General features: G+C 42.7%; 1 protein-coding gene across 5 annotated transcripts; it reads left to right on the top strand.

Moving 5' to 3' along the window:
- Nucleotides 1-287: 287 nt before the first annotated feature.
- mast4 (microtubule associated serine/threonine kinase family member 4) lies at nt 288-182,196 on the top strand. Of its 5 annotated transcripts, none has more exons than XM_071350830.1 (29): nt 288-733; nt 43,795-43,942; nt 51,713-51,837; nt 92,288-92,319; nt 135,911-135,999; nt 146,817-146,886; nt 148,371-148,449; nt 149,605-149,762; nt 154,708-154,783; nt 155,037-155,246; nt 155,721-155,822; nt 156,280-156,412; nt 161,168-161,229; nt 161,314-161,405; nt 162,289-162,497; nt 162,743-162,881; nt 163,290-163,422; nt 163,682-163,847; nt 165,379-165,480; nt 166,469-166,591; nt 166,700-166,815; nt 169,373-169,494; nt 169,739-169,947; nt 170,164-170,367; nt 171,101-171,327; nt 172,823-172,945; nt 173,500-173,636; nt 175,031-175,215; nt 175,385-182,196. In XM_071350830.1, exons 1-29 carry the CDS (start codon nt 497-499, stop codon nt 179,230-179,232), a joined length of 7,656 nt encoding a protein of 2,551 aa, XP_071206931.1. In that variant the 5' UTR covers nt 288-496; the 3' UTR covers nt 179,233-182,196. The 5 variants fall into 5 exon arrangements, with proteins under 5 accessions (XP_071206931.1, XP_071206932.1, XP_071206933.1 ...); XM_071350831.1 differs by having other exon boundaries at nt 170,167-170,367; XM_071350832.1 differs by having other exon boundaries at nt 149,623-149,762.
- Nucleotides 182,197-288,358: the final 106,162 nt, after the last annotated feature.

Genomic DNA, 288,358 nt, shown 5'->3' on the forward strand with positions numbered 1-288,358 from the left:
AGAAACCCATTGAAAGTGCACTTTCTCCCAGTCCCATAGCATATCAAGGTTGAGACCCTTGGAAGAGGCCATAATAGGCCCTACAGAGTGGTCAGCTACTACCCTTGCAAGAAAGGTCCGCTGCTAAAATGTGGCCAAGTTCATGTCTGCGTGTCAACAGGATCAAAACTCACAAAAGTCTCTCATTTTATTGAGTATTACACATCGGGCCAATGCAAGAGGCGCACAGCGGGTCAGTTCCCATGTTTTGGTAGGCGGAGTTATGAAATGAATCCAATTCCAGGCGCTTTTTGCCAGACAGATTGCACTCAGCCACCGATGAGACAGACGGCTGTGTCGTAGCCCCTGGACTTCCACTGAATGGAACTTTCCAATGGTGTCGGTGCAACAAATCCTCAACATGACTTCAAAGGACAGGTGTGCAGGTAGACATTAGCCTACGCGGTGACTTTGACATGCTGGCGTGATAGGTGTCTGTAGACTACATTTAAACATTATGGAGGAACAACACTTGTTTGGAAACGACAGCGGGAGCCAGTCCTCTTCAGGGTCTGAAACCTTGTCAGAGGGAGAAGGCATACAAGAAGAGCACCAATATGACGATGATTTCAACGACCAACACGCTTCAGACTTCGAAACTATAAAAGCAGAAGGGAAAGAAGAAAAGAGTGCGGCAGACGACGAGGTGGAACCGGGGAATAAAGAATATGGGGAAGAAGGAGACGACGAAATGGTAAAGAGTGCAAACGTGTAATTTACCCATTAAACGTTTAAATTAGCCTATATAATGTCAATGGTTTTGGGTGAAGTGGTTTGAAGGGCAAGAGTGTGTGTGTGTGTGCCCTCGCAATTGATAACCATGCCTTGCTGCGTATGTGCACTGATGTGGGAAATACGAAATCAAGTTGCTTAATATTTTACTATAATATTATTTAGACTACAGAGGGATCTACACTACATGACCAAAAGTATGTGGACATCTGCTTGTCGAACATCTCATTACAAAATCATGGGCATTAATGTGGATTTGTCCCCCCTTTGCTTCTATAACAGCCTCCATTCTTCTGGGAAGGCTTTCCACTAGATGCTGGAACATCGCTGCGGGGACTTGCTTCCATTCATTCACAAGAACATTAGTGAGGTTGGGCACTGATGTTGGGCGATTAGGCCTGGCTTGCAGTCTGAGTTCCAATTCTTCCCAAGGTGTTTGATGGGGTTGAGGTCAGGGCTCTGTGCAGGCCAGTCAAGTTCTTCCACATCGATCTTAACAAACCATTTTTGTATGGACTTCGCTTTGTGCACTGGGATATTGTCATGCAGAAACAGGAAAGGGCCTAACCCAAACTGTTGCCACAAAGTTGGAAGCACAGCATCGTCTAGAATGTCATTGTATGCTGTAGTGTTAATATTTCCCTTCACTGGAGCTAAGGGGCCTAGCCCGAACCATGAAAATCAGCCTCAGACCATTATTCATCCTCCACCAAACTTTACAGTGACACTATGCATTCGTGCAGGTAGTGTTCTCCTGGCATCTGCCAAACCCATATTTGTCTGTCAGACTGCCAGATGGTGAAGTGTGATTCATCACTCCAGAGCAGTGATTCCCAACATTTTTTGGTTACTGTACCACCAACTGAGTTTTGCTCTGCCTGAAGTACCCCCTCATGTGCATTTTACTAGTAGACCTATAGTCTCATGAGTCTTCCCAAGTACCCCCTGTGGATAGGCCGAGTATCCCCAGGGGCCCTTGTACCCCTGGTTGGGAACCACTGCTCCAGAGTCCAATGGCAATGAGCTTTACACCACTCCAGCCAACACTTGGCGTTGCGCATGGTGATCTTAGGCTTGTGTGCCACTGGTCAGACATGGAAATCCATTTCATGAAGCTCCCGACAAAGTTATTGTGCTTTCTTTGCTTCCGGAGGCAGTTTGTAACTCGGTAGTGAGTGTTGCAACCAAGGACAGACAATTTTTAGACACGGTCCCTTTCTGTGAGCTTATGTGGCCTACCACTTACAATTGACCGGGGCAGCTCTAGAAGGGCAGAAATTTGACGAACTGACTTGTTGGAAAGGAGGCATCCTATGACGGTGCCATGTTGAAGGTCACTGAGCTCTTCAGTATGGGCCATTCTACTACCAATGTTTGTCTATGGAGATTGGATGGCTGTGTGCTCGATTTATTTTATTTTATACACCTGTCAGCAACAGGAGTGGCTGAAATAGCCAAATTCACTAATTTGAAGGGGTGTCCACCTACTTTTGGCCATTTAGTGTCTCATTTTACGTTTATGCCGAGCTGTCCACAGTTTTGTCATTTAAAATTCTTTTTTGATTAGTGATACTCCCAGTAGCCTAATAGTGACACAGTATGCTGATTAGATTCATATGGTTAGCTGTCAGGGGGATATTGGAAGTCCCCAAGACAATTAGTGAGGGCAAATTGATCTCTCGCCAGTTCCTGGTGTGTTGTGTGATAACAAAGGCTACTTCATGTTTCAGTCTTTTTTTCATAGCAACCTGCAAAGCATCCCTAATGATTACTGTTTATGACATGGCTCAGCTTTGGGAAAAATGTCAGCATGAAGTCGGGCTGGGGATATGGACTATGTACTGAAAGGACAATTCATATTCACAACACTGAGATTCTTCCATTCAATTCTGCTCACTTGCCATCCATGCTCAATATGCAATATGCACAAGGTCCTCAACAGCTGAGCATATGCAATAGCCTACATTCTGAATATCCACTGCTTTGCTTTGTTGTCGTAGAGAGAAGTTATTGTTTGACATTCCCAGGTTATCCTTTGGTGTTGAAGTGTTTTGGGTAAATATATCCAGGCTTTTTCGAAGGGAAGAGCACCCCCTGACACTTTAAACATAAATCTGTAGCCTTGTGTGTGAGTGCTAAGGTTGGGACGATACTCATTAGTATAATGTTAAGGAAACAAAACACAAAGTGGATTAAACTTCTTTAAGAAAACAGCCCAAATGTTGGAAACATTTATTTATTTTCCAAACAATATTTTATATCAAATCAAATTTATTTATATAGCCCTTCTTACATCAGCTGATATCTCAAAGTGCTGTACAGAAACCCAGCCTAAAACTCCAAACAGCAAGCAATGCAGGTGTCGAAGCACGGTGGCTAGGAAAAACTCCCTAGAAAGGCCAAAACCTAGGAAGAAACCTAGAGAGGAACCAGGCTATGAGGGGTGGCCAGTCCTCTTCTGGCTGTGCCGGGTGGAGATTATAACAGAACATGGCCAAGATGTTCAAATGTTCATAAATGACCAGCATGGTCAAATAATAATAATCACAGTAGTTGTCGAGGGTGCAGCAAGTCAGCACCTCAGGAGTAAATGTCAGTTGGCTTTTCATAGCCGATCATTAAGAGTATCTCTACCGCTCCTGCGGTCTCTAGAGAGTTGAAAACAGCAGGTCTGGGACAGGTAGCACGTCCGGTGAACAGGTCAGGGTTCCATAGTCGCAGGCAGAACAGTTGAAACTGGAGCAGCAGCACGGCCAGGCGGACTGGGGACAGCAAGGAGTCATCATGCCAGGTAGTCCTGAGGCATGGTCCTAGGGCTCAGGTCCTATGAGAGAGAGAATTAGAGAGAGCATACTTAAATTCACACAGGACACCGGATAAGACAGGAGAAGTACTCCAGATATAATAATAATATACCTCAGGTTATTAAATATTACGATACTGGTATTGTCCCGGCACTAGTGTGTATGAAAAAGAAGCACTCTTTACATATTGATTGACAACCATTAGGTAAGAGTTAGACATTAAACTCCTAAGATGTGCATTGTTTGAGGAAATAGAAAATACTCTTTGCCTGAGGCTTGCCTGGCAATGATGCTACTGAGAACAAAGTAAATTAGATAGACAATACTCTTTTAAATAGCTTATAATTGGATTGCATTCCCAGTTCAGACTGGTTTCACTGGTTCTGATCAGCTCAATTGGTTTAGAGTTTAACCTTGCTGATCTAACCAGGGGGTGTGTTCAGGATCTGCAACATTTCAAACACTTGTCTGAGTCACCATTCACTCATTGGCTCGACAAAACTACTGTTGAATTCCAAATCGATCCTTAGCCCCACCACTTAAGGGTTAAGTACTCCTGTAGATCTGAAATTACTGGATAGGTTTAAGCAATATGGCAAAATTTACACCCTGACAATTGTAACGCAAGGTAAAGCCAATGTTGCTTGAACATATGATCCTTAAAGATCTACAGGATAGGTAGGGTTGGAGATAGGATTAGATTTTGAATATTGCATATAAGTCACCTCTAAAACCCATCTTTTGCTGCTCAGACCCCCGATCAAACAGGTGTAGGTGGAAATTGCACCTAACCGCTTATTCAGGATCAGTTATATTTTTTCCCTGCCTAATGTCTAAGGCTTATATTGGGAGTAGGGTAGTCTGATACTAGATCTGTATTTAAGGGTGACTCCTACCCAGAGCTAATTCAACTCGTCAATGCACCTTTACCCCTCTAAATCTATGTCAGGTGACCACCGTTGGGGACATAGCCTAACCCCTGACCTGTGACTTACGTCATACCCTTAAGGGGGTGAAAGAGGGAAAGGCTTCTGGGAAGAGTGGCTTATCTGTGTCATCATCTACTCAGGCTGGTTTTGTGTTGGACTGAGGGCCTCTATTCAAACGGAACACAAGCCCTAGCGGTGTTTATGCACTCGTTGTTTACTAACAACTGCTCACGCATGCACATACAGGGACACATACACACACACTTCTTATTCTAAAAATCTCTGAGTCTTAACTGGTAGTAGCAGGTTTTTACGGTACCCCAAAATCATTATTTTATTTGGGGGAAAAGACTACTGAATGACAAAGGAAACACAAAGAGGTGTTTCCTTTGATTTAATTGAACTCTGTGTTTATATCAGTCCAGCTGCATCTTCTTAGCAGGACTGTCTCTGTCTACACTTACCTCATGTAAACTGCGCCTGGTGGTCCGGCCAGATATGGCTACAGTAATGGATGTTTGGCATATAAGGAAAGGTCCTGGAACGAGGAGGCTACTGTGTTGGAAAGAGTCCTGGTAAAGAAAACTGACTTCTCATTTGGAGAGAGATGTTTTGATTTGATGAAATATGGGCTGACTTGGCAGACGTTTTCACTCACAAGAGGAATACAGGAATGGGAATAAAACCGATCCCGGACCTCTGCAATTATAGCGCAGACTATTTCACACAATGTCCTAAAATGAAGTGATGGATTTGAAACATCTTGGTGGGATGATTGAGAAAAGGATGTTTTTACCTTTTGGATTTCAATACCAGACTAGCACAGTGTTAGTCAACTCTATCACAATGCCATCTGAAAGTATCCTCCTTTCAACACTAGTACTGAAATGTTTTCCGGGTGTTTATACAGCCATGTTTTTTTTATGTCGGTTGGCTCGTTCTAGATCTGAACAGCTTGTTTTCTGCTCCTCAATCCCCCTGTTGTATGCCTGATTTCCCTTGTGTGAGAGACATGGACTGTGTTGATTCTTATTTGGACACTAATCATGTTGTGGTTTTTCCTTTTGTGATTCTAATGAGTTGTGAAGGGCTACACTCCTCTCCTTAACCTATCATACAGCTCTTTCCAAGTCCATCATTTTTCTCCAATCTTTCGCACTTCCAAGTGATTGTAATATTCAAGCAATGAATTGACAATGAGAGATTGGACCCAGTTTCAGAATATTAACCATGTTGTATTGAGGCTAGGAACATAGCTAGTGTTATACATCATCCAAGGTGTGCCTGATCTGTTATTCCGTTGCCTTATACGTCTTATGTAATGGTCTGGGGGGTTGAGCTGCATTATTTTCTTGAATTTCACCATAATAAACACATGTCCTTTAAGGAAGAAACTGAGGGAAAGAGGATCAAATTGCCGGATTTAGCTTTTCTCTCACCCTAGAGATAAAGCTTAAAATGTCTTGTGTACAGAACACCAAGTTAATAAACCTTCTCACTCTCTCCCACTGTACATCATCAGTCCCAATTGTATCCATTTCCCCCCAAACACTGAAGGACTCCTTGTTGTGATGTCATCACTGCCTGCCTGTAATTACCCAGCCCGTTGTTTTAGCAGCTAGCCAGTCGGGGCTGTCCATAAGGGACATCCAGTGTCAGTGAATGGTTTAGAGGTTAAGAGGATTAACTGTCAATCTGTTTAAGAACTCCTCTGGCTCTCTATGGTGGGGGGGCGATGTCATTACAGGATGGATCTTTAATTTCGGCCTTCTCATCCAATCCAACACTGGTCCAGCTCTAGTCCACACTACAGTCCTCACACACTGGCTGCAATGGCAAAGTGATATTACAGAGGGACGTATCAGACTATTATCAAAGATCATGGCCCTACGGTGGAATTGGACCATAGGTGATTTAACTTCTTCTGAAGGTTCTAAGGTAAGACCACACTATTAATAGAACACGTATTATCTCCAGTAATACATGTATAATGTTGCACCTCTCTGGGTAAGACACTATATTGGATCAGTTGGTTCCGACAGGAGTGTTTTGGTTGGTGGCTAGTGGTGCTTCTCAAGCCCTTGTATTGTGTGGGCTGTGGGCTCTAGCTGTGTTTTTACTGTCTACAGTACACTACAGCAGTGGAATTTTAATCTGCTGCTGGGGTTTACCTAGATGTCGGCGCTTTTGAATTATTTATGCCTTGTTATGTAATCGCAGCTTGATATCCACATTCAATTTGGTGTTCTGTTAAAAGATCTGCTCTAATTTTGTTTTTCAACCTACCTGGGTAAAGAGAATTTCAGAAATGTATCTGTCTGTTCTCTTTCATTCTCTTTATCATGTGGTGTTGGATGGAGGCATGATATATGTTGTATTATAAACTTGGTAGTTCGTCCCCTGAATGCTGATTAGCTGAAAACATTTATGGCTCTAATTACGTTGGTAACCAGTTTATAATAACAGTAAGGCACCTCAGGGGTTTGTGGTATATGGCCAATATACCATGACTAAGGGCTGTATCCAGGCACGCCGCATTGAGTCATGCTTAAGGACAGCCCTTAGCTGTGGTATATTGGCCATATACCACACCCCTTCATCCCTTATTGCTTAATACAAACTTTTATTAAAGCCAAGATGGAGTATAACTTAGGTGGACTTGTTTTCCCCTCATCCTATGGTTTCGTTCAACCTAAAGTCAGACGTGACGATTACCACAACAGAAGTCTTGTCATACCAAACAAAGCTAATGATTCCTCCTCCTCAGGCAAAGAATGGAGGTAATTAAAGTGCCAGCTAGAAGAAAGTTTCCAGTGATACTGTAGCTAGCTAGCATCTGAGGACACTTGTTCTGCCTGCAGTCCTATCATTCATATGACTTTACCCATTTGTTTTGAACATATGCTGCGTCCTTTATTAACCTGCACCAACAGAAGTAGCTAGCCAAGTTTGCAAGCCTATCCATATTTGTTTTAGCGACTGTATACAAACACTCGTTAAGCCTTTGTCCAGATGCCAAAGTCAAGAGTGAGTTGAAGAGAACTGGTAGGCTAATTAATGAACGGTATACCGGTGGAGACGTACATAAGGCCTTGTCTCGGGAAATGTGTCCTGGTCACTACATGATAAGTGATGTCAGTGTGTCACTGTATAGGTAGGTATAGGCCTGTGCAGTGAGAATGTACTGTCGATGTAAACCACTCGCAGTTAAGCTCTGTGGGCCTTCTGCAGTCACATTTTTCTTAGTTTTCCCTGTCCCTCACTGTATTTAGTATTCACCGTCTTTGTTAGGATCATTTATTTCTAAGTAAGTAGAAGGTCATGATGTAATGGCTATTACCGGCATAGGCCTATATCCAATACATAGGCTATTGCAGCTATCTATTTTAAAAGTTTAAACATACAAAACTGATACATTTCCGGGTCTGACTCCTAGGTCGGTGTTGACGTTACATATATCTTAAATAGAGTCTTGGGGCTACTGAAGCCAGTTTGGATAGGAATACGAACCCTACAGAAAAAGGTCTGTTTCTGTCCAGCATTAGAAAATTTCAACACAGGACTCTGAATCCCCATTGAGAAGGAGAAGGGTGTAAGGGTTCAACGCCTGCTAAAGATCTTACTAGAGAGGACATGTAGTTCCACTGTCAATGCACCAGAGGTTACAAGGTGAACAGGGGGCCATTTGGAAGTGGAACCTCTCTTGAGGATTCCTATTGCCCAAAGGGACATTGGTTTTGTGTGACTTGAACTTTTGCGTGTTGATGTTGTTTTTCAGACTAAACCTCTCTGACCTCCTTAGGAGGTTGTGTCTCTTTTGCTCTCTCTCTGTGTGTGTGTGTGTGTGTGTGTGTGTGTGTGTGTGTGTGTGTGTGTGTGTGTGTGTGTGTGTGTGTGTGTGTGTGTGTGTGTGTGTGTGTGTGTGTGTGTGTGTGTGTGTGTGTGTGTGTGTGTGTGTGTGTGTGTGTGTGTGTGTGTGTGTGTGTGTGTGGTTCAGCAAATAGTGGAATGCGGTGAGAGTTGAGGCAGACAGATGTTGGGTGACAAGGTCATTAGGAACGGGGTGTGTTGTGCTGGAGACCCTGAGAAAAGAGGTCTGAATATCCTCGCTACTACCAGGGGGACTGTTTGGACTCCCAGGTGGTTGAGGAGATGTACTGGAGTTGTGTTCTTTATTACTAGGTTATTAATACCATATAACTGAACTGTTGCACATACACGAAGTACACACTGTGTGTGGAAGTGTTGAATTTATAGTTCACTCAACTCTTAGTGTTTTGTTTATTAATCCACCAAAAATGTGCATGTCAGCAGTCAATTTTTCAAGATATAGCACTTTCAGCACAGAGCAATAACTGTGAACTATCCGTTTAAAGTGTCTGAATTTTTTTTTAACCTCGATGCTAGTTTTGTTACAGTAGCATTTCATTTACAGTACCAGTCAAAAGTTTGAACAACTACTCATTCAAGGGTTTTTCTTTATTTTTACTATTTTCTACATTGTAGAATAATAGTGAAGACACCAAAACTATGAAATAACACGCATGAAATCATGTAGTAACCAAAAAAGTGTTAAACAAATCAAAATATATTTTAGATTCTTCAAAGTGGCCACCGTTTGCCTTTGATAGCTTTGCACACTTTTGGCATTCTCTCAACCAGCTTCATGAGGAATGCTTTTCCAACACTCTTGAAGGAGTTCCCACATGTGCCGAGTACTTGTTGGCTTCTTTTTAGTGACGCACCGATAGGACATTTTTGGCCGATACCAATATCCAATATTTTCCTTGACAAAAAAAACAATACCGATACTTCAAATTTTTAAGCATTCTAGTACAGTTATAATTAACACACACACATGGACGCAGCGGTCTAAGGCACTGCATCTCAGTGCAAGAGGCGTCACTACAGTCCCTGGTTTGAATCCAGGCTATCACATCCGGACGTGGTTGGGAGTCCCATAGGGCGGCGCACAATTGACACAGCGTCTTCCGGGTTTGGCCGTCATTGTAAATAAGAATTTGTTCTTAACTGACTTGCCTAGTTAAGTGAAGGTTACACACACCACACTGACCAAAAAGTTATTTTGTTGGCATATTTCCCCATTTACCAGGAAAACATAATCAAAACCTATTTCTTTCACTTACTTGCTGTGCTGTTTCGTTGTTCATTTGTTCAGTCGTTTCATTCTCAACCAGGATTTCTATGGAACGCCATTTGGGTCTTTACGTGTCAAAAAAAAGATACACGTCAAATAACACTTTGACGTGTCGAATAACACCATTTGACCAATCAGGACCTGAATATGACTGCACGTCACATAATAAAAAAAAAAAAATGTATTTCACCTTTATTTAACCAGGTAGGCTAGTTGAGAAACATTTCTAATTGGCAACTGCGACCTGGCCAAGATAAAGCAAAGCAGTTCGACACATACAACAACAGAGTTACACATGGAATAAACAAACATACAATCAATAATACAGTAGAAAAAGTCTATATACAGCATGTGCAAATGAGGTAGGATAAGGGAGGTAAGGCAATAAATAGGGCATGGTGGCGAAGTAATTACAATATAGCAATTAAACACCGGAATGGTTGAATGTGCAGAAGATGAATGTGCAAGTAGAGATACCGGGGCGCAAAGGAGCAAGATAAATAAATAAATACAGTATGGGGATGAGGTAGTTGGATGGGCTATTTACAGGTGCAGTGATCTGTGAGCTGCTCTGACAGCTGGTGCTTAAAGCTAGTGAGGGAGATATGAGTCTCCAGCTTCAGGGATTTTTGCAGTTCGTTCCAGTCCTTGGCAGCAGAGAACTGGAAGGAAAGGCTGCCAAAGGAAGAATTGGCTATGGGGGTGACCAGTGAGATATACCTACTGGAGCGCGTGCTATGAGTGGGGTGCTGCTATGGTGACCAATGAGTTGAGTTAAGGCGGGGCTTTACCTGGCAGAGACTTGTAGATGACCTGGAGCCAGTGGGTTTGGCGACGAGTATGAAGCGAGGGCCAGCCAACGAGAGCGTGCAGGTTGCAGTGGTGGGTAGTATATGGGGCTTTGGTGACAAAACGGATGGCACTGTGATAGACTGCATCCAATTTGTTGAGTAGAGTGTTGGAGGCTATTTTGTAGATGACAGGGCCGAAGTCGAGGATCGGTAGGATGGTCAGTTTTACGAGGGTATGTTTGGCAGCATGAGTGAAGGATGCTTTGTTGCGAAATAGGAAGCCAATTCTAGATTTAATTTTGGATTGGAAATGTTTAATCTGAGTCTGGAAGGAGAGTTTACAGTCTAACAAGTGTGGTGGATGAATCAGAATTAGTTGGGTAACACAAGTAATTAAGATGTCTTATCTGCATAATATTAAGTGATATACTTTTTATTAGAATGTATTTCTAATAGACTAGTGTTGGCAGTTGCATTTCTTCCCTCAGCTGGTGCTCAGTCACTTGGGGCCCAGAGAGGGGAGAGGTCAGGCTTGTCTTTTACATATCTCTGGTGCTATGCAGAATATCAGAAAGGGAAGAGGACATGATGGAACATTGTCTTCATATGTGAATGTATCTGTTAAACCATGTGAAGGGGTGGCGTGATTAAGGGGGAACCAATTACTTGTCTCCACAATGTCTGTGCGCAAGTCACTCCCTCCTTTGGCATTGGGGGGAGGTGTATGGCAGTGTCTGGAACCATTGTATGTCCTCTCCGATGTTGCACTTATCCTGCACTTATCCTGGGATAGTGTATGACATAGAGGCTCACTCACCTCAGTGAGTTTGTCCAGGAGAGGGGTCAAGAAGGGGTTTTACTTTAGATGGGAGTATCTAGAGTTGACAATTGAGTTATGCCATTGGATGAGGTAATGGTTCTGTGCTATGAAGTACCAGGAACGAGATTAGAACCTCGTCTTAGGGACCAAACTGAATAATAATTTATAGCGAATGTTATCTAAGGGATACTCCTTTATCAATTAAAAAGTCCCTTTGTGAAGTGTTCCTAATATCTGTGGTTCGACATGTAGGTTGAGAGGGGTGTATCTTGGCTATAAACGATCTTTGTACTTTTCTGTTGTCACTTTCAATGGTTCATTAGAGATGGCGCATCATTGAAAGTCAAATGCTATTGCAAAGCTCTTATTATTATTAAAGATGTAGTTTAAGTATAACTCTGACTGGTGTGTGAAGTTTTACTCTCCTCGTTTGGTAATGCAGAAATAAGCCACCACACCAGACACCTAGGTATTTGTAGTTGTCCACATATTCTAAGTCAGAACCGTCCAGTGTAGTGATGCTGGACGGGCAGGCAGGTGCGTGCAGCGATCGGTTGAAGAGGATGCATTTAGTTTTACTTGCATTTAAGAGCAGTTGGAGGCCACGGAAGGAGAGTTGTATGGCATTGAAGCTCGTCTGGAGGTTTGTTAAGTGTCCAAAGAAGGGCCAGATGTATACAGAATGGTATCGTCTGTGTAGAGGTGGATCAAATAATCACCAGCAGCAAGTTCAACATCATTGATGTTTACAGAGAAGCGAGTCGGCCCGAGAATTCAACCCTGTGGCACCCCCATAGATACTGCCAGAGGTCCGGACAACAGGCCCACCAATTTGACACACTGAACTCTATCTGATAAGTAGTTGGTGAACCAGGCGAGGTAATCATTTGAGAATAATCCTTTAACGTGTTTATAATTTTTTTTACGTAGTTATTACACATGGATTACACTAACACTCGTATTTCATATGTCACAACGATTGATCGATACGTATACTATGATGCTGGTAAAGTTGTCTCGCGCACCTACAGTGCTGATCATAAAGAAAGCTAGCTAGCTCATGGATGCTAACAATGTTCTTCCCCAAAAACATAGCAAAACGACAATCTGTTTCAGTAGATGTAGTTAGTTAGCCAGCTAACTATATAGATGGGTGTCATCTAAAATAACCCTAATTCATAAAACAGTTCTTATTTGATTAATGGTGGTCGGACCCATCTATGTGAAGCTAGACACCATAAGGATTATTCATGATAGTGGACTTTGCGGTTAGCCTTCAAAATAAAAGTTTGTCATTGACAGTGATGCAAATGAATACAGATAGTGGAATTATGCCATAATTGAATAGATCATGCTAAATGAGGTTAGAATGTTATATAAAATCAACAAAAGACAATAATTGTCAAATTAACGAATCTGTTGAAATCACACTGGATGTATTATACTTTAGAATTGTATTGGGGTCGTACTTATTTCACTGTACAGCCTTATCTATGGATTGTGGATCAATGACATGGGGTATCAGTCTACTCGGTGACACCCACAGAACATTAGCGTCGTAGCTCTTAATGCGGGACTATGAAACAGCTGTGAATTGAGCCACATTTATTATCAACCTATGTGTATTGAACACTATTCCAGAGGAAAAATAATACTGCGTGGATATTTTGGATTCTGATAACAGAGGAGGATGTTGGGAATAAAGATATTGAGTAGAGGTCGACCGATTTAATCGGAATGGCCGATTTTTAATTAGGGCTGATTTCAAGTTTTCATAACAATCGGAAATCTGTATGTTTGGACACCGATTTTGCCGATTTTAAATTAAAAAAAAAAAATATATATATATTTTTTTACAACTTTAACTAGGCAAGTCAGTTAAGAACACATTCTTATTTTCAATGACGGCCTAGGAACAGTGGGTTAACTGCCTTGTTCAGGGGCAGAACGACAGATTTTTACCTTGTCAGCTCAGGGATTCAATCTTGCAACCTTAGTTAACTAGTCCAACGCTCTAACCACCTGATTACATTGCACTCCACGAGGAGCCTGCCTGTTATGTGAATGCAGTAAGAAGCCAAGGTAAGTTGCTAGCTAGCATTAAACTTATCTTATAAAAAAACAATCAATCAATCATAATCGCTAGTTAACTACACATGGTTGATGATATTACTAGTTTATCTAGCGTGTCCTGCGTTGCATATAATCGGTGCGGTGGCATTCGCGAAAAAGGACTGTCGTTGCTCCAATGTGTACCTAACCATAAACATCAATGCCTTTCTTAAAATCAATATACAAGTATATATTTTTAAACCTGCATATTTAGTTAATATTGCCTGCTAACATGAATTTATTTTAACTAGGATAAATGGTGTCACTTCTCTTGCAACAGAGTCAGGTATATGCAGCAGTTTGGGCCGCCTAGCTCATTGCAAACTGTGTGAAGACTATTTCTTCCTAACAAAGACAGCCAACAAGCGGGGGATGATTTAACAAAAGCGCATTTGCCAAAAAAGCACAATCGTTGCACGACTGTACCTACCCATAAACATCAATGCCTTCCTTAAAATCAATACACAGAAGTATATATTTTTAAACCTGCATATTTAGCTAAAAGAAATCCAGGTTAGCAGGCAATATTAACCAGGTGAACACCAGGTAGGAGCGAGGAGAGGGACGGGAAGCTATACTGTTACACTGGCAATACTATAGTGCCTATAACAACATCCAATAGTCAAAGGTATATGAAATATAAATGGTATAGAGAGAAATAGTCCTATAATTCCTATAATAACTACAACCTAAAACTTCTTACCTGGGAATATTGAAGACTCATGTTAAAAGGAACCACCAGCTTTCATATGTACTCATGTTCTGAGCAAGGAACTTAAACGTTAGCTTTCTTACATGGCACATATTGCACTTTTACTTTCTCCAACACTTTGTTTTTGCATTATTTAAACCAAATTGAACATGTTTCATTATATATTTGAGGCTAAATTGATTTTATTGATATTAAGTTAAAATAAGTGTTCATTCAGTATTGTTGTAATTGTCATTATTACAAATGTAAAAAAATCGGCCGATTTTTTTTTTTAATTTTTTTTTATAATCGGCTTTTTTTTGGTCCTCCAGTTATCTGTATCGGCGTTAAATCATAATCGGTCGACCTCTAGTATTGAGTAGACTGATACCCCATTTCATTGATCCCCAATCCTTAAGTAAATCTGTACAGTGCAATATGATTGTTAACACACACAATAGGCTAACTGGGGAGGTGATTTCACACAGTCACAGTCCTGTGATAAGAGCTATTACGGTAATATTTGCGCAAACTCTTCACAGTTGTGTTCTCTGGGTGTCACTGAGTAGACTGAAGCACCATTTCATTGCATCACATTCCAAACTTGTTTAACATTATCTAGTCTGATTCACTTTCAAATAGGTACTTTTATTTTGAAGGCAAACCGCAAATTCCACTCTTGTGCCTAATCCTTATTTTGGCTTGCTTCATAACACACAACTCGGTCTGGTCGAGCCTCACTAGCCAGATAAAGCTAGCTGGTTGCTTATAACGTTAGCTTTGGGCAACAGGGTTACGTAGCTGGCTAGCCATGTATTTTCATGAACTTAAGTTCAATTTCAATAGGTGAACAACAAGTGGCTACCTAGCTAATACTCACGCACAAGGATTCCCAAATCATTGCTAAGAATAATGAAAATGACTGCAGTTTCTACTGGTCATTGTTTTCAGGCTGGTTGTATTGGTGCTAGCTAGGTACCAAGCTAAAACTAGCTAGCTACCCTAGAAGTTGCGGTCGAACAAATAATGCTTTATTACCAACATGGTTTTGTAAACACATCATTCGTGGCTGGTGTTTTTGTTTCCTTGTAGACTTTTTTGTACAGGTGCTACTGATACTGATAGGTGGCAGGTAGCCTAGTGGTTAGAGCATTGGACTAGTAACCGAAAGGTTGCAAGATCGAAAATAAGAACTTGTTCTAAACTGACTTGCCTAGTTAAATAAAGATAAAATAAATAAAAAGTAGTGGTGGCGCTTGGCTTGCACGTGCAAATTCAGAACACACAACATTCTATAATATAACTGTGTTATTTGACGCGTCAAATAGTGTTATTTGACGTGCATCTCTTTTGACACACAAAGACCCAAACGGCGTTCCATAGTATGTATGTCGTGAACGGTAGGGCAACATCTGAAAAATAGCGCACTTGGTAGTGTGTACCGGTGCTCGACCAGTCGGCGAAAGCCAACACCCACGACAGAGAACGGTTGATTGTCAAGGGCAATGAATTCCGTTATCTTGGCTTTAATGGATTTCGCCTTTTGAGTTGTCTTTGTGAAATTTTCTTACTCTTTCAAATGGCTGCTCGACTTGTTAACTGCTCGATCCACACAGCAGACATTGTGTGGGCTAGGTTCAGAATGCTGTGTTGCACGTGTAGTGCAAAATTTTACGTGGTGTCGTTATGTCATGTTATAGGGCTGGGCGATCTAACATATTTTATGATATACCGGTATTGATGCAGGGACCGGTTTGCGTTTTTACTTTACCTTCTATACCGGTATTTGAATGTTTGATTTGTTAAATGTGATACACCATGTGTAATGTCAATTTTTATAGTTTACTTCGCTACTTGAGTCATCTCTCTCCGCTCTTTCTCTCCATGCCACTTTCCACACCGACCTAGCTCGCCCCCTATCACTCAAGGAGTGCATTTGATGTTCCTCAACCACAAGACACTTGAGTTCCGTCTGCATGGTTAATGCCTAGTTAGTTTGTGTTTCTTACATCAGCAATGAACTAATTTGTCTTTTCTTAGCAAGTTGCCCTAAATCTTGTGAGATGCTAATTGTTAGCTGCTAAAATTAAGATATGAATAATCAAATTGATTATAAATGAATAGAATTGACTAATTCAAAGAACGAAAGAAAAAAAATTATATATGCCTAAATGCCTCACCTGTTATTCCTGTCAATCAGACGTGCAGTGTCAACCAATGAACCAAAGATGCTTGAGGGAGGGCCGAGCCAACTCACTCAGTCACACACTTAGCAGCCGAGGAGAGAGAGGAAGGACAGCTGTGAAAACAGCTGGAAAATTAGTCGGAAGCACAGTAGCATTTGGATGCATTTTAATAATGTTGACAATGTTAGAGCACAGTGTAGAATTTGCCAAAACAAAATCTCATATAAATCCGGTTCTACGCACAACCTACACCGGCATATGCGAACTGTGCACCCAACTGTGAAGCTAGCTGTAGCGGAGCTTCGAGAAACTAGCGGGCCTGCTAGTGATAGAGCCAGCACCTCCACACGTAGAGATGTATCCACTCAGTCAAGTAGGCCTACTCCGCGACCCACAGCAACGCAGTCTTCTATGGACCAGTTTATGCCAAAGTCTATGTCTGTAGCAAAACAAGGCCAAAATTGATATTGCATTGTCTAAAATGATTGCCACCGATTTCCAGCCATTTTCGATCGTGGAGGACCGAGGTTTTAGAAATTATAGCAATCGTCTAAATCCAATGTACACAATTCCAAGCAGGAAAACCCTTTCAAAATCACTTATTCCACAACTGTACGAGAGCACACAGGCTTCAGTGCGGCGAAAGAGTCCAAAAAGCTACTGCAATTTGCCTTACCACTGACTGCTGGACATCAAGGGTAACCACTTCTTACATGTCGGTTGCATGTCACTTCATTGAAGATTTTTCGATGTCTAGCTGTCCTTCTGGACTGCTTTGAGTTCATCGACAGACACACCTCCCAGAACTTGGCAGAGGAACTGTTGAGTGGCCAGAGAATGGCAAGTAGATGGAAAAGGGGTCTGTTGTGTTAGTGACAATGCAGCTAACATAACCAAAGCCATGAATATTTTAAAATGGCCCATCATCCATGTCTTGCCCACACAATCAACCTGATTGTAAGAGATGCTCTGAAGGTGATGAAGCCCACTGTGGACAAAGTGAAAGCAGCTGTGGAATACTTCCACAGGAGCACAGTAGGTGCTGAAAAACTAAAGTCTACACAACGCCAGATGGGGATGCCTGAGCTGAGGCCTAAACAAGACTGCACTACAAGGTGGAATTCAACATTTTATATGTTGAAGCGGTTTCTTGAGTAAAAGGATGCCATCATCTCTACCCTGGCCATTGTCAATGCACCTGTTGATGCTCTGACCCAAGAGTAATGGGAGGTGGTAGAGGAGGTGTGCCGAGTTCTGGAACCCTTTGAGCAGGTCGCTGTGGAGATCAATGGAGAGAGGTACAGTAAGCAGTTATTACTACATCATTATTTAATCCATTATTATATATGTATATGAGCAGTAGATGAGAATGTAGTATCAGTAGACAGAACATGAACCTGAACTAATAAGTTACTGTTCTCTCTCTTCAGCTGTGAGAGCCTCAAAAATGATACTCCTGTGTAAAGGTCTGCAGCGAATCACAGCCAGCCGCCAGAGAGAAGCAAATGTAACCACAGAGTTGATGGGCACCCTATGTTGATCAATAGACAAAGTTCCACATGATGGAATATAATCACCCGCTATCAGAAACTGCTGCACTTGAGCCAAGGTTTAAGAAGTTAGCCTTCAGTGATGCCAGAGCGATTGATGAGGCACTTCAAAGAATAACCTCAGCAGCAGGGAGGGACAGCCCCAGCAGTCAGCTGGCTCAGGCACCAGGGCAACAGGAAGAAGAGGGGTCAGATGGAGCAGAAGCACCAGCAGTAGTGCCACAAACGTCTGCTGTCTGGATGTTGTTCGATGAGAGAGCATCTGGGGATGCAGCGCAAAGGAATCCCTCGGCAGATGCCATAATGGAGGTCCGATCCTATTTGGAGGAGCCCCTCCAATGAGCTGCAGATCCGCTGAGCAGGTGGAAGAACAAGACCCCTGTCTACCCACGGTTTACTAAAGTAATGACAGGGAGACTCTGTGTAGTGGCCACATCCGTTCCCTCTGAGAGGGTCTTCTCAAAAACGGGACACAAAATTACTGGGAGAAGAAACCGCATCAGCCCCTCAAGGCGGCTTACGTTTCTGAATGTAAATCTCTCATAAAAGCAAATATGGTCAGTGTTGCTGGTTATAACATGGCAATAAAGAAGAGAGAAAAGAGGGACCAGTTTAATATTTTAAGTGGGATGCTGCAGTTTTGCACATTTATTTTTCTTTGATAAGCTGCAATATTCTATTATATTGTTCAGATTGTATTCGTTTTGAATTGTTACATTTATATTCACTTTTTATATACAATAAAGTTTTACTTTAAATGCACACGTGTAATAGCATCCTCCTTTTTTACAATTATTTCAATTTGTGGGATGCTGCAGTTTTGCAAACTTATTTTTCTTTAAGGTGCAATATTCTATTATGGTGTTCAGATTGTATTCATTTTGAATGGTTAGATTTATATGCACTTTAAGTTATACTTTAAATGCAAATGTTTAATAGCATTCTTTTTCATAACAAATCAATGCATTTTTAAATACATTGTGTTTAAGGTAGAGTATTATATCATTTAATTAGAATTGTTTTCACACCAATCATAGTCAAACTTTCACAAACTGTTTGACTTGAAAAAATACAAAACATATTTTTTTCAAAGAGCCGTTTGGGAGCCAAATGAGCCGGATCACTGAAAAGAGCCGGGAATGCCCATCACTAATAGGATCCCCTAGGAAACGCTTATCAACACTTTAGTTCCTACCCTGTCACAACGCCTCCCTAGCATTTTAATTCGTTGTCATCTCAAACAACACTGTATTCAAAGTGCCCGCTATTATATTCTAACTATAGAATTAGAATAGTCATTATATTGCCATGATTCCAACAGTTTTGCTCTAATTCGCAAGTCAAATCGCAGTTGCATCATTTGGTTAAAAATAAGTCCTAGATTATTTGCCCATATCGTGCAGCCCTACGTGGCAGTGTAGAAATTTTTAATTGAGCAGTGGTGTAAAAATACTTTCAAGTACTACTTAAGTCGTTTTCTTTGTATCTGTACTTTACTATTTTTATTTTGACAACTTTTACATTTACTTCACTACATTCCTAAAGAAAATACTGCACTTTTTACTCCATACATTTTCCCTGACGCCTAAAAGTACTCGTTACATTTTGAATGCTTAGCAGGACAGGAAAATGGTCCAATTCACTCACTTGTCAAGAGAACATCCCTGGTAATCTACTGCCTCTGATCTGGAGGACTCACTAAACACACATGCTTTGTTTGTAAATTTTGTCTGGATGTTGGAGTGTGTCCATGCCTATCCGTAAATCAAAAAAATAAAATGGTGCCATCTGGTTTGCTTAACATAAGAAATGTGAAATTATTTAACATTTTACTTTTGATACTTAAGTACATTTTATCAATTACATTTACTTTTGATACTTAAGTATATTTAAAACCAAATAGTTTCAGACTTTTACTCAAGTAGTATTTTACTGGGTGACTGACTTTTACTTAAAAGTGTAAGTAATTTTCTATTAACGTGTCTTTACTTTTACTCAAGTATGACAATTGGGTACTTTTTCCACCACTGCAATTGAATGCAGGAAATGCAGAAATGAGTGTGCTGAAATTTGTTTTGGTTGAATTGAACAGTATAAAACAACAGAATGGAGAAAGACTCATTGAAATCACTTAGAATGTATGTGTTGCCACCCTAGGATCACTCACTCATAAAGCAAAAGTAGAACTTTATTGTTCAAAAACAAAAAATACTGTCCATTTTTTTATTTATTTTAAATACAGTGATATAATATTTTGGCCATATCACCTAGCCCTACTACGTTATATAGGTATGCACGTCAGCTTTGACATCGGATTTGCTCTTCGGCGTTAAACTTGACATCGGGCCGATACCGATGCTGGCATTTTTAGCTAATATCGGCTGCTTCTGATATGTTCACCGATTCTATTGTGCATCCCTACTACTTTTCCATCACTCTGCGGTCCAACTCATCCCAAACCATCTCAATTGGGTTGAGGTCGGGTGATTGTGGAGGCCAGGTCATCTGATTCAGCACTCCATCACTCTCCTTTTTGGTCAAATAGCCCTTACACAGCCTGGCTGTGTATTTTGGGTCATTGTCCTGTTGAAAAACAACTGATAGTCCCACTAACCGCAAACCAGATGGGATGGCGTATTGCTGCAGAATGCTGTGGTAATGTGCCTTTCTTTCTAAATAAAATCACATTGTCACCAGCAAAGTACCATCACACCTCCTGCTCCATGCTTCACGGTGGGAACCACACATGCGGAGATCCTGCGTTCACCTACTCTGCGTCTCAAAAAGACATGGCGGTTGGAACCAAAAATCTCAAATTTGGACTCATCAGACCAAAGGATAGATTTCCACCAGTCTAATGTCCATTGCTCGTGTTTTTCTTGGCCCGAGCAAGTCTCTTGTTCTTATTGGTGTCCTTTTAGTAGTGGTTTCTGTACAGCAATTCAACCATGAAGGCCTGCTTCACACAGTCTCCTCTGAACAGTTGATGTTGAGATGTGTCTGTTACTTGAGCTCTGCGAAGCATTTTTTTGAGGTGCAGTTAACTCTAATGATCTTATCCTCTGCAGCAGAGGTAACTCTGGGTCTTCCTTTACTGTGATGCTATGATGAAACTGGCTCTCATGAGGACTCATGAGAGCCAGTTTCATCATAGCGCTTGATGGTTTTTGCGACTGCACTTGAAGAAACCTTCAAAGTTCTTGACATTTTCTGTAATGTCTTAAAGTAATGATACTGTCGTTTCGCATTGCTTATTTGAGCTCTTCTTGCCATAATATGGACTTGGTGTTTTGCCAAATAGGGCTGTCTTCTGTTTACCTTGTCACAACACAACTGATTGGCTCAAACGCATTAAGAACGAAAGAAATTCCACAAATTAACTTTTAACAAGGCACACCTGTTAATTGAAATGTTTTCCAGGTGACTCCCTCATGAAGCTGGTTGAGAGAATGCCAAGAGCTGACGATCAATGCAAAGGGTGGCTACTTGGAAGAATCTCAAATGTGTATTTTGATTTGTTTCACACTTTTTTGGTTACAAATAAAAACCCTTGAATGAGTAGGTGTGTCTAGTTTTGAATGGTACTGTATAGACAATACCTAGCTATTGTACCATTCAAAGTGGGTTGACAAAAATGGCCTAATAACAGACAACTTTCCTTTCTTGCTGATATCCATGCATGTATGCATGGCAGAGCGAAAAGCCCTGTTGAAGTCCTGAGGATGGGGGCTACACAGGGTTGTAACACAACACCATGGTAAACACCCATCAGAAAAGCCCTGTTGAAGTCCTGAGGATGGGGGCTACACATGGCTGTAACACAACTCCATGGTAAACACCCTTCATTCCCAGAACCTCACCCCCTTGTTATAGTCCCAACTACAGGGACCTTAGACTCCAGGGAATTCTCCAGGAGATTCTCCTATGACATATGGCATGTTGTTGACACGTGTTTTTATCTATGCAGTTCCGTGTCTCACATGAATGTGAGGGGCGACACTCCATAAGATAAGTTATATTTTAGGCAGGTCTTGAACATGGTGACTTTTCAGTCAACAAAGGCTGGGTTGGTAACCGAAAGGTCGCTGGTTTGAATACCAGAGACAAGGTGGAAAATCTGTCGCTGTGCACTTGAGCAAGGCACTTAGCCCCTGAGAGTGGGGTTGTTGGGACATGCAAAAAAATTATTTCCATTACACAATTGTGTGTAACAGGACGAATATAAGCACCCCCCAAATAATAATAATATTATTGTAAGAAAGGAGTTCAGTGCAGTTTGACCTCTAGTGCCTTTACTGCCCAATACAAGTCTGTCTGAGTTCCCTTGGGCTGGTAAGGAGGCGTTTATTAGCTTGCATGGTGTGAAGGTAAATAAAATGGACGAGCCTGCAGTCACAGAAATGCTAGTCAACCATTTCTCTTCCTTGTCCTCTGTTCAACCCAAATGTCAGCCATTGTACTGGTGGGTTGATTCATGGCATGTTCCTACTGTGAGGCACCATATCTTGGTGTATCTGTCTGAGTATCCGTCCATCTTGTCTGTGTCTTAGACCCTGTGCCGCAGGGAGTGTTATTTAAGTCTTTCTGAAAACCTCACTAGGAATGTTAGATGAGGCTGCCACTTTGTTTCCTTTGTTACATGCAACTTGGGTTTTTGTTTTACAACAGAGGTGATGTAATAATTGTTAGAATTATCCCAAGCGTTTACTGCAGGATAATTACTGTGTGTGTGTAACTGCTCTTTTATATGCTGTGCAGGATAATTACTGTGTGTGTGTAACTGCTCTTTTATATGCTGTGCAGGATAATTACTGTGTGTGTGTAACTGCTCTTTTATATGCTGTGCAGGATAATTACTGTGTGTGTGTAACTGCTCTTTTATATGCTGTGCAGGATAATTACTGTGTGTGTGTAACTGCTCTTTTATATGCTGTGCAGGATAATTACTGTGTGTGTTCTTTTGTTCCATGTGTGAAATGACTCTGTGGAGTGACTATTGATATGAGTGAAGTACTTTGACATAATCCAAGTAATAAAGTGAGGGAGGGGCAAAATGAAAAGCCGTGGGAGAGGAAGAATAGATAGGTTTTGGGGAGGAGGAAGTAACAATGCTCTCAGAGCGTAAAGTGCTATAATAACTTCAATTCAATGAACAAAGTTGTTTCTCGTGCTTTATCTGATAAGTCTGATTTCAGAACTGCAAATCGCTTCATTACTTCAGAAAGAGAGATGATATTGTTGATAACACTTTTCCGCTCGTGTCAGTGTTGTAGGTGAATTGCGGGCGGCAGGTAGCCTAGCGGTTAGAGCTTTGGGTCAGTAACTAAAAGGTCTCTGGTTCGTAAACCCGAGCCAACAAGGTAAAAACAAGTCTGTGCCCTTGAGCAAGGCACTTCAATCCCATTTGCTCCAGGGGCGCCGTACTACTATGACTGACCCTATAAAGCACCACATTTCACTGCACCTATCCGGTGTATGTGACAATAAAAAATGACATATTGTGGATTAGGTTTGCCCTGGGTGTGTTGACTGCTGTGTCGGGGAACAGTTGGCTAGGGTTATAAGCTGGTCAGGAGTGGTTTAGGGGGAACCTAAGTGCCATCTGAATTTGAATGGTGCAGACTGACGGAACCCACGTGACTGTAGGCTAAAGCAAGTGTGTGCTGCTACATTCTTTTCCACAGGTGGTTTGTCTGTTGCGTGGTGAGAGTACTGTGGGTTGGGTTATGGCTAGCCTGCAGTGGTTTGTCTGTTGCGTGGTGAGAGTACTGTGGTTTGGGTTATGGCTAGCCTGCAGTGGTTTGTCTGTTGCGTGGTCAGAGTACTGTGGGTTGGGTTATGGCTAGCCTGCAGTGGTTTGTCTGTTGCGTGGTGAGAGTACTGTGGGTTGGGTTATGGCTAGCCTGCAGTGGTTTCAGGGAACCATGTAAGGTTGTGCCTAGACAGTGGTTAGCCTGTGGGTTAGAGAGTTTTGTCATGGCCAACCAGTAGTACAGCCTGTGCTGTGTGCTCTCATGTTACAGCTTCCGTGGCCTGTCAGTCTGGGGCTATTCTGGGGGTTGGGACAGCAGCAGCAGTAGACTTGGCTGGCAGCTCCTCAGGCTCACCAACTCTGTCTGACTGGCCTCAGAACAGCTATAAGCACAGGTGTATGTATTCCTGCGTTTCAGCAATATGCATGTTTGTATATGCCTGCCTGTCTCTGTGTGGCATATAGAGCTCCTCCCGTGCAGTATCAGATGGAAGATGGCCCAGCCAGGGGAATGTGAGAAGGGGACATAGTCAGAGTTGCTGAAGTCATGGAAATCACAGTTTTAATGGAGGACTCTGGTTAAAGGGAGATGTAATTTACTGTATCCCAAATGGAACCCTAACCCCCATGGGGCTCTGGTCAAAAGTAGTGCACCATGTAGGGAATAGCATGCCATATGGGACGCACACAGTAGCCCTGATGAGTAGCCCTGACGATTAATTGTTGATCTGGCCACACTCTGGGATTACAAGGGGCACGGAGTGGAAAATCTGTCTTTCATCACTGGCATACTCACTGGTTTACTCTTGGGATGTGTGGGATATTGAGTGGTTGAAATGCCAAGTTTTCATAGAGTCCCAAGGGTCCACTCAACCAAAACAAGTAACCAAAGACAAACCAACAAAGTACCCAAGTGCAGAGCAAGGAAAGTGTTTTCTTAGTCCGGAAACATCGGGTTAATATTTTTGATTGAAGAAGGCCTTCAGTGATCATCATTGAGGGTTTCAATGGGATAAGATGTCTTTATTATGCCATTAGGCCAAGTTCCTTTTTGTTTTTAATGATAGTTATGGAATAAATCCACTTTTACAAAGCTATTTCTGAAGTGGTTTTGCCTACTGGCTGGAAAATATTGCTGAATGGCAGGAAATGTTGCTCTTCAGCCAACCATTTGTGCCCTTTTGCCTAGATTTTTGGGAGTATTCATCTTCTAGCAGAGTTGGGCTGCGGTTGGAGTGGTGTTCTGGCCATATTACCCCCCTGGGTGTTGTCAATCTTGAAGGGAGGATGCCCTGGCTATAGAAAATATGTCCTCTTCAAGCCAATTGTGTAGTTGAGAACCATGTGTCTGAGAGTAAAAATACACCCGTTGGTGTTTGGCTGAAACAACTACTCTCACTGGCTGTCATGAACTTTAATATAGATTCTGCTAGTGAAATGTCATGGGCAGCTTTGTTCTGTTCTCTTGTTCATCATTCAATGTGTTATTATGCACATGAGGACGATTGCTTCATTTTGACCACTTGTAAAATCTAAGTCTAGGAATGATGAAAGTATAGTATGTGGTTTGAATGGCTCAGTGAGTTTGAACACGCTGGGAACACCAGGGGTGTATTTGTTGAATTCTGTGACAATGTTTTGTCTGTTGCAAATCTTTACTTCAAAGGCAAAACATTTTGCAACGAAAATGAATGTTTTATATTGGACAAATTCAGGTAGGTAAACAGTTTAGTAGCAAAACGGTTTGCAATAGACTACATTTTTTGCAGCTGTCTGCTACTAATAAATACACCCGAGGGTTGTGGTGGGTATGATTCCTGCATGGGCCCCACAGGCAGCATTTACACAGGCAGCCAATTCAGGGGGATTCACTGTGTCTAAGCAACAACAGGAACTAATAACATCTTCCTGACAAGCAAACACTACAAATAAACAGAATTTTAGCCCCTCTATGACAAATAATATGTAATATCTCAGGGTGTAAATACATCCACTTTTTTGCCCTTTGTGCAGCAGAATATTTTTCTATGTGAAAATGAAGGATGCCTTGTCTGGTGGTCAGATTGGTTGTGTAGAACTTGCAGTAGCCTAGATAATGGCAACGTCTGAGAGAAGTGAGCTCTGTCAGAAGCGACTTCGCCAATACTTGATGTGAAAAAGGGCTGCCATCGATAATGGTAGGTGACTTTGTTAGATATTATGTTCCAGTGATGTTTGATCTGAATGGTATTGGTTCTGTCTGACAGACTTCTCTTGCGTTCTGTGCAACAGAGTCGGGGTATATGCAGCAGTTTGGGCCGCCTGGCTCGTTGCGAACTGTGAAGACTATTTCTTCCTAACAAAGACAGGCAACTTCGCCAAACGAGGGATGATTTAACAAAAAGCGCATTTGCGAAAAAAGCATAATCATTGCACGAATGTACCCTAACCATGAACATCAATGCCTTTCTTAAAATCAATACACAGAAGTAAACCTGCGTATTTAGTTAAAATAAATTCATGTTAGCAGGCAATATTAAACTAGGGAAATTTTGTCGCTACTCTTGCGTTCATTGGACGCAGAGTCAGGGTATATGCAACAGTCTGGGCCGCCTGGCTCGTTGCGAACTAATTTTACGTAATTATGACATAACATTGAAGGTTGTGCAATGTAACAGGAATATTTAGACTTATGGATGACACCCGTTACATAAAATACGGAACGGTTCCGTATTTCACTGAAAGAATATACGTTTTATTTTCGAAATGATAGTTTCCGGATTTGACCATATTAATGATCTAAGGCTCGTATTTCTGTGTGTTATTATGTTATAATTAAGTCTATGATTTGATATTTGATAGAGCAGTCTGACTGAGCGGTGGTAGGCAGCAAAAGGCTCGTAAGCATTCATTCAAACAGCACTTTCGTGCATTTGCCAGCAGCTCTTCGCTGTGCTTCAAGCATTGAGCTGTTTATGACTTCAAACCTATCAACTCCCGAGACTAGGCTGGTGTAACCGATGTGAAATGTCTAGCTAGTTAGCGGGGTGCGCGCTAATAGCGTTTCAAACGTCACTCGCTCTGAGACTTGGAGTAGTTGTTCCCCTTGCTCTGCAAGGGCCGCGGCTTTTGTGGAGCGATGGGTAACGATGCTTCGAGGGTGGCTGTTGTCGATGTGTTCCTGGTTCGAGCCCAGGTAGGGGCGAGGAGAGGGACGGAAGCTATACTGTTACACTGGCAATACTAAAGTGCCTATAAGAACATCCAATAGTCAAAGGTATATGAAATACAAATGGTATAGAGAGAAATAGTCCTATAATTCCTATAACCTCAACCTAAAACTTCTTACCTGGGAATATTAAAGACTGAATGTGACTTCCGGCGCCGAAAAGAGATGGCCGCCTCGCTTCGCGTTCCTTGGAAAATATGCAGTATTTTGTTTTTTTACGTGTTATTTCTTACATCGGTACCCCAGGTAATCTTAGGTTTCATTACATACAGTCGGGAGGAACTACTGAATATACGATTAACGTCAACTCATCATCGTTCCTACCAGGAATATGACTTTCCCGAAACGGATCCAGTGTTTTGCCTTCCACCCAATACAATGGATCTGATCCCAGCCGGCGACCCTGTGCGACGCCGAAAAAGGGGAAAACGAGGCGGTCTCGTGGTCAGGCTTCGGAGACGGGCACATCGCGCTCCACTCCCTAGCATACTACTCGCCAATGTCCAGTCTCTTGACAATAAGGTTGATGAAATCCGAGCACGGGTAGCATTCCAGAGAGACATCAGGGATTGCAACGTGCTCTGCTTCACGGAAACATGGCTAACTCAAGGGACGCTAACGGAGTCGGTGCAGCCAGCTGGTTTCTTCATGCATCGCGCCGACAGAAACAAACATCTTTCCGGTAAGAAGAGGGGCAGGGGGGTATGCCTTATGATTAACGAGAAGTGGTGTGATCATCATAACAACACACAGGAACTCAAGTCATTCTGTTCACCTGATCTAGAACTCCTCACAATCAAATGTCGACCGCATTATCTACCAAGGGAATTCTCTTCAATCATAATCACAGCCGTATATATTCCCCCCCAAGCAGACACATCGATGGCCCTGAACGAACTTTATCTGACTCTTTGTAAACTGGAAACCACACACCCTGAGGCTGCATTCATCGTAGCTGGGGATTTTAACAAGGCTAATCTAAAAACAAAACTCCCTAAATTCTATCAGCATATCGATTGTGCTACCAGGGCTGGAAAAACACTAGACCATTGTTATACTAATTTCCGCGACGCTTATAAGGCCCTCCCCCGCCCCCCTTTCGGAAAAGCTGACCACGACTCCATTTTGTTGATTCCAGCCTACAAACAGAAACTCAAACAACAAGCTCCCGCGCTCAGGTCTGTTCAACGCTGGTCCGACCAATCTGAATCCACGCTTCAAGACTGCTTCGATCACGCGGATTGGAATATGTTCCGCATCGCGTCCAACAACAATATTGACGAATATGCTGATTCGGTGAGCGAGTTCATTAGGAAGTGCATTGACGATGTCGTACCCACAGCAACGATAAAAACATTCCCAAACCAGAAACCGTGGATTGACGGCAGCATTCGCGTGAAACTGAAAGCGCGAACCACTGCTTTTAACCAGGGCAAGGTGACCGGAAGCATGACCGAATACAAACAGTGTAGCTATTCTCTCCGCAAGGCAATCAAACAGGCTAAGTCTCAGTACAGAGACAAAATCGAGTCGCAATTCAACAGCTCAGACACAAGAGGTATGTGGCAGGGTCTACAGTCAATCACGGATTACAAAAAGAAAACCAGCCCCGTCGCGGACCAGGATGTCTTGCTCCCAGACAGGCTAAACAACTTTTTTGCCCGCTTTGAGGACAATACAGTGCCACTGACACGGCCCCCTACCAAAACCTGCGGGCTCTCCTTCACTGCAGCCGAGGTGAGTAAAACATTTAAACGTGTTAACCCTCGCAAGGCTGCAGGCCCAGACGGCATTCCCAGCCGCGTCCTCAGAGCATGCGCAGACCAGCTGGCTGGTGTGTTTACGGACATATTCAATCAATCCTTATCCCAGTCTGCTGTTCCCACATGCTTCAAGAGGGCCACCATTGTTCCTGTTCCCAAGAAAGCTAAGGTAACTGAGCTAAACGACTACCGCCCCGTAGCACTCACTTCCGTCATCATGAAGTGCTTTGAGAGACTAGTCAAGGACCATATCACCTCCACCCTACCGGACACCCTAGACCCACTCCAATTTGCTTACCGACCCAATAGGTCCACAGACGACGCAATCGCAACCACACTGCACACTGCCCTAACCCATCTGGACAAGAGGAATACCCATGTGAGAATGCTGTTCATCGATTACAGCTCAGCATTTAACACCATAGTACCCTCCAAACTCGTCATCAAGCTCGAGACCCTGGGTCTCGACCCCGCCCTGTGCAACTGGGTCCTGGACTTCCTGACGGGCCGCCCCCAGGTGGTGAGGGTAGGTAACAACATCTCCACCCCGCTGATCCTCAACACTGGGGCCCCACAAGGGTGCGTTCTGAGCCCTCTCCTGTACTCCCTGTTCACCCACGACTGCGTGGCCATGCACGCCTCCAACTCAATCATCAAGTTTGCGGATGACACTACAGTGGTAGGCTTGATTACCAACAACGACGAGACGGCCTACAGGGAGGAGGTGAGGGCCCTCGGAGTGTGGTGTCAGGAAAATAACCTCACACTCAACGTCAACAAAACAAAGGAGATGATTGTGGACTTCAGGAAACAGCAGAGGGAGCACCCCCCTATCCACATCGACGGGTCAGTAGTGGAGAAGGTGGAAAGTTTTAAGTTCCTCGGTGTACACATCACGGACAAACTGAATTGGTCCACCCACACAGACAGCGTTGTGAAGAAGGCGCAGCAGCGCCTCTTCAACCTCAGGAGGCTGAAGAAATTCGGCTTGTCACCAAAAGCACTCACAAACTTCTACAGATGCACAATCGAGAGCATCCTGTCGGGCTGTATCACCGCCTGGTACGGCAACTGCTCCGCCCACAACCGTAAGGCTCTCCAGAGGGTAGTGAGGTCTGCAGAACGCATCACCAGGGGCAAACTACCTGCCCTCCAGGACACCTACACCACCCGATGTCACAGGAAGGCCATAAAGATCATCAAGGACAACAACCACCCAAGCCACTGCCTGTTCACCCCGCTATCATCCAGAAGGCGAGGTCAGTACAGGTGCATCAAAGCAGGGACCGAGAGACTGAAAAACAGCTTCTATCTCAAGGCCATCAGACTGTTACACAGCCACCACTAACATTTAGCGGCCGCTGCCAACATACTGACTCAACTCCAGCCACTTTAAAAATGGGAATTGATGGAAATTATGTAAAAATGTACCACTAGCCACTTTAAACAATGCCACTTAATACAATGTTTACATACCCTACATTACCCATCTCATATGTATATACTGTACTCTATATCATCTACTGCATCTTGCCATCTTTATGTAATACATGTACCACTAGCCACTTTAAACTATGCCACTTTATGTTTACATACCCTACAGTACTCATCTCATATGTATATACCGTACTCTATACCATCTACTGCATCTGCCATGCCGTTCTGTACCACCACTCATTCATATATCTTTATGTACATATTCTTTATCCCTTTACACTTGTGTGTGTGTGTAAGGTAGTAGTTGTGGAATTGTTAGGTTAGATTACTGTTGGTTATTACTGCATTGTCGGAACTAGAAGCACAAGCATTTCGCTACACTCGCATTAACATCTGCTAACCATGTGTATGTGACTAATAAAATTTGATTTGATTTGATTTGATTTGACTCATGTTAAGAGGAACCACCAGCTTTCATATGTTCTGAGCAAGGAACTTAAACGTTAGCTTTTTTACATGGCACATATTGCACTTTTACTTTATTCAACACTTTGTTTTTGCATTATTTAAACCAAGTTGAACATGTTTCATCATTTTTTTAGGCTAAATCGATTTGATGTATTATATTAAGTTAAAATAAGAGTTCATTCAGTATTGTTGTAATTGTCATTATTACAAATAAATAAATTGGTATCGGCTTTTTTTAGTCCTCCAATCGGTATCGGCGTGGAAAAATCATAATCGGTCGACCTCTACTGTCTGTAGGTCGGCTATAGCAAGTCTCTTTGCTGTTCAGTGGTCAGTGCTGTGGAGTGATGATCATTCACTGAGAGAACAGATATGAGTAAATTACTGTAAACAAACAGGCTTTTCTTTACCAGATTGTCAAGGTACTCTTGTAAGAGGAAGGCAAGAAAGTACAGTACATTAAAAAGCCTTATACTTAAGAAAAATAAGCACCCGAGTATATTTTTCTATGAGAGCAGTTGATTTATTCAGGCAAGCTGAGCAAATGTTCAATGCAGACAGTCACTGCTGATAGGCAGGGGAATGGGACTTTGGGACAGACGTTTTTTGTTGCCTGTTTTAACTATGGTTCATCTCGGCTTTTACTTCTGTCTCCGTTTGTCCTTTTATATCTCCATCCTCTGTGTATTCAGTCTCTGGGCTCCTGGAATTGTAGTTAGAGAAAGAAGTGTTATAATAAATATCTGAACGGGCAAACAAGGACACCCGTCTGAGGAGTGCTGTGCATGCGGTCTCTCTCTGTAGGCTTAGGTGGTCAAGGTCAACGTTGGAAGTACCAGGCTGCCTCCACTGTTTGTTCTGCCATGTGCAGCATTGCTTCTCTCTGATCCCCTTTAGAGTGATTAACTGTTTCCTCTCCTGCTAGGTCAAGATGACTCTGTTTAAAAAAAACAATAATCTCAGCCAACCCCTTCTGTACTGCATGTCTGCCGGTCTTATGTCACGTCGTTCAAATCACTTTCCTTTTGTTTTTTGTATTATTGACTCGGTCTTGGCCTCTCTCCTCCTTTATTACTCTCTCCCTCTCATTTTTCTTGTCTCTCTTCAGTTTGAGGTATATCTTGGCGCTCTTATGTTCTCTGCTCTTGATATTTATTTCTGTCTGGGCTTTAGACAAGCCATTTACTGTGAGGGCTTTCAACAGCTAATCAGAATACTCACTTATGTCTTCATCCGGAGAGGTGCAGCGGTCTAAGGCACTGCATCGCAGTGCTAGAGGCCTCACTACAGACCCTGGTTCGATCCTGGGCTGTATCACATAGGGCGGCGCACAATTGGCCCAGCGTCGTTATGGTTTGGCCAGTGTAGGCCGTCATTGTAAATAAGAATTTGTTCTTAACTGACTTGCCTAGTTAAAAAAAAGAATTGGACAACGGTGAGGTCTACAATGTTATATTCAAATGATTGCTGCAGCAGACGAGTTTCTTCTGTTAGACCTAAACTTCCATCTGTTTCACATGGTGGTTATTGTTTGTTTGCTCATATTTGTCGCTCCGCTTTGAAATGTTAATCTGGTAGATGATGTATACCACAAACCTCTATGAACAGAATCTTAAGGAATGCTACTGTTTACATTTCTACATAGTATTATTATGAATTTTAAGGTTTTGTTTTATTGAGACAGAGGGGAGAGAGCAGGGAGGAGTGACTGATGGGGGAAGAAATCGATAGTTACATATCGGATATTATTTTTGACTATATTGCAATATTTTTGTTCTTTTTTTGCTGTTCCTGCACCAAAACTTCAGTACTTTTCTTTCATAGCTTGTTCTCAATAATATCAATAGGGACACAATTTGTTTTCATTTCCATTACTGATCAAAGCTTGTTTTCTCAAGGCTCTCTTGTCCCTCCGCAGCACACACATGGTGAGCAATATGTTTGGGACAACGAATCGCAATAAAATCACAGTATCGAATCGTAATACATACAATGCATTCGGAAAGTATTCATAACCCTTCACTTTTCCCACATTTTGTTACTTTACAGCCTTTCTACAGCCATTCTAAAATGGATTCAATTAATTGTTTTCTTCATCAATCTACACACAATATCCCATAATGACAAAGTTAATTCATATTTGTTTTTAAATGTAAAAAAATCCTGTTACCATTGATCACCCTTGATGTTTCTACAATTAGATTGGAATCCACCTGTGGTAAATTTAATTGATTGGACCTGATTTGGAAAGGCACACACCAGTCTACATAAAGGTCCCACAGTTGACAGTGCATGTCAGAGCAAAAACCAAGCCATGAGGTCGAAGGAATTGTCCGTAGAGCTCCGAGACAGGATTGTGTTGGCACCGATCTGAGGAAGGGTACCAAAACATTTCTGTAGCATTGAAGGTCCCCAAGAACACAGTGGCCTCCATCATTCTTAAATGGAAGAAGTTTGTAAAAAGACTCTTCCTAGAGCTGGCCGCCCTCCAAACTGAGGAATCGGGGGGAAAAGGGCCTTGGTCAGGGAGGTGACCAAGAACCCGATGGTCACTCTGACAGAGCTCCAGAGTTCCTCTGTGGAGATGGTTGCCTTCTCCCATCTCTGCAGCACTCCACCAATCAGAATAGTGAGGATTGAGGGAAAGATGAACAGAGCGATCTGACTGGGGTGAAGGTTCACCTTCCAACAGGACAACGACCCTATGCACACAGCCAAGACAACGCAGGAGGGGCTTCGGCACAAATCTCAACACCCTGGAGTGTCCCAGCCAGAGCCCGGACCTGAACTCGATCGAACATCTCTGGAGAGACCTGAAAATGGCTGTGCAGCAATGCTCCCCATCCAACCTGAGAGCGCCTGAGAGGATCTGCAGAGAAGAATGGGAGAAACTCCCCAAATATAGGTGTGCCAAGCTTGTAGCGTCATACGCAAGACTCAAGGCTGTAATCTGTAATCGCTGCCGAAGGTGCTTCAATAAAGTACTGCATCAAGGGTCTGAATACTTATTTAATTGTTATATTTCAGTTGTTATAAACCTGTTTTTGTTGTCATTTATGGGGTATTGTGTGTAGATCGAAGGGATGAAAAAAAGATATCTAACGTGCAAAATAAAAATTTGGGAAAAAGTGAAGGGGTCTGAATAGTTTCCGAATGCACTGTATAGAATCGCAGTACATATCTTTTTGGCACCTAAGTATGGTAATAATCTCGTATTGTGAGGTCCTGGAAATTCCCAGCCCTGGAAGACGTACAGAAATGAGAGTCTGTACCTGGAGGTGAACCCTTCAGTGTGAACTAGAGTTGTGGCAGTGTTATCCACTACTCGGGCAGGAATATGCACTCTATCAGATGGTGCTTCTTTCTTCAGCAATCCACTAATATGCTGTTGGCTATATGGTGACCCTTACGTCATCTGAGAGGTAGTCCACTAAATGTGTAATGCGATCCACCAACTGTCATAGGCAGACAATTAACTTCTGGCCATATACGCTGTAAGGTTCCAGTGACCTCATCTACAGAGTTAGTCAACAGAGCTGGCCTCCTCCTCAAGCAGTTCACCCACTTCCACTCACTCCTCTTGCTCATGAAAGAAGCAGTGTCTCTGCTTTGCTGTGGCAACAAAAGACTGTTGGTACTGTCCACTGAATATGGAGGGGGGAGGAGAGGAGCTCGTGAACGATGTTGGGTGATGCATGGCTCAGAGCAGAGAGCTGCACTCGGATGCAGGCGGAATAGAATGACAGGTCAAGGGTCGTACAGACGTCAACCGTTCACTGTGTCCAAATCCCACTTGTTTTTTGAGGAGTTTTGAATACAAATGCTTCTGGGAATACTGACGTCTATTTTAATAACAAAAAATAAACAATGTTGACTTCCTGTAGCACAGTTTTGTATCTTTGAGATACAGTATGTAACATCGGTAAATAACAGGTCTGCTTGTGTGTTTTAACAAACTAGATTTAACTTTATCTACCACCTTGACCACAGAACTGCTCTATGACATGACTTTTATGACATGTGCAGATGGAAGACTTTTGACTGCTTTTCTTTCTGGATTTGTAGCCGTTTGGTCCTGGTTACTCTCTTGAGCTGAGATGCATACCACATCTTTGAGGGTCGGCCTGAGCTTGGAATTATTTGACCCAAGACCAGAGGTTATGGGTAACTTGTACCTACCTACTCCTTAGTCCCTCAATAACAGATTTGTCAATTACTGAACAAGACAGACAGGCAGATTGTTGTCATAACCCTGCAGGGTGATGGTTTTACCAGTGATTGTTTTAAGAATGTAGTGTTTTATCCCTAAGCTGCTTAGAGGTCACTGAGTAATGATCCGTGTCTCCTAAATTACACAACACAGCACCCTGTTACATCACTGTCATTCATCTCTGATTTCTCTTGAACACATGGGCTTTCAAATAGTCCCAAATCCTTCTCACACGCTTCCTGGTAGGCTGGGACAGGAAAGCACCGGGTTGTGTTTATTATGCACCAAACAGAAGAAATCTGTCTGAAATAGGTAGGGACAACTTGGACTTGTCCAATAAGAAACTCCTTATTGTTTTCCATTGCAGCAGTTCATTCCAAAAGGTGCTTTGTTTTGGTTTAAATGCATTATTTTTAGAGTAGGCTTTTCAAGTTGTTTTATGTTGGAAAATAAGAAAAAGTGTGGGGGGTGGGTGTGATTACAGATTATTAGTGCCATGAATGCAATTTACTGTAAACATAACGTTTAATCACCTACCTGAATGTTGTAGTAGAAGTATTGCTGTTTGACATAATAGACTGGTGATTGGTTAGTTGATTGATCCTTGAGACAACATTTCTCATCGCTCTTATGAGTCAGTGCAACCTGTAAAAGCATGCTCTGGATAATTTATGGGATAATGTTAAAATGACATTCTTTATTAAGTTCTTCATAGACACGAGTATGTGGGGAATTATTTTCTGTTTTCTTTTTTTGGTAATGTGTATGTATGTATGTGTGTACAGTTGAAGTATGAAGTTTACATACACTTAGGTTGGAGTCATTAAAACTTGTTTTAAAACCACTCCACAAATTTCTTGTTAACAAACTATAGTTTTGGCAAGTCGGTTAGGACATCTACAGTTGTGGCCAAAAGTTGAGAATGACACATATTAATTTCCACGAAGCTTGCTGCTTCAGTGTCTTTAGATATTTTTGTCAGATGTTACTATGGAATACTGAAGTATAATTACAAGCATTTCATAAGTGTCAAAGGCTTTTATTGACAATTACATGAAGTTGATGCAAAGAGTCAATATTTGCAGTGTTAACCCTTCTTTTTCAAGACCTCTGCAATCCGCCCTGGCATGCTGTCAATTTAACTTCTGGGCCACATCCTGACTGATGGCAGTCCATTCTTGAATAAACAATGCTTGGAGCTTGTCAGAATTTGTGGGTTTTTGTTTGTCCACCCGCATCTTGAGGATTGACCAAGTTCTCAATGGGATTACAGTCTGGGGAGTTTCCTGGCCATGGACCCAAAATATTGATGTTTTGTTCCCTGGGCCACTTAGTTATCACTTTTTCCTTATGGCAAGGTGCTCCATCATGCTGGAATAGGCATTGTTCGTCCCCAAACTGTTCTTGGATGGTTGGGAGAAGTTGCTCTCGGAGGATGTGTTGGTACCATTCTTTATTCATGGCTGTGTTAGGCAAAATTGTGAGTGAGCCCACTCCCTTAGCTGAGAAGCAACCCCACACATGAATGGTCTCAGGATGCTTTACTGTTGGTAGCGCTCACCTTGTCTTCTCCGGACAAGCTTTTTTCCGGATGCCCCAAACAATCGGAAAGGGAATTCAACAGAGAAAATGACTTCACCCCAGTCCTCAGCAGTCCAATCCCTGTACCTTTTGCAGAATATCAGTCTTTCCCTGATGTTTTTCCTGGAGAGAAGTGGCTTCTTTGCCGCCCTTCTTGACACCAGGCCATCCTCCAAAAGTCTTGGCCTCACTGTGCGTGCAGATGCACTCACACCTGCCTGCTGCCATTCCTGAGCAAGCTCTGTACTGGTGGTGCCCCGATCCCGCAGCTGAATCAACTTTAGGAGATGGTCGTGGCGCTTGCTGGACTTTCTTGTGCGCCCTGAAGCCTTCTTCACAACAATTGAACCGCTCTCCTTGAAGTTCTTGATGATCCGATAAATGGTTGATTTAGGTGCAATCTTACTGGCAGCAATATCCTTGCCTGTGAAGCCCTTTTTGAGCAAAGCAATGATGACGGCACGTGTTTCCTTGCAGGTAACCATGGTTGACAGAGGAAGAACAATGATTCCAAGCACCACCCTCCTTTTTGAAGTTTCCAGTCTGTTATTTGAACTCAATCAGCATGGCAGAGTGATCTCCAGCCTTGTCCTTGTCAACACTCACACCTGTGTTAACGAGAGAATCACTGACATGTCAGCTGGTCCTTTTGTGGCAGGGCTGAAATGCAGTGGATTTTTGGGGGGGGGATTCAGTTAATTTGCATGGCAAAGAGGGACTTTGCAATTAATCTGATCACTCTTCATAACATTCTGGAGTATATGCAAATTGCCATCATACAAACTGAGGCAGCAGACTGTGAAAATGTATATTTGTGTCATTCTCAAAACTTTTGGGCACGACTACTTTGCATGACAAGTCATTTTTCCAACAATTGTTTACAGACAGATTGTCACGTGTAATTCACTGTATCATAATTCCAGTGGGTCAGAAGTTTACATACACTAAGTTGACTGTACCTTTAAACAGCTTGGAAAATTGCAGAAAATGTCATGGCTTTAGAAGCGTCAGATTGACTCAAATTATGTAAATTAGCCTATTGGAGGTGTACCTGTGGATGTATTTCAAAGCCTACCTTCAAACTCAGTGCTTATTTGCTTGACATCATGGGAAAATCAAAAGGGTATGAGGGTATGTTTGGCAGCGTGATTGAATGCGAAATAGCAAGCCGATTCTAGATTTCATTTTGGATTGGAGATGTTTAATGTGAGTCTGGAAGGAGAGTTTACAGTCTAACCAGACACCTAGGTATTTGTAGTTGTCCACATATTCTAAGTCAGAACCGTCCAGAGTAGTGATGCTGGGCGGGCAGGTGCAGGCAGCGATCGGTTGAAGCGCATGCATTTAGTTTTACTTGCATTTAAGAGCAGTTGGAGGCTACGGAAGGAGAGTTGTATGGCATTGAAGCTCATCTGGAGGCATGCGTAGCCAAGTGATCGTATGTGTCCAGTGAGTGGTTGGGTTGGCTGGGGACACGGCGATTTGGACAGCTAGCAGGCCGGGGCTAGCAAGCTAGCATAAGGGCCTTAGATGGACGTCGCGATGGGGGAAAGTCTGTTTTTGCCTCCTCGTGCGGTGACGTCGATAGACCAGTCTTGAAATTAGTAGGGTTCCAAGTAGCAGAGGGGTCCAAGTCCAATTGGCAAAATGGGTATAGTGGTCAAGAAACTGGCCGATGGATCAGCTAACAGTCCAATATGCCTAGATAGCTAGCAGGACGCGGTTAGCAGAATGGGCCTTCAGGGGCCTGTTTGGATCCTTCGGCAGATTATGTCGGTATTCCAGTCGTGAAGGATCGGCGGGGTTCCGTGCCCCGTACCGGCAGTAGAAGGGGTCCGGATATTGTAGCCGAGGAGTGGGCTTCAGGAATAGCCCAGGAGCCAAAGCTTGGAGATGGGTCTATTATGGGCTTGCTCCAGGCTAGTTGGTGCTAGCTCCAGGATGGAAACGTTAGCCAGGAGTAGTCAACCCGGGTTGCGGTTAGCTAGCTGCGATGATCCAGATGAAAAGGTTCAGCGTTTGCGGTAGGAATCCGGGGATATGGGGAGAAAAATAGGTCCGGTATGCTCTGGTTTGAAACGCGTTGTACAAACTGGCGAGAGCTTTCCGAGCTAAAGGTTAGCTGATGACCGCTATCAGTGGTTAGCTGACTGATAGCTTATAGCTAGTTAGCTAGCTTCAGTTGAGGTATTCCAGTTCGGAGGTAAATAGAAATACTTAAGAAAAAAAACAGATCCACACCACATTGGGTGAGGCGGGTTGCAGGAGAGTATTTTGAAGTTGAGGTTTAGGAAAAATATTAAAAAGAATGCGAAGAAAAATATATAACATATATACATGGGACAAGACAAAGACGTCTGACTGCTACGCCATCTTGGATAAGAATGTTCTTGTATTTGTAAGTGTACATTTTTCATAAACCCTGTTTGACTAATAAGTATGATGACTTTTGCCAGTCTATTGCTAATGAGCATTATTATTTATTTTATTTTCACAATTTATTAAACTAATGGGTCTGTAGTCAGCAGGGGACTCTCCAGATTGTCCTGGTTGTAATAGATTTGAAATAACTTTATTATTTTTTCAAGAGAAATTGATGTTTACGATTCAAACTCCTGGCTATTGTCAGTCATCTTTTTCTCATACTGTAGCGCAATGTTTATTATTATTATATAAATAGAAGTTGATCCAGTGGTCAGAATATGAATCATACACCGCCTCAATGCATTCTGGTTGTTTTATGACTCAATTTGTTTTTATTGAATTATTCGTACTCTGGAGCAGAAAGTCTGGCCGCAGCCCAATTATGACCTAATTTAATTTTACTGTGGTTGTTTAAAGTCCATCTGTTAAATCTTATCTGCTTTTTCACCACTCTGCATCTGGTTAATAATCAATAGGTAATGCATAGGGGATATTTGAATACTCACAATGGCGGAATGGCACCCAAATATTGTCAGCCATATTTTATACACAAAAAAACAGCCTGTACCTCATTGTTTGTACGATATTGATGCAGAAATGAATAGTAGGAATGCACATGCAGAAACGGAACGAAGCACTTCATAGACCTACATCACAATATATTGAAATAATAAACAATTTCAGTGGTCTTTTTATTGAATCGCATTACTTTTTCAAAACTTTAACTCTTAACCAGATACTAAACCAGGACTCTCCAACCCTGTTCCTGGAGAGCTACCCTCCTTTAGGTTTTCGTTTCAACCCATCAACCAGCTAATTATTAGAATCAGGTGTGCTAGATTAGCGTTGGAGTGAAAACCTACAGGATGCTAGCTCTTCAGAAACAGGATTGGAGAGCCCTTAAGTTTGGCCCGTGGGCCTCCAGTTATGGAGCACTGCCCTTCACCCTAAGGCCTAGCTGGGTCAATTTGGGATTCTGTGATGTGTTATAAGATAACTAGTTAAGATTTACTAGTTCAAGTTTTGTTATTTTTTGTTTTTATGAGCATTTATGTCCAGTTCAAGTTGTCACGGAGACCTGCTGTTTTCAAAAAGTGAAATAACACAAAGGTAAACAAAGAACAGGATGGCTGTATTTGGGGAATCTCACTATTGATCCTTTGTGATATTACAGTTCAGACCAATAAAGAGCAGTGTCTGGCTGTGGTGGAGAGGGACGAAAATTTGAGAGCACCATCTGTGTCAGAGAAGAACACAAAATACTCTATCTTTGAGACCTCTTCCTTTCCATATTGTTCTTTACATAGGTGTTACCTACAGTACTCACCCACCCATTGTCTGTTTCAAAAACAACATGCATTGAAGATAGATTGGTATAATATGTCAGAGCATATTCTTATGTAATCACATCATAGTTGATCTCCTATTGTATACATTCAGATATCAACACAGCCTTGTGACATGAAATTCATCCCCTTGTTTATGGGTATTACTGTACGCCTATATATACCTGCACCTAAGCTGTGTTCGAATACCCATACTAACATACTGTATACTACGTACTTAATGAGTATATACTATATACTATTAGTTCATTTTAGTATACTGTAAATGAGCTGTATCCTTTCAGTTGCGCATTCTAGCCTTTCACCTGTCTACTGGAAGTTGATGCTGTTGCTATGCAACTTTTTGCTAGCTTGTTAGCATAACAAATTACTAGCTAGACATCTTACGACTTCATTTACAATGTCCATTGAGAACGCACAACGACTATACCACTTAGCTAAGCTAAGAATGACATAAATAATCAAGTCAATAAACGTTGGGTAGTTAGTTATATAGCATTTAGTTAATATACGGTTCAATGTGTTAGTAGCCAAATATACTTTAGGTGTCTAGCTAATATACCGGTACATACTGCTGTAATGCTATGCGGTTTGTAAGGATAGCGTAGCTAACACATTGTCAGCAAACATAACGTGTGACTTATTTGAAAAGTTTTTAAACATTTGTCATAATTAGTTAAAGCAATGAATTTGTATCTGCTCTCGTCAGACTTCTGCTGCATATTTTCTGCAATTTTCTTCAAATCTGAATTGCATTATGTGCCCTAAAAGCACGGAAATAGTGTGCACTGCTTGTTTACTTTGTATTTTGGCGGATGTAGTACGACATCCGGGAACTTTTGTCATACTAACTATATCAATACTTTGACCATTAAGCATACTACATACTCAATTTACGTCACAAATAGTGCAGTTAGTATCAGTATTCGAACACAGCTCTAGTTTCTTGAAATGGGATAATAAGGCCCTATGTGTGTTTTAGCAATTATTGCCACCTAAAGGGTTAACAGCATTGACAGCTTTGCACACTCTTGGCATTCTCTCAACCAGCTTCACCTGGAATGCTTTTCCAACAGTCTTGAAGGAAATTTTGTTGGCTGCTTTTCCTTCACTGCGTTCCAATTCATCCCAAACCATCTCAATTGGGTTGAGGTTGGGTGATTGTGGGGGCCAGGTCATCTGATGCAGCACTCCATCACTCTCCTTCTTGGTCAAATAGCCCTTACACAGCCTGTAGGTGTTGGGTCATTATCCTGTTGAATAACAAATGATAGTCCCACTAAGCGCAAACCAGATGGGATGGCATATCACTGCAGAATGCTTTGGTAGCCATGCTGGTCAAGTGTGCCTTGAATTCTAAATAAATCACTGACAGTGTCACCCAGCAAAGCACCATCACACCTCCTCCTCCGTGCTTCACGGTGGGAACCAAACATGCAGAGGTCATCCGTTCAACTACTCTGCATCTCACAAAGACATGGCGGTTGGAACCAAAAATCTCAAATTTGGACTCATCAGACCAAAGGACAGATTTCCACCGGTCTAATGTCCATTGCTCGCGTTTCTTGGCCCAAGCAAGTCTCTTATTGGTGTCATTTAGTAGTGGTTTCTTTGCAGCAATTCGCCCATGAAGGCCTGATTCACGCAGTCTCCTCTGAACAGTTGATCTGTGTCTGTTACTTGAACTCTGAAGCACTTATTTGGGCTGCAATTTCTGAGGCTGGTAACTCGAATTAACTTATCCTCTTTAGTAGAGGTAACTCTGGGTCTTCCTTTCCTCTGGTGTTCCTCATGAGAGCCAGTTTCATCATAGCGCTTGATGGTTTTTGCGGCTGCACAAACTTTCCAAGTTCTTGAAATGTTCCGTCTTCACTGACCTTCATGTCTTAAAGTAATGATGGACTGTTGTTTGTCTTTGCTTATTTGTGCTGTTCTTGACACAGCCCTATTTTGTAAAAAAAACAAATTATTATCTTCTGTGTATTACCCATACCTTGTCACAACACAACTGAAGGAAAGAAATTCCACAAATAAACTTTTAACAAGGCACACCTGTTAATTATAAAACACGTTCTAGGTGACTACCTCACAAAGCTGGTTCAGAGAATGCCAAGAGTGTTTAAAGCTGTCATCAAGGCAAAGGGTGGCTGCTTTGAAGAATTTCAAATATAAAATATATTTAACACTTGTCTTTGCTTACTACATGACTCCATGTGTTATTTCATAGTTTTGATGTCTTCACTATTATTCTACAATGTAGAAAATGGTACAAATAAAGAAAAACCCTTGAATGAGTAGGTGTGTCCAAACTTTTGACTGGTACTGTATTTTTCAATACTTCTATAGGCTACTGTATCAATCAATCATTCATTTGTTCATGTCATCACACAGCATTCGAGTCATTCATGATTTGAAATGCAATCAAGCATTTTAGTTTTAAAATAAAGCAAGTCTTGAATAATTATCTTAAACAGTAAATTAACTGTTCCTTTTCGGGAAATTGCATTCATGAATGAATGCGACTGTTTAGTTTTTGCTGTAATAAAGGTTTAACGAAATGTTTTTTACAACATTCTGGTATGCTTATAATTTATTTATTGTTTACATTTGTTCCAAGCTGTTAGAAAAATGGTATTGTAATCTTACAGCACCTGCTTTTCACACGAATATGTACGCAGTGCTTGCTCCTTACCTTATTTTTCTTGATCTCCAGTATTTTCCATAACTGTCAAATGTATTCCTCACATCTAAATCCCTTTACCTAGGTATTTTTACATATATAGACACACCCTATGTGTTTTAATAAAATAAACTATATGCATTGAGCTTGTCTGATGCTTTAAGCTTACGGTTTGATGAAATAAGACGAATGCCTCGGATGCCAGAGATCTAGATAACCAGAAGGAACAACCTGAACCTGACCCAACTATTCTCCTCCCGCTCCTGCTGGATTTAGTAGATTTTGCCATTATTCTCCCTGAAGTTGCAGGTAATAGGCTACATGAGGAGTCGGCAGCCTTTCTCATGTTGAATGTCAATTTATGTTACCATTTTTTACCGATCTGCGTGCCGTTATGGATTTCGTATGCACATTTTCGTGGAACAGTTTAATTGAATTTGTCTTCATATCTTTAAATTATTGTCATGTGGTTAATCAACATTCTATCCAAATCCTAAATGAAAATGATACAAACCTAACTTCTGTTGCCAACTATGTAGAAAGTATACATGGTCGACCAAGATTTCTTTTTTTGTCGGGGACAGCCCTACTTCTTGTAGCAGTCATTATGCTATAGAAAATGAACACAGGACTCATCAACAGTCTCTCAAGCCCATGTGCTAGTGATTTAGCCAGCTAATCTTTATATTTCAAGTTTTGCCAACTCGGGTCTATTTGCTAGTTACTAAGGTTGAACAGTTGAATTGTTGTGAACTCACCCTTCTGTCTGAAAAGCGTGTTAGCTTGTCCACTTTGTTCAGATGTTGAAATCAAGTGGCCTACCTTATTGAGAATGAGTTGCCAATTCCTTATTGTTTTATGCTGTTTTATGCAAAGGAGACAAGACCAAAAATACAACATGAGAACAAGTGGAAATAAACGCTCATAAAAATGAAAAATTACAGAACCTTGATTCTTGCGATACAGGCATTTGGAATATCTCTCAAAAACATGCATTAGAATCAATCAAATGAATTTGATATATTACCCAGCTCTTGACATAACCCGCCAGTGTGGTTCTTGATCCACCATTTGGGATGCATTGAACTAACATCCTTCTTTTCTCTCCTGCAGTTGGATAATATCCTGTACCCTCCGTCCATGCCCTTCCGCAAGTCCAGTAACCCTGAGGTGATCCACGGCCTCGCCTTCAAGTTTAAGAGGCAGCTCAGTGATGACGGCAACAACCTCCGCAGGGGAAGCCTAGGAGGCGCTCTCACAGGTAACAATCATATCTGCCCTGCAGGTGCACATACAGTACATGCAAACACAGAAATGCAAGCGTATACTTACACACGCATATGCAAACATGTACTCATGCATGCACGCAGGCACACACATAAACACGAGCAAGAAGATGCTTCACTCTGACCATTTCCCAGTGAATTAGATATGAACGGTGAGCCATACAATGTGTTTTGTTTGGCTAGTAATGCAGTGAGGAGTGAACTGGGGCTGTGCTCCGACCGGGGCACTAAGTAGGGATTTCCTCTCCTGGCTGGTGTGTAATGAGTACTGGGGAGGAAGCCATTTCACTGAGAGGAAGAAAGGATCACCATTTTCCTCCCTGTCTCTGTCTGTCATCCGGCCCCCCCAGGCTTTACAGTAAGGCACCGGATGCCATGGGGAGGGGACATGTCTTAGAACACCAGGGTCGTATTCAGCAGGGCATACTGTAGCATAATACTTTTCAACGGGAAACAAAAATCTGTGTTCTTAGTGGACAAGTTCAGGTTGTGCCTCCCAGTTTAAAAAAGTTTTGAAAATATTTCTCCCTACTGAACAGGACCCAGGTAGAGAAGCAGATGTGTGTCCTAAGTCTGAGGTAGATAACTGTTGCAGAGGGAAAAGGCATTTATGGAGATGTCCAACTAAAACAATTGGTGACTAGTTATGGTAGGCAGTCTGAAAGACACACACACACAATCCATTTACAAAATTATGTTGCATGGTTTAATAACAGGAGAGAAACAAACCCCCTACCTGAAGTATTCTCAAGATAAGTGCTTTTGTGCTGTGAGGTCACCATTCATGGAGATGGGTGAAAATCCTCTTCAGCATCACATCTCCATCAGCCTCTTTTGAAATGCATGAGGCAAGGCCCATTTGAAATGCATGAGGCAAGGCCCATTTGAAATGCATGAGGCAAGGCCCATTTGAAATGCATGAGGCAAGGCCCATTTGAAAGGCAGGACATTTTGGTAACGCAAGGCTCATGCATGTGTAATGCGCCTAGGCTTACTGTAGAGTCTTGTCGCGCAATAGCATCTTTTCATGAGCCAGGCTATTATACTCGTGAAAAGCGATTGGGAGAGTAAAGGAGATGGAACATATGGTTATTTCGACAGATTGGAAAGGCTAAATAGTTGATTGAGTTGAGTGTAAAGCATGATGCAAGGACAACCACGTCACAGACACTAATGTAAACGCATGCACACATACACACAATAGGCAAACAGAACATTTTACGTTTCACCATGGTATTACCTACACCTGTTGGTTGTGACTAGTTGAATAGCTTCTCAGGGAGGTGTTGACGCTTGTTTTTGACATTTCATTTGAACTCATCTGTTGCTCTCGTTTCCAACGCCTCATCATTTGCAAATTTCATCCGCCCATTTTATTTCATTTTGTCTTCACAGCACTGTTGAGTGCAGACAATTTCGTCAGTGCCAGCACGACAGACAGAACCAAAATAATAAGACACATTTGCTACTTCAGCCACATATTTCAAATCCCAAATTAGACAAAGGAGCTTCTCTGTAAGTGGTTGAATTCTTACTTGTCACAGCGGTGTGCATCATGTTTGCAAGGTGTATCAAATGTGATCAGACTCTTCATTTCACCCGTCTGATTGCATCCTACTTAAAGGGACGATCGGGCATTTTAGCTAGCACGATTCGTCAGTGTTCATGTTTGGCTAGGTCTTTCTTGGGCTGTAGACTAAAGCAGATCAGGTGACGTGTTTACCAAGGATATCTAAATGCAGTGAGCGTGAAAGGGAACGCTATGCACTCTATCGCTGTCTGATTGGCTTCAATGGGTAGAGCTGGAGGGACTTAGACCATACGTTGAACAACATGGAACAATTTGTATTTCTAGTTCATTTTAGGTCATCAAATTCCAGTCCTTTTGAAGGCAACACCTGCTGACATTGTCCCTCTGGCATTTTTGTGTTCAGCTAATGTTATTGATTTGCTTAACCTTAACAAGGTCGCAATCAGTCTGTGATCAAAAGGCAAGATCAAGGACCAAATCCCATCTTACACCACGGTCCCCCAGGACCAAACACCATCTTACACCACGGTCCCCCAGGACCAAACACCATCTACACCACGGTCCCCCAGGACCAAACCCCATCTTACACCACGGTCCCCCAGGACCAAACCCCATCTTACACCACGGTCCCCCAGGACCAAACCCCATCTTACACCACGGTCCCCCAGGACCAAACCTCATTTTACACCACGGTCTCCCAGGACCAAACCCCATTTTACACCACGGTCCCCCAGGACCAAACCCAACTTACACCACGGCCACCCCCAGGACCAAACCCAACTTACACCACGGCCCTCCCCAGGATCAAACCCCATTTTACACCACGCCCTCCCAGGACCAGACCCAGTTTACACCATGCCCCCCCCCCCCCCCCCCCCAGACAAGGTGAGGAGTGTCTCCGTCCCTTTCACTCCTACACTCTGCCAGGACTGTTAATCCTCCAATCTTGGCCGCTGATTTGCCGTGCTTCCTTCAACAGGAAATAGAAATAAACACACACATGGAAGTCAAGAGGGGATGAGAGGGGCCCGGAGGTTTAAACACAATTCCAGGGAGACGCTTTTCGAATTACTGCCAGGAGCGTCAATGACATAAAACCTAGTGTGATACAATAATCCAGACTACAAGGGCGTGTGCGCACACGCACACACACACACACACACACACACACACACACACACACACACACACACACACACACACACACACACACACACACACACACACACACACACGTTATTTGGGTTGTACACCGCGCAGCCGATTCCATAACGGAATAAAATGTGGTTGACGGTAATCGTACCACCTGTGGACCTACTGCCATCTAGCGACTGTTACTTGGAGAGAACTTTTGGGTGAAAAATGTATGAAAGGAGAATATATTTGCCCCTGAAAATATGTATTTCTTCAGAGCTTGTTAATCTTAGGATTCTATTTATTTACATTTACATTTACATTTAAGTCATTTAGCTGACGCTCTTATCCAGAGCGACTTACAAATTGGAAAGTTCATACATATTCATCCTATTCATTCATTTATCAAACATCTCTTCAACATGCCCTTGCTCAGACACCATCTCCTCCTTTTTTATTTAATAATTTATTGATCTATGGGATTACTTTCTTGTTTGAGGTATACTATAATAAAACTATATATATATATATATATATATATATATATATATATATATATATATATATATATATATATATATATATATATATACACATACATACATACATACATACAGTGGGGAGAACAAGTGTTTGTTACACTGCCGATTTTGCAGGTTTTCCTACTTACAAAGCATGTAGAGGTCTGTTGGCAATGACAGAGGTCAAACGTTTTCTGTAAGTCTTCACAAGGTTTTCACACACTGTTGCTGGTATTTTGGCCCATTCCTCCAAGCAGATCTCTTCTAGAGCAGTGATGTTTTGGGGCTGTTGCTGGGCAACACGGACTTTCAACTCCCTCCAAAGATTTTCTATGGGGTTGAGATCTGGAGACTGGCTAGGCCACTCCAGGACCTTGAAATGCTTCTTACGAAGCCACTCCTTCGTTGCCCGGGCGGTGTGTTTGGGATCATTGTCATGCTGAAAGACCCAGCCACGTTTCATCTTCAATGCCCTTGCTGATGGAAGGAGGTTTTCACTCAAAATCTCACGATACATGGCCCCATTCATTCTTTCCTTTACACGGATCAGTCGTCCTGGTCCCTTTGCAGAAAAACAGCCCCAAAGCATGATGTTTCCACCCCCATGCTTCACAGTAGGTATGGTGTTCTTTGGATGCAACTCAGCATTCTTTGTCCTCCAAACACGACGAGTTGAGTTTTTACCAAAAAGTTATATTTTGGTTTCATCTGACCATATGACATTCTCCCAATCTTCTTCTGGATCATCCAAATGCTCTCTAGCAAACTTCAGACGGGCCTGGACATGTACTGGCTTAAGCAGGGGGACACGTCTGGCACTGCAGGATTTGAGTCCCTGGCGGCGTAGTGTGTTACTGATGGTAGGCTTTGTTACTTTGGTCCCAGCTCTCTGCAGGTCATTCACTAGGTCCCCCCGTGTGGTTCTGGGATTTTTGCTCACCGTTCTTGTGATCATTTTGACCCCACGGGGTGAGATCTTGCGTGGAGCCCCAGATCGAGGGAGATTATCAGTGGTCTTGTATGTCTTCCATTTCCTAATAATTGCTCCCACAGTTGATTTCTTCAAACCAAGCTGCTTACCTATTGCAGATTCAGTCTTCCCAGCCTGGTGCAGGTCTACAATTTTGTTTCTGGTGTCCTTTGACAGCTCTTTGGTCTTGGCCATAGTGGAGTTTGGAGTGTGACTGTTTGAGGTTGTGGACAGGTGTCTTTTATACTGATAACAAGTTCAAACAGGTGCCATTAATACAGGTAACAAGTGGAGGACATAGGAGCCTCTTAAAGAAGAAGTTACAGGTCTGTGGGAGCCAGAAATCTTGCTTGTTTGTAGGTGACCAAATACTTATTTTCCACCATAATTTGCAAATAAATTCATAAAAAATCCTACAATGTGATTTTCTGGATTTTGTTTCTCATTTTGTCTGTCATAGTTGATGTGTACATATGATGAAAATTACAGGCCTCTCTCATCTTTTTAAGTGGGAGAACTTGCACAATTGGTGGCTGACTAAATACTTTTTTGCCCCACTGTAAGTATTTGATACATCAGAAAAGCAGAACTTAATATTTGGTACAGAAACCTTTGTTTGCAATTACAGAGATCATACTTTTCCTGTAGTTCTTGACCAGGTTTGCACACACTGCAGAAGGGATTTTGGCCCACTCCTCCATACAGACCTTCTCCAGATCCTTCAGGTTTCGGGGCTGTCGCTGGGCAATACAGACTTTCAGCTCCCTCCAAAGATTTTCTATTGGGTTCAGGTCTGGAGACTGGCTAGGCCACTCCAGGACCTTGAGATGCTCCTTACGGAGCCACTCCTTAGTTGCCCTGGCTGTGTGTTTCGGGTCGTTGTCGTGCTGGAAGACCCAGCCACGACCCATCTTCAATGCTCTTACTGAGGGAAGGAGGTTGTTGGCCATGATCTCGCGATACATGACCAAACCCCATCATGACCAAACCCCCCTGGGGGACCGTGGAGTAAGATGGGGTTTGGTCCTGGGGGACCGTGGTGTAAGATGGGATTTGGTCCTGGGGGACCGTAATGTAAGATGGGATTTGGTCCTGGGGGACCGTAATGTAAGATTGGATTTGGTCCTGGGGGACCGTGGTGTAAGATGGGGTTTGGTCCTGGGGGACCGTAATGTAAGATGGGATTTGGTCCTGGGGGACCGTAATGTAAGATGGGGTTTGGTCCTGGGGGACTGTAATGTAAGATGGGATTTGGTCCTGGGGGACCGTAATGTAAGATGGGATTTGGTCCTGGGGGACCGTAATGTAAGATGGGATTTGGTCCATCCTCCCCTGAATACGGTGCAGTCGTCCTGTCCCCTTTGCAGAAAAGCATCCCCAAAGAATGATGTTCATACCTCCATGCTTCATGGTTGGGATTGTGTTCTTGGGGTTGTACTCATCCTTCTTCTTCCTCCAAACACGGCAAGTGGAGTTTAGACCAAAAAGCCCTATTTTTGTCTCATCAGACCACATTCTCCCATTCCTCCTCTGGATCATCCAGATGGTCATTGGCAAACTTCAGACGGGCCTGGACATGCGCTGGCTTGAGCAGGGGGACCTTGCGTGCGCTGCAGGATTTTAATCCATGACGGCGTAGTGTGTTACTAATGGTTTTCTTTGAGACTGTGGTCCCAGCTCTCTTCAGGTCATTGACCAGGTCCTGCCGTGTAGTTCTAGGCTGATCCCTCACCTTCCTCATGATCATTGATGCCCCACGAGGTGAGATCTTGCATGGAGCCCCAGACCGAGGGTGATTGACCGTCATCTTGAACTTCTTCCATTTACTAATAATTGCGCCAATAGTTGTTGCCTTCTCACCAAGCTGCTTGCCTATTGTCCTGTAGCCCATACCAGCGTTGTGCAGGTCTACAATTGTATCCCTGATGTCCTTACACAGCTCTCTGGTCTTGGCCATTGTGGAGAGGTTGGAGTCTGTTTGATTGAGTGTGTGGACAGGTGTCTTTTATACAGGTAACGAGTTCAAACAGGTGCAGTTAATACAGGTAATGAGTGGAGAACAGGAGAGCTTCTTAAAGAAAAACTAACAGGTCTGTGAGAGCCGTAATTCTTACTGGTTGGTAGGTGATCAAATACTTATGTCATGCAATAAAATGCAAATTAATAATTGCAATAAAATGCAATTAAGTATTGCCCAGTGACAGCCCAGAAACCTGAAGGATCTGGAGGTCTGTATGGAGGAGTGGGCCAAAATCCCTGCTGCAGTGTGTGCAAACCTGGTCAAGAACTACAGGAAACGTATGATCTCTGTAATTGCAAACAAAGGTTTCTGTACCAAATATTAAGTTCTGCTTTTCTGATGTATCAAATACTTATGACATGCAATAAAATGCAAATGAATTACTTAAAAATCATACAATGTGATTTTCTGGATCTTTGTTTTAGATTCCGTCTCTCACAGTTGAAGTGTACCTATGATAAAAATTACAGACCTCTACATGCTTTGTAAGTAGGAAACCCTGCAAAATCGGCAGTGTATCAAATACTTGTTCTCCCCACTGTATATATATATCTCGGAAATCAGTGTAAAAGTATCCTTCCTGTATTATAGCCTTCTATGAATATATAATCTGGGTCTTCGTGCAAGTTCAGGTATGCCTCGTGGTTGTGCAATGTTTGTAACGTCACTGATCTCATAAGTGGATTGACTTTCACTGCTGCCTCATTTACCCCCTGTGAGCCTACTCTGTTTTAAGGAGAGGAGAAAGACGAGATTAGTTCATTTCTGTGAAGCACTCAGTGATAATGTAATATTGTTTTTGTTTGACCTTTCATTTATTATCCGTTCACATGGGCAAATGGTGTGAGTAGGCCACAGGTATCCTCGTAGAGTGAATGTATCCTTGGCTTCTAGTATTTATTTACACCCAAAATAAAATCAGTAAAATTTTTCTGTTTTTAAAGCTAATTTCCTACAATTATACACTTATACTATGTCTTATGCCATGTTCTTATGCTATTTGAGTGAGACAAACCTAACGAAATCAGTGGGGCCCCATGACATTCTCCCTGACTGTCTAGTTTTTATTTGGGTCATTGTTAGTTCTCAAAGATTGTCTTGTTTAAAAAAATATAGCTCCATTTATATTTTCTACATACTTCATATCTGGTTTTAGTAGTTGAAGTTTACACTGAGAACTTTTTACCATCATGAACATTTTTATTTAAAAAATTTGAATATTTTTTGGGAGTGGCGGCAACACTGCTGCTGAATGAATAAATCAAATGTATTTATATAGCTCTTCTTACATCAGCTGATATATCAAAGTGCTGTACAGAAACCCAGCCTAAAACCCCAAACAGCAAGCAATGCAGGTGTAGAAGCACGGTGGCTTGGAAAAACTCCCTAGAAAGGCCAAAACCTAGGAAGAAACCTAGAGAGGAACCAGGCTATGATGGGTGGCCAGTCCTCTTCTGGCTGTGCCGGGTGGATGAAACATATAGAGGAAACACTGGTTGTCTGTCTTGTCCGACAGGAAAAGTATATTCTCTCTATAGATTAACTACTGTTGTGTGTCTTGTCCTATAGGAAAGTACCTGCTGCCCTATGTGTCCCCCCAGCAGGCATGGCAGTCCCCCTCGGAGACCTCCAACCTGGTGCGGATGTGCTCCACCACCCTGGGGAAGTCCGCCCCCTCACTCACCTCTAGTCTGGTGAGTACTTATGGGTACTCATGACATCCAATGATTCCTCTTCCTCACTCTGTCCCCCCATGCTTTGATGTTGAGACCAGGATATTGTTAATCAGGTGTTTGATTGCTGTATTTATCAGAAGATTTTGCCATACAAGCCATTCAGCATTTCAGTACAATGAATACACAGCAACTGAATGTCAATCAGTAAAAATGGTGAACAAAATGTTATTTTACCTTCATCTCAAGGTTATAGTAGTAGTGATTCATATTTTGTCAGAGCCTTAGTATTCAGGCCCTTAACGTTCCACAATCAATGCTCAGTTAAAGATGATTCCAGAAAAAGACTAAATCAAGGTGATTCTGTGAAGTGGTTTTAAAGGAGATCCGTCTGAGGTCTTGATTGTAGCAGAGATGGACTAATCCCTCAGTCTGAAATGACCTCAGTCACCAGTGACTGGTCTCACTTCGACCTTCAGCGTCAACGAACCTTTAAGTCAGATATCACCCATCTTGCCTGTGTCCTTTCAGATAACAAAACGATAGCCAGCCCAGTTTTACTTTTAATGGGAAAGGATGTCATTCCTGTCCCATTTCAAACGAGTGAGAAGTCATTGGAAGTTGAAGCTAAGCCAATTCTGTCCAGATATGAGTCACTCAGTCCAGCCCAGGGGTGTTTTCACCTGGACGAATGAAAATATATCAGCCTCTACATTGCTTTCCAACGAAGGTGCATAAACAAGGGAGAAACCAGAAATTTGAAATACAGTTTTCATTAACTCTTGGGCAGAAAGATTAGGCAGAAAAAGTTGGGCAGAAAAATACTTACAGTATTTATTAAAACCATATCTTTCATTAGTGTTTTCCCAAATCATGTCATAAGATTTGCTTTCATCTGAATGTGGAGATTCAGAGAAGGCCCATCTGTGTGGATGTTTCTGTAAACCAAACAATTTATAGCATTACAGACAGCAGTTTGGATCTGAGCAAATATCGAACATGCTGAATGTTTCTCAACACTGGGGGGCGCCAGTGTGCTGTTTGGAGTTTGCCAACAGACACTCATTGTTTGAGGTGCATGCATATCAGAGCCTTGATGAACACATGGGACTTTGTGAATGAGATTCAATGTGCTTCTTCAATATACAGTGTTATGTGGACACATGAAAAACAAACAAGTATTCTCAATGTATATTAATTGAAAGAGTATTCGTACAGTATTTGAGTAAACATCCTGTACGCATGCCTGATCTTGGCTTTTTCCAAACACAATCTAACGAATAATCAATGACAACAATTAAGATATTGAGTAAAAGTTCAGCAGGACTTTATCCAAAGACATTGAAGAACCCAAAGACACAGAACCCGTAAGAACCCAAAGACCTAGAACCCACTAAAGATCTCATGGCAGTTATCACCCTCGTTGCTGTGAAAAATATGTTCTCAGTCAACTTACCTGGTAAAATAATTGTCAATAAAAATTCAAAAGATCACAGTATGGTCAATGTTTGGTCCTCATAGTGTTTCCCAATCCTGGTTTCTGGGGACCCAACAGCTTAATCATCAGTCAATCAGTTGAATCATTTGGGTAAGTGCTGGTTTGGTAACTGTCATAATATCATGTCCCCATCATATCTGTTCCCCATCATATCATGATATCAGATCCCCATTAATATCAGGTCCCCAATGCGTCTGGTCTCCAGAAAGTCTCCATGAGGTCATGCCCCCTCCCCAGAGGTGAGTGTGGAGTGGTGGGTGAAGAGCCTCCCTGGAGACTGTCACGTCTTATTAGATTCTCCTCACACTCTGTAAACAGGAGCCCAGACCCCATGTAGCAAGGGCTGATTGAAATTAATGATTGCTGAGGCCAGGGTCAATGCAGCACAAACAGAATGTCATTACACAGGGCTGAGATAGGAGACGCGTTCTCATCTATTGTTTCTCATGGGTGGCTAATTTTTGTGTGCGTATTCTGAGAGTTTTTGTGCGTGTGCCGGTTTACATGGTCATCTTTGTATGTGTGTGAGTATTTGTGTGCATGTTGAGGGTTGTATATCTGCATGTTAGTAGGTATGTATTTGTATAACTGTGTCAGAGTATCTGTGCGTTGTCTGACTGGTGTGTAGCTTGGTGTATCAGTCCACGGCACGACTGATGGTAATGTTTATCCTTATCGGTCTGTTTGCATGCCTCTGTGTCTCCCTAGCCCCCCTGAAGAAATTAAATGCTGCTCGCCACTCCTTACACAGTCTGGTGTGGACGCGTCGAATCGCTGATGCGTGGCCACATCCTAATAGCATCTTTTAGAGTGGATAGTACTGTAGTAAATTCTCAGGTGAACGCCATCTCTAGAGTCATGGTATTATTTTGTCAGGAAACTGGGTGCATAATAAATACTAGTGATTCATATTTGACCTTGAGAAAACAGTCTCTGTGTACTGTACTGTTATCAGGGACAGTTGTTTTGTTTTTATCTTCGTGTTTGTCAGGGACCATGCACAACTTGTTGCACCTGAGATGGCTTTCTGTGGGACCAGATGATTGTGGATCATTGCTACAGAATTCCAGATCACAATGTCTGAAAAGTAGGAAATATTATTAACCAGGTTGCTATTGGTAAATAAAAAGTGTTCTCAATGACTTACTTGGATTGTAAGAGGTATATTAGAATATGCATTCTCAGTCGGCAGGTACACTGAGTTTTGGGGACTTGAATCACAGTTTAAAAACGAATCCATCTCGTATGAAAAGCTGGCTTTGTTCCATCAAATGAAACATTTCACTGCAGCATTGGGCTGTTTAGCCCCAGGGACCATGTTACACAATTTTTATATATGAAAAAAACACTTTAGTCTTCTCATAATCCTCTTCTGTTCTTTTGGAAGATCCTGTCAGGGCTGCCCATGTCAGCTTTATATGTATCCAATATAGGCTTTGGCCCATGGATCTCATGCTGAAATATAATATTCTTAGGAGAATACAAATTATCATCAGAATCATTAATTCATTACGGCGGGGTTCTCAAAAGGGTCATTGGAGTTTGAAGCAGGAGTTGGAACCGGTTCAGCGAACAAAACTGGAAACTGAGAAACCAAAATCAGAACCATGAACGAAAGTAATCTTTACTGTCCGGAACAGAACAGTTATTTTAAAAGCATGGGAACCGGTTAATGTTTTCCGTTCTGGGAATTTTTTCTTCAGCCCTACACAAAACGCAAACAAATTACCTATGCAAAGCCCTCTCTGTCACTCAAACTGTCTGCCTGCCAGAAAATCTTTGCCAGTGTGTGTGCCAGGGTTTCGGTAAGTAACGTGACCGGGAAGATTTCAATTTACCGGGCATTGGAGAATTTTGCCGGACATTCAGAACCGACCTGGCACAGCCAGCACCATCAGTAAATTAGGAATATTTGCCAAATGAGCCACATTTACATGTACTTAAACCGCCTATAACAAAAACACTTTCTTCTGTTTCGATGTGTAGAATATGTAAAACTTTATGGCGTATTATTTTTGTTTTCTGTTTTCCTAAAACAATACAGTATGTCCACATCACTGTTCAGCTGTCAGAGATGTGAGCACTAAATGCATCATGCATAGACTTATAGGCTTAGGCATCCACTGTATACAGTGGAATGTATCATTCCATGAGACTGACCAGGTAAATCTAGGTGAAAGCTATGATCCCTTATTGATGTTACTTGCTAAATCCATTTCAATCTGTGTAGATGAAGGGGAGGAGACAGGTTAAAGAAGGATTTTTAAACAGTGAAACAATTGAGACATGGATTGTGGATGTGTGCCATTCAGAGGGTGAATGGGCAATATTTGAACGGGGTATGGTAGTAGGTGCCAGGCGCACTGGTTTGAGTGTGTCATAACTGAAACGCTGCTGGGTTTTTGAAGCTCAACAGTTTCCCGTGTGTATCATGAATGGTCCACCACCCAAAGGACATCTAGCAGCTTTACACAACTGTGGGAAGCATTGGAGACAACATGGGGGCCAGCATCCTTGTGGAGTCCATGCCCTGACAAACTGAGACTGTTCTGAGGGCAAAAAGAGGCACATTCCATGTTCAAAGGCACTTAAATATTGTCTTGCCCATTCACCCTCTGAATGGCATGCAACTCAATATTAGAAAGGTGTTCTTAATGTTTTGTACACTCAGTGTATATACAGTACCAGTTTTCTTTATTTTTTACTATTTTCTACATTGTAGAATAATAGTGAAGACATCACAAATATGAAATAACACATATGGAACCATGTAGTAACTAAAAAAGTGTTAAACAAATATATTTTATATTCTTTAAAGTAGCCAACCTTTGCGTTGATTGACAGCTTTGAAAGCTCTTGGCATTCTCTCAACCAGCTTCACCTGGAATGCTTTTCCAACAGTCTTGAAGGAGTTTCCACATGCTGAGCACTTGTTGGCTGCTTTTCCTTCACTCTGCAGTCCAACTCATCCCAAACCATCTCAATTGGGTTGAGGTCGGGTGATTTTGGAGGCCAGGTCATCTGATGCAGCACTCCATCACTATCTTTGGTCAAATAGCCCTTACACAGCCTGGAGGTGTGTTGGGTCATTGTCCTGTTCAAAAAACAAATGATAGTCCCATTTAACTTCAGAATTGGTGGTTCCCCTGCAGGACGTCTGAGCTAAAGCGATTAGCATGAGGTTGTAAGTAACAAGAACATTTCTCAGGACATAGACATATCTCTGATATTGGCAGAAAGCTTCAATTCTTGTTAATCTAACTGCACTGTCCAATCTACAGTAGCTATTACAGTGAATGAATACCATGCTATTGTTTGAGAAGAGTGCACAGTTTTGAACATAAAGATATTAATTAACAAATTAGGCACATTTGGGCAGTCTTGATCCAAAATTTTGAACAGAAATGCAATGGTTCATTGGATCATACTTAAAATTTGCACATACACTGCTGCCATCTAGTGGCCAATATCTAAATTGCACCTGGGCTGGAATAATACATTAAGGCCTTTCTCTTGCATTTCAAAGAGGATGGTACAAAAAAATACAAAAGTTTTTTTCTTTGTATTATCTTTTACCAGATCTAATGTTGTATTCTCCTACATTCCTTTCACATTTACACAAACTTCAAAGTGTTTCCTTTCAAATGGTACTAAGAAAATGCAAATCCTTGCTTCAGGGCCTGAGCTACATGCAGTTAGATTTGGGTATGTAATTTTAGATGAAAATTTAAAGAAAGGGGCCGATCCTTAAGAGGTGAAGCTCTACTCTGCGTCTTATAACGACACGGCGGTTGAAACCAAAAATCTCACATTTGGACTCATCAGACCAAAGGAGAGATTTCCACTGGTCTGCTGTCCATGGTTTGTTTCTTGGGCCAAGCAAATCTCTTCTTGTTATTGGTGTCCTTTAGTAGTGGTATCTTTGCCGCAATTTGACCATGAAGGCCTGATTCACGCGGTCTCCTCTGAACAGTTGATGTCTGTTACTTGAACTCTGTGAAGCATTTATTTGGGCTGCAATATCTGAGGCTGCTAACTCTAATGAACTTATCTTCTGCAGAGGTAACTCTTGGTCTTTCTTTCCTGTGTTGGTCCTCCTGAGAGCCAGTTTCATCATAGCGCTTGATGGTTTTTGCGACTGTACTAGAAGAAACTTTCAAAGTTCTTGAGACTTTCCGTATTGACTGACCTTCATGTCTTAAAGTAATGATTGACTGTCATTTCTCTTTTCTTATTTGAGCTGTTCTTGCCATAATATGGACTTGGTCTTTTACCAAATAGCCCTGTCTTCTGTATACCACCCCTACCTTGTTACAACAACACTGATTGGCTCAAATGCATTAAGAAGGAAAAAAATTCCACAAATTAACTTTTAACAAGGCACACGTGTTAATTTAAATCAATTCTAGGTGACTTCCTCATGAAGCTGGTTGAGAGAATGCCAAGAGTTTGGGAAGCGGTCATCAAGGTGTTATTTCATAGTTTTGATGTCTTCGCTATCATTCTACAATGTAGAAAATAGTAAAAATAAAGAAAAACCCTTGAATGAGTCTGTCCAAACATTTGTCTGGTAGTGTGTGTTTATACATATAAACTCAGCAACAAAAAAAAACTTTCCTTTTTCAGACCCTGTCTTTCAAAGATAATTCATAAAAATCCAAATAACTTCACAGATCTTCATTGTAAAGGGTTTAAACACTGTTTCCCATGCTTGTTCAATGAACCATAAATAATTAATAACGACTGTTCCACAGGTGCATGTTTAAGACACTAACAGCTTACAGATGGTAGGCAATTAGGGTCGCAGTTATGAAAACTTAGGACACTAAAGAGGCCTTTCTACTGACTCTGGAAAAACACCAAAAGAAAGATGCCCAGGGTCCCTGCTCATCTGTGTGAACGTGCCTTAGGCATGCTGCAAGGAGGCAATGGGACTGCAGATGTGGCCAGGACAATAAATTGCAATGTCCGTACTGTGAGACGCCTAAGACAGCGCTATAGGGAGACAGAATGGACAGCTGATCGTCCTCGCAGTGGCAGACCACGTTTAACAACACCTGCATATGATCAGTACATCCGAAAATCACTACTACGGGACATGTACGGGATGGCAATAACAGCCCGAGTTACACCAGGAATGCACATTCCCTCCCTCAGTGCTCAGACTGTCCGCAATAGACTGAGAGAGACTGTACTGAGGGCTTGTAGGCCTGTTGTAAGGCAGGTCCTCACCAGACATCACCGGCAACAACGTCGCCTATGGGCACAAACCCACCGTTGCTGGACCAGACAGGACTGGCAAAAAGTGCTCTTCACTGACGAGTCGCGGTTTTGTCTCACCAGGGGTCAACTTACCAACATTACGACCAGGAATACTAATTTCGCGATGCGGATCCTCTGTTTGGACCACCACCCAGGACAATGGATCGATCCCAGTAGGCGACCCAAAACAACAGTGCCGCAGACGGAGCGGTCTTTTGGTCAGGCTCCGTAGACGGGCACATCGCTCACCGCTCCCGAGTATACTACTCGCCAATGTCCAGTCTCTTGACAACAAGGTAGACAAAATTCGAGGAAGGGTTGCCTTCCAGAGAGACATCAGAGATTGTAACATTCTCTGTTTCACGGAAACATGGCTCACTCAGGGTACGTTATCAGAGTCGGTACAGCCACCCGGTTTCTTCACGCATCGCGCAGACAGAAACAAACATCTCTCTGGTAAGAAGGGCGGGGGTGTATTCCTTATGATTAACAAGTTGTGGTGTGATCATAACAACATACAGGAACTCAAGTCCTTTTGTTCACCTGACCTATAATTCCTTAAAATCAAATGCCGACCGCATTATCTACCAAGAGATGTCGCTTCGATTATAATCACAGCCGTGTATATCCCCCCCCCAAGCAGACACCTCGTTGGCCCTGAAAGAACTTCATTGGACTCTATGTAAACTGGAAACCACACATCCTGAGGCTGCATTTATTGTACTTGGGGTTTTTAACAAAGCAAAACTGAAAACAAGGCTCCCTCAATTAGCATATTGAATGTGCTACCCGGGCTGGCAGCATTCTGGATCATTCCTTCTCTAACTTCCGCGACGCATACAAAGCCCTCCCTCGCCCTCCTTTCGGCAAATCTGACCACGACTCCATTTTGTTGCGCCCAGCCTATAGACAGAAACTAAAACAGGAAACACCCGTGCTCAGGTCTGTTCAACGCTGGTCCGACCAATCTGATTCCATGCTTCAAGATCACTTCGATCACGTTGACTGGGATATGTTCCGGATAGCCTCAGACAACAACATTGATGTATACACTGATTCGATGAGCGAGTCTATTAGCAAGTGCATCGGTGATGTTGTACCCACAGTGACTATTAAAACCTTCCCCAACCAGAAACCGTGGATTGATGGCAGCATTCGCACAAAACTGAATGCGTGATTCACTGCTTTTAATCATGGCAAAGCGACCGGAAACATGACCGAATACAAACAGTGTAGCTATTCCCTCCGCAAGGCAATCAAACAAGCTAAGCGTCAGTATAGAGAAAGTAGAGTCGCAATTCAACGGCTCAGACACGATACGTATGTGGCAGGGTCTACAGTCAATCACTGATTATAAAAAGAAAACCAGCCCCGTCGCGGACACTGACGTCTTGCTCCCAGACAAACTAAACAACTTCTTTGCTTGCTTTGAGGACAGTACAGTGCCACTGTCATGGCCCGCTACCAACACCTGCAGGCTCTCCTTCACCGCAGCCAACGTGAGTAAAACATTTAAACGTGTTAACCCTCGCAAGGCTGCAGGCCCAGACGGCATCCCTAGCCGCGTCCTCAGAGCATGTTTACGGACGTATTCAATCAATCCCTATCCCAGTCTGCTGTTCCCACATGCTTCAAGAGGGCCACCATTGTTCCTGATCCCAAGAAAACTAAGGTAACTGAGCTAAACGACTACCACCCTGTAGCACTCCCTTCCGTCATCATGAAGTGCTTTGAGAGACTAGCCAAGGATCAAAACACCTCCACCCTACCTGACACCCTAGACCAACTCCAATTTGCTTACCGCCCCAATAGGTCCACAGACGATGCAATCACACTGCACACTGCCCTAACCCATCTGGACAAGACGAATACCTATGTAAGAATGCTGTTCATTGACTACAGCTCAGCATTCAACACCATAGTACCCTCCAAACTCGTCATTAAGCTCGAGACCCTGGGTCTCGACCCCGCCCTGTGGATCTAGTGTCCTGCACATTCTGCAGGGCCGACCCAAGGTGGTGAGGGTAGGAAAAAGCATCTCCACCCCGCTGATCCTCAACACTGGGGCCCCACAAGGGTGCGTGCTCAGCCCTCTCCTGTACTCCCTGTTCACCGATGACTGCGTGGCCATGCACGCCTCCAACTCAATCATCAAGTTTTCAGACGACACTACTGTGGTAGGCTTGATTACCACCAACAACGAAGAGACAGCCTACAGGGAGGAGGTGAGGGCCCTCGGAGTGTGGTGTCACAAATAACCTCACACTCAACGTAAACGAAACAAAGGAGATCGTGGACTTCAGGAAACAGCAGAGGGAGCATCCCCCTATCCACATCGACGGGACAGTAGTGGAGAAGGTGGAAAGCTTTAAGTTCCTCGGCGTACACATCACGGACAAACTGAAATGGTCCACCAACACAGACGGCGTGGTGAAGAAGGCGCATCAGCGCCTCTTCAACCTCAGGAGGCTGAAGAAATTTGGCTTGTCACCAAAAACACTCACAAACCTTTACAGATGCACAATCGAGAGCATCCTGTCGGGCTGTATCACCGCCTGGTACGGCAAGGCTCTCTAGAGGGTAGTGAGGTCTGCATAACGCATCACCGGGGCAAATTACCTGACCTCCAGGACCACCCGATGTCACAGGAAGGCCAAAAATATCATCAAGGACAACAACCACCCAAGCCACGGCCTGTTCACCCCTCTATCATCCAGAAGGCGAGGTCAGTACAGGTGCATCAGAGCTGGGACCGAGAGACTGAAAAACAGCTTCTATCTAACATTGAGTGGCTGCTGTCAACATACTGACTCAAATCTCTAGCCACTTTAATAATTAATCTCATATGTATATACTGTACTCTATACCATCTACTGCATCTTGCCTATGCCGTTCGGCCGTTGCTCATCCATATATTTATATGTACATATTCTTATTCATCCCCACCTCTGTATAAAATGTAGTTGTTGTGAAATTGTTAGATTCCTTGTTAGATATTACTGCATGGTCAGAACTAGAAGCACAAGCATTTCGCTACACTCACCTTAACATCTGCTAAACATGTTGTATGTGACCATTTTAAAATTTGATTTGATTTGGGTGATGGTCGGATTCGCGTTTATCGTTGAATGAATGAGCGTTACACCAAGGCCTGTACTCTGGAGCGGGATTGATTTGGAGGTGGAGGGTCCGTCATTGTCTGGGGCGGTGTGTCACAGCATCATCGCACTGAGCTTGCTGTCATTGCAGGCAATCTCAACGCTGTGCATTACATCATCCTCCCTCATGTGGTGCCCTTCCTGCAGGCTCATCCTGACATGACCCTCCAGAATGGCAATGCCACCAGCCATACTGCTCGTTCTGTGCGTGATTTCCTGCCAGACAGGAATGTCAGTGTTCTGTCATGGCCAGGGAAGAGCCCGGATCTCAATCCCATTGAGCACGTCTGGGACCTGTTGGATCGGAGGGTGAGGGCTAGGGCCATTCCCCTCAGAAATGTCCGGGAACTTGCAGGTGCCTTGGAGGAAGAGTGGGGTAACATCTCACAGCAAGAACTGGCAAATCTGGTGCAGTCCATGAGGAGAAGATGCACTGCAGTACTTAATGCAGCAGGTGGCCACACCAGATACTGACTGTTACTTTTGATTTTGACCCCCCCCCCCCCCCCCCTTCAGGGACACATTATTCCATTTCTGTTAGTCACATGTCTGTGGAACTTGTTCAGTTTGTCAGTTGTTGAATCTTGTTATGTTCATACAAATATGTACACAAGTTAAGTTTGCTGAAAATATACGCAGTTGGCGGTGAAAGGACGTTTATTTTATTGTTGAGTGTGTTTCTGTGTGGTGTGTATGTATACATACATACATACATACATACATACATACATACATACATACATACATACATACATACATACATACATACATACATACAGTTGAAGTTTGATGTTTATATACACCTTAGCCAAATACATTTGAACTCAGATTTTCACAATTCCTGACATTTAATCCTAGTAAAAATTCAGTTAGGATCACCTCTTTATTTTAAGAATGTGAAATGTCTATAGGATTGAGGTCAGGGCTTTGTGATGGCCACTCCAATACCTTGACTTTGTTGTACTTAGGCCATTTTGCCACAACTGACGTTACAAGCATGATTATTATTTTTTTTATTAGAGAAGAATGGATTAACTTTTTCAATGCTAGTGAAGGACACTATAGTAATCACATTTCACATTGGATTTACTAACTACAAAATGGTAATATGGCTTTTTATTTGAATTCTGGTGCCGCTCGGCAAGAAAACAAAGGAACACTAAACTTTTTTTTGCGTTCAAACCGGTTGAGAACTTTATTTTGCTGGTCGGAACAGTGCAGAACGGGGGGAAAAAATGTTTCTGTTAAGAACGAAATGATTGAACAATTATTTCCGTTCCAACCCCTGGTTCAAAGTGCTACAGGAAGTTTTAACATGAGAAGTTCAGCAAGGCGTTTCTTATGAACACTTCCCATCATTCCAAAGTCACTCACTCACTCACTCACTCAGAGATGGCCTTTGGATATCTTTGGTCACATCGAGCCAAGAACTCATTAAACCTTGCTCTTAATTACACCAATTAACGACAGCATTATAGAACAGTGGTCTTGTTGTCTGGGAATGGAAGGCAGCCAACACTCTGACAGTGCTGTACCAATGGTAGCATGTTGGTGTTTGAGACAATAAAACTTGAGCAGTTTGAGATATGCTCTTGGCCTGGCGGATTAGTGTTTGAGGAGGAGGTTGATTTGCCTTTTGCTTCAGTTTGGGAGATTATTGAAATGTGTGATAATGACGCTGTGTTTGTGCTGATAATTAACATGTATTATTCCTGCTCAATATTGTTATTGTACAGCAGTGATATTGGAAGGCAACTCCTCAAGCTCTTCTCTGTTTGTATTCAAGCACCTGTTTCCCAGTGGATCCTGGTTGATATTCCTTCAAAGGCAGATTTCCTATCAGGAGCCTGATTTAGCATCCGCTTTGTAAAATGTTCCCTGAGCTTACCTTGAAGTATGGCAGTTAATTAACTCAATAATTGACTCATATCTGCAGTGTTTCCTTGGTATTCACTGGTACGGTGGTATTAGCATTCAATATATCATCTTCCTGACTATGTCTGTCATGTTCATTGAGCCACACTAGAAATATGTCACCTACGCTCAGTCTGGCCCATCTTCCTCACCTCCCAGCCCCCCAGTGCCAGCTCTACCATGATCTCCCTCTTCGCAGGTCTGCTGTTATTGCATTCTCTCTTTTCTCCTCCTTCATGCTTTTCCGTCATGCCCCTGGGTGTGCAGGTCTCCTTCCCTTTTCGCATGGCACATCCCTGTTGACCATGATTAGGTTTGACAGGAAATCAATAGGTTTCTCCTGGCCTGAAATGGAGATAAGATTGTCATAATCCTGATGTTGTGGCTGTGTGGACTGGATTTCTCCTTCATTATTGTAGTCACTGATGTCCTTTGGAGATATCGTTTCTCCTGCATTGGGTCTGCAGAGGTGATGTCAGACCTGAGATGAGTTATATTGGACACAGTCCAAGGTGTGCTTTGTTTACAGCAGGGATCATCAACTAGATTCAGCCATGGGCCTATTATTTTTTTCTTGCGCGGATGGTCGAACGTAATTACAAAAACTTTGTAGACTACTCAAACACAATCATTTCAAACATTGCTTACATTTGTATACGATCACATATACAGTATCTCTCTATGCGTGGGGATACTTTGGAACAGATTTCCAAAATTAAAATCACTGTTTTTAGTCTCAAAACATTGAGGGACAAATAAAGTCAGTATGCACCTCTGTGCAAGTTGAACATAGCTACTGAATGTTTTTGAAATGAATGCTTGTATACATACAAACCCTAGCATGTCCTTTCAGTTCCATTCTCAAGATCACCTTCCAAGGTCATGTAAACCCATGACCTCATGTCCAGTAATCTTAGAATACATTACAATTATGTGACATGTTACTGTGTGTACATACATGCACTGAGGCAGGATGTAAGTGAAAACTGTCACTTTCAATGAAGTGGATGCTGTTGAGAGCTCAGACCCCGGTCAAACTAATCTGCTGGGCATAACAGTACATTCGGAAAGTATTCAGACCCCTTGACTTTTTTCATTTTTTTTTATGTTACAGCCTTATTCTAGTATTGATTAAGTCGTTTTTTTCCTTATTTTTCACACAATACCCCATAATGACACATATATATTTTTTATTAAGAATAAAAAACTGAAATATCACTTTCACATTAGTATTCAGACCCTTTACTCATTACTTGGTTGAAGCTCCTTTGGCAGCGATTTAAAGCCTCAAGTCTTCTTGGGTATGACGCTACAAGCTTGGCACACCTGTTTTTGGAGTTCTTCTCTGCAGATCCTCTCAATCTCTGTCAGGTTGGATGGGGAGCGTTGCTGCTCAGCTATTTTCAGGTCTCTCCAGAGATGTTTGGTCTGGGCTCCGGCTGGGCCACTCAAAGGAATTCGGAGACTTGTCCCGAAGCCACTCCTGTTTTGGTTGTGTGCTTCGGGTCATTGTCCTGTTGGAAGGTGAATCTTTACCCCAGCCTTAGGTCCTGAGCGCTCTGTAGCAGGTTTTCATCAAGGATCTGTCTGTACTTTGCTCCGTTCATCTTTCCCGCAATCCTGACTAGTCTCCCTGCTGCCACTGCCATGCTTCACCATAGGGATGCTGCCAGGTTTCCTCCAGAAGTGACACTTGGCATTCAGGCCCAAAGAGTTCAATCTTGGTCTCATCAGACCAGAGAATCTTGGTTCTCATGGTCAGAGTACTTTGGGTACCTTTTGGCAAACTCCAATCGGGCTGTCATGTGCTTTTTACGGATTATTGTCTTCCGTCTGGCCACTCTACCATAAAGACCTGTTTGGTGGAGTGCTGCAGAAATGGTTGTCCTTCTGGAAGGTTCTCCCATTTCCACAGAGGAACTCTGAAGCTCTGTCAGAATGACCATCGGGTTCTTGGTCACCTCCCTGACCAGGGCCCTTCTCCCCGATTGTGCTAGGAAGAGTCTTGGTTCCAAACTTCTTCCATTTAAGAATGATGGAGGCCACTGTGTTCTTGGGGCCCTTCAATGCTGCAAATATTTTTTGGTACCCTTCCCCAGATCTGTGCCTCGACACAATCCTGTCTCGGAGCTCTACGGACAATTCCTTCGACCTCATGGCTTGGTTTTTGCTCTGACATGCACTGTCAACTGTGGGGCTTTTATGTAAAAAGGTGTGTGCCTTTTACAAATCATGTCCAATCAATTGAATTTACCACAGGTGGACTCAATCAAGTTGTAAACACATCTCAATGATGATCAATTCCAACAGGATGCACCTGAGCTCAATTTTGAGTCTCATAGCAAAGGGTCTGAATACTTACGTAAATAAGGTGTAAATGTCTAAACCTGTTTTCGTTTTGTCTTTATGGGGTATTAAATGTGGAAGACACATTACTGTTGAATACATTCAATTGGACATCTGACTAGGTATCCCCCTTTCCCTTTTATTGTGTGTAGATTGAGGTAAACATTTAATCCATTTCACAGTAAGGCTGTAACGTAACAATGTGGGAAAAGGCAAGGGATCTGAATACTTTCCGAATGCACTGTTTCTCTGTTTAGGGATTCTAAAATAATATGAATCCACATTTTGACATTGTGTTTCTGATAGAATATGAAATGAAAAGACAGGGAACACAGTCTGTACGGGACTCCTGTAGTAATCCCTGGCGGAATCAAACTGACATCCGTTTCATATGTGCTTATACATTTGATCAAATATATAGTCCTTATAGTCCTGTAACATACTGGATCCCACTTCTGACACCAATCTACATTTTATTCACGACGCATAATACAGAACGAGGAGTTTGTATGTGATTTATTGCAACCTTGAGTTGCTTTGTGTCAGTATGTTCTTGCACCAAATTGTTAAAATGAGAAGAAACATGTTTGCGCTAACTGCTTGGCCTTTCAATGCTCTGACGAAGGTCAAAAGGCCAACAAAAAAAAAACTATTCCAAGCGCGGGCGTGTGTGGGAGCTTAATTTCATTTGAACAATTGTTGAACATCTGACGCACCTCTACTGAAGATGTGTGCGAGTGCATTTCATTTTCTTGCACCACATTGCACTGTGAGGGATTGGTTCTTTAGGGTGACCAAGTCTGCTTTTCTTTCCAACTGAGGGATTGACTATAGGGTTATAAGGTCATATATGCTCTCACTCCAAAGGACTGGCTATATACACAGATATGTCAGACTGAGCTTTCCCTGTAAAGGGTCTGTTTTAGTCTCTCTTTCCCTTCACTCTTTCTTTTTCTTTCACTTTCTCTCTCTCCATCTCTTTATCTTTCTCTCTTTCTCCCCCTCCACAGGCCATGGCCCTCCTCCTCCCGCCTTAGGCCGGCAGGCGTCCTCTCGCTCCGATAAGCCCAGGCAGGGCAGAGGAGTAGCGGGGGCCTTGGGTCACTCAATCAGCTCTCACTGCAGGCTCTAAGGGCTAACTCTCGCCAAAACCCCTCTCCTCCTCTCACTGCTCCACACTCCTACGTCCTCTCCTCCTCGCCACTCCCGGCAGGAAACGGCCTTAGCTGCCCACCTGCCGGGAGGAAATGAGACACAGAAACCCCCTGGGACTTCCTTTAGAGGCCAGCATGTGGCCAAGGGCCTCTTCCGCCCAGACCCAGTGGTATTTGCAGTGGCTATACTCCCCACACAATGCTCTACTCTGGCTGATTTTCCAACAAGGCTTGTCCTGTAAGAGGTTGTTGAAAAGCATATACCGGTAAAGGTTGACTACAGATTGAACGGGTCTCACTGAATGCGTTTCGTCTGAGTCTATTGCAAGGAAGTGAGTTGTCACTGCCGCTGTAACCTTCTGATTTGTTTAACTTCTTGCCGCACGGATCCCTTTAGCGGGATCATTTTCGTAAACAACTGCTGAATTGCAGAGCGCCAAATAAAAAAAAAATACTTATAATCATGAAATCACAAGTGAATTATACCAAAACACAGCTTAGCTTGTTGTTAATCCACCTATTGTGTCAGATTTTGAAAATATGCTTTACAGCGGAAGCAATCCAAGTGTTTGTGAGTTTATCAATCACTAGACAAAACAGTAAGAACAGCTAGCCGCAAATTTGCTTGGTCACGAAAGTCAGAAAAGCAATAAAATTAATCGCTTACCTCTGATAATCTTCGGATGTTTGCACTCACGAGACTCCCAGTTACACAATAAATGTTCTTTTTGTTCGATAAAGATTAGTTTTATAACCAAAAACCGCCATTTGGTTTGCGCGTTATGTTCAGAAAACCACATACTCGTTCCAGTCCCGAAAGGCAGACGAAAATTCAAAAAAGTATCCGTAATGTTCGTAGAAACATGTCAAACGTTTTTATTAATCAATCCTCAGGTTGTTTTTAACATACATAATCGCTAATATTTCAACCGGACGGTAACCTATTCAATACTACAGAGAAAGAAAATGTCGAGCTACATCTCTCGCGCGCAGGAACTAATCAAAGGACACCTGACGCGTTTTGAAAAATCTCGCTCATTTTTCAAAATAAAAGCTTGAAACTATGTCTAAAGCCTGGTCACAGCCTGAGGAAGCCATTGGAAAAGGAATCTGGTTGATACCCCTTTAAATGGAGGAGGGGCAGGCAACGGAACAGGGATTTCTCCAAATAAAAGGCACTTCCGGGTTGGATTTCCTCAGGTTTTCGCCTGCAAAATCAGTTCTGTTATACTCACAGACAATATTTTGACCGTTTTGGAAACTTTAGAGTGTTTTCTATCCTAATCTGTCAATTATATGCATTTTCTAGCATCTGGACCTGAGAAATAGTCCGTTTACCTTGGGAACGTTATTTTTCCAAACATAAAAATTCTTCCCCCTAGCTGAAAGAAGTTAAGTCATTTCCAGACAGTTGCATTTGAATCCCTCGCATGTGCTCAGGGTATTGTTGTGGAGAATGTCCCTTGAACGCTACATGTTTGCCTAGCCGTAGAGCCTGCAGTATTTGCTTTCACTTTGCACTGCGGGGAGCGTCCCTTGCATTGAATAAGACTAATGACCTTTCAGATAGGTTTTTCCCAGCTCTTCATTCTCACTTTTAAATGGAATTTCCTTAATTGTGCCCTCTAAGCAGCGGCAGACTGGGAGCAGGGAATTGGAAAAATTAACTCGACTTAACGCAATGTTTTAATTCCCACAGATAATCTGGGGGGCATTGTTCAGAGCCGGAGGTGACGGGGCTAATCCACCTTCTGTTGAGGTTTGAAAAGTTGAAGAAGGAATCCAAAACCAGTCCTGTTATTTTAGCGCTGTCTTCCCTCTCAATTATATTCTCCCCCTTATCAGGGACCACACAAATTACTGGCAATCCGGCTGCAGTCAAACGCTGCTCTGTTCTACAGGCGGACAGAGAAGGGGAAAGTTTACAATGACGGTCACCTGTTTGACCTTCCACGCTGTTCTTTTCCTCTCTCCTCAGCCATAGGTAGCTGATTAGCCGTCACTTGTCCATGCTCGATAACAGAAATCCTTTGAGTTTGGCGGAAGACGGTGAGAATGGATGGGGCGCCACTTAATATTCAAAGTAGAGTCACAGCAAATGGAAATCAGCGAGAGACGGAGGGGAGGGGAGACGGAGGGGAGGGGAGACGGAGGGGAGGGGAGACGGAGGGGAGAGGTCTGTGAAATTGCCGGATGGAATTGGCGAGATGGCAATCATAAACCTACTTCTCTTAATGCTAATCATTCAGAATGGGGCGACTGAAGTTGTGCCTGTGGTGGAATGTAGCATTGGAGAAGATCCCCGGTTGGGTTACTTGCTGAGTGCCTGGGAACTGATATAACTTGTAATAGAGACAGCCAGGAAAGAAAAAACGGCAATGTGGAAATTGACAGTGGATATGCAGTTCCAGCTCCTTCAGAAAGTATTCATACCCCTTGACTTATTCCACATTGTTGTTACCTCTCACACATCTATACACAATACCCCATAATAACTAAGTTAAAACATGTTTTTAGACATTTTAGCAAATTTATTGAAAATAAAATACAGATGTCATTTACATTCACACCCCTTTGCGATGACTCTCCAAATTGAGCTCAGGTGCATCCAATTTCATTTTGATCATCTTTGAGATCACTTAAACCTGTACACCTGTGGCTAATTCAATTGTTTGGACAAGGTTTTGAAGAAAAAAACACAATTTTGAATGTAATGTTGTAACACAACAAAATGTGGAACAAGTCAAGGGGTATGAATACGCTATGTGCTGCAAACAGCTGGTTTCAGAGGAACTGAGTGAGGCAGTGGAGTTGTTTTTGATAGCTGCACAGTAATAAGAAGCACTGTTGTTTCTATGGAAGGAAAGAGAAGTCCCCTATAGCCAGCTGTAGCAGCGGTGCCCCACTATTGTAAATCTATTTTTTACACTTCTCTTTTCCTCCCTCTCACCCCTGGCCTCTCCCTTGCTCTCACCCCTTGCCGTCACCCTTGCTCTCACCCCTTGCCATCACCCTTGCTCTCAGCTGCAGTCTCTGTCCTCTGGACATTCTGACCTTCATATCTTTGGCCCAGGAGAGAAAGAACGTATGAATAATGACTCATTTAATAGCAGCGGTCAGTTAGCCATGGCTGCTCTCTGCAGATGGACAGGCGGTCAGGACAGGATAACAGCTGTATTGTTTGAATGGAGAGGAGGATAGCAGGAGAACAATTCCTGGCAGGATATCCTCCTCTGCGTTTCATGGTCACCTAGGGCGCCACAAAAATGTGGCTGTTCCGCTCGGGGGGGAAAGGGCTGAGGCAGATCTAGGGCCCCCAGTCGCCCCTCAGTCCCTATGCTAAATTAGATTTGTCTACCTTTCTCTCTCCCCCTCTGTGTCCTCCCCTTCTCTGTGTCCTCCCCTTGTGTTCCCCCCTTCCCTCGGTGTCCTGCCTGCCCGCCCTTCTGTCCGCCTGCCCTGTCTGTGTGTCCCCTCCTTCTGTCTGTGTGTCCCCTCCTTCTGTCTGTGTCCCCTCCTTCTGTCTGTCCCCCCCCTCCTTCTGTCTGTCCCCCCCCTCCTTCTGTCTGTGTCCCCTCCTTCTGTCTGTCCTCCCCCTCCTGTCTGTCCTCCCCCTCCTTCTGTCTGTGTCCCCCCTCCTTCTGTCTGTCCCCCCTCCTTCTGTCTGTGTCCCCCCTCCTTCTGTCTGTATCCCCCCCTCCTTCTGTCTGTGTCCCCCCTCCTTCTGTCTGTGTCCCCTCCTTCTGTCTGTGTCCCCTCCTTTTGTCTGTGTGTCCCCTCCTTTTGTCTGTGTGTCCCCTCCTTTTGTCTGTGTGTCCCCTCCTTTTGTCTGTGTGTCCCCTCCTTTTGTCTGTGTGTCCCCTCCTTTTGTCTGTGTGTCCCCTCCTTTTGTCTGTGTGTCCCCTCATTTTGTCTGTGTGTCCCCTCCTTTTGTCTGTGTGTCCCCCCTCCTTCTGTCTGTGTGTGTCCCCTCCTTCTGTCTGTGTGTGTGCCCCCCTTCTGTCTGTGTGTGTGTCCCCTCCTTCTGTCTGTGTGTGTGCCCCCCTTCTGTCTGTGTGTGTGCCCCCCTTCTGTCTGTGTGTGTGCCCCCCTTCTGTCTGTGTGTGTGCCCACCTTCTGTCTGTGTGTGTGCCCACCTTCTGTCTGTGTGTGTGCCCCCCTTCTGTCTGTGTGTGTGCCCCCCTTCTGTCTGTGTGTGTGCCCCCCTTCTGTCTGTGTGTGTGCCCCCCTTCTGTCTGTGTGTGTGCCCCCCTTCTGTCTGTGTGTGTGCCCCCCTTCTGTCTGTGTGTGTGCCCCCCTTCTGTCTGTGTGTGTGTGTGCCCCCCTTCTGTCTGTCTGTGTGTGTGTGCCCCCCTTCTGTCTGTCTGTGTGTGTGTGCCCCCCTTCTGTCTGTCTGTGTGTGTGTGCCCCCCTTCTGTCTGTGTGTGTGTGTGCCCCCCTTCTGTCTGTGTGTGTGTGTGCCCCCCTTCTGTCTGTGTGTGTGTGTGCCCCCCTTCTGTCTGTGTGTGTGTGTGCCCCCCTTCTGTCTGTGTGTGTGTGCCCCCCTTCTGTCTGTGTGTGTGTGCCCCCCTTCTGTCTGTGTGTGTGTGTGCCCCCCTTCTGTCTGTGTGTGTGTGCCCCCCTTCTGTCTGTGTGTGTGTGTGCCCTCCTGTCTGTGTGCCCCCCTTCTGTCTGTGTGTGTGTGTGTGTTCCCCTTTCTGTCTGTGTGCCCCTTTCTGTCTGTGTGCCCCCTTCTGTCTGTGTGTGTGTGCCCCCTTCTGTCTGTGTGTGTGTGTGTCCCCTTCTGTCTGTGTGTGTGTGTGTGCCCCCTTCTGTCTGTGTGTGTGTGTGTGTGCCCCCTTCTGTCTGTGTGTGTGTGTGTGTGCCCCCTTCTGTCTGTGTGTGTATGTGTCCCTTCTGTCTGTGTGTGTGTGTGCCCCCCTTCTGTCTGTGTGTGTGTGCCCCCCTTCTGTCTGTGTGTGTGTGTGCCCCCCTTCTGTCTGTGTGTGTGTGTGTGTGCCCCCCTTCTGTCTGTGTGTGTGTGTGCCCCCTTCTGTCTGTGTGTGTGTCCGTCCCCCCCCTTTTGTCTGTGTGTGTGTCCGTCCCCCCCTTCTGTCTGTGTGTGTGTCAACCCCCTTCTGTCTGTGTGTGTGTCCCCCCTTCTGTCTGTGTGTGTGTGTGTGTGTCCCCCCTTCTGTCTGTGTGCCCCCCCCCCTTCTGTCTGTGTGCCCCCCCCCCTTCTGTCTGTGTGCCCCCCCCCCCTTCTGTCTGTGTGCCCCCCCCCCTTCTGTCTGTGTGCCCCCCCCCTTCTGTCTGTGTGCCCCCCCCCTTCTGTGTGTGTGCCCGTCCCCCTTTTGTCTGTGTGTGTGTCCCCCCTTCTGTCTGTGTGTGTGTCCCCCCTTCTGTCTGTGTGTGTGTCCCCCTTCTGTCTGTGTGTGTCCCCTTCTGTCTTCGTGTGTGTGTGTCCCCTTCTGTCTGTGGTACCCCTTCTGTCTGTGTGTGTGTCCCCCCTTCTGTGTGTGTGTGTGTCCCTTCTGTCTGTGTGTGTCCCCTTCTGTCTGCGTGTGTGTGTGTGTCCCCTTCTGTCTGTGGTTCCCCTTCTGTCTGTGGTTCCCCTTCTGTCTGTGGTTCCCCTTCTGTCTGTGGTTCCCCTTCTGTCTGTGGTTCCCCTTCTGTCTGTGGTTCCCCTTCTGTCTGTGGTTCCCCTTCTGTGTGTGTGTGTCCCCCCTTCTGTCTGTGTGCCCCCCCCCCCCCTTCTGTCTGTGTGCCCCCCCCCCCCCCTTCTGTCTGTGTGCCCCCCCCCTTCTGTCTGTGTGCCCCCCCCCTTCTGTCTGTGTGCCCCCCCCCCTTCTGTCTGTGTGTCCCCCCCCCCTTCTGTCTGTGTGTCCCCCCCCCCTTCTGTCTGTGTGTCGTCCCCCCTTCTGTCTGTGTGTCCCCCCCCCTTCTGTCTGTGTGTCCCCCCCCCCCTTCTGTCTGTGTATCCCCCCCCTTCTGTCTGTGTGTCCCCCCCCCCTTCTGTCTGTGTATCCCCCCCCCTTCTGTCTGTGTGTCCCCCCCCCTTCTGTCTGTGTGTCTGTCTCTCTCTCTGTGCCTGTCTCTCTCTCTGTGTCTCTCTCTGTGTCTGTCTGTCCCTTTCCCCCTCTTCTCCCTTCTCTCCCTTCTAGGTCTCTCTCTCCCTTCTCTCTCCTTCTCGCTCCCTCTTTTATCCCTTCCCATCTTTCCCTTCTGTCTCCTTCTCCCTCTGTCGCTCTCTCTTTCACACACTAACTCACATTCACATACGCTCTCTCCCACACACTCATTCACATTCAAACACACTCTCTCACACATACACACTGTCCTGAACTTCCAGAGGGGCGAGGAGAAGAACAAGAGGGAGGTGTCAGCTGACTACCCCCCTCCAATCAGATAAGTTCTGATGTAAGTGTTTAGCAGCTGTTAAGATCAGATTTAGTGGGAGGGAGTGAGCTGGAGAGAGAGAGAGAGAGAGAGAGAGAGAGCGCAAGAGAGCCAGTTGTAGGCAGCCAGTCAGTGCAGCATGGCTATGCGCCGATAGGGAGGCATGAGAAGCCAGAGCTCTGTAGCATGGACGAGTCCAGCATTCTGAGGAGACGAGGGCTACAGGTAGGGAAATGGGAACAGTTGTGTGTGACGTGTTAGTGTGTTTCTATGCGGAGCAGTGCTGCTGGACAGCAGAGTACAGTTAGGAGTTTCCTACCTTTTGTGTTAACACTTGGCAGTACGGGGTGAATAACAATTTGGCTCTGGCACTGTGTGTGTGTGTATCTGTCTCTGTGTGGGAATGACTTACCTATTCACAGAACTGTGTTTTGTAGTTTTCTTAATTAGCCTCCAATGTTCTTACAATGTGTATGGAGATCATACACATTGTAAGAACATTGGACAGAAATAGATTGATTTCCTCCGAGTCGATTTGATTTCTGTTACTTTACTATTGCCTTAGATTTCATGCTTTATGATATTAGTGTTAGACCCTGCCTAGGCTGCTGAGATGAATAGGCTGTAGGTTCCTAGCTATAGAGGCTGATTGATCTTGTTGTCTGAAGTGCTGTCAACCAGCCTCTTATGCCGTATTGACTTCTATATGATAACGGCGCAGATATCGAAGCTTGTGCTCCGCCGACGGAAGCCTTGATAAAAGTATTGGATGTGTGCAGGGCTGCTGCCATCCACAACAAATGGTTGCTTTATGAACGCGTGATTGCCCTCATCGTCCCATAACAGAATGGACACATGGTGCCAACATGGGGGTGCAAGACATTTCTCACATTTCATTCCTATACAGAACTTTATTCCAAGATGTTTGATGTCTCTTTTTTTTGTATACACAAACACTATTCGAAAGCATCTTTTTTGTAGTACTTTATATTTGTTGCACACAACAGCAGTTTGCCCCGATCAGTACTTGGTGAATAGCTCAGTCACTCCAAGTGAGAGTTGCCGGGTAAAAGGGGATTCAGAAGGGCTGTTAACTATTGTTGACTGGGATGTGAAACCTAAAGTGTGGTTTTATGGATGCTAAATTCCCAGTGAGTAATTTTATGTGGCAGGTTTTAATTGGTCTGCACTCCATAGATGAATCACAGCAGTAAAATGGCTTTTATGCTCCAACATTAATTTCATTATAAACAAAGGTAATTCATGCACATTAGATTGCATTTTCCCCCTGTGCTGTTTTAATGATTTTAAAATGATAGACAAAGCCAGGGACAGTATGTAGATGACCAAGTTATTGTTTATATGTTCACTATTTAAAGTATGAAGGTCTTTCCCGAGCGATTATTCACTTTTAGGAAAATCGAACATTCATTCTGAGCTTTATTTAGTTATTTTTTTATGCTCTTAATGACTTTCTCTATAGTAGCTATTAACATTTTGTGTAATTGCCGCGTGTGTTTATCAGGAGCTCCCAAAGCCGTAATTTCCCTCACAGTAGCCAGCTAATCCCTAAACTCTTTGCTTCCGGCATTACCTTTAAAGGACACCATTACCTTTAAAGGACACCATTACCTTTAAAGGACACCATTACTTCCCTCCTTGTTTATTGTTTCACACAGACATTACACCCAACGCTCTCCTTTATGGGCCCATAGAGCGCTGGTCAAAAGAAGTGCACTCCACTATAAAGGGAACAGGGTGCCATAGGACGCAGCCTAGATAATGTTTACATTTTGGTGAAGGAGAAGTGCATGGCTATGCTGATTTACATTTACATTTACATTTTAGTCATTTAGCAGACGCTCTTATCCAGAGCGACTTACAGTAGAGTGCATACATTTTATTACATTTTTACATACTGAAAGGTACCAAAACATTTCTGCAGCATTGAAGGTCCCCAAGAACACAGTGACCTCCATCATTCTTAAATGGACGACTCTTCCTAGAGCTGGCCCCCTGGCCAAACCGAGCATTCGGGGGAGAAGGGCCTTGGTCAGGGAGGTGACCAAGAACCCGATGGTCATTCTGACAGAGCTCTAGAGTTCCTCTGTGGAGAAGGGAGAACCTTCCAGAAGGAGGACCATTTCTGCAGCACTCCACCAATCATGCCTTTATGTTAGAGGGGCCAAATGCAAGCCACTCCTCTGTAAAAGGCACATGATGGCCCGCTTGGGGTTTGCCAAAAGGCACCTAAAGGACTCTCAAGACCATGAGAAACAAGATTCTCTGGTCTGACGAAACCAAGATTGAACTATTTGACCTGAATGCCAAGCGTCACATCTAGAGGAAACCTGGCACCATCCCTACGGTGAAGCATGGTGATGGCAGCATCATGCTGTGGGGATGTTTTTCGACGGCAGGGACTAGGAGACTAGTGAACTCTTTGCGAAAATGGGTTTGGCGTTAAGTTTCTAGCTAATAGGATATGTTAATTTACACTTACTCTTCAACTTATATTGTGGGGAGGTCTAAATAATGAAAAACGATCTACCAAAGCTATTCATTTTAAAATGTTGATTCTCGTTGCTATTATCATTCATCTGATGATGAGACAAGACGTGCCCGACTTGTGTTTTGCCAACGTATGATGGGGGTCCCAGGGTTGCTGGTTTGCCTCGGCAAGAAAAGTTTGAAGACCACTCCTGTAGACTGAGAAAAGTTTGAAGACCACACCTGTAGACTGAGAAAAGTTTGAAGACCACTCCTGCAGACTGAGAAAAGTTTGAAGACCACACCTGTAGACTGAGAAAAGTTTGAAGACCACTCCTGTAGACTGAGAAAAGTTTGAAGACCACTCCTGTAGACTGAGAAAAGTTTGAAGACCACACCTGTAGACTGAGAAAAGTTTGAAGACCACTCCTGTAGACTGAGAAAAGTTTGAAGACCACTCCTGTAGACTGAGAAAAGTTTGAAGACCACACCTGTAGACTGAGAAAAGTTTGAAGACCACTCCTGTAGACTGAGAAAAGTTTGAAGACCACACCTGTAGACTGAGAAAAGTTTGAAGACCACTCCTGTAGACTGAGAAAAGTTTGAAGACCACACCTGTAGACTGAGAAAAGTTTGAAGACCACACCTGTAGACTGAGAAAAGTTTGAAGACCACACCTGTAGACTGAGAAAAGTTTGAAGACCACTCCTGTAGACTGAGAAAAGTTGACATCTGATTTAAGTGACCTTCTGGTTGGTGGAGCTTACACATGTTAAACCAAACTGTTCCTGCAGCTCACTTCATAAAAAACTCAACATTTCACCACCAACATTTTGCCTGCCTTTGGGTTGATGTGGTAGATTTGTAAGCGCGCCACATGGTATGTGGAGCTTACCTAGTGGTTAGAGCGTTGGGCCAGTAACCGAAAGGTTGCTAGATCAAATCACCGTGCTGACAAGGTAAAAATCTGTCGTTCTTAACTGACTTGACTAGTTAAAAAAAGGTTAAATGAAATGAAGTACCTCTCTCCATCTGGAAGATAGACATGCAGACAGCCACAAAGTGTGCACTGAAAGTTTAAACCCTACTGTCAGTGAGACACTTCACACTAATCAGTTATTTATGACAGATATCAGAAATGGTCAAATATTTACATTTCACTGAATGTTTATTTGCGTATGTTATTGATCAGGTTTACTGGAATAACACGGTTATACAGTAAGAAATGATGCCTGTAAAGAGTAGAACACTTGAATGACAAGTGCACATGGCCATTCATCCAGCCCGTTCTTTATACATATAAATGCCCATTTGAGTTTACTTGTCTTGTGTGAGGCTGTGACATTGAGGCATTACCACAAGTGTGTCAATGCAGAAGTTGGATGGGTCTGTAACGACATGTGTTCTGGAGAGAATGTGATCAGTTTATTCCAAGTCTGGATAACTGCAGTTTTCAAAGTCATGGCCAATTGTCTTGCCCAGAGTAAAGGTGATTTAAGAGCAATTGGGATGTAATACTGCTTAAACCCTAATTCAGCAGTTATTGTTAGCAATTTCAGGTCATTTAGACAAAAGTGACACAATGCCCTCAGATTAAAAATAGATTATTATACCTGCTGCCAAGTTTTAGGTAAGTTTGAATTTATACAGTAGGAAAGGCTTTAAGAATATATTTGTGGAATTTTCGATTATGGGGAAAGGATGAGGAATATGTCTGTGGATTTGAGTTTTTGCAACAAAAAAAACACTGCATTTTAGTCATTGTTTCCCTGTCATCAAATCCCCTTGTGTGAATCCCTTCACATACAGTGCCCTCCTGAATTATTGGCACCCTGGGTAAATATGAACATGAAGGCTATGTAAAATGTATAGTTTCAGCTTGATCTTACACTGGAAATAACATATGAAGCTAACATTTGAGTTAGAATTGTTCAACCCGAAAAAATCTGCATCAATTAATTTTTTTCCAAAAACATGCATGTCACAATTATTGGCACCCCTGCATTTAGTACTTTGTGCAGCCTCTCTTTGCCAAGATAACAGCTCTGAGTCATCTCCTATCATGTTTGATGAGGTGGGACAACACATAGGAAGGGATTTGAGACCATTCATCCACACAGAAACTCTCCAGATCCTTCAGAGTCCTCGCTTGTGAACTCTCCTCTTCAGCTCACCCCACGGGTTTTCAACAGGGTTTAGGTCAGGGGACTGGGATGGTCATTGCAAAAGCTTGATTCTATGGTCATTGAACCATTTTCGTGTGGATTTGGAGATATCCTTTGGATTGTTGTCCTGCTGGAAGACCCAATGATGACCCAGTTTTAGCCTTCTGGCAGAGGCATTGTAAAATTATAGTGACAATATCAAAACTATGAAATAACACATATGGAATCATGTAGTAACCAAAAACGTGTTACACAAATCAAAATTATAATTTATATTTGAGATTCTTCAAGGAAGCCACCCTTTGCCTTGATGACAGCTTTGCACACTCTTGGCATTCTCTCAGCCAGCTTCATGAGGAATGCTTTTCCAGCAGTCTTGAAGGAGTTCCCACATATGCTGAGCACTTGTTGGCTGCTTTTCCTTCACTCTGCGGTCCAACTCATCCCAAACCATCTCAATTGGGTTGAGGTTGGGTGATTGTGGAGGCCAGGTCATCTGATGCAGCACTCCATCACTCTCCTTCTTTGTGAAATAGCCCTTACACAGCCTGGAGGTGTGTTGGGTCATTGTCCTGTTGAAAAACCAATGATAGTCCCACTAAGCGCAAACCAGATGGCATGGCATATCGCTGCAGAATGCTGTGTTAGCCATGCTGGTTAAGTGTGCCTTGAAATCTAAATAAATCAGTCTCACCAGCAAAGCACCATCACACCACCACCTCCATGCTTCACGGTGGGAACCACACATTCGGAGATCATCGGTTCACCTACTCACAATGACACAGCGGTTGGAGCCAAAAACTCATCAGACCAAAGGAGAGATTTCCGTCCATTGCTTTTGTTTCTCGGCCCAAGCTAGTCTCTACTTCTTATTGGTGTCCTTTAGTAGTGGTTTCTTTGCAGCAATTCAACCATGAAGGCCTGATTCACGCAGTCTCCTCTGAACAGTTGATGTGTCTTACTTGACCTCTGTGAAGCATTTATTTGGGCTGCAATATCTGAGGTGGTTAACTCTAATGAACTCACCCTCTGCAGCAGAGGTAACTCTGGGTCTTCCTTTCCTGTGGTGGTCCTCATGAGAGCCAGTTTCATCATAGTGCTTGATGGTTTTTGCGACTGCGCTTGAAGAAACTTTCAAAGTTCTTGAAATGTTCCGTATTGACTGACCTTCATGTCTTAAAGTAATGATGGACTGTTTCTTTGAGCTGTTCTTGCCATAATAGGAACTTGGTGTTTTACCAAATAGGGATATCTTCTATATACCACCCTTTTTTGGTTACTACATGATTCCATATGTGTTTGTCTTCACTATTATTCTACAATATAGTAAAAAAAAGAAAGAAAAGCCCTTGAATGAGTAGGGGTGTCTGAACTATTGACTGGTAGTACATCAATTAGATTTTGTTCCTAAGAATTTCTAGGGGTGCCAATAAATGTGACACGCATGTTAGTCATGATATTTTGAGTGTAAGATCGAGCTGATAAACAACAATGACATTTTCCCCCAGCCTTTTTGTTCATATTTACCTAGGGTACCAATAATTAATGAGGAATACTGTACATTGTCCAGCAAAGGTGTCCTATTCCGATATGTCTTAGCCCTCTGTGCGAAGATTTTCCTCTTTACCTTGTTCTCGCTCTTTTCCCTAAGAAGCTCTGCAGTCAGACTACGAAGTGAATATAATAACAGTAGCACCTTTTTGCATATTTACCCCCGCCAAGCCACACTACATCTTGACACAATGCTCGCTTAACACGGAAGCCAGCCGCACCAATGTGTCGGAGGAAACACTGTACACCTGGCGACCGTGTCAGGGTGCATGAGCCCGGCCCACCCCAGGAGTCGCTAGAGCGCGATGGGACAAGGACAACCCTGCCGGCCAAACCCTCCCTTAATCCGGACGATGTTGGGCCAATTGTGCGCCGCCTCATTGGTCCCCCGGTCGCGGCCGGCTGCAACACAGCCCGGTAATGAACCCGGATCTGTTGTGACACTGCTAGCACTGCGATGCAGTGCCTTAGACCGCTGCACCACTCGGGAGGCCTTTGAGTTGTTCATTTTATAGTTGTTTATAATTACAGTTGTAGGACCAGGCATGGGGAGTCTCTAGAGTATTAGCTGTGTTTGTTTCATTTAGCTCCTTTTTCACATGTATTCTTAATAAGAGCGAATGGGGACAGGGCATTTCTGATGAGGTGTTCTCTCATGTAATTGCTTTTTTGATTGAAGGTAATTATTTTTTGCATGTTACCGAATGCGTTCTGTTTATTTTGTTTACTTCCTATGCCATTGTAAATGTTTTGCAGTTATAAAAAATCTAACAAAAATCTTGTGGTAATAGTAAGTTTGCATAATGTTAAGTGGCCTTGACAAGTTTTTGCTTGGTCAAATCAAACCTTTTTCTCTTCCTCAATCATATTGCAAGGATCCGTTCTCAGGTCATTCCCAGAAATTAAGTGTTACCAGTAGTTATATTATACTATAGATTTACTATTGTGCGTCACTAACCAGGTTTCCATCCAATGTTTTTTATGCGCGTAATAATAAAAAATGTCATGACAGGCCTGATGGAAACAGCAAATTTGAAGGTAAACTTTCCAAATGTTGAATACGCTAGATAAGGTGAACTTTTTGTTGGTAAAATTAACTGTGAGGAAAGACAGTGGAAATGTTGATATAATATCCATCATATGGAAGTAAACTTGGAGACACGTGATGACTTTCACTGGTGAAAGTGGAAGGTGATGAGCTTTGACAAATAAAAATCTTTCTATTTTGTCCATAATAATGTCATGTAGGCTGTACCTGCACTGTATCGGAGAGCTGTTGGCTAGAACACACGTGCCAATACCAGAGTGGGCACATTTGCTATATAATGCAACATTTTCTGTGACAAAAACATCAGAGTTGAAAATGCGATGGAAACTATTTGACTTGTATTTTATACTCGGTACATGGGAATTTAAATGCAGAAGTTATGTGCACTGCGTCATCATGCGCAGACGTATCAGCAATAGGTCAATTTGATGGAAACTCATCTCTGGTGGGAAAATGCAAATATTTTATTTATGCAGATTTTGGAATATTCACATGAAATTCTCTCACCAATTGGATGGAAATCTAGCTATAGCAACTCCGACGTGTTGCCATGGGCTTGTCTAGCACTTTCCTGTACAGGAGTAGCCTACGGCACAATCAGTCCTATCTCAATTTCATATTGCTTTCTCAGAGTGCCCGACTGCCTCAGTCTGTGCATGGCTATCTGGGGAAATGGCATTTGAGACTGGACTAATCTTCTCGTAGCATGTTATCTGATCATGTCAGTGTATTTGTATTCACAACGTGACATTTGCTCACACAATCGGCTTGTGCTAGGTGCACTGGTAATCCACTAGTGTGAGCCTGAGTATTCCTGCCGGCCAGCCAACCTCTCTTTCATCCACACTGTCGGGTGAATGGCACTTTGCATGTATTATCAGTTGCGTATTGATTGGATATGAGTAGAATTAACCGTGCATGAATAGCTAGTGTTTTGAGTTGGGTTAGAGTTTGGCCTTGATGACGAGGATGATTAAGTGTCCTTTTAAATGGACACAAATGGATGTTCTTTGGAAAATATTGTATAATGTGTGCTGCTACTCGAGCGAGAATGACAGATTCAGACCTTGTACATTACTGTATCTGTCAGTTTCCTAAAATTAGTTTTCATTTTTTTATTCTTTGAACACATCCAGTAAAATATGTTATCGATACCACACCATTCAGTGTTAAATACCATCTTATATCCATTCTGCCAACATGTTTTCCACTAGCAATATATAGTGGCCTATATTTTCACATGCAATTTGAAATAACAACTCGCTTGGCGAATGAGATGCGCTCATCCATCTGCTTTGTTTGAGATGCAGAGCAGGAGAGGTTCAAGAGCAGAACATATACCAAGTCAAGCTGAGATGTTAAACCTAGATCAATTCCTGTCCTGATGAATGAAACCTTATCACACTGGACACTGGTGGAGCAACCAATTGATACATTTATGACAGACTGCATCCCCCTTATCAGGCAAAGTGTTATAGATGTCAACAAACAGATCAGTGAAATATCCCACAGTAATTGTGAGCTTTGCTATCAAGAGCAGCTCTCTCTCCATAAATAACACAGGAGTTGATCCCTGTCTGAGTGAGCGGAGCATATTGGAGAACAGTTTGTTATTATTTTGTGGGCTATCAGTGGTGATGGGGCTGACTGTTTTATATCTCTGAGCTAAAGTCTATGCATTGGTTTTGGGAGCTAACATGAGTTTTTAGGTCTCAGGAAATGGTGTTCACCAAACCAGCTCAGCTTCATATGCAATCCTGGCCTTTTTAGCAAGCAAGTAATTTGAAGTATATCTCATGTAATTTTGTCCTGGTGCCTTCTAGCTTTGTTATTGAAAAGATGAGTGTACCTGAAAGTGTTAATAGTTAACAATATCCTTTGTTATGACACTTAAACTCCTATAATAAATCATGAAAAACATATATTCCTTAATTTAAAAGATACTGTCATTGTTCCGTCATCTAAGTGTGACAAAGAGGATCTTAAAAATTGTGAGCCGATCTCTCATCTCACTCTGATCAATGAGAGATTTCAGATATGTATGAAAAACGGTGGGGCGAAATGATTAACATGGATAGGATATCAGTTTCTTTTGAACATGATGCCTTCTTTCTTGTCAGTGGAAATATTAGACGCTGGAATCACTAGTGTTTTACTCACGGTATTTACTCATCTTAACCAAAGAGATCCCTGACAGGCTGTCTGGGAGCAGACTCATCAATCAAACGTAAGGTTTTATTCTACATCCACACAGAAAGCCTTTGAATCCTATAATTATTCACAACATTAATTATTTGTGTGTTGGGATAAACACATTGCTTATACTGAGTAATTGTGGGTCTGACAGCTGAGTGAAAAAAGCCCCCCCCCAAAAAACACCCCCCCCACAAAAAAAAAACACTCCAGCTGAGATGTCCACACACTATGGAAACTCCCGCAGATCGTTTTGATGTCAGCTGTCTCGTCTGTACCCCCAAAATGTCCGGTTTTCAATCAACTCCCACAAAAACTCTCTGGGTTCTTTTTTGTCATTGTTTGTTGATGAGATTAACTGTTAGAGTTGCGTTCTTTTAGTGTTGTGCTGTGCTCATCTCAGTTTTTAATGTGAAATACTTGGCACATTGGTACAGATTGTGTGAGACACAGGCTGTCATAGTGTAGTTATATTTGGATTGACGACATGTCACACTACCTCGCTCTCAAGAATCTAGTGGTCGAGACATATCTCATTGTGTATAATACATTATGTTGTGATCATAATGCATCATAAGACTTGTTATAAGCATGTACAATACCTTCATGTCTAGTAGTTTAGATTTCTTGTCGTGAAATTTCAACTGTTAATACTTTCTACCTATGTTATACAAGGTCATAAGAACTGGTTGTTGGGAAAAAGCAAACCCTTGAGGCTGTGGCACTTGTCTTTTTGTGACGTTCCTTCAACCCAGTCATACAACCCCACTATCTGTGTTTCAGGAACTGGGCTTTCTCCTCTTAGTATCCTGCAAGTCAGCAGTTTACCAAGGCCAAGAAAGTGCACTTTTGATCTTGAGATGAGCGAGAAAATCAAAGGGAATTATTAATAAAGCATCACAAGAAGGTCTTTAAAGAGTCACTGCCTGCTTTGATGTCAAGTCTTGCAGTTGACATGGTTCCCGCCAGCGGTCATCCAGTGACATTGGGCCCTGCGGAGTATGCAACCATCTGAAGTCATCCCTGTTACCATCAGTTGTGAATGTTTTTTCGATACAGCTCTCTGATGTACTTTCATAAGATCGTTTTGCGTCACGTTTCTGACCGTTTCAGGAGGGAGGTCGTTGATAAAAGCGTTGTCTCAGTCTCTCTGAAGTCTTCTGTCAATACATCAGAGGATTTTTACATTTTTTATTTAACCTTTATTTAACTAGGCAAGTCAGTTAAGAACATTCTTATTTACAATGATGGCCTAGGAACAATGGTTTAACTGCCTTGTTTGGGGCAGAATGACAGATTTTAACCTTGTCAGCTCGGGGATTCAATCTAGCAACCTTTCGGTTACTAGTCCAACGCTCTAACCCCTAGGCTACCTGCTGCCCCAGTGTATAGGATCCTCCTATACACTGCCTGTTAGCAACCACTTCTTGTTTTTGGCAGAATTTGCTAAGGTATGAGGATGAAGGTTAGTCAAACATGAACTCATCTGTTTTCCTTTTCACTTTGACTAGATTGGACATATTTTAGCATCATTACTTTTACGCCATGGCAGCTGTAAATGGCAACAGGAACACAAATGACCATGTTCGTCATCAAATCGCTGCTCTTACTTGAGCTAGAAGCAGTTTTTTATATTGAGAATAAAGTTATGACCATAAAATTCTTCAGAAGCTAGACTGAACGTGGTACAGTGTAGTCCACGTAATTCAAAAACTACCCATTTATAAATCGCAACCTGGGTCAGGTGGGAATCATTTGAAAGCTTGTTCTATTGCCAACTAGCTAAATTATGAAGAAGGATCTTAGTGTTAGGCTTTCACAAGGCAATTCAGAGAAACGGGATTGTAATTTTGTAATCATAGAAAGGATTAGAGTGCATTAAGGTGCGTGTTCGGCGACAAATTTCCGTCACAATAGACAAACGAGCTCATTCTGTTCAGAACAACCCAGAGTATGACATGTCATCTTGTAAATGTACGTCAAACATAGTGATCATAAACGTTGACACTGTATATGACATGAGTTTTATGATATGGAAATGTGATATGCATAATTTGGACTAACGGGTGTTTTTGCTTGCTTGTATGACATCAAAAGCAGTATTTATTATAATCCTTAATCTTTCAAAATATATAGTCCTCTTAATTTACATTTCCCTCACTCAGACAACAAAACATTTGCAAAAGTTGCCCAATGAGAGGGAGGGATGGGGCAACTTCTTGTCATGTGCTGTGCTCAAGTTCAGAATGGCTGTCAGTCAAAACCCATACAGAGCTGTGAAGCACAGAGCCAGCAAACCAGACCAGGGTTTGAGAAGTCAATGAGAGAATTCAAAAAACTATTCCTTAGTTGTTCATTTTCTCGAACTCTAAAGGCATAACCCAGATTTGAGCCAATGTCTTAAATAGCTGAACATGTTATTACTCCAACCTCATGAAAGTGACAAACTGATATGTTGTCATTGTCGTCAAAAGCAACTTTATATCAAAGGAGTTACTTTGATTTGACGGACCTGCACATGCGCAGTTCGGCGCGAGATGACTGAACCGATGACGTGCTACTGCACACGAGCTTACCTAGCCAACATCTTCTACAAGTGTGGTCGGGGATTTCTATTGGAGAAACAGTTTCTACATATCTTTATACCTAACCATCTTTGAGTACGTTTTGCAAGACCCTGGGGTATCAGGTTACATATCCACAAACATTGGAGGCTTGGGAGTCCCGCCTTAACACGTATTCACTGTTTGGGCTCTGTCAATTTTTTGGGGAAGGGGTTCGTCTCAGCGTCACATGCACGTAGCACTGGAATGCTGATTCTCCCGCATCGTGTCCCATTGTTCTTAGACAAACACATGGTTTTATCAATTTTTGTCTTAAAAAAAAAAACTATTTGTAGATGTGAACCAAAACCACTTTGTGTTCGCAGATGGACAAACTTTATATTAGATGAAAGCTAAGATCGTAGCGAATTCGTAGAGTAGCTAGCCAACTCTGCTACGTTAACGTGGGGAGGGAGAGAAGTATGAATGAAGGCTGTGCACCAGGAAATAAGGCAGACCGCTAATAACTATATAAAAAAATTATTAGAGTAATAAGGCAGCTGAAATCTTATAGCATGTCAAATGTACATTTGGTTGTGAGTATAACTATGTAGATTACCCCCATTTGTTATGAATAGGTTGTTCATAGCGTATGACATTTAAAAAATGAAATGGAGTATTTTTCATAGGATTTACTATGTTAGTTCATACTAGTACAAAAGTGCATACAACTCTAAGATAAATTATGAATATTTCCAAAAAGCCGAAAATGTAAGCTTTCTAGCAGTATATGGCATTACGAGGTACTGTTCATCGCCCTCTCATGAAAATGTTATATACGGCCAACACTTAACATTAACATCGAACAGGTGGCTCGATGAGACACGGTGGCATGACTCTTCACAGCTTGTTTTATTTTTAGTAAGCCTATTGGCACAAGTAAAACAGATCCTCACTTGTGCTTTCTGAAGACTAAGCCCAAAACAGTTTGTCAAGTAGATTCACTCTATGTATGTGATATTACTTTTCTGCAGATTATGCCTGTGGAACGTTTTGTTTGACTGATACAATAAGATATGTTTTTATTCAGTAACACAACATCCTCTTTTGAAGTCTGTTTTTCTCAGTGAGAGATGGAGGAAGCAAGAGTTAAAAACAACTATAAACTGAAAAGAGTTCTTATGTGTTCAGTCAACAGTCTGCAACCTGTACAGTGTGATAGCTGGCTATTTCACCCTACCAGGAGCTGAGAAAGTGTAGAAAATGGATTCTCAACAGCTTACTCTTGAATTGCTAATTTTATGATATTCTGTGGACATAGCTTAGAGGCATTGGAATAATCATGGATAATATTCATGATTATTAATCATGTAAATCTAGCAATTTGTTTATCTTAAAATGTTTAAATATTTCAGTCCAAATAGTTTTCAGCTAGTGATTAACATTTGGAATGTAACGGTGGATAAGAACTTGTGGCATTGTACATCTAGCTGCCATATTCCACTGTCATACCATCTAGACATGACAAGATTTCCAATAAGGTTTTAGCTTTGACCTAGTCTACTCTTTGTCCTTCAGCAAGTGACCATTCATAGATTGACCATACCACCCTGCATCCCTCTGCTGGCTTGTCTCAACAGTTAAGTAAGGTTGGATCTTGGGCAATCCTTGGAAGGGAGACCAGGAGCAGTTGTAGGCTCTGGGTCCTTCTATTGTCAATATCTGCGCCAGCCTTATCCTACCCTTATCCCAGTCTCTTCAGTCAAGTCTCTCCCCAGACTCTCCACCCCCGCCTTGTCATTACTCTGTAGATGAGAGCGCAATAGAGGCGCCGCATGACCCTAGTCTCTCTGACAGACCCCCCGGCACGAACCTAAACGTCATAGGTCATCCAATCTGACCCCAGACACAGCAGGAGCTTAGCCAATCACAGGGCAACACACGAGTCATTAATCCCCCCTCCTTTATGACATCAGTAGGAGGGATGGGAGAAGGACAACTTCTGCATCATACTGTGCTCCCACATTAGCTACAGAAAAACCTATCCATAGTAACTTTCAGCAATGTTGGATGAGAGGAATGCTGAAATAAACTATGGATTAAAATGCGGGCAGTCAGTGAACTGCAGTCCAATATCACAGCAAATTCTATGAAGTGAGCGTCACAGTAAACCACTTGGTTAGGATAGTGGATGTTTTGAATGCATCTTTCATCCCTTTGGAGACTGTTGATCCTTTGTTTTAACATTCATGCTTAACAGTGATGGTTCACTCTTCATTCTGTTCAATGTCTAGGAGATTAAGGTCATGTTTTGGATCAAGTTTTTCTTCCCTTTGGAGAATATTGATAGTTTTTCTTACTCATTCAAGCTCAACTTTGAGGGTCCATTTTGAATGACTGTTTTGTCTAGGACTTCTGGGTGGTATTATGATATCACCCATATTACTATTGTTATGGATCACGTTTTTCTTTTGTTTGGGTAATATAGGCAGTCTTTCTTACCCATTCATGTTTAACTTTGAGGGTTCACTCTTCACACGTTGTTTAGTAGGTTTTGGATCAAGTGTAACTTTCCTTTGATAGTTTTCCATTCTCACTCATGCTTAACTTTGAGGGTTCACTTTGAATGTTGCCTGTTGCTGTTGCCTAGTATCAGATCAAGTTTTTGTTCCCTATGGAGAATATTGATCGTTTTTCTTAGCGTGGAAGCTGCAGTCTGACTGCTATTCAGTGTGGTTGTCTGGGTGTTCTGTTATGAGTACCATGTCACACCCCGCAGTGGTTTCATGCACACTGATGTGTCTTCACACCATATGGTGTAGTCTAGCCTGCATGCTTACAGGGGTGTTTGCTTTCAGAAATAGCACCATTTGCACTGTTTGAGTTTTGCGTACTCTGTCTCACAGTATTAGATGTGACTAAGTAGAATAAACAGGACGCGCGTCTTCAGTTTATTTCTTCAAACACAACCCAGTGAAAAAAAAAAGTTTTCTCACACCAAAGGTCTTTGTCAGTAGACCAACTTCTGTAAGGGATATAGTCATGACTTCAATGTAAAATGTGTTGTCACAATTCACAGTAGGCCTAAGTCTACAGTATGTACTTTGAATCTTAAGGGTAATCTCCACAGGTTTTTACCAGGATTTGTCATAGCAGTGTGTCAGTGAACGAGCTAGACCGGACAGTAGATGCCCACTGTGATTTTCGATGCTGTAATTGGTTAGAATTCACATTAGCGTTAACTCATTCCCTTCTTGTAATTAGCGATGTGAACCGCGGTCATGTTAGCCAATGAAATGGTGTCCTGGGTGCACAGGAGCCAGCACAGGGGGGCAGACATTCAGCTCTAATTGATGGCAATGGGGAGAGGGGCTTAGTTAACTTTCTGCTGACTAGAAGAACCTTTAAAGACATCTCTTTAAACACTGCTGTCTCATCTCTGACAAAGGGACCTCACACTTACTCTATGTATTTCTTCAACCATTGTTATTTTAGGTATTGTTGAGTATGATTGTTTAGTGCAGTGACATACTGCAGAAGGGGTTTGGTATGAAACGAGTTACAAATGGAATTGTTCGGGTTTTAGTCCTGTAATTGTCATGTGTGGTAGTTAAGGCTGGGAGATTTGGGGGGGAAATCTAGATTTTCCCCAATTTATGGGCAATTCATGATATCTATTTTTTTTAATGTTTTCTCTAAATAAGCATTTTTGTACAATTTTAAAGGTCAAATATGCTGCATTTCAAACAGTCAAATAATCTAAGGAATTCAGAGATTGTGAAGTTATACCTAGCATAAACCTTCCACAAATTAATTAAATTATGAATCAAAATAGTTTGACCTGCTTTTTTGTTTTTGCAATAGTCACTCATCTTGCTTTCAAGTCTATGAAAATGCCCTTCTTTAAGCTAGAACCGTGCATTATGTGCATTTTACTAATAATAACAAACTTTTTGTTGCAGGCATTAAGATATAGAAAATTAACACCGGTCTCATCAATCTCTCAAGTCCACTTGCAAGTGATTAGCCAGCTAATCCTTATATAAGGAACTGCCAACTTGTTTTCATTCTGAGAAATACGGTAGGCCACTTGATTTCAACATCTGAACAAAGTGGACAGGCTAACATGCTTTTCAAACAGTTGGAGACAGACAGGGTGTTTTCATAATTCAACTGTTCAACCTTGTGAAGCTTTGCCCCAGTCTGAGGGACTGAGTGCTCTGGAGCAGGTTTTTATCAAGGACCTCTCTGTACTTTGCACTGTTCATCTTTCCCTCGATCCTGACTAGTCTCCCAGTCCCTGCTGCTGAAAAACATCCCCACAGCATGATGCTGCCATCACCATGCTTCACCATAGGGATGGTGCCAGGTTTTCTCCAGACGTGACACTTGGCATTCAGGCCAGAGAGTGCAATCTTGGTTTCATCAGACCAGAGAATATTGTTTCTCATGGTCTTGAGAGTGCCTAAAGGAAACTCCAAGCGGGCTGTCATGTGCCTTTTACTGAGGAGTGGCTTCCATCTGGCTCTTCTACCATAAAGGCCTGATTGGTGGAGTGCTGCAGAGATGGTTGTCCTTCTGGAAGGTTCTCCCATCTCCACAGAGGAACTCTGGAGCTCTGTCAGTGACCATCAGGTTCTTGGTCACCTCCCTGCCTAAGGCTCTTCTCCCCCGATTGCTCAGTTTGGCTGGGCGGCCAGCTCTAGGAAGAGTCTCGGTGGTTCCAAACCTTTTCCATTTAAGAATGATGGAGGTCACTGTGTTCTTGGGGACCTTCAATGCTGCAGACATTTTTTGGTACCCTTTCCCAGATCTTTTCCTCGACACAATCGTGTCTCGGAGCTCTACGAACAATTCCTTCGACCTCATTGCATGGTTTTTGCTCTGACATGCAATGTCAACTGTGAGACCTTATATAGACAGGTGTCTGCCTTTCCAAATCATGTCCAATCAATTGAATTTACCACAGGTTGACTCCAAGTTGTAGAAACATCTCAAGGATGATCAATGGAAACAGGATGCTCCTGAGCTCATTTTTAAATATCATGGCAAAGATTCTGAATACTTATATAAATAAGTTATAATTTTTTTTTATACATTTGCAAAATTGTCTAAACCTGTTTTCGCTTTGTAATTATGGGGTATTGTGTGTAGATTAAGGAACATTTTATTTAATCAATTTTAGAATACGGCTGCAATGTAACAAAATGTGGAACAAAAGGGTCTGAATACATTCCGAATGCACTGTAAATGGGAAGGTGCACAGAGGAGTGAAGGTGAGAGCAAAAATACAACATGAGAACAAGAGGACATAAACGCGAAAACATGAAAACAAAATTAACAAAGCCTTGATTCTTGCCATACAGGAATTTGGAATATCGCGCAAAAAGATTAATTCGATATATCGCCCAGCTCTAGTGGTAGTGGACATTCTTGTTGTTTCACGGAATCTGGAAGCAATTGAATGGAAATGCCAATCTAGTCGACACCACATACTGTAAGTGCTCTTGAGATTAGTGCAAAAGTGCAAACGTCCTTTATGTATGTACACCTCAGTGCAGTTCCATAGTCACAATTCAAATATATTCTGTTCACTTGCTCTGTGTAGTTACAGGCTGGTTTAGTTAGTAAACACATTCACCGCAGCAGTCCCTATCCAGCCATTGACCATATCAGGAAATGACAGCACCTCTTCACTGTAAATGCTCCCCTCTGCTGGTATATTAATACTATTGCATTTCCCCAAGTGCACACTGCATAGCTTGGTGTGCATTTTTGGGAAACCTCTTAACTTTTATTGCGTTTTCAACACATTGAGGCCTGCTTTTAAAGGTGCAGTATTCAAACTGTGCATAATGATGAACACACTGCTTTTATGATATATACAGATGTGAATATTTAAAGGGAATCGAGGCAGTTGTTGTCCAATAAAAAGGGTATGATTTCTGTGGATTCAACATAGCCTGTAAACATATTCAGATCCATCTCAATTGATGAATGAAACATTCAGGATAAATATTTACGCAAATGCTTATTATACATTTTTCACATTCATTGACGGGTACAGTAAATACAAAGCTGGCATGGATCAAAGTGCTTAATCCGCTCAAGGTGGCCAATCAATTAAAGTATTGTCGTTGATCTTTTCCCCCGTTGTAGGGACTGCTACGGTACAGTACAAACCCCGGCTGGAGCTTACTGGAGCTTATGTCATTGTTTTCCTGAGACAAAGCTTTGTCTATGCTTGTAATGGTCAAGCAATTAGCCATTTTTCCTCTTCTGAGGCACAGTAATTCTGTGATTTGCATACGGCCTCTGACGAGAGTGTGAATTGGTTCATTATTAACTTTGTGAACCAGTGCTTTTTTTCTCGAGGGACGCAGAAACTGGGTCAGCGTCTGGAGCCAAGAAAGTGAAGTTATGCTTTGGGAGTGGATGAATGGACACTCAGACAGGGTGGTATGTCTGCGTGCGTGCGCAGGTCATCGCTTTTATTTATTTTTTATTTAAATGACAAATAATGCACATTCCATTTAAGTGGCAGAGGTAGCTAATAAAATAAATTATCCATTGTCGCTTGAAAGGCTAGTCACACTGTCTGAATGTCAATCTATGACCTATATGTAGGTCTGTCAATACAAAAGCATCCATTTAACATCTTAAAGTGTTTTCAGGTTTGATGTCATGCTGTTTAACAAAGATTCTGTGTCACTGTGTCAACATTTGATATATTTTGTACTCATCTTTTTTTCCTTTTTTTTTCATTTACAGAAGGAGCTGAGTCTTCCAAGGAGAGGAAGTTTGTAAGTTTGAACTGGTTCTTATATTAAACGTACAGTATTTTTGTGCAGCTCTTGCAACCTGCATACAGTATGTGTGTTATCCATGGAGCCAAAGAAGGGAATCCTGTTCTTTCAAAAATGACTAACGGGTCATGAAGTGCATGTTGCCATCGTTTGAGTCCATAGTAAAATGTTTCCTTCTCATGCACCTATTTTCTGATACTCTGAAGAAAAAATATATCTAGATGTTTAATTTAAACAAGTAAATTAATTAGAATAAAGTTTTTTAAATTTAAATAGCTGACTAAGACAACCTCATCGGGCCCTCGAACTAAATTCCATTTGTAGGTACAATATTTGTAACATAACCAACCAGTGCAAAATTGGTTTCAGTACTGTGATGTGGAGCCTGCCGTCTATTGGCCTTTGAACTGATCCTAATAAGATGCATGCATCTCACTGACCCCTAGACCATTACATTGTTGAAAAATCTTAATTGGAAAAAATTACTGAAGTTATCTCCACTATAGGGTTGATCAATAGTATAGTACACAGTTTATAGACATTAGGGTTTATACATGTTATATACACTATAGCAGGTATTATTATTCCCAAACCCCCAGCGGTACGTGCAATTTAGTTGGGGTTATGCCAAATAAAAAGTGTATGTATTTATAAAAATAAATAAAAATTATCTTAGTTTTATATTTAAATTCTTAAACCACATTAAACTAGAGTTTCTGAGCGCAGAAAGGGCTCAGAATAGGGTTGCCCTTTGCAACCATGTACCTATGTGAGAGTGGATTCTCGGCACCCACCAGCATGAAAATTTGCCTGTATTAAGTTATTTTAGACTGAGACTCTCTCCAATACAACCCAACATTGCAGAGTTATGTGCAGCCTTTCAAGCACACCCTTCTCATTAACCTGTGGGGAGTTATTCACAATTTTTGATGAACAAATAAGGTTCAAAATGTAAGATGGTTACATAAAGAGCAAAATGATTGATTATTATTTGTGCCCTGTTCCTATAAGAGCTCTGTCACTTCCCACAAGCTGGGTTGTGACAAACTCACACTCATTCTTATTTTTAATAAATGTATTGAATAGTGTGTGTGTGTGTTTGGCACGCTTACAATGATGGCAAAACACATTTGAGAGTGTGCTGACTCTGGTGCTAGAGGGGGTACGCAGCTGGAGGTTGAATGTTTGAAGGGGTACGGGACTATAAAACGTTTGGGAACCGCTGCACTATAGAATAGGGTCTATAGAGACGCTAGAGGGGATAGAGAGACGCTAGAGGGGATAGAGAGACGCTAGAGGGGATAGAGAGACGCTAGAGGGGATAGAGAGACGCTAGAGGGGATAGAGAGACGCTAGAGGGGATAGAGAGACGCTAGAGGGGATAGAGAGACGCTAGAGGGGTTGTGGTGTCTGTTGGAGGTGATGCATGTGCCTTAGATGGCACATGTTTAATTAATTACTGAAAATATTGTGACCTTTTGGTAGAGTGGCAGGTCGCCAGCCTTAACCACACGATATATGGAGTAGGATGAATCTGCCCCTTAGTGTTTCCTCCCCCTAATGGTTACGGTAAGGAGTCAAGCAGGATAAGCTGATGTTAGATCTGTGCCTGAGGGCAACTTTTACCTGGAGATTGTCCCTGAAAGGGATCCAGATTGGATTAAGTCAGGTGCGCTATGTCTGCCTGCCTCAGGCTAGGGCAAAGAAACAGCAGGAGCACTATAGGATTACAGGTGAATGGTGTCGACTGTATTTGCAACAGGACCTGATCTGGTTACGAATGCCGTTAAAGCCTCAATATAAAGTGGGATTTGAAAACACAAAAGGCGTCACCCAACTATTTGTTTAATTTATGAATATCACAGTCCAACAGGTTTAGTCCTTCTCAGCTAAAGGCCTCCTGTGTATTTCATGCCTATTCTGATGGGCTTGTGTGGCAGGTTTCAGTGTGACATGCATTATGATTGGGGAATGATTTGACTGCAGAGGAGTCACAAGGAGATGATCCACCAATATGTGTCAGGGGACCACTTTCGAAAGCGCACGCAGTGTCTTTGGACCCAAGGGGCCTCTATTGCCTCTGGTGTCCATTGTGATTGGCTTTGCTCTAGCCTGAGGCAGGCAGAATCATTCCCCCATCATAATGCATATTGGCCTTTTTTCCCCCCCTTAATGTTGTATTGAAGAATGTCAGTGTTGTCCCATTTATGGAACATATGGCATTTGTTGGGTGATAAAATGTACATTACTGAACAAGATGGTCTACCTTTAATCAATGCTTGAGTTGAACCCTTGACTAAAATGTCTTATCTATTCCTGTCTGACTTCGAGAAATACTTGAAAATGTTAAGAGTTGTTGCTCTCAAACAAAGCTAGGATTCAGTCTCAAGCTTCTACAATGGAATGTGAGGAAGGGCATTTCAACACTTCCTTGTTGTGGTGGTTTAGATTTATAGGTTTGATTCCTAAAAGAGACGTCAATGTATCACTTAGACGAAAGTCTGACATGCAGTGCATTCTGAAAGTATTCAGACCCCTTCCCTTTTTCCACATTTTCTTACGTTACAGCCTTATTCTAAAAAGGATTAAATAAATAAAAATTCCTCATCAATCTACACGCAATACCCTATAATGACAAAGTGAAAAACAGGTTTTTAGAAATGTTCGCATATTTACTCAAATAAAAAACAGATACCTTATTTACGTAAGTATTCAGATCCTTTGCTATGAGACTTGAAATTGAGCTCAGGTGCATCCTGTTTTCATTGATCATCCTTGATGTTTCTTCAACTTGATTGGAGTCCAGCTGTGGTAAATTCACTTGATTTGACCAGATTTGGAAAGGTGTACACAGCTGTCTATATAAGGTCCCACAGTTGACAGTGCATGTCAGAGCAAAAACCAAGCCATGAAGTCGAGATCCGAGACAGGATTGTGACGAGGCACAGATCTGGGGAAGGGTACCAAAAAAAATCTGTCGCATTGAAAGTCCGCAGGAACACAGTGGCCTCCATCATTCTTAAATGGAAGAAGTTTGGAACCACCAAGACTCTTCCTAGAGCTGGCCCCCCGGCCAAACTGAGCAATCGGGGGTTAAGGGCCTTAGTCAGGGAGGTGGCCAGGAACCCAATGGTCACTCATCAGAGCTCCGGAGTTCCTCTGTGGAGATGGTTGTCCATCTGGAATGTTCTCCCATCTCTGCAGCACTCCACCAATTTGACCTTTATGCTAGTGGCCAGACAGAAGGCACTTTTCAGTAAAAGGGTTTGCAAAAATGCACCTAACGTACTCTGACCATGAGAAACAAGATTCTCTGGTCTGATGAAACCAAGATTGAACGCTTCGGCCTAAATGCGAAGAGTCACGTCTGGAGGATACCTGGCATCATCCCTACGGTGAAGGATGGTGGTGGCAGCATCATTCTGTGGGGGTGTTTTTCAGCGGCAGGGACTTGGAGTCAAGTCAGGATCGATGGAAAGATGATAGGAGAAAAGTACTGAGATTCTTGATGAAAACCTGCTCCAGAGCTCTCAGGACCTAAGACTGGGGTGAAGGTTCACCTTCCAAGAGGATCGGCAGAGAAGAATGGGAGAAATTCCCCAAGTACAGGTGTTCCATGCTTGTACCCAAGAAGACTCGAGGCTGTAGTTGCTGCCAAAGGTGCTTTAACAAAGTATTGAGTAAAGGGTCTGAATACTTATGTAAATGTGATATTTCTGGGGTTTTCTTACATATAAATTTGCAAACATTTCTTAACCTGTTTTTGCGCTGTCATTATGGGGCATTGTGTATAGATTGAGGGGGGAAAACGATGTATTCAATTTTAGAATAAGGCTGTAACGTAACAAAATGTGGAAGGTGTCAAGGGGTCTGAATACTTTCCGAATGCACTATGTGCTCGTAGCTCCAGTTTGTGTTAAGCCCACAGAGTAGTGCGCTTACAGCCATTGACCCGGTTTACTTCTGTGTCTAGATTTTCGGAAAACACTTCAACAGTGTCATTTGACAACTGGCTACTTCACAAACTCCTGGGTGCTTGAGTCAACTACTGCCCCGCTATCCTCTCTCCCATTCTTTGTATTCGTAGGCAGCCACTTCCTGTATTTGTTCCATACAGCAAATATAGGCCAGCTACACCTATTTGTTAAAGGTACAATAGAGAGAAAGTAGGGTAGAGAAACAAAGAAAATCTGAGGGGGAACATAAATTTCACTTTACTCTTTTGGAGTTGGTTAAACATGAGAGAGTGTATTTCAATAATGCTTTATTGATGCATATGTCCAGCATTAACAAATAGTATTTCGATAAATCTCGTTGTTCTGGGTGTTGGTGATTTATGACATGTCCAATATGACAAACCTATCATGTGTATGGTTGTCTATCTCCAGTCTTCGGTTGTGTTGACAGCGTCTCTGTGGGGGCCAGAACACAGCCGAGAATGAACACCCAACAAAAGCAAAGTTCATCAACTCAGCAGGACAATCAGATGGCTGTTTGACAATAACAATGACTCATGTTCATTGGAGTTTGACTTAAAAAAAAAAAACAAGGATTTTTAACAATGTGCTTGGATATGTGTTAGTATTTATTATGGATCCCCATTAGCTACTCTTCCTGGGGTCCAGCAGCATAAGACAGTTACATGCAGTTAAAATACTACGTGACATTACCGTTCATAACACATTCAGTGTGTTCCCTCAGGCTACCACTCCACCACCACATATTTAAAATACATGTCCACGTGTTTCTTGTGTATGTGAGTCATAGATTTATGGCACCAATTTCATTGTAAAGAGGTAGCCTTGGACATGGAAGAAATGTGATACTTACTGTAAGAGAGCCACAGAGAAGAGGTGAAAAAGAGGAGCACAGACATTCCAATTAACTAAAGTAGAAGAAAGCAAAAACTATATTCCCGGATGGAATATTGCTGTCATTTCATTTAAATATATTTGTAGACAAGTGAATGTATTTTGTCCTTTTTACTTTTGCCCCTTTCTGTTTTTCTGCATCTATATCAATTAGAGGTCGACCAATTATGATTTTTAACGCCGATACCGGTTATTGGAGGATCAAAAAAAGGCGATACCGATTAATCGGCCTATTTATTTATTTGTAATAATGACAATTACAACAATACTGAATGAACACTTTTATTTTAACTTAATATAATACATCAATAAAATCAATTTAGCCTCAAACAATGAAACCTGTTCAATTTGGTTTAAATAATGCAAAAACAAAGTGTTGGAGAAGAAAGTAAAAGTGCAATATGTGCCATGTAAGAAAGCTAACGTTTAAGTTCCTTGCTCAGAACATGAGAACATATGAAAGCTGGTGGTTCCTTTTAACATGAGTCTTCAATATTCCCAGGTAAGACGTTTTAGGTTGTAGTTATTATAGGAATTATAGGACTATTTCTCTCTCTACCATTTGTATTTCATATACCTTTGACTATTGGATGTTCTTATAGGCACTTTAGTATTGCCAGTGTAACAGTATAGCTTCCGTTCCTCTCCTCGCCCCTACCTGGGCTCGAACCAGGGACACATCGACAACAGCCACCCTCGAAGCATCGTTACCCATCGCTCCACAAAAGCCGTGGCCCTTGCAGAGCAAGGGGAACAACTACAAGGTCTCAGAGCGAATGATGTCACCGATTGAAACGCTATTAGCGCGCACCCCGCTAACTAGCTAGACATTTCACATCGGTTACACCAGCCTAGTCTCGGGAGTTGATAGGTTTGAAGTCATAAACAGCTCAATGCTTGAAGCACAGCGAAGAGCTGCTGGCAAATGCACGAAAGTGCTGTTTGAATGAATGCTTACGAGCCTGCTGCTGCCTACCACCGCTCAGTCAGACTGCTCTATCAAATATCAAATCATAGACTTAATTATAACATAATAACACACAGAAATACGAGCCTTGGATCATTAATATGGTCAAATCCGGAAACAAAACGTTTATTCTTTCAGTGAAATACGGAACCGTTCCGTATTTTACCTAACGGGTGGCATCCCTAAGTCTAAATATTGCTGTTACATTGCACAACCTTCAATGTTATGTCATAATTACGTAAAATTCTGCCAAATTAATTGCGGTCTTTGTTAGGAAGAAATGGTCTTCACACAGTTCGCAACGAACCAGGCGGCCGAAACTGCTGCATATACCCTGACTCTTCTTGCACGGAACGCAAGAGAAGTGACACAATTTCCCTAGTTAAAGAAAGAAATTCATGTTAGCAGGCAATATTAACCAAATTTGCAAGTTCAAAAAGATATACTTGTGTATTGATTTTAAAGAAAGACATTGATGTTTATGGTTAGGTACACATTGGTGCAACGACAGTTTTTTTTTCACGAATGCGCTTGTTAAATCATCACCCCTTTGGCGAAGTAGGCTGTGATTTGATGAGAAATTATCAGGCAGCGCATTGATTATATGCAACGCAGGACAAGCTAGATAAACTAGTAATATCATCAACCATGTGTAGTTAATTAGTGATTATGTTAAGATTGATTGTTTTTATGAGATAAGTTTAATGCTAGCTGGCAACTTACCTTGGCTTCTTGCTGCACTCCCGTAACAGGTAGTCAGCCTGCCACGCAGTCTCCTCGTGGAGTGCAATGAAATCGGCCCTAATTAATCGGCCATTCCGATTAATCGGTCGACCTCTAATATCAATGGTGTATGTTTACTCATATGTTGTTCATTGTCTTTATTGTGAACCCATTAATGTCCTCCATTTAATCAACTGTCACCTACTTCCAAAAGAGCCACGATCTAAACTCTGAATGAACCAGATTGTTCATTTGAGTAAGTGTTGCAGGCTGCAGTTGTGGAGTCTCTATGTTAGGTTGCTACACTACAAAATGAATGAGTGGATCTCGGAGCGGCTTTTGGTTTGAGGTCTGCCTGCCCTAGTTCTGATGTACTAGAGGTACATACCTTGTCACGTCCCAGTTACTGCCTGCTCTCCCCACCTGCCTGCTCTACTGCTGCAGCCGATGCAATGCTCTGTCATCTGCAAAAGTGCTTTTTTCCTAAAACCTTGCTCCCGGTAAGAAACAATTGATAGGTTTTCTGAAGAGCGGCAACATTAGTGCATTATCCGTCTGTCTGCTTCACTCTGCACTCTGTGATAGGCTGTTTGGAAGGATTCCTGGAAACAGTTGACTGCACTGTTGGCCGGCACTTTTTCTCTCTTCAATCTATATCGAATGTGCTTCCAGAGAAACATTTGAGACTACAGACTACTTTACTGCGTAGCCTATATACAGTACATGTATTAGTGTATTTCACAGCTATTTAAAGACCCAATTCCCTGTATGCTTTGATGTGACTGAAAGTCTCTCCTTGGCTGTTTTCTAATTGATCCTACAGTATATTATCATCATGATAGACTATCAATAATGTAGTTATTGACGCGGCATATGTTACGTAGAGTACACATGATTATTTAGCAATACATATTGTACAACAGTAAAAGGCGGATGATGCACGTCAGGGTGTGTTTTATCGGGTGAATAATCACTTGCCCCAGGGGTGTACTAAAGCACTGCAGGGGTGGTGGGGGGCAGGAGGAGGGTATTGGGGGAACTTCCCACTATATTATTGGCCTTCTGAGGCATGCTCTTGCCCTCCCCCAAAATGACTGCTCATCTCTTCTCATATATTGCTTTCTTCTGGATGTTGGAAATCCACAGTTAGGAATGACAAATGTAGGGTGCACATTTTCTAGAATGACATCGTTTTGAATGGAGGAGATATGGAAATGAATGCAGCCCTGCAGTGACATTGTGTGCTGTGAGGACACCCTGCGATGTCAGGACCAGTCATGATGGAAAGGATAGACTGCATAGAGGATGAGAAGGATGGACAGCAATACTGTATAGGATGGCATGAAGAAGGATAGACAGACTATAGGATGAATACATTCTGAGCTATGATGTTGCTATAGTGAATCACCAGTCAGTGGAAGAAAGGGGTGGAGGAGACGCGAATGAGTGAGCGCGAGCATTTGCAAAGTAGAGGGGAGGGTGTGTGTGAAGGGAGGGGAAAAGGGGGTATTGTGCTGCCTCTGTGCTCCCCCACCCTCCCTGCCACCTCAGGCTGACGATCTCCTCTGACATCCACAAGGTGGAACGTGGTGGAAGGACACGAAACAAGCTGCAGTGTTGTTGCCGTTTCCCCTCTTCTTTCCCCTCCTCCCCCTCATTTTGTTGTTGGAGGAGAGGGTTAGGCTAGCCCCATTCCTCTATGGTGGTGACTGGCTCTGGCTCTTTGTCAGTTCAGTGCAGGGTAGAGGATAAGCGGGGTGGCTCTGTGGCTGAGTGGTGTGAATATATCATGTGCACAATAGAGCGGGCGAGCACAGTTCAGCCATGAAAGCCCAGCGGGAGAGGCTGAGGATTCCAGGACTGACATTGGAGTGAGTATTTTCCTTCTTTCTTTTCTGCTCCACACTGCAGCAGACAGCTTCATTGGTCCCTGCTGCTGCACCTCTTGTTGTTGTTTTTTCTCTGTAGCTACAACAAGCGTTGAGCATTATGCAGCATTGCCACATACAGCTTCAGTACTGTAGCAGCGTACGCAGCAGGATGTGTCAAATCCTCTGCATTTATTTAGCGACAGGGACTGTGTGTGTGTGCGTGTCGAGCAGAGGACTGCCGCACAACCTCTGTTTGGTTGTGACGACACACTGACACACACAAACACACTCAGACGTACGCACATATACCGAAACACACCACTAAATCATTGTGATAGTGTGACTATTAAATGGCATGCATTTGTGAGGCATGATTGTAAAGTTGATTGGCAGTAGAGTAGTCTTATACCCAAGGCCTTGTTGGCTAATGGCTCCTGCCTACTACCAGTCACAGTAATCTGCTCGGCCAGAGACTCAAACACAGGCTTTGTTATGGCCCTGTTGTTTTCCTATTGCACATCACACAGATTAGTTCTTAGTGTAATGACCCGTGAAGGCAGTGGCTATCTGGTCACCAAGGCACATGTTTGTTTGCGTCCTCCGAGGCTTAAGCTAGTGCAAGTGCAGGTATTGCTCTGTAGGCACATACGTTGCCTACTCATTTCATTTAGATCCAGTTCAGTGTCATTACTGACAGGAAAGTCAATATGGTTTGATTTTGAATTCATCAGCTCTATGGAACAATACCAGTGTTTAATCATGGACTACTGATACTGTTGAGATACTATTATTTGCTAATCATTATAGATTTTGTCTACAAACTGCCATGATAGCAGGTAAAAGTCTGACAGATTTTTTTATTTGGATAACTCAGTTAACACTGGTTTGGAGGGCTAAAAAATATATATCACATGTAAAGTGAAGACCTTTAAGAAGTGAGCTTTCTTTCGTTGCCAGTGAAGTTACTGTAAAGGGGTAGAATAAAATCACATTTTATTTGTCACATGCGCCGAATACAACAGGTTTAGACCTTACCGTGAAATGCTTACTTACAAGCCCTTAACCAACAGTGCAGTTCAAGAAATAGAGTTAATAAAATATTTACTAAATAAACTAAATCTAATCAATCAAAAAGTAACACAAGAAGGCCTACGTTACATGATTGCCTTCTCATAGCATTTATTAATTCCTCAGATTTCAAGCAGGAGTTGGTTTCATTGTGTACCTGTTTCAGGTTTCACTCTCCACCTCTGTGTGGATAGTTTGGACCCTTTCTATTATAATCGCTTAAACCAATCAAACCTCAAGGACCAAACAGTTTTTAATCCTCTAAGAAGTTAAACCTGTGTTGTGTGAGTAGACAAGTACCTTGGTAACCTATTTCCAGAACACCATTTTGTGTCATTTCAAAGGGGACCATTTGTTATGCTGTGCTGCTGTGGTAAATGTATAAAAGCTAGCTAGGAGAACAGGGTATGTGTCAGCATACATCAGCCCAAATCCCCTCAGGCCATCTAAGTGAGAGTAACCATTGTCCTGTGCAAATTTAGTGTGCTAAAGGAATCACTATTTACAAAACTTACATTTAACTTCCAGCCTCACGCCCCGAAGCTTGAGCCCGACACCCACAAGTCCTTGCAGCCCGCTCAGCCCGCTGCACGCGTTTCATTTTTGGAGGTAAGCGTTACAAGCTCTTTTTCGACCATCAAGACCATTTTGTTTTTGGGGGTTGAGGAACAAATCATGCTGGATTGTGAATGGTTGAGTCGAAATTGCATGCAATCATCTTTATTCTGACAGAAGTCTGTTTTTGGATTTCTCTCTGAAATATGCTGCCTTTGGAGCAGCTTTGATGGAAGAGGAGGACACAGTGCTTATATGTGACCCACCACCTGGATTTGGTCCTATGTAGCAACATTTTAAATAGTGTTTTTTTTATATACATTGGATGAAAGTAGAGACTCCGAGCTAGGAAATGGTATATCATACACTGCAGTTGAGGAACAATGGGAAAGTAATTCTGCTTTGAAAGTTAATACACTTGTAACCCCACATTTGAGATAATGGCCCATGAATTAATTTTGGTACACCTACTGGAGAGAGCTCTTCTTTGTCTACACCCATTCAGCATCGTTCACATCCTTTTAAGCCCCACCCATCTCTAAGGATTCAGTGTAGGAAACAACCAAAGATTTCAAGAATAAAAGTGGTGAAATTAGTAAATAAAAGTAGTAGTAAATATACACTTCATCTAGCCCTTGGCCTATATCCTAATCTGACTTTGATGCAGGTCATGTGGTTCTTCACATTTTACCGTCTCATGTAAACACACACTATATCAAATAAAATCCAAGTGTATTTCTCACATGCACAGGATACAGAAGTTGTAAACGGTAACAGTTACATTGAAATGGTTACTTGCATAGTGGATGGAGTCTTTTGTTTAGACGTAGCTAGCTACAGTCACCCAACTCAGAATTCCAACTTGGGCACTCTGACTCTTTCTATAGCTTCAACTTTCCGACCTGAAGATAACTGACGTCATTATTTGACCTTGTTTTTTTGAGTTACCAGTTGTTTTGAACGAGTGTGTGGGGATATGTACTTTTTCAGAAAGGCACTGCATGTTCGAGCCATGGACAATTGGACATTGCCCAAACGTTATAATAAGATTAGCTTACCATCGCATGATATGGCCTGTTAATGACTTTGCCACAGGCAGCAGGTAGCCTAGCAGTTAAGAGCGTTTGGCCATTATCCGAAAGGTCGCTGGTTCAAATCCCTGAACCAACTAGGTGAAAAATCTGCAAGGCAGTTAACCATAATTGTTCCTGTAAGTCGCTCTATGATAAGAGCGTCTGCTAAAAGGCTAAAATGTAAATGAAAGGTAAACAAAGTGACTTCCTACAGTCACTGACACTTTTCATTCATTGTGCATCGCTTAAGCAAGCCAAACTTTTCACACAAGCTGCATGGACAACAACAATGTCCAATGTAAAGAAACAACGGGAATGTCTGACTGTTTTGCTTCTTGTGATATTATTTTTTTATAAAACATTTTATAGACTCCACTCCATGGTGAATGAAGTTTCTGATGAACTCCACCCACGGAGTGGAGCAGAGACTTTCTGGAATTTAGCTCCGACTACATCTTTTCACCCAAGGTCAATACTTCTAAAATGTAAATTATGAAATGCTTACCTTGTACCTAAGTTTGTCCTCGGTAGTTGCGTGCCTTTCTTTGTTTTTAGAAATCTATACTACAATAAGAAGGCATCTCAGCGCAGATGCGCATGTGCCAATTGAATCTCAACAAGGAAATGTATTTGGAAATGTATTTGATTATTGATTATCTGGAGTGGAGTTTAGTCAGCTATTGATTAGGCTACTGTGTGCCTCCTGGCAAAATTGATACCCTAACCAATTGCATTACTACTAAGACCAGCTTCAGAGCGCTGGCTTTATCAAGTCAAAAATTCCCAAAGAGTGTGCGTTTGACACTAGAGCTGGCTTAACGCTAGGTGAAAATAGAGCCCCATGTATATCACTAGTTGGCTGTACCTGGGCCAAAACTTGTATTTCTCAGCCTATACTGTAGCTTGGCCTCAATCTTCTTTTTAAATGAATAGCCAACATGTTTTTGTGGTACAACATGTATTGTGATTCTATATGTATCGGCACCCAAGTATCGTGATATAATCATATCGTAAGGTCCCTGGCAATTCCCAGCCCTAGTCAATAGCAGAATTTAGTCTTGTAGAAACTACCTGGTCTGTGAGCCTGTGCTTCATACTACTGTGGCTGATGCATGTCAGCACTTCAAAGGGTCTCTGTATCATCTGGGGAAGTGACGGAGGGAGACATGGCTGTCTCCCTGAGTGTTCCCCTTAACTTTTCTCTCTCCCGAAGTCCTTATTTTCTCACCTCTTCGCTTTTCACACTAATAATGTCGGAGATAGGTCATTCTGTCCCCTTCAAATCAAACTTTATTTGCCACATGCGCCGAATACAACAAGTGTGGACTTTACCGTGAAATGCTTTCTTACAAGCCCTTAACATTTACATTTTTACATTTAAGTCATTTAGCAGACGCTCTTATCCAGAGCGACTTACAAATTGGTGCATTCACCTTATGATATCCAGTGGAACAACCACTTTACAGTAGTGCATCTAACTCTTTTAAGGGGGGGGGGGTTAGAAGGATTACTTTATCCTATCCTAGGTATTCCTTAAAGAGGTGGGGTTTCAGGTGTCTCCGGAAGGTGGTGATTGACTCCGCTGACCTGGCGTCGTGAGGGAGTTTGTTCCACCATTGGGGTGCCAGAGCAGCGAACAGTTTTGACTGGGCTGAGCGGGAACTGTACTTCCTCAGAGGTAGGGAGGCGAGCAGGCCAGAGGTGGATGAACGCAGTGCCCTTGTTTGGGTGTAGGGCCTGATCAGAGCCTGAAGGTACGGAGGTGCCGTTCCCCTCACAGCTCCGTAGGCAAGCACCATGGTCTTGTAGCGGATGCGAGCTTCAACTGGAAGCCAGTGGAGAGAGCGGAGGAGCGGGGTGACGTGAGAGAACTTGGGAAAGTTGAACACCAGACGGGCTGCGGCGTTCTGGATGAGTTGTAGGGGTTTAATGGCACAGGCAGGGAGCCCAGCCAACAGCGAGTTGCAGTAATCCAGACGGGAGATGACAAGTGCCTGGATTAGGACCTGCGCCGCTTCCTGCGTGAGGCAGGGTCGTACTCTGCGAATGTTGTAGAGCATGAACCTACAGGAACGGGTCACCGCCTTGATGTTAGTTGAGAACGACAGGGTGTTGTCCAGGATCACGCCAAGGTTCTTAGCACTCTGGGAGGAGGACACAATGGAGTTGTCAACCGTGATGGCGAGATCATGGAACGGGCAGTCCTTCCCCGGGAGGAAGAGCAGCTCCGTCTTGCCGAGGTTCAGCTTGAGGTGGTGATCCGTCATCCACACTGATATGTCTGCCAGACATGCAGAGATGCGATTCACCACCTGGTTATCAGAGGGGGGAAAGGAGAAGATTAATTGTGTGTCGTCTGCATAGCAATGATAGGAGAGACCATGTGAGGATATGACAGAGCCAAGTGACTTGGTGTATAGCGAGAATAGGAGAGGGCCTAGAACAGAGCCCTGGGGGACACCAGTGGTGAGAGCACGTGGTGCGGAGACAGATTCTCGCCACGCCACCTGGTAGGAGCGACCTGTCAGGTAGGACGCAATCCAAGCGTGGGCCGCGCCGGAGATGCCCAGCTCGGAGAGGGTGGAGAGGAGGATCTGATGGTTCACAGTATCAAAGGCAGCCGATAGGTCTAGAAGGATGAGAGCAGAGGAGAGAGAGTTAGCTTTAGCAGTGCGGAGCGCCTCCGTGACACAGAGAAGAGCAGTCTCAGTTGAATGACTAGTCTTGAAACCTGACTGATTTGGATCAAGAAGGTCATTCTGAGAGAGATAGCAGGAGAGCTGGCCAAGGACGGCACGTTCAAGAGTTTTGGAGAGAAAAGAAAGAAGGGATACTGGTCTGTAGTTGTTGACTTCGGAGGGATCGAGTGTAGGTTTTTTCAGAAGGGGTGCAACTCTCGCTCTCTTGAAGACGGAAGGGACGTAGCCAGCGGTCAAGGATGAGTTGATGAGCGAGGTGAGGTAAGGGAGAAGGTCTCCGGAAATGGTCTGGAGAAGAGAGGAGGGGATAGTGTCAAGCGGGCAGGTTGTTGGGCGGCCGGCCGTCACAAGACGCGAGATTTCATCTGGAGAGAGAGGGGAGAAAGAGGTCAAAGCACAGGGTAGGGCAGTTAACCAACAGTGCAGTTCAAGAAGAAGAAAATATTACCAAGTTGGCTAAAATAAAAAGTAACACAATAAGAATAACAATATCGAGGCTATATACAGGGGGCACCGGTACCGAGTCAGTGTGCATGGGTACAGGCTAGTTGAGATCATCTGTACATGTAGGTGGGGGCGAAGTGACTATGCGTAGGTAACAAACAAACAGCGAGTAGCAGCAGTGTACGGGGGAGGGGGTCAATGTAAATTGTCCAGTCGCGATTTTTATGAATTGTTCAGCAGTCTAATGGCTTGGGGGTAGAAGCTGTTGAGCAGCCTTTTGGTCCTAGACTTGGCGCTCCGGTATCGCTTGTCGTGCGGTAGCAGAGAAAACAGTCTAACTCTTCACTGTCTCTTGATGTGTCGCCTGGCGAGCTGCCCTGAATCAGCCTTTTGTTCCTGGGGTAGGTTCCTCTGGTTTTGCATATTCAACTGGGTCATTGAGCCCGATTCCTCCTTTTGATGTATTATACTTTCTGGTTCACCATTTTTTGCTAGGTAGTTAACGTTAGCTATCGCTAGTTGTCTGTACCTGTGCCACAACTTCAGTATTTATCCTCCTGTAGCTTGGCCACAATCTTCTTTTTAAATGGTAAGCCAGCATGTTTTCAGCACTGAGCAAAATTTGTTTTTATTATGGCTCTCTCTTGTCCCTCTGCAGCAGACATCTCGTGAGCAGTATGTTTGGAACATCGAATCACAATAACATTGCAGTATCGAATCGTGGTAAATATAGACTCGCAATGCATATCGTATCAGCACCAAAGTATCGTGATAATATCGTATTGTGATGTCTCTGGCCAAACCCAGCCCTAGTCAATAGTTTCTATATAAGTATATTCTGGTCAGTGAGCCTGTGCTGCTTGCTACTCTGGCTGATTCATGTCAAGACTTCAAAGGGAGTCTGTATCATCTGGAGAAGTGACAGAGGAGGAGGGGGACATGGCTGTCTCCCAGATTGTTCCCCTTCAATTTTAGCTCTCTTCACTCTTTCCCTCAGTCCTTATTTTCTCTCCTCTCGGCACACTAATGCTGTCAGAGATAGCAGGTCACATGGTCCTCTTCACTGTATCTTGTTGTCGCCTGCCGAGCTGCACTGAATCAGCCTTTTGTTCCTGGAGTAGGTTCCTCTGGTTTCACATATTCAGCAGGGTCATTGAGCCCGATCCCTCCTTTTGTTGTATTAACCATTCTGGTTCATTAATGTTTCCATAATCCCTCGTCTTCTCCCCTCCTACACCAATTTATTTGGGATGGGAAGGACAAAGGGGGAAGGAGTTCATCCTTTCTGAGAAACATGTTTGATTGATAGGCTACCGGGCCTCATAAACGTTCCGTACGTACAAAATATACTCCAACATTTTCCCGCTAAAGTTGGCATTGATAAAAACGTTCCTTACCCCCATGCAATATTCAGACCATACGTACGCACATTTTCTAGTGGTTGAAGTATTCTACTGCAACCGGGCAAGCTGGTATTTTGTGTTAATGGGGGATATGATGACACGCTTAATCATACAAAAAGGAAAACATCGCTTCATAGCAAGATGCAGCCAAATGACGTTAGTAAGAAGAGCGAAAATCGGTGTTTTTTAGAATCCAAAATTGTAAATAAGAATTTGTTTTTAACTGACTTGCCTAGTTAAATAAAATAATAATAATTAGACATAAGAATACATTCCCTATCCATTTCATTTTCATAACCATTGCAGAGTAAATTCCTCACCTTTTCTGGCCATTATGCAGTCCCAAAGTAGCCAGACCCCTTGACTTTTTCCATATTTTGTTACGTTACAGCCTTATTTTAAAATATATTGAATTGTTTTTCCCCCTCATCAATCGACACACAATACTCCATAATGACAAAACAGAAACAGGTTTTTAGAAATGTTTGACTTTTTTTTTTTTTTTTAAACTGAACACATTTACATACAGTGGGGCAAAAAAGTATTTAGTCAAAATCAAATCAAATCAAATCAAATTTTATTAGTCACATACACATGGTTAGCAGATGTTAATGCGAGTGTAGCGAAATGCTTGTGCTTCTAGTTCCGACAATGCAGTAATAACCAACAAGTAATCTAACCTAACAATTCCACAACTACTACCTTATACACACACACAAGTGTAAAGGGATAAAGAATATGTACATAAAGATATATGAATGAGTGGTGGTACAGAACGGCATGGCAAGATGCAGTAGATGGTATAGAGTACGGTATATACATATGAGATGAGTACTGTAGGGTATGTAAACATAAAGTGGCATAGTTTAAAGTGGCTAGTGGTACATGTATTACATAAAGATGGCAAGATGCAGTAGATGATATAGAGTACAGTATATACATATGAGATGGGTAATGTAGGGTATGTAAACATTATATTAAGTGGCATTGTTTAAAGTGGCTAGTGGTACATTTTTACATAATTTCCATCAATTCCCATTTTTAAAGTGGCTGGAGTTGAGTCAGTATGTTGGCAGCGGCCGCTAAATGTTAGTGGTGGCTGTGTAACAGTCTGATGGCCTTGAGATAGAAGCTGTTTTTCAGTCTCTCAGTCCCTGCTTTGATGCACCTGTACTGACCTCGCCTTCTGGATGATAGCGGGGTGAACAGGCAGTGGCTTGGGTGGTTGTTGTCCTTGATGATCTTTATGGCCTTCCTGTGACATCGGGTGGTGTAGGTGTCCTGGAGGGCAGGTAGTTTGCCCCCGGTGATGCGTTCTGCAGACCTCACTACCCTCTGGAGAGCCTTACGGTTGTGGGCGGAGCAGTTGCCGTACCAGGCGGTGATACAGCCCGACAGGATGCTCTCGATTGTGCATCTGTAGAAGTTTGTGAGTGCTTTTGGTGACAAGCCGAATTTCTTCAGCCTCCTGAGGTTGAAGAGGCGCTGCTGCGCCTTCTTCACAACGCTGTCTGTGTGGGTGGACCAATTCAGTTTGTCCGTGATGTGTACACCGAGGAACTTAAAACTTTCCACCTTCTCCACTACTGACCCGTCGATGTGGATAGGGGGGTGCTCCCTCTGCTGTTTCCTGAAGTCCACAATCATCTCCTTTGTTTTGTTGACGTTGAGTGTGAGGTTATTTTCCTGACACCACACTCCGAGGGCCCTCACCTCCTCCCTGTAGGCCGTCTCGTCGTTGTTGGTAATCAAGCCTACCACTGTAGTGTCATCCGCAAACTTGATGATTGAGTTGGAGGCGTGCATGGCCACGCAGTCGTGGGTGAACAGGGAGTACAGGAGAGGGCTCAGAACGCACCCTTGTGGGGCCCCAGTGTTGAGGATCAGCGGGGTGGAGATGTTGTTACCTACCCTCACCACCTGGGGGCGGCCCGTCAGGAAGTCCAGGACCCAGTTGCACAGGGCGGGGTCGAGACCCAGGGTCTCGAGCTTGATGACGAGTTTGGAGGGTACTATGGTGTTAAATGCTGAGCTGTAATCGATGAACAGCATTCTCACATGGGTATTCCTCTTGTCCAGATGGGTTAGGGCAGTGTGCAGTGTGGTTGCGATTGCGTCGTCTGTGGACCTATTGGGTCGGTAAGCAAATTGGAGTGGGTCTAGGGTGTCCGGTAGGGTGGAGGTGATATGGTCCTTGACTAGTCTCTCAAAGCACTTCATGATGACGGAAGTGAGTGCTACGGGGCGGTAGTCGTTTAGCTCAGTTACCTTAGCTTTCTTGGGAACAGGAACAATGGTGGCCCTCTTGAAGCATGTGGGAACAGCAGACTGGGATAAGGATTGATTGAATATGTCCGTAAACACACCAGCCAGCTGGTCTGCGCATGCTCTGAGGACGCGGCTGGGAATGCCGTCTGGGCCTGCAGCCTTGCGAGGGTTAACACGTTTAAATGTTTTACTCACCTCGGCTGCAGTGAAGGAGAGCCCGCAGGTTTTGGTAGGGGGCCGTGTCAGTGGCACTGTATTGTCCTCAAAGCGGGCAAAAAAGTTGTTTAGCCTGTCTGGGAGCAAGACATCCTGGTCCGCGACGGGGCTGGTTTTCTTTTTGTAATCCGTGATTGACTGTAGACCCTGCCACATACCTCTTGTGTCTGAGCTGTTGAATTGCGACTCGATTTTGTCTCTGTACTGAGACTTAGCCTGTTTGATTGCCTTGCGGAGAGAATAGCTACACTGTTTGTATTCGGTCATGCTTCCGGTCACCTTGCCCTGGTTAAAAGCAGTGGTTCGCGCTTTCAGTTTCACGCGAATGCTGCCGTCAATCCACGGTTTCTGGTTTGGGAATGTTTTAATCGTTGCTGTGGGTACGACATCGTCAATGCACATGCATAGTCAGCCACCAATTGTGCAAGTTCTCCCACTTAAAAAGATGAGAGAGGCCTGTAATTTTCATCATAGGTACACTTCAACTATGACAGACAAAATGAGAAAAAAAAATCCAGAAAATCACATCACATTGTAGGATTTTAAATGAACTTATTTGCAAATTATGGTGGAAAATAAGTATTTGGTCAATAACAAAAGTTTATCTCAATACTTTGTTATATACCCTTTGTTGGCAATGACAGAAGTCAAACGTTTTCTGTAAGTCTTCACAAGGTTTTCACACACTGTTGCTTGTATTTTGGCCCATTCCTCCATGCAGATCTCCTCTAGAGCAGTGATGTTTTGGGGCTGTTGCTGGGCAACACGGACTTTCAACTCCCTCCAAAGATTTTCTATGGGGTTGAGATCTGGAGACTGGCTAGGCCACTCCAGGACCTTGAAATGCTTCTTACGAAGCCACTCCTTCGTTGCCCGGGCGGTGTGTTTGGGATCATTGTCATGCTGAAAGACCCAGCCACGTTTCATCTTCAATGCCCTTGCTGATGGAAGGAGCTTTTCACTCAAAATCTCACGATACATGGCCCCATTCATTCTTTCCTTTACACGGATCAGTCGTCCTGGTCCCTTTGCAGAAAATCAGCCCCAAAGCATGATGTTTCCACCCCCATGCTTCACAGTAGGTATGGTGTTCTTTGGATGCAACTCAGCATTCTTTGTCCTCCAAACACGACGAGTTGAGTTTTTACCAAAAAGTTCTATTTTGGTTTCATCTGACCATATGACATTCTCCCAATCTTCTTCTGGATCATCCAAATGCTCTCTAGCAAACTTCAGACGGGCCTGGACATGTACTGGCTTAAGCAGGGGGACACGTCTGGCACTGCAGGATTTGAGTCCCTGGCGGCGTAGTGTGTTACTGATGGTAGGCTTTGGTCCCAGCTCTCTGCAGGTCATTCACTAGGTCCCCCCGTGTGGTTCTGGGATTTTTGCTCACCGTTCTTGTGATCATTTTGACCCCACGGGGTGAGATCTTGCGTGGAGCCCCAGATCGAGGGAGATTATCAGTGGTCTTGTATGTCTTCCATTTCCTAATAATTGCTCCCACAGTTGATTTCTTCAAACCAAGCTGCTTACCTATTGCAGATTCAGTCTTCCCAGCCTGGTGCAGGTCTACCATTTTGTTTCTGGTGTCCTTTGACAGGTCTTTGGTCTTGGCCATAGTGGAGTTTGGAGTGTGACTGTTTGAGGTTGTGGACAGGTGTCTTTTATACTGATAACAAGTTCAAACAGGGGCCATTAATACAGGTAATGAGTGGAGGACAGAGGAGCCTCTTAAAGAAGAAGTTACAAGTCTGTGAGAGCCAGAAATCTTGCTTGTTTGTAGGTGACCAAATACTTATTTTCCACCATAATTTGCAAATAAATTCACAAAAAATCCTACAATGTGATTTTTTGTATTTTTTTTTCTCATTTTGTCTGTCATAGTTGAAGTGTACCTATGATGAACATTACAGGCCTCTCTCATCTTTTTAAGTGGGAGAACTTGCACAATTGGTGGCTGACTAAATACTTTTTTGCCCCATTAAGTATTCAGACCTTTTACTCAGTACTTTGTTGAAGCTCCTTTGGCAAAGATTACAGCCTTCGAGACTTTTTGGGTATGACGCTAAAAGCTTGGCACACCTGTATTTGGGGAGTTTCTCCTGTTCTTCTATGCAGATCCTCTCAAGCTCTGTCAGGTTGGATGGGGAGCATCGCTATTTTCAGGTCTCTTTAGAGATGTTCTATCGGGTTCAAGTCCGGGCTCTCGCTGGGCCACTCAAGGGATTTCAATGACCTTTTACTGAGTTTTTGCTTCCGTCTGGCCACTCTACCATAAAGGCCTGATTGGTGGAGTGCTGCGGAGATTGTTGTCCTTCTGGAAGGTTCTCCCATCTCCACAGAGGAACTCTGGCGCTCTGTCAGAGTGACCATGGGGTTCTTGGTCACTTCCCTGACCAAGGCCCTTCTCCCGCGATTGCTCAGTTTGGCCGGGTCGGCCAGCTCTAAGAAGAGTCTTGGTGGTTCCAAACTTCTTCCATTTAAGGATGGAGGCCACTGTGTTCTTGGGGACCTTCAAATGCTGAAGACATTTTTTGGTACCCTTCCCCAGTGTTCCTTGACACAATCCTGTCTCGGAGCTCTTCGGGCAATTCCTTCAACCTCATGACTTGGTTTTTGCTCTGACATGCACTGTCAACTGTGGGACCTTGTATAGACAGGCGTGTGCCTTTCCAAATCATGTCCAATCAATTGAATTTACCACAGGTGGACTCCAATCAAGTTGTTACTTATGTAAATAAGGTATTTCTGTTTTTAATTTTTAGATTAATTAGCAATCACTGTTTTTGCTTTAATTATGGGGTATTGTGTGTAGATTGAGGAAATGTTTTCATTTAACTTCTCACGAGTCACCAACCCTGATCCGGTAGCACCCCCCCCCCCCCCCCCCCACTGAGTAGCATAGCTAGCATAGCGTCACAAGTAACTTGTAGCATCTAAATATCATTAAATCACAAGTCCAAGACACCAGATGAAAGATACAGGTCTTGTGAATAAAGCCACCATTTCAGATTTTTAAAATGTTTTACAGGGAAGACACAATATGTAAATCTATTAGCTAACCACGTTAGCAAAGGACACGATTTTTTTACTCCCAATAGTTTTTTCCTGCGTCAGTAGCTATCACTAATTCGACTAAATAAAAAATATAGATAGCCACTAACCAAGAAACAACTTCATAAGATGACAGTCTGATAACATATTTATGGTATAGCATAGTTTTTTTTTTTGAAAAATTTGCATTTTTCAGGTATAAATCACAGTTCTACATTGCAGCTGCAATCTGAAATAGTGCTGACCCAGCCAGAACAATTACAGAGACCAACGTCAAATAACGAATTACTCATCTTAAAACATTTCAGAAAAATACACAGCGTACAGATATTGAAAGCCCAACATCTGGTCAATCCAAACAATATTTCAGATTTATTAAATGTTTTATAACGAAAACAAAATGTAGCGCTAAATTAGCATAGCTATACCAGGCAGATTCGGCTAGGCGCCCACGGCCAGTTCACATGCACAACAGATATGATATAACATCGTAAATTGGGTCTTACTATGGCTGATCTTTCATCAGAATGTTGATCAAAGTGTCCTTTGTCAAGATGAGTCGTTGGTTCCGTTCAGAATTGTTCCTTTCCCACTCCATTTAGCACAGGTACTGGTCGAGTGGCACGGATCTCTCAAACGTAAATAAAATCAGACAACGGAACACCACAAAACTCCCGAAAAAATTCAAATAATCTGATTAAACTATATTGAAAAAACATACATTACGATGATATGGTCACATGTATCAAACAAAATTCGACACGGAGATAGTTTTCATCCATAACGCCAGCAAAACAGTACACAATCGCAGCTCCAACTCGTGCGAATCAGGAAACCGGAAGTTGTCGGTCACGCCAAAGAAATAGGTCTTATTTCACGTCAGTACCAGATAAACAAAGAATTTCTCCTCTGACGTCCTCTTGACACCCAGAGGAAGGCGAATGAAGTGTGTTTCTGGTCATAGGGGTCATGACCATATATAGGCAGAGCGTTGAAGCGAGCGTTGAAGCGAGCATCGACTTCTTGCATTCTACTTCTTGGTCAGGGAAAGTGCTGTCAAATGACTTGTGTATCACTCAGAGACAAAATTGAAACGGTTTTAGAAACTAGAGATTGTTTTCTTTCCAATGGTATTATTTATATGCATATAGTAAGAGCAATAATTGAATAAGAGGCAGTTTAATCTGTAGAGCAAATTATGCTAATGGGAAAATAGCACCCCCTGTATTCTCAAGAAGTTAATCCATTTTAGGATAAGGCTGTAAAGTAACAAAATGTGGAAAAAGTCAAGGGGTCTGAATACTTTCCATGGGATAGGTGCAGTGAAATGTGTTGTTTTACAAGGTCAGCCATTGTAGCCTTGGAGCGTATTAGGGTTAAGTGCGTTGCTCAAGGGCCCATTGGCAGATTTTTAACCTTGTCGGCTTGGATATTCGAACCAGCAACCTTTCGGTTACTGGCCCAAGGCTACCTGCCATCACTACTGTAGGTACTGTTATAAAAAATGTGTAGCCTTAGACAATGTGTCAGAATTTTCGGGCAGTCGAGCGTATTAAGTTTTGAGGTAAAGTCAATGCAGACATTGTTGAATTTAAATATTCTGCTGACGGGTCCACAACAATTGGCCATTTTTTTATTTAGTTAATTGTCACAGTACTTTGCCAAATACAGCATAAGTTACTGCAAAATATACAAATATTCTGCCAAATACCAAAAACATTTGATATAATGTCCCACTGCTCTTTCTTTTAGAAACTGCCGTTGCCTAATTCCAATAGTTCCAAATTATACAGCAAATTAAGGGTGTTATTGTCACCACAAAAGGTGAATGGTGTGTGTTTTTCAGGTGGAGTGATAATGCTATTTCACTCGCGCACAGTTTTAGTACAGGTCTGATTTATAATGGGAAACATGGGTATATATGGTGTACGCCAAGTTTATTAATCAATATTTTTATTACTACGTATTTTTAGCAATGATCCACATAGATATTTACTGTGAAATTTACGTAACTTTTATAAATGAGGCCCCAGATTTTAATTAGTGAAGTTCAAGAGTATCCATGCTAAATTTAGGAAATGATTCTTATTTTGGATAAATATATGCATCAGACTGCGATGACAAGGCACATGTATGCGTCAGTTTCATGCTCATGTCACTGTTGTAGTGTAAATGCGTTTGTGGTTACTGTTGGTGATGTTTGGAGTGGAATGTCGTCATTTATACTATTTTTATGGTGTTTGTCATGAATATTCTTTATAGAATATGCTATACTTCCTATAAGCCATTGGCAGTGCGTGTGTTTACGCCAGACATACTTTCAATTGTCAATATACAGACGGTATGAAAGACAAAGTCCTTGACAGCCAAGTGTTCATTAATGAGTAGCACAACGCCCCTTCACATCCTCTGACCACCTTGTGCTGCTAACTACAATTAGATTTCTGTTGAGAGGAGCAGAAGCCTAAAGTTCAAGTGAATCAATTTCACAAAGATTGCAGCATTTGTGCAATACAGTATTATTGTTGTAATGTTCCTAGTTGAAACTAGAAAACCTCTTAATTGAGAATAAATAGGAAAGTGAGGATCTCCAAAATCATCACATCATTGATACTGTTTTATTCTATCTGCATTTTACTTTTCCTATCAAAAATGTTGGCATGTTTGTTTATTTGAAATTTGACCTTGTAATTGACCTTTACTTGAATGGGTATCATAAGTATGCCCTGTGTTGTCTCCTGTTTACTGTTTTTAGTGTCACATTGTGAGTAAGCAATGGGAAGGTCTTCACTGACAAGTATGGCGAACACCTCAGACATTAGCATGCTTGTCAGAGCTAGTTTAGTGCTAGCTGGTACTGCTAGTTAGTGTTCTCAAGTTTGTTTACCCTGTCAGCAGGACATTGTCACTATGTACATTTATTTTACAGTATGGTCTTGTTTCGATTTTTTTCTACTAGTGGTCATGCTTACCTGTTAAGTAGACATGACGTCGCTTAACTCAGAAATAAAATCTTGCCTATTTGGTCAGATACTTGCTCTGTCCACGAGAGATTACCCGTTAAGTAACAAAAGACAAATCAGTTGCTACATTAGCTTGCTAATGCTAACCAGTCAATGAGCAAATTATATGAAGACTCGCTAGGCTAACCAGCAAAGGCAGGCTGGGTATCCATCAGCTAATCCATTTTAAGTACAAATCCTTTGAAGTCAAGTGTCTGGTGTCAGTCATCCCCTATGTGTAATTTTAGCCATCAGGACAATAATGTTTCACAGTGATTCCAGAGAACATAGTGAACTTTAATCAGGATTAATGAATTAGGAGAGATTAGTCTACTCGGCTAATTGCTGTGCTGCACAGAATGTATAATTTCCCCTAAAATATTTGCAGCCCATTACTGTAAATCAAGGGCAAGAGAATTAGCACGTCAGGTCATGAGTAATTTAAAAAAGAATGGCACAGATTGGCCTATAGGTGGTGCTGTTATAAGCGGTCTCACTTAAAGAGACATGAAACTTTGTATGTAGTTGTCTTTCCTAATGCTGAACACATTTGCCTCAAGGACCCATAAGGTCTGTCAGGATATATTTTCCTCCTTGGAAATGTGGAAATTCTTTGAAAAACCTATTTTATTTGTCCACTTAAATCTGTGTAAATCCACTCCACAAAGTCCTGTCAACTTGAATTTCTTTTAGGGTCAGCAAAGACATTACCGTCAATTTTTGGGGGGGAAACTATTAACAATTCACCTTTTTGACTCTGTAACGCTAATGCTTATAATAATCATAAAAAAACGTATTCTCATGGACTAAAAGTCAGATTTATAAAAAAAAATAATGTCTTTGGACTCATCACAATAGTCCATGAAGAGTTCGGAAAAGAACGTTGATGCTTTCAAAGATGCCACACTATACCAGTAGGAGCACATATGATAAAATATGCTTCAAATTCTTATTCTCTGGCCTCCCGAGTGGCGTAGTGGTCTACGGCACTGCATTGCAGTGCAAGAGGCGTCACTACAGACCCGGGTAAGATCCCGGGCTGTATCACAACCAGCCATAATTGGGAGTCCCATAGGGCGTCGCACAATTGGCCCAGTGTCGTTAGGGGAGGGTTTGGTTGGGGGGGGCTTTACTTGGCTCATCACGCTCTAGCGACTCCTTGTGGCGGGCCGGGTGCCTTCAGGCTGACCTTGGTCGTAAGGTGAACGGTGTTTCCTCCGACACATTGGTTCGGCTGGCTTCCGGGTTAAGCGGGCGGGTGTTAAGAAGTGCGGTTTGGCAGGTCATGTTTCAGAGGATGCGTGACTCGACCTTCACCTCCAAAACCCGTTGGGGAGTTGCAGCAATGAGACAAGATCGAGATTGGGGAGAAAAGGGGGTAAAATACACAAAAATGTAGTCACATGGTACATGTCTTTAACATCGTTTGAGAAAAGCTAAGGGATTGGTCAAAAGATGGCTAAGTTATTGACAAATAAAAAATATTTTATGTGTACATTTAAACCACTGTAAATCCACTCCACAGGGGCCTATTAACTTGCTCTCGTAGACATCCCTAATATTAACCACACTGAATGAATATCTGAATATATTAACAACCCGTTCTTCGCATATGTAACGCTGATGTTCAAAATCATCTGCAACATCTTCTCCTCATGACCATATGTCAGATTCATTTCAGATGTTGTATTTAGACTCTTTAAATCAGTCTTTAATAAACATGGTAATGCTTTCACTGATTGCACATAAAGGAAGATCCTACATGATAGTGCTTTCTTTGTTATCCAACTGATCCCGTACTTTCTGTCATCTTGTGACCCTGTTCATTACTGCTCGGAACTATATTCAAGTGTATAATTTAACATGGATTGCAGATTTTGAGTTGAAGATTTTGTAATTGACACTAGTTTCAGGTCAACACCAAGCAGAATTTAGCAGCATTCCTATACATTTAGAATTGTGTTTATAAAATGACAATTCAATTGTGTATATTAGATTGTATAACCAGCAGTTACGAATGCTACCATCAGACACCAGTCAGCATATCTGTCGAAGTCCATGACGGGCTGCAGAAACATAATGTATTAACCAATAGAAATCCTTGCGCAATGAATGCGCTTCCAATGATGTTTGACTTCAAATTTATCTTCGGACTAGTCTGCACAGCTCCATCTAATAACAACTAGTGTACCGGTAAAAGTCTTTGTGCCTTTGAAATCACCCTCACTTATCTGGAGCCCAGAAGCGGAGCAAAGCCATAATTAGAGTAGGGATGTGCCTGTCACATGGCTCTACTGGGACACAGAGCTTTGAGCGGGGCTGAGAGTCCTGCATTGCTACCTGACGTTAGCATCATTGCTTCACAATTTAGGAACGTGTTGTATCACAGGTCCTGACGAGGAACCCTGGGTTTTTACAGACCATGTGACCTTATCATAAAGGGACCCTGGGTTTTTACAGACCATGTGACCTTATCATAAAGGGACCCTGGGTTTTTACAGACCATGTAAAACGATGTACAGACAGATTGTTATCATCAAGTGAGCCTGAGTTTTTACAGACCATCCGACCTTGTTATCATCAAGTGAGCCTGAGTTTTTACAGACCATGTGACCTTATCATCAAGGGACCCAGAGTTTACAGACCATGTGACCTTGTTATCATCAAGGGACTCTGGGTTTTTACAGACCATGTGACCTTGTTTTTACAGACCATGTGACTTTTTCTTGGCCAGGTCATATGATTGTACGATAGAAACATAGCAAGTCTCCGTGCAATGCAAACACAAGACTATCTACAGCTAGATAGGGCCAGGATTTCTTCCTGGTTAGGTAACGTGGTTCCAGGAAAGACTCTATGGTTGTACTTTGGCCACTGTTTTGGAGTACTGCGTCAGTGAGTAATCAATGCCCGTGTCCCGTTATTGGTTCCCATCCTTTTTCCCTGACTAGGTGTCAATGAGTGTCAGTGTTTCCCCTCAGGGAGAGGTATCTCACCAGGCTCCTCAGGTGGAGGACACACTGTGTAACAGGAACCTGACTAAGATCACTGTTGACGCCATGCTATCTGCTGTTGATCATGTGGCTGTATGCCTCTCCTCTTACCCAGCTGCCTGCCCAGCCCCCCTTTTAACACACACATGCAGGCTGATCTCAGCCAAATTCAGCAGCCAACTGTCAAGACTGTGTGCTTATGACCGGCCAGCCCATGGGACATTTTGGAGGGGAGCCAGATTGTGAAAGCTGTGAATGCACCGCAATGTCTGCTGATGATGCAGCGCCGCACTAACCCCTCCCCATGCCTGGGACGCGGAATGGTAGATGCCGCCTGTTACATGATATGGAGCATGTTGAACTGGTAGAGAGGGAGCAGGTTGAGTGAGTGTATGGGATACAGATATACACAGACAGGAAAAGCAAAAGTATGCTGTTATAAGGTGTCCCTGTCGTTGAGGCATATAACCACCTGGTGTTAAAGTGTTGGCAATCCCTGGAGTACCTTTTTGGTTTTGAGACAGCAGTTAAAGGACGCTGCAGTGTCTGCTCTGCCAGTGTGTGTGTATGCCGCAGCTGGCTGAAGATGTGCCCGTACAGCAGAGTAAGTTTGCAGCCTTGGAGGAGGAGGGTGTCTGTTCGAGTAGGGGTGCTTGTCGCTGGGACTGTTGTAGAGGACGTTTCGCCCCGCACCGCCATGTCACTGACACCCGGCGCTTCTCTTCGCCGGGTCTTCTGAGATCCCACGTCCCGCTTCCTGGAGGAGGCTGGCATGACTTTGGCACAATGTCGGACTCCAGTCTGTGGATGGTGCTCTCCAACTTTACCATGCCACACTTTCTCAGCGGGGCCATGCTCAGACGATCCAAAAGGTAACCATGATGACAATCAGTATGTTTTGTTCAGTGAGTGTAGGTTTGGTTCTTCTGTCATATGTAGGCTACTTGGGACCCTGCAGCCAGAGTGTTTTGAAGAATTCAGAGTTTGGTAGAAATCCAAGCCTGTTCTTCTACCTTTTGAATTGGACAGACCAGGGAATGACTAGTAGCGAATGTGTTGTTGCCTTGTTGGGGTCATCTGAGATGTTATGGGATGACGTTAACGCAGCACCGTAAGTTGGGTGTTGCTACTTCCCTATTATGTGTGATTGAGCCTTGTAACGCTGGGGGAATGTTTGATTCCTATCAAGGCAGTATCTTGTGGGCCATGCACTCTATAAAGGATGTTTACCAACACAGTATGATTACCATGTTTCCTTAAATTGGAATAAGGGAGGGAGTGTCGACTTTTAGGAATATTATTTGAGATTATCACAGATTCCTATGAATCTGTCTCTATCTGGTACCTCATATCTGGTACCTCATTAGAACATAAGCCACAATATAATTGTTTTTTCAGACTCTTCCCATGAATACTGTAGGTGTGTCTTTAAGATTGTCGTTGGAGTTTAAGTTTCATACAATTACCTTTCATAGTACTGTGACAGTATATCACTGTAGCACTGCATCGTCCAGAGGATTGTAAGTTATATAGCGCTCTTCCCCAGATCTTTGTGTAAACTAGTGCATTTGGTCCAGTCCCTCTGAAACTCATAATATTTATAATCCACGGCATGACCTATTTTAAATTAAAGAACAGCTTAATATGAAATGGATGTCCTCGCTGCTCTGTATTTTCAGGACATGCTGTACTATGCTGTGTAATCTAGTCCTTTCATTTGAAAATCACCAGGGGTCTTTTTCTGTATAAAAACATTGATGATTGGGAGTAACTGAAACAAATTAAGAGGCTGTAGTTGATTGTAGCCTAAATGGGCAGGGTCAAAGTTCACCGAAATAGATGGTTTGCTGGTTAGTGCTTTGAGTGAATAAGCATGTATATATCAGTGATAACTGATTTGATTATGTGGAGAACAGATGGGAGGGCTGTTGTCCCATGTGAGCAGTGGTGGAAAAAGTACCCAATTTTCTTACTTGAGTCCAGAGTAAAGATACCTTAATAGAGAATGACTCAAGTAAAAGTGAAAGTCGCCCAGTAAAATACTACGTGAGTCAAAATATATATTTTAAGATTCATATTTCCTATGTATGCTATATTTCTCATGCCATTTGTCAGATATTTGGTTTTAAATATATTTACAGTAAGTATTTTGGTCTCCCAAGTGGCACAGCGGTCTAAGGCACTACATCTCAGTGCAAGAGGTGTCACCTCAGTCCCTGGCTCGAATCCAGGCTGAATCACATCCGGCCGTGATTTGGAGACCCATAGGGCGGCGCACAATTGGCATAGCATTGTCTGGGTTTGGCCGGGGTAGGCCGTCATTGTAAATGAGAATTTGTTCTTAACTGACAGGCCTAGTTAAATAAAGGTTGTAAAAAAACTGAAGTAAATGTAATTAAGTATAAATACTTTTTTATTCCTTATATAAAGCAAACCAGACGGCGGCATAATCTTTTTTATTTGTATTATTTACTGATAGCCAGGGGCATGCTCCAACACTCTGACATCATTTACAAACGAAGCATGTGTTTAGTGAGTCTGCCAGATCAGAGGCAGTAGGGATTACCAGGGATGTTGTCTTGATAACTGTGAATTAGACAATTTTCCTGTCCTGATAAGCATTCAAAATGTAATGGGTACTTTTGGGTGTCAGGGAAAATTTATGGAGTAAAAAGTACATCGTTTTCTTTAGGATTGTAGTGAAGTAAAAGTTGTCAAAAATGTAAATAGTAAAGTACAGATACCCTCAAACGACTTAAGTAGTACTTTCAAGTTTTTATACTTAAGTACTTTACACCACTGCATGTGAGGGCACAGAACAGAGCTCTGGTCATGTCCTGAACTGGGATGAACTCTATGGGTTTATCCACAATTTTGTAATGCAGATAGAGATGACATTGTTCTCTAACTCCACATGTTATTCCGAAAAAATATTGTCTCCTTTTTGTTATATTTCTATCTGTGATGCCACTTGAACCATTCAGCCATCTGAAGAAGTGCCCGATGTTTGGTATTTGTGTTGTGACATTATCCATTCTTTCTAATACAACAATATGATGACCATTTTTCAAGTAGAATCTTTCAGGCTAAAAGGACATGCAATATCGGAATATTTGTTAGGTATTACGTTTTAACAATTTCAACAGAATAATTTCTGTGAAAGCAGTAATCCCCAATGACCAAAATATGACCCATAGTGCATTAGTGACAGATACTTTAGCTGGGGAGGAAGAGCACATAATCTCTACCCCCCCCCCTCTTTTTCTGTATGTTTCTTTCTTGTTCTTTCTGTGTGCCTGTATGTTGTATATTGGCATCTCTTGACAAGAAAGAAAAGCTCAAAGACGTAAAAAACAAGGAATCATGACTTCTTGTTGCTGTCATGGGTCAAGATAAGAAATACTTTTTATTTGCTCAGATTGGAAAGCAGTGTTGTAAATTATTGGCTATTTTAATGCCTTGCTGAACTAGAAGCTAGTAAACTAGCCATAATCTAAGACACTTTTTACTTGATTTACAACATGAAAAGTCTTGTAATGTTTCATTCACCAGGAAATTAATGTAATAGAATGCACGAACAGCAGAGATTTTATATTTCCACACAATTTGTCTCTCAACAGGGTTTCCTTTGTTGCCTCGATCAAACAAGACCGAATATGTTGTAGGAGCACCTTCATTTTTTATTGTATTGAACCTTTATTTAACTAGGCAAGTCAGTTAAGAGCAAATTCTTATTTACAATGACGGCCTACCAAAAGGCAAAAGGCCTCCTGTGGGGACGGGGGCTGGGATTAAAACTAAAACAAATAAAATACATATATAGGACAGAACACATCACGACAAGAGACAACACTACATAAAGGGAGACCTAAGACGACAACATAGCAACGCAGCAACACATGACAACAACATGGTTGCGGTACAAAACATGGTACAAACATTATTGGGCACAGACAACCGCACAACGGGCAAGAACATAAACCTGGCTTGAATCCATTTACCTTTTTTACACAACAGATGGTGGTTTGTTTGATAAAAACGCTCTATTCCATTGCCAGAGAGACTGATGGCTAGCTAGCTAAGTGCTGATTTCACATGGTGCACAATAATGGCTGGGAATGAGGCGGAGAGGTTTTGCATATCACTGAGACTGGCAAACCTTGCTAGGCACAGCATACAAGCAGGACTGGCCTACTTTCTCTGTATCGTCTTTGCCCTGGGCTCCTTTATTCCCAGTATAAAGCATCATTAGACAATCACGTTTCACTTTCTTTTTCCTCCCCCCTCTTAATCTGTCATGAGTTGTATACTGTACCACAGGATAAATATCACTGATGAATGATGTCATGCTAAAATGTGTTTTTTTTTTAGAGAAGGGTTTTTCTGTCAACGTCCGTTTGTATACCGAGAGTGGCACAATATCTCTCATACAGCCTAACCTGTACTGTGGTGGCAGTTTACACAGAACAATAAACTAACTAATGTTGTTGTTGCCTGGCCCTGTAAGTATAAGGCAACGGGGAAGTGATTTCGCTCTGCTTCTCCAGTTAAACGGCCTTTTGTGATGGCTTTTTGGGTGTAACATGTCTCTATGAGAATGGGGACATGGTGAGGGAGTAGATTTGAGCAGAAGTGTAATGACAATACTTAATGTAATGACAGTACTAAGTTTGTATTACTATTCTTGTGTGGACTGACCCTGGACATTAGACCTGTCTGTTTGGAAAGGAAGGGGAAGGGGGATACCTAGTCAGTTGTACAACTGAATGCATTCAACTGAAATGCGTCTTTCGCATTTAACCCAACCCCTCTGAATCAGAGCGGTGCGTGGGGCTGCCTTAAGCGACATCCACGTCTTCGGCGCCCGGGGAACAGTGGGTTAACTGCCTTGCTCAGGTGCAGAAGACAGATTTTTACCTTGTCAGCTCGGGGATTCGATCCAGCAACCTTTCGGTTACTGGCCCAACACTCTAACCACTAGGCTACCTTTGTGTGTGCGTGTACCTGTCTGTCTAGAGAAGGGCCGTTGAGTGAGGAAGTGAGTGCGACTCAGTGTGTCCACTGGGCAGAAGTGTGGCACTATCCTGGTCTAATCCTGCACTGACGGGGCATAAATAGCCTGGGTTAAACCTTATCCTCTTTGACTCACCACCTGGATAGTGGATATTATTCAGCTGGCTATCATGATGAATGTTTCAGCTCCCCTGATTGACGTTTCACAATGTCCCTGTCCACCAACTTGAACATCTGTTATCTGAAGCAGTTTGTAGTTGTTTGGCAGACAGGTAGGTGCCCCCAGAGCAAACATGATTTACCTCCTGACGGACCAGGAGTTTCCATTGCTTACACAAGTGGAGAGAATACCTTTGAGTTTTAGATAGGGGTAACACCAACTAGATATACAGTGCACTTGGAAAGTATTCAGACCACTTAACTTTTTCCAAATTGTGTAATGTACAGCCTTATTCTAAAATTGATTACATTTATTGATATTTCATTTTTTATTTTGAAACCAGTTTTTGCTTTGTCATTGAGATATTTTGTGTAGTTTGAGGGACATTTTTTTTACAGCAATTTTTGAATAAGGCTATAACGTAACAAAATGTGTAAAAAGGGGTCTGAATACTTTCCGAATGTACTGTGTGTGGCATCATACTGTATATTCATCTTAAACCCCTCCATAGTTAATGTATCTACCTAATGCTCTTCCACGGAAGTCTGAACAAGTATATTGTGGTATTATGTGGTTATAATGCGTTGTAGGACTTGTCATAAGAATGTATGACCCCCTTATAATGTCTATCATCTCATAACGATGCTGACTTAATGGCAACTGTTTGACAAGCTCAAATCATAGTTTGTGAGGAAGCACTTTTTTCATAATTCCTATTCATTCCACATTTGAAGACATCTGTACAAGACGGCCCCTTTTTCCTTATTGTCATGATAAACCCTAATAGATGAATTGGCTTGTTCATTAGAAGACGTCCTCGGTCCGCCATGACTATATCACACTGTTCGGACTGTGCAAGAAATGGTATCCCCCTTTCGCTTGTAAGGAGAGACGATGATCCCTACATTTGCAAAGAGTTGGGAGATGATAATATTCATAAATGGGGAATCAGGGTTCGATTCCAGAGAGGAAGCCTGAGAAACAGCTACCACATCCAAGGAGGGCAGAAGGCACACAAATTACCCACTCCTGACTCAGGGAGGTAGTGATGAAAAATAACAATACAGGACTCTTTAGAGGCCCTGTAATTGCAATGGGTACGCTTGAAATCCTTTAATGAGGATCCATTGGTGGGCAAATTTGATGCCAGCAGCTGCGGTAATTCCATATCCAATAGTGCATCTTAAAGTTGCTCCAGTTAAAAAGCTGTTGGATCTCGGGTATAAGCTGACGGTCTGCCGCGAGTTGAGCTACGGCCTTTCTCAGCTGCGATACGCTTAACTGGGTGTCCCTTGGGGTCTTAAAGTATTCAAAGCAGACCGTGGCCTGAATACCGCAGCTAGGAATAATGGAGAAAGACTCTGGTTCTATTTTGTTATTGTTTTCTTCTGAACTGGGCCAGTGGTTAAGAGGGACTGCCGGGGGCATACATATTGTGCCGCTTGACGTGAAATTCTTGGACTGGTGCAAGAATGTTTTCATTAATCAAGAATGAAAGTCGGCGGTTTAAAGACTATCAGATACCGTTGTAGTTCTGACCATAAGCGATGCCAGCTAGCGATCCGGCGGCTTTATTCCCATGACCCGCCAGATTGACCCGCCAGAAACCAGATTCTGGGTTCCAGGGGGGAGTATTGTTGCAATGCTGAAACTTACAGGAATTGACAGAAGGGCACCAGCAGGAGTGGAGCCTACGGCTTAATTTGACTCAGGAAACCTCGCCCGGACATGAAAAGATTTGACAGCTCTTTCTCGATTCTGTGGGTGGTGGTGCATGACCACTCTCTTTTGTTTTGTTAATTCCAATAACGGACATGACAACTAATAAACTTTAAACTAGTTATGCGGCCAGAGCGGTCGGCGTCCAACTTCTTTGGGGGACAAGTAGCGTTCAGCCACACGAGATTGAGCAATAACAGGTCTGTGATGCCTGGGGCTGCACGCGCGCCACACTGAGGCGATTGGCGTGTCTACCCTTCGCCGAGAGGCATGGGTAACCCGCTAAAGCCTACTTGTGATAGGGTTTGGGGATTGCGATTTTTTTTTTCTTTTCCCATGAGCGAGGAATTCCCATTAAGTGTGGGTTATAAACACGTGTTAAGTCCCTGCCCTTTATACACACCACCTTTCGCTACTACCGATTGGATGGTTCAGTGAGGTCCTTAGATTGGTTTCCGTAGGTGAACCTGTGGAAAGATAGTTAACGGGTTGCCAGCTGCCGGTGCGGGGCTGTGCTCAAAAACAAAATTCTGCTCTGCACTAGGTAGTTGTAGGGGGCTCATGCCCCCTGTCTTTCTCTTGGTGCGGGATTCTGGGCCAGGATGGGGCTTCGGCTCTCGCCCAAGCTCGGTTTCCCGCATCTCCCCATGTCGCCTGGGTTATGCCTGACCGGGTCTCCCCCTTTCCCCTTTCCGCACGGCCTGTGGGTAGGTGTGTCGGCCAAGTCTGAGGGGGATTGGGGGTTGCCGGTGAACCAGTTCTTCCCGCCTCGGTCTCCCATAGCCTATAGAATATTCACATACTGTATTTAGACAAGTTGGAGTTGGCCAACTCACATTATATACACTGCTCAAAAAAATAAAGGGAACACTAAAATAACACATCCTAGATCTGAATGAATGAAATATTCTTATTAAATACTTTTTTCTTTACATAGTTGAATGTGCTGACAACAAAATCACACAAAAATTATCAATGGAAATCAAATTTATCAACCCATGGAGGTCTGGATTTGGAGTCACACTCAAAATTAAAGTGGAAAACCACACTACAGGCTGATCCAACTTTGATGTAATGTCCTTAAAACAAGTCAAAATGAGGCTCAGTAGTGTGTGTGGCCTCCACGTGCCTGTATGACCTCAATACAACGCCTGGGCATGCTCCTGATGAGGTGGCGGATGGTCCCCTGAGGGATCTCCTCCCAGACCTGGACTAAAGCATTTGCCAACTCCTGGACAGTCTGTGGTGCAACGTGGCGTTGGTGGATGGAGCGAGACATGATGTCCCAGGTGTGCTCAATTGGATTCAGGTCTGGGGAACGGGCGGGCCAGTCCATAGCATCAATACCTTCCTCTTGCAGGAACTGCTGACACACTCCAGCCACATGAGGTCTAGCATTGTCTTGCATTAGGAGGAACCCAGGGCCAACCGCACCAGCATATGGTCTCACAAGGTGTCTGATGCTCTCATCTCGGTACCTAATGGCAGTCAGGCTACCTCTGGCGAGCCCATGGAGGGCTGTGCGGCCCCCCAAAAAATGCCACCGCACACCATGACTGACCCACCACCAAACCGGTCATGCTGGAGGATGTTGCAGGCAGCAGAACGTTATCCATGGCGTCTCCAGACTCTGTCACGTCTGTCACGTGCTCAGTGTGAACCTGCTTTCATCTGTGAAGAGCACAGGGCGCCAGTGGCGAATTTGCCAATCTTGGTGTTCTCTGGCAAATGCCAAACGTCCTGCACGGTGTTGGGCTGTAAGCACAACCCCCACCTGTGGACGTCGGGCCCTCATACCACCCTCATGGAGTCTGTTTCTGACCGTTTGAGCAGTCACATGCACATTTGTGGTCTGCTGGAGGTCATTTTGCAGGGCTCTGGCAGTGCTCCTCCTTGCACAAAGGCGGAGGTAGTGGTCCTGCTGCTGGGTTGTTGCCCTCTTACGGCCTCCTCCACGTCTCCTGATGTACTGGCCTGTCTCCTGGTAGCGCCTCCATGCTCTGGACACTACGCTGACAGACATAGCAAACCTTCTTGCCACAGCTCGCATTGATGTGCCATCCTGGATGAGCTACACTACCTGAGCCACTTGTGTGGGTTGTAGACTCCGTCTCATGCTACCACTAGAGTGAAAGCACCGCCAGCATTCAAAAGTGACCAAAACATCAGCCAGGAAGCATAGGAACTGAGAAGTGGTCTGTGGTCACCACCTGCAGAACCACTCCTTTATTGGGGGTGTCTTGCTAATTGCCTATAATTTCCACCTGTTGTCTATTCCATTTGCACAACAGCATGTGAAATTTATTGTCAATCAGTGTTGCTTCCTAAGTGGACAGTTTGATTTCACAGAAGTGTGATTGACTTGGAGTTACATTGAGTTTTTTAAGTGTTCCCTTTATTTTTTTGTGCAGTGTAGTTAGTGCCTTTGTAACAGTGTTTTGAGATGTCAATAAAAAACACATAACATAGAAAGTTTATTTGATTTATTATTAGTAACTAATCATTATTTAAACTTCAAGACATGCCACCAGAGGTCTCTTCACAGTCCCTAAGTCCAAAACAGAGGCTGGGAAATGTACTAAATGACTACATGAAACTCTCTTCCACATCGGGTAACTTCAAGCTAGTAGGAAAATCTATTTTAAAAAACAACACCTCACGTTGGAACACGGACTGTGAAGAGACACACACACTCACACATTGTAATATTGTACATTTGATATTGTAAATGGGTATATTGTAATGTGTTGCTTTGTTCCTGTTTGGACCCCAGGAAGAGTAGCGGCTGCCTTGGCAACAGCTAATGGCAATCCTAATAAAATACTAAATACTAGTAATCTACTGTAGTCTGAGTGTTCTTTGAAAATAACAAGGTTTTCCAGTTCCTACGTTTGTTCTTATAAAACTTTGGAGCCATGACAACCATGATTCTGAGCTTTTGTCCTTTTCCTTCAATTTCTCTGAGATTTGTGGCTGAATAGAATCTGTTCCGAGTTAGATTAGTCATTACACTGTGTGCTTATTGCACTGTCGTCTAGCAGCACTAAGGCTTCATCCCGTCTCTGACAGAGACATATTCATAGACTGCATTCCAAATCTACTACTAGCCACTTGCCATAGATCTCAAATTGTTGGATTGGATTATTCAATATGTGTATAATTGCACCTAGTCTATATTGGAGGGTAAGATGGAGATATTGCTTCTACCAAGCTTTTCAGATCTACAGTTGAAGTCGGAAGTTTACATACACTTAGGTTGAAGTCATTAAAACTTGTTTTTCAACCACCCCACAAATTTCTTGTTAACTTCTTATGGCTGCAATCCCGTTAACGGGATGATATGACAACAGCCAGTGAAAGTGCAGGGTGCCAAATTCAAACAACAGAAATCTCATAATTAAAATCCTCAAACATACATGTATTTTATACCATTTTAAAGGTAATCTTGTTGTTAATCCCACCAAAGTGTCCGATTTCAAATAGGCTTTTCAGCGAAAGCACCACAAACGATTATGTTAGGTCACCACCAACTCAGAGAAAAATTCAGCCATTTTTTCAGCCAAAGAGAGGAGTCACAAAAAGCACAAATAGAGATCAAATTAATCACTAACCTTTGATCTTCATCAGATGACACTCGTAGGACTTCATGTTACACAATACATATATGTCTTGTTCGATTAAGTTCATATTTATATCCAAAAACCTCAGTTTACATTGGCGCCATGTTCAGAAATGCCTCCAAAATATCCGGAGAAATTGCAGAGAGCCACGTCAAATAACAGATACTCATCATAAACTTTGATGAAAGATACATGTTTTACATAGAATTAAAGATACACTTGTTCTTATTGCAACCGCTGTGTCAGATTTCAAAAAGCTTTACAGCAAAACACAATATTCAATAATCTGAAAACAGCGTTCAGCCACAAAAGCAAGCCATACAGTTACCCGCCAAAATGGGCAGTCAACAAAACTCATAAAAAGCATTATAAATCTTCACTTACCTTTGCTGATCTTCGTCGGAATGCACTCCCAGGACTCCCACTTCCACAAGAAATGTTTGTTTTGTTCGGTAATGTCCAAATAGCTATTTTTGTAGCGTGTTTGGTAAACAAATCCAACGTCAGGAAGCGCGTTCACTAAAAGCTGACGAAATGTCCAAAAGTTCCGTAACAGTCAGTAGAAACATGTCAAACGATGTATTTAATCAATCTTTAGAATGTTTTTAACAACGTTCCAACCGGAGAATTACATTGACTTCAGAAGTGCGATGGAACAGAGCTCCCTCTCATGTGAATGCGCATGGTCAAAGAATGGTCAGGTCATGGCAGACCTGACTAATTCCCCTCTCTACTCCCTTCACAGTAGAGGCATCAGACAAGGTTCTACAGACTGTTGACATCTAGTGGAAGCCGTAGGAAGTGCAAACTCATCCATATCTCGCTGTGATTTCAATAGGATCTTGGTTGAAAATCGACCAGCCTCAGAATTTCCACTTCCTGTTTGGATTTTTTCTCAAGTTTTTGCCTGCCATATGAGTTCTGTTATACTCACAGACATATTTCAAACAGTTTTAGAAACTTCAGAGTGTTTTCTATCCAATACTACTAATAATATGCATATATTAGCAACTATGACTGAGGATCAGGACGTTTACTCTGGGCACCTCTGTGCACCTTTCTTCCAAGCTACTCAATACTGCCCCTGCAGCCATAAGAAGTTTTAACAAACTATAGTTTTGGCAAGTCGGTTAGGACATCTACTTTGTGCATGACACAAGTAATTTTTCAGACAATTGTTTACAGACAGATTATTTCACTTATAATTCACTGTGTCACAATTCCAGTGGGTCAGAAGTTTACAAACACTAAGTTGACTGTGCATTTTAACAGCTTCCAGTAAAGGATGTCATGGGTTTAGAAGCTTCTGATAGGCTAATTGACATCATTTGAGTCAATTGGAGGTGTACCTATGTATGTATTTCAAGGCCTACCTTCAAACTCAGTGCCTCTTCGTTTGACATCATGGGAAAATCAAAAGAAATCAGCCAAAACCTCATAAAAAATATTATAGACCTTTACAAGTCTGTTCCATCCTTGGGAGCAATTTCCAAACGGCTGAAGGTACCACGTTCATCTGTGCAAACAATAGTACGCATGTATAAACACAATGGGATCATGCACCCGTCATACCAATCAGGAAGGAGACTGGTTCGGTCTCCTAGAGATGAACGTACTTTGGTGCGAAAAGTTCCAGATCAATCCCAGAACAACAGCAAAGGACCTTGTGAAGATGCTGGAGGAAATGGGTTCAAAAGTATCTCTATCCCACAGTAAGAGTCCTATATCGACATAACCTGATAGGCCGCTCAGCAAGGAAGAAGCCACTGCTCCAAAACCGCCATAAAAAGCCAGACTACGGTTTTCAATTGCACGTGGTGACAAAGATCATACATTTTGGAGAAATGTCCTTTGGTCTGATGAAACAAAAATAGAGCTGTTTGGCCATAATGATAATCGTTATGTTTGGAGGAAAAAGGGGAGGCTTGCATGCCGAAGAACACCATCCCAACCGTGAAGGACGAGGGTGGCAGCATCATGTTGTGGGGTGCTTTGCTGCAGGAGGGACAGGTGCACTTCACAAAATAGATGGCATCATGAGGATGGAAAATTATGTGGATATATTGAAGCAACATCTCAAGACATCAGTCAGGAAGTTAAAGCTTGGTCGCAAATGAGTCTTCCAAATGGGCAATGACCCCAAGCAAACTTCCAAAGTTGTGGCAAAATGGCTTAAGGACAACAAAGTCAAGGTATTGGAGTGGCCATCACAAAGCCCTGACCTCAATCCTGTAGAACATTTGTGGGCAGAACTGAAAAAGCGTTTGCGGGCAAGGAGGCCTACAAACCTGACTCAGTTACACCAGCTCAGTCAGGCGGAATGGCCAAAATTCACCAACTTATTGTGGGAAGCTTGTGGAAGGCTACCCAAAACGTTTGACCCAAGTTAAACAATTTAAAGGCAATGCTATGAAATAGTAATTGAGTGTATGTAAACTTCTGACCCACTGGGAATGTGATGAAATAAATAAAAGCTGAAATAAATCATTCTCTCTACTATTATTCTGACATTTCACATTCTTCAAATAAAGTGGTGATCCTAAATGACCTAAGACGGAATTTCTACTAGGATTAAATGTCAGGAATTGTGAAGCTCTGAGTTTAAATGTATTTGGCTTAGGTGTATGTAAACTTCCGACTTCAACTGTATGTAAAGTTTTAGGTGCTAAGGGCCGATTTGGAACTCCATTATATGTTGAGAATGCTTGAGCATTAACATTTTCTAGTGTTCAGAGGAGAAGTGAACAATGTGAATGCCTGATGCACACCTAATGCAGTCTTTTCACATGAAAGTGCCTCCTCACTGAGAGAGCATTAAGATCAGAGCACCAAGGGCTCTGCAATGTCACCTGTAGCAGCTGCCTCGCCAGGGACCTGACAGAATGCCAGTTTGTGTGCATGTGCGCATCTACACCTGTGAAACACACACACAGCCTGCTTCTACAACTCTATCTCTGCCTCTATGAAACTACATAGTCCTCTAGCCATGATGTGACACACTGCGTCATACTTTCTAGCAAAGCCTCAGCTCCTATCCTGAAACACTGCAAGGGACAAGATCTAGTCATGGCTACAGTACAATGTATGAAATGTGCCTCAATGTCAGCTTAATGTGATGTGAATCGACATGGCTCTCTGCTGAGCAGGAGGTTACACAATCACAGACAGTCTCATTGAGGTCCGACCTTGCAGTGAATGTTTTTAAGAATGAGGTATTTTCAGACTGTGCCCTTTGGGAAAGGCACATAGTCTATATATTGCAGTGTGATGTGGGTATTGAAGTCTGTAGTGAAATATATACTGAACAAATATATAAACTCAACATGTAAAGTGTTCCATTTTTCATGAGCTGAAATAAAATTTCCCAAACATTTTCCATAGGCACATAAAGTTTCTCAAATTTTGTGCACAAATTTGTTTACATCCCTGTTAGTGAGTGGGCCTATGCCCTCCCAGGCCCACCTGTGGCTGCCACCTGTGGCTGTGGCGCTGCACAGTCATGTGAAATCTATAGATTAGGACCTAATGAATTCATTTTAATTGACTGATTTCCTTTTGAACTGTAACTCAGTAAAATCTTTGTAGTTGTTGCCGTTTTTTTTCCTTCAGTATATGTTCAATTCATGTTCTCTGAAGATTGAAACATTGTACATTCCCAAGTCCATTTTCCACTGAGATTGAGTGATGGAGCAATTGTTCCTTCAAACCTTTTCCTGTGTAAATGACTGAACTCCCCTGTTGTGATTCAAAATATCCCACCCTTATGAGTCACAATAAAAACATGAATTAATTACTAATGTGAGTAATATCAAAGTCATCAGATGTTGCGATTTACAAAATACACAATAGGCATCCCAATTCTTCCGCTCGGTAGCAGTAGGCTAAAGTGCTTTGTCAGAATGGATTGAGGCTAGTGTTACGTCTTTGCTACCTAAGCCCGGCTAAATAAGAGGATCTGCTTTGTCAGCACTTAGCGTGACATTAGATAGCTACTGTACCCGGCACCGGTCTGTCCTTCATTTCCTCCTGAGGCTGTCACCCAAGCAAGATGCTCTTTAAGGGACACTTTTTATGGATATGATTTAATAATATATATATTTTTCACTTCTCTTATTGATGTCTCTGAAGGGATTTTAATGTTTTCCAAACTGCTATAGAAGTAAAATGTTTTATTAGTACCACTGTTACACCTGGACTAAGGAGTTGGAAGCTTCCATGTGTTTTAATGGAGAATATGAACATTGTTGGAACTGAGGAGAGCATAGTTTGAATACCTAGAGTGAATGGGATGCAGGATTCTGGCAACCATAAGTGGTACAGATTGTGGAAACGTTGCAGAGGACGGTATGCCAGGCCAAAGAAAATTACTAACAGTTGTTTATGAAATGTTTGTAGGCATATATTTACTGTCATGCTATTGAAGAGCGATTTTTGTCGCCTGCCGACTCAAACTGAATTTTTCTGCTGCTCTATCATTGGCTACATACTTCAGTCTGAGACAGCCATCATTGTAGTTTTTTGTGGTGATGTTAAAATGAGGGGTGTTGTACAAAAGTCTTGTGCGATTGGATCATCTCTAACCAATCAGAGTATCCAAGCCAATGACGAATTTTCGAAATGCTGCTTTACCGACACGTATTCTGGCTCTGGCCTAACCTGTCGGTTTCTGGGACTAATCAGACAGTCTAGAATGGATTTCCATTCTCGAAAATTGTTGGGGTGTTACTCAGATCCAGACTCATTGAGGAGAAGAAACTAACATTGTCCGTGGCGTAGCGTTTGGCCGGAGCAAGGAGTTTGGGTAGCCAGGCAACGATTTTTGCTGTTCAATGTTTATTTGGTGAGCAATGTGCATATTAGTCAAAGTCCAGTTTGATTTGTCTAATGATTCAGGGAGTGGCTACAATAGTTGTTTTCATTGACAACACCCACTGCTGCCTTTTTTCATTGAGTAAGCAGAACAATCCATCTTTTAAAACTATTGTTAACTAGACCTATTACACTTTTTTGTCTTCACTGAATATGCAAATAGAATCAGCACTTACCTTTCTTTCTACATGAGTCCCTGTTAACTGAATTTGCTCTCTACCACCAGTGCAGTATTTTTAGCTTCCTCCGGGTGTAGAATCAGGTCTTGAGTGCTGTGTTTAATAATCCACAGAAAAGGCCCATCCTCTGGCTAATCAGAGGTGCTAATGAGGACTATTATCATTAATCAGTTACAGTACTCATGTTGCTGAGACGGCCTGGTCGTTGAGTGCTGGGGGATTTATATGATGTTTAATGGATCCTGCTGGCTGTGGCAGGATTGGCCTATAGGAAAGATCTGGTGGGTCACATTGGCATATAGGAGAAATCTGGTGGATGATATAGAAGATCTGGTGGTACCTTCCGTGGCGGATTGGCCTATAGAATAGATCTGGTGGGTCACATTGGCATATAGAATAGATCTGGTGGGTCACTTTGGCCTATAGAATAGATCTGGGCCTCTAGAATCGTATAATGTGGAATTGCAAAGCTCCAGGTAGACGTTCCCTACAGGTGTAGGGTCACCTTATTCTGCTCCAGTACTAGCCTTCCCCTGGGGAAGAATGGCATCTAGGGCAACTTCATCGTACTCCAAGTGCAAACCTATATGAATGCAAGAATGTGGGAAAAAGGTTGAAAAGAGTTTCCATGTCTTTGCACTGGAAGTCATTTTTGTGGATGTAAGTGAACTATGTGCAGTGGAATGTGTAGTGCATGTTAAGTAGCTATGATTACATCTGGCATGTTTACTTAGATAATAAAGCACTGTGAGTGACTGGCTGGCTTTGTCTCGCTCTCCCTGTTTAGCTGTCTAACCTCTTACTGTCTGTTTTCATAGCTGCAGGACGAGCAACAGAAAAAGCCTGATAGGAAGTGGGCAGTCTTCAGTGCTTGCGCGACCTCACTCCCCCCTCTCATCACATACAGGTAAGGTGTGTGTGTGTGTGTGTGTGTGTGTGCGCGTGTGCCCATTATCTTTGTACAGGCATCTGTTTTGATGTGTGTGAAGTGCCCCAATGAGTGACAGACATAATTAATGTTGTTGTGCTTGCTCGCATGCTAAGTGGCTTTGTTTGGCCAGAGTGTTCTATCCCTGAATGAAGGCCATTGTCTGTGGGTAAATGAAGAAGTCTGGAAAAACCATGTGTCTGAAGTGCAGTCTCTTTGTGGTTCATTAGCCACCCACAAGATCATCCTCGGTCTCTCTCTGTGAACCTTTGCCACAACAACACACAAGTGTCTCAAATGTTAGCAACCTGTCTTCAACGGCAAAAATACTTTTTCATTGTCAACGTTTAGTGCTACTGCCTTTCTAAAGGCCAGTCTCTGATGCCATGGTTTAAAAGGGTGAGTGTGCTGTGCTATCGGAGCGAGGACATTGGAGCCAGCTGTGATTGTGATTGTAATGGATCCTGAAGTGGCGGGCCTCAGGAAGGAAATGCACAGGAGCGCAAAGAGGGGAGGGTGGACTTCATTTATTCCAGCTTGGGCGTTTTATTTCCTGACAGGCCAATCACTGATAATGGCCCTCCATTTGCGCAGTCAGACTTTCTAACCTTGCTAGAGAACTCGGTCCTTAAAATGAACTATGTAAGAAATAGTGACGGTAATAACAATGTTGAACTTTGGGAGAACTTTACTGGCTGGCACAGACGTATTGCAGGTGCATGTACATTCGGTAAGAGCATTGTTTCCAGTTCTCATGTTAGGAGTACAGTAGGTGTTAGTTACTGTACATTGTTGCAGCCTGTCGCAGTTGTTTTGGCATTTCGTTGATAGCCAAGCTGGAGAGTGTGTCAACATTACCCACTGTAATTTTACATTTTGTTCACTGTTCTTCTTCATGAAAATAGCTTTTTTTCCTATTAAGAATGTTGGATCATTAGTGATTGTTTTTCACATATGATTTCTAAATGGCATTAAATTTAGATTTAAATCTGCTCGGTATACTCTATTACGACTGCTGCTGTTTATCAAAGCAATCCCAGCGTCTTTTCTCTAAACACATAAGATTCATCAGTATTATCCTGTGTCTACATTGCTATTAAAATTGGACTAAATACGATTCATATCGAAGAATGGACTTGACCTATTTTGGGTAACAGACATATACAACAAAATGTGGACCCAGAGGATATCACTTGAAAGTATTAATTAAAATGCTGGTTTCCAAAGTGGTCCTCGATGGTAAAAACAATAAAACATAATGATTAAAAGGCAAGACGAAATTACAAACAACCATAAATACATTAATTTATATTAACATCCTAAAAAGTAGCACTGTTTACTGCACTTCTCCCTAACCTTAAAAATCAACCATATTCATTTCACATTAAAACAATCTATTAATTGCACATCATACTGATCCTTCAAATAAATACACCTGACAAGCAGTAGGGGCACACGGGGCAGTGTAGTGGTTTCTCTTACTTAGAGAAGATTTTTTCTTTTTCTTTGCTTGATCTCCAAGGGAAGGCTATTCCATAGTCCAGTTATTCCCTAACTGGGGTACACGCGCAATGCCATTGGGGTACGCCAAATAAAAATGTGATCCACATTATAAAAAAAAAATATTTTTTTCAAACAGTCCATTTATATTTTCCAACGGGGCTATACATTTGGGTGAGGTTTTTTTCTCGCCTGAGGAGCCTCGTTTCACTGCCAAAATGTTTATTTAAATGTTTAAAATGTTCAGCAAAATAACAACACAATGTCAAATACAGGTAGCCTAGTCAAATAATTAACATCCAATCACATTAACTGTTACTCTCTCAGAAGGAATTCCACTAACGGTCCGTAAGTAGCCAAATGTGTAGCTGCTGCTCATTCCGTTTGCTCGAAAATGTATAATTGGTTAAAAAAAAGTAAGACACATACCAGCTCTATTGGTAGTACTGCTACTACCAGCAGTACTACACCTGCACCTGTCGACGACGCAAGTTGTTCTGCTGCCACGAGCACATCCAATGCTAGCATCAGTAATTCTACATTTGTTGTTAGCCCAGCTGGCATGGACACTGACAGTTGTGAATCTGATGCAGCCAAATATGATGAACTACATTGATTTGGGGTTCACTTTTATTTGGAGTAGTGCCTTTCCTCAGCCACGGTGTGTTATATGTGCAAAAGTACTATCTCACAACTCGATGAGACCTTCACTAGTACATTTAGAATCAAAACATGCGAATTTGAAAAATAAGCCACGGGAGGTTTTTTAGGGAGAATTAAGGCTTTCAAAGTAGTAAGACGTGTATAAAAGCAACAGATACCATTAATAAAAAGGGTCTAGCAGCGTCTTATATGGTGAGCTACCGAGTGGCTAGGACAGGCAAGCCCCATACTATTTTGGAGGACTTAATTCTTCCTGCTGCCGCGGATATGGCTGGGACAATGCTGGGTCCAAAGGCCAATAAAACTATACAGACAATGTCTTCTTCACACTGTTTCACGATGCATCAGTGACATGGCAGGAGATGTTTTGAAACAATTACTGCTTTGCATACAAGCCAGTGAATTATATGCGTTACAGCTGGATGAGTCAACAGACGTGGCGGGCCTGGCACATGTTACGTTTATAGGGGGTCAATTAAAGAATACATCCTCTTCTGCAAACCACTGGAAACCAGGACAAGAGGACAGGATATTTTTTAAAGTACTGGACAGCTTTGTGACATCCATGGTGGTCAAGATGTGTTGGTATCTGTACTGATGGCGCAAAAGCCATGACAGGGAGACATAGTGAAGTGATAACGTGCGTGCAAGCAGTGGCTCCCGACGCCATTTTATTTATTTTTATTTCACCTTTATTTAACCTGGTAGGCAAGTTGAGAACAAGTTCTCATTTACAATTGCGACCTGGCCAAGATAAAGCAAAGCAGTTCGACACATACAACAACAGAGTTACACATGGAGTAAAACAAACATACAGTCATAATACAGTAGAAAATAAGTCTATATACAATGTGAGCAAATGAGGTGAGATAAGGGAGGTAAAGGCAAAAAAAAGGCCATGGTGGCGAAGTAAATACAATATAGCAAGTAAAACACTGGAATGGTAGATTTGCAGTGGAAGAATGTGTAAAGTAGAAATATAAATAATGGGGTGCAAAGGAGCTAAATAAATAAATAAATACAGTAGGGGAAGAGGTAGTTGTTTGGGCTAAATTATAGATGGGCTATGTACAGGTGCAGTAATCTGTGAGCTGCTCTGACAGCTGGTGCTTAAACCTAGTGAGGCAGATAAATGTTTCCAGTTTCAGATATTTTTGTAGTTCGTTCCAGTCATTGGCAGCAGAGAACTGGAAGGAGAGGCGGCCAAAGGAGGAATTGGCTTTGGGGGTGACCAGATAGATATACCTGCTGGAGCGCGTGCTACAGGTGGGTGCTGCTATGGTGACCAGCAAGCTGAGATAAGGGGCGACTTTACCTAGCACGGTCTTGTAGATGACCTGGAGCCAGTGGGTTTGGCGACGAGTATGACGCGTGGGCCAGTCAACGAGAGCGTACAGGTCGCAGTGGTGGGTAGTATATGGGGCTTTGGTGACAAAACGGATGGCACTGTGATAGACTGCATCCAATTTATTGAGTAGGGTATTGGAGGCTATTTTGTAAATGACATCGCCGAAGTCGAGGATCGGTGGATTGGTCAGTTTTACGAGGGTATGTTTGGCAGCATGAGTGAAGGATGCTTTGTTGCGAAATAGGAAGCCAATTCTAGATTTAACTTTGGATTGGAGATGTTTGTTTACAGTTTACAGTTTACAGTCTAACCAGACACCTAGGTATTTGTAGTTGTCCACATATTCTAAGTCAGAACCGTCCAGAGTAGGGATGCTGGACGGACGGGCAGGTGCAGGCAGCGATCGGTTGAAGAGCATGTTTTTAGTTTTATTTGTATTTTAGAGCAGTTGGAGGCCACGGAAGGAGAGTTGTATGGCATTGAAGCTCGTCTGGAGGGTTGTTAACACAGTGTTCAAAGAAGGGCCAGATGTATACAGAATGGTGTCGTCTGCGTAGAGGTGGATCAGAGACTCCCCAGCAGCAAGAGCGACATCATTGATATATACAGAGAAGAGAGTCGGCCCAAGAATTGAACCCTGTGGCACCCCGATAGACTGCCAGAGACCCGGACAACAGGCCCTCCGATTTGACACCCTGAACTCTATCAGAGAAGCACTTGGGTACACTGCAGCATCCACCGAGAGGCTCTTGCTGCCAAGGGAATGACTGACAGCTTGAAAGACGTTTTGGACACTACAGTGAAAATGGTTCACTTTGTTAAGGCCCCTGAACTCTCGTGTGTTTTCTGCATTATGCAATGATATGGGCAGCGACCATGTAACGCTTTTACAACGTACAGAAGAAGTGTGCTGGTTATCAAGGGGCAAAGTATTGACACGTTTTTTGGAATTGAGAGACGAGCTTAAAATTCTTTACTGACAATTTTCTTTTTCACATTTTCACTTGTCTGACTGCTTGCATGATATCGAGTTTCTCACACGACTGGCCTATCTGGGTGATGTTTCTTTCTCACCTGAATGATCTGAATTTAGGATTACAGGGACTCTCCGCAACTATATTCAATGTGCGGGACAAAATTGAGGCTATGATTAAGAAGTTGGAGCTGTCTGCATTAACAAGGACAATCATTGTATGTTTTTTTGTGTGCAAATTAACTCAAGCTTACGGACAATGTCAAATGTGATATAGCAAAGCACCGGAGTGAGCTGGGTGCGCAATTACGCAGGTACTTTCCCGAAACGTATGACACAAACAACTGGATTCGTTATCCCTTTCATGCCCTGCCTCCAGTCCACTTACCAATATCTGAACAAGAGAATCTCATCGAAATTGCAACAAGCGGTTCTGTGAAAATTTAATTTAATCAGAAGCCACTGCCAGATTTCTGGATAGGGCTGCGCTCAGAGTTTCTTGCCTTGGCAAATCGCGCTGTTAAAACACTGATGCCCTTTGTAACCACGTACCTAAGTGAGAGTGGATTCTCGGCCCTCACTAGCATGAAAACTAAATAGAGGCACAGACTGTGTGTGGGAAATGATTTTAGACTGAGACTCTCTCCAATACAACCCAACATTGCAGAGTTATGTGCAGCCTTTCAAGCACACCCTTCTCATTAACCTGTGGGGAGTTATTCACAATTTTTGATGAACAAATAAGGTTTTATATGTAAGATGGCTAAATAAGAGCAAAAGTATTGATTATTATTATTATATTATTTGTGCCCTGGTCCTATAAGAGCTCATTGTCACTTCCCACGAGCCGGGTTGTGACGACAAACTCAAACTCATTCTTATGTTTAATAAATGTATTGTATAGTGTGTGTGTGTGGCTGGCTTACAATGATGGCGAAAAAACATTTGAGACTGTGCTGACCATGGTGCTAGAGGGGGTATGCAGCTGGATGTTGAATGTTTGAAAGGGTACGGGGCTTTAAAAGTTTGGGAACCACTGCCATAGACAAATGCCTGTATGGAAAAACGTGCTCCTCGCAGTACTTTTTACTCTTGAGATTTTACAAGACCTAACACTAGCTCTGGTATTGGGACTGTGTTGGTTATAGACCCTATCAATGTGGTTTTTCATCTAACCTGGGGTACGATCATTTAAGATGTCAAACATATGATTTAAGTTGGTTCCCTCTGGATTCCAAATGCAACAAGCCCCCCTCCCGGAACTCCTGGACCCTTATGTGGGTCCTAGAGGGGACATTCAGCATATACCTGATAACATTATTTTGCATGACCTGCATTCTTTTTCATCTTTTTGGTAACCCACTATACCAAGTAGAGCAGGCATAATCAAAATGACACTGAATCAAGGTTGAGACAATCAGTTTCTTAACATGAATGGTAAAATATCTAGTGTTACGATATACATTTCTTCTCCATTTTAGATTTTTTTTGCAGCAGTAATCAGGTCTCCAGAAAGGGATTGATCTAGGGATGCACAAAGATAAGATACACTTGTTTTATATCCAATCTCCTTGCCTGTACAATTTACCGTTATCTTGTCAGCTAAGCAATCTACGTTTTGTACCAAACAAAATCAATTAGGTTTTTCCCAAATGTAGTGACAATTTGTTGTCAGACAACCAATCTCTAACAAAATGCAATTCCTTATTCCTTACTATGTAAACTGCATCCGTCCCTGATACCAGTATGGCTGAATCATCAGCATAAAGCAGGAGTTTACTGTATCTGGCATATCATTAACGTATATAAGAAATAAGAGAGGCCCTAAAATGTATCCCTGCGGTACTCAAAGGGGTATTGACACAGGCCTGTAGTTTCCTACATTTGTTTTCCTGCTCTTCTTGTGGAGTGGAACCACCCGGGCTGTTTTGAGATCCTTGGGAAATGTACCACTACTAATAAAGGTTTACAATATGCATTATCATTTTAGCAGTGACACAAGCACTATCCTTTATGAATCTTGCAGGAAGGTTATCCAGCACAGTTGCTTTGTTTGTGCTCATTAAGCATAGTAGGTTGGAAACTTTGTCCTCTGTTACCATGCACAGCTGAAACAAATCATTTGTGATACCTTTGCTGTGGTAAAAGTTGTTAATGAAAGACTGGCCGTAGTGTCCAGAGCAGGTGGATAACTTCTTAACCAGAGATTAGGCTATAGTGGTAAAAAATGTGTTAAAATAATTTGCAACCTTTGCCTGGTCATAACATAAAACATCATCCATATCCAGGCCTTTACCTTATGGGAAGTTTTTGAGCCAATGTCCTTTAACATTTCCCACAGTTTGAGGCTAATGTAAGTTGTCATTAACGGCATCTATATAATGTTGGAATTTGCCCTTATCCATTTTGTATCTTGCCTGGTTTCTACAGTTAATATAACCATCATAATCTTGTTGTAGATTTGTCCTTCTGAATCTGGCCAGGTGGCGATCCCTTTTCCTTATGAGGTCTAAGATCTTGGAAGTGATCCATTTCCCTGACCGCTGTTTGATTCAAATTTGTTTCATTGAAGCCAGAGTCGAGTGCAGACATAAACAGATCTTTAAAAAGATACAAAGCTTGATCAAAATCATCACAGTTTAGTACATGAGACCAATCCAAAATAACAAGTACTTCTACAGACATTGAGTATTTTTTCATAGACCGTACCTTCATGTATTTATTACCTGGCTCTAGTAGCATTTTGGATGTCTTACGGGTACAGTAGGTTACCATATGATCACTAAAACCAATATTTAAGACTCCTGACTGACAGACGTTCTCTTGATCTGATACAATAATCAAATCCAAAGTTGATTTACTGTCAATACACACCTGGGTTGGCTCAACAAGCAGTTGTTTTAGTCCAAATAACTGATTAAAGATATACAGGGCATTTACTCATATTTTTCTTGGGTGAAAACTGCACATTTGTATTAAAATCATACAGAATACATTCTCTATCAGCAAATACATTGTGATCACAGCAATTAGATTCAAGTAAATCATAGAAATGATTCTGTTTAGGAGGCCGATAGCACACACCAACAAGTATAGGATGACATTTAGGAAGAAGTATATCTACCCATGCAACCTCAAGACCATCCATTTTCTGATCTGAACGAGGGTTACTAAAATTGGTAATTAAGTATGTTAAAAAACATTTTTATATGTGTTTGAATGGTGTGGGCATACCCAAACAACAGAATGGTGCGTATATCGGTCAATAAAAATATTATTGAAAGAAGCCCGCTGATTGGCGAACTCAGCCAAGGTGCTATCATGTTCTATGAGGAAATATCAAGCATTTGTTTAAGATACAAGTTTGAGGTGGGGTTTTTGAAGTGTGTGCTTTGCCCACAAATACAGAACAAGTCAACAACATTATTTGGGTATGAGTTAACAGAATGTGAACTTTTAAAAGTGAGATTGTCACTGTACAGTTACTTTGTCTTTTAAAATATTTTGGGCATCAGCGCATTCTTGAGGAAATCCTATTAAAGTCAGAAAAGGATATTGATATGATAGGTAAGCTATAGAAAACCTTCCCCTCAAGTCTATACAATAGACAATCTCTTAGAAAAAAATATGAACTATTTGAACCAAGATTAAAAAATAACTGATTTTGGCACAAGATGGAGGGAATTTTGCAAGACAACTAACAATATTACAGTTAAAGAAAATTAATGCTTAATCCATTATAAATTCATGTATAGAATATGTATTATACAAAAGACAAAATTCACAAATTCTACAGCACAACGGCAGAAACATGTCTGAAGTTTAAAACTACTAATGACTTAATAATTCATGCCTTCTGGGAACGTTACAAAATTCTAAAGTTATGGGTGGAGTTGGAAAGATGGATGTCTGAGGTATTGCAATGTAAATTTACTTTTAATTTGTCTGTCCGTCAAGACATGACATATGAGGGTGCAGTGAGATCTCCGATAGGTTGGACAATACTCTTCTCATCAATTATCTTTAAAAATGTATACTCAAACTGGAAATCAGCCAATCCTCCATCGTTCACATAAAGGTGTGATGTTTGTGTGATGTAGTTTTTGTATGTGTATGTTTTGTATTGTTTATAATATATATATATATATATATATATATATATATATATATATATATATATATATATATATATATATATATATATATATAGAACTATAAAAGAATATGAACTTTTAAAGTGAGATTTTCACTGGATATTTACATCCTGGTGATTTACTGATCTACGCTCATCAGCTATAATTAAATTACACCACAATTAAACAGGTGACATCACCATGTAACCAGCCTCTCCCTGTTCCCTCTCGCTATCATCAGATTTGTCTCAGGGGTTGCCATCGATGCCCTAAGTTAATTAACTGTTTACTCCAGCCTTTGGCTACAGAGTTAATTGTGGTTAATTCATGTTGGACGAAGGGTTGGTTCTTTACCTTATTGCTGAGGGAACACAAGGCCTAGTTGCTGTCGTTGGGGAAAGCCCCCCAGTTTGATGTGTTCAATAGCCTGAGGCAGGACCACAGAACAGTAGGCCTGTGGGTAATAAGTGGATGCTGTCCATATGGATGGTGCGATTTGAGAGATGGAGGGATGATTTGGAGGGCCTCCCTATAGGACTTCAAGTTCTGCAATAAAACCCCAAGACTCCAAATATTAGCAACTGTTAGCTAAGGTCTAACTACCATCTTATGGACTGTTGTAAATGTCTTTTATAGCCAGATGTCTTCACCTAGACTGTCTTTGTTTGAATAACGCCATTGTGTTAACATAGCTATTTAGACTACGGTATTAGCCTAAAGGCTACTCTTACAGTAGCTGATAACTCCACCGATATACAATTAATAGGATAAAAAAGTGGATTTTCTCTTGCTTTTCTGAACATTTGCGGCCATTCTCATGTCATTGTCACAATGTATGAAATAGAAATTTGAAGCATAGTTATTGGACAATTGCTCTTTTGGATGGCAATTTATGAGAATTCAGTGTGGAAAAATTCAGTGGTGTAAAAATATTTAAAGTACACTTAAGTAGTTTTTGGGGATATCTGAACTTTACTTTACTATTTATTTTTTTGACAACTTTTACTCTTACTCCATACTTTTACTCCATTCCTAAAGAAAATATTGTACTTTTTACTCTATACATTTTTTCCTGACAACCCAAAGTACGTGTTACATTTTGAATACTAAGCATGACAGGAAAATTGTGAAATTCCCTCACTTCTCAAGATAACACGTGGTCATCCCTACTGCCTATGGTCTGGGGGGACTCAATAAACACACATGCATCTTTTGTAAATAATCTCTGAGTGTGCCCCTGGCTAAAAACAATAAAATGGTGCTGTCTACTTTGCTTAATATAAGGAATTTGAAATGATTTACACTTTTACTTCTACTTTTGATACTTAAGTGTAATTACATTTATTTTTGATACTGAAGTATATTTAAATATTTATTGCTGCCAATAGTCAGCAATAAAATGCTTATGGGCAGGTTTTATTTATTTCCAGAAAGTAATTTATACTAAATCTTTGTGGTTATCTGAAAAATGGCATGAGAATGTGGAATACATAGGAAATATGAATCTTATAAGAAACATTTTTAGACTTTTACTCAAGTAGTATTTTACTGGGTAACTTTAACTTGAGTAACTTTGTTAAGGTATCTATACTTTTACTCAAGTATGACAATTAGGTACTTTTCCCACCACTGGAAAAATTACACTTTTTAATTTCCCTGCTGTAAAACATATCGGCAAGTTTTGCCCCCCCAGAAATCAGAATAGGTATCGGACACCAAAAAAAAACATTTTATATAAAAAAAAAAGAATTGTGCCGTTACTCATGTGTTTCTCCTGATAAATCCAAGCCGATGAGCTGCAATGTGGAAGTATTATTAAGATTACGTAATTACTGCTTCAAGCAGATCAGTCCCATTTGAGAGAGTCCCATTTCAGTCTTCCTAGATTAAGCTCCTTCAGATAAGAGCCAATGAAACACAATAAAATCTAAAATGCTGTGTAAAGTACAATAGCTGAGAGTAAATTGATGAAGAAATGTGTTTTATCTATGCTGGCTTATTACACTTTCTTATTTAGAAAAAAACGACCAAGTCCTAATATAGGTTTGATTCTATGCTGTAGGCTTAGTATTATTATTTCCTTGATTAATTGATAATGCTTTTGTCTCAGGTTTCTGGAATGTTTCCTTTAATGACTTGTAATCTCCCCTTGTTTCTCTGCTTCCTCTCTGAACAACAGGAACGAGTCCTCAAGACAGCCCCAGAAACTTCTCTCCTAGTGCCTCAGCCCACTTCTCATTTGCACGAAGGTATTAATAAAAGTAAAAGTCAATGCCAGTTGAACCTTTTTATCCGTAACTCCACTCAACTAGCATGCCAATAATCTGCAATAAAATGCTTATGGGCAGGTTTTATTGTTTTAAGAATTTCCAGAAAGTAGTAATACTTTATCTTGGTGGTTATCTGACAAATGGTATGAGAAATGAGGCATACATAGGAAATATGAATCTTAATAGAAACATTTATCTTTTTTTAAACAACGAAGCCAAATTGTGGTGCTATTATTGTCTGCAGCAGACAGGCAGCGGTTCTTTTGAGAAGCGAAGGCAGGATCTTACTGTGTTCTGACAGGCTCTCTATACAGAGATTGAAATCACAGGCAGGTTCAAGGGTTCAGTCTTTTACCATCATCAGACTCAAACTCCTCGCGTTTTCTGAAGTGCTTTTCTCCACGTCTTCACAAAAAGCCTGAAATCTTTTTTGTTCTACCCTCACTCAACACGACTTTATTTTAACAGTTTTTTTATTTATCGCTATGTTTCCGTCAGTGCCACAGACCAGACATGTAATGTCATGTTAGGCCTCTGTTTTGTCATGTTAATAACATCATAGCTCTTCTTCCTGTTACTCATGTCTATGAATACACACAACGTCATTGTAACTCACATGTCCGTTCGTGCAATGTGTATGAATACACAACGTCATTGTTACCTTGCCATTATACCTGAATCATGAAAATCCTGTTTGATGTGTTTCTATCTAGCTGTCCCTATCTAGCTGTCCCTATCTAGCTGTCCCTATCTAGCTGTCCCTACATCTAACTCCACACGTTATTCCTCTGAGTTTGTATCAATGTTCAGTGTTATTGGTTAGTGCAACAGAATACATTTCACTACTCGGTAGGTTGGGGCGGCAGGCTAGGTTGGGGTGGCAGGGTAGCCTAGTGGTTAACGCGTTGGACTAGTAACCGAAAGGTTGCAGTTAACCCACTGTTCCTAGGCCGTCATTGAAAATAAGAATTTGTTCTTAACCGACTTGCCAAGTTAAATAAAGGTCAAATAAAAAAGGTGTGGGTGGAAGATAGCGTAGATCAAGGAAGCTGTGTCCTGTGTGGGTTCGATTCTCACGGGGGACCAGTATGAAAATGTATGCATTCACTACTGTAAGTCACTCTGGATAAAAGTGTCTGCTAAATGACTAAAATGTAATCCACTGTAAACGCTGCAGTAGGCTATTGAAAAGCAGTCTTTCCTACCTATTCTTCCGGAAAGGTAAAGGTTTCAAATGACCTAACTCTGCACATAGGTCAAAGGTCATCCAGAACGTTGTGCATTTGTAGTGTAGGTATGTTATTCAAAATCCTGGAGCTTTGAGTAGTCTTGTTTTGAATATCATTCATAGTTATTTTTATATTTTGTTAACTACAGTTCTCATATTACTGATTAGTTATGGATGGGTTCTGAGTTTATGATGACGTCTGTCTCTTTCTATCTCTGTCTGTGTGTTTGAGCAGGACTGATGGACGACGCTGGTCTTTGGCCTCTCTGCCTTCCTCTGGCTATGGCACCAACACACCCAGCTCCACTGTTTCTGTATGTACCATACCACTCAATTTGTTAAAGGCCATGAAAACAAAATATATTATGTGTTAGCTCGATTTTTAAAAAGCAATGCCAAAAAGGTTGTTTAACCTAACTTTTTCACATACAGTATACTGATGGAAAACCCTTTCAATCTAAAAATACATATACTGTACCAGATCCCTGGATATTCAAGAATCATTCAAATAAAGATGTTTCAATGTGAAATTATCATCTGATGGGCATCCCTCCAGTCTGTACTTCAGTCACCAGGCCTGTGCTGTACTGTACTGTAGGCTACTGGTAGTCAGAGATGAGGGGTGCCATAGTGATCACATTCTCCCGCTAGTGTCTCACAGGCTGACATACCACCAGACGCTGTATTTAGGGCCAGCAGATTTGTTTTGGAGTAAATATGGCCCTGGCACACAGCTAGGCCACCCACACACACACAAACACACGTACAAACACATAACTCTGCTCTGTTTACTGACAAACTCAAATCACACAGGCAGGCGATGGTCAACTCTCTGACACACACACACACACACACACACACACACACACACACACACACACACACACACACACACACACACACACACACACACACACACACACAAACAGGCTCCATGGCAGACTACACAACCAAGTAAACAAGCCGTCACACACAAAGTAATGGGTTGTTTGTTAACGGCCATGTTTTTTGAAGACCATCAATTAGAGCTGATAAATACTTAACATGTTGCCGGAGGCTGGTGAGGACGACTGGTTAGGAGGAACTACCATAGAGCGGGATTAACACCAGCAACTGTGTTTGTCCAGGCTATGTTTACAGCTTAGTTTAAATTGAATCCCTATTTGGATTGGATTTGAGAACAATGTAATGAGGAGAAATGGGAATGTTCACAGGAATTTGTTAGCTTTCATCTACTGTACCGTCGCAACCATTTTGGCACCCATAAGTTTGTCCTTCATTTTCAAGACACTGTAAAAGGGCATCAATACCGTAATGAACATTTACCCAATCAAATAAACACAACAGTCAAAAAAAATGCTACTCTCCTGGTATCTGTCATTCTCTCGTGCAAAAACATTAATCAAAGCATTAGCCTCTCCTTTTTATCTTTTCTTTTCTCGTTCAATGTATATTCATTTCATTTCCAGTCGTCCTGTTCATCACAGGAGAAGCTGCACCAGCTACCCTTCCAGCCCACCCCGGATGAGCTGCACTTTCTCTCCAAGCACTTCTGCACCGAGAGCATCGCCGGGGACGACCGACGGAGGGGGACAGCACCCATGCGACCCCGCTCGCGCAGTCTCAGGTATGTACGGAGGCCCGGCAAGGTCATACACCTTTAAGGATGCTGGGTATAACAATTGCTGAAAATTACAGTACTTTTTATTTAGTTTTGTAAAAAATATAAAAAATAGATATGATTCATACTATATATATATGTAGATATAGATATATTTATTTTAATTCATCTTTATTTATCCATGTTAGTCTCGTTGAGATAAAAATCTATTTTTCAAGAGACCTGGTCCAACCATATATCAGAGTGCATTCGGAAAGTATTCAGACCCCTTTTACACATTTTGTTACGTTTACAGCCTTATTCTAAAATGGATTTAAGAAATCTACACACAATACCGCATTAACAGGTTTTTTGAAATGTTTGAACGTTTATATATATTTTTTAAATAAACAGAACTCTTCTATACATAATTATTCAGACCCTTTGCTATGAGACTCAAAATAGAGGTCAGGTGCATCCTGTTTCCATTGATCATCCTTGAGATGTTTCTGCAACTTTATTGGAGTCCACCTGTGGTAAATTCAATTGATTGGACATGATTTGGAAAGGCACACACCTGTCTATATAAGGTCCCACAGTTGACAGTACATGTCAGAGCAAAAACCAAGCCATGAGGTCGAAGAAATTGTCCATAGAGCTCCGAGACAGGATTGTGTCGAGCCACAGATCTGGGGAAGGCTACAAAAAAAAGTCTTCAGCATTGAAGATCCCCAAGAACACAGTGACCTCCATCATTCTTAATTGGAATACGTTTAGAACACCCAAGACTCTTCCTAGAGCTGGCCACCCAGCCAAACTGAGCAATTGGGGGAGAAGGGACTTGGTCAGGGAGGTGACCAAGGACCCGATGGTCACTCTGACAGAGCTCCAGAGTTCCTCTGTGGAGATGGTAGAACCTTCCAGAAGGACTACCATCCCTGCAGCACTCCACCAATCAGGCCTTTATGGTAGAGTGGTCAGACGGAAGCCACTCCTCAGTAAAATGCACATGACAGCCCGTTTGGATGAACTGAAAGCACGTATATCCTACCAATGGGACATTAAAAACTCTATCTTATGTTTCACCGAGTCGTAGCTGAATGACGACATTAAGAACATACAGCTGGCGGGTTATACACTATCAGCCAGACAGAACAGCAGTCTCTGGTAAGACACGGGCGGAGGCCTATGCATTTATGTAAGCAACAGCTGGTGCACGATATCTAAGGAGTCTCAAATTTTGCTCGCCTGAGGTAGAGTATCTCATGATAAGCTGTAGACCACACTATCTACCTAGAGAGTTTATCTGTATTTTTCGTAGCTGTCTACATACCACCGCAGAGCGAAGTTGGCACTGAAACCGCACTCAATGAGCTGTATTCCGCCATAAGAAAACAGGGAAACGCTCATCCGGAGGCGGCGCTCCAGGTGGCCGGTGACTTTAATGCAGGGAAACTTAAATCAGTTTTACCAAATTTCTATCAGCATGTTAAATGTGCAATCGGAGGGAAATAAAATTCTAGACCATCTTTAATCCACACACAGAGACGCGTACAAAGCTCTCACTCGCCCTCCATTTGGCAAATCTGACCATAACTCTATCCTCCTGATTTCTGCTTTCAAGCAAAGATTCAAGCAGGATGCACCAGTGACTCGGTCTTTTTAAAAAAGTGGTCAGATGAAGCAGATACTAAACTACAGGACTGTTTTGCTAGCACAGACCGGAATATGTTCCGGGATTCTTCCGATGGCATTGAGGAGTACGCCACATCAGTCACTGGCTTTATCAATAAGTGCATTGAGGACGTCGTCCCCACAGTGACCGTACGTACATACCCCAACCAGAAGCCATGGATTACAGGCAACATTCATACCAAGCTAAAGGGTAGAGCTGCTGCTTTCAAGGAGCGGGACTCTAACCCGGAAGCTTACAAGAAATCCCGCTATGCCCTCTGACGAACCATCAAACAGGCAAAGCGTCAATACAGGACTAAGATCGAATCGTACTACAGCGGCTCCGACCCTCATCGGATGTGGCAGGGCTTGCAAACTATTACAGACTACAAAAGGAAGCCCAACCAAGAGCTGCCCAGTGACACAAGCCTACCAGATGAGCTAAATAACTTCTATGCTCGCTTCGAGGCAAGTAACACTGAAACATGCATGAGAGCTTCAGCTCGTCCGGTTGACTGTGTGATCACGCTCTCCCCAGCCGATGTGAGTAAGACCTTTAAACAGTTCAACATTCACAAGGCCGCTGGGCCAGACGGATTACCAGGATGTGTACGCCGAGCATGTACTGACCAACTGGCAAGTGTCTTCACTGACATTTTCAACCTCTCCCTGACTGAGTCTGTAATACCAACATGTTTCAAGCAGACCACCATAGTGTTCTTGGGCACAGAGACTAAGGTAACCTGCCTAAATGACCTGTGACCTGTAGCTCTCATGTCTGTAGCCATGAAATGCTTTGAAAAGCTGGTCATGGCTTACCTAGACTAACTCCAATTTGCATACCGCACCAACAGGTCCACAGATGATGCAATCTCTATTGCACTCCCCAAGGCCCTTTCCCACCTGCACAAAAGGAACACCTATGTGAGAATGCTATTCATTGACTACAGCTCAGTGTTCAACAGCATAGTGCCCTCAAAGCTCATCACTAAGCTAAGGACCCTGGGACAAAACACCTCCCTCTGCAACTGGATCCTAGACTTACTGACGTGCCGCCCCCAGGTGGTAAGGGTAGGTAGCAACACATCCGCCACGCTGATACTCAACATGGGGGCCCCTCAGGGGTGTCTGCTCAGTCCCCTCCTGTACTCCCTGTTCACTCATGACTGTGCGGCCAGGCACGACTCCAACACCATCAAGTTTGCTGATGACACAACAGCGAAGAGGCAGCCTATAGGGAGGAGGTCAGAGACCTGACCGTGCGGTGCAAGGACATCCATCTCTCCCTCAACGTGATCAAGACAAAAGAGATTATTGTGGACTACAGGAAAAGGATCCTCAAAAGGTTTAACAGCACCATCGAGAGCATCCTGATGGGTTGCTTCACTGCCTGGCATGGCAACTGCTCGGTCTCCGACCGCAAGGCACTACAGAGGGTAGTGTGTACGGCCCAGTACATCACCGGGGCCAAGCTTCCTGCCATCCAGGACCTCTATACCAGGTGGTGTCAGAGGAAGGCCCTAAAAATTGTCAGACTCCAGCCACCCTAGTCATGGACTGTTCTCTCTACTACCGCACGGCAAGCAGTACCGGAGCGCCAAATCTAGGTCCAAGAGGCTTCTGAACAGCTTCTTCCCCCAAGCCATAAGACTCCTGAACAGCTAATCAAATATCTACCCAGACTATTTGCATCCTCCCCGCCACTTTAATAACCCTACCTGCATGGACATATTTCCTCAATTACCTTGTCACCGGTGCCCCCGCACATTGACACATTGACTCTGAACCTGTATATAGCCCCGTTATTATTTACTGCTGCTGTTGAAATATTTGTTTTTCTTAACTCTTAGTTTTAAGAAAATACCTTAAAGTGTGTTAAGGGCTTGTAAGTAAGCATTTCACTCTAAGGTCTACACCTGTTGTATTCGGCGTATTTGACCAATAACATTTGTTTTGATTGGGTGTTTGCCAAAAGACCATGAGAAACAAGATGATCTTGTCTGATATTGAACTCCTTGGCCTGAATGCCAAGCGTCATGTCTGGAGGAAACCTGGCACCATCCCTACGGTGGAGCATGGTGGTGGCAGCATGCTGTGCGGATGTTTTTCAGCAGCAGGGACCGGGAGACTAGTCAGGATTGAGGGAAAAATGAACAGAGAAAAGTACAGGGATCCTTCATGAAAACCTGCTCCAGAGCATTCAGCACCTCAGACTGGGGTGATTGTTCACCTTCCAACAGGACAGCGACCCTAAGCACACAGCCAAGACAACGCTGGAGTGGCTTTGGGGCAAGTGTCTGAATGTCCTTGAGTGGCCCAGCCAGAGCCTGGACTTGAACATCTCTGCAGAGAACAGAAAATAGCTGTGCAGCAACACTCCCCATCCAGCCTGACAGAGCTTGAGGTGCTTCAACAAAGTACTGAGTAAAGGGTTTGAATACTTATGTCAATGTGATATTTCAGTACATTTTTTATAACTGTGCAACATTTTGTTTTGCTTTGTCAATATGGGGTACTGTGTGTAGATTGATGAAAAAAATAGATTTAATACGTTTTAGAGTAACACGGAACCAAAACCGCCTGCGCACGTGCGCCATCGTGCATACATTTATTTTGTCCCCCTACACCAAACGCGATCACGACACGCAGGTTAAAATATCAAAACAAACTCTGAACCAATGATATTAATTTGGGGACAGGTCGAAAAGCATTAAACATGTATGGCAATTTAGCTAGTTTGTTTGCACTTGCTAGCTAATTTGTCCTATTTAGCTAGCTTGCTGTTGCTAGGTAATTTGTCCTGGGATATAAACAGTGAGTTGTTATTTTACCTGAACTGCACAAGGTCCTCTACTCCGACAATTAATCCACACATAAAACGGCCAACCGAATCGTTTCTAGTCATCTCTCCTCCTTCCAGGCTTTTTCATCGTTGAAATTATATGGTGATCGCATCTAAACTTTCATAGTATTACCACGACAACCGGCAAAACAGTTTGTCTTTCAATCACCCACGTGGGTATAACCAATGAGGAGATGGCACGTGTGTACCAATGGCACGGGTAAACCAATGAGGAGATGGGAGAGGCAGGACTTTCAGCGCGATCTGCGTCAGAAATAGGAATGATATCTATTTTAGCCCTTGGCAACGCTCGTTGGCGCAATAAGTGAATAACATGGATTTCTAAATTTGTACTTTCCGAATGCACTGTATATCAATGCATTTTTTTGCTGTAAGATACAGTTTGTGTTGTAATATAAGTACTGATCTTTCCTTTATATTCTTATTTGTTTGCAGCCCTGGAAGATCCCCATCCTGTTGTGATCATGAGATTATTATGATGAACCATGTCTACAAGGAACGCTTTCCTAAGGTGAGGGGCCAACAGTAGAACTAATAATGCCTTATCGCCTTAACATTTGTCATTTTGTATCAAAACAAAATGCTAATGTCTTACATAAGGTTTATTACACAGTGACAAAAGAGTTGCTCTTTTTTTAGCCACTTCTAAACTTTTTACCCTCTCCGACCACTTTTGCCACCACTTTCTACCACCTTTAAACCTTTTTACCCTCTCTCTCTCATGTCCTCTCCTTCTAACCTTTTCCACCCCTCCATGTCTCTAGGCCACGGCCCAGATGGAGGAGAGGATCCAGGAGATCATCCGGACCAGCTCCCCGGAGAGCGTGCTGCCGCTAGCGGACGGTGTGCTGGGGTTCGCCCACCATCAGATCATCGAGCTGGTCCGCGACTGCCTGGAGAAGAGCCGCCTGGGGCACGTCACCTCGCGCTACTTCTGTGAGCTCACCGACAAGCTGGAGAAGCTATTCCAGGAGGTGGGTGACACTATTGGTGCAGCTCAATAATGTTAAGTGGTTACCTTTCCTTGTGTCGTCTACTCCCATATTAATAATCTGGCATAATGAAGGAAAGTAGACGAGGAAAGAAAGCAATAAAGAGTAGTGTGGCGCCACCTGCCCCAGGTGTATATACATCAACCTTTTACCATAGTAATAAGCACAGTGTAATTACAATATCAGTACACATTACTGCATAGGACTTACAATCAAACAGATTCTTTCACGAAAATGATTTGGTTTACAGTGCTCTTTTACCTCTACGGTATGCAAAGTCACAAGCACTATTACAAATATAGATATTCTGTATTGCTCATTGTCCTCTCCCCTCATGCAGGCTTACTATGATAATCCCTCCCTCTTACTTAATGGTACTTCCAGTCCCGAGCACTGATCAGCTCACAGGTCTGTATAAAATGTTGAGCGAGTGTGTTCTGTTCTGTGTGTGTATAGTCCACATCCCGGTCGGAGAGCCAGGAGGTGAACTTCATCAAAGAACTGGTAAAGAAGATCCTCATCGTCATCGCCAGGCCAGCGCGCCTCCTGGAATGCCTGGTATGTCCCGCCTGATTGTCACTAGTTAGCTACCAAGCACATGGCAATGACTGCTCACTCACACATATTACACTAATTATACTAGGGCCAGGAGTTTTTCCTGACCATGTGGGGTGACTAGTCAAATCTCTGGGCATTAATACTAAATATGACTTATTTCTGTCCCATGGCTAATCAGAACTACACAAATGACCATGTAGCTCTATTTAAACTAGGTTTCAATTATGTGAGTCATTTGACAAACATCCCATCCATGTCTCTGTTGTATAAAGAGGAGGCTTGCGACCTGGTGACGAGCCATACAGATGCAATACATCCTCCTCGCGCTCCTGCTATTGATTGATTGTTACATTATCAACCCAGAGAAAAGCCAACAGCACTCAGACAATGCCTATTGAAACTTAAAACTAAGAGTTCCAGAAGTGTTGTAGTGAAACCTGTGTTGTCCTCTCCTCAGGAGTTTGATCCAGAGGAGTTCTACCATCTGTTGGAGGCTGCCGAGGGTCACGCCAAAGAGGGCCAGGGCATCAAGACTGACATCCCCCGCTACATCATCAGCCAGCTGGGGCTCACACGGGACCCCCTGGAAGGTATGCCAGGTTTGACCTTTTAGGAGTTTGGCAGATAGACAGTGGAGGTGCAGCCAAACATCACACATTCAGATTGAAAAGAGTGCTTTCTGCTGAAAGCTGCAAGGGGCTGTGAACTCAACCCGAGGGCTGGCCTGCTTTATTCAAGTAATCAAGACGTTTCTGAGTGTGTAGAAGATAACTTATTTTGTGATGTAAAACCTAAGATGTGCTAGCCTTGATATTCATGCTCTACAGATGACACTGGCTACGTTCCAATTGTTCACCTGTCTCCCAAAGTGTGCCTCATTGATTTAAAAGGAATGGACTGGTGTGAGGAATATGGTGGAAACTCCCTCCAGCCACGCTTGCACCAATCCAATGCTTTTAACAAGATTCGTACGGTCATGAAAATCCTGGACTTTTAAAATGGTGTTTTCCAGGCCGGGAAAAGTTTTGGAAAATGATCAAATCTAAAACGTTTTGGAAAAGTAATGGAAATATATCAAATAGGTAATCTTGATGTAAATTTTTTAGGCACAGTTAAAAAATAAATAAATAATAATAATAAATATCAACATATAAGCCAGGATCGGAATGCACTTTGATTGCGCACATCACATACATGTGGGCTGTTGCTCAAGGAGAGAGAGACAGTCTAACATTGCAGCGGCAGGCAGGTAGGCCTATAAAATATGATAGAGAACACACTAATAGCTAGGTAGCCAATTCAAAACATATATTGTACCCTGTAATTAACTGTTTTTAACTATTATTAGCATGATTGTTTTCATATCCCTAAAACTTTCCACCGACACTCGTGAATAAGGTCATACAAAGTTGATTTACTTTCTTGAACAATTCATTTAAACAATTATTTTTGACTGAACAAATTATTAATTTCACCATTGTATTAGTTGGGATTCGGTTCAATCTCGATGAATCCAAATAAGTTTGAATCGCAAACAGTAATTACATGTATTTTTTTTATGTGTCTTTTTGTATTATGTGGCTTCATAATTTGTTTTGTAGATTCTTCCAGTTTATTTGGGCATCCAATGTATGGGACATTGCAACGAGCCTGACGTGAATGATATACTGCTTTCCCACGAACAGGCCCAGATCCCCGTCATTTGCATGAAGAGAAAGTGGAGAAAAAGGGGCCAGAGGGCGGGCTGCCTTCTGAGAGTTCGTAGGCGATCGAATAAACTCCCACTTCCTTCCATTCTGCTAGCAAACGTGCAATCTTTGGAAAATAAAATCGATGACCTAGGCGGAAGATTAAACTACCAACGGGACATTCAAAACTGTAATATCTTATGCTTCACGGAGTCGTCGTGGCTGAACGACGACATTATCAACACACAGCTGGCTGGTTATACGCTGTATCAGCAGGACAGAACAGCGGCGTCTGGTAAGACAAGGGACTATGTATCAGCTGGTTCACGATATCTAAGGAAGTCTCTGATGCTGGCACTAAGACCGCACTGAAGGAGCTGTATTCCGCCATAAGCAAACAGGAAAACACTCACCCAGAGGCGGCGCTCCTAGTAGCCGGGGACTTTAATGCAGGGAAACTTAAATCTGTCTTACCAAATTTCTATCAGCATGTTAAATGTGCAACCAGAGGGGAAAAAAGCTCTGGACCACCTTTACTCCACACACAGAGATGCGTACAAAGCTCTCCCTTGCCGTCCATTTGGCAAATCTGACCATAATTCTATCCTCCTGATTTCTGCTTACAAGCTAAAATTAAAGCAGGAAGCACCAGTGATTCAATCAATAAAAAGTGTTGAGATGAAGCAGCTTCTACCCCCAAGCCATAAGACTCCTGAACATCTAATCAAATGGCTACCCAGACTATTTGCATTGCCCTCCCCCCTCTTTTACACCGCTGCTACTCTGTTGTTATCATCTATGCAGAGTCACTTTAATAACTCTACCTACGTGTACATATTACCTCAACTAACCGTTGCCCCCTCACATTGACTCTGTACCAGTACCCCCGTGTATAGTCTCGCTGTTATTGTACTGCTGCTCTTTAATTACTTGTTACTTTTGTTTTTTACTCATATTTTTTTTAAACTGCATTGTCGGTTAGGGGCTCATAAGTAAGCATTTCACTGTAACCTGTTGTATTTGGCGCGTGTGACTAATAACATTTTATTTGATTTTGATTTGAAATGTGGTTTGTTAGAGAGGACTGGAATAAAAGCCTGCAGATTAGCTCTCCTGGAGGATGGTTGACCACCCTTGATTACATAACATTACAACCAAATACATTTTATGCCTTTTGAAATAATTAGCTCATTCAATATATCAAAGTTTTTTTTTTTAAATAGCTGAAAACAGGTCAGGGCCATGAATTGGAGATTGTAAACATGAGTGAAAAATACCCTTTAAGTAAAATCCATATCCCATTCAAATCCTAAATAACAGCTGAAAATGATAAGGATTCCATCATAACCGTAACCTTTCGTCGGGATCGCAGGGCCGCGTTCAGACTGATCTAGTGTGTAATCATTAGTCCAACAGTTGCAACGAGAGTTTCTGTTGGGTAAATTCAGTTATGTTTATCCCCGTTCCGTTTGCTTCCGTTTAAGAAACGTTTTTAAACAGAATTGGCGGACTGAATACACCCCTGATCACACGCAAACAGTTTCCTTTCAGAGCCACATACAAACAGCTCGGTGTAGTCCTTCTTGCATCTACGTGCTCTCCTCCTCTCACCTTTTGCCTTAGCTTGTGTACTTCAATGCACGACACATCAGCTGTCTGTGACCATGCGAAAAACCTTTCAAAGCCAAACCTTCATATCATAACCGCTACACACAGCCTATATCATTGTCACAATATTAGTTAACTTCAAGTCAACATAGCTACTAGAACGTGTTAGTAAACCCGCTACAATCATGCAGGATAGTCAGTAAGCAGTTTAGCAGTTACACCGGCAGGCTCTGTTAACAATAAAATTAATAAAACCAAAAGCTTACCTTGACTTGGAAGAGTTCCTTGTGTTGGATAGTCATAGCCAGCTAGCTAACATAGCATCTCTCTGTTTGAGCCGGGTGTTTGAGTAGGCTAAACTAGCTAGCTGCATTTGCTAGCTAAGTGAAAGTAAAAAGAAATATATAAATTATATTGAAATATAGCTAGCCCTTTCTTGCTCCTCCATTTTTGAAGAAATTATTTTGTTCAGATTGTTTCTCTGAGTCAATTACTCACCACATTTTATGCACTGCAGTGCTAGCTAGATGTAGCCGATGCTCTCAGTACTAGATTCAATCTCTGACCCTTTGATTGGGTGGACAACATGTCAGGTCATGCTTCAAGAGCTCTGATAGGTTTGAGGATGCCCATTGGAAGTTGCCATAATTACTGTGTAAGTCTATGGAAGGTGGTGAGAACCATGAGCATCCTAGGTTTTGTATTGAAGTCAATGTACCCAGAGTAGGGTGGAAGCTTACTGTCCTCCGGTTACAGCATGGTGCTACCCTACAGAGTTCTGTTGAGGCTACTGTAGACCTTCATTGCAAAACAGTGTTTTTTAATAAATTATTCAGTGAGGTGAATAGATTGTATTGTATATCATCCAATCACTTCTCACGCTTTGTTCTCGAAGCACCTGTCAACGCTACATTGATGACCTGATGAGAATATAAGCATAAGATTTCTGATCGTGAATCTACTTAACCCAACCAGTTTCATCAGATTGCTACAGCCTAAATTGGTTTCTAGATCTCGTTTCAGTGGAGGAGAGGAATCATCGGCAAATCATTTATCACATTTTAATTAACGTTAACGTCCTCGTAAAACTTCCTCCGTAATGTACTGAGAGAAAATACTTCTACGATAATTGAAAAAAATCCTAATTATGTTTTCGATATTGGTCTTTAACGTTTTGAAAGCATTGCTGGAGCAGAAAATAATTTTTAGATAAGATGAATGACTTCTAGTACTAGTTCTTCTGTAGTAGTAATACAAGTACCAGCTACCCAATGACCAAAATATTGTCAGCGTTACAGCTAACTTTTCTAGCAAGGCTAATATAACTAGCAAGGCTAATATAACAAGAATAGAGAGGTTCTAAGATGGCGGCGAAGAGTAATGTCCTGTACTGAACTGACTGCCATCCTAATGTGCCTCTCCTCTCTCCACTCAAACCCCAGCGTTCATTCTGACTAATTAGGAACGAATGGTCTCCCTATAGAGCTGAAACAGATCGACACAGACTGGCTCACTAACCTCCGTCCTCATTGGCCAATGTCTCTTGACTCATTTCCCCTGGGCCTATCCTGTGTGTTTTTCTTGCCCAGTAGCAGACTCCTAGGCAGGGACAGATGCTAAGTTACATTAGAAATGTGTTTAGGGTCACTGTTGGGACGACCGAACAACCCACTCCTGATTCGCTAGCTCCTGCTGTTCATACAGTGCTGATGGGAGGGGATGCACACACACCCGAATGTACACGCAAGAGACACACGCACACACAGGAGTGTTCTGGAGTTGTGGTTTTCTTAATGGATGTCCGACATGTGTTTGTGTTGCTGCCTCTTCTGGTTTCCATGTAATTTCCCTGTTTCTGTTTCTTAACTGCCAAATAAAGAAAGAGTGTGTTAATATACAGTACTCTCTATAGGCTTTGACTAAATGTTGGAGTATATAGAAGACATCTGGATTCAAAGGGCACTGTTTTGTGTCTGAAGGTGAAAATGCTGAAATGGCGAAGTTGAATGAAATGCTGACATGTTGTTTCTCTCTGTCCTGCTCCTATAGAAATTGCTCAGATGACCAGTTATGATAGTGGGATAGCTGAAACACCCGAGACAGATGACTCTGTGAGTATTCAGCATATTTTATTCAAGTTTTTAGTTGCAGGTTAGATGTATTTCAGTAGAATAAAGTTTCTCATGTCCTCCCAGTCCCAGAGTCTGAAAGCGGCCCTGCGATCCCGACGAAAGCCCTGCGAGATGGACTTTGAGATGAACAAACTCATCAGCAACGGAGCCTACGGGTGAGAGCATCATCTCTGGTATCAGTGAGGATGGTTATGATGGAATTCTAATCTGTTTCAGCTGTTATTTAGTGTTTGAATGGGGTATGTGATTTGGGTTTACACAAAGGACATTTTTCACTTATGTTTACCATCTCCAATTCATGGACCTGTCCTGTTTTCTTCCTAAGCCATGATTAAGTCTACCACGGGACTGACAGATTGTGTTCCCTCTCAACAGAGCTATGAATGTGTGATTTCAATCCATCTTTATAGAGTACAGGTAACTGCCAAAATAAAAGGAAACACTTGAGTAAATGAGGGATACAAAGTATATTGAAAGCAGGTGCTTCCACACAGGTGTGTTTCCTGAGTTAATTAAGCAATTCATCTCCCATAATGCTTAGGGTCATGTATAAAAATGCCCATTTGGCCATAATTTTGGCTGCCATGACTTTGAAAGAGGGGTCTCAAAGGAACATAGGGAGTTTAAATGGTGTGTGTCTGTCATCAGATCTCAACCCAATTGAACACTTATGAGAGATTCTGGAGCGGTACCTGAGACAGCTTTTTCCACCGCCATTAACAAAAAAACAAATGATGGAATTTATTGTGGAAGTATGGTGTCGCCATAGAGATCCTATTAAATTACTATTCTAATTCCTAATTATATGATTGTCGCATCCCTCCAATAGTTCCAGACACTTGTAGAATTCCAAGGCACATTGAAGCTGTTCTGCTGACTAGTGGCCCAACACCCTATTAAGACACTTTGTTGGTGTTTTCTTTATTTTGGCAGTTACCTGCATATGACTAACAATGTCATTCTCTGACCGAGCAATATATGCTTGATTTACCTAAGCCTGAACTGTGTGTCTGATGTATTGTCTTCTCTCTGTAACAGGGCTGTGTATCTGGTGCGCCACAAGGAGACCAAGCAGCGCTTTGCCATGAAGAAGATCAACAAACAGAACCTGATGCTGAGGAACCAGATCCAGCAGGCGTTTGTGGAAAGAGACATCCTGACCTTCGCTGAGAACCCCTTCGTGGTCTCAATGTTCTGCTCCTTTGAAACACGACGACACCTCTGCATGGTCATGGAGTATGTGGAAGGTAGGCAGCCATTATTTTTTCCTTACTTTTTCTTTCTTACCAAAACTGTGGAAGACAGGAAGCTCACCAGGGGGATAAACTGCTCTAGAAATACTGGTTAATGTTGTTCAGCCCTATTATTTACCAAAAGTATTACCAATTTTCGGTTGGGATTAATCATATGTTGAATGTACTTCATTGTAGTATACAGTATTTTATTGTCAGAATTAACTCAGTAAGACAATTCTGTGTCTGTATGCCATTAGGCGGTGACTGTGCCAACCTGCTGAAGAACATGGGCCCCCTGCCTGTGGACATGGCCAAGATGTACTTTGCTGAGACGGTGCTGGCTCTGGAGTACCTCCACAACTATGGCATCGTCCACAGGGACCTCAAACCAGACAAGTCAGTCTCTATTATCTCTATAGTATAGTCAGCTACTATCACTGGGAATGTAGATAGATAGAGTCTAATCTCAGATCTGTTAGTGCTGTCTTACCCTAGTAAGACATGTCATAGTAGTTGGCAAGACTGCATGAACAGATCTGTTTAGACACCCTTCAGACTGCTGATCTTTATGTTTTTAAAATAGTCACAGTCACTTTGGTCATTGATGTCTATCAATCACATTTATTTTATGAAGCCCTTTATACATGAGCAGTTGTCACAAAGTGCTTTACAGATACCTAGCCTAAAATCCCAAAGAGCAAGCAAAGCAGTCACTCATTTACTTATTGTATTCTGAGCCAGATTTGGAGATCTATTTTCATTGGTATCTATGTGATGCTTGTGTGTTTCTCCCCCACCCCCCAGTCTGTTGGTGACCTCCATGGGTCACATCAAGCTGACAGACTTTGGGCTGTCCAAGGTGGGCCTGATGAACATGACCACTAACCTGTATGAGGGACACATAGAGAAGGACGCCCGAGAGTTCTCTGATAAACAGGTACAGTGTGTGGAGATGGATTGGCATTCTACCTACAGTATAGGCCAGTCTTTCTCACTCATTTATAGTTTCTCATAATTAAAACAAGCAAGCAGAGAGAACATGACCATTATGGTATCCAGTTTGAACACTGTTTGACATGCTCAGACTGAATACCTACAGCTTTCAGGTTATTGTTTATCAAATATGACAGTTTCAAGCCTTACCGTTTCACCAAAACGTACTACTAGTACCTGTTGCCTTCTGTCTGTGTGTGTAGGTGTGTGGGACCCCAGAGTACATCGCTCCAGAGGTGATCCTTAGACAGGGTTATGGGAAACCAGTGGACTGGTGGGCCATGGGCATCATCCTCTATGAGTTCCTGGTGGGTTGCGTACCCTTCTTTGGAGACACACCAGAAGAACTGTTCGGACAGGTCATCAGTGGTCAGTCTCACTCTTCTCTCTTTTTGAGTTGACATTTAGGGCGAATCTTAAATTCCAATTATGTTGAAATTTCACTTACCATTGACATCAATGCATGACTAAGTAGGATACAAATCTGAAGGCCTTTATCCCCAGTGAATGGGAAAGATTGGCAATATCTAACTAAATAGTATGGAATTGGATGGTGCCAATCTTTCCGATTTATTTGGGATCAAGGCATGTTATGCACAAAACCGATTGTGTGGGATGTGGCTCTACATTAGAACTAAAGACATTTCTCAAGTTCCAATTGATGATAACTTCCTTATGGCTGTTGTGTTAAAGCCTTTTTACATTTACAGCACATTATGCTGAATAAAGGAATAAGACTTTTAAAAAATGTCAGCAGTGGAAATTCTTAGAGAGGAGTCTATACAGGGAACCTCAGAGAGCCCCCTCTATCTATCCTATGAAATTGAATGGTGTGCTTTGACAGATTTGGTGTGCTCTATATTGTGCAAAATTCCTTATGGCCATTATTTTCTAGCCATTTTAAGTGTATAGCACAGACATGGTGTATTCGCCTACTTGTTCTATGCAACGAATAAGATTTTTAATGTCAGCATGCGATGTTCTTTGTAAACTGATCCTTTACACATAAGCTCGATCTATCCTATGTTAATTAATGTGGTGCAATGACAGATTTGGTGTCCTCTCCATCATACCAGACCATAGGGACCCAGTGTTAATTAAAGGGCTCTGAACACACTGAGCTGAATGCCACGCTGCTCAGGCCTGAGGGCCACCATGCATATTCATGCCCCACTCCCAAATTTGATTAAAATGGGGGCCTCATGGCGCCAAGGAGACAACCGTGGTATGGCACAGATTCTACTGGTTTGGTGTACACTGGTATTTCTCAACTGTTGCTAGCGGTCTACACCGGTCAAACACACATGAACAGACTCAAACAGACACATTGAGGTACACACACAAACATGCAGACACAAGGATTTTATTATCACATCATTATAATTTTTTTCAGACCTGGATAACACATTATTTTAGTACTGGAGAACAGACACTAATCAATTGAATTTCTCATCCTTGAGGTAGTGAAGGTTGTCAATAATAAACAATATGACCTTTGTCTAAGGAAGTGCACAATAGCATTCATTAATCAGATTATAATTGTGGGACTGTTAAAACTGTGGCTTACTGCTAGCTAACTCAGTATGTGTTGTCTATGGGATATTGCTAACTGCTAGCTAACTCAGTATGTGTTGTCTATGGGATATTGCTAACTGCTAGCTAACTCAGTATGTGTTGTCTATGGGATATTGCTAACTGCTAGCTAACTCAGTATGTGTTGTCTATGGGATATTGCTAACTGCTAGCTAACTCAGTATGTGTTGTCTATGGGATATTGCTAACTGCTAGCTAACTCAGTATGTGTTGTCTATGGGATATTGCTAACTGCTAGCTAACGCAGTATATGTTGTTTCTGGGATATTACAAAGTGCTAACGAACTGAGTATGTGTTGTTTCCCAGATGAGATCAACTGGCCGGAGGGAGAGGACGCTCCCCCTGCTGACTCCCAGGAACTGATCACCCTCCTACTTAGACAGAACCCCCTGGAGAGGATGGGCACAGGTAGTCACAAGTTGTGCACAACACATGCCACACACAAATACCATTTTCACACTACTGAGCCAAGCCAAGCTGTACTGGGCTGGCCTGGTTTCACATTCACCATAGTTGATGGAACCGTGCTGGAAAGGACAATGTGTAAAGAACCTACAGTTCTGGCACATTTATGTGGGTTACTTTTAGTTTGTTGAAACTCAGCACAGGGCACAAAGGAAACGTTTTACTGTTAAACTGGTTGTAAACCTCTTATCTCCCCTCAGATATAATAGTCCAGGTACAGACAGTGGTATATTCCCATAACTGCCCATGTGCCTTCTCATCACATACAGAGGGATAAATTGGGTCAACCAAATAGGCGAAACAGTTTATCACATAAGAATGCTGCCTTGTAAATGGGCCCCCTCAGGAATGTCGACCTGGGCAAGGTCACGCATCATCAGCATCTGCGGATTGTAAACATGGTCCTTGACCGGAGACCACGGGCCGCCCACTGTTTGACTACGTCTAAAATGGCACCCTATATAGCCCATAGGGCTCTGGTCAAAAGTAGTGCAGCATAGGGAATAGTGGGCCATTTAGGATGTAGACTTTGTCTCCTGCGTAGCAGATTCAATCTAATCAGGTTACACAGGACTGCATTCATCAGAGCCAATCCCCTGGGTCGAGTCGAACCATTCAGCAGGCGGCCCTCCGTCTCTTCCTCAAAGGTCACCGGCAGGAAATTGCACTGCATAATTTATGGCCGGTGATACGACTTTTGGGTGCCGGCCAATGATAAAGCGAGGAAGTAATGTTAGCGTCTGCACTTCTTCCTTTTGTGTTGGGGCAGTGCCACCGCTGTCCAATGTCAACCTTTATCTTGGATGGAGCGGAAGTGTGTTTGAGTGCGTTTGTAGTGTGTGCATTCACTAGGCTTTTGTGTGCAAGATATCTGTGTATCTCTGAGCGTCTATGTGTTCTTAATGTGTACTGCATGTCCATCCATCCTTAGGTGGTGCATATGAGGTGAAGCACCACCAGTTCTTCCACACTCTGGACTGGGACAGTCTGCTGAGACAGAAGGCTGAGTTCATCCCTCAGCTGGAGTCAGAGGACGACACCAGCTACTTTGACAGTGAGTTTACTTCCTGCTCTCAAAATGTACACTAACCTATACTATAGAATACAGCCACTTCAAAAGTGAAAGTTAGTAAAGATGGTAACTAATGTTTTATCCCCACAGCTCGATCAGATAGGTACCATCACTTGGAGACAGAGGAAGAAGAGGAGGATACCAATGATGAAGACTTCAACGTGGAGCTACGTCAGTTCTCGTCCTGCTCTCACAGATTCTCCAAGGTGGGTTGTCTTTCTCTTTGTACCTTTCTCTCTCTGTCTATCTCCCCCCCACACTCCAACCCCCCCCCCCCCTCTCTCTCTGTCTATCTCCCCCCCACACTCCACCCCCCCCCTCTCTCTCTGTCTATCTCCCCCCCACACTCCAACCCCCCCTCTCTCTCTGTCTATATCTCCCCCCACTCTACCCGCCCCTCCTCTCTCTGTCTCGATAAATTACAAAAGATTCGCTCAAGGTATTACTGCTTACTGACTTCCATATTACTCCATATGATTGAAAAACAATGGTGGATCAATGAGGTAGTTACCCACAACAGAAAATGTATGTAGTTCATACAAATTTCTGCAGCTTTCAATGAAAACCCAACATGATAGATTTTTGGTTCATAACATTCTTTGCGTCTTTCCCCCCAACCCCCCTGCAGCATGTTATGTAGAGCTCGGCTTTGCATAAATTTTCTGCTGCAAATCAGATCTATTTTGGTAGAACTTAGAACACAATGCAAACACACACACAGACTTGCACACATTGTTGTGCTGCATTGCAGTACGCTCTGCCTCTGAAAATAATACACAAAGTGCCTTCTAAGGCAGAAGAATGTCTCAGAGGAAGAGTTTTTGTTCAGTTACCTACCTAGATCTTTTTGAGTTTTTGTTACCCACCAGTTTTTTGTGCACGGCCTGATAGTCTAACCCGTGGCTAACCAGTGGCTGCTGCCACTATTTTGGAACCACTGACTGTGGTTTCTATGGTATCAGACTCTGTGTCCCAATACTAACTGGATATATTGATGATGTTGTTTAGGTGTAGTAATCTTGTCCTCTATGAGGAAAGTCTCTGTCTGTAAAGTCTCTGTCTGTGTGTCTGTCCCTGCATGGTGTCCAGGTATGTAGCCCTCTACACTCGTACCCATATACGGGTTGAAAATTGAACATTTGGGCACTGATAAACGACTAAATTGGAACACAGTGGAAGTATAGTAACATGCTATAAATTAGGGCTGTGACAATACCAGTATCAAAGTCTTCTGTTCCAAGGCAAAAATGAAAACGCGAAGCAGATCAAACTCTTTGGTCCTTTAAAAACCTGCTGTATGTCAAATATTGTGTGCTTATAGTTTGGAAAATAAATACATGTGACTCTGGATGACGTTTGTTTCCAACATTAGGGCTGTTTTTCTGAAGAAGTCAAATCCGCTTTGTGTTTTGTTTCTTTGCCACGATACTAACGAGTATCGCGATACTGGTATCATCCTGGCACTACTATACATAACTTCAGAGCTCTGGCTCTGTGCTTCACAGCTCTGTATGGGTTTTGACTGACAGCCGTTCTGAACTTGAGCACAGCACACGACAAGAAGTTGCCCCATCCCTCCCTCTCATTGGGCAACTTTTGCAAATGTTTTGTTGTCTGAGTGAGGGAAATACTGTAAATTAAGAGGACTATGTATTTTGATAGATGTTGAGGATTATAATAAATACCTCTGTCATACAAGCAAGCCAAACACACATTGAGTCTAAATGTGCACTTTACATTTCCATATAACTCGTCATATACAGTGTCAACGTTTATGATCACTATGTTTGATGTACAGTTACAAGATGACATACCCTGGGTTGTTCTGAACAGAAGGAGCCTATGTTTGTCTATTGTTAAGAAAATGCACCGCGGCACACGCACCTGAATGCACTCATGACTCATTTCTATGCACACCAAAATTACCATCTGTTTCTCTGAATTGCATCGTGAAGCCTAAAACTGTAATATCATATTTACAACTTAGCTAGTCATGTTGGCAATAGATCAGGCTTTCAAATTGCACGATTTCTAATGGATCATTGTGTGATGGCGGGGACGCAGGGTTGAGTCCCAAACAAAATAACTACAAGTGCACTTGCTCTAGTTCGGGTGTCAAACTCATTCCATGGATGGCTGCGTGTCTGCATGTTTACGCTCCTCCCTTGTACTTGATTGATGAATCATGGTCACTAATTAGTAAAGAACTCCCCTCACCTGATTGTCTAGGTCTTAATTGAAAGGAGAGACAAACAATCTTCAGACACTTGGCTCTCTATGGAATGAGTTTGACACCACCTGCTCTAAATCCTCAACAATACAGCTAAGAGAGAGAAAAAAACACCTTATAGTTTGTCATCCTTGAGTCATAAAGTGCATCGAAATTACTTAGCACACTTTGGAGACACTTTGTTAGTCCTCTCATCAAACCCTTGTAATTTCTTTGTCTTATGTTGCAACTTCCTCAATTATCAAGGAATATTCTCATGTTACTTAATGTATTCTCAGATTTCATTATCAACAAATGCAGCAAAAGTCAAATTAACAGTGTAATGTTTGGATTCAGTCTTGTCAGGTGAACTGTTATCCTCAACTTTGGCGTAATAATTTCCCCATAATCTCCAAACTGTTCCCTTTCAATTGCTACCATGGTTATGCATATGCGTTTCTTCTGTAAGAAACATTTCAATTTAGCCCTATCCATATAGGCCAATTCCCACGAGTGTAAAGGGTTAACTGTTTGTCTGTCTGTGTGGTGTGTAGGTGTACAGCAGCTTGGACCTGTCCCGTGGCCAGCTGGAGGGGAAGGGAGAGCCTGAGGAGAAGAAGAGTGAGAGCCCTCTGACTGTAGACTCTCTGAGCTGGACACCGGAGTTCACTGAAATGTACGCCTCACAACATCCCTTCTGCTATACTCAAACTATCTATTGTTTTCACACACTTTTGGTATTATTTAAGTTCCCCCACTATTGCAGGGTCTCGGAATACCTTAAGACAAAGATGGCAGTGCATAACCTGCTTATATTAACCCATTTTGTCAGTACAACATCTATAATAGTTAGCTAGTATGTTCTGAATGTTTTTTCTGATGGGGGTTGATATTTATCCATTCCTCCTTTCTCCCCCCAGGCCCTCCCTCACCCAATCCTCAGACACAGAGAGCCCCAGCATGGGCCCTCGCCCGCCCGGCCTGCTCCCCAAGTTCGCCATCTCAGCTGAGGACGGAGACGAGGAGTCCCTGGCCCTAAGGGACCCCACCAAGTTGGCCTTCTCCATAGAAGAGGATGAGGCTGATGCAACCACCCCCGGGAGCACCCACAGCGGGGCTACTCTCTCTGGTATGGAGGCCTCGAGCACTGGTTAAAGCTGGTAGAAGATGTAGGGATTGTGTTAAAGAATTGGCATCATGTTGGCTGTTGAAGACTGGTTTAGCTGATATTCAAGAGCAGAAGAGTAATGATACGGGTATCACGTGGAGTTGTTTCAATTTTTTTAATGTGCCTGACTGTAACTAAAAAAAATATGGGACATTGTACCTGTTCTTCTTTGGTCAGTAGGTAGTTTCTCTGAGCACCTGGACCTGCATCCCTCCAGAGGGGAGGGCTTAGACAGCCCTGACTCCTCCTCCAAGACCCCCATGGACCTGGGAGGCCAGCATGCCGGCCTGCGGCCTGATAGACATGGAGAGAAGCATGGTGTTGTTGCCAAAGTCCCCAAGTCTGTCTCAGCCAGTGCCCTCTCCCTCATGATCCCTGGAGGTGAGTCAGACGATACACACACCCTACCCCTGCGATCTCCAGCATTTCGAGTTAAGGATGGTTAAAGAGCAATGAGAGGCCATTAGATCTGTGTGAAATTGGCCCGGCTGCTGCTGGGAAGAGGCTACAGTTTATGGAGTGGCTATATATGCAGTAGCACAGAAGAGGAGCCTAACTGAGGTAGTAGCTGAGAAAAACACCCCCTAAGGGTAAATCCCTCATGTCTCACTCCCAGCAGGGGCGTAGTGATTCCAGGCTGTATAGGAACAGCTGGCTACTGAGGGGAGAGCTACAGGAAGACAGATCAATAGAAATGACAATAGCGGTCTTTGTATGCGTGTCTTGTGTTTTAACCTTTAAATGAACCTCAACTGGGTATTTTGGTTTGAAGAATTGGAAAATTCACCCTATAAAATTAGCATAAAAATTGATGGTGTGCTATATAAAAACGTCTATGGCAACATTTATTTTGCTCTCACAATGTATCTGGCACATTGCCAGATTAGTCCCTTGATTGTATCACAATGACCATATTATTTTCCCAAGTAATAATGCCCTTCATTAATGTGTCTCTCTGGAACAAGACAGACAAATATAGATTATCATTACAGTACAGATATCATTAGAATTGTGTTTCTCATTGTTCCAGATATCTTAAAGGCCGACTTTGTGATATTTACAGACGTTTTTAGTCATTTCAAATGATAATCTATATTTGTCTGTCTTGTTCCAGATATCTTTGGGGTGTCCCCACTGGCCAGCCCCATATCCCCCTACTCTCTCTCCTCTGACCCTTCCTCTCGTGACTCCTCACCCAGCCGAGACTCCTCCCTCGGCGTCATCAACCCTAGGCATCCAATCATCATCCACAGCTCGGGGAAGAAATTTGGCTTTACGCTGCGGGCCATCCCGGTGTACGCATGCGATCGTGATGTCTACACTGTCTACCACACAGTCTGGGTAAGAACTTTACTTTGATTTACTGACTTTATTGTCCCCATGAGGAAATGTTGTTGCAGTGTCATGTACACGTTTAAATACAAAACAAATTCACAATACAACTTTCATAATGGATACATACCAATAAAAATAGAATAGCCTGCTGGCCTTACTGGGTCGATAGGAACATTAGCCCGAGCTGTTTCGGAGGGATATCACACCTGGCACAAATTATTGTCTAGTTCTGTTTTTCTTGCCGGGGGGTGCCCTATACCTGCACCCAGAGGGGAGTAGTTCAAAGTCTGGGTACAGGGGGTGGCTTGGGCCTGAAATGACAGTTCACCAGCCCCCCATACACATGTTCCAGTGTCCCCCAGACGATTCACCAGCCCCCCATATACTGTGTCTTGCTGAGGGCCCTGACCATAAAGATCTGATACAGGCCTGTCTAATCCCTCAGCATATTTATCTGGCTGACTGTGGCATTCCCAAACCAATGAAAGATTTGTAAAACAGAGTCGGTTTAGTACAGTCAACCTTAAAAGATCCCAGCTTTTTGAGAAAGTACAGTCTCAGGTCTGTACATTTACGCCACTGAAGCTTGTTGTCCAAGAGGACACCCAGATATTTGTATTCCTCTACAAATATCTATGTTCTGACCTCTGATAGATGTTGCAGAGGTAGGCGTTGTACGCTTCCTGAAGTCTATGCACATCTCTTTGGTCTTATTGGTATTGAGGACCAAGTGTGATTCATCACACCACTCTACAAAGTAATTTAGGACCGGGCCATGGTGTTCCTCGTCATCATGCAACAGGCTGATCAAGGCAGTGTCATCAGCGAACTTAACGAGGTGTCTGTCAGGATGGGAACTAGTACAACTATTAGTGTACAGGAAGGGGGACTAAACACTTCCCTAAGGAGAGCCTTTGTTGGTGGTGCGTATGTCCGACAGGTGGGGGACCTACTTTGACCCGCTGTGACTTCTGGCTCAGGAAGTCCAACAGCCACAAAACCAGCCCCCCAATCTAAGGAGAAGTCCCTTATGAGTCTCTGTGCCAGAATGTAAGGCTAGATTGTGTTGGAAGGCAGAAGAGAAGTCAACATACAGAACCCTGACATGGGATTTTTGGCACCTTCTAGATGTCTATAGACCATGTTGAGGAGAGTAAGAATGGCATCATCAACTCCTCTGCTGGGCTGATAGTCAAACTGAAACGAGTCGAGGAGCTTCTGGGTGGCGCTGAGAATGTGACTTTTCACAGCCTCGTGTTTGATCATGTTCAAACAAGCACAGTCAAATATCTAATGAAGCACTGATAAAATAGTACATTTCTGTTGGTACAGCAAGTGGTCACTTTCATCTGTGTTATTAGATATTGAATAATAGGTTGAGTGGCTGGATTCAATTAAACCTGCACCATGGGAAAACAATTTTTGTTTTTGTACTGCAATGTTTCATTACGGAGTGATTATAGATAAAGTAGCTAATAGTGTGTTTCTGTGTTTTGTTCAGAGTGTGGAGGACCCGGGTCCGGCCCACAAGGCAGGGCTGAAAGCTGGTGACCTCATCACTCATGTGAATGGAGAGACGGTCCACGGCCTGGTCCACACTGAGGTGGTGGAACTGCTGCTCAAGGTCAGAGAACATTAGATACAAAGCTTTCATCAGATAAAACTGCTAATAACAATTGTCCACCATTACATCCACAAAAGGTTATGACGCAATCGCATAAGGTATCTGGAGTTTGTAACTTGATACTCTCATGATGATATATATATATATAAGCAATAAGTCCAGAGGGGGTGTGGTATATGGCCAATATACCACGGCTAAGGGCTGTTCTTAAGCATGACGCAACGCGGTATGTATATGGTATATTGGCCATATATTACAAACCCCTGAGGTACCTTATTCCTATTATAAACTAGTTACCAATGTAATTAGAGCAGTTAAAATAAAGGTTGTCGTACCTGTCGTATACGGTCTGATATACCATGGCTGTCAGCCAATCAGCATTCAGGGCTTGAACCACCCAGTTTATAATAGACTGTTTATCTAGCGGTAATTTAATTTACAGTCAAGCCCACTTTTTTAACTCAACCCTGTTTGTAACTTCATACTCTTACAATGGAGCTAATTCATTTTGGGCCAGTTTATCTTATGGATCTCTGTATTTGCTTCCTTTCCAGAGTGGCAGTAGGGTAGCCATCTCCACCACTGCGTTTGAGAACACCTTCATCAAAACAGGGCCTGCCAGGAGGAACAGCTACAGGAGCAAGATGGTCCGACGCACCAAGAAGCCCAAGAAGGAGAAGACGCAAGAAAGGCAAGAAATTCGTGTTTGGTTTAGTGTTATTTTCTATACGAGAAACCATTTTGTTATTAGATATGAACTATATCTAATAGTTAACAACACTATCAACAATGCAGGTCCTACAGGCCCTAGTTGTTCCTTGTCGCACCTTGACTACTATTCAGTCGTGTGGTCAGGTGCCACAAAAAAGGACTTAGGAAAATTGCAATTGGCTCAGAACAGGGCATAACGGCTGGCCCTTGGATGTACACAGAGAGCTAATAATAATATGCATGTCAATCTCTCCTGCCTCAAAGTGGAGGAGTGATTTACTTCATCACTACTTGTATTTATGAGCGGTATTAACATGTTGAATGCACCAAGCTGTCTGTCTAAACTACTGGCACACAGCTCGGACACCCATGCATACCACACAAGAGATGCCACGAGGTCTCTTCACAGTCCCCAAGTCCAGAACAGACTATGGGAGGTGCACAGTACTACATAGAGCCATGACTACATGGAACTCTATTCCACGTCAAGTAACTGATGCAAGCAAGAGAATCAGATTTTAAAATACTGATAAAAAACACCTTATGGAACAGCGGGGACTGTGAAGCAACACAAACGTAGGCACAGACACATGCATACACACACACACACACACGATAACATACGCACTATACACACATACACATGGATTTAGTGCTGTAGATATGTGGTAGTGGTGGAGTAGGCGCCTGAGGAGGCACACTGTTGTGAAATCTGTGAATATATTGTAATGTTTTTTTAGATTGTATAAACTGCCTTAATTTTGCAGGACCCCAGCAGCTAATGGGGATCCATAATAATACAAATGAACTAAATCTCTATAAGTCTGCTCTGTAGAGGTCGCTAGTAAATTTGAACATCTAACATGTCCAGATTTTGTCATATACGGTATAACCACAGGGTGTAGCTGTGGCTCCTTGCAACGGTGCTAAAACTGTCTGTCACTGCTTGACAATGTCAACCCTCGTCACATGTCAGTCTTAAGTTTTTAATTTCAAAGATCTTACTCTGGCTTTCCTTTTTCTTTCACTGAATTGTTTAATTGATTACTCGGGAATATTATGTACATTGTTTACCACCATTTTAAGAACAATGATCATAGATGTCACAACACTACACATCTATTTTCTACCTACAAAAATTGCATTTTCTATGGAACATTCTTGCTTGGCCCTATAGTGGTGGACTGATTCAGTGTCTTCTCTCTGTGTCTTCTCTCTTTGCGCTCTTTGCCAGAACGCATATATAGTAATAACACCATTTGAAGTATAATTCTCTTAGATTAGACTGTCTAGAGTCTAGACCACCAATCTAATGTAGGGAGTGCCTGGGCCTCATAGTGATAGACTGACCGTGTCTTCTCTCTTTCCCCACAGGCGGCGGTCTGTTTTCAGGCGTTTTGCCATGCAGCCCTCCCCTCTGCTCCACACCAGCCGCAGTTTCTCCTCCTTCAACCGCTCCCTGTCCTCTGGGGAGAGTCTCCCAGGTTCCCCTACTCACAGCATGTCTCCCCGCTCCCCCACTGCAGCTTTCCGACCCACCCCTGACTTCAATCAGTCAGGTGAGAGTGACCGTCTTTCATTTACATTTTATGGAATAAAATTGATTTTAATCAATAAAATACGTGGTGTGTCAGTAAAACAATCCATGTTTGTTAAATTAGGATGAATGTACAATATTTAACACTATTAAATATTATAGTTGAATAACGTCCTTCCCTGTGTTTCCAGGTGGCAACTCCTCTCAGAGTAGCTCTCCCAGCTCCAGCGCTCCAAACTCCCCCGCAGGCTCCGGCCACATCCGTCCCAGCACCCTCCACGGACTGGGCCCCAAACTGACTGGCCAGAGGCTCCGACAGGGCCGTCGCAAGTCTGTCGGTAGCATTCCCCTCTCCCCTCTGGCCCGCACCCCATCCCCGACCCCCCAGCCCACCTCCCCGCAGCGCTCTCCCTCTCCTTTACTTAGCCATGGGTCCATGGGGATCTCCAAGACCACCCAAGCATTCCCAGTCAAGATGCACTCGCCCCCTACCATTGTCCGCCACATGGCACGTCCCAAGAGCGCAGAGCCTCCCCGTTCGCCGCTCCTTAAGCGGGTGCAGTCGGAGGAGAAGCTGTCGCCCTCCTACACGGGCGACAAGAAACACATGTGTTCCAGGAAGCACAACCTGGAGGTGACCCAGGAAGAGGCCCAGGGAGAAGAGTTGATGCCTGGGGACAGGGACCACCACACCCTGCAGAGTGTGGAGGAGACGTCCTGCGAGCCTCCGGCCATCACCCGGGTCCGTCCGGCAGAGCAGGGCTGCCTCAAGAGGCCTGTTGGACGCAAGGTGGGCCGCCAGGAGTCTATGGAGGAGCTGGACAAGGAGAAACTGAAAGCCAAGGTGGTGATGAAAAGACAGGACTGGTCAGAGAGGCGAGAGTCCCTGCAGAAGCAGGACGCACTACAGGAGTCTGATATGTCTGGTGCTGAAGGAGGAAGAAGCCATGGCAGAAATCAAGGCTCAGAGACAGTCTCACTGGAAGGCAAAGCTGCCAGCACCACTGTGAAAGATGTCCTGTACAAGAAGCTGAACACTCGGGCCAGTGACGGCAGCCCTGAACCACTAGTGGGCAATAGCTCTGACTCGCCACTGTGCTCCATCCACCCTGACTGGAGCCCCCAGAAGACTGAGTGGCAGCTGTCCAGGCAGAGCAAGGAGGGTGGTAAGCCAGACAGGCTTGACTTCAAGGCCCCCAACATGGAGTTTGCCCGGAAGAGGCAGTCATTCGAGGAGCGAGAAGACTGCATGTGTCGACTCTCTCCCGTCATTCATGAGAGCCTCCATTTTGGCTCCACCCGGTCCAAGAGTCTTCAGCTGGACTCTGCCCTGGCTCTAGACCATGTCAAGGGTACCATGGGTAGCGTCCACTCCAGCCCTGAGGGCCTGAACCCCAAGATATTTGCTGGGAGAGGAGAGGGAAGCGCTGTGGAGAAACTCCAGCTCATCTCCTCCAGTGAAGGCTCCCTCAGGAAGACCTCCTCAGAGTACAAGCTGGAGGGGCGTCTGGTCTCCTCCCTCAAACCCCTGGAGGGCACCCTAGACATTGGCCTGCTCTCCGGGCCAAGGGTGTCTAAAACAGACACCTGCCTCTCTAAGATGTCTGATGGTGATATGGACTCGATAGGGACGCCCATGTGGCTGCAAAGCCCAGTTGAGCGGCAGGTGTTGATTCCCCTGCTAAAACCATCTGACAAGCAGAAGAGCCCCCCCACCAGTATACTAAGCCCTGGAGCTGTTGTGGCCCTTAGCAGTCCAATTCCCACCAACGAGGAGGCTAGTATTACCAACACAGGGCTTAAATGCAGTAGCAGTGGTGAGAAGCCACACAACAGACCTAGTCACCATGAACCCCCAATGGCTCTCTCCAAGGCGGAGGTCTCAGACTTTGGGGGGAAACAAGAGAGCAGGTCCAGTATGATAACTCACGATCATAGGGCATTCCGCCACAGCGCCCACTTCTCCAACTGTGGGAAGACGCCCTCCATACGGGAGGTCAGCAACGAAGACCAGGAGGAGGAGGTGGAGCCACCTCAAGAGACCCCAGCCCCCGCACAGCAAAACAACACCGATATCTCCAAGACATCAGATACAGTTGTCGTTCCAAAGACGGAGAGTCCCAGAAATACTGGTGCATCCTTTCCTGCCTCAAAGGTGGAGGTTCAAGCAACTGCCCCTCATGCAGCTGTACCAGTGAAGCAAAGTTCAGATTGTCAGTCAGGGCCCAGTTACCTGCAGAGCAATGAGAAACAAAGACCAGCTGAGAATACAAGTAGCATCACTACAGGTGTACAATATAATTTAGAGAAGAATTCATACCTGTCAAAGCAGCAGATGGTATACAGCAGTCCCTCGACAGTGACCACAACACAAACGTCCATCCCTGCTCCAATCTCTAGTCTTGGAGATATGAACCGAACAAGTGGTCAAATGTCTCCAAGACAGGACGCCACAGGGAAAACCCAAAACTCGGAAAAGGTTCAAAGCAACAGGCCAGTACTAAACAAGGACAGTGAACCGGCCAGTGTGTCTGCTGTTGAGGAGCTCAAAGCTGCAAACGCAGCAAGAGATAAAATGGCCGAAGTCAGAGAGACAAGTCCTAAAGTGGATGTAAAATGTGTCTTATCTAAAGGAATTTTGGACACTGCAACTGCTAAAACAACACAGAGGTGTGATCAATGTGAAGATGCTTGTCCCATTGGCAGTCAGGTAGCTATTAGTAGTGTAGCAAAGCAAATTAGACACGGTCCCACTTCACCAAAGACAAAGGGTAGCATTGCAAAGACTGGAGAGAAGCCATATTTAACACACCGACTTGCTGAAAAGACTTGGGTCAAAGGGGCTCTTGAGGCAGAAATCAGAGTCTCTAAAAAGCAAACTGCTGATGTGAATACCAAAGAGACGAGTCCTGTGCTGATAGTGAAGCAGTCACCACCAAGTCCTGCTTCAACAAATCAAACAACCATCAATCCCAAAACTAAGCCAAGATCTGAGGAAGAGAGGGAGAGGTATGAAGTGAAAACTCCCACCCCAGTCGTCAAAGTAAGCCTGGATTCAAAACAGCAAGAAACTACAGTCTCAATGGTCAAAGAAATCCCAGACTCAAAGCAGGAAGAAACCCTACTCAAAACCTCGGTCCAAAGCCACATTGTCAAAGAGAGTTTAGACTCCAAACTAAACAAATCTTTGTGCCAAACTCCTGTCCCAACCCCAGTTGTCAGACACCACTCTGACCCAAAACAGAAAGAACCAGAACTCCACACCTTTGCCCCAACCCCAGCCCAAGTCATCAAAGATAACCTGGACTCAAAACAAAAATCACCCCCTCACAAAACCTCTGCCTCAACCTCAATGAACTCAAAACAAAAGGAAATCACTACTTCAGCTGTTAGACAAATCATAGACTCAAAACAGAAATCCCCCCCTCACAAAACTCTTGCCCCAACTGCAACCCCAGTAATGAAAGAGCCAGCGCCGGTCCTTGCTGCACCCCGACAGCAGGCCCAAAAAGAGCCTCCGACCGGAGCCAGTGCTCCCTCCCAGTCTACCCCTGTACCAGTCCTGCCGGCCCTAGCCATGAGAAGAGAAGCACACCCACCCAACGGTGGAGCTCTCTCAAGCAGGGCCAGCGGCAGCACCGGACAGGAGGCTGTGGTCCAGACCTCCAGGGAGGATCAGGGGAGACCGAGGGTAGAGGCTCCCAGGTCAGAGGGCCTTAGATCAGACTCTCATAGGAGTCTGGGTGGGGTGGATACCACAGGGCCAACACCCACCTCCACCAGCAACAGTACCCCCCAGGCCAAACACAGTAAAGCTGAATCCAGGGTCACTAACTCTGATAAACAGGTAGCCTGCAGCCGAAAAGAACAGGCTGACAAGAAGAAAAGGGAGTCTGGTCAAGAGGCAGCGTCTACACAGAAAAACACAAAGAGAGAGACTTTGAGAATGGCTACTGTGGTGAAAGAGGGTTCAGACAAAGATTCGGCCCGACACAAGCAAACCAAGGAGTCGCCACGCGGCCCCGCAAACAAAAAATAAGACAGCAGCGACCCTTACTTTTGCGATATGTCCAAGATAAGACAAGGCAGACATTTTAGTTATTCATAGTGTCATCATACCTTATTTTTTTGAGAACCGGGGAAGCTGTTACTTCAGTGTTTATATGGCGTGAGAGAGGTGTGTTATCCTGAGAGAGAGCGTGTGTGTGTAGTGGTGTAAGCATATGCTTGGGCGATACTGTAAATGTGTAATGTTTTTGGACTGAATGTAGAAAATGATTTGCTGCTCATTTGTGGTCCTCTGCTGTGTGAAGAAAAAAAGTGTCAAATTTGTATCCTGTGATTGTTTGGAGGTTTTATTTTTTAATCGACAGCAGAGTGCAATGTGCAATCAAAATGTCAGTGGGCAGTAAGGAGTAGCCTTTTCCAAGGTTTTGAATTGCACTCTGGGTTTAGAGTTCTGGGTTAAGAGCACCTGAAATTGAAGGTAGCAGACTTTCGATGCGTGTAGACTGAACTATTTCACTCCCACTCAAAAAGCTTTGTGAGGTGAAAATACGGTAGTCATGGCACATCATCGGATTAACCATTTTAGTTGTGTGACAGTGATGCAGATCATTCACTGGCAAGCGTCATACAGAAGTCAAATATCACCAAAAGTTTGTTTAGATACTTTATGTCACTTTTTTTTTTTATTACCTAGAGGTGAAATGTGTTTTTTTGTTTTGGGTAGCGGTGCACAGCAGGAATGCACTATGTCCTGTGCTTCTCACCTAGAACTATTTAATATGGAATCATCTTAAGGTTCTGGAATCATATTTAGTGGAAGGGGCCTTAGAGTTAAGGGAGAATTAAAAAAAACACAAAAAAAAGAACTTGCTGTTCTTAGCAGGTTATGGTGTAATTCACATTCCTTTCACATCTCTACATTTCTAAACCTTTGATTTTTATGCAATTGTGTACATAAGTATGACAAAACTAACTGTAAAAATTGGGATACATGGGCTTAAGTGAATATATGTGTTTGTTTTGTATATATATATATTTTGCAATGTCATGTTTGTATACTCAATGATATGTCATTTCAGAATGTCTGTGGTCTAGAATAAGCTAATGTAATGTCTATGTATATCTATCCAAAATACATCCTCTCTCTAACAGTCATTTTAACACATTCTGATATGTTCAGAATTTTACTTGAGGTGAAATAAAGCCTACATGGGAAATTGTGCTTTTCCTCAAATGTAGTGTTGAAAATAAACAGAAAACAACTGTGAGAGGGGCGAGTGGTTCCCAAGAATGCGTTCAATCGTGATTTTGTGGTGAAGATGTATGAAGAATTGTAATGACCGTGTAAAATTGAGATACTTCGCTGAGCCCAGGAGGAAATATGTATGTTATGACAATGTGTAGAATGCAAGCTCCAAGGAGTTAGAATAAACGAACAATTCTAAGTATGTTTGCCACACTATGGAAGAGATTTCTCAGTCCATTTTTAAGGAGGTGTCTGCGTCTATTGGGTGTTGTTTTCCAGTTGTGTTTATATTTGTACGGACAGACATTCATACAATGTGAAATGTATTTTCGGGTATGGTAAATTTAAAAAGGGCTTCAATTCAAGTAAATGTCAAGCAAATTTATTGAGAATGTCAGGGTTGCAAGAGATTAGATTTCAGTTACAGTACTGAAGTTGTGTTCTAGCCTTGTATTGTTTTTGTCGTTTTCGTTCTTTTTCCGTAAGTGATGCAGTAGCCTACATTTATGTACCAGATCGGCCAGATGAAACTGTGCCCAGTTAAATGTCTAGCTAACAATAGGCTTGAAAGGACGGATTTTGTAAAAACAAAATGCACCAATATACAAATCTTAGTTCATATACATAAATGTCATTATTCTAGACAGTTGATGTTTAGATGATGATACTAGCTTTGTGTATCAGAAAAAGGTTGACTTATTTTACACTGACATAGGGATGTCCTGTAGTTCAGCTGTCAAGCCTTTTGATTGCATTCCCAAAATATCAGACAAAGTAGGTTTCTAATTATGCGATACAATATTAACTCTATAATGTAGGATATGTCATAACAATAAACAATCTACTGTATCTTAGGGAGGCAAACAAAAAATACTATGTAAACTGGACATAATATATTTACATAAATTGCATACTGTACCCAAGAAGGCACATTGTAGACAAATAAGATTGATTGTAGAGATTTTTTAAATGTGTTAACCGAATCTGAAGTTTTACTATTCTCATTAGTTATTGTAAATCTATTGTCAAACATTTGGGCAGAAGAGAAATTCACCTTTAATATTAGACACCTTTCCCCTCCTAGTTGTAGTAGTTTGGGGAGAGTAGGATAAGAATGATTGCGATAAATGTCTTATGGAGCTCATCTTGTCCCCTGTCAAACAGGCTCTGGATACAGACATAAATTAATCGAAAACACTTTCTTTGAATGACGGAGCATATATTTGTCTCCATGCCTTTTGTTTCTGACGATTGACATTTAAATCCTTTAAAAAAAGCACATTCAATGTTTGTTTACAAATTCTTCATGGATGTATATTTTGTATATTGTGTAATTGATTTGCCAAATCTGTGTACTACATCACAGGAAATATGTTTGATAGTAGTGTTTGTGATTTCCTCACCTACCCAGCCACCCAGTTGTGCTGTTAGACTGTCTGTTGCCACCCAGTTGTGCTGTTAGACTGTCTGTTGCCACCCAGTTGTGCTGTTAGACTGTCTGTTTCAAAAACCGTCGGGTCCCACATGGTCCTGCTTGTTTTTTGTTTTCTTTTTTCCTTTGTGTGAAACTAGCATTAGATGAACTTGCTTACTATGTTTTGTCTTTTAGGATCTGTGCAATAAAAATGTTCAGTTTTGGTATTTCGCCCAAGGAAACCTCTATGGATGTCATAGATGTTGTATATTAAAACAGATATTTATACTTCTAAAGTTGCATAACACTGAGAATAAAAAGCATGATAAAACTCATTTTTTCTTTTTGTTGATTTAATGAAATGATCATAAATGTGAATGCATATTTTTTTTGCGTTGTGATGTAGAGATTATTAAGAGCTGCATATGCCTGGCCTTGTATTTAACCTTGGAATGTTCAGCTGTAAGGCATGTGATTGAACTACCCTGATTGTTAGTCAGTGAACTAAACTTTGCTCTGTTCCCTTAATTAAGATCATCTATAAATGCTGAAACTATCATCTGCAACTACTTTCTTTGGAGGTGAAGTTTAGGGTTGGGCTAGGGTTATTGGAAAGTTAGTTGAACTGTTACCATCTGCAGTTGACTATATCCTTATAACCTGTTACCTTTCAAAGCAGTTCGTATCCTCTATTTCTTTCTTAATGATGACAAATGCAATTGGTAAAATTGCCATTGACATAACGACAAGTCCAAATGCTAACATGCCTGCGGAAAAAAAACACAATTCAAATGCACATCTGATAACCTTTCCTTTGAACCAACACATTGTCCTATCAATGTTCATCACTTTATTGGCATTGCTCTGAATCCAACCCATTCATTGAATATTGGAACAGTTGCATGCTAAAGGGTTGTCACTCAGGTCAATTCTGCTCTTTTCTGTTAAAGCTTTGACAGAGTCTACGTCAACTATTTCTATCTGATTCATGGCTAAATTCAGCAGGACATTATTCAGTGTAGAGAATTCATTCATACTGGCTACAACTAGTTTATTACCACTAAGATCTGCATACGCCAGGTTGGTGAGGTAGCGAAATGCATTCTTATTAACAGATATGACATCACACACTGCCTAAACCAGTCTCTGTAGAAGAGGAACATGTATAAACATCTCACCATTAGAAACAATCCTGTCCTTAAAGGAACCGCCCCTCAAATTGAGACTCTCCAGGCTTTTCAGAACTTCCAGAAGGTTCCACTGGACACTGTAGTCACCAAACTTCCATGAGATATTTAGCCTTCGGAGAGGACCACCTGCTGCGGCGTGGGCAATGCGGGTGACTTTCCAATTCTATCAACCCTGACGTCTTGTTGAATGGCTGGTGCCCCACTTCATGGAAGTTGCAGCTGGACTTCACAGCACTGAGCTCCGCCTGTCAGCAAACTGCTTTGACTCAAGTCAAGCTGCTTCAGCTTGGTGGCATTCCTCTGGCAGCTCTCTTTAAAGTCCATCCCGAAGGTCAGCTGTTGGGCCCGGTTGCCCTTCACAGACAGAACAGTCAGCTGGGGAAGCAAGGCGGCGTTGGTCTGACACAGGTCCTTGAAGCTGTTCAGGATGAGGTGGGTAAGAGATGCCATCTTGGCGATGGAGGCCGGCAGGGAGTGGAGATGAGACCTGGTGAGGTCCAGCTTCTGAAGGCCCTTCAGGCACTCGAATGGGGCGTCATCGGTCAGATCTGGGAAGTGCTGTAGTTGGAGGCTCAGTTCATTCACAGTGGTGTTACAGAAAGCGTGAAGGGACTCAGCCCGCATGGTGGCAGGTGGGCTGTCCTCGTAGACCCCCAGGGAGAGAATGTTGGTCTGAACTCCTCTCAATCCGGCTAAGATTATTGAAATGTCTCCTTCGCTGAGACAGTCACTCAAATCTAGGCTGTTGAAGTGACAGGACTTGGGTATAATGTACACAATGATGTTGCCTTCGAAGCTGACGTCGAAGGCTGGCATTCTTCAGTACGGCCACCTCTGCAGCTGATATATTCTGGAGGGAATTCATTGGAAGTTTGAGTGTCCTCATTTTTTGCTAGTTGAACTGGTTTAGATCATGTAAGGAGTCAATGTCATTGTCACCAAGGTCCAGTGTCTCTAAAGATGTGAGATTCATGCGAGGGGAGGAATTTCAGATCATCCATTGATGTCGGAGTTAAACTAAGATGTTTCAGGGACTGAGGTCCTACAAAAGCATCATCCGACAAAAACATTAACTGGTTCCCTATGCAGACAACCTTACAAATTACACCTAGCAAGAGTTTGGGACTATAAGGTTCTATCTGCATAAAGATGATTCTGAGATAATGGGCTTTAAAGTTCCGAAGCCTCATTCGTTTGAATGGTGTCAGCAATTTTTGTATTGTATTTTTTTTTAACTAACTTAATGAATTGGGGTATTTAGAGTACTATATTTAAGTGCCAATGCCCTCGAAGCCGGTGTTCGGGAGATATATTGGCACGTGTTAGGCCTGGTCGGCAAACGTGCCAATGTATCCTCCAAACACCGGCTTTGAGGAGATTATCACTTTTATACAAGGGGTTACCAACATATTCAAATAATGATTGACATATTTTCATTAACGTTATTTTGATGAATTTATTCATACTATTTCATCCTTCCACAGATATAGGCCCGACACAAATCTAAGGTTGCTACCCAAATCGGCTGGACGTTCGTTCTAAGTGTTCCATTGCCATACTGGCTTGCAACGTTCTTATCCCTTGCTTGCTAGCTAGCCAGCTACGGCTAATGTACAGTGACGTCAAAAAGTGCAACCAGAATAACAGAAAAGTAGCTGCATTTGCATTTGTATAAGCTGTTTTCTATAGACGTTTATTTGGATACATCCATAACAATGAGCTAATGAGGCGAGATTTCGGCTGGCATAGAAAATGTGCTCACTAGTGAAAGAGATTTGCGTCAATTCAAATCTGGTATCAGGACAAAATGTGATTCAGAGTCACCGAATATACTTAAAATACTTAAATTAAACAAGCGATAAATGGTAAATGCAATTACCGTATATACGGGTTCAATGTATCACTGCACAGGGTAGAACAGGGAACTCTGGAATGTGCGCAAACAACAGTTATTATACTATGACAGCCATCCGTTGGCCTATCACAGTAGAGGCTGAGCGTGGTTTAAACTTTGCTCAGCCTATCGCTAGCACTCAGACTGGTCCCAGTCCCTTGGTGCTCGCAGGTGTCCGCATCTGGTCTTTGGGTAGATTAGATCTGTCTTGTTCCGCTCCCCAGATGCTACACTCAAACAGTTCCTAATATAGTATTGTCCAGTGTTCTACCCTCCCTGGTTGGCCTAGAGATATGCACCCCTCCCCTCTCCAGATTGACCACAGCTTTTATAGCATGTCACTCTATGTTGCTCAGTCTTTACACACATACACACACACACATCTGCATTGTTTGTGTGTGTGTGTGTAACAAAACAATATTCATCTTCAAACAATATGGTAGCGGGCTATAGTGCATAAACATAAATCCTAACACTAGTCAGGACACTGATGTTCAGAGGAGCATTCAGGATTAAACCCACCTTTTGTAGCTTTATTTTGTTAAATGTTCTGTCAACTCAATTTTGACAAATGCAGATAGAACCTTATAGTCCCAAGTTCTCGATAGGCGTAAAGGTAAGCTGCAAATGCAACACTGTGGGATTACAATACAATGCCAATGATGTCTCCATTGTCTGGAACAAAAGTCAGTTTTTTCCCACCCAGGGCTTTATCTGAGTGTATCCTGTCACTCATAGGGATATGATCCGTGTATGTGCCCAGAGCAGTCGGCACACTGTAAAACTGGAACCAAGCCCACACCAAGGGATTGGGAAGAACAAATGGTTTGAGTTTGTCATTTCTCACTAACAATGGGAGCTTTGCCATACCGGAGGCTGTCCCTAGCAAAGGACAACTGACAGTTTGTGAGAGTCGCGTTTTAGTGGCTCTGCCATTTGGGATGGACACCAGATTTATATAAACTTTTCAGGTCAGTTGTAATTTAATATGCAATCACTATTTCACGTGCCACTTGTTCATTTGAAAGTTCCTGTGGACAAAAATTAAATACATGTTTCCCCTTTTGATATAATTATTTAGTCCCTTCTTACAATGAAATAAGCAGGTATTAAAGGTAGACTGCAGATATTGAGATGAGCGAGATGCAAGACTTCGCTCTCACGCAGTCACACACAGTATCTGCGCATGGGTTCGCTTCAATCTGTTCACAGCGTTGTAGCCAGGGTCAAAAACAGCGGAAAATTTGAGCAACCACTTACATAACGCAGTTTCTCTGGACCCTTACAACGTCGGAGGTCCCCCCTCCCCCCATTTATTCCGAACCAGTCTATTTGATCTGACATTACAGGTTTATATTTACCAATACCATATGTTGGTGTTGAGGAAATCATGCGTGTAGTAGAAAAACTAAATTAAAAAAGAATTAGCGCAGGTGCAAAAATAAGTGAACCCCAAGTTGCGTTGGTTAAATCAAGTAGGAAAGTAGAATCAGGTGGGTAAATAATTGGGTACCAAATGAACCAATCAAAGGAGCGATAATTAGGAAAGAGTTTGGGGGGACTCTGATAAATAGAGAAAAGAAACCTGGTCAGTTTGGTGTTACCCATCCTGGTGAATTCAAAGCACACCACGCAGAAAGGAAAGGAGATCTCAGAGGACATCAGGATGAGGGTAGTGAGAGCTATAAAACCATCTGAAAAAATCTCCATCAGTCCACTGTGAGGCAAATCATTTACAACTGGAAAGCATGTTACATGACAGCAACTCAGGCCTAGAAGTAAACATCCTTTCAAAATATCCCCAAGATCCACAATGAACAACAAATCAGTAAAAACCAACCAAAACTTAACATCTAGAGATTTGCAGACCTCCCTTACTGCATCTCAGGTAACTGTGCTTCAACAATAAGAACACTGAATTGAAATGTCATTCATGGGAGGGTTGCTAGGAAGAAGCCTCTGCTGTCAAAAAAGAACCAAACTGCCCAGCTTTACTTTGCCTGAGACCACCTGGACAAACAAGGTTTTTGGAAGTCCATTCTCTGGACCGAGGAGTCCAAAATGTACCTTTTTGGTCACTATCAATACCACTGTGTTTGGTGAAAACCCAACACTGCCTACCACTAAAATAACCTTATCCCAACAGTCAAGCATGGTAGTGGGAATGTCAAGATCTGGGGCTGCTTTTCCTCCTCTGGACCTGGAGGACTCCACATCATTAAGGGAACCATGAATTCTGAGGTATACCAGGAGATGATTGTCTGTCAACAACTACAGACCAGTATCCCTTTCTTTTCTCTCCAAAACTCTTGAACTTGCCGTCCTTGGCCAGCTCTCCTGCTATCTCTCTCAGAATGACCTTCTTGATCCAAATCAGTCAGGTTTCAAGACTAGTCATTCAACTGAGACTGCTCTTCTCTGTGTCACGGAGGCGCTCCGCACTGCTAAAGCTAACTCTCTCTCCTCTGCTCTCATCCTTCTAGACCTATCGGCTGCCTTTGATACTGTGAACCATCAGATCATCCTCTCCACCCTCTCCGAGTTGGGCATCTCCGGCGCGGCCCACGCTTGGATTGCGTCCTACCTGACAGGTCACTCCTACCAGGTGGCGTGGCGAGAATCTGTCTCCGCACCACGTGCTCTCACCACTGGTGTCCCCCAGGGCTCTGTTCTAGGCCCTCTCCTATTCTCGCTATACACCAAGTCACTTGGCTCTGTCATATCCTCACATGGTCTCTCCTATCATTGCTATGCAGACGACACACAATTAATCTTCTCCTTTCCCCCTTCTGATAACCAGGTGGCGAATCGCATCTCTGCATGTCTGGCAGACATATCAGTGTGGATGACGGATCACCACCACAAGCTGAACCTCGGCAAGATGGAGCTGCTCTTCCTCCCGGGGAAGGACTGCCCGTTCCATGATCTCGCCATCATGGTTGACAACTCCATTGTGTCCTCCTCCCAGAGTGCTAAGAACCTTGGCGTGATCCTGGACAACACCCTGTCGTTCTCAACTAACATCAAGGCGGTGACCCGTTCCTGTAGGTTCATGCTCTACAACATTCGCAGAGTACGACCCTGCCTCACGCAGGAAGCGGCGCAGGTCCTAATCCAGGCACTTGTCATCTCCCGTCTGGATTACTGCAACTCGCTGTTGGCTGGGCTCCCTGCCTGTGCCATTAAACCCCTACAACTCATCCAGAACGCCGCAGCCCGTCTGGTGTTCAACCTTCCCAAGTTCTCTCACGTCACCCCGCTCCTCCGCTCTCTCCACTGGCTTCCAGTTGAAGCTCGCATCCGCTACAAGACCATGGTGCTTGCCTACGGAGCTGTGAGGGGAACGGCACCTCCGTACCTTCAGGCTCTGATCAGGCCCTACACCCAAACAAGGGCACTGCGTTCATCCACCTCTGGCCTGCTCGCCTCCCTACCTCTGAGGAAGTACAGTTCCCGCTCAGCCCAGTCAAAACTGTTCGCTGCTCTGGCACCCCAATGGTGGAACAAACTCCCTCACGACACCAGGTCAGCGGAGTCAATCACCACCTTCCGGAGACACCTGAAACCCCACCTCTTTAAGGAATACCTAGGATAGGATAAAGTAATCCTTCTAACCCCCCCCCCCCCCTTAAAAGAGTTAGATGCACTATTGTAAAGTGGTTGTTCCACTGGATATCATAAGGTGAATGCACCAATTTGTAAGTCGCTCTGGATAAGAGCGTCTGCTAAATGACTTAAATGTAAATGATTGAACAGAACGTCAGGCCATCAGTCAAGGAGCTACAGCTGGGCTGAAAATGGGTCTTCCAACAAGACAACGACCCAAAGCATTCAAGAAAATCTACAAAAGAACGGCTCAGGAGAAAGAAGAGTTGTGTTTTGGATTAGCCAAGTCAAAGCAGGAAGTTCATGCCAGACACCCCTCAAACCTCACTCAATTGGCTGAGTTCTATAAGGAGGAGTGGGCAAAATCCCTCAAAACAGATGTCAGAGACTGATTACTGGCTATATGAGACGTTTACTCCAAGTTATCCCTGCTAATGGAGATGCCACAAGCTATTGACTGAAGGGGTTGACATTTTTGCACACATCAAATCTGAGTTTCTGTTAAATAAACCACTTTTGTGAAATAAATAATAGATATATATTTTTTTGTTTGTCATTTACTTGGAATGTCTTTATTACGTATTGCGGTTTAGATAAGGATTTCGTTTTTAAATATTCTATAGTAAAATAATGACGAGCCCTGTAGGGTTCACACACCTTCAAGCAGCATTGTATAACTTTCAAAATACAGAAATACAGCCGTCATGATGCATTTGGCATTATATGATGCCAAATGCTTCATACCGGCTATATTTCTGTATTATGACACTCCAAATTGAGCTCCGGTGCATCCTATTTCTTTTAATCATCCTTGATGTCACTACAACTTGATTGGAGTCCACCTGTGGCCAATTAAAATGATTTACAAAGAAACACACCTGTCTATATAACGCCCCACAGTTGATAGTGCGTATCAGAGCAGAAACTATACCATGAAGTCCAAGGAACTGTCCGTAGATCGCCGATATAGAATTGTGAGGAGGCATATACAGTATGTCTATTGCGCTGCACACAATTTAAACAGTCTTGAATGATGTGTGCCAAGATGTACCAGAGATAAGGAACTGTTGATATTGCAAACACAGTCTATAGGCTACATGTGCACCACCAAGTCAGAACATTATGCTAAGTTATGAGGGGGAAAGGGACATAGGCTACTAACAGCTTACTACACAACATATACTTAGTATTACTTTCTTAGCTACAAGACATTTTTGGAATCACCTTGTTGTGCTCACTTGAACAGGAAGGTGGCACGGTTGTCCTTCGTGGGCAAATTTTTGTCATCAAAGTCTGTCATTCTTTGGATTTATGGTGCTTTCAAGACAACTGGGAACTCAGAAAATCATGACATCAGTGATCTTCAGGTCAGAGCTCGAGAAAGAGGCCAGAATTCCTTGGAATTTCGAGTTGGATGACCATATTTTCCCAGTCGGAGCTCTTGTTTTCTTGAGTTCCCAGTTGACTTGAACTCACTGAAGTCTGAGATTTCCCAGCTCCGAGTTTCCAGTTGTTTTGATCATGGCAGAAGTCATGCTCGATTGACAGCATGGCCAATATAGTCAACCTTTTTTTGGCCCATGATATTTAATGTTATTCCTTTTAAGCTTGGAAAAAAGACCCTAAAACCCAGACTTGGACCACACACCCACTCCACTGAATAGCAGGCTAGTGATTGCATTGCAACGCTTAGTTAGCCACTGATTCCTTCCAAACCACTCATTGTTGAATTTGTGATTTCCAACTTGTTGTGTAATGTTTGTCCAATGGCCGATGAGCGTTTTATCTATAATTTCTCTTCATATCACAAGAATTGAGAAGGATTTGCCAGTAGATTGTCGACTTGATCCATGACAATGACTGCTAGCTTGCTAGCTAAGATTTTGAAAGTATGATGTTGACATGATCAATCCAATCAAAGCTACGGTAGATATAACGTGACTTGACGTCGTTTTATCTGTGGCCAATGACCTTTAGTTTATTTGGATGGGCACTTCTAATGTAACTCTAGGGCAGCACCCAAAGGGCTTGAATTTTCGAGTTCTACCCGTAGATTTTGCAGTGACGTAGTTTCCCCACGAGGGACAGAACACTGAGGCAATCACAGCGCAACTAGAGAACATTACCAACCCCTAAGCTTCATATTTTCCGCTGGATGCCCCACCACCACAGAAAGCACTAAGCTAGGCTGAAACACCTGCATTTTGGAGCTGCTTTCCTCAAGAAAGATAAAAAGAGACCATGTTTGTACGCAGCTTTATTAACTCCGTGATTTAGATTTTTACATTGTTTGCAAACTGATACAGTGCATTCGGAAAGTATTGTCCCCTTGACTTTTTCAACATTTTCTTACGTTACAGCCTTGTTCTCAGATGGATAAAATAAAAAAACAATCCTCTTCAAAATCCTCTTCAATTACAGCCTTGTGTCTTTTTGGGTATGATGCTACAAGCTTAGCACACCTGTATTAGGGGGTTTCTCCCATTCTTCTCTGCAAATCCTCTCAAGCTCTGTCAGGTTGGGTGGGGAGCATCGCTGCACAGCTATTTTCAGGTCTCTCCAGAGATGTTAGATCGGATTCAAGTCCGGGCTCTGGCTGGGCCACTCAAGGACATTCAGAGACTTGTCCCGAAGCCACTCATGTGTTGTCTTGGCTGTGTGTTTAGGGTTGTTGTCCTGTTGGAAGGTGAACCTTCAAACCAGTCTGAGGTCCTGAGAACTCTGGAGCAGTTTTTCATCAAGGATCTCTTTGTACTTTGCTCCGTTCATCTTTCCCTCAATCCCGACTAGTCTTCCTGTCCCTGACGCTGAAAAACATCCCCACAGCATGATGCTGCCACTGCCATGCTTCACAGTAGGGATGGTGCCAGGTTTTCTCCAGATGTGACGCATTCAATCTTGGCCAGAGACCAGAGAATCTTGTTTCTGATGGTCTGAGAGTCTTTAGGTACCTTTTGGCAAACTCCAAGCAGACTGTCGTGCCATTTACTGAGGAGTGTCTTCTGTCTAGTCACTCTACCATAAAGGCCTGATTGGTGGAGTGCTGCAGAGATGGCTGTTCTTCTGAAAGGTTCTCCCATCTCCAAGAGGAACTCTGGAGCTATATGAGTGACCATTGGGTTCTTGGTCACCTCCCTGACCAAGGCCTTCTCCCCCGGAAGTGCTGAGTTATCTTCCTCCATTTAAGAACGATAGAGGCCATTGCGTTCTTGGGGACCTTCAATGCTGTAGAAATGTTTTGGTACCCTTCCCCAGATCTGTGCCTCGACACAATCCTGTCTCTGAGCTCTACGGACAATTCACTTGGTTTTTGCACTGATATGCACTCTCAACTATGGGACCTTGTATAGACAGGTGTGTGCCTTTTCAAATCATGTCCAATCAATTGAATTTACCACAGGTGGACTCTAATCAAGTTGTAGAAACATCTCAAGGATGATCAATGGAAACAGGATGCACCTGAGCTCCATTTCAAGTCTCATAGCGAAAGATCTGAATAGTTCCAAAAACCTGTTTTTGCTTTGTCATTATGGGGTATTGTGTGTAGATTGATGAGGGGGAAGAAAACAATTTAATAGATTTTATAATAAAGCTGTAACGTAACAACATTTGGAAAAAGTCAAGGGTCTGAATACTTTCCGAATGCTCTGTCCAGTATGTGACACGTATTAATGCCAAAATAACATGCAAAACAGGCTTCAAAAAAAGTATTACATATATATATATATATATACAGTACCAGTCAAACGTTTGGACACACCTACCCATTCAAGGGTTTTTCTTTATTTTAACTATTTTCTACATTGTAGAATAATAGTGAAGACATCAAAACTATGAAAGAACACATGAAATGTAGTAACCAAAAAAGTGTTAAACAAATATATTATATATTTGAGATTCTTCAAAGTAGCCACCCTTTGCCTTGATGACAGCTTTGCACACTTTTGGCATTCTCTCAACCAGTTTCATGAGGTAGTCACCTGGAATGCATTTCAATTAACAGGTGTGCTAAACAGGTGGGGCTCTGCGCTCTTAGTGGTTGCAGGAATTGACCCACTATGGTGTTTACTTTCTGCATCTACGTCATATCACTGAGTCTACCTTTAAAATGAGAAGGGACTAGGCCAATTACCAATTGGTATTGTCACAAGCCAGCTCATAGCCTGTGACAAAAATGAGGTGACACGAACAACAGGTATAGGCCAATTAAAAGTATTCTTTATTATAAACAAAACTATTAACTTTAAACTAAGAAAAAGGAATGAGGTGTGGAAGTATCATAATGTAAGGTGTATGTAAAGTGCATGGATGCGTGAATATGTGTGTGTGAACATGACTGAGTGAAAACTATGCAAAACTACAAAGGAACAAACAAAACATGAGCATACCTGGAGGAGCAGAGAGAGAGAGTGAGATGATTAGTGAAGCAGTTTTATACCCTGAGCCCAGGTGGCTCCAATCACTAACGACCCTCCTCTGCCTGCAGGAGGAACCGCCCCCTGCACTGCAGAGGAGGAGCCGTGACAGTATCATAATCTGATTTTATGTGATTCACTCAACATTGTTTCTTAATTTATAGATCTACAACTGATAGGGTGGCTACTAAAATATTTTAATCTGAGAGCTTTCTAACTACAGTTCCTCTGAGTTGACAGAGCCAGAGGACAGAATTTCTCTACCACATTAGTATCTCACTTTACAATAAGTCAGCATATCTACAGAATAAATTTAAGTTTTGGTAAGGCATGACTGCAGTCCTTAGTTTACCATTGTCTTTAATGTGTCATGAGACTTGATATTAACGTCAAATACTTGTGGATGTGGCATACTCATTCCTCTCTGCCTCCTTCTTTCCACTCCTCTCCTCTTTTGACCTCACCCTCTCACCTTCCCCCCCTACTCACAAGGCAGGCAATACGCTTGACCTCATCTTTACTAGATGCTGTTCTTCCACTAATCTCATTGCAACTCCCCTCCAAGTCTCCGACCACTACCTTGTATCCTTTTCCCTCTCGCTCTCATCCAACACTTCCCACACTGCCCCTACTCGGATGGTATCGCGCCGTCCCAACCTTCGCTCTCTCTCCCCCGCTACTCTCTCCTCTTCCATCCTATCATCTCTTCCCTCTGCTCAAACCTTCTCCAACCTATCTCCTGATTCTGCCTCCTCAACCCTCCTCTCCTCCCTTTCTGCATCCTTTGACTCTCTATGTCCCCTATCCTCCAGGCCGGCTCGGTCCTCCCCTCCTGCTCCGTGGCTCGACGACTCATTGCGAGCTCACAGAACAGGGCTCCGGGCAGCCGAGCGGAAATGGAGGAAAACTCGCCTCCCTGCGGACCTGGCATCCTTTCACTCCCTCCTCTCTACATTCTCCTCTTCTGTCTCTGCTGCTAAAGCCAATTTCTACCACTCTAAATTCCAAGCATCTGCCTCTAACCCTAGGAAGCTCTTTGCCACCTTCTCCTCCCTCCTGAATCCTCCTCCCCCTCCTCCCTCCTCCCCCCTCCTCCCTCTCTGCTGATGACTTCGTCAACCATTTTGAAAAGAAGGTCGACGACATCCGATCCTCGTTTGCTAAGTCAAACGACACCGCTGGTTCTGCTCACACTGCCCTACCCTGTGCTTTGACCTCTTTCTCCCCTCTCTCTCCAGATGAAATCTCGCGTCTTGTGACGGCCGGCCGCCCAACAACCTGCCCGCTTGACCCTATCCCCTCCTCTCTTCTCCAGACCATTTCCGGAGACCTTCTCCCTTACCTCATCTCGCTCATCAACTCATCCTTGACCGCTGGCTACGTCCCTTCCGTCTTCAAGAGAGCGAGAGTTGCACCCCTTCTGAAAAAACCTACACTCGATCCCTCTGATGTCAACAACTACAGACCAGTATCCCTTCTTTCTTTTCTCTCCAAAACTCTTGAACGTGCCGTCCTTGGCCAGCTCTCCTGCTATCTCTCTCAGAATGACCTTCTTGATCCAAATCAGTCAGGTTTCAAGACTAGTCATTCAACTGAGACTGCTCTTCTCTGTGTCACGGAGGCGCTCCGCACTGCTAAAGCTAACTCTCTCTCCTCTGCTCTCATCCTTCTAGACCTATCGGCTGCCTTTGATACTGTGAACCATCAGATCCTCCTCTCCACCCTCTCCGAGCTGGGCATCTCCGGCGCGGCCCACGCTTGGATTGCGTCCTACCTGACAGGTCGCTCCTACCAGGTGGCGTGGCGAGAATCTGTCTCCGCACCACGTGCTCTCACCACTGGTGTCCCCCAGGGCTCTGTTCTAGGCCCTCTCCTATTCTCGCTATACACCAAGTCACTTGGCTCTGTCATATCCTCACATGGTCTCTCCTATCATTGCTATGCAGACGACACACAATTAATCTTCTCCTTTCCCCCCTCTGATAACCAGGTGGTGAATCGCATCTCTGCATGTCTGGCAGACATATCAGTGTGGATGACGGATCACCACCTCAAGCTGAACCTCGGCAAGACGGAGCTGCTCTTCCTCCCGGGGAAGGACTGCCCGTTCCATGATCTCGCCATCACGGTTGACAACTCCATTGTGTCCTCCTCCCAGAGTGCTAAGAACCTTGGCGTGATCCTGGACAACACCCTGTCGTTCTCAACTAACATCAAGGCGGTGACCCGTTCCTGTAGGTTCATGCTCTACAACATTCGCAGAGTACGACCCTGCCTCACGCAGGAAGCGGCGCAGGTCCTAATCCAGGCACTTGTCATCTCCCGTCTGGATTACTGCAACTCGCTGTTGGCTGGGCTCCCTGCCTGTGCCATTAAACCCCTACAACTCATCCAGAATGCCGCAGCCCGTCTGGTGTTCAACTTTCCCAAGTTCTCTCACGTCACCCCGCTCCTCCGCTCTCTCCACTGGCTTCCAGTTGAAGCTCGCATCCGTTACAAGACCATGGTGCTTGCCTACGGAGCTGTGAGGGGAACGGCACCTCCGTACCTTCAGGCTCTGATCAGGCCCTACACCCAAACAAGGGCACTGCGTTCATCCACCTCTGGCCTGCTCGCCTCCCTACCTCTGAGGAAGTACAGTTCCCGCTCAGCCCAGTCAAAACTGTTCGCTGCTCTGGCACCCCAATGGTGGAACAAACTCCCTCACGACGCTAGGTCAGCGGAGTCAATCACCACCTTCCGGAGACACCTGAAACCCCACCTCTTTAAGGAATACCTAGGATAGGATAAAGTAATCCTTCTAACCCCCCCCCCCCCCCTTAAAAGAGTTAGATGCACTATTGTAAAGTGGTTGTTCCACTGGATATCATAAGGTGAATGCACCAATTTGTAAGTCGCTCTGGATAAGAGCGTCTGCTAAATGACTTAAATGTAAATGTAAACGCATACATCCTCGAACAACAGGGGGCACTGTCAGGCCATCTTTACGCATGTGGGTTGCAATGAAATGAATGCTCATCTGTTATGCAACAACTCTATCCAATTGAGAGATAAAGAAGACACACATTATAATCTCTGTATAAATAGATATAAATCTTTGGGTGATTAGGATACCACCCTGAATAAGCTGCATATTCGACAGAGAGACCAAAGATTAGTGGCCAGTCACTCAATCCCAAATCCAAATGGGATTCTGTGGGATTCTGATGTGCTCAGAGGGAATTTAAAATGTTAAAGATGCTGAACACACATTAATATTGCATATATAATACACCACACAATGCAATCTGTGATAAACACAAACAATGTTATGTATTATTGCATGAGATGTACTGTATTTCCTGAATACAATACAGCAGCAAGACTTGATTCACAGCACTAGGCCATGTAATAATACTGCGATCTCTTCGTGCAGCAGAAGTAGGCCCAGTATAGAAACGTACTGAATTATGCCCACTCCAGATTACTACTGGCACCCACCACCCTCACTGAGTCATTAACAAAAAAGCCAGGCAGGCACAGACAAAACTAATCACTTCAGGGATATTTAAAAAATGGGTTCTGATAAAATAGGGCAGAAAAAAAGGATATCGGGTTTGGGTATTGAGGCCGGCCAGCCAGCCATGGTAAAACTGTCATGGCAGTGGGGATGTCGTGGATGATGGCGAAGAAGTCAAAGGTCTCCCATGGCAGGGTTTAGCACAAAGCGCAGTCAGCAGCGCTATTCTGACCTACATCACTCAATTAGACATCAATGGACACTGGCCGCTGCATGTGGAACAGCCAGGCCCTTAATCTCCCCCAAATGTAAATAATCTTTACAGCCCCTCTGACTAAACCAGTGAAAGAGGGGTAGGAAGGTGGAAAGGGGGTCTTTTGTGTGAGAATAGAATATAATTGTGTATTTTCCTTCAGATAGACTAACGACTAACCCCCCCCCCCCCCCCCCCCGTGTGCATTGAGGAAGAGGAGAAGGAGGGCATACAGGTAAACAAAGGGGATATTATGATTGCTACTCTGCATTGGTTGGGAGCTGAGGTTAGGAGTATATTGCCAGGAGGAGAAATTTCCCACAGCCCCGGAGAAGTTTGTTTGGGTTTGTGCAATCACCAAGGTTACTTTAGGCAGTTTGTTATTCAGTTAGACTAGACTTGGGTATCTTCACTGTATGTATCTTGGGTTCCTCTTGAGTTTCTCTTTAGCGTTATAGTTGTTTGTATTGCCTATTTATGACAGTTATTTATAGTTACAGGGAGGTCTTATTTTCAGTGGAAGCCTTGACTGGCTTTTTACTTTTCCATGTGGCCCACTGGCCTATGTTTGACATGTTATCCGTCTCTTTCGTATAACCGCAGTGACGCAGTGATAAGGTTTCCTGTTAGTCAACAAGCTAGGCAGCAGCATGAAATTGGAACTGTTCACCAATTTACACAATGGGCAAAATGGGCTACGGTACAGGAGAGTGCAGACGGAGGGAGATGGGGTACGGTACAGGAGAGTGCAGATGGAGAGAGATGGGGTACGGTACAGGAGAGTGCAGACAGAGAGAGATGGGGTACGGTACAAGAGAGTGCAGACGGAGGGAGATGGGGTACAGGAGAGTCTGGAAGGTGAATGATGGAGATGGACAGTATCTTGATGGGACTTCTCGTTGATGTCACTGAACGCTACATGGCCAGCGTGACAGCAAGCGGTGGAGGCAGGAGTGGAAGGCATTGTTTACTGAGGCTTGTTTATGTCATTAATTTAACAAAGAGGCTGATCTCAATTCTAACCATGTGACATACATTGTGTTGTTAACAATAAGGTGTGGATTTAAAAGGAAACAAGCACTCAGGCACTACACGCACGTAGGTGAACATGTAGGCGCAAGCAGGTGCACACACATGTACATGCGCATGCACACACAGTATTATCCCACAACCTGTCCCGGTGGACAATAACAGCTCAAAGAAAAGGTTCTAAGCACTGTAACCTTCTCTTTATTTAATAATGTGGTTTCTTGTGGTTGAGTTGAGCCATTTGAGCAGCTATACTCATGCATTTGTATAACCCTGTACTATTTATATATTATGTTTTCTGTGTCTACATGCTACAATGCAAATTGCCCTTTCAAGATCATGAAGACTACAGTATTGTAGTCAATGTGAACAACCCCATGCCATTGTCTACATTCTTAATCAATTAGGATAAAACCATCAAAAGGCAGCATTGCTTAATGAAGTAGTAGACTGCCCCAGGAGAAGGGTTGGTGTGGAATGCTAGTTGTCTCTGTCTGCATGCCTCTGACACAGTTCCTCTGGAGGCATGCAATATGAGAGGAGGATAAATCCTCTCTGGCTTCTATTCACTTCTGCCGTTGGACGTAGGTCAGGTACATTTTGTTACTTGGGAATCCGCCAAGCCCTAGCCCCAACCCCCATATTCTGAATGTTGCAATTAATACGGCCTAGGCTTTAGAAAGAAAGAACCAAGGCTGGCCATTCACACAAAAGGAGGAGAAGCTATGTAGTCAATAGAATTATATAGGAATAAGCTTACTCTGTTAGATAAATAGTGTTATAAATAAACGGTGGGTGAGAAAATGCATTAGAAGAGAGAAGTCCCTCTGCATTGTATTCTGTGTGTGTGTGTTGTGTGTGTATATTTGTACGTGTGTCCTGGGGGAGCTCCCATTGCGCCATAAGTGCTCAAGATTCTTACACAGAAAATGCAAAGAGTCCATAGGTTGGAGTACAATCCATCCGTTAGCTCTAGTGTTTGCTTAAGGATTTTGTACTGGCAGCTTTTCATTTGTTCTGTTTTTTCCCTCCCCCAGTAACGCTGAACATGGTGGCTTTGAAAGCATACAGTGTATATACAGTGCATTCGGAAAGTATTCAGACACCTTGACTTTTTATCATTTTGTTAGACTTATTCTAAAATGGATAACATAATTTTAATTTCTCATCAATCTACACACAATACCCCATAATTTTTGCAAATTTATTACAAATAAAAACTTAAATATTACATTTACATAAGTATTCAGACCCTTTACTCAGTACTTTGTTGAAGCAGCTTTGGCAGCGATTGCAGCCTCAAGTCTTCTTGTGTATGACGCTACAAGCTTGGCACATATGTATTTGGGGAGTTTCTCCCATTCTTCTCTGCAGATCCTTCTCTGCAGGTTGGATGGGGAGTGTCGCTGCACAGCTATTTTCAGGTCTCTCCAGCGATGTTAGATCGGGTTCAAGTCCGGGCTCTGGCTGGGCCACTCAAGGACATTCAGAGACTTGTCCCGAAGCCACTCATGGGTTGCCTTGGCTGTGTGCTTAGGGTCTTTGTCCTGTTGGAAGGTGAACCGTCGCCCCAGTCTGAGGTCCTGAGTGTTCTGGAGCAAGTTTTCATCAAGGATCTGTCTGTACTTTGCTTCGTTAAACTTTTCCTCGATCCTGACTAATCTCCCTGTCCCTGCCGCTGAAAAACAGCCCCACAGCATGATGCTGCCACCACCATGCTTCACCATATGGATAGTGCCAGGTTTCCTCCAGACATGACGCTTGGCATTCAGGCCAAAGTGTTCAATCTTGGTTTCATCAGACCAGAGAATCTTGTTTCTCATGGTCTGAAAGTCCTTAAGGTGCCTTTAGGTAAACTCCAAGCGGGCTGCCATGTGCCTTTTACTGAGGAGTGGCTTCTGTCTGGCCACTCTACCATAAAGGCCTGATTGGTGGAGTGCTGCAGTGATGGTTGTCTGGAAGGTCTCCCATCTCCACAGAGGAACTCAGGAGCTCTTTCAGAGTGACCATCGGGTTCTTGGTCACCTCCCTGACCAAGGCCCTTCTCCCACAATTGCTCGGTTTGGCTGGGCGGATAGCTCTAGGAAGAGTCTCGGTGGTTCCGAACTTCTTCCATTTAAGAACGTTGGAGGCCACTGTCTTCTGGGAACCTTCAGTGCTGCCCCAAAACATTTTTGGTACCCTTCTCCAGATCTGTGCCTCGACAGAGTCCTGTCTCGGGGTTCTGTGGACTATTCTTTCGACCTCATGGCTTGGATTTTGCTTTGACATGCACTGTCAACAGTGGGAACTTATATAGACAGGTGTGTGCCTTTCCAAATCATGTCCAATCAATTAAATTTACTACAGGTGGACTCCAAGTTGTAGAAACATTTCAAACAGGATGCACCTGAGCTCAATTTGGATTCTCATAGCAAAGGGTCTGAATACTTATCCTCTACAGGATCAGTGTGTCCCCCCGCCGGACGGTTGAGCTAACTTGCGCTAATGTGATTAGCATGAGGTTGTAAGTAACAGGAACATTTCCCAGGACATAGACATATCTGATATGGGCAGAAAGCTTAAATTCTTGTTAATCTAACTGCACTGTCCAATTTACAGTAGCTATTACAGTGAAAGAATACCATGTTATTGTTTGAGGAGAGTGCACCGTTATGAACTTTAAAATGTATATATAAACCAATTCGGTACATTTGGGCAGACTTGATACGACATTTTGAACAAAATGCAATGGTTCATTGGATCACTCTAAAACTTTGCACATACATTGCCAAAATTGAAATTCCTCTTTTCTCTTGCATTTCAAAGATGATGGGAAAAATATATTTTACCAGATATAATGTGTTATATTCTCCTATATTAATTTCACATTTCCACAAACTTAAAAGTGTTTCCTTTCAAATGGTATCAAGAGTATACATATCCTTGCTTCAGGTCCTGAGCTACAGGCAGTTAGATTTGGGTATGTCATTTTAGGTGAAAATTTGGGAAAAAAGGGTCCGATCCTTAAGAGTTTTATGTAAATAAGGTTTTTAAGTTTATTTTTAATACATATTTTTATTTAATACCTTTTGGAATAAAGCTGTAGCGTAACAAAATGTGGAAAAAGTCAAGGAGTCTGAATACTTTCCGAAGGCACTGTATGTTGATGTATACCATATTGTTGACCCAGTGTGTCTCAAATGTATTGATAAATGGATCATTTTAGTGAGATAGTTGTAGGCCCAATGTATACACTGAAATTGGATGTATATCTCTCAGCGATGCTAGAGGCACAAAAAAAAGATTAGTGAGATTATCTAAGGGCCTCATAAAATGAGGGCCTCATAGAACAGCAAAGTCTATAAAAACTGATACAGAGATTATATTGGGATTTGAGGTGTTGCAGCAGATTATATTTTCATCACTCAAAATAAATTCCTTTGTGTTCTGATGTGGATAGGAGGGAGCACCCTATCCACATCGACGAGACAGTAGTGGAGAAGGTGGAAAGTTTTAAGTTTCTTGGCGTATACATCACAGACAAACTGAAATGGTCCACCCACACAGACCCACACAGGAGTTCTGTTTTCTTTATAAAGTGAGAAAAGAACAAAAAAACATTTTTCTTGTACCCTGAAAAATGTAACAATTAACTTTTTTTTAATTTTCTATTTAGCAACAGCGCCTCTTCAACTTCAGGAGGCTGAAGAAATTTGGCTTGTCACCTAAAACCCTCACAAACCTTTACAGATGCACAATTGAGAGCATCCTGTTGGGTTGTATCACCGCCAGGTACATCAACTGCCCAGCCCTCAACCGCAGGGCTCTCCAAAGGGTGGTGCGGTCTGCACAACGCATCACCGGGGGCAAACTACCTGCCCTCCAGGACACCTACAGCACCCGGTCACAGAAAGGCCAAAAAGATCATCAAGGACAACAACCACCCGAGTCACTGCCTGTTCACCCCGCTACCATCCAGAAGGCGAGGTCAGCACAGGTGCATCAAAACTGGGACCGAGAGACTAAAAACAGCTTCTATCTCAAGGCCATCAGACTGTTAAACAGCAATCACTAACTCAGAGAGGCTGGTGCCTACATACAGACTCAAATCATTGGCCACTTTAATAAATGGATCACTAGTCCCTTTAAATAATGTCAATTTAATAATGCTTACATATCTTACATTCCTCATCTCATATGTATATACTGTATCTTATACCATCTATTGAATCTTGCCTATGTTGCTCGGCCATCGCTCATCCATATATTTATATGTACATATTTTTATTCCATCCCTTTAGATGTGTGTGTATTAGGTAGTTGTTGTGGAATTGTTAGATTTCTTGTTAGATATTACTGCACTGTTGGAACTAGAAGCACAAGCATTTCGCTACACTAGCGTTAACATCTGCTAACCCTGGGTTTGTGACCAATCAAATTTGAGTTGATTTGAGAACCCAATTCCATCCCTGGTCTTTACATAGGCTAGAGGATGACTTTAAAAGGGAAGTAGGAACATTCAGAAGAATTCACTCTTTTGGAACAATTCTTATCCTTAGAATTTCCTTATTTCCCTTTTCACAAAATGTGATTTATTTTTATGTTTACAGTAGCCTATCTCCACATTTTCTGAAAAGTATTTATCAAACTGGTGAATACAAGTGTAGATAGAGTTTATTAGTCACAAGGACGCAGATGTAATTGCAGGGCACAGTGAAAATATTATGCTCAACAGAGCAAGCCAAATTAAAAACTAAAATACATTTAAAACACACATTTGCAACTGTGGGGGCAGGATACGAGTCTGTTGGGGAATGTCCATAGGGGGAGCGGCAGGGGTGGGAGTGAGAAGTGAATGAAAGTAAAAATTATAATAATACAATGTCACCAGATGTATTCTCATGACACTGCATAACATTGCAACATAACCAGTGACAACACGGTGTCACTTGAGTGGTCTTGTGCAAAAAGTGCACCAATGGAAAAGGCATGTGGTTCGTGTTGATCTCATGGTTTGGCCAGATCATCAGAGAGTGATTCACTTCGCCTCATTGAGTGTTCATTTTGCACTGTCATCATCATGTCTCACGGAAAGACTTGTAGAGTTCAACCATCACATGAAAATGTGTGCTTCTAGGTAATAAGTTAGTCATGGACCACACGATACTTGACACACAATGACACAATTGTCATTATGATACAGTATCATTTTTGTTGTTATCGGCTTTGTGATATGGCTTTTTCCCCCCATAGTTGCCTTAAAGGCTTAATGCAGCTGTTTTTATCTCAATATCAAACAATTTCTCTGTAATAATTACTTACCTCACTGTGTTTTCAATTAAAAGGGTAAAAAATAAACAAAAATAGCATCACCCGAGTCAGTTATTATACAGCCAATACTTGAGCTGGAATTCTTCACTCTCCTTCAGGAAGTGTTGTATGGCAAAGTTCAAAAGGGCATGGTGGCTTATAGTGGCACCCAATCAGTATCACCAGGGTTGTATTCATTAAGCACCAAATTGAAGATAACAGACAAATTAGTGGAGGGACTAACTAGTGGTGTGTGTCTATTTGTTAATAACAGCTGGTGCGCAATGTCTAATATTAAGGAAGTCTCGAGGTATTGCTCGCCTGAGGTACCTCATGATAAGCTGTAGACCACACTATCTACCAATAATGTTTTCATCTATTTTTCGTAGCAGTCTATTTACCACCACAAACCAATGCTGGCACTAAGACCGCACTCAACGAGCTGTTTAAGGCCATAAGCATCCAGAAGTGGCACTCCTACTGGACGGAGAATTTAATGCATGCAAACTTAAATCTGTTTTACCTCTTTTCTATCAGCATGTCACGTGCAACCAGAGGAAAAACAAATGATATCCTCCTGATTCATGCTTACAACTAAAAACGAATGGCATTGAGGAGTATACCACCTCAGTCACCGGCTTCATCAATAAGTGCATCGACAACGTCATCCCCACAGTGACCGAACAACCAGAAGTGACCGTACAACCAGAAGCCATGGATTACAGGCAATTTCTGCAACGAGCTAAAGGCTAGAGCTGCCGCTTTCAAAGAGCGGGACACTATTCCGAACACTTATAAGAAGTACCGCTATGCCCTCAGATGAACCATCAAACAGGCAAAGCGTCAAGACCGATTCTGTAATGTTTCAAGCAGAACACCATAGTCCCTGTGCCCAAGAAAGCGAAGGTAACCTGCCTAAATGACTACTGTCCGTAGCACTCACGTCGGTAGCCATGAAGTGCTTTGATAGGCTGGTCATGGCTCACATCAACACCATCATCCCGGAAACCATAGACCCACTCCAATTTGCATACCGCCCCAACAGATCCACAGATGACACAATTTCAATTGCACTCCACACTGCCCTCTCCTACAGTACCTGGACAAAAATAACACTTATGTGAGAATGCTGTTCATTGACTACAGCTCAGCGTTCAACACCATAGTGCCCACAAAGCTCATCACTAAGCTAAGGACCCTGGGACTAAACATCTCCCTCTGCAACTGGATCCTGGACTTCCTGATGGGCCGCCCCCAGGTGGTAAGGGTAGGCAACAACACATCTGCCACGCTGATCCTCAACATGGTGGCCCTTCGGGTGCGTGCTTAGTCCCTTCCTGTACTCCATGTTCACCCATGACTGCATGGCTAAGCACGACTCCAACACCATCAGTAAGTTTGCTGACGACACAATAGTTGTAGGCCTGATCACTAACAACGATGAGACAGCCTATAGGGAGGAGGTCAGAGAACTGGCAGTGTGGTGCCAGGACAATAACCTCTCCCTCAATGTGAACAAGTCAAAGGAGCTGATCGTGGACTACAGGAAAAGGAGGGCCGAACACACACCCATTCACATCGACGGGGCTGTAGTGGAGTGGGTTGAGAGTTTCAAGTTCCTTGGTGTCCACATCACCAACAAACTATCCACAAACTGGTCCAAACACATCAAGAGAGTTGTGAAGAGGGCACGACAATGCCTTTTCCCTCTCAAGAGACTGAAAAGATTTGGCATGGGTCCCCAGATCCTCAAAAAGTTCTACAACTGCACCATCCTGACCGGTTGTATCACCGCCTGGTTTGGCAACTGCTTGGCATCCGACCGTAAGGTGCTACAGAGGGTAGTGCGTATGGTCCAGTACATCACTGGGGCCAAGCTTCCTGAAATCCAGGACCTATATACTAGGCGGTGTCAGAGGAAGCCCCAAAAAATTGTCGAAGACTCCAGTCACTCAAGTCATAGACTGTTATCGCTGCTACCGCACGGCAAGTGGTACCGGAGCACCAAGTCTAGGTCCAAAAGGCTCCTTAACAGCTTCTACCCCCAAGCCATAAGACTGCTGAACAATTAATTAAATGGCCACCCGAACTATTTGCATTGACACCCCTCACCCTTGTTTGTTTTTACACTGCTGCTACTCACTGTTTATTATCTATGCGTAGTCACTTCACCCCTACCTACATGTACAAATTACCTCAACGAACCTGTACCCCCGCACATTGACTCGGTACCGGTACTCTACCCTGTATATATCCTCGTTGTTATTTTGTGTTACATTTTTTTATTTTTTTATTTAGTAAATATTTTCTTAACTCCATTTATTTTTTTTGTTAAAAAAAACTTTGCCTCTCCCCAATTTGTTGATATCCATTTAAGATCTTGTCTCATCACTGCAACTCCCCAACGTGCTCAGGAGAGGCGAAGGTTGAGTTATGCGTCCTCTGACCCGCAAACCGCGCTTCTTAACACCCGCCCGCTTAACCAGGAAGCCAGTTGCACCAATGTGTCGGAGGATTCACCATTCAACTGACGACCGAGGTCAGCCTGCAGGAGCCCGCCCCCCCCCCCCCCCCCAAGGTGTCGCTAGAGCGCGATGAGCTAGGTAAAGCCCCCCCTCCCCTAACAAGGACGACACTATGGCCAATTGTGCCACCACCCTATCGGACTCCCTGTCACAGCCAGTTGTGACACAGCCTGGGATTGACCCAGGCTGTAGTGACTTCTCAAGCACTGCAATGCAGTGCCTTAGACCGCTGCGGCACTAAGGAGGCCCCTTTAATTATATTTTCTGTTTATATTTTTGTTTAAGGGCTTGTAAGTATGCATTTCACGGTAAGGTCTACACCTGTTGTATTCGGTTCATGTGACAAATAACATTACATTTGATTCATCCCCATGATGTGCATTATTTTGAGAACACAGAAAATATAGGACTAATTTAAATAGAAATTACGTTCATGTAACACATATTGCATAAATGTACAAAAGTTCAAATGGCACACATAGCGTTGCACATAGGAGCTCAGTCTATCCAAAGCAGTGCAAATCCTCGATGGATGGATAGATGGATTAGTCAACTTGTGAAAGCCTTCCGGAATGTGCTCTACTTCTCCGTGTGAGCTGGTCGGGGTGTTTAGAGGCTCTACTGACTGACGCTGGCTCTCCCACTGAGAGAGACCTTTGTGGTCATTGGAAAGGTAAAACGACTGGCTTTCCTCCCTGTTGCTTTCAACCACCAGCTCCTTTTTCTCCATTTAAGATTGCCAGTTCAGGAAATGCAAGCAAAGGTCAACTTTAGCCCCAAAGCATATTATGCTCTCTTTCTGGTGTTATACCTGATATGCTGCTTTCGTTTGAAATCACCACTGATGGCTAAAAACACTGTGTAGGCTTCTTCTCTATTGCTTTCACCAACTATGTCCTTTCAGATCAGTATTGCGTTGACTACAAGCTTGTGAAGGTGGAAGTGAAATGAGAGAGAATCGGGGGAGTGGCGGAAAGGAGTATATAAAAGTATTGGGCTTTCTGGAGGACTATGTCTGTGAACTGGTGGGCTTGGGTACGGGGAAACAACTGAGGCAGGAGGAAGGAGAAAATCCCTCTTTCAGACATGGGGCCAAGGCGTGGGCTCAGGAGACTGACACGGCTCTGGTGTGGTCCCACAGAGGCTCGCATTAGCGGTCTGTCAGAAAGGGATTTAAGGCCTGGGGCTAAGCACAGATCAACCAGCCATTCCCTCGCCTCTGGGGATGCTGGCCTGCCTGACTAGGACTCCAGGGCTCAGTCTCCACTGTGGGAGTGTATAGCATTAGGATCAGCTCGAATCAAATCAAAGTTTATTTGTCACGTGCACAGAATACAACAGATGTAGACCTTACAGTGAAATGCTTATTTACAGGCTCTAACCAATAGTGCAAAAAAGGTGTTTGGTGAACAATAGGTAAGTAAAGAAATAAAACAACAGTAAAAAGACAGGCTATATACAGTAGCGAGGCTATAAAAGTAGCGAGGCTACATACAGACACGGGTTAGTCAGGCTGATTGAGGTAGTATGTACATGCATGTGACTATGCATATATGATGAACAGAGATTAGCAGTAGCGTAAAAGAGGGGTTGGCGGGTGGTGGGTGGTGGGACAGTCAGGATGCTCTCGATGTTGCAGCTGTAGAACCCTTTGAGGATCTCAGGACCCATGCCAAATCTTTTTAGTTTCCTGAGGGGGAATAGGCTTTGTCGTGCCCTCTTCACGACTGTCTTGGTGTGTTTGGACCATTCTAGTTTGTTGTTGATGTGGACACCGAGGAACTTGAAGCTCTCAACCTGCTCCACTACAGCCCCGTCAAAGAGAATGGGGGCGTGCTCGGTCCTCCTTTTCCTGTAGTCCACAAATATCTCCTTAGTCTTGGAAACATTGAGGGATAGGCTGTTATTCTGGCACCACACCGCCAGGTCTCTGACCTCCTCCCTATAGGCTGTCTCGTCGTTGTCTGTGATCAGGCCTACCACTGTTGTGTCGTCTGCAAACTTAATGATGGTGTTGGAGTCGTGCCTGGCCATGCAGTCGTGGGTGAACAGGGAGTACAGGAGGGGACTGAGCACGCACCCCTGTGGAGCTCCAGTGTTGAGGATCAGCGTGGCAGATGTGTTGCTACCTACCCTCACCACCTGGGGGCGGCCCGTCAGGAAGTCCAGGATCCAGTTGCAGAGGGAGGTGTTTAGTCCCAGGATCCTTAGCTTAGTGATGAGCTTTGAGGGTACTATGGTGTTGAACGCTGAGCTGTCGTCAATGAATAGCATTCTCACATAAGTGTTCCTTTTGTCCAGGTGGGAAAGGGCAGTGTGGAGTGCAATAGAGATTGCATCATCTGTGGATCTGTTTGGGCGGTATGCAAATTGGAGTGGGTCTAGGGTTTCTGGGATAATGGTGTTGTGAGCCATTACCAACCTTTCAAAGCACTTCATGGCTACGTACGTGAGTGCTACGGGTCTGTAGTCATTTAGGCAGGTTGCCTTTGTGTTCTTGGGCACAGGGACTATGGTGGTCTGCTTGAAACATGTTGGTATTACAGACTCAATCAGGGACATGTTGAAAATGTCAGTGAAGACACCTGCCAGTTGGTCAGCACATGCCTGGAGCAGACGACCTGGTAATCCTTCTTGCCCCGCAGCCTTGTGAATGTTGACCTGTTTAAAGGCCTTACTCACGTCGGCTACGTAGAGCGTGATCACACAGTCATCCGGAACAGCTGATGCTCTCAGGGATGCAGCATTACCTGACTGAGACACAGAATAGGGCATAGCATGTCTAGCATGCAGGTTTTAAAGGGATATTGGAGAAGAGACACATGCATACACTACTTAGAAACCCTGTCTGGCAACCAATATACAGTGCACTGAGTGTACAAAACATGACAGACTGACCAGGTGAATCCAGGTGAAAGCTATGATCCCTTATTGATGTCACTTGTTAAATCCACTTCAATCAGTGTAGACGAAAGGAAGGAGACAGGTTAAAGAATGATTTTTAAACCTTGAGACAATTGATACATGGATTCTGTGCCATCCCGAGGGATGAATGAGCATTACAAAAATGCCTTTGAACGTTGTATGCTAGTAGGTGCCAGGCGCACCGGTTTGAGTGTGTGAAGAACTGCAACGCTGCTGGGGTTTTCACGCTCAACAGTTTCCCGTGTGTATCAAGAATGGTGCAACACCCAAAAAATATCCATCCGTCTAGCAAAAGGGGGTGAAACTCAATATTAGGAAGGTGTTCTTAATGTTTTGTACAATCATTGTAAACGTACAGTCAGGTCCATGGCACCCTTGAAGAAGATGAGTGAAAAAGACGAAATAAAATAAATAATACAAATACCGAGCTATATTGTATGTAAAAAAAAAAAATCTACAAAAGTTTGGGATAAAAATGATTTGCAATGCTCTAGCATCCTCTCTTTGCAAGGATAACAACATTTTTCTAAAATGTTTTATGAGATTGGAGAACACGTTGGGAAGGATCTTAGACCATTCCGCCATACAGAATCTTTCCAGATCCTTGATATCCTTCATCTGCTCTTATGGACTGTCCTCTTCAATTCAAACCACATGTTTTCAATGGGGTTCAAGTCCGGAGACTGAGATGGTCATTGCAAATTGTTGATTTTGTGATCAATTAACCATTTCTTTGTGAATTTTGATTATTGCTTAGGGATATTGTTATCTACTTGTGGCCAATTGTCCTGGTACTTGGTAAAGTTCATGATGTCGTTGACCTTAACAAGGACCCCAGGACCAGTGGAAGCAAAATAGCCCCATAACATCAAAGATCCACCAACATATTTTACCGTAGGTATGAGGTACTTTTCTGCATATGCTTTCGTTTTTCAACGCCAACCCACCACTGGTGTGCGTGGCCAAAGAGCTCCTTTTTTCATGTAATCTGACCATAGCACCACCTGGAGTTTGATAAACAGCATTGGCACTTGGATTGGAACTGGTGCTATGGTCAGATGACATGAACCTAGAGCTCTTTGGGCACACACACCAGTGGTGAGTTTGGCGTCAAAAAACAGAAGCATCAATGATAAAACAGATCATGGACAGAACACCATAGGTTTTTCAGGGTATGAAGCCACAGTGTTGTAAGAACTGTCTCTATGCCAGTGAAAGTTCCCCAGCTTTTCAAGTGCACGAACAACACCTATTTATTTCTGTTTACTTTGAACTGCTCACTGAGCTACTGTCAATGTAATGAAGATGAGTAACGGTTAGCATGGAATGGAAAAATATTTGAATTCCACAAAAAAATGATTTGAGCCGATAACACTTAGCCAACATGTAGGCCTACATATGCAGCTTATTTTATTTATGATGCATACTCTAATAAAAACAATCTTAGTTTAGGTTCAGGCAGGGTATAATACATCAGAAAAAGATTATACAAATTCAGGATGTCAGCTCTTCAGAGACTTGTGAGGCCCTCAAATTAGACCATATTTTGCAGTCTTGTCCTTCCACCATGTAGGACCATAATAACTGGATGGATGTGGACCAAACATGCTGAAATTATATTTCCTTGAACAATTTATAAGTGCTTGATTTTTCCCATTATTCATTCACTCTATATCCCTGCGTCATGGAAAAAGTAGGGCCAAGAGCTGTGTTATGTAAACACATTCCCAACATGCACTGCCCATCCACAGCTGGATGTCGGGGTTTGCGTAAGAGGCCACGGTCAGGGCTGGGCACTGCATGTCATCTGGCCGCACAGCGGCTATCTCTGCCAAATCCGCTTCTTCCTCTCCGTTCAACCCTCTCACTCACTCACTGACAGAAATCCCATAGCACCCACACCACGGACAATGGATTAGTATAGGTTGCAGCATGTTTGAGGTTGACCTAGATTGCTGAAAACTTGGCAAATTTTCCAGACTGGGGTTGAATTCATGAAATGTGTTGAGAGTGGATGTGTCATGATGGTTATGTGCAGATAATCATTGGGATACCAAATCTGTGTAAAACTGTTTGACCTCTTCACTTTGTATTCTTGGTGGGGTATTTTGGGGAATTATCTTTATTGAATTAGATGTTGAGAGGAGCTGTTGACATTAGTGCCTGCAGGTTAGAATATCAGATTCTCAAAAGATGACTTCCTGTCGGCTCTATACTTCCAGCTCCAAGTTATTCCTCACTAAATCTAAATGACAAATAAGTCCTGGTACAAAGCTGTTCATGGCCAATGACAACTTGATATATGGACCTTGACATCTAAAAGAACTTGAACACAAACACTGTTAAGACTTGCTGCAGTTCAAGGCCTGCTTTTTCCCCCCAAGATGGCGCAGCAGTAAGACATATTTGTTTTTGTCCCATGTAAATATTCAGTCTTTTTTGTGTTTTTTTGCATACATTTCATTATATTTCAATCTCTTTTTTCCATTTTCTAATTAAATATAGTTGAAGTCGAAAGTTTACATAGACCTTAGCCAAATACATTTAAACTCTGTTTTTCACAATTCCTGACATTTAATCCCAGTAAAAATTCCCTATCTTAGGTCAGTTAGGATCACCACTTTATTTGAAGAATGTGAAATGTCAGAATAATAGTAGAGAGAATGATTTATTTCAGCTTCTTTCATCACATTCACAGTGGGTCCGAAGTTGACATACAGTCAATTAGTATTTGGTAGCATTGCCTTTAAATTGTTTAACTTGGGTCAAACGTTTCGGGTAGCCTTCCACAAGCTTCCCACAATAAGTTGGGTGAATTTTGGCCCATTCTTCCTGACAGAGCTGGTGTAACTGAGTCAGGTTTGTAGGCCTCCTTGCTCGCACACGCTTTTTCAGTTCTGCCCACAAATTTTCTATGGGATTGAGGTCAGGGCTTTGTGATGGCCACTCCAAGCACAAAGCACTGGACGACCAGTTCTTATAGCCTTTAGCAGTACCCTCATCCTACTCCTCCTCTGTTCCTCTAGTGATGTAGAGGTTAACCCCAGGCCCTGTGTTTCCCCAGGCGCTCTCATTTGCTGACTTCTGCAACCGTAAAAGCCTTGGGTTCATGCATGTTAACATCAGAAGACTCTTCCCTAAGTTTGCTTTATTCACTTTAGCACACTCCTCCAACCCTGGTGTCCTAGCCGTGGGTGCCTGTTGTCCGGACCTCTGGCAGTCTCTATGGGGGTGCCACAGGGTTAAATTCTTGGGCTGACTCTTTTCTCTGTATATATCAATGATGTCGCTCTTGCTGCAGGTGATTCTCTGATCCACCTCTACGCAGACAACACCATTCTGTATACATCTGGCCCTTCTTTAGACACTGTGTTAATAAACCTCCAAACGAGCTTCAACGCCATACAACACTCCTTCTGTGGCCTCCAACTACTCTTAAATGCTAGTAAAACGAAAGGCATGATCTTCAACCGATTGCTGCCCGCACCTGCCCGCCCGACTAACATCACTACTCTGGATGGTTCTGCCTTAGAATATGTGGAGAACTACAAATACCTAGGTGTCTGGCCAGACTGTGAACTCTCCAGCCAGACTCACATTAAGCATCTCCAATCCAAAATCAAATCTAGAATCGGCCTCTTATTTCTCAACAAAGCCTCCTTCACTCATGCTGCCGAACTTACCCTCGTAAAACTGAGTATCCTACCGATCCTTGACTTCGGCGATTTAATTTACAAATTAGCCTCCAACACTCTACTTAGCAAATTGGATGCAGTCTATCACAGTGCCATCCGTTTTGTCACCAACGCCCCATATACTACCCACCACTGCAACCTGTATGCTCTCGTTAGCTGGTCCTCGCTACATATTCATCGCCAAACCCACTGGCTCCAGGTCATCTATAATTCTTTGCTAGGTATAGCTCCGCCTTATCTCAGCTCACTAGTCACCATAGCAACACCCACCCGTAGCACACGCTCCAGAAGGTATATTTCACTGGTCATCCCCAAAGCCAACAGCTCTTTGGCCGCCTTTCCTTCCAGTTCTCTTCTGCAAATGACTGGAACGAATTGCAAAAATCACTGAAGTTGGAGACTTATATCTCCGTCACTAACTTTAATAGTCAGTTGTCAGAGCAGCTTACCAATCGCTGCAGCTGTACACAGCCCATCTGTAAATAGCCCATCCAACCAACTACCTACCTCATCCCCATATTTGTTTTTGTTCTTCTGCTCTTTTCCACACCAGTATTTCCACTTGCACATCATCATCTGCACATCTATCACTCCAGTGTTAATGCTAAATTGTAATTACTTCGCCACTATTGGCCTATTTATTGCCTTACCTCCTTACTTCATTTGCACACACTGTATACAGATTTTTTAATTGTGTTATTGACTGTACGTTTGTTTATCCCATGTGTAACTCTGTGTTGCTGTTTTTGTCACACTGCTTTGCTTTATCTTAGCCAGGTCGCGTTGTAAATGAGAACTTGTTCTCAACTGGCCTACCTGGTTAAATAAAGGTGAAATAAAATAAAATAAAAATGCTGATCTGTGCGTACATGTTCCTCTGTATGTCTGTCTTTGATTCAGACGTGGCTGTTATGTTGAAGCCCCACTTTCTGATCTGTTCCCTTTGATGCCGAGGCAGGGACATAATTGGCGTACCATCTAGTAGACTACATGGCAGAGGGCACACTTCCTGGACCACTCCCGCACACACACTCTCTTTCTCGCTCATGTTTTTGATGGCTACAACTACATACTGTGAGTCAGGTCTGGGTTCAAATAGTATTTGTTTTCATATAAATACTTTGAGCATTTTTTTTAGCTTGTCTGGAGGCGGTTGGGTGGGGTTTCCACTTTAGGGACAAATATATATTTATTTAACTAGGCAAATCAGTTAAGAACAAATTCTTATTTATAATGACGGCCTACCAAAAGGCAAAAGGCCTCCTGCGGGGACGGGTGCTGGGATTAAAAATTAAAAATATAAGACAAAAAACACACATCACAAGAAGAGAGACACCACAACACTACATAAAGAGAGACCAAGACAACAACATAGCATGGCAGCAAGACATGACAACATAGCATGGTAGCAACACCACATGACAACAACATGGTAGCAACACAACATGGCAGCAATTCCATTGGTCTAATTGCACCAGGCAAGCTCAATGAAGCTCAGCTTAAGTATTTGAAAGAAAACAAATATTATTTGAACCCAGGTCTGCATACTGTAGAGGCATTTGTGTAGAAATGTGCATGACAACAATAGAACTGTGCATAATTATGTTTCCATCAACCAAGTATTGCGTTCACACCTTAGCCCAGGCTAAGAGCCTCCTTAGCCCTGCTCTAAGGAAGATTATAACCTAGGGCTAAGCGAGTGTTCACACTTGCACGTTCTAAAGTGGGCTAGCACTAACCTTAGCCCAGGGCTAGCTGGCCCTGCTCCGGAGCAGGATTAGCGCAAACGTTTTGGGGTTAGCCCCAGAACATGGTGCCAAAATAGCCAGTGAGAATCAGGGTCAAGAACAACGCTACAATGCTCACTGTCCAATCACAAAAGCTGCACTGTCACAAACCTCTTAAGGATCGGACCCTTTTTTTCAAATTTTTGCCTAAAATGACATACCCAAATCTAACTGCCTGTAGCTCAGGCCCTGAAGCAAGGATATGTATATCCTTGGTACCATTTGAAAGGAAACGCTTTGACGTTTGTGGAAATGTGAAAGGAATGTAGGAGAATATAACACAATAGATCTGGTAAAAGATAATATAAAGAAAAAAACAAACGTTATTTTGTATTTTTTTGTACCATCTTTGAAATGCATGAGAAATTCCATAATGTATTATTCCAGCCCAGGTGCAATTTAGATTTTGGCCACTAGATGGCAGCAGTGTATGTGCAAAGTTTTAGACTGATCCAATTAATCATTGCATTTCTGTTCAAAATGTTGTATCAAGACTTCCAAAATGTGCCAAATGTGTTTATTAATAACCTTTCATGTTCAAAATTGTGCACTCTCCTCAAACAATAGCATGGTATTCTTTCACTGTAATAGCTACTGAAAATTTGACAGCGCAGTTAGATTAACAGAGATTTGAAGCTTTCTGCCAATATCAGATATGTCTATGTCCTGGGAAATGTTCTGGTTATTCACAACCTCATGCTAATCGCATCAGCCTACATTAGCTCAGCCGTCCCGTGGAAGGGACACCGGCTCTGACACTTGTTGGATGTGGCAGGGCTTGCAAACCATTAGACTATAAAGGGAAGCACAGCCGAGAGCTACCCAGTGACACGAGCCTACCAGACGAGCTAAACTACTTCTATGCTCGCTTCGAGGCAAATAACACTGAAACATGCATGAGAGCACCAATAGTTCCGGAAGATTGTGTGATCACGCTCTCTCTGCAGCCAATGTGAGTAAGACCTTTAAACAGGTCAACATTCACAAGGCTGCAGGGACAGACGGGTTACCAGGACGTGTACTGCAAGCATGCGCTGACCAACTGGCGAGTGTCTTCACTGACATTTTCAACCTCTCCCTGTCCGAGTCTGTAATACCAAAATGTTTTAAGCAGACCTCCATAGTCCCTGTGCCCAAGAACACTAAGGTAACCTGCCTAAATGACTACCGACCCGTAGCACTCACATCTGTAGCCATGAAGTGCTTTGAAAGCTGGTCATGGCTCACATCAACACCATCATCCCAGAAACCCTAGACCCACTCCAATTTGCATACCGCCCCAACAGATCCACAGATGATGCAATCTCTAATGCTATTCATTGACTACAGCTCAGTGTTCAACACCATAGTGTCCTCAAAGCTCTTCACTAAGTTAAGGACCCTGGGACTAAACACCTCCCTCTCCAACTGGATCCTGGACTTCCTGACGAGCCCCCAGGTTGTAAGGGTAGGTAACAACACATCTGCCTCGCTGATCCTCAACACAGGGGCCCCTCAGGGGTGCGTGCTCAGTACCCTCCTGTACTCCCTGTTCACTCATGACTGCACGGCCAGGCACGACTCCAACACCATTAAATGTGCTGATGACACCGACAACAACGAGACAGCCTGTAGGGAGGAGGTCAGAGACCTGGCCGCATGGTGCCAGGACAACAACCTCTCTCTCAACGTGATCAAGACAAAGGAGAAGATTGTGGACTACAGGAAAAAGAAGACCAAGCACGCCCTTCTTCTCATCGACGGGGCTGCAGTGGAGCAGGTTGAGAGCTTCAAGTTCCTTGGTGTTCACATCACCAACAAACTAACAATGTCCAAGCATACCAAGACAGTCGTGAAGAGGGCACGACAAAACCTAGATGATCTGTTGCCATCTATGCATAGTCACTTTCATAATTCTACCTACATGTAAATACTACCTCAACTAACCGGTGCCCCCGCACATTGACTCTGTATCGGTACCCCCCGTATATAGTCTTGCTATTGTTGTTAAACTGCTGCTCTTTAATTACTTGTTACTTTTATCTCTTACTCTTATCCGTATTTTCTTTAAACTGCATTGTTGGTTAGGGGCTCATAAGTAAGCATTTCACTGTAAGGTCTACACCTGTTGTATTCGGCGCATGTGACTAATACAATTTGATTTGATGTGAACACAGGCTAACCTAGCCCAGGGCCAGTGTAGGCTGAGGTTAAAATAGCCTGGGACTAAGAACAATGCAGTATGAACGGCCTTAAGGGTACTCGCTACCTTGGTAATGGTTATATTATGGTTACAAGCATTGTATCCATTTACGATCGATTGTAAATTGATGTATTCAGAGTTTAGGCATTGTTAAGAAGTCCTAATCCGTCACAACAATTAACACATAATGGGCCATGATTCTCTTTGTCTACAAATTACTTATTGCCCTCTTTTTTTAAAGTAATAGATTGCATTATTTTTTAATGTGCATTCCAATGAATAAATCAATGGTTGTTTTCCTGTACTGTCAGTATGTGAAAGAGGAAATTAGTATGTTATAGCAACAGTAAGTGCACTATATCTATTGGATTTGTATCTCAAAGGAGCATGTCACCATTCAATCACGTCTATGTATAAGAGCATGGTAAATTCCAAGGGAAAGTATTTTTCAGAAAATGACACATTTTGAGATGTAAGGATTCGGATTGCGGGATTATTAACATTAGGTTACCTTACAAAATGTGTTTAACCTTTAACCCCTTATTGGGGATATTTATTTAGACTAAGGCCTCCCATGACAGTTTAGAATGCTCGATTTGGATTCAGGAATATATGCTCACCGGCCAGTTTAGTAGGTACACCACCCCGTTCATGAAAATGGATCACTCCTAAAGACAGTGAGTCACGTTGTCGTGGTATGTTATATAAAGCAGGCAGACAGTCATCGAGGCATTCAGTTACTGTTCGATTGAACGTTTCAATGGGAAAAACAAGTGATCTAAGCGACTTTGTGCGTGCTATGATCATCGGTGCCAGGTATGCCGGAACCAGTATCTCAAAATCGGTCACCATGCAAGACAGTGTCTAGGGTTTACCGAGAATCGTGCGACAAACAAAAAACATCCAGTCAGCGGCAGTCCTGTGGGCGAAAACAGCTTGTTGATGAGAGGTCAAAGGAGAATGACAAGAATTGTGCAAGCTAACAGGTGGGTCACAAACAGACAAGTAACGGTGCAGTACAACAGTGGTGTGCAGAACAGCATCTCGGAATGCACAACTTGTCTATCCTTGCCACAGATGAGCTATTGCAGCCAACAGTGTTGATCACCAACACTGAACAATTGAGGAGTGGAAAAACATCGCCTGAAACATGACAGCGAGTTCAGTTTATTTGAGAGGCCTGCGCAGTCCCCAGACCTCAACCAAAAAGAGCATGTTTTGGATGAGATGGAACAGGCTGTTCACAGCATGAACGTACCGCCGTCCAATCTGCAGCAACTGCGGGATGCCATTGCGTCAGCATGGACCAACATCCCTGTGGAATTTTTCCGACACCTTGTAGAATTCCCAAAATAATTCAGGCTGTTCTGGAGGTAAAGAGTGGTGCAACCCAGTACTAGATGATGGGTGACCTCGAGAGGCACATGTGATCTACTGAATTTTCAGATACACTATTATAGTAGTACAGTTTTTCACAGTACTTACCTTTGTTCTACATTTTTTGTCAGGCAGTGTTGCACAACAACTGAAATCCTCCATAACTCTACCTGATCACCGAGGTGGAGGTGCTGAACCTGCCCTGGCATGATTATGCGTAAAGGTGATGCCTTAACGAGTACAGGCAGGCACTGATTAGTGGGTAAGGCACTTAGTTCGGTAAGTGGGGTTAAGTGCCCAGTTCTATAATTGGAATACAGTGGATTTACCTCTCTTGGTCTGTCAGGCTCCTGGCTGCCTACAGATGAAGGGTTGGTAGGCTTGTAAATGATTCACCCTGTCAAATCGAGCTGTGCTTCGAATTCAAAGTCCTTTAACGGGGGATACAGTTATTATGTATCTGTAGGATTGGAAGTCGGGTTTGATTTGACTGTGTTGCCTGGCAGGGACTTGGGTGAGCTGAAGGATGTGAACCACTTGACAATGAGGGATGATGACAACAAAGCATTACACATTTTTCGCTTATAGGGGGAGGGATCAATGTCGTATGCCAGTGCTAGGCTTTGCCATGGCTGTTGTGTTCTTTACTTGGCAAAACAAACAAACATAGATTGCACCCAGGAAGTATGTGTTCTTTACTTGGCAAAACAAACAAACATAGATTGCACCCAGGAAGTATGTATTACTTTACCAGTACGATTCTTCTGGAGTTACAATCCCACAATGGCTAGTGTACATCTATGTCTCAGGTGCAGGTAGAAAAAATGACATATACACTTGTTCTTTGGCTCCTCACCATCCCATCCAGATATTTGGTCAGGCCATAACACCCGTGACACCACCCATAACTGTTCAGCCACAGTTCAATTGAGTAAAGGCTTAACTAAATTTTTATTTTTTTTATTTTTTTATTTTACCGTTATTTTACCAGGTAAGTTGACTGAGAACACGTTCTCATTTGCAGCAACGACCTGGGGAATAGTTACAGGGGAGAGGAGGGGGATGAATGAGCCAATTGTAAACTGGGGATTATTAGGTGACCGTGATGGTTGAGGGCCATGACAACAGAGACAGAATACAATATGGAATGTTATGGAATAGTTTGGGGTAGGCCTCGTCGCAGAGGAATGCTCCTCAGAGCCAGATGCTGATGACAGGGTGCCCTATGCTGGGAGAACGGGGATCTGATGACAGGCCTTCAGTTGGTGGTGGTCGGGAGGTGGAAGGTTGCTGGGGGGTTTTCACGATATAAAAAGAAATGGACTGGAGCTAAGCACAGGCAAAATCCTAGAGGAAAACCTGGTTCTGTCTGCTTTCCACTAGACACTGGGAGATGAATTCACCTTTCAGCAGGAAAATAAGCCAATGTCACGTTCCTGACCTGTTTTCTCTTGTTTTGTATTTATTTAGTATGGTCAGGGCATGAGTTGGGTGGGTTGTCTATGTGTTGTTTTCTATGTTGGGGTTTTGTGCGTTCGGCCTGGTATGATTCTCAATCAGAGGCAGCTGTCAATCGTTGTCCCTGATTGAGAATCATACTTAGGCAGCCGGGGTTCACGTGTGTGTTTGTGGGTGTTTGTTCCTGTGTCAGTGTTTGTGCCACACAGGACTGTTTCGGTTTTGTCACGTTTGTTGGTTGTTTTGTATTTTGAAGTGTTTTGTTGACTTTCATTAAATAATGAACACTAACCACTCTGCGTTTTGGTCCTCTCCTTCTGTCAGCGAGGACAGCCGTTACAGCCAAATTTACACTGGAGTTGCTTACCAAGAAGACAGTGAATGTTCCTGAGTGGTCTAGTTACAGTTTTGACTTAAATTTACTTGAAAATCTATGGCAAAACCTGAATGTTTGTCTAGCAACAACGAATTTGAAAAATGGCCAAAATGGTGCATAATCCAGGTGTGGAAAGCTCTTAGAGACGTACCGATTATGGGGTATTGTGTGTAAATTGGTGAGAAAAAAATATATAGTTAATCCATTTTGAATTCAGGCTGTAACACAACAAAATGTGGAATAAGTCAAGGGGTATGAATACTTTCTGAAGGCACTGTAAATACTTGCTATGCTGATAAGTGAGATAGGAAGCAATGTGAATTATATGAGTTTACTTGATGAATGAAAGTGACGATCCATTCAGACCAGCCTTACTGACTGAACTTTCGTAACTACATTTCAGGCCACTAGCCAGTCCATCTATCTATCTGTCTGTCTAACTGCCCATTTGAAAAGCCCACAATTAACACTTAATTATATATGCTGTGTCATGCTGTTCTTTAATCTTAATCCCTTTAGTTTACATTTTACATAATCTGAAGATTACAGTTTTCACATGTTCAGGTTTTGACGGCATGTGAACGAGAGCATATACATGATGCAACATAATGTAACATATTAATGTACAGGTAACTGACAAAATAAAGGAAACGCCAACATAAAGTGTCTTAATAAGTGTCACCACGAGCATCCAGAATAGCTTCAATGTGCCTTGGCATAGATTCTACCAGTGTCTGGAGCTCTATTGGAAGGATTCTGACACCATTCCTCCATGAGAAATTGCATAATTTAGTGTTTTGTTTATGGTGGGGAAAACGTTGTCTCAGGTGCTGCTCCAGAATCTCCCATAAGTGTTCAATTGTGTTGAGATCTGCGTTGAGATCTGGGTTGAGATCTGACTTGAGACACACACATCATAAAAACTTGACTGCATCACCTGGTAGAGGTTTGGAGCACCAGAACTTTTAATGTGCATGGTTCGCGTTCTAGTGACCAGTTGGGAACCGCAGTAACCATAAAACACAAGGAGGCAACAATTTGTGGGTTTCAATGGGGACCAAAGATGCTTTACCTTCAGAACGTGCTTTCCGTCGCACACATCTTTCACAGGCAAAGGTCCAAGCCAACAGACCTTTCAATCTGGGGCCCAATAGAAGCTTCAGCACAGTTCAAACAATGTTTTGGCCACTCCTTCCATGATATGCACTCCAAGTAGGCCAACAATCCTATAGGGGGACAAGGATTTAGTGGTACAACTCGTGTGCTGGAGTCCAGGATGCTTTGAACGAGGACTCCATCCAGCTCTAGCCGAGACCATTGCTGAATGAGGCGGCGCACAGTCTCCTGCTCTCTTTTGTCACAGGTGGGCTTTGCTCCTCTGGCAACGTAGTGCCATAGCTGTCTGATTATGGGGTCTCTTTCCTGTTGTTCCTCCCAGTATCCTTGGTCCTATCCCATGTGGACACTTTGTATCATGGTGACCCCTGTGTCTGATGAGCACAGGAGCGAGAAGTGGGTTTACTTTTCTGTTTAGACATTCTAGAAAGCACATGTATTTCAAATCAAAGCAGTAATTTGAAAGTTGGGCTGCCCAACACTGCTCTACATCTCCTGTGCTGTTAACACTGTGAACTGTGAGCCCCACAAGTAGTCCTTACATTTCTCAGTTACAGCCCATTTAAGTGCTAAGAGTTCCAGTTTAAAGGCTCTATAGTTGACATCCCTTCGCTCTGCAGGGGACAGGCTTCCACTGGCGTATGCTATAATTTGCTCTTTGCCATCGTGAACTTGCTCCTAGACCCATATTGCTGGCATCAGGATACAGTCTGAAAGGTAGTTTAAAATCTGCAAGGACACGGGCTTGTACCGGCTTCTCTTTTAGAGTATGGAAGGCCTGTTCACACTGCTCACTCCACTATATGGGCACAATTTGCCTTTTTCCTTTTGCTGCACCAACTAGGAGAGAATTGAGTAGCTGGGCCAGGCTTGCAAACCAGGTATGAACCTATGGTAATAACCAGCGAATCTGAGGAAGGACCACACTTGTTTTACCATCTGAGGGACAGCCCAGCTCTGGACACTGGCAATCTTCTCTGGATCGGGGGCAATTTTGTTTGACAATGTTTGACAATGTTTGTCAAACGAAGTACATCTGTCAGGGCACAGTTTCAAGACAAATTTCTTCAGCCTTTCAAATACTACCTCCAGGTCACGTAAGTGTGTCACGTAAGTCTTCTGAGTACACAATGACATTGTCTAGGTACACCAAAGCGGACTCGGCTACCAAGTTACCCAAACAGCTTTGCATTAGTCTGTGGAAGGTTGCAGGGGCATTGCATAACCCAAAGGGAATGTGTTCTCACTCACACACTTGTCACGACTTCCACCGAAGGTGGCTCCTCTCTCTGTTCGGGCGGTGTCTGTTTTTGTTTACACCTGTTGTCGTATTAGTTAATTTCGGTGGGTTTATTAACCTCCTCTGCCTGCTAGTCTTTGTGCGGGATTATTTGCTGTGTTTGCTCTGTTAGGGGTGTGTGTTTGCGCCACGGGTTTTTTTTCTCTCACAGTCATTGTACCATTGGTACTGTATTTAGGAGTAGAGATTTCTTCTCCGTGTGTTTCGTGATTTTCCCTATGTGTGGCGACTTCGTTGGTGTGTGTTTCCCCACCTGTTGTTGTTGGGTTGGGACTTTATAATAAACGACTGTGCCACTGGAAATTCCTTGCTCTCCTGCTCCTGACTCCTGCACCTACCTCTTCTTAGGAGGCACCTAACAGAATCCCGCACCACATTAAATGGAGTCAGCAGGAGCTGACGCGTTCTCCACTTCCATGGAGGAGCGCGTGCAACACCACACCACCGCTCTCCACCGTCTGGGGACCGCCATGGATCAAGTGATGGCGACGATGGAGAGATGGGAGAGGGGTGGCCTTCCTACCCCTCCACCAGCCACACTCCAACCAGCACCACCACCTTTTCCGACGTCGTCCGGCCCCAGCGGTATTCGGCTCGCGCTCCCGAGGGAGTACGATGGGACGGCTGCCGGGTGCAAGGGGTTCCTGCTCCAACTGGAGCTTTACCTGGGAACCGTTCACCCGGCTCCTTTCGGGAAGTGAGAGCGTGAACGCCATTGTCTCCTGCCTGTCAGGCAAAGCTCTGGAGTGAGCCAACGTGGTCTGGGATGGACCAGACTCGGCGAGGGACCACTACCCAGAGGTGAACGTCTGTTCCATTTACGGCAGGAGACTAGGAGCGCACAAGACTTTGCTCTGGAGTTCAGGACCTTGGCCGCCGGCGCAAGGTGGAACGACAGGGCCCTGATTGACCACTATCGGTGCAGTTTACGGGAGGACGTCCGCAGGGAGCTAGCATGCAGAGACGCCACCCTCACCCTGGACCAGCTAGTGGACATGTCCATAAGGTTGGACAACTTGCTGGCTACGCGCGGGCGTCCGGATCGGGTCCTGTTGGTTCCATCCCCCAGCGCCTCCGCTCCAACTCCCATGGAGTTAGGGGGTGCTGCAGCGAGGGCGATCGGAGGAGGAGCTCCTTCCTGCACTAGGTGTGGTCGGAGAGGACACACTGCCGACCGGTGCTGGAGGGACTTGTCTGGGAGTCGAGACGGCAGGCCGAGCACTGTTCGGACACCCCAGGTGAGTCAGCACCAGACTCACCCAGAGCCCCCTGTTGGTCACATGTATGTGTTGATTTCTTTCCCTGAGTTTTCCCCCCATTCCTAGCATAAGGCGCTAGTAGATTCAGGCGCAGCGGGGAATGTTATGGACCGCGGTTTCGCACATACAGTGGGGAGAACAAGTATTTGATACACTGCCGATTTTGCAGGTTTTCCTACTTACAAAGCATGTAGAGGTCTGTCATTTTTATCATAGGTACACTTCAACTGTGAGAGACGGAATCTAAAACAAAAATCCAGAAAATCACATTGTATGATTTTTAAGTAATTAATTTGCATTTTATTGCATGACATAAGTATTTGATCACCTACCAACCAGTAAGAATTACGGCTCTCACAGACCTGTTAGTTTTTCTTTAAGAAGCCCTCCTGTTCTCCACTCATTACCTGTATTAACTGCACCTGTTTGAACTCGTTACCTGTATAAAAGACACCTGTCCACACACTCAATCAAACAGACTCCAACCTCTCCACAATGGCCAAGACCAGAGAGCTGTGTAAGGACATCAGGGATAAATTGTAGACCTGTACAAGGCTGGGATTGGCTACAGGACAATAGCCAAGCAGCTTGGTGAGAAGGCAACAACTGTTGGCACAATTATTAGAAAATGGAAGAAGTTCAAGATGACGGTCAATCACCCTCGGTCTGGGGCTCCATGCAAGATCTCACCTCGTGGGGCATCAATGATCATGAGGAATGTGAGGGATCAGCCCAGAACTACACGGCAGGACCTGGTCAATGACCTGAAGAGAGCTGGGACCACAGTCTCAAAGAAAACCATTAGTAACACACTACGCCGTCATGGATTAAAATCCTGCAGCGCACGCAAGGTCCCCCTGCTCAAGCCAGCGCATGTCCAGGCCCGTCTGAAGTTTGCCAATGACCATCTGGATGATCCAGAGGAGGAATGGGAGAAGGTCATGTGGTCTGATGAGACAAAAATAGAGCTTTTTGCTCTAAACTCCACTCGCCGTGTTTGGAGGAATAGAAGGATGAGTACAACCCCAAGAACACCATCCCAACCGTGAAGCATGGAGGTGGAAACATCATTCTTTGGGGATGCTTTTCTGCAAAGGGGACAGGACGACTGCACCGTATTGAAGGGAGGATGGATGGGGCCATGTATCGCGAGATCTTGACCAACAACCTCCTTCCCTCAGTAAGAGCATTGAAGAAGGGTCGTGGCTGGGTCTTCCAGCATGACAACGACCCGAAACACACAGCCAGGGCAACTAAGGAGTGGCTCCGTAAGAAGCATCTCAAGGTCCTGGAGTGGCCTAGCCAGTCTCCAGACCTGAACCCAATAGAAAATCTTTGGAGGGAGCCGAAAGTCCGTATTGCCCAGCGACAGCCCCGAAACCTGAAGGATCTGGAGAAGGTCTGTATGGAGGAGTGGGCCAAAATCCCTGCTGCAGTGTGTGCAAACCTGGTCAAGAACTACAGGAAACGTATGATCTCTGTAATTGCAAACTAAGGTTTCTGTACCAAATATTCAGTTCTGCTTTTCTGATGTATCAAATACTTATGTCATGCAATAAAATGCAAATTAATTAATTAAAAATCATACAATGTGATTTTCTGGATTTTTGTTTTAGATTCCTTCTCTCACAGTTGAAGTGTACCTATGATAAAAATTACAGACCTCTACATGCTTTGTAAGTAGGAAAACCTGCAAAATTGTCAGTGTATCAAATACTTGTTCTCCCCACTGTAGGTTAGGGATTCCCCTGGTTCAGATGGACAAACCCTTCCCTGTGCACTCCCTAGATAGTCAACCATTAGGGTCAGGGGTGGTCAGGGAGGCCACGGCTCCACTGGACATGGTTACGCAGGGGGGTCATGAGGAGAGAATTAGTCTCTTCCTCATTGATTCCCCTGCGTTTCCGGTGGTGCTGTGGATGCCCTGGTTGGCCTTTCACAACCCCCCTATTTCGTGGCAACAGAGGGCTCTAAAGGGGTGGTGAGAGGAGTGCTCAGGTAGGTGTACGGGAGTTTCCATCGGTGCAACGACGGTGGAGAGTCCAGACCAAATCTCCACCGTGCGCATTCCCCCCGAATATGCCGATTTGGTTATCGCCTTCTGTAAAAAGAGGGCGACCCAATTACTACCCCATTGACGAGGGGATTGTGCGATAAACCTCCAGGTAAACGCCACACTTCCCAGGAGTCACGTGTATCCCCTGTCACAGGAGGAGACGGTGGCTATGGAAACATATGTCTCTGAATCTCTGAGGCAGGGGTACATTCGGCCCTCCACGTCACCCGCCTCCTCGAGTTTCTTTTTTGTGAAGAAGAAGGAGGGAGGCCTGCGTCCGTGCATTGACTATAGAGTTCTAAATTTTATTACGGTGGGGTACAGTTACCCGCTACCTCTCATCGCTACGGCGATTGAGTCATTTCACAGAGCACGCTTCTTCACAAAACTGGATCTCAGGAGCGCGTATAACTTGGTGCGTATCCGGAAGGGAGATGAGTGGAAGACAGCGTTTAGTACCACATCCGGCCATTATGAGTACCTTCTTAAAGCATTCTTAAACCGTATGGGTTTAAGAATGCCCCAGCCGTCTTCCAATCCTTTGTAGACGAGATGCTCAGGGACCTGCACGGGCAGGGTGTGGTGGCTTATATCGATGACATTCTGATATATTTCGCCACACGTGCCGCGCATGTGTCTCTGGTGCACAGAGTCCTTGGGCGACTGTTGGAGCATGACCTATACGTCAAGGCTGAGAAATGCGTGTTCTCCCGACAGGCCGTCTCCTTCCTGGGGTATCGCATTTCCACATCAGGGTTGGTGATGGAGTGTGACCGCATTGCAGCCGTGCGTAATTGGCCGACTCCCACCACGGTAAAGGAGGCGCAGCGGTTTTTAGGGTTTGCCAATTACTACCGGAGGTTTATCCGGGGTTTTGGGCAGGTGGCTGCTTCCATTCCCTCACTGCTGAAGGGGGGACCGGTGCGTCTGCGGTGGTCGGCTGAGGCGGACAGAGCGTTTTGTCGCTTGAGGACTCTGTTTACCGAGGCTCCCGTGTTGGCTAATCCGGATCCCTCTTTGGCATTCATAGTGGAGGTGGACGCATCCGAGACTGGGATTGGAGCCGTGCTCTCACAGCGCTCGGGTGTGCCACTAAAGCTCCGCCCCTGCACTTTCTATTCGAGGAAGCTGAGCCCGGCGGAGCGAAACTATGACGTGGGGGACCGGGAGTTGCTTGCTGTCGTAAAAGCTCTGACGGTGTGGAGACATTGGCTTGAGGGGGCTCAACACCCTTTCCTCATCTGGACTGACCACCGTAATCTGGAGTACATCCGGGCGGCGAGGAGACTGAACCCTCGCCAGGAAACATGGGCCATGTATTTCACCCGATTCAGATTTACGATATCGTATAGACCAGGTTCCCAGAACGCTAAGGCAGACGCACTGTCCCGTCTTTATGATACAGAGGAGCAGTCCATCGATCCCACCCTCATACTTCCTGCCTCTTGTCTGGTGGCACCGGTGGTGTGGGAGGTGGACGCGGAGGTCAGAGCCTACTCTACCTCAGTGTCCAGCTGGACGGAAGTACGTCCCGCTTGGTGTTCGCGACAGGTTGATTCGGTGGGCTCACACGTTACCCTCCTCTGGTCATCCGGGTATCGATAGGACGGTGCGATGCCTTAGGGGGTACTGGTGGGCCACTTTAGCTAAGGACGTGAGGGTTTATGTCTCTTCCTGTTCGGTGTGCGCTCAGTGCAAGGCTCCTAGGCACCTTCCCAGAGGGAAGTTACAACCCCTCCCCGTTCCACAGTGGCCTTGGTCACTCCTGTCGGTGGACTTCCTGACTGATCTTCCTCCGTCCCAGGGCAACACCACGATCCTGGTCGTTGTGGATCGGTTTTCTAAGTCCTGTCGTCTCCTCCCTTTGCCCGGTCTCCCTACGGCCCTACAGACTGCGGAGGCCCTGTTTACACACATCTTCCGGCACTATGGGGTGCCTGAGGACATAGTTTCTGATTGGGGTCCCCAGTTCACGTCCCGGGTTTGGAGGGCGTTCATGGAGCGTCTGGGGGTCTCGGTCAGCCTGACCTCTGGTTTTCACCCCGAGAGTAATGGGCAGGTGGAGAGAGTAAACCAGGATGTGGGTAGGTTTCTGCGGTCGTATTGCCAGGACCGGCCAGGGGAGTGGGCGAGGTACGTTCCATGGGCAGAGATGGCCCAGAACTCACTCCGCCACTCCTCAGCTAACCTTTCGCCCATTCAGTGCGCGTTGGGGTATCAGCCGGTCCTGGTACCGTGGCATGCGAGCCAGACCGAGGCTCCTGCGGTGGAGGAATGGGTGAAGCGCTCGAGGGAGACCTGGGAGGCCATCCACGGGCACCTGAAACGGGCCGAAGGGCGGCAGAAAGTGAGCGCTGACCGCCACCGCATTGAGTCCCCGGTGTTCGCACCGAGGGACCGGGTCTGGCTCTCGACCCGAAACCTCCCTCTCCGCCTGCCCTGCCGGAAGCTGGGTCCGCGGTTTGTGGGGCCATTTAAAGTCCTGAGGAGAATAAACGAGGTGTGTTATAGGTTACAGCTCCCCCCTTATTACTGTATTAACCCCTCGTTTCATGTGTCTCTCCTCAGGCCGGTGGTCTTGAAGCTAGTCCGCTTCAAGAAGCTGAGGTGCGGGAGGTCCCTCCGCCCCCCCTGGACATCGAGGGGGCCCCGGCGTACGCAGTGCGATCCATACTGGATTCCAGGCGTCTGATGAGGGGCCTGCAGTACCTCGTGGATTGGGTAGGGTACGGTCCGGAGGAGAGATGCTGCGTGCCGGTGGAGGACGTCTTGGATCCATCTCTGCTGAGTGAGTTTCACCACCTCCATCCGGATCGCCCTGTGCCTCATCCTCCGGGTCGTCCTCGAGCCCGGCAACGGCGCGCTGCAGGAGCCGCACGTCAGGGGGGGGTACTGTCACGACTTCCACCGAAGGTGGCTTCTCTCCCTGTTCGGGCGGTGCGGGATTATTTTCTGTGTTTGCTCTGTTAGGGGTGAGTGTTTGCGCCACAGTTTTTTTTTCTTACAGTCGTTGTACCGTTGGTATTGTATTTAGGAGTAGAGGTTTCTCCTCCGTGTTTCGTGATTTTCCCTATGTGTGGCGACTTCGTTGGTGTGTGTTTCCCCACCTGTTGTTGTTGGGTTGGGACTTGCCACTGGAAATTCCTTGCTCTCCTGCTCCTGACTCCTGCACCTACCTCTTCTTAGGAGGCACCTAACAACACTTTTGGGAGCGTGATCAGTGATTCATCAATTCTGGGCAACGGGTGGATTTATGAGTTACATTGTTCAATTTCTGAGAATCAACACAAAATCAAAGTTCTTCTTTCTGAATAAGACAATCAGTGCTGCCCAGGGGCTTGTGCTTTCGCTTACTACACCAGGTTTTAGCATGGTCCTTAAGACACTACGAATCTCCTGGTACATGGTGGGGGGTGTGGGCCTGTACTGTTATCGTATCAGGACTGCAGTACTTGTTGGGATGGTCTGTCGTACTACTCCCGTCCGTCCGAAGTCCTCTTCATGTGCCACAAACACGCCCTACCCCACTTTTTGAGTAGGCCACTCAGCTCCTCCTGCTGGTTAGTAGTTAGCTCGTCTCTCTGTAATGACAAAGCTTCTGGACCTGGGAAATGGTCACAGAGTTCCTCGCTCACCCCACTTCAACCACACTTAGGATCACCTCTTTGAAGACTACCCCTTCAGGTCCTTGTACCTGGTGTGGCTCAGCAGAGAAAGCAGCAATATTGTGGCATAGCGTGGCAATATGACTGGAAAATAATTTTTGATTCTTCACAGTGAAAGGTATCCTTCCATTCTTTACTACCCCTAGATTTATGGCTGCAGTTACAGAACATGGGGTTGGTAGGGGTTCAACCAGGACACACTGAGCTCTCTAAGTTGGAGGGGGTTCTGGACCATATACCACCACTCTGGCTAGGGATACTCAGGGGGTGCCGATACCCTGGTCTCAGTGTCCCTTTATGTGTGGGGGTTGTGGTGGCCCAGATCTGTCAGCAGTCCTCAAATGTGACTTGCCACGCCACCTTAGCTGAGGGGTTAGTGGATGTTGCCAATCATTAATTTTGAACCTGTGAATCAGAGGAGAGCGTCCCAACATGATGCAATGATGTTCATGCCTAGAATAGGTAATGTATCAGGGTTTTGGGGTTCACTCCTTGAAATCACAATCCCTTTGTCCTTCAACACAAGCTCTCCAACCTTTACCTCTGCTACTACATAGCCAACATAAGGAATTTGTTACCCATTTGCCACAGTCAGTGTCAGCCAGCCAAGGTCCTCTTTGGGGCCAACATCCTGTTCTGGAACAAGTTGGTTAAAACAAGCCTCTGTCAAAAGGGTAACTTGGGACCCAGTCGTCTCACGTTAATTTAGAGTTCAACATTGGGGCATGTCCCAACTAGATTAGGCTGATTTGCTCTGGTGGGGCCCTTTGACTCATCTCCAGTCACCTGTCACGTGGTTGGATTTACTAGTGTGATGCTGTCTGGGCTGGTCGGTTACAGCACTGCTTGACCATGTGTCCACTTATCCCACATCTGCGGCAGATCGGTCGGCCATTTGGGTCCCACTGGTATGTGGGTGGTTGCTGGGAGGGTTGAGGTCCTTGTCTAGGCCCCCAAGGGTATTCCTGTGTGTCGTGTATCTGGTCTGTCAATGAGGGGTTGGGCTGCGTGTTCTCCAGCTTTCTCTTCGGAGTTCCTGGAGGGAGGGGCGATAAGTGTCCTCATACCTCACCCTAGGTCCTCAAAGCTCTTCATGTTGAATGGCCCCTTCTCGCAGGCCGAGGATATACTGGACACTTGTATTTCTGTCTTCATGGCAGTGTTCCTGTGGGTCTGTTTTGTAGGTGCTGAGCCAGCTCACGGAGATGCAGGGCATATGCACTTGGAGGGAACGGCAGGTAGCCTAGCGGTTCAGAGCATTGGGCCATTAACTGAAAGGTCGCTGGTTTGAATCCAAACCACAATAACCATAAAACATAAGGAGGCAAGATTTCAGCAAAAAGTATGGACATTTATTTTGAACTGAAAAAAATAGGGACAATTTTTCTGCTCAACATTTGGCTAAATTTGAATTTTATTCCACAAAAAGAGAAAAGATCTTTCTCCAGTTTAAGGGGTAGGGAAGTCTGTTCATGGTTTTCCTTCTGTGCTGTCCATTCCAGATCCACCTCTGGGTTAGGGCTAAGGCACAAAGACATGTTGAGCAGAACATTGCCACACAATGGTCTTTAAATATATATTTGCAATAAACCAGAGTCTATTTTTAACCTCTAATTCCTCCCAAACCCGGATCCGGGAGCACCCCCCACAGTAAAAAAGCTGACTAGCATAGCCTAGCATAGCGTCACAAGTAAATACTAGCATCTAAATATCATTAAATCACAAGTCCAAGACACCAGATGAAAGATACACATCTTGTGAATCCAGCCATCATTTCTGATTTTTAAAATGTTTTACAGGGAAGACACAATATGTAAATCAATTAGCTAACCACGTTAGCAAAATACTTTTTTTACTCCACCAAATAAAGATATAAATAGCCACTAACCAAGAAACAACTTCATAAGATGACAGTCTGATAACATATTTATTGTATAGCATATGTTTTTTTAGAAAAATGTGCATATTTCAGGTATAAATCACAGTTCTACATTGCAGCTGCAATCTGAAATAGTGCCGAAGCTGCCAGAATAATTACAGAGACCAACGTCAAATACCTAATTACTCATCTTAAAACATTTCTGAAAAATACACAGCGTACAGCAAATGAAAGCCCAACATCTTGTGAATCCAGCCAATATGTCAGATTTTTTAAGTGTTTTACAGCGAAAACACAATATAGCATTATATTAGCTTAGCACAATAGCCAGAAACACAAGCAATTTACCAGCAGCACAGGTTAGCGATCGTAACAATCCAGCAAAAGATATATAATTTTGGACTAACCTTGATATACTTCCACAGATGACAGTCCTGTAACATCATATTACACAATGCATATAGGTTTTGTTCGAAAATGTGCATATTTAGCAGCACAAATCGTGGCTATACAATGTGATCAGTAGCAAAAGTTCATGCATTCTGGCCGGCGCCATCTTGGAAAGGCACCTAATCTAATCAATAAATAATCGTAAACTTGACTAAAAAATACAGGTTGGACAGCAAATGAAAGATGCATTAGTTATTAATGCAACCGCTGAGTTAGATTTTTTAAATTAACGTTACTAGACATACAGTGTGCGTTACAGCCAGACTAGTGCCGCAATAACGGCGGACAAATGCGTTTACATTTTTCCACATAAATACGGAATAACATCATAAATAGTTCTTACTTTTGGACGAGCTTCCATCAGAATCTTGGGCAAGGTGTCCTTTGTCCAAAAGAATCGTTGCTTGGTTGTAAAACGTCGTCTTCAACTTCGGAATTAGCAGCTAACAATAGCTATGTGGCCACAACATTCCCAAATCCCCAAAACGCAATACTAAGGAAATTCCGAAAATAGCAATATACTCGCATAAACTGATATAACTCGGTTTAAAATAACTTCGTTATGATGTTTCTAACACCTATATCGAATTAAATTACAGACGGATATAGCTAAGGCCGATAACTGAGCGTTTCAAAATGCCATCTTGAGGTCTTGCTTTGCGCAATGACGAACGACGAAAAGAGAGTGCACTTCATTCCTTGGCCTTTTATAAGCTCTGAGATCTACGTAGACACTCCATTCCACTTCTCATTGGTTACTGACATCCAGGGGAAGGCGGGTGCAGTTCATGTCGACCCATAGGATACATACAGACCTTTAAACTGATCTGAGAACAGAGCCTAGTTTTCAGACCTTCGCAGTTCCTGTCATGGATTTCGCTGCAGAAAGAGTTCTGGTTCACCCACAGACATAATTCAAACGGTTTTAGAAACTAGAGATTGTTTTCTATCCAATAGTAATAATAATATGCATATTGTACGAGCAAGAATTGAGTACGAGGCAGTTTAATTTGGCAACGATAAATGTCCAAGTTGAAACAGCACCCCCTGTAGTGTCAAGAGGTTTTAAAATCCAAATCCTCTTCTTCAAAATCACATGAGTCCAGTCCAGTGGAAATAGTTAACTTCTTTGGGCTAGGGGCCAGTATTCGGAAGTTTGGATGAATGAGGTGCCCAAACTAAACTACCTGTTACTCAGGCCCAGAAACTAAGATATGCATATAATTGGTAGTATTGGATAGAAAACACTCTAAAGTTTTAAAATAATGTCTGTGAGTATAACAGAACTGATATGGCAGGCAAAAACCCGAGGACAATCCATCCAGAATAAATAAAATTCAGCTCACCCTTGATTACTATGGCTGTCAATGGGAAAGATTGCAGTTCCTAGGGCTTCCACTAGATGTCAACAGTATTTAGAAAGAGTTTCCGGCTTGTTTTTTGAAAAATTTGCTAGAATTTGTAGTTTTAGTAAGTGGCTCCCATTTTGGCTGTAGTGTTTGTTGCACGTTCCGGTGAGTGTGCGTACTTCGTTATTTATCTTCGGTAATGGTCTCCAGTCTTCTCCGTCTTAAATTGTATCATTTATTTACATATTAGGGTACCTGAGGATTGATTAGGAACGTTGTTTGATATGTTTGGAATAAGTTTATTGGCAACTTACGGGATTCATTTGTATGCATTTTGAACGAGGGAGACCAGTGGATTACTGAGTCAGGCGCGCCAATGAAACTGACTTTTTGGGGATATAAAGAAGGACTTTATCGAACAAAAGGACCATTTGTTATGTAGCTGGGACCCTTGCGATTGCAACCAGATGAAGATTTTCAAAGGTAAGGGATATTCTACTTCCGGCGCCGACAGAGATGGCTGCCTCGCTTCGCGTTCCTAGGAAACTATGCAGTATTTTGTTTTTTTACGTGTTATTTCTTACATTGGTACCCCAGGTAATCTTAGGTTTCATTACATACAGCCGGGAGGAACTACTGAATATAAGAGCAACGTCAACTCACTATCATTACGACCAGGAATATGACTCTCCCGAAGCGGATCCTGTGTTTTGCCTTCCACCCAGTACAATGGATCAGATCCCAGCCGGCGACCCTAAACAACGACGCCGTAAAAGGGGCAAACGAAACGGTCTTCTGGTCAGGCTTCGGAGACAGGCACATCGCGCTCCACTCCCTAGCATACTACTCACCAATGTCCAGTCTCTTGACAACAAGGTTGATGAAATCCGAGCAAGGGTAGCATTCCAGAGAGACATCAGAGACTGTAACGTTCTTTGCTTCATGGAAACATGGCTCACTCGAGAGACACTAACGGAGTCGGTGCAGCCAGCTGGTTTCTTCACGCATCGCGCCGACAGAAACAAACATCTTTCTGGTAAGAAGAGGGGCGGGGGGGGGTATGCCTTATGATTAACGAGACGTGGTGTGATCATAACAACATACAGGAATTCAAGTCATTCTGTTCACCTGATTTAGAATTCCTCACAATCAAATGTCGACCGCATAATCTACCAAGGGAATTCTCTTCGATTATAATCACAGCCGTATATATTCCCCCCCAAGCAGACACATCGATGGCCCTGAACGAACTTTATCTGACTCTATGTAAACTGGAAACCACACACTCTGAGGCTGCATTCATCGTAGCTGGGGATTTTAACAAGGATAATCTGAAAACAAAACTCCCTAAATTCTATCAGCATATCGATTGTGCTACCCGGGCTGGCAAAACCCTGGATCATTGTTATTCTAACTTCTGCGACGCATATAAGGCCCTCCCCCGCCCTCCTTTCGGAAAAGCTGACCACGACTCCATTTTGTTGTTTCCAGCCTACAAACAGAAACTAAAACAAGAAGCTCCAGCGCTCAGGTCTGTTCAACGCTGGTCCGACCAATCTGACTCCACGCTTCAAGACTGCTTCGATCACGTGGATTGGGATATGTTCCGCATTGCGTCCAACAACAACATTGACGAATACGCTGATTCGGTGAGCGAGTTCATTAGAAAGTGCATCGGCGACATAATACCCACAGCAACGATTAAAACATTCCCAAACCAGAAACAGTGGATTGATGGCAGCATTCGCGTGAAACTGAAAGCACGAACCACTGCTTTTACCCAGGGCAAGGTGACCGGAAACATGACCGAATACAAACAGTTTAGCTATTCCCTCCACAAGGCAATCAAACAAGCTAAGTGCCAGTATAGAGACAAAGTAGAGTCGCAATTCAACAGCTCAGACACAAGAGGTATGTGGCAGGGTCTACAGTCAATCACGGATTACAAAAAGAAAACCAGCCCCGTCGCGGACCAGGATGTCTTGCTCCCAGACAGACTAAATAACTTTTTTGCTCGCTTTGAGGACAATACAGTGCTACTGACACGGCCCGCTACCAAAACCTGCGGGCTCTCCTTCACTGCAGCCGAGCTGAGTAAAGAATTTAAACGTGTTAACCCTCGCAAGGCTGCAGGCCCAGACGGCATTCCCAGCCGCGTCCTCAGAGCATGCGCAGACCAGCTGGCTGGTGTGTTTATGGACATATTCAATCAATCCTTATCCCAGTCTGCTGTTCCCACATGCTTCAAGAGGGCCACCATTGTTCCTGTTCCCAAGAAAGCTAAGGTAACTGAGCTAAACGACTACCGCCCCGTAGCACTCACTTCCGTCATCATGAAGTGCTTTGAGAGACTAGTCAAGGACCATATCACCTCCACCCTACCTGACACCCTAGACCCACTCCAATTTGCTTACCGACCCAATAGGTCCACAGACGACGCAATCGCAACCACACTGCACACTGCCCTAACCCATCTGGACAAGAGGAATACCCATGTGAGAATGCTGTTCATCGACTACAGCTCAGCATTTAACACCATAGTACCCTCCAAACTCGTCATCAAGCTCGAGACCGTGGGTCTCGACCCCGCCCTGTGCAACTGGGTACTGGACTTCCTGACGGGCCGCCCCCAGGTGGTGAGGGTAGGTAACAACATCTCCACCCCGCTGATCCTCAACACTGGGGCCCCACAAGGGTGCGTTCTGAGCCCTCTCCTGTACTCCCTGTTCACCCACGACTGCGTGGCCATGCACGCCTCCAACTCAATCATCAAGTTTGCGGACGACACTACAGTGGTAGGCTTGATTACCAACAATGACGAGACGGCCTACAGGGAGGAGGTGAGGGCCCTCGGAGTGTGGTGTCAGGAAAATAACCTCACACTCAACGTCAACAAAACAAAGGAGATGATTGTGGACTTCAGGAAACAGCAGAGGGAGCACCCCCCTATCCACATCGACGGGACAGTAGTGGAGAGGGTAGTAAGTTTTAAGTTCCTCGGTGTACACATCACTGACAAACTGAATTGGTCCATCCACACAGACAGCGTTGTGAAGAAGGCGCAGCAGCGCCTCTTCAATCTCAGGAGGCTGAAGAAATTCGGCTTGTCACCAAAAGCACTCACAAACTTCTACAGATGCACAATCGAGAGCATCCTGTCGGGCTGTATCACCGCCTGGTACGGCAACTGCTCCGCCCACAACCGTAAGGCTCTCCAGAGGGTAGTGAGGTCTGCACAACGCATCACCGGGGGCAAACTACCTGCCCTCCAGGACACCTACACCACCCGATGTCACAGGAAGGCCATAAAGATCATCAAGGACAACAACCACCCGAGCCTCTGCCTGTTCACCCCGCTATCATCCAGAAGGTGAAGTCAGTACAGGTGCATCAAAGCAGGGACCGAGAGACTGAAAAACAGCTTCTATCTCAAGGCCATCAGACTGTTAAACAGCCACCACTAACATTTAGTGGCCGCTGCCAACATACTGACTCAACTCCAGCCACTTTAATAATGGGAATTGATGGAAATTTATGTAAAAATGTATCACTAGCCACTTTAAACAATGCCACTTAATATAATGTTTACATACCCTACATTACTCATCTCATCTCATATGTATATGTATATACTGTACTCTATATCATCTACTGCATCTTGCCATCTTTATGTAATACATGTATCACTAGCCACTTTGAACTATGCCACTATGTGTATATACCCTACATTACTCATCTCATATGTACAGTGGGGCAAAAAAGTATTTAGTCAGCCACCAATTGTGCAAGTTCTCCCACTTAAAAAGATGAGAGAGGCCTGTAATTTTCATCATAGGTACACTTCAACTATGACAGACAAAATGAGAAAAAGAAATCCAGAAAATCACATTGTAGGATTTTTTATGAATTTATTTGCAAATTATGGTGGAAAATAAGTATTTGGTCAATAACAAAAGTTTATCTCAATACTTTGTTATATACCCTTTGTTGGCAATGACAGAGGTCAAATGTTTTCTGTAAGTCTTCACAAGGTTTTCACACACTGTTGCTGGTATTTTGGCCCATTCCTCCATGCAGATCTCCTCTAGAGCAGTGATGTTTTGGGGCTGTTGCTGGGCAACACGGACTTTCAACTCCCTCCAAAGATTTTCTATGGGGTTGAGATCTGGAGACTGGCTAGGCCACTCTAGGACCTTGAAATGCTTCTTACGAAGCCACTCCTTCGTTGCCCGGGCGGTGTGTTTGGGATCATTGTCATGCTGAAAGACCCAGCCACGTTTCATCTTCAATGCCCTTGCTGATGGAAGGAGGTTTTCACTCAAAATCTCACGATACATGGCCCCATTCATTCTTTCCTTTACACGGATCAGTCGTCCTGGTCCCTTTGCAGAAAAACAGCCCCAAAGCATGATGTTTCCACCCCCATGCTTCACAGTAGGTATGGTGTTCTTTGGATGCAACTCAGCATTCTTTGTCCTCCAAACACGACGAGTTTTTACCAAAAAGTTATATTTGGTTTCATCTGACCATATGACATTCTCCCAATTTTCTTCTGGATCATCCCTATTGCATTCCTATTGCATACCTATTGCAGATTCAGTCTTCCCAGCCTGGTGCAGGTCTACAATTTTGTTTCTGGTGTCCTTTGACAGCTCTTTGGTCTTGGCCATAGTGGAGTTTGGAGTGTGACTGTTTGAGGTTGTGGACAGGTGTCTTTTATACTGATAACAAGTTCAAACAGGTGCCATTAATACAGGTAACGAGTGGAGGACAGAGGAGCCTCTTAAAGAAGAAGTTACAGGTCTGTGAGAGCCAGAAATCTTGCTTGTTTGTAGCTGAACAAATACTTATTTTCCACCATAATTTGCAAATAAATTCATAAAAAATCCTACAATGTGATTTTCTGGATTGTTTTTCTCATTTTGTCTGTCATAGTTGAAGTGTACCTATGATGAAAATTACAGGCCTCTCTCATCTTTTTAAGTGGGAGAACTTGCACAATTGGTGGCTGACTAAATACTTTTTTGCCCCACTGTATATACTGTACTCTATACCATCTACTGCATCTTGCCTATGCCGTTCTGTACCATCACTCATTCATATATCTTTATGTACATATTCTTTATCCCTTTACACTTGTCTGTATAAGGTAGTAGTTGTGGAATTGTTAGGTTAGATTACTCGTTGGTTATTACTGCATTGTCAGAACTAGAACTTTCGCTACACTCGCATTAACATCTGCTAACCATGTGTATGTGACAAATAAAATGTGTCCTGCTAAATGCATTGTGTGCAGTGGCATGTATTCATGGATGCCAAGGGAAGCCAGGCTTCCCCCAAAAAATGACAAAGAAAAAAATTAAATACTTTCTTTCATCTCTCTGTTTCATAAAATGTCCTTCAATTTGCTTGAGGCTGAACGAAATAGCGCCCTTCTGTCTCAGTATGTGCAGCGTATCTATCTGATGCTGTCCGGTCAGAAAGAGTATGATATCGTTACCGCCGCCCGTAGCATTGAATGCAAGGGAAGCTAGCGAGCATTTGGCCTCCCTTGATTAAAAATAAATAATAGCCAATCAGCATTGAGCTAAACTGAGTGAGCTCAGCTGTGAATGGTCCTGGCCCATCAAAAAAAGTGTCATGGGAAGCCATTTTGGATTTGGCTTCAGATCAATCTCATCACTAGCCAAAACGACATTATTGACAGGAAAAAACTTGTTTTATTGTATGTCGTTGTGTTGTCCTTCGGTGGCTAGCTAGCTAGTTAAAATCGTCCCTTTCCTAAATTAGCCATGGAGGGAGATAGGGATATGGACTTGTGGTGTTACTTAATTCTCCGTACTGGCCAATGATTATAACGGCGATTCTGTTCCAACCATAACATGTAGCTACACAGGGTTGGGGAGTAACGGATTATGTAATCCACATGTAATGGATTACAAAAAAACTAACTGTAATCCATTACATTATCGGCAGAAATATTGTAATCCGATTACTGATACTTTTGAAAAAAGAAATAATTACTTCTAGGATTACTTTCAAATTTAGAAGGGATGTTTGCAGAAAAAAAAACATGTTGATGAAACAATTGCCTGTTCTCAATTACCTTTCATATTAACGTCAGTCATTAATCGAAAAAGTGCTACTTTGATCTTTCCGCCTGAGCAACATACATGGTCACAAAAGAAATTGGTATGGCTCGCCAACGCAGTGCATTTTTTGGATTGCGTTTCAAAGAACAATGTGTTCAAAGAAGTAAAGGGCAGGAATGTAACAGTTCAATGCAAACTGTTTGGCCAAGGTAAAGCTGCTGTCGACATCAAGAGACTCGACTTTGAACCTGAAGAAACACGATTGGCAGGTGTGGTGCGTTAGCTTACTTAGCTAGCTAGTCTCTAGAGACAGACATGTTGTCCTCACAATGTTACCAATATTCCAGCATAGGTCGGAGATTTCAGAGAGTACTAGCTAGCTAGTTAAACAGATTTCTAGCTAGCTAGCCTGTTTAGTTTGCTAATTTGCTTGCCAACTTTCCTAAACTATGTGGTATGCTGCTCACTTAAGGTTGCTCTGTCGGTTGCTAGCTACTGTAGTTAGCAAGATATTATAGCAAGTATGCTATTGTGCTAATTTGTTAACAATTTCGCTAATTAAATCTATTTTAACTAAGATAAATCAGTTGTAGATAGTTTAAAACACTTTTGAGAGCTACTTGCACTCTGTAACCCAACATAACAAGATGCTCACTGTCAGGTTTGTTGCTAACTTAGCTAGCTAGCTATGGTTTCAGAGTAAGATGCTACCCAAATCAATAAAGCTACACTGCAGTTTTCCTGCTGATAAATTGCTTTACCAACCCGAATAAATGCCTGTATTATTCAATCATAACTCAAAGTATAATACTGTATTAGTCAATTTAAAAAATATATATTATAGTATTTCTAGACAAACAATATAAACCACCATAGACATCTTTGCATCCAGAGCTTTGTCCATATCTGTGTAGTTACATGTTCCTACCCCAGCCCTATATTTATCAGACAGGGTCAGGCTATAGAAAGAGAAACATATTTTTCAAAAGGGTGGACAAAAGTTGGGTAAAGCTACAACCCTTAAATGGAAACAATAACAAGGTGCTCACTCCCTTGTTATTTTACTTGTACTGTAGTGTCATAGTTAAGTAATTACATTTAGGTTTTTCAGAGGATGCATAACAATCAATGGAAGACCCTGAGCAGGAAAAGGCAGCCAGACGACATGGAGGAGTCGAGGTGCCTTCATTCTGTAGTAGTTCTGTACTAGTAGAGGTGCCTTCATTCTGCAAGCTAGTAGGAGGAATCAGTGGTGGGAGAAAGTCATGTGTAGAATGAATTGAAGGGAATTTGAGTCCATGAAAGAAGCTCCCTCCACCAAACTACAGAGTGTAAAGTAAGTCTGCACCACAGCAGACATCTGGGCCATATTCACAAAACCTTCTTATGAAGAAATGTATTCTTTACTGCCATTTCTTCCTTAACTATAGATTGAAGAAGAAAGTGAAGCAAAGTTGTTATTTCTCAAAAAATGCATTGGAAATGTTATTGTGCTATTTCTTATGTTTCTCCTTAAGCAAAAAGTTAAGTAGAAATTCGATTCTTGAAAATAAAGTTATTGGAAATGTTCTTAATTCCAAGATAGCTAAACCCTTGTCTTAAACACGGGGCAATGAGAGAAAAAGCTCATGAAAGCAATTGAACATGTTAACTTCACTCACAAACTTCATCTGAAAATTTTGGTATTGATAATTTTAAAGCAATTTTTTTTCTTCTGAACAATAATCTGAGTAAGATATATGCTAACATGATTGTCATTGCAAGCTAAATAGCTAGCTAAAACAGTTGCCTAGCAACAAACATCTTAAGAAGATTTGTAAGAAGATATTTGAGAAGATATAGTTGAGGAATTGCACTTACGAACTATCTTATGAACTTCTTTTTTTTTTCAAGAAACGTACATGCCGCTGATTCGAGGAGGACACCTTGAAGAGGAATTCAGCTGCTTTGGCTTGTGCGAGACTGAGAGGACATCATACCTACAATGTGATTGCTGCCAAGTTAAGTGAAATACATGCAGACTTTAAAATTCAGCACAATGGAAGCAACTTTGTAAAGGCATTCTGGGAGTTCAGTGGAAATTAAGAGGAGCAAGATGAGATGGATGATGGAGTGAGGTTTGATGATGTTGGTGCGGTTCTTGAGGAGGTTGAGCAAGAACTGAACTGCATACTTTTTTTGTACTGGTGTCCTGTGGGATAAGTGTTTAGCACCATCCATGTTGCTGTGTTACTTAAAACCTTTTCTCAATAGGGGGGCGCTGTTTCCACTTTGTAAAAATTCGTTCCCAAATTAAACTGCCTCGTACTCAATTCTTGCTCGTACAATATGCATATTATTATTACTATTGGATAGAAAACACTCTCTAGTTTCTAAAACCATTTGAATTATATCTGTGAGTAAAACAGAACTCAAGTTGCAGCACACTTCCTGTCAGGAAGTGAGAAATCTGAAATCGGGCACTCTGTTCCAGGGTCAGTTTATTAATTTGCATGTAATCTATGAGTCGACATGCACTGCATACGATTTCCCCTAGATGTCAGTAAGCAGTGAGAATTGGAATGCGGTTGCTAGGTAGATCTGAGGCCGTATAAAGGCTCTTGGAACCGGGGGTGCACTCTTTTCAACGTTCGTCATGACGCAAGACAGACCTCAAGAATGCATTCTGAAAAGCTCTCGTTATAGGAGTTAGATTTATCCGGCTCTGATTTTATTCGATATAGGTGTTAAAAACATCATAATGTAGTTAATTTAAACCGAGTTATATCAGTTTATATCAGTATATTGCGATTTTCGGTATTTAATTTGTGCTGCGTTATAGTGAGTTGGACACGTCTTCGTCACATGGCTAACGTTTGCTGCTAATTCCAAAGTTGAAGACGACAATCTACAACCGAGCAACGATTCTTCTGGACAAAGGACAACTTGCACAAGATTCAGATGGAAGCTCATCAAAAAGTAAGAACTATTTATGATGTTAATTCGTTGTTCTGTTGAAAAATGTTACACTACTATTCCGCCATTAATTTCGGTGCGGTCTCGCTTTAACGCACGCTGTATGTCGTAGTAACGTTAATTTAAAAAATCTAACACAGCGGTTGCATTAAGAACTAATGTATCTTTCATTTGCTGTCCAACCTGTATTTTTTAGTCAAGTTTATGATTAGTTATTGATTAGATTAGGTGCCTCTCCCAAGATTTCTCCCGACATTTTGTTGGCAGCTTGGCTACTATTCTCATTGTATAACCACGATTTGTGGCGCTAAATATGCACATTTTCGAACAAACAATATATGTATTGTGTAATATGATGTTATAGGACTGTCATCTGATGAAGTTTTGAGAAGGTTAGTGAAAAATTTAATATATTTTGCTGGTTTATTCGCTATCGCTAACGTGCATGAATCAATGCTGCTGTGTGGTTGGCTATTGTAGTAAGCTAATATAATGCTAAATTGTGTTTTCGCTGTAAAACACTTAAAAAATCTGAAATATTGGCTGGATTCACAAGATCTTTGTCTTTCATTTGCTGTACGCTGTGTATTTTTCATAAATGTTTTATGATGAGTATTTAGGTAATTCTCGTTGCTCTCTGTAGTTATTCTAGTTGCTTTGGTGAGAGTTGTGATGGTGGCTGCAATGTAAAACTATGATTTATACCTGAAATATGCACATTTTTCGAACAAAACATATGCTATACAATAAATATGTTATCAGACTGTCATCTGATGAAGTTGTTTCTTGGTTAGTGACTATTTATATCTTTATTTGGTCGAATTTGTGATATCTACCTATGCAGTAAAAAAATGGTGGGAAAAAAAAGTTGTGTCTTTTGCTATCGTGGTTAGCTAATAGAAATACATATTGTGTCTTCCCTGTAAAACATTTTAAAAATCAGAAATTATGGCTGGATTCACAAGATGTGTATCTTTCATCTGGTGTCTTGGACTTGTGATTTCATGATATTTAGATGCTAGTATTTACTTGTGGCGCTATGCTAAGCTATGCTAGTCAGCTTTTTTACTGATGAGGGTGCTCCCGGATCCGGGATTGTGTGCAACTAGAAGTTAAGCCCTTACTTATACTTGGTTTTAACATGTACCCTTTGTCCTGCACATTGTGTTTGTGACCACGTTTTTAGACAGGTGTACATGATTAAAAGATGCATTGTGGTCTGACTGTGATCAGATCTTATAGGTGTAAATGGACAAGATCAGGATGAAGGACGCATGTTAGTGGCAGGTATACAGGGCTTAAATACATTTTTGTCACAATGTTTTGTGATGTGTTCTAATGTGTCTCTGCTTACTGGCTCAAACATCCTGCTGCAATACATGTTAAATTGGTAATAATATATTTTTTATTGTGTGTTTTACACGTTAAGTAACTGAAAGTAATCCGATTACGTTACTGAGTCTAGGTAATCCAAAAGTTAAGTTACTGATTACAATTTTAGACAGGTAACTAGTAACAGCAACGGATTACATTTAAAAAGTAACCTACCCAACCCTGTAGCTACAATACATGTAGTATGCTAATGTTAAGTAGCTGGCCTGGCGTATCATTGCCCAAGAAAGGAAGTTAGGCTAGCGAGCAAGTATTTTAGTCAGGTAGGACAACAACAACTAAAAGTGTGTGCTGTATGACAGAATCATACAACGTTTAGGCAACGTGAAAGAGGAGGATGGCATTGGCATTTCTCTACAAATAGGGTGAGTCAACATGTTGTTTCTACTTGCACACACACACACACACACAGAGAAATCAGTAACATGGACAGCCACATCATATGTAGCTTATGTTGATTGGACAAAATGTTTTGGTATCTTTTAGTTGTCACTGTATTAGACTAAGCAGAGGTGATTAGATTATGTTGAAGTTGAAATGGTGCTGGAATAGTGGAGGAAGAACCTGTTTTCTTTGTGACTTGTAGTAACTCTCCGTAGTTCTAAGTCAAGAGTTGTTTAGTAGTCCAAAAATGTCGGAAACATTACCTTGCTTGACCATGCTGTAGGTCATGTAACTGTTTGTTACATGCAATATGTTTTGTGGACTTCACAGGACAGGTGTTGCTCTCCGGTTTTGTAGTGAAACAAACGTTTGGTTGAATTAATTCTGCCACTGTCTTCTTATTGTCTTGGCCTCAGGCCTATATATCACGGTGTTAATGCATATGAACTAACAGGTTATAGAGCATACAAAGCAATTATCACAACACACAGGTTGTAATATGGCTGCTTTTTCTGGATTAACTTCCCCATTTTTTTTTACTGCTACTGATTGTCTCAGGTTTGATTGAGTTAATTTCTCTGAGCTAATGCCTGGGAAAAGTAGTCCAAGCCTGCTTTGGCAGCTTTCCCGCTTGGAGGTGGCCATTGGTGACAGACTGGAGCTTTTGAATCTGGCAGGTAAATTCTGCCAGGAGATGGCAATGTTTCAAATAGGCCTAGCTTGTGCATCACGATCACTAGCTTTCTCTCATAGAGATAGAGAGAGGACTCTAGTCCCCAAAAGTCTGTTTTAGCATGGGCAGTGCCATTGAGGACTTTCACCATTTTGAAGTAGTCAACTGGGTGGGACTGTCCAATGGGTTAAGGAAGAATCACATAATTCCATTCAGGTCACCAGGAGGGATAAGCCAATGAATTATTCTCGTGAGGAAACATTCCATAACTGTAGGTGGCAGTAAATTGGCTTTGGCTTTATACCTGTTCAAACAACACACTCTAGGTGGCAGTGTGCACCCTTACAGTTTGTTTGTCAACTCAGAAGTAGTAGAAGAAGAAAACAGACTGCCCGTGCTCTCACAGAAGCCATAATGGGACAGATACAATGCGATGTCTATGAGTCTGAGTCTCTAGACAGATGGGTTGCCTCCCACAATGTACCAATCTTCCAGCATACACGTCTATACAAGTACCTGCATCAGTTGGAACAGAGAGGAGGAGTCGGAACAGGGAAGTGCGTCACTTCTTTATCTGGTGATGTCATCGGCTTAAACACTTGTTACCCTAGCGTTGACAGCCCCGCTGGACACAAAGTAGTAGCTAGCTAGCGAGATGGAGATGGAGAAGGCGGAGGTTATTTTTAATGAGTGCATTTCACAATTGGCTAGTTTACATGATCTACCTTCACTAAAACCAAGGCTAAAGTTTTGCTTGCAAACTTTGGTTTTGAATCGCAACGTTCTGAGATGTCTGCCTACAAGCTAAATAAAGAGTTCTCTTTTTTTGTTGTTGAAATGTCTGAGAATCCAACAACCTCCCCAGACCTAGTGCTGTTACTCTAGGTCTGGGATATCCAAAAGGACTAGTTATCACTTGCTAACAGGAAAGAAATATAACCTACAACACATACATAGGCTACTTTCTGTCGCTAACAATAAAATTAAATATAATAAAAATAGAAATGTTTTAATCAAACAAAACTGAATCAAATCTAGCAAATCAAATCGGAAAAAAATAACAAAATTAAAATAAATCTAAAAACACAAAACTATAATAACCTTGTTCCCTGATTATAGGCTTGGACAATAATCCGCTTGGTGGAGCCGTGCTCTGCTCTGCTCGCCCTCTCATTTCAACTGGCTTACCCTCTGTGCCGGATCGCTGGAGGTTCTGATCTATCCGTCCATGTCGTTATCATATTGAGGGAAAATACTCTATCTGATAGAAAATGTATCAAATGGAACCGTAAATGAGAAATCATTAGTCTGTGTGTGTGGGTGGTTTGTTTGGAGGGGGTGGTTGCGACTTCACTAATGTTGCCGTAAATTGTGAATGTTGAACATAAATGTGTGAATTTCCATTATGTTTGACAGTTAAATCAATAGTTCACTCCAAAATCTAAGTTTGTCAAACATTTTCAGACCTCCTAAATGGTCTGATGTTGAAATAAGTCCACGTCCCACGACATCTGTTGTGTAGATCCAGCTCTATAACTCAATCCCAAATTAATGGGAAAGATGGGCACCATACAATTTCCTCATATTATGTTTCCCATCTCCCATTCATTTGCAGTTCGCAGGATCTACACAACAGATGGCATGGGAGGTGGAGCGTGGACTCATCTCGACATTAGACCACTGGGAAGGTCTGAACATTTTCAGACAAACGTTGATTTTGGAGCCAAATATTACTTTAAATTACCACTTTGGAGATCTGAAAAACGTGAGACAAAGTTACATTTTTGGAGCGAGATACCTTTAATTGTTCTGTGCTCTATATGTCCTCCTAAACTCAGGGATAATACAGAGAGTTTCCTGTTCTGGGTGCTTGGTAGGCAGGGTACAATTCAAATGTAAATAAAAGGATAAAGCACAAAACAGGAAGCCATGGATCAGAGGCATCAGTGTATGTCCAGCCAGCAATAGAAAAATTGTAGAGCGGAAAGATACAGTAACTGCCATTTGGCCACAGTATCTAAACGTCCTCAAACGAACAATACATTTATAGGTTTTAATGTTTGAAGTTTATCTCTAAATAGGGGGATAAGAAAAACACATGTTCCCTGTTTATAAGGGTCCCATAGAAGTTGCAATTTGCCTGGAAGATGTTTCAGTTTGAAAGAGATAAATAATTAACTCCCAACTGAAGAAACGGGTAACCTGAATGGAGATCCAATGAGCCATACACAATTGCTACAATTTTCATTAACAGATAGACATATTTTGACAGATGCTATGTCCTCTGATCCGACATCACAAGGGAATGCTTGATGTTGTACAGGCAAAATTGTTAGTGTCCGAGAATTCTTAGAATTGTAGGTTCTAGAATTACAATTGAGGAGTCTGATATTGATGAGAATATTTGAGACTGGGTTGTTGTGTTGCAGAAAAAGGCATTGGAATGCATTCATATAGACCTTCTCACAAGGTCTCAAAGCACTTTGTTGTATGGAGGTAGCTATACTCACTCACTAACATGTAGCACCCACCTGGGTGATGCACCCACACATCAACTGGAGAAGTGGAGATTGATTGTGTTGAAGAAGCTAAGGGTATAGCCAGTGATACAGTAGAATTGTATCACTATGCTAACAACTGTCATCATCAGAGCTAATCATGTCAAGCCATGTTTGATGGCTTTGCTCAGGCTCTCTTTCTCTCTCAGCCCTCAGAGAAGAGCTCCGACCCTCAGTGAAGTGCTCCGACCCTCAGTGAAGAGCTCCGACCCGCAGGGAAGAGTTCCAAGCCTCAGGGAAGAGCTCCAAGCCTCAGGGAAGAGCTCCAAGCCTCAGGGAAGAGCTCCAACCCTCATGGAATGCCTCCAACCCTCATGGAAGGCCTCCAACCCTGTCTCTCTCTGTCTTTCCCTGCTTCCCCTGGTATTCTTCTCCACAGTCCTCAGGGTTCTTATAAACTCCCTCCGAGAGACATTGGGCCTTAGATGGGACCCACATGAGGCCTTGGGGTGCGTGCTCAGCCCCCTCCTGTACACCCTGCTCACCCCTGACTGCGTGGCCACGCACGCCTCCAACTCAATCATCAAGTTTACAGATGACACAACAGAAGTAGGCCTGATTACCAACAATGACGAGACAGCCTTCAGGGAGGAGGTGAGGGCCCTGGCGGAGTGATGTCAGGAAAATAACCTCTTCCTCAAATCAAATTAAATTGGTCACATACTGTACACATGGTTAGCAGATGTTCTTGTGAGTGTAGCGACATAGGCAAGATGCAATAGATAGACTAAAATACAGTACATACATATGAGATGAGTGATGCAAGGTATGTAAACATTATTAGAGTGGCATTATTTAAAGTGACTAGTGATCCATTTATTAAAGTGGCCAATGATTTCAAGTCTGTATGTAGGCAGCAGCCTCTCTCTGTTAGTGATGGCTCTTTAACAGTCTGATGGACTTGAGATAGAAGCTGTTTATCAGTCTCTCAGTCCCAGCTTTGATGCACCTGTATTGACCTCGTCTTCTGGATGCTAGTGGGGTGAACAGGCAGTGGCTCGGGCGGTTGTTGTCCTTGATGATCTTTTTTGTCTTCCTGTGGCATCGGGTGCTGTTCAGTGGCTTGCAAAAGTATTCACCCCCTTGGCATTTTTCCTATTTTGTTGCCTTACAACCTGGAAATAAAATAGATTTTTGGGGGGGTTTGTATCATTTGATTTACACAACATGCCTACCACTTTGAAGATGCAAAATATTTTTTGTGAAACAAAAAAGAAATAAGACAAAAAAACAGAACTTGAGTGTGCATAACTATTCACCCCCAAAGTCAATACTTTGTAGAGCCACCTTTTTCAGCAATTACAACTGCAAGTCTCTTGGCTTATGTCTCTATAAGCTTGACAAATCTAGCCACTGGGATTTTTGCCCATTATTCAAGGCAAAACTGCTCCAGCTCCTTCAAGTTGGATGGGTTCCGCTGGTGTACAGTAATCTTAAAGTCATACCATAGATTCTCAGTTGGATTGAGGTCTGGGCTTTGACTAGGCCATTCCAAGACATTTAAATGTTTCCCCTTAAACCACTCAATTGTTTCTTGAGCAGTATACTTAGGGTCATTCTCCTGCTGGAAGGTGAACATCCGTCCCAGTCTCAAATCTCTGGAAGACTGAAACAGGTTTCCCTCAAGAATTTCCCTGTATTTTGCGCCATCCATCATTCCTTCAATTCTAAGCAGTTTCCCAGTCCCTGCCGATGAAAATGGGCAGGGATGGTGTCTCGGGGTGATGAGAGGTGTTGGATTTGCACCATACATAGCATTTTCCTTGATGGCCAAAAAGCTACATTTTTGTCTCATCTGACCAGAGTATCTTCTTCCATATTTTTGGTGGGTCTCCCACATGCCTTTTGGTGAGCACCAAACGTGTTTGCTTATTTTTTTCTTTATGCAATGTTTTTTTTCTGGCCACTCTTCCGTAATGTCCAGCTCTTTGGAGTGTACGGCTTAAAGTGGACGGATACTCCAATCTCTGTTGTGGAGCTTTGCAGCTCCTTCAGGGTTATCTTTGGTCTGTTTGTTGCCACTGATTAATGCCCTCCTTGCCTGGTCCGTGAGTTTTGGTGGGCGACCTTCTCTTGGCAGGTTTGTTGTGGTGCCATATTCTTTCCATTTTGAATAATAGATTTAATGGTGCTCCATGGGATGTTCAAAGTTTCAGATATTTTTTTATAACCCAACCCTGATCTGTACTTCTCCACAACTTTGTCCCTGACCTGTTTGGCGAGCTCCTTGGTCTTCATGATGCTTGCTTGGTGGTGGGCCTTGCTTAGTGGTGTTGCAGACTCTGGGGCCTTTCAGAACAGGTGTATATATACTGAGATCATGTGACAGATCATGTCACACTTAGATTGCACACAGGTGGACTTTATTTAACTAATTATGTGACTTCTGAAGGTAATTGGTTGCACCAGATCTTATTTAGGGGCTTCATAGCAAAGGGGGTCAATACATATGCACGCACCACTTTTCCGTTAAAAAAAGATATATATTTTTTAAAAATGTTCTTTTTTTCATTTCATTTCACCAATTTAGACTATTTTGTGTATGTCCATTACATGAAATCCAAATAAAAATCTATTTAAATTACAGGTTGTAATGCAGCAAAATAGGAAAAAGCCAAAGGGGTTGAATAGTTTTGCAAGGCACTGTAGGTGTCCTGGAGGGCTGGTAGTTTGCCACTGGTGATGCGTTGTGCAGACAGCACCGCCCTCTGGAGAGCCTTGCAGTTGTGGACTACTTTGTAGTTTTCTAATGCATGTGTCAGTCATCAGTGATTTAATCAGAAATCAGTTCTTATTTCTTTCATCACTTAACCTTTAACAAATGTAACTGCAACCTACATGTAATGGATTCTACCTTATATTTCTTTGAACATGCCATGTCTGAACCCGTCACTATCTTTCAACACAATAGCCTGGTCACTTCCATAAAAAAAATATGTGCCTACAGTGTAAGGCAGCAAAGCGACTTAGACAATTTACCTCGTCATTAGACAGTTGGGCTAAGTCTAGTACAGTATTAGTCAGGGGTCAGCGAATTGAGGCATGCGGATGTGGCTTAACTGCCACGAAATTTGTGATTTTTGCATCCCTTCGATTTTTTTTAAGTAGAAATTGTGCTCCAATATTGAAGCCTGTTATATTAAATTAAGCTCCCTTTAATATACGTAAACCACATGGAGAATTCAATTAATACGATTTTCAATATGAATAAAAACTTTTGACATGTCCCTCTGTGCACCCGCTGTGAATTGTAGGAAGATTTAAACTCACTTAACCCAACATTTCTACAAGTTTTTATCATCATTGTAAAGCCCTACTTATTTTATTGCTTTGAGAGTAATTTCTGACAATTATTATTTATTTCATGGTATGTGTGATTCATTTACGTCTGTCCCTCATTTTAAAGTCAACCCTGTTATGTGATCTGAGCTGTCGTTTTACTATGGTGAAACTATTTATTTTTAAATATCTTTTTCATAAGAAACATTGAACATTTAATAGTCAAATCATAGTGTAAAAGCAGGGAGTCTGGTTCTACTCTTTTGGTAATATTCTAGTGTTTTGTGGTGGAAAACTGAGCGGGTCGAGCATAACACGTCAACCCTGTTACCCATAGATAGACAGGCTAGACATTTTTTAACATTGTTTTTTTTACATTCAAATGCCTCTCCCTGTTGCACACAAGTTTCCATTCCCCCTGTCACAAAGCGATTTAAGATGAAATTGTCAACCCTGTTACAGTCAATCCTATTACGGTCAATCCTGTTACTTTATTTGGCACTCAATATGCAACTCTTATTTTTATTTTTCCCTCTTGAGATGGGAAAACGTGATTTTATGAAGTTAAACATATGCTCTTTATGACAGCATGTTAAAATGAGGTGAAATCTAACTTTTTGGGGGACTAAGTTACACTTTTCAAAAGGCACCAAATGTAAACCAGGTAAGCACCGTTTAACCAGTCACCTTTTGTTTCAACTGATTTCTAGGTCATTTCTATTCAAAGCATCTGTTGGCATAATCATTGTCTCCTTTGTGTCTGTTTGATTTATTAACTACATTACTAAAACACAGATTATTATTAGTATATTTTATATTAGAATCTGTTATGCTGTAAATGGCAATCCCAAGTTATTGGAAAACGTGCAGTTAGGCTTTTTCAAAACTGTTAGGCCATGTGCGGGTCAACCAGTGATCAGTTAATTAAATGAAACTGCACGTGGGGGACCTGAGAAGGCGGCCAGGGTTACGCAGAATTCTTCATCCCCACTATATTTATGACCCTCCTCTGCAGCTGCCTCCACTTCTGCGAATCGGAGAGATTCAATTACTCTCCGTCAGAGGAACTGGGGCGCTGCCTCATATCTATGATTTACCAGTACATGCACATCGAGCCGCATAGCCGCATACTCCCGCACACTACAAAGACAAGTCATTTCCTTTAAAGCAGACTTCAATCAGAGAGCCTACCTGATGCAGTCAAGCATTTGCTCCCTTTATATCGCTCTCGAGCCCCTATCCAGTATATTCTGTCTAATACAAAATGACCTTTGGCTCGTAGATATGGACATCAATGCAGACTATATTGGTTTACCGTCTCCTCATGGTGATGTACTGTATGTTTGTTGTATGGTCTATGCTGAGAGACATTCATTTGGAGTGTGGATTGACTACTTTAAATAACACCCGAGATTCACATTAAATGAAACACTCTGCCACTAACTGTGGACGCTTCAAATCTGCGATGGCTTTCATAAATATGCCATTTATTTGTACATATGAATGAGTTGGGCTCCCGCGATGTACTTATCGTTTGGCTGTTTTCACGTGCCCTCAGTCTGGGCATGTCTCATATAGTAAATAAGAGGTGTGGTATGTGCGTGCATACTTGCATGCATGTAAGTGTGTGCACGTGAGCATGTGCTTGCTGTTGGAACAGATGTGGTAGCATCGTTATTGACCATAAAAACTGTAGATTAGTGCACTATAGCTCACCGGTAATTGGTCCATGCTCGTGCCTCTACTGCCCCATCACGCTCACTGGTTGTCTTGCCTCTGGAGCAAAGTCATACCACCCACATACTGAGCCAGAAAACTTGGCTCACTGATACAAAACACGAAGCAGGACATCAGATACACATTTTCAGTTAGGCCTCAAAACAATACAAAGGCAGGTTTCCTGATCTGTACTGTGGCTGATTTAGACAACATTAACTGATGACCTGGAAAAGACTATGTCACGATCAATTATGTACAGGTAACTGACAAAATAAAGGGAACACTTGAGTAAATGTATATTGAAGCAGGTGATTCTACACAGGTGTGGTTCCTGAGGTAATTAAGCAATTCAAACATCCCATCATAAAAAAATACCCATTTGCTAATTATTTTGGCTGCCGCGGCTGGAATAAGGAATTTGAAAGAGTGGTCTCAAAGGAGCATAGGGGGTTTAAAGAATGTGTGTGGTTGTGTGTCTAAGTCACCAGATCTCAACGCAATTGAACACTTATGGGAGATTCTGGAGCGGCTCCTGAGACAGTGTTTTCCACCACCATCAACAAAACAAAAATACTGAATTTCTTGTGGAAGAATGGTGTCGCATCCCTCCAATATAGTTCTAGACACTTGTAGAATCTATGCCAAGGCGCATTGAAGCTGTTCTGGCAGCTCTGGTGGCTCATGGTGGCCCAACACCCTATTAAGACACTTCATGGATTATTAGAAACAATTCCACTGTTACGTAACTTTCCATAAATGTGGCTTTTGGAAGTTATAGTGAAATTAGTATCTGCAATGAAATGTTAGATTAGCGTGCTCTGGTCAAGAACTTTAAAAGTGATGGGCCATCTGAAAATGTGAAGTCCATTTTTGATCCTGTTGTGTGTTCTCTTGTTAAAACTGAGCTGTGCACAGTTCCGAGTGGGGAAAACATTGGGACATGTGAAGTATAAGGGCATCTGTGATACAGAAGAGTAAAATACAGATGTAAGATCTTAATTTGAGCTAGTTTGCAAAAGCAGGAAAATAATCCTGCAGCAACAGGAAATGTGAATTTTTATGTGGATTATAATTAATGGATTTTTGTTTTGTAGGTGTTGACAAAACATTTTTTGGGGCAAATTAAGTCTGACATTTTTAAGTGGAAATTACAAACTTTAGAAGCCTTTTTGAACATTAAATACACTACACTGAACAAGTTTGCATTTTCTGCTGTGCATTCTCAGGGGCTGGAAAAGGGGCTAGTGCTTAGGCAAGAGGCCCGCGGGCATACATATACCCGTAGTATATTCATTGTCTAGGCACACTAGGTAAGACCTGGACGGAACCAAAGCAAAGAAAGTAAATATCAAAACTTCCCCATCTAACCTGCCTACCCACTACTTACCTATCTTAGCACCACCTGGTGCCCTAACCAAAATACAGGGGGTGGTCCGCCCAGGTCTTACCTAGTGTGCCTAGACAATGAATATACTACGGGTATATGTATGCCCGCGGGCCTCTTGCCTAAGCACTCCCAAAGTGCCTTCTCCTTCCCACCTGGGAACAAATGAAACAGAACAATTATTAACAAACAATTTCAATAATCAAAACAGTGCGTGCTATAACACATAAGACATAACCAATCAGCTCCCTCAGCAACAACTTATATAGTACATACCAAATCTCTGAGAAACAACCAACACTTTATCACAATCAAATTCTCAAGCAAGGATCTCTCTCTCCAATCTTTCCAAAATCTTCTCTCTAATGATGTCTCTCCCTCCAAAAAAGATCTCTCTTCCTGAACAGAACACTGGCTTTTATATTCCTCAGGTGGCAAAGGTAATTAGTGTCAGCTGCTTCTTGACGAGGGGGCGTGGTCAGCTCTCCAATTATCAATTTGCCATGGAGAACTCAGGAAGCTATCTCCTGAAACACACACTCAAATACATACCACAACACAGAAAACTGGGGAACGTAACAGTAACAAAAGTGATCAAATTAATATCCTAGATTTGTAATCAGTTGACAGCAAAAACAGATGTTGATTCCCAGTGGGTTCCCCAACATGGACAGAAGCCTGTCAATGACGGATGTGTGTTTAACCAACCGAACAGGGCACTGTCATTTCACTGACCAGTTTGTGAAGTATAACCGTCTTTTATTCAGTATAGAAAACCAACAGCAACACATGATTTTAGTGAATAACAGAGCTTAAACAGACTGATGCACAAGAAAGTGACATGCACAGTTGACCACAGCATTTGCCGTTTATGTTGTCATGACTACCTAACCAATCAATTCCATCAATTAGCGGCTGTCTTTCAGTCATAACCAAACAACAAATATATTCCATCATCAATCAACAATGGGTATGTCAAGTTTGACACTTATTGAATGAAACTCAAGGTCGCAAGGTTTTGAAAAGCACCACTTGTTTGGTCTCAGAAGCTTTTGTGACAGATTGCGAGGAGGACTGTTATATTTCTTTAATGGATGACTCATCCTGCCCCTTCACTGGTTGACAAGAACATGGTGTATTGGTGTTTACCCAATGTTCCCAAGAGACCTTGTTATCCTTGAACAAAAGTGGGGAGAAAGAGGGGCACACATAGGCAGGCACACACACTTACACACACACACACACACTTGAAGTTGTCTTAGAAGGAAAAGGCCAAACAGATGAGGCTGATGCACCCCTAATCTCTCCTCGTGCACACATCCATTTTGTTATCAACAATGGATCTGTAGTTAATTGGAGAAGGTAGAGGAGAGAAACACTGCTTCAAGTGTTATCTGGCTGGCAGCAGAGTGAACAAATATATAGGAAATTAAGTTGGGCTGGGGGCCAAAGCCATTCAGTTGCTGTGTTAATCTGATTTGTCCAGCAGCATCCCTCACCATTGCGAGGAGCAAAGTTTATTTGATTTTATCACTAATAACATTTCCTGCTGTGGCTTCCAGGACAGGCTATGGGGAATACATTACAGGCTTTCCCACTGGGCCTTTTGTGGAGATGGAAGAAGATAGAACTGTAGAAGGCTCTGAAAAAGACAGATAGGCCAAAGTCAATGAGAACGCTAAGTACTAATTATATGTAGTCCTTTATCTTTTCCACTTAATTGCATGTTTTCTATTTATTCAATATTCCACTACTGGAAAGAAGAGTGCATTACCTTGAGAGAGAAGAGTCCTAAATCTAAATGCTAGAACTTCTCACACAGTTACAAGCTGTGGGGTTTCCTCTTGAGAATGCATAGGAAGGGCTTACCCAGAAACAATTATGTATAAACAACAGGGATGTGTTTCTCGGATGACAATGTTTATTATGGGAGCAGTACAATCACTTGAGATTGATAGTGAAACTGAAGACCTTTGAATGCTCTTAATGTCAACATAGCTGTAAAACTGCAGACCAAATTGTTGTAAATTACAGATAATTAAGTCTTATCAAGATGTAGCTATATTTGGATTTTGTGTCTAGCATTCAATGCCTAAAAGAGACAGAGTTTGCGCAATGATACTGGAAAGTATAATTAAGGCCTGAATTAAATTAGGTCAAGCATTAAACAGCGATAGCAGATGTTTTGGCTGTGTCGGAGGTGGAACTGCGTTGGAGCCATCAAATTTATGAGCAGCTACACTTGATCTCACATTCCAGTGCTCAAACTTGTAAACCAGGCTGCATGGGGATTTCTGTTAATGCGACTCCATGCAGCCAATGGCATGTCCACTTTAGGTATAATGCCGGGAGCCACTTGTGGATTGGACAGCTCTAATGCTGTTCCACCTCCGACACCTTAAAACAACCGCTATGCAAATGTTGGCTAAAGCGGATCTGATTGGTAAGAGCCCTACATTTCAACATCAAACCAATCTTATTTTCAAGTTCCTCCTGAAAATTCAAATGACAACATCATATCCCCCATCACCTCAGCCTTCAACATCAACAAACAGTCACCAACTAAGCCTCTATGGCCTTGCTAGTTGCCTAGGAAACTGGGGAACACTTTCTGAGTTGAATGATTGATGTCTCAGGAGCTAGCTAGAGACTGTTCCTTGGTTCTCTGAATCCCCATTTATACCTGGTTCTAACTATCGTCATTTGTCCGGATCTTGTCCATTGGGGCACAATCGAAAGACATTGTGCTTTGATTGTGATCAAATCATTCTGCTCACCTTCAGAGATAGTCAGACACGCATTGTGTTTGGATATCTTACAAGTCGTTCTGCCCCTGAACAAGGCAGTTAACCCACCGTTCCTAGGCCATCATTGAAAATAAGAACTTGTTCTTAACTGACTTGCCTAGTTAAATAAAGGTAAAATAAAAGTGTAGACAGATCTGGATAGAGAAACTATTTAAATCATCATTATTCCACCCTTTAAAATCATTGACAGGTGGCACCATTGACTGATTACATCAATATGTGTCTGACAATAAATAAATATTATTTTGAAGGATTAGCTGTGAAATAATTTGCTTAAAGGAAGGGACCAGGAAATCTGGTCACAATGCAGACACATTGGGCAGATAACAGACACATTTTAATACCATGTGTAGACACATTTCTGAAGATCAGAATGTAGACAACAAGATCAGGACAAAGTACCCATGTTAACACAAGGTATAAATGGGGCTTGAGAGACATACACATGTAGGATCTTAATTTGAGCCAGTTTGCTACACCAGGAAAATAATCCTGCAAGCAACAGGTAATGTGGATTGTAATTAATGGACATTTTTGCAAGGGTAGATCCATTTTTCATGAGGGAAAATCACAAACTTCAGACTTCTTTTTAAACCTAAAATACACTACAGTACAAGTTTAAAATGTCCTGCATTGCAGGAAAGTTCTCCTGCAACAGGGTGATCACATGAATATCCTGCATCTGTACCCAGGATGGAACTGGGTCTTGGAGTCAAAAGTATGTGGACACCCCTTCAAATTAGTGGATTTGGCTATTTCGGCCACACCTGTTGCTGACAGTAGTATAGAATCGAACACACAGCCATGCAATCTCCATAGACAAACATTGGCAGTAGAATGGCCCATACTGAAGGGCTTAGTGACTTTCAACGTAGCACCATCATAGGATGCCATCTTTTCAACAAGTCAGTTTGTCAAATTTCTTCCCTGCTAGAGCTACCCCGGTCAACTGTAAGTACTGTTATTGTGAAGTGAAAACATCTAGAAGCAACAATGGCTCAGCTGCAAAGTGGTAGGCCACACAAGCTCACAGAATGGGAACGGCAAGTGCTGAAGCGTAACAATCGTCTGTCCTCGGTTGCAACACTCACTACCAAGTTCCAAACTGCTCAGCACAAGAACTGTTCGTCAGGAGCTTCAAGAAATGGGTTTCCATGGCCGAGCAGCCGCACACAAGCCTAACACGGAACCCAAACCGGCTGCGCGCGTGTCCCCCCACACCAAATGCGATCACGACACGCAGGTTAAAATATCAAAACAAACTCTGAACCAATGACATTAATTTGGGGACAGGTCGAAAAGCATTAAACATGTATGGCAATTTAGCTAGTTAGCTTGCACTTGCTAGCTAATTTGTCCTATTTAGCTAGCTTGCTGTTGCTAGGTAATTTGTCCTGGGATATAAATATTGAGTTATTAGTTTACCTGAAATCCACAAGGTCCTCTACTCCGACAATTAATCCACACATAAAACGGCCAACCGAATCGTTTCTAGTCATCTCTCCTCCTTCCAGGCTTTTTCATCTTTGAACTTATATGGTGATCGCATCTAAACTTTCATTGTATTACCACGACGACCGGCAAAACAGTTCGTCTTTCAATCACCCACGTGGGTATAACCAATGAGGAGATGGCACGTGGGTACCTGCTTCTATAAACCAATGAGGAGATGGGAGAGGCAGGACTTTCAGCGCGATCTGCTTCAGAAATAGAAAGGAGTTCTATTTTAGCCCTTGGCATCGCAGACACTCGTTGGAGTGCGCGAGCAGTGTGGGTGCAATAATTGAATAACATGGATTTCTACATTTATTTTGCGACGCTCGCACACGCGACGTGTCCGGTCTGGTCAGCATGTAAGGTCACCATATGCAATGCCAAGCGTCGGCTGGAGTGGTGTAAAGCTCGCCGCCATTGGACTCTGGAGCAGTGCAAAAGCATTCTCTGGAGTGATGAATCACGCTTCACCATCTGGCAGTCCGACGGACGAATATGGGTTTGGCAGATACCAGGAGAACGCTACATGCCCCAATGCATAGTGCCAACTGTAAAGTTTGTTGGAGGAGGAATAATGGTCTGTTTTTCATAGTTTGGGCTAGGCCCCTTAGTTCCAGTGAAAGGAAATCTTAATGCTACAGCATACAATGACATTCTAGACAATTATGTGCTTCAACTTTGTGGCAACAGTTTGGGGAAGGCCCTTTCCTGTTTCAGCATGACAATGCCGCCGTGCACAAAGCGAGGTCCATACAGAAATTGTTTGATTGGTGTGGAAGATCTTGACAGGCCTGCACAGAACTCTGACCTCAACCCATCAAGCACCTTTAGGATGAATTGGAACACTGACTGCGAGCCAGGCCTAATCGCCCAACATCAGTGCCCAACCTCACGAATGCTCTTGTGGCTGAATGGAAGCAAGTCCGGGCAACAATGTTCCAACATCTAGTGGAAAGCATTTCCAGAAGAGTGGAGGCTGTTATACTGTAGCTGCAAAGGGGGGACCATATTAATGCCCATGATTTTGGAATGAGATGTTCGATGAGCAGGTGTCCACATACCTTTGACTATGTAGTGTAACTGCTCCCACTGTTAAATCTTGTGTATTTGTTTCTGATTCGTTCAGTGACCAAATGATTGTATTTTGATCATAATGTTGATGCTATCAACCCACGATAACTGCTCCTGTTATTAAACCTTACACTCATTAATTTGTATACGTGCCTCTATTCAGTAAGTGGGTTTTAAGAAAATGTTATCATTTTATATTAGTTGCATAGTCGGCTTCTGATTTAGTATGCAATGGCTTGACACTGCATTCTATATGTACCCCTACTATTAAACCTTAATGTAGAGTGAGTGTATTTTTTCTGACTTGTTAATAACTCTTATGGCTGGGGGCAGGATTGAGTAGCTTGGATGAATAAGGTGCCCAGAGTAAACTGCCTGCTACTCAGTCCCAGTTGCTAATATATGCATATTTTTATTAGTATATGTGGATAGAAAACACTCTGAAGTTTCTAAAACTTTTTGAATGATGTCTGTGAGTATAACAGAACTCATATGGCAGGCAAAAACCTGAGAAAGAATCCAACCAGGAAGTGGGAAATCTGAGGTTTGTAGTTTTTCAACTCATCGCCTATCGAATACACAGTGGGATATTGGTCATATTGCACTTCCTAAGACTTCCACTAGATGTCCAAAGTCTTTAGAACCTTGTTTGATGCTTCTACTGTGAAGGAGGGGGGAATGAGGGCTCTTTGAGTCAGGGCTCTGGCAGAGTGCCATGAGCTCACTACGCACGTTCACGTGATAGTTAGACCTGCGTTCCATCGCATTTCTACAGACAAAGGAATTCTCCGGTTAGAACATTATTGAAGATTTATGTTAAAAACATCCTAAAGATTGATTCTATACTTTGTTTGACATGTTTCTACGAACTGTAATATGACTTTTTGTCTGAACTTTCGCATGGACTTGCCCGCGCATCGTGAGTTTGGATTGTGTACTGAACACACGAACAAAAAGGAGGTATTTGGACATAAATTATGGACTTTATGGAACAAATCAAACATTTATTGTGGAACTGGGATTCCTGGGAGTGCATTCTGATGAAGATCATTAAAGGTAAGTGAATATTTATAATGCTATTCTGACATCTGTTGACTCCACAACATGGCGGATATCTTCATGGCTTGTTTGGGCTCTGAGCGCTGCACTCAGATTATAGCATGGTGTGCTTTTTCCGGAAAGTTTTTTTGAAATCTGACACAGCGGTTGCATTAAGGAGAGGTTTATCTCAAGTTCCATGTATAATACTTGTATCTTTTATCAATGTTTATTATGAGTATTTCTGTAAATTGATGTGGCTCTCTGCAAAATCACTGGATGTTTTGGAGGCAAAACATTACTGAACATAACGCGCCAATGTAAACTGAGATTTTTGGATATAAATATGAACTTTATCGAACAAAACATACATGTATTGTGTAACATGAAGTCCTATGAGTGTCATCTGATGAAGATCATCAAAGGTTAGTGATTCATTTTATCTCTATTTCTGCTTTTTGTGACTCCTCTCTTTGGCTGGAAAAATGGCTGTGTTTTTCTGTGAATAGGTGCTGACCTAACATAATGATCTGTTGTGCTTTCGTCGTAAAGCCTTTTTGAAATCGGACACTGTGGTGGGATTAACAACAAGTTTATCTTTAAAATGGTGTAAAATACTTGTATGTCTGAAGAATTTTAATTATGAGATTTCTGTTGTTTTGAATTTGGCGCCCTGCGCTTTCACTGGCTGTTGTCATATCGATCCCGTTAACGGGATCCCAGCCATAATTAAGGTATATTATGTGCCTGAACTATGTGGGTTTTAAGCACATTTCATATATATATAATTAATATACATTCAACTCCTGATTCCTACAATAGTATACATTGGCTTGGAACTACAGCGAATGTATACACTCAACAGGAGCATGCATCAAGAAAATAAACAGGATATATACGATGGAAACAACTGGGGAGCTGCTGCACTGCAATTAAACAGTTTACACAATAATGTACTTATACATAATTGGACTGTATATAATGTGACATCCTTCCAGAGACCATTCAACAGTTGGCAAACAAGATGAACCAGTACTACACCACTACACTACCAGCCTCATTCCTTATGAATCAGGGTCATCATCACATCACCTTTTGAAGTGTACCATGACAATTTCCTCGTGTGAATTCAAGTGTTTGTTCATTAGCGTCAGATACAGCACCACAGATGTTATTCTCCCCTCCAGCATCATTACAATACAGACCTAGGAAGTCACTATGCAAGTGTTTGACATCTTTAGTGTGTGCTGTGTGCACTTCCTCTGATGAGCAACCTATGCATCAGTCTTACATACATTTATAGAAACTCCCATTGAGTTCACCCACTAATTACGATTTGGAAGGATGAGCATGGCAGGAAATGAATTACATATGTAATCAAGCTAAGAGGCTAAAAAGGCTATTCCTGCACCAATGACTGCGGTAGAGAGCATGGCGCATGTGGTGCACTTCCAGTAACAGTGTGTGGGCAGAACAGGAACATGGAGTGATTGGTATACCGTGAGGAATCAGTGCAAACACAATGTATTTTACGTGTACTTTAATTAGGCCTACATAAAAACGAAGGAAACATACCATAGCCCATTTCAACTAATGCCCAAACAATAGCAGGTCATTTAAGGTGTTAATATTATTGGAATCAATACATGTTATGAATGTACTCTATCGTAAATGAATCATGCAATCTTACTTAAACGCAGGAAAACATTAGCTACAGTGCTTTCAGAAAGTATTCACACCCCTTGACTTTTTCCACATTTGGTTGTTACAGCCTGAATTTAAAATGGATTAAATTTAGATTTTTTTTATCACTGGCATACGTACAATACTCCATAATGTCAAAGTGCAATTATGTTTTTAGAATTTTTTACAAATTAATAAAAAATGAAAAGCTGAAATGTCTTGAGTCAATAAGTATTCAACCCCTTTGTTATGGTAAGCCTAAATAAGTTGAGTAAAAATGTGTTTAACAAGTCATATAATAAGTTGCATGTACTCACTGTGTGCAATAGTGTTTAACATGACGACATTGAATTTTCCTGAGTGGCCTAGTTACAGTTTTGACTTAAATCGGCATGAAAATCTGTGGCAAGATTCTAAAATAGCTGTTTTGCAATGATCAACAACCAGAATCATTTTTAAAGAATAATGTGAAAATATTGTAAGAAATTCTCCCAGCTGTAATCGCTGCCAGAAGTGATTCTAATGTAGTTGTCACAGACTGTTACCGATGTGCTGTCGTGAGAATGATGGTTGAGATATCTTCACTTAAAAACTACATAGATTCACTAACAGAACAAATTAAATGTGAACACACTTTATCACTCATTGACAAATTACGTTGAAACAATGTTGATTCAACCAGTTTGTGCCCAGTGTGAAGCTGCAAACAAAAAGCAGATTTACCTAACTCAGTGGAGAGTGAGGGGCTCTTCAGAGTTAACCTCCCTGAGACTACGTCTGGTATCTCGTACGTCTGTAAGTTAACAATGAAGTACGGCGGGGGTTTATGCAGGAGGGCTTTATAATCAAAGAGTGCAATGCATCGATCTACCAGACTTCAAAGAGGGCAAGCCTACTTTCTGATACAGAATGCAGTGATGTGTAGGCTACTGAACCTATGGCCGTGAGTAAAGTGCAGTGCACAGTGTCCAATGGCTTCAATAGGCTACAGTGTGGCAGCTGCATTCATATAGACAAAATTGCCATAGTCTATAACCGTTATGAATGTCAACTGAATTCTATGTTTAAAGGCATAACCTATTCCTATAAAAGAAGCCCATGTTTATTCTTCATTTCTTAACTAATTCATTAACATGATTTTTTAAATATAGCTTTTCCTCAATCCAGATACCCAGATATTTAGGCCTATAAGTCGGGTCACAATCAATGAGGGCACCATCCAATGTACCAGGGTTTCCGTTAGGAAAATGTGGCGCCGGACAACGTGATCAGGAAGATGTAAGTTTATCCAAGCACCGTGATAGTGTTTCTGACCCAGAGTTCAGAAACACTATTGTATATTCCATTTAGCAGATGCTTTTATCCAAAGAGACATATAGTCATGCATTCAGATGGAATTGAATCCACGACCGTTGGCGTTGCAAGCGCCATGCTCTACCGACTGAGCCACACAGGACCACATGAAAACAATGTTAATATGAAAACAATGTGATCTCTACTGAAATAGAACAGTAGCATTCCAAACTCAACTGACGTCCTCAGAAGTCTGCAATCTCATTTACATGCAGGTTGATGTTTATTGGGATGAATCTTGTCCTGGAGGCAGAGCTGAGAGATGTCCACTAGATGAGCCAGCTGCAAAGTTAAAATAGGCTATGTATCGTAAAAATGTATGCAAGCAAAAATGTGCTTTTTGGTCTCAATTTAAGGTTAGGGTTAGGCATAAGGTTTGCAGTGTGGTTAAGGTTAGAGTTAAGTTTAAAATCTGATTGTATTACTTTGTGGCTGTGCCAGCTAGTGATTACCCAGTTAACAAGAAAGGCTTTTCACTGTACTTGTGCACGTGACATTAAAACTTGAAACAGGACTGCCTCCAGTACGAGTCATACCGATAAATGCCAACCTGCCATTTACATTTGAACTGTATGTTCAATATATACATTCATTCAAATGTATTTAATATATTTCAATATTCACAACAGTACAACTTGCCAATGAATTAGCATGACCTGTTTTATGTGTGGCTCAGCATGCAGCCTGTGACTTGGCTGTGTTGATGGTAACTCTGAGGACTCTCTGTTCGCAGGTTTTTTATGAGCCCAGATGGTATGCTTCATGCTCACGCTCACAGCGCATGGCCTCTCATGAAGCCTATGACTCAGCCTGTTTGACTGCTATAGCACCATAGCTCTTAGTGGGAACCAGTCTGGGTCCAGTTGCTAATTGAAGGAAAACTGTTTCCCTAATTAGTCTCCAGTCTCCCTGATCATTCTTTCACTGAACAACTTTCACCCTCAACATTGTTCTCTCTCTCTCTGTTTCTCTCTCTCTCTCTCTTTCTTTGTTCTTCTCACTTCCTTATACAGTGTTTCAGTTCCTCTCACCGTTTGCCAGGTCAGAAATACATTGCCGGAGCTGCCGGGCTTGGTGTTTGCTTTCCTCTGTGGGAAATATCAGGAACCGAGATTGAAAGAGGCCTACAGGATTAGTTCACCGTGCCACTCTCTACAGGGTCCACACTTAACTGTCGAGTTGGGTGAAGGTAGTGTGTTGTGTTTTTGGGGGTTTACATTACTAGCTGTTTGAAAATGTGTTGCTTTCCTCAGCCATGAGCCTTTGAAATGAGCTTTCGTAGCTTGGCTTTCTCTCTTGTGCTTCTATACTGAGGATAGTCTCCCCAGCCCAGGCCCCTAACACCAGGCTTTGTTCCCATAGGAACCTGATCCCCAGAAGTAGCCTCTACCTGATCTTGTGAAACTTTTTCACGGGTTCAGGGCTTCACACTTACTCAACTCAGGCGACATGCATTGGGACCCTGACTTCCAGCCAACCACACTCACGTTGCTACTGCTGCTCAGTGCTCATGAGTAACATGTTCATCACATAACTGGTTGGAGTGGTTGAAAATGTATGTACCTTATCTGTACACTCTTAGAACAAAATGTGCTAAGTAGAACCATATAGAGTTTTTCAGTTTTTGGTGCTAGGTAGAACCCTCTATGTAGGGTTCTTTATTTAACCCTCTGTATATGGCTCTGCCTAGAACCCTCTATGAAGGGTTCTACCGAGAACCATTTTATAATCTAAAGGTTCTTCCTTGAGCTCTCAATTAACGGTTCCACCAGCCTTAAAATGTAGTTCTTTATGACAATACATTACATACTGTATATCATAAGGCCTTTCTTTGAGGGCCTAGTTATACCCCAACACAATGGTGTTATGAAAATCCTGGTTTACAGTTTACATCAGGTCTGCAAATCACATTATGCTGGCTTGCAAAGTGATGCGTAATTCCTATTGGAATCCAGCCAGAGTTAGGATATCCAGTACATATACATGTTTGTCATGTAATCATGCAACCTGCATTCAGAATCACTTGCTGGGTAGGGAAGATTGAATACTGAGTGTACCTCAATCATCTAAACTGGAACGGGTGCAATAAATCCAACTACTAACAGATTGGATTAGTTTAGAAAAATGTATGTTCTTAATATTTGTGTAGCATAAAATGTATCAACCAATCAATGTACATGTAAAAACAGCTATTAAAAAAACAATTCTGAAAATCACCTTGCAATAGAGCATGCTGGGAAATATAATATATGATTCTATTTAGAACTCTTATTGCCTTCCAAAGAATTATCAAATGACCCTTTCCTCTAAAAACAGTTCTAGGTAGAACTATTTGCCTTACAAAGAACCCTTGTCTTCCAAAAAGGGATCTTCAGATCAAAACAGTTCTTGGTAGAACCCTATCCCTCCGTGAAGAACCCTATTGGCCCCCTTTTTTCTATGAGTGTAGCTAGATTTCCTAGAGGATTCAAAACATTCAAAATGACAACCTCAACTTTTATCGCTATCAATATTCATGGGAACTGGGATTCCAGTTCTTTATTTCTTTTTGAGGGCAGGCTCATTGCAATATCTTTATTACTTTTACTGTAATTTAACCTGTTGAATGTTAATGTTAAACATATCTTCATGAGGGCCGTGAGCATTACCTTATATTGTTAGAAAGCTCAGATAGTTTTTATGTATTATTTTACTATGATTTGTATGCACTGTTTGCCCTACAATGTACTGCTACAGTAAATAGCATAAAAAATAGTACATCACAGATTTAATTTTCACATTTCATATGCTATGAACAACCTTTCATGAAACATGTTTTAGATAATCTACATATACTTAAAATCAACTGTACAGTTGACATGCTATAAGATTTCAGCTGCCTTATCACTGTAATCATTTTTATATACCTAGTGGTCAAGGGAAAATCTGACTAATTTCCCAAACGACATTACTCAAATCTCTCCATGTACGTAAGTATGATATGGCATATTATTTTGACATTTGATGTATATTTTATTAATGCCCACTGTTTGTTTAACAGCTGGTATGTGTGATGAATAAATACAAAAGCATCACAGGTGTTTGACCTTTGAAATGACACTGATCCGCATGACAAAGTATGTAAATAATGGATTGTTCCCAGCGCTGAAAAAAGAGATGGACTGGATGGATTTCTAGCTGTTGTACAAGTTGCCCCAGTATGCAATTAAACTGAGGTATGGAGCCCTTCTGCCTTCTTCAGGGGAGGCACTAGTTCATAAACCTCTTCATATCATTCAGCTCTCAGCTGGAAGAAAGACAAAAGACAATGTCTGAACCAGGGTATAAATAACAAACATTTCTTCCATTGGGCAGGTTTAAAAAATTGTCTCTGGTTATAAATGATCCAGAGAGCTCGGCAAACAAAAATAACCTGACCTATAAACTATTGGGGTAAATTCAGTAATGATTTTTATTTTTATTCTTGTAAACAAATTATCTTGTGAAGTGATTCATATTGAAATAACATTGTAGAATGTTTTCGCTGAAAGTGCATTTGCCGATTAGGTAAGCAATCTCCATTGACAAACATTGGCAGTAGAATGGTCTTACTGAAGAGCTCAGTGACTCCGTCATAGGATGCCACCTTTCCAACAAGTCATTTCGTCAAATTTCTGCCCTGCTAGAGCTGACCCGGTCAACTGTATGTGTGACATGGTGAGGTTGGACCCAGGTGCAGAGAAGAGACCAGATGAGGAATCAACGGTTAAGGATAAAAATAATACTTTACTGAGAAACAGTGAAGTGAAGTGGAAATGTATGGGAGCAACAACGGCTCAGCTGCGAAGTGGTAGGCCACACAAGCTCACAGAACGGGACCGCTGTAGTCCATAAAATTGCCTGTCCTCATTTGCAACACTCACTGCCGAGTTCCAAACTGCCTCTGGAAGCAACGTCAGCAAAATAACTGTTCGTCGGGAGCTTCATGAAATGGGTTTCCATGGCCGAGCAGCCACACACAAGCCTAAGATCATCATACGCAATGCCTAGCATCGGCTGGAGTGGTGTAAAGCTCGCTGCCATTGGATTCTGGAGCAGTGGAAACGCGTTCTCTGGAGTTATGAATCACGCTTCACCATCTGGTAGTCCGACGGACGAATCTGGGTTTGGCGGATGCCAGGAGAAGGTTTGGTGGAGGAGGAATAATGGTCTGGGGCTGTATTTCATGCTTCGGGCTAGGTCCTTTAGTTCCAGTGAAGGAAAATCTTAACACTACAGCATACAATGACAATCTAGACGATTCTGTGCTTCCAATGACAATGGCTCCATCCACAAAGTGAGGTCCATACAGAAATGGTTTGTCGAGATCGGTGTGGAAGAACTTGACTGGCCTGCACAGAGTCCTGACCTCAACCCCATCGAACACTTTTGGGATGAATTGGAACGCCTACTGCGAGCCAGGCCTAATCGCCCAACATCAGTGCCCGACCTCACTAATGCTGGTGTGGCTGAATGGAAGCAAGTCCCCGCAGCCATGTTCCAACATCAAGTGGAAAGCCTTCCCAGGAGAATGGAGGCTATTATAGCAGCAAAGGGGGGACCAACTCCATATTAATGCCCATGATTTTGGAATGAGATGTTCGACGAGCAGGTGTCCACATACTTTTGGCCATGTAGTATATTTTAGGTAACTAATGAGTGAAGCACTTGATTATTTAACTTTTTGAAGTAGTTGATTATTTAGAAAAAGTTCATTATTTCATTTTTGAAGGAGATTATTATTTTGAAGGAGTTGATTACTTCCCAAGCAAAGTCAGCCTTTGAATGTCAAAGAATCGAAACAATGATATCCCCTCATGCATTGGAGGCACGTCTTTCTCTTTTATTTTAGAGCTTGTTTCTAGCATAAAGCATCACAAACCAAAGCACTCTTATAGATCACTTTATATAATCAGATCTGTTATATTTTCTTAAAAATCTTCAACTAAAAAGGGGTAGGCCTGTGCTTTTTGCCATTTTCTTTTATAAAAGGTAGACCTATGGCATACCCTCTCATACCCCCTCAATTTGAGTCTTTGTTTTCACTTAAAAGCCCTTCACTGACATGGAGGTAGGCTATTTATAGAGTGCTCGGTGATTTGACAGACAAATCTATGGATACAGTATAGCAGCCTATAGGCGATTTTCATTTGTCAAACAGGTAGGCCTACCTGATATTTCTTAAATAGGAAGAAATAGGCTCCAAAACAAAGCCCTCTTGTTGTTTGGAAATTCTAATTAAAATGCAGATGGTTTAAATTAATTATTCCTACTCCAATTTGCCTACTTTCAGCACCATGAGCTAGCTGGTCATTTCCGATTGATTGTGCTGCGGCTGCTGCTTCAAGTTTCAGCACCTCATTGTAAATTACTTGATTCTGGCTTATTTTGAGGTCAATAACTCTGATAAATACGTCATGGGCAAGCTAGTTAGCAATGCTTTTACTTTAAAGTAGAGCTTTCTGCCCCTACTCTTGTCCAAGGTGGTCTGCGAACCCACAACCTTCTGGCCCCCAGCCCTGTGCAGTATCAAAAGTCTTACGTTACCATGTAATGCTAACAGGACGAAGAACAGTTTCTAAAACTGCATATCTAAGGCTCAAGTCTGTCCAATAAGTGAGGGTATATGGTAGACATGTTCTAATCTCTTCTATCCACTTTGTTTTCATTATCATTTTGGGTATAGGGGAGGGTCACTTGTTTTTTAAGCTTTCAGGGTGGGTTTGGGTAAAATATATTTTGCTGAATTGAGGGCCATCCATTTTCATTTCAGAGAGGTCTGATTTTCTCCATGTATCTCTTATTATGAATAATGTTCACTCCACAGTCATGATCTGCATAACCAAGTGTGGTGATTGTGTGTGCCTGCCGAAGTAGAGCCTGCCTGAAGCGCACTCTTCAATGCTTTAGCAAGAAAGAACAGTCTGTGTATAAACACTGTCTTTTTTTGCGTAATGATTTTGGCAGGGCACTAGTAAGGGTAAATAGTCAGTGGGTTTCTGCATAAAGCTCATTAGACGGGTTAAATGTAGTGGACTGACCTACAGTCTCAATGACACGGAGGCACGAGACTCTAGCAGTAAATTACATTTGCAGCCGGATCTTCTAGTGCTCCGCGTGTAATTCAAATCGACAGTTTGTTCACCTCCCTGTGTGTTGTTGACGAAGTTGGAATGGAGGTGAGAAATAGTTGGGCCGTATCTTTGGCTCAGGGTCTAGCAGAACAGTGCAGTATGTATGCTTAGCTTTCCCTCCCTCTCTCTAAACTCTGGCTGTGTTCGACAAAGTTGTTGACCCTCAAATCCTTGCTTCCTCGATCCTTGTTTCCTTAATTTCTGTCAAAGCATATTGAAGGAGAGGATCCAATGTCCCTCCCTCTAACCTCCTCCTCCAATGAGCTTTGCATGGAATTTAGGAAACAAGGACGGAGGAATCAAGTATTTTACGGCTTGTAAAGTTTTTGACACAGCCCCACAGGCTCTACCCTAGCATCTTCCACTGTGTGTCATGTCTGACCAATTAAGCCAAGCCACTTACTATGCAGGTCAGGTTAGAGGTGAGCTAACCTGGAGGCAGCTTTGGGTCTGGGGTGGCACTGAAAAGACTGCTTAGGTGTTCTTTAAAACCTCTTAAAGGTAACTAAATATAATTGAAACTGTAATCCCCAAAAGTAAAGATTTGTCATGAGAGGGCCATAAACAATAACTCGTAATGCTGCATACGCCAAGAAAGGTTAAAATCTCACCTTTCTGGGAAAAATTGTTATAAACTGCTGAGGTGTGGTCAGTTTTGAGGACACAAGCTGAAGTGCACAGTACAAATATACAAACACGAGAATATGAAACATTTTATATGATTTATTTCCTATTCAACAAACTGTATAAATAAGGCTTGAAATGACCTACATTTTTTCTAAATGTAGTATAATCAATTTATAAAATAACTACCTTTAAGATTTCACTTTCCTTATAACTGTAAAATATATATTTGTATGTTTAGTGTTAGAGAAAATGTGCATATTTTCTGAAGCTCTCTTGATCAAAACGTCTGGCCCCATTGCTGTGAACGTCTCACAGAGCTCTAGCTTGGCTTGAACTCATTAGGAACTCGCTTTTCATCTCAAATCACAGTCTATTCATTATTTTAAATAACTGGCTATAAATCAATCTCAGAATGTACTACAGTAGCGAAACCACTCTCTCCTGCTGCATTACGTTGTAAGGATTATGGGCATATGTGTTGTTAGTGGCTGTGACATAGTGTTCACCCAGGAGTTGATGGACAGTTGGAAGAGTGAATGAAATAGTAGGAGGGACATCCCAACTTCAAGTGGTGTCAGATTTCACATTCTGTTTCACACAGGTAGAAGAGACATACTCCTGTGTCCGTGAGAATCAGGGCTACTGCTCAGTGCAAGCCATTTCGATCTATAGTGTCCACATATCGATTTATAAATGAAAATGATGTCCGGAACCGGTACCAGAACCACGCGGGTCCCAAAAACAGGGGTTACTACATCTAAGAGTTAGGACAACCTCTGTGCTCTCAAACGCTTTTAAAAGTATAGGATATGAGGAGCGAGGTACTGGTGTTTATGTCAACTTTCAAAACACAAAAGGGGAAAACTGTAGGCATACTGCAGCATTTCCCAAACTCGGTCCTCTGGAACCCAGGGGTGCACGTTTTGGTTTTTGTCCTAACACTACACAGCTGATTCAAATTATCAAAGCTTGATGATTAGTTGATTATTAGAATCAGCTGTGTAGTGCTAGGGCAAAAAAACTAAACGTGCACCCCTTCCTGTCCCGAGGACCGAGTTTGGGAAACCCTGGCCTACTGTGGCATTTAATATCCACAACTTTGGCTTTAAGGCTGAAATCGTGATTAGGGGAAAGAGCTCCACTGTTCACCCCAGCAAATTTGTTATTGTTTTTGTTTTGTTTATGAAACAGAGGAGAGGAGCATCCAGCATCGTGGGACAAAAAAATTGCAATATATACTCTGCTGTTCTATTGCACATGCACTGATTTCCAAGGGAAAAAAACATTATTCATTGAACTAGGCAAGTCCGTTCAGAACAAATTCTTATTTTTAATGACAACTTGCAACCTTTTGGTTACTAGTCCAACGCTCTAACCGCTAGGCTACCTGCCGCCCCTCAGGGTAGAGGTGAGCTAACCTGGAGGCAGCTTTGGGTCTGGGGTGGCAGTAATAATTTCTTTGTTGTTGTAATATTGCAAACGGACGTGGCAGGTTCACCAGCTTTAAGCAAACTATTGTGCATCAAAACATACATTCAACCCTACTTGCACTGTCTTGCATCATAGCCTATACTATGTATGGAGACATTGGCACAGAAAATCTCAATTCCTTTGCAGCTGAAACTGACAATTTAACCAGACGCCCCACGTGACAATCAATTAAAATACACATGAAGGTGTCAGGCCACAGGAATCTGCAGAAAACCAATGTATGTACAGTTGAAGTTGGAAATTTACATACACTTTAGCCAAATACATTTAAACTCAGTTTTTTCACAATTCCTGACATTTAATCCAAGTAAAAAATCCCTGTCTTAGGTCAGTTAGGATCACCACTTTATTTTAAGAATGTAAAATGTCAGAATAATAGCAGAGAGAATGGTTTATTTCAGCTTTCATTTCTTTCATCACATTCCCAGTTGGTCAGAAGTTTACATACACTCAATTAGTATTTGGTAGCATTGCCTTAAATTGTATAACTTGGGTCAAATGTGTCTGGTAGCCTTCCACAAGCTTCCCACAATAAGTTGGGTGAATTTTGGGCCATTCCTCCTGACACAGCTGGTGTAACTGAGTCATGTCATGTTTGTATCTGAGTCTTGCTCGCACATGCTTTTTCAGTTCTACCCACAAATTTTCAATGGGATTGAGGTCAGGGCTTTGTGATGGCCACTCCAATACCTTGACTTTGTTGTCCTTAAGCCATTTTGCCACAACTTTGGAAGTATGCTTGAGGTCATTGTCCATTTGGAAGACCCATTTGCAACCAAGCTTTAACTTCCTGACTGATGTCTTGAGATGTAGCTTCAATATATCCACATAATTTTCCTCCTACATGATGCCATCTATTATGTGAAGTGCACCTGTCCCTCCTGCAGCAAAGCACCCCCACAACATGATGCTGCCACCCCCATTTTTCCTCCAAACATAACGATGGTCGTTATGGCCAAACAGTTCTATTTTTGTTTCATCAAACCAGAGGACATTTCTCCAAAAAGTACGATCTTTGTCCCATGTGCAGTTGCAAAACGTAGTCTGGCTTTTTTATGGCGGTTTTGGAGCAGTGGCTTCTTCCTTGCTGAGCGGCCTTTCAGGTTATGTCGATATAGGACTCGATTTACTGTGAATATAGATACTTTTGTACCTGTTTCCTCCAGCATCTTCACAAGGTCCTTTGCTGTTGTTCTGGGATTGATTTGCAATTTTCGCACCAAAGTACGTTCATCTCTAGGAGACAGAATGCGTCTCCTTCTTGAGCGGTATGACGGCTGCGTGGTCCCGTGGTGTTTATACTTGCGTACTATTGGTTGTACAGATGAACGTGGTACCTTCAGGTGTTTGGAAATTGCTCCCAAGGATGAACCAGACTTGTGGAGGTCTACAATTTTTTTTCTGAGGTCTTGGCTGATTTCTTTTGATTTTCCCATGATATCAAGCCAAGGGGCACTGCGTTTGAAGGTAGGCCTTGAAATACATCCACAGGTACACCTCCAATTGACTCAAATTATGTCAATTAGCCTATCAGAAGCTTCTAAAGCCATGACATAATTTTATGGAATTTTCCAAGCTGTTTAAAGGCACAGTCATCTTAGTGTAAGTAAACTTCTGACCCACTGGAATTGTGATACAGTGAATTATAAGTGAAATAATCTGTCTATAAACAATTGTCTGAAAAATGTCTGAAAAACAATTGTCTGAAAAATTGTCTGATGTCCTAACCGACTTACCAAAACTATAGTTTGTTAATTAACAAGACATTTGTGGAGTGGTTGAAAAACAAGTTTTAATGACTCCAACCTAAGTGTATGTAAACTTCCAACTTCAACTGTACACTCTGTACTAAGACTGCCTAGCAGGGCTGTTCATCTTGTTGAATGTTTTTTTCCATGTACTTTAACGGTTTTTGGAGGAGACTATAACGGCTTCATTCAAAATGCTGATTGCTGTCATAAATAACATTGGCAGCCTGCCTTGTGATCCAGTGCTGTACCTTGGTTAACAAGCAGCTACTGTAAAGGATTTCCATAGGTCAAAATGAAACAAATTAGGGAATGTCAAATAGGTTTGAGTATAATTAGTGTAATTGTGTTGGTATTTCTTTACAAGACATGCCGTTTAAATAGACTTATGTTCAACCCCTGCTAAGCCATAAACTACAGAGTATCTTCACTCAAAATAGGATAATGGGTAGTATATGTCACAGCCCCAGTGGTGGAAAAAGTACCCAATTGTCATACCTTAATAGAAAATGACTTAAGTAAAAGTGAAAGTCACCCAGTAAAATAAAAGTCTAAAAGTGTTTGGTTTTAAATATACTTAAGTATCAAAAGTAAATGTAATTGCAAAAATATACTTAAGTATATTAAGTAAATAATTTCAAATGTGTTATATTAGGCAAACCAGACGGCACAATTTTCTTATTTTAATTTACGGATAGTCAGGGGGCACACGCCAACGTTCAGAGATAAGTTACAAATGGAGCATTTGTGTTTGGTGTGTCCACCAGATCAGAGGCAGAAGGGATAACCAGGGATGTTCTCTTGAAAAGTGCTTGAATTAGACCATTTTCCTATCCTGTTAAGCATTCCAAATGCAGTGAGTACTTCCGGGTGAAGTAAAAAGTACATTATTTTCTTCAGGAATGTAGTGGAGTTAAAGTTGTCAAAAATATAAATACTAAGGTACAGATACCCCAAAAAATGACTTAAGTAGTACTTTAAAGTATTTTTACTTAAGTACTTTACAGCACTACACAGCCCACAGGATTGACTAATTGCCCCTGTTAATTCAGCAAGCATTTTCATTGGACAATTGACTTGATTATGTGACTTTGATGTCTATATTTAATCCCTCTGTATTTTTTTGGTTCTAGGTGGTCGTCCACAGGAAGTGATGCAGTCCAGAGGCATGGCGGAGTCCTGTTGCAGAGAGCATGTGGCAAGTGTTTGGTGAGAGCACATGGCTACTAAAAGTTGTGAGACGGACTGTTTAAGAAAAATGACGCCTGCCTCCTGGGCTGCACCACTTCCTGTGCCACTTTGTTTGGGTTGTTTGATATTGGTATTTGTTTGTTTTTATATTTCTTACTTGCATTGGCTAAAGAATTTTAATTGAACTTATAGTGTGTAACCGACTAAGCCGTGCCCTACAAAATGTTATTTGTTTGAAACAGTTTTTTGGTCTCTACTTAACTCTGCCTGCTCAACCCAGATCTTAAATAATCTGTCACTTTTCCACCCTGTGACATATCCATGTAAAACACAAGGATATTATTACATTTGTGGAAAATTATTTGGGAGTTTAGCTTCGCCGCAATTGATGTATCCATGACTGTGGTTTTCATAATTGTGTAATTAATGTCAACGAAAAAAGCCTGACTCAACAAACTGTCCTTCCTTGTCTTTGATTAATGGTATAAAATGGGGGTCATAGGCAGAGCAGCGGAGTGGCAGAGCAGGGCTCTTCAAGTGGGCTTGGCCCTCTTGGCCTCCAACCCGTCAAATTGCCTTACTGTGAATGATTCTCTTACCTCACAGGGAGTTTTTCAGTCGTGGCAAAAACATGCCCAACAAGATTTCACTTTGGAACGCAGGGGTGTATTTACTCACCTCTAAGACATATTTGATTCTCCTGTTGCCTAGGTTACGCGACGCACACAATGAGTAGCCTCTGAGTCGCCTGTAATTACAGATCTGAGAACAGCCTCGCTCCCTCCAAGGCTTTAATCTGCTAAAATGAATACACTTAGCGAGGGGATCACGCCAGCCCTCTGGCATATTCTTCTTCACACATGTGGACATGGACATTTTTTAAATATACTCCATGCTTGAATGCTGTCCTGTACTTAATCATCAAGTCTTGAACTCCTAAACTGATTGATGAACACAAATTACTTAAGCTCTCTGATTATAATTGCTAGAGTGTAATTATTTGGTACTCATGAGTTGAGAGAATCGATGCGGGACAATAATGAGGAGTCAGTTACACTGATTACATAAAAGCTAACAAAAAACATACTGGGTCAATATCTATGTATTTGTTATGAGGCCATATCATTGGATTTACTAAAAGGGGGATTTAGCATGTTATGACACAGAAATCTGTCTGTCAACGCATGCACACTAGCTACCTCCCTTTGGGGTTGAGTCCATTGCCAAGGGAGGTTGCAGCTGTGGAAGTGGGAGTTGCCAGCAGCATGCCTGGCCTGACACTCGTAAAATAAAAACACCTTAAGCAGCGTTATTCTGTGAGTACCTTAAAAGGACAAGAATTTGTGCTAATGTGTAAGTTTGTTTACTCAACAAACTCTGCTCGAAGTGAGCTGAATTTGAAAATGCTTGTTGAATAAAATTTCAAATTCATTTTAGCCTTTGGAAGGCAACTCTAAAAAAGCCCACTTAAAAGAAGTTCACTTTTTTAACAAATCTGTATTTTGGATGTAAATAGCATGTTATAGAAGTGTCCAAACACTTTTTTTGTGATTTCATTTGGTTTTGAGGAACTCAACCCACCAGAGATAGACTTCCTCATGCTCGTTCTACAGTTGCAGGGGCACAGAAACAACATGAACAAAGGTTCCAAAAATACTCAAATAGTCCTTTTAGAAACGACAACACTCTCAGTATAGTGATGCAGGTCTATAGATGTTGTGCTCTCAGTATAGTGATGCAGGTCTTTAGATGTTGTGCTCTCAGTATAGTGATGCAGGTCTATAGATGTTGTGTTCTCAGTATAGTGATGCAGGTCTTTAGATGTTGTGCTCTCAGTATAGTGATGCAGGTCTATAGATGTTGTTCTCTCAGTATAGTGATGCAGGTCTTTAGATGTTGTGCTCTCAGTATAGTGATGCAGGTCTTTAGATGTTGTGCTCTCAGTATAGTGATGCAGGTCTATAGATGTTGTTCTCTCAGTATAGTGATGCAGGTCTTTAGATGTTGTGCTCTCAGTATAGTGATGCAGGTCTTTAGATGTTGTGCTCTCAGTATAGTGATGCAGGTCTATAGATGTTGTGCTCTCAGTATAGTGATGCAGGTCTATAGATGTTGTGGTCTCAGAGTAGTGATGCAGTTCTTTAGATGTTGTGCTCTCAGTATAGTGATGCAGGTCTTTAGATGGTGTGTTCTCAGTATAGTGATGCAGGTCTATAGATGTTGTGCTCTCAGTATAGTGATGCAGGTCTATAGATGTTGTGCTCTCAGTATAGTGATGCAGGTCTTTAGATGTTGTGCTCTCAGTATAGTGATGCTGGTCTATAGATGTTGTGCTCTCAGTATAGTGATGCAGGTCTTTAGATGTTGTTCTCTCAGTATAGTGATGCAGGTCTTTAGATGTTGTGCTCTCAGTATAGTGATGCAGGTCTTTAGATGTTGTTCTCTCAGTATAGTGATGCAGGTCTATAGATGTTGTGCTCTCAGTATAGTGATGCAGGTCTATAGATGTTGTGTTCTCAGTATAGTGAAGCAGGTCTATAGATTTTGTGCTCTCAGTATAGTGATGCAGGTCTTTAGATATTGTGTTCTCAGTATAGTGATGCTGGTCTATAGATGTTGTGCTCTCAGTATAGTGATGCAGGTCTTTAGATGTCGTGCTCTCAGTATAGTGATGCTGGTCTATAGATGTTGTGCTCTCAGTATAGTGATGCAGGTCTTTAGATGTTGTTCTCTCAGTATAGTGATGCAGGTCTTTAGATGTTGTTCTCTCAGTATAGTGATGCAGGTCTATAGATGTTGTGCTCTCAGTATAGTGATGCAGGTCTATAGATGTTGTTCTCTCAGTATAGTGATGCAGGTCTTTAGATGTTGTGCTCTCAGTATAGTGAAGCAGGTCTTTAGATGTTGTGCTCTCAGTATAGTGATGCTGGTCTTTAGATGTTGTTCTCTCAGTATAGTGATGCAGGTCTTTAGATGTTGTGCTCTCAGTATAGTGATGCTGGTCTTTAGATGTTGTTCTCTCAGTATAGTGATGCAGGTCTTTAGATGTTGTGCTCTCAGTATAGTGATGCAGGTCTTTAGATGCTGTGCTCTCAGTATAGTGATGCTGGTCTATAGATGTTGTGCTCTCAGTATAGTGATGCAGGTCTTTAGATGTTGTGCTCTCAGTATAGTGATGCTGGTCTTTAGATGTTGTGCTCTCAGTATAGTGATGCAGGTCTTTAGATGTTGTTCTCTCAGTATAGTGATGCAGGTCTTTAGATGTTGTTCTCTCAGTATAGTGATGCAGGTCTATAGATGTTGTGCTCTCAGTATAGTGATGCAGGTCTATAGATGTTGTTCTCTCAGTATAGTGATGCAGGTCTTTAGATGTTGTGCTCTCAGTATAGTGATGCAGGTCTTTAGATGTTGTGCTCTCAGTATAGTGATGCTGGTCTTTAGATGTTGTTCTCTCAGTATAGTGATGCAGGTCTTTAGATGTTGTGCTCTCAGTGTAGTGATGCAGGTCTTTAGATGTTGTTCTCTCAGTATAGTGATGCAGGTCTTTAGATGTTGTTCTCTCAGTATAGTGATGCAGGTCTATAGATGTTGTGCTCTCAGTATAGTGATGCAGGTCTATAGATGTTGTTCTCTCAGTATAGTGATGCAGGTCTTTAGATGTTGTGCTCTCAGTATAGTGAAGCAGGTCTTTAGATGTTGTGCTCTCAGTATAGTGATGCTGGTCTTTAGATGTTGTTCTCTCAGTATAGTGATGCAGGTCTTTAGATGTTGTGCTCTCAGTATAGTGATGCTGGCCTTTAGATGTTGTTCTCTCAGTATAGTGATGCAGGTCTTTAGATGTTGTGCTCTCAGTATAGTGATGCAGGTCTTTAGATGCTGTGCTCTCAGTATAGTGATGCTGGTCTATAGATGTTGTGCTCTCAGTATAGTGATGCAGGTCTTTAGATGTTGTGCTCTCAGTATAGTGATGCTGGTCTTTAGATGTTGTGCTCTCAGTATAGTGATGCAGGTCTTTAGATGTTGTTCTCTCAGTATAGTGATGCAGGTCTTTAGATGTTGTTCTCTCAGTATAGTGATGCAGGTCTATAGATGTTGTGCTCTCAGTATAGTGATGCAGGTCTATAGATGTTGTTCTCTCAGTATAGTGATGCAGGTCTTTAGATGTTGTGCTCTCAGTATAGTGATGCAGGTCTTTAGATGTTGTGCTCTCAGTATAGTGATGCTGGTCTTTAGATGTTGTTCTCTCAGTATAGTGATGCAGGTCTTTAGATGTTGTGCTCTCAGTGTAGTGATGCAGGTCTTTAGATGTTGTGTTCTCAGTATAGTGAAGCAGGTCTATAGATGTTGTGCTCTCAGTATAGTGATGCAGGTCTTTAGATGTTGTGCTCTCAGTATAGTGATGCTGGTCTATAGATGTTGTGCTCTCAGTATAGTGATGCAGGTCTTTAGATGTTGTGCTCTCAGTATAGTGATGCTGGTCAATAGATGTTGTGCTCTCAGTATAGTGATGCACGTCTTTAGATGTTGTTCTCTCAGTATAGTGATGCAGGTCTTTAGATGTTGTGCTCTCAGTGTAGTGATGCAGGTCTTTAGATGTTGTTCTCTCAGTATAGTGATGCAGGTCTATAGATGTTGTGCTCTCAGTATAGTGATGCAGGTCTATAGATGTTGTTCTCTCAGTATAGTGATGCAGGTCTTTAGATGTTGTGCTCTCAGTATAGTGATGCAGGTCTTTAGATGTTGTGCTCTCAGTATAGTGATGCAGGTCTATAGATGTTGTGCTCTCAGTATAGTGATGCAGGTCTATAGATGGTGTGCTCTCAGTATAGTGATGCAGGTCTTTAGATGTTGTGCTCTCAGTATAGTGATGCAGGTCTATAGATGTTGTGCTCTCAGTATAGTGATGCAGGTCTATAGATGGTGTGCTCTCAGTATAGTGATGCAGGTCTATAGATGTTGTTCTCTCAGTATAGTGATGCAGGTCTTTAGATGTTGTGCTCTCAGTATAGTGATGCAGGTCTTTATATGTTGTTCTCTCAGTATAGTGATGCAGGTCTATAGATGTTGTGCTCTCAGTATAGTGATGCAGGTCTATAGATGTTGTGTTCTCAGTATAGTGAAGCAGGTCTATAGATTTTGTGCTCTCAGTATAGTGATGCAGGTCTTTAGATATTGTGTTCTCAGTATAGTGATGCTGGTCTATAGATGTTGTGCTCTCAGTATAGTGATGCAGGTATTTAGATGTTGTGCTCTCAGTATAGTGATGCTGGTCTTTAGATGTTGTGCTCTCAGTATAGTGATGCAGGTCTTTAGATGTTGTTCTCTCAGTATAGTGATGCAGGTCTTTAGATGTTGTTCTCTCAGTATAGTGATGCAGGTCTATAGATGTTGTGCTCTCAGTATAGTGATGCAGGTCTATAGATGTTGTTCTCTCAGTATAGTGATGCAGGTCTTTAGATGTTGTGCTCTCTGTATAGTGAAGCAGGTCTTTAGATGTTGTGCTCTCAGTATAGTGATGCAGGTCTTTAGATGTTGTGCTCTCAGTATAGTGATGCTGGTCTTTAGATGTTGTTCTCTCAGTATAGTGATGCTGGTCTTTAGATGTTGTGCTCTCAGTTTAGTGATGCAGGTCTTTAGATATTGTGTTCTCAGTATAGTGAAGCAGGTCTATAGATGTTGTGCTCTCAGTATAGTGATGCAGGTCTTTAGATGTTGTGCTCTCAGTATAGTGATGCTGGTCTATAGATGTTGTGCTCTCAGTATAGTGATGCTGGTCTTTAGATGTTGTGCTCTCAGTGTAGTGATGCAGGTCTTTAGATGTTGTGTTCTCAGTATAGTGAAGCAGGTCTATAGATGTTGTGCTCTCAGTATAGTGATGCAGGTCTTTAGATGTTGTGCTCTCAGTATAGTGATGCTGGTCTATAGATGTTGTGCTCTCAGTATAGTGATGCAGGTCTTTAGATGTTGTGCTCTCAGTATAGTGATGCTGGTCTTTAGATGTTGTGCTCTCAGTATAGTGATGCAGGTCTTTAGATGTTGTTCTCTCAGTATAGTGATGCAGGTCTTTAGATGTTGTTCTCTCAGTATAGTGATGCAGGTCTATAGATGTTGTGCTCTCAGTATCGTGATGCAGGTCTTTAGATGTTGTTCTCTCAGTATAGTGATGCAGGTCTATAGATGTTGTGCTCTCAGTATAGTGATGCTGGTCTATAGATGTTGTATGAAATTGTGTCATTCCAAACATTATATTCCATTTTGTTGGACTAGAGAGAGAGAGAGAGAGAGAGAGAGAGACTTCTCTGTGTAGCTTGCGCACGCACACGCGGAAAAGTGTCACTTGAGTCGAACAATAAGGAATATTTTTCCTACAACGGCCGAAGAACATGCATTTCCCAAAACACCACGCAGAGAGAGCGGTTGCTAATTGCATCGTTGAAGCTTGTTTCGATACTGATAGGATCGAAACAAAGGGAGCGCTGCTCCCAAATTAGCTTTCTCCATTCAAATCTTACCTTAACATTATAATTATTTCATAATACTGATGACAGATCAGCTCCTACAGAGATATTACCACCTATGGCTACAAATTGGCCTATTGAGGCGACTTATTCTAATGACCCAATAAAAAAATCTGTCATTGTGCATATTAGGCTACACATCATGAAATATATTGAGACAAATTACAGACAGTAGTGTACAAGTAGCAAAATATAATTAAATTGCCGTAACATGAAAGGTGTTTCAATCTGATTAAACAGGCCTGTAGCCTACTGTTTATGTTTTAGTGCAGTCATCTCGGTTTTCATTTGAAGCATATTTTTATATGTTGCTTGATTGTTTTGCAAAGACATTCTTTTCAGATGGGGAAAACCCCTGGTCTCGATGGCATTCCAATAGAGATATATCAATATTTTTATGAACTACTGAAAGATCCATTACTATCATGTGTTAATTACTCGTATATAAATGGCAAACTGTCGGACACACAAAAAGAGGATCTCTCTCATTCTGAAGTAGGAGCCAGAGGGCAATACAAAGTCCCAGTCTTTTTTTTAAAACTGAGGATCCTCACCCTTCAATGATGTGATGCAAAATATTGGCAAAATGTACTGCACATAGAATAGAAAAGGTCCTACCGGAAATTAGTCATCACGATAAGACGGGATTCTTAAAAGATATGTTGGTAACAACATTAGACAACTACTTGAAATAATGGAAAACTATAGGAATGCAGGGAAACCAGGTATAATCTTTATAGTGGATTTTGAGGATGTAATACAGTACGTCTAGAATCTGTTTATACCGTACCAGTAAAATACTACAACAACCCCGCAAATATTCTGACACAGTCATTGCCATTGCCAGGTCATCAATGTTTCAGGGTATAGATGGACAGCATTTTTACATTGATTGATACTAATCAGACCCTTTTCTCCAAAATGATTGTTGTCATCCTCTGCATTACAAATCAGACAGAGTAGTCAAAAAATCCTTCTTCAAGTTCATGGGCAATAATAGTAGACTGCAGACAATGTCCATGACCACACACAAGGATTATGCAGTGACAGTTGAAAGAGAGAAGGGTGTTGAAGGGGGAATACGATAGTGAAGGCGTGGAGAGAGAGAAGAAGAGAAGCGTGGAGGAGAAGGAGAAGAGAAGGAGGAGGAGTGTCTGGGTCCCTCCCATCAGGAATCATGTCTCCATGTCTAGTCTCCTGGCTCTCCAAATGTAACCTTTATTTTAACAGAGTCATGCTAAGACCAAAGTCTCTTCCACAGATGAGCCCTGTATACACACCAGCACAGTATACACTACAGCCATCAATATACACATCAATGTACCAATCAATACACGAAAGCAAAACACAATCATAGAAAAGAAACACATTCTTCAGTCAAAAGGTCCTCAAATCAGCCTTTTGAATTACTCTAGATTCATCCAATTTTAGAGCCTTGGAGACTATTCCACTAGTAATGTGCAAAGAAACTAAAAGCAGGTTTGCCTAACTCAGTGGAGATCGAAGGGCTCTTCAGAGTTAACCTCCCTGAGACTAGGTCTGGTAGCTCGTGTGTCTGTAAGTTAATGATTAAGTAAGGTTTGGTGGACATTTACGAAAATGAGAGAGAGGGGGTCCTGGTGCAAGGCTGCAATCTCTCTCTGCTGGAGAAATCACAGGACTACATGTCACCGCGAAACTAGGTCACCGTCCTCTCCTCTCCACAGAGCAACTAGAGTGATCCAGCATTGTCGGTGTTAGCTAGCTTTTCGCGTTTTGTATTTGCTTTTCATGTATTGTGTAAACGATGTGTATATAAATATACTGTATATATAGTGTAATTGATGTATGTAGATATACTGTATATATTGTTTAATTAATGTGTATATAAATATACTGTATATGTAGTGTAATTGATGTGTATATAGATGTACTGTATATATAGTGTAATCAATGTGTATATAGATATACTGTATATGTAGTGTAATTGATGTGTATATAGATGTACTGTATATATAGTGTAATCAATGTGTATATAGATATACTGTATATGTAGTGTAATTGATGTGTATATAGATGTACTGTATATATAGTGTAATCAATGTGTATATAGATATACTGTATATGTAGTGTAATTGTTGTTTTTTGATGTGATCATGCAGGCCTCATCTGTTAAAGAAACAGTGGGGTCAGCCTCAGCATGACTCCCTGCTTAAATAAAGGTTAAATAAAATAAAAAATGTAATGTTAAAGTTTTTATTTCAAGAAGCTCCATCAATCAAAGACAAAAGGTGGAAGTTACAGGCTTGTGAGTGGAGCTGTACATCTGGCATTATACACACCTCCAGCTCATTTTCCTCCTCTTGCTTGTTTGAAATGGCTGTTTTCATCATTCGCTTTTTGGCAATGGTGAAACAGTGTGACATAAAAAAGCTGTTAATTTATTTTTCTCAGTGAGTTACACTAATGGCTCCATGGCCATACTGTACATTATTACATTATTGTAAACACAGTTTAATGTCAGTCACTTGGTTTGTAAAGGTGCAAAGACTCTCAGATCTTTCAAGTGATCAATGAAGGGTTAATTAATAGCACATGCACAAACATGCACCAGCACCCACGCTCTCACGCATGCAAAAGCATGCACACATACTGTATATATAAGTATACACACACACACACACACACATACAAACAAGAGTTTCGGTTCAGCAAGGCAGCTGAAACTTGCAATATCAGCAACCACAAACCTCCGTGGCCTATAAACGTCTTTAAAAAAACAAAACTTCAGTCCTCATGTAGGATAGACTTGCTGTACCTAACAGTTATACTTATACACACTACTTACAATGGTTGACATCAATGTCTATTGCAGGCTTATACTATTCACAGTGAACTCTCCTATATTGCAGCACTGTGGGGGAAAAAGTATCTACCCACTGGGCACAGATGTCATTTCAACGTCAATGTGGTCAACTAACATGTGTTCAATGTGAAATCAACCAAAAATATCACCATGTCATTGAATTTAGGTGAAAAGTTGAGTAAAAAAAAGACAAAAGTCCTTTAAGTTGATTACTTTTTTCGGCTCCTATCAGTTTTCTATGTGGATTCAACTTCATCACATTTTTTTTAATGACATGGAAACATGATGGTTACAGAATTCATTGGACAACACCTAGTAAGCAATACTTTACACAATAAAACGTCAAAAATCTAAAATGCATATGGCTCTCCTATTCTTTGCCCAGTCATATTCAAGGTTAGAACTAAATTTCTAGGGTTCTGATGCTTCTAGCCTTGCCATGCATTTTTGATAACATATCTACAGTATTTCACTTTTTAATGTGTATAGTATTTCTTCCTAGGCGAAATAACACCAAAGCAGTTCAAAAGATGACATTGTATTATCATATCTTTGTACTCCCTGACTAAGGCCATGTAGCCAAAACACATTGGAGTTTTTAAACTTTGTTTCCATTGAAAATGAAAATACTTATTGTTTTTATGGCTAGGTGGACGTGAGAGTGATCACTAATACTACACTGCTGGTGCTAAATACTCTGTGTGCTAAACAGAAGGAGATTTTATTTCAGTATGCCAGAGTCAGATTTACATTGTTATGATATTTATGTTTATCTAACTAACATTGGGGGTGGCCTGTGTTCAATGGCTTCACAGTCCATAGACTTTCAGTCAAGACACATGCCATGTTATATTCAGCAAAGCCATAGTTAATAATTTTTATCTTTATTTAAATGCACTTCTTGCTATGCCACACCTCTCTTCCAATAAATAACGACAGTGCTTTTGCCTAGGTTACTTCATACATGTCTGTCTCATGCAAAATATTTACTATAGATTCTAAGAGTTTCTGAGTTGAAGTATATGGTTAGTTATTTTCTGTAGTTTGCCATTATTTATCTACATTACTCTGTCTATGTCATTGGCGTCTGTGTACCAACTCTCAAAGTGCTGAACTGTAAAGCGTGTAGAGCATGAATGAGTTATGGACTAAACTAGTAAAGAAGCTTACTGTATTTAACATTAAAACAGTTGCAGGTCTGATCAATCTCTGAAGTGTTCTCTCGCACAAAAGCAAATGCTGTTAACTACACCATATGCATGCAAGCCTTTACTTATAGTCTGCATGCATTAATTTGCAGAGCATTTTCCAAATTGCGGTATATGGAATTAGCACCAGTAAATTACACAGTTGAGAGAGAAAGGTGGCTTTTACCCGAGTTTTGGAATGCAATACAATGGCGACACAAATCAAACTTTTATAAACCTTCCAAAGTTGTCTGCCAACACTTTACTTATTAAAGCGAATCGATAGTGCATATCTATTACATTTTTGCCTGTCAGGCATGGAGACCAGCTTTGCTGGGGAGCTCCACAGACTAGAGAAGATTAATTGAGACTAGCACAGAGCTCCAGCCAGTCTGTCTCCAGTCATAGAGCCACACACAATTTATAGCCTTGTGTCTATTGTGAGCCTCACAACAGGCAAAGAACTATACAGTTTTTGTGGGGAAGACTAATGTGAAATCTGTCTGTGTGCTGAGAAGTGTTGCAACATGCACAGCCTTGCACAGGCTTATGGCGTTATATCTGAAATGTTAATTTTAGACTGTACACCACAGTGTAAAAAAAAATGCAGATACTGTGAATCTTTGTTTCCTGTGGGACTATGTATACTGAACAAAAATATAAATGCAACAGGAAACAATTTCAACGATTTTACTGAGTTACAGTTCATTTAAGGAAATCAGTCAATTTAAATAAATAAATTAGGCCCTAATCTATCGAGTTCACATGACTGGGCAGGGGCGCAACCATGGGTGGGCCAGAGAGGGCATATGCCCACCCACTTGGGAGCCAGGCCCAGCTAATCAGAATAACTTTTTCCCCACAAAAGGGCTTTATTACAGACATAAATACTCCTCAGTTGCATCAGCTGTCTGGACTTCTGGTCTCAGACGATCCCGCAGATGAAGAAGCTTGGTGTGGAGGGCCTGGAATAGTGTGGTTACATGTGGTCTGTGGTTGTCAGGCTGGTTGGACGTACTGCCAAATTTTCTAAAATGGCGTTATGGTAGAGAAATTAACAACAGCTCTGGTGGACATTCCTGCAGTCAGCATGCCAATTGCACGCTCCCTCAAAACTTGAGACATCTGTGACAAAACTGCATATTTTAGAGTGGCCTTTTATTGTCACCAGCACACGGTGCACCTATGTATGATCATGCTGTTTAATCAGCTTCTTGATAGGCCACACCTGTCAACAGGAAATGCTCACTAACAGGGATGTAAACAAATTTGTGTACAACATTTGAGAGAAATACTTTTTTTGTGCGTATGGAACATTTCTGGGATCTTTTATTTAATCTCATGAAACATGGGACCAACACTTTACATGTTGCGTTTATATTTTTGTTCAGTATATGTCAATGTATGGTCTATAACAAGCATTTGATTGTTGCTTTTTTGGAACAGGTCTTACTTTAAAGAGATTTTGGTACGTTATATAGATTAAGTTGCTTTTCCACCTGTGTAAATTAATACAGTAGGTAATTTCCATGTAAAAGGACCTATGAGCACCAACGTGAAGTTCATAGGAGCATGTCAAATTTGGTGTCAAATGAAAGCTAAGAGTCTATATTTTTTTGAATTTAAGGCATATATATACTTTTTTAAACCATTTTCCATCCTACAAATTATGAATAAGCAAAGGCTTTGATTTGTGGTCAAACAGATGGAAAAGGGGTCTTAAAAAATATCTACCAGAAAAAGTCTTAAAAGGAATTAGAAATACATCATTTTAGAAATACATCAAAACACAATAATGCTGAAGTAAACTAATATCAACACATATTTAGTTTTGGAGAAATATTTCTGAGTTCTGTAAGTTTAAGAAACATTGCCCTGTGCCTTAAAATTTGGTTACCAAAAACCCACATATCTTTAAGATATTTTCTAATTAATTATTTTCCATTACCAAATCGGTATTGGAATTTCTGAAAATCGGTAATGGAATTTCTAGAATTGAATTGGCTACAATGGGAAATCATAGTAGTCATAAAACACAGTTGGGTTCACAAGTTTGGACAGAACAGTAGAGTACAGTAAGATAAATTAGAGTATAGTACAGTACAGTACATCACAGTACAGTACAATAGAGTACAGTAAATAAAAGTATAGTTCAGTACAATACAGTACTGTACAGTAGAGTAGAGTAGATTTCAGTACAGTAAAGAAAAGTATAGTTCAGTACAGTACTTGTAATGGGTGCGTGCTGGTGTCAGGGAAGTCAGGCGCAGGAGAGTGAACTTGGTATAAACGGAGCAGTTTAATAAAATAAAAAATGTAACTCCGGAAACCAAAATATACAAAATAAAATAAGAGGGTGCAAAACCTGTCGCACACCAGAACATAACTTGCACCAATACATACAACAAACAATCACCGACAAGGACATGAGGGGAAACAGAGGGTTAAATACACAACATGTAATTGATGGGATTGGAACCAGGTGTGATGGAAGACCAGACAAAACCAATGGAAAATGAAAAATGGATCAGTGATGGCTAGAAGGTCGGTGACGTCGACCGCCGAACACCGCCCAAACAAAGAGAGGGACCGACTTCGGCGGAAGTCCGACTTCGGCGGAAGTCTACTCTAGAGTAGAGTTCAGTACGTACACAGTAGAGCATGCTACAGTTGAGTACACTATCATCTACTGCATTATACTGTACTGTACTGAACTCTACTGTGCTGAACTGTACTGTACTGTACTGTAATGTACTCTACTGAGTTCTACTGTGCTGTACTTTGATGTCCAAACTTGTGAAACATAGACGATGATTGGTTCAGATTTGGTCCCGTCCAGACCAACCAGGGAGATTTTTGTTACTAAACTTTACATCTGCACAGTTCTTCTAGTAAATGTGTTTTTGTCAAATGTTCTGTGTAAATTGTTAAACATTTTACTTGTGGATAAAGCTGTACTGCACTGTTGGTTAAGGGTAAGTAAGTAAGTAAGCATTTCACGGTGAGGTCTACACTTGTTGTATTCGGCGCATGTGACAAATAAAGTTTCATTAGATTTTTCGATTTTGTATGGTTTGTTAAACTTTGAAATCAATGGTTTTTGTTTAGCATATATTTTAAGTGAAACATTATGTTACCGTGGAATTGTCCAGTCACAAACATTGTTGTTACGTTACTTTAGAAATGGCTTTTTAATGCCCTTGGTTATTACACAAAAACAGTCTCTATTTCTCAATACAAAAACAGCACAACTCACATGTAAATACAATGTTGTTACTAGTTTTATTACAGTGTTAGTACATACTGTACTCTACTGTGCTGTACTGTCCTGTAATTGTTTGTAGGTTAATGTTAAACTTTTTATGTCTACTCTATATACTGTATTTTACACATTAATTCAATGCACAGCTCAGAATTGACATTGGCTATGGCAAACCAGTACAATACCAACAGACGCCTGATTGTATTTTTACTGTCACAATGCTCAGAACTGTATAATCCATGACCATGAGATTTTATGGCGATAAACTTGGTGACACTGTCACTTCTACCACAGTTCACATGGCCCCCTCACATGAACAACGGCCAGGCAGTCAGTCATAGAGGCTTTGCCTAAATGTAAACGTCCGTTATAGTCAGGAGAGGTGCTGGAGATAATGCAGCAGAAAGATGAACAGGTTTATATGTTGAAGGTGGGAAGGAGAAGGAGGTTTCTGTTGTTGAAGGAAACCATGCTTAAGGAAAACGTTTCTCTTTCTCCCCTTTTTGGGTTTTTGTTTAAATAGGCGTTGGTGGGTGACGCATTTCACAAGTTCCTCTCATGTCACTGGGCATTGTGGGATTGGCCCTGTGAGAATTCTCAGCTTGCTCACAAAAGTCAAATAATCGGTGAATAGAGAGGGGGAAGAAAATGAAAAGCTGGGGAGCTCCCTAAGAGCTTATTCTATACACTGAGGTTAGTCATTATGAATACACTGGCCAGTTGAATGATTTAAGGGGCCCACTCCACCGGCAGAGTGAATTCTTAAAAGGTAGTTTAAACATTTACGGGCAGCACCAGAAAAAGGAGCCTTCTGTCACGTACCTGAAAGTTTAATTCACTCTCCAAGATATAATCCCCCTGGCTTTCAACAGACCTATAGGACCTATTCTCTCTGGGTCGTCCTGGCCTATTGTGCACTTTAAGAGTTCATGCTGCATGTGTGTCACATCCCTTTGGTAAACTAAGGCCATACAGCTATTCGCTTCCAACTGTTTTCGAGCGTCATATTCTCCTGTT

Source organism: Salvelinus alpinus, chromosome 18 (assembly GCF_045679555.1).
Source record: "Salvelinus alpinus chromosome 18, SLU_Salpinus.1, whole genome shotgun sequence".
In the NCBI taxonomy this organism is placed as follows: Eukaryota; Metazoa; Chordata; class Actinopteri; order Salmoniformes; family Salmonidae; genus Salvelinus; species Salvelinus alpinus.

What these genes read in the sequence shown, in the direction of transcription:
- mast4 (XM_071350830.1), top strand. Translation starts at nt 497, where the DNA reads ATGGAGGAACAACACTTGTTTGGAAACGACAGCGGGAGCCAGTCCTCT. An exon ending in CGACACCAGCTACTTTGACA is followed by an intron (nt 166,592 to 166,699) that starts GTGAGTTTACTT and finishes TTATCCCCACAG; the next exon opens with CTCGATCAGATAGGTACCAT. An exon ending in CTCCCTCATGATCCCTGGAG is followed by an intron (nt 170,368 to 171,100) that starts GTGAGTCAGACG and finishes GTCTTGTTCCAG; the next exon opens with ATATCTTTGGGGTGTCCCCA.